Raw genomic sequence first — 267,773 nt, 5'->3', positions numbered from 1 at the left:
GCTGGGTGAATTCACTTGTGGAATTGGTGAGCAAAGTGTTCTGGTTCCCAGACAGCAAAGGAGTGCTATCAGCCTAGCCAGCATAAGCAGTGATGAGGGAGTGCCGGGAGTTCAAGCCAACAGCATCTGGAGGCCACATTTTGCCCAGCCAGTATGGTCTCTAGTTTACTTTTCTTCTATAGGACAGAAAGTCTCTTGGACCATTCTTAAACAGAGATTGACAAACTGAAGCATAACCAGAAGATAGCAGCACCAGCCTGAAACATTTTGCTACTAAAAGCAAAGGGCAAATGACATCTTTATTTATTTATTTTATTTCTATCCCGCCTATCTAATCAATTAAGATTACTCTAGGCGGCTTACAACAATCTTTCCCTATTCCATGTATAAGAGTCAACCAGGCTAGCACTTGAATCTCATTTCATCATTAGTTAAGGAGTATCACCCGGCCCTGTATCAGGAGGAGGGCCATATGGCACATGTACAGTGCACAGGGTAGGTCATGTGGTGCCTCCCGAGCCTTCCCTGATCCTCAGCATCCGTCATGTAAAGTGGCTGCCTCTTTCTACCTAATGGGAGAGCTGACCTTGCAGCATATTTAAGGATCCAGCAATCAAGTCCATTGAGGAATGTTGAAACTGCCTTGGTATGTTAAAGGAAAATATGATAGCTGTCTTCAGATGACTGAAAGGTTGTGAAAGAAAAATAGGGGCAGACCTGTGACAAAACTATACAAGACACAAATTCTGCGATTAGAAGCTTATAGCATGTTTTCTCTCTAGGGTCTTCCTTCAAAGCTTCATGTCTGAATAATCAAACTTGTCAATGAACCCCATGTTTACTTCCCCATGGCCAATCACAAAGGAAAAGCAAGCTAATTTGCAACATGCAACCATCAAGAAAGCTCATACCAGGGCAAATACCTGTCTTCTACTTATTAAGCCACCTAGAGTGGTCCTAACCTGACCAGATAGGCGGGATATAAATGAAATAAATGAATAAATAAAATAAGGGATCTGTACTCCTTAAGACATGTTAATTTAAGATGGGATATTGTCCTGGGAGAGACAAATACAACTATCAGCACCACAGGTATTCAGGCCCTTTGGACCCAGCCCACAGAGCCGATCAGTCCACTTACAGCTCACAGCATGGTGGATGTGGCCATAATTTGCACCACGCCAGTTGTGGAAGTAGCCTCGCTGGTACTTCCCCACCTCCCTGTGCTGCTGACCACTCTGGCAAGGAGGTGGGATGACGAGTCTCCCTGTTCAACTGCAGAGTTGAACTCAGCAGCGCAAGGAGGCAGGAAAGGAACATCTGGAATACTTATGCAATTGATTTGGAGTGAACAACGATGGCCACACATGCTGCAAGCGATAAGTGGACCAGCTGGTTCTGTGGGGTGGATCCAAAGGGCTTGGCCACCTGTGGTGACAATATTCATATTTGTCACCCCTAGGAGACAAATGTGAATATCCCATACCTAATGCTAATTGCATTCTCTAGTTTGTGCCTTCCTATCTGTTGCTAAAGAGGCTGGTCAAGAAATTATAAGTGGAAATGAGAAGGACACAGATTTCCCATTGATGTCATCTGCATCTCTTAAATTATTGATGTTTCTCTTACCAATTTTTCACTTTCATTTTAATTTAATCAAGTTTACCATATGATATATTCGGCATACAGATTGAACAGAAATACATTCCTTGACTCCTTTGCCTGCAGGAAACTATATTCTAGCCTAACAGTTGCTTTTTTTCCCACAATATAGGTTATATGTCAGGACAATAAGGTGTTGAAACACACCAACTTCATTTTGGATGGTCTCATCATACAGTTTTCAGCATACAAAATACTTGTATTCAGTAGTGTTTTGCCATTGCTGCTTACTGCATGGTATTAACAAAAGTTAACTTAAGTGTCAGTGCCATTGCCTGTGAAAGATTCTCTGTCAGTGTCACACAAACACACACACCATTACTGTTGCTATCCAGTAGCTACCCTCCAGTGTTTGTCTGCCTCATCATTATGGAACTATCCATTCTCTTCTACTAATATGACAGTTAATCCTGAATAGGGTGGATGCATCTCAAGTGTTTCAACTTTAACCATTCTGCCTTGGGTGACCCTGGTTGGAGTCTAGAGTAGTATTGGAGTCTAGCCTGCTGGTTACGTTGCTTTTGGCTTCTCTGACACACTCAAATCCCTTCACCACATTAAGGCATGTGTTCATGAGCGGGCACACATCTTTAATGCTAGGGATAAGGTTGCTACCTTTTTTTTAATAGCATGGTTGCCTGTGTGTAAGAGCTATATTAAATTCAAGAGATGTATCTTTTACTTGTGCTCATTGGTTTTCTATTCTTGGGAATGTCTTCATCAGTTGAATGAATAGCTGTTATTGCAACTAATAAAACACATGTCTTCTCCGTACTTAAAAATGGCACGGTCATAAGGAGAGGGCAGCTTAGTTTTTAAATTCTTGTTACAATTAAGGTCTTGTGTGTAATTCAATAATTCATTTATCTTTCTAGGATTACATAACATTTTAAAAGATATTTTTATTTAAAAAATACATAGTCTGGTACCCACTTAGCACCTTCCATTGATGGAACAACATCCTTAATCTGAATTATATTGTCCACATCTGTCTGACCTCTTAATGTGTTCCTTAGTATTGTGGTCTGGAGCAGAATATATGACCCAGGGAGACAAAGGGCTGCAGAGGAGTCATTGGTTATCAATGATAAAAGTCACTGGTAAAGAGACAGCTCTGTGTTTCACTGAAATTATTCTCCTTGTAAAATCCTTCATCCAGTGTTACTTTTATGTTAATCTTTAGCAGTTACTGCTGTTTTACAACAGAAGTCTTGGAATAATTTTACAATTCTGTATTGACAGTTTATAAATCTTGCTTTTAATCTCCTTACCCATTAAACAAATCCTTGCATCTTAAATTAAGCCTCTACACCAGGATTACGCATTTTGTTCCTGATCCTGGATCCAAACAGCATTGCTTTCACATAATCCTCAATTCTGCAACTCAGATTCACAGGATGATCTTGTGGTTTGGTGATTGCTTTGGGACCTTGTACTGACTCTAAAGGATTGACAAAATTAGAATTAGAATGTTTGATTGTTGGAAAGCAGCAGGAAAATGACTGGTTTCGTGGATACTTGGACCAGAGTTTTGAAAACTTACCTTTTTAAAGACTGCAATTCCTAATATCACCCAAACAATTCCAAATTATACTATATAAAATTACTTTTGTTCAAATTCCAAGATGCTAGTCAAAAATTACATACTGCTTATGGTAGGATCTTTGCTTTTCCACCACTATCAGCTGCACATTCTCTGTAATATGTGAAGAGCAGCTTTTAATATGCATTTCTCACCTACTGTATTCCTGCAACTCACTTGTTCTTCAATATCATGGAAGAAGAATGTGTTGATCTTGCTGAACTACAATTCCCAGCATACCTGACCACTCACTAGGCTGGCAAACATTGCTAGAAGCTGATGTCCTACAACTCCTAGAAGGCACAAGTTTGCCATTTCTGCTCAGTATGAAATGCTTTTTCAAATTAAAAGCATGTCCTATCTTCCAGGACCCAAAGTGGCTAAAAATGATAAAATACAGATTTGAAATTGAACCTTCATGAAAACATACCATTTAAAAAATAAATTTAAAAAAGGAATAAACATCACCTTCCTCCTTTCATACAATAAACCATCTTATATGCCAAATAAATAAATAAAATGAATAAAAGCATTTTTGCATCCTAGCAGAAAGCAAAGTAGAAACCAACTGCAAAATGGAAACCACACTGGTCTGTTCTGCCAGCCAGGTCTGGAACCTGGGAACAGCCAGTGAGAAGCACGCTGCCCCTTGTGTTCCAACCAAACATGCCTCCAATTTATTATTAGTTACATATATATCTCACCTTTCCTCCAGTGAGTATTTTACATAAATCACATTCTGCTCACAACAACCCTGTGTATTAGGTCAAGTAGAACCTGAAAAATAAGTCCAGCAGAAACTAATAACTGGTCCAAGGTACCTAATCATTTTCATGTCTCGGTGGAAATCTGAACTTGGGTCTCTCAGACTTCAGTCCAACTCTTCATCAGTTCTTAAGTGCTTGTGGAACCAAGAGAAAGAGCACCCACAAATATATTAAAACTCAGGCAGTTTCATGTAGGAGAATGCAGTATTTCAAATAGCATTGACTTTAGTGATACAGTGGTGCCTCGACTTACGACCATTTCAAGTTGTGACCAGCTCCGGCTGCATATTTTGCTTCAACTTGTGGCCGGAGCTTCGAGTTGCAAACAGAAAAGAGACATGGAAAAAAGGCGGGGAATTCAAATGTAGGTACAGTACTAACTGTTGGTCAGCAAACAGCTTATTTGTACCTCTTTCACCCCAATGGTTAGAGTGTGCAGCTTCGGACTGCCTGGTGCTGCTTTCTGCTCCTGAGTAAGTACATTTACTTTGTTTTGCAGGGTGGGTTTGGGTTGGGGGGGGTTATGTTTCTGTGCTGTGGTGTTTTTTGGTGTGGTTGTTTTTGAGCCCCATTGTGTTCCGATAGGGCTTGCTGTTTTTTAACATCATCATCATCATCATCAGCCCCATCATGTTCCGATGGGGCTAGCTGTGTGGAGGGGTGTTTTCTGTGATTATTTTTCAGCCCCATCGTGTTCTGATGGGGCTTGCTCTGGGTTTTTTGTGGGGGTTTTTTTTGTTTGGATTTTAATTATTTTTTTTCCGGCCGGAATGGATTAATGGGGTTTCAATGTATTCCTATGGGAAATGGTGCTTTGACTTAACAACCATTTCATGTTACGCCCATCTTCTGGAACAGATTATGGTCATAAGTTGAGGCACCACTGTATAGGACATAATTGGAGATCAGACCTTTTCGATGTTTCCATCAACCCTCAATAATTCGGCTAATAGGTCAAATGAATGGGAATAAAACTCGATTGACATCTGGAAGAACAGAAGTTCCCCAACCCTGGAACAGTCCTCAAAGCCAACACTTTGACTTGCACCCAGAAACAGATCAACTATAAAAGATGAGGCTGCAACTACATGGTCAAATACAGTGGGATTTTTTTGCTCCACAATGAATACTGATCCTAAATAAGGAATGTTTCCCCATCCATCCCACACAGATATGTCACTTGAAACATTAAAGAAGAGGCCAGAAAGCTGTAGCCCTTGAGCCACAGGCTGTCATAAGTCTAATTTCAAAAGCTCTCTGCCAGAAACTGGTGAAATCTCTGGGCAGGGAAGAGAGTTTGGGTTAGAGCAGGGAGAAGGGGACAGTGATTATTATTGCTTGTTTACTTATTTTATCCATGTGCCTTCTTTTCTCCCAAGGCAGTCCAGGGCCGTTGGCAACTTAATTAAAAAAATCAAAAGAGCTTAGAAATCTTATTTTTTTGGACTACAGCTCTCAGAATCCCTGGTCACGATGGGAGTTGAAGTATTAAAAATTAGTTTTTTCAAGATTTGAAAAAGGGAAAGGGACAAGGAAACAAAGCAGTAGACAATGTGATGAAAAACAACTGAGAATCTTTTGATATGGGAATTGTCTTGTTTCTGTCTGGCTCTATTCTTAGCCAGACCAGTGCTAGAGATGCTTAGTTATATCCTGGCTGGATTACTATAATGCAGTCTGTTTGGGGCTGCCTATGGAAAGTGTTAGCAAATTTCAGTGGGTCCAAAACACAGCAACCAGACTGCTGACTGGGTTACAGGGATCAAATAACTCCTTTTACAGCACCTCCACTGGTTGCCAATCTGTTTCTGGGCTGAATTCAAGGTGTTGGTTCTAACCTGTAAAGCCATAAATGGCTTGGGCTCAAGCAATCTCAAGGACTGACTGCATCTCCCGTTATGCGCCTTCTGGAGTATTAGGATAATCAGGAGAGGCCTTTTGGTCCTGTCACCTTCACAGATGCGTTTGGTGAGTACATGGAAGAGGGCCTTCTCTATTGCTTCCCCCAGACTTTGGTACTTCTCTGACAGGAGGCTAAGCTCTACCCATCTTTGTTGTTCTTCTGCAAGCAAGCAAAGGCTGTTCTTTTCAGGCAAGCTTTCTGTGAGTGACTCACTGCCTGAGCGGGTTTTTTTTAATACATTGTTGTACCTTACTGCAGTGTTCCCCAAACTTTTTGGGACCTCGGACTGGCTGATCCTCTGAGGAAGGTGGGGCACACACCTCCCACATTTGCGCAGGTGTGTGCAGGTGCGTGTGCTCTCAGGCACATGCACGAAGCGGTGGGAGAGTGTCCGCCTACCCACCAGCACTGGCGTGAGCACTCCCCCATCGCTTCACACATGTGCAGGAGCATCTGCACGCACACATGCCCACCCCTAAGTTTGGGCGCATGTGTGAAGGGGTGGGGGAGCGCACGCACTGGCACACGCACGGGGGCGCAAAGCAGCTGTGGGGAGGGGAGTGCATGCAGGGGGGTATGAGGTCTGTCTTTGCGGCCTGGTCCACCTCAGGCCACAGACCAGCACGGGGCCGTGGACCAGGAGTTGACAACCTCTGCCTTACTGCTTTGAACGTGTTATAGTGTTGCTTATATTTTTAAGTATGGTATTTATTTTATCCTTAATATTTGTATATTCATTGTTAGCTTTAAGATTGTCTTTTAATGATGCAAGCCACCTTGGGTTCTTTTAAGGAGAAAGGCAAGGTAAAACTATTTTGAATAAATAAATTATATATGCTTCAGCACAAGGCAAGGAGAACAACTGGCAACCTTGTAGGTACAGAGAATGGAAAGGATAATTCCTCCTACATTGCCTGAAGGGAAACCAGATACCTTAGGCTGATGCAGTAACCTTCCCGTGTGCATCTTGGAACATTACTTTAAACTTGGATCTTTAGATAGCAACATCCGTTCAGGATTTTTGAACTATTTCGCTTCTCCAAGCCTTTCAGCTCTGCAGTGCTCATCCTGATCAAGAGTCCTGCTGGAGTTGAAAGCTCACCTAGGTTTAATATTTCAGAGGCCCAATAAAGATGTTATCCACTGCTGGTTTTAAATCATATGTTTTCTGGTGCTTTTTTGTTTGTTTGTTTAAATCAGGATCATGTAGGAGATAAATAGTTGGGTTAGGGGAGCAATGACAGGAAAGCATATTTCAGAGAAAGGAAAAATATAATCCTTTCTTCTCCTTTCTGTCCTTGGTCTCTTGTACTTTTTACTTCAATTTCATGAATGGAAGGAAAAGGCAATCAATGTGGATGCATTACTGTTACAATCACTTCCTAGTAGGCTTTGTGCATCTTTAATTAAGAATTCTCCCCACATTTGATGGTGATGTGTAGCATCAGCGGATGGCATCCTCTTGGCTGTAATACTCCTGCAGCCAGCAGCTTCATAGAGGTGAGGCTGGACCTGCAGTACTTGGAAGTCCCTTTCCCTGGAAGCTTCCCAAAGTCCCAAGCTTGGCTGTTCCCCAGAAGCACTGCAAGATACATCTATTTTGGCAGCTCTTAATAGCTACAGTTAAGCAGGTCAGGGGCAGTTTTAATTAGGACTGAGCCAAAACCAATTGGCTAGATTCAGTGTCATTTGCAGTGAGATAACAACACACACAAACATACACACACCTCATTTTCTGGCATGAAATATCTTGGCAAGTGGCACTAATGAGCTGAGCCAGGAGGGGAAAGGAAGAAAAAAATAAAGCTAGGCTTGAGGGCCTTTCAGCCCTCAATACTGCTGAAATACTTCCCATCACACTGCATCACAGGCCAGGCTGACTAAGGCTGACGGGAACTAGAATTCAACGAGACCTGGAGTGCTGCAAGTTCTACAGCCCTGGATTTACTCACCTCTAGAGCTGTGCAGATTTCTGTTTTTGGACTACAGCTCCTAGAGCAGTGGCTCCCAACCTTATGTCCCCAGATGTTCTTGGACTAAAACTCCCAGAAGCCTTCACCACTAGCTGTGCTGGCCATGATTTCTGGGAGTTGTAGTCCTAAAACATCTGAGGACCTAAGACTGGGAACCGGTGTCCTATTGCTAAGCAGTACCAAAACTCAAAGATTTCTGTATTAAAGAACTGGGGGGAGGCTACTTCATTTGGCTGTTTTGACTGGATTTCTTGCTTCTTTTTTTTTAATTCCTAACACTCAAAATTCAGTTGCAGAATTATGATGGCAGAAGGCCAATGGTGTAATTTACAGGGGCATATTATTGCCAATTAATGAGTTACCTTCTTGAATTCTTCATCATTGAGGTGCCAGGTCCATAATTTGAACAGTGACACTTTAATTAGCTTACAGTTACATCATTACCATGCAACCAGTATAACTCTGCAACACAATTTTTGGCAATATTTTAAGACTGTTGTATTGCAAGCCAATCTGAACATTTTTTTTTTTTGGAAAGGCAGCATATAAATATTTTAAGAACTAAATGAATACACTGAGCTAATCAGATATACTGTAAACTCTGGCTGGTTCACAGTTGTGTACACAATTTGCCCTTTACGGTAGCTAGTAATTTTGATCTGTCACTTCTCTGGTTCCTGATCTATTTATTATTTGCTCCCTGACCTTTGAAGATGACTTTAATACACTGATTTCCTTACTGGAGCATGGATAAATATGGATTTCTTTACTGGAGTATAGATAGCGACCACTTTATCTGCAAAGGAGAGGAAAGTAGACTTGCAGTAAAGTAGCAGCACATACTGAATTTATGTTACGTATATTAGTGTTCCCAGCTATGCTAAATTTATAAGTGGAACTTACCCAGTTCAGCCCTATCAGCTAGGAGTGGGATCATTTAATTTCAAGGATTTCAACAGCTTGATTACTTCTCAGTCCAAGAATGAAAAGTATAAAATGCCAAACCTCAACAAACTGCCAGCAATGTCACTGGTTAATCCCCTTTAAGGATAACAACTTTCCAGCTGTGGAAACATGGTGTATGTATGCAGGAAGGACCACATCGTAAAACCCTGATTTTGTTTTATTAGTGTCATAAACATTGAATGTAGGCATGATACACTGTCTTTTTATAGATGTGCAAAAATAGACCGAATCAGGAGTGTTTATATAATTCTGGGGCAACTATGGGGAGGAGGAAGGAGCTGCTGAACACCGCAGTGAATCCTTTGCATCCCATTTAAAAGTGATAGGGTTAAACATACGGTCAGCAATTTTAAGTTAGGAAAGTAGAAATCAAACGTAATACAGTATAGTAGATTGAGCTCTTGGCACCAAAGATGAAGGTGGGTGGTAGCTGAATGTCGCAGTAAAGCCTAAGATCACCTCTGGACTCTCCACCCCCTCATGCACTAAAAAGAACTACTTGCATATTTAGCAGACAATATGTAACGCTCCCACTATGTGTCAACCATCCACACTTGTGTTTGTGGAATTATTACAAACAGTGATGGTGTCATTTTGAAGTGCAGGCAGTTGTTATGGTAGCATCCATAGTTACATTCCAAAGAACGTCCAAAGTAACCTGCTGATGTATGTTGACAAGCAGTTCCAGCACTTTTCACCTTTAGCAGGAGCAGGTCTTTTGTAAAAGCAATGGGTCTTAATTATCAGTTCATGACGAAGCCACCCCATGATACTATGCATTACAAGAAGACTAGCTCACAACAATATGTTATTGCTAGAAAAGGCATTTTCCCCGACTATTGTGAGAACTGCAGCTAATTTCAGTCGGAATGGGTTAGCTTGGGAGGAGTGTCTGATTACTTCATCATCCCTGTTAATAAAAACGGTTTGTTGGATGTGTGATCCTGCACCAGCCACTCATTTAGGGAGGGCAAATGAACAGGAAGCTCACTGAGGTGAAGCGTCAGGCTCATAAAATTGTGGCCCTCCATCTTGGATGTGGTTGTCATTGAAATACCCAGCCATGCCTTTCCTTCGTAAGATTACAGCCTTGTTTTATTAGTTTGTTTTCTGGTTGTTGTTCCCCCCCCCCCCAAAGTTTCTTAAAGACACTTGACTTGCAGTGGTTCACTGATAGCCCTCTGCCTTTATAACCATTCTAATATCTGCTAATGCCTTGAGAGTATCCTGAAATTACATTTACAACTACCACAAGTGGTACAGTGTGTTTAAATCACTGTTTTATTTGTTTGTTTGTTTAACTTATATGCTGCCCACGCTACCCAAAGGTCTCTGGGCGGCTTAAAACATTTAAAATACAATAAAAAGGCAAAATAAAAGAGCAAAATAATTAAAATGCAATTAAAAATGTATACTGTAAAAATTGCCATGAGACCCACAGCTGATATTATTTCAGTGGAACAGGAAGGTTTTGACCTGGTGCTGAAATGTCATCAGCGTCAGCACCAGATGAATCTCAGTCAGGAGGGCATTCCATAGTCTGGGGGCAGCTGCCAAAAAGGCCCTTTCTCTACAAGCCATCCCTCTTACCTCCTAATGGGACGGCTCTTTCAAAAGGGACCCCTGGTTAGATCTTAACTGCCGGATAGGTTCATATGGAAGGAGGCGGTCCTTCAGGTATCCAGGGCCCAAGCCATTTAGGGCTTTATATGTCAAAACAAGCACTTTGAATTGGGCCCGGGCAGCAACTGGTAGCCAATGTAACTTAAACAGAATCAGCTTCATATGTTCTTAGCAGCCCCACCACTCACCAGCTGTGCAGCTCGATTCTGGACCAGCTGCAGTCGCCGGACCGTCTTCAAAGGCAGCCCCACGTAGAGCGCATTGCAGTAATCTATGCAAGATGTTACCAGTGCGTGTGTAACTGTCATGAGACTCTGCTTGTCCAGGTAGGGCCAAAGAAGCCAAAGAGCCAAGGAAGAAGAGAGAAGAAAGAGGTAGGCTAAGCTGAGAGAGTGGGACTGACCCAAAATCACTCCATGAGTTTCACTGCATATGGGAACCCGAAACTGGATCTTCTAAATCCAGTTTGAAACTCAAAGCTAGGAGTGGGCAACTTCAGGTGCCTTGGGAGTCCACATTTCTGCCCCTGGCCCCTGAAGTGGGCAATACCAAGCCTGGAAATAGTGTGCTTGTCTTTTTAGTTATTTAAAATTTGAATATGAAGTGCCCAAATGGCACTTTTAAAATTTGGAGAGCAGCTGTTGATATGAGAAAAGCCACTCCTGGAGCAGAAACAAGATTTTATATAACAAAATAATAAACACTGTTTTTGAATTTGGAAGCGGCTCCAAGGTGACCCTTGGTGCCTAAAAATGCCTTTGAGACTAGGTAACCTATCATCCACGTATTGCCCAGCTCTGTTCCACCCAGTACACCTCGGTGGTTAATCGTTATTTTTAATTTCAAAAGGTATTTATTTTTCCTGAAACAAAGTGGTGCTTATTTTGAAGTAAATGTGCTTAGCATCAGGTCAGTAGAAGCCAACTCTGTTTTATTTTTGTGGTCTGGGTGATGTTGTGATTTATTTGATTTTAAAATGTATGTGTGCTCAGAGATTATGTTACAGAAGCACGCACACATTTAAATCAGCCAGGGCAAATTCTTTGTTGTTTGTGTTTTGGTTGAAAGAACCACAAACATAGAGGCAGTGGTAAAGCGCTGAATGACAAAAAAAAAATGAAGGCGGGGGCAAGGAATAGAATTAGCTGTATGCTTCACAGCTGAAATAACACACATGGCCATCTATACTGGAGCCTCCTGCAAGGCCATTTAGAGCAGGATCTAAAATTGTCCATCTGCACCACTGATAGATACATCAACAAACCAATGTTCCCATTACGTCTTATTTGGCACTAAGGCTTCAAGTTGCACTTCTCCTTTAAGCGAGGGCCAAAAAAGTTTACAGCTTCTGCTAACTTGAGTGCCTTGCTCCATCCTTCAAGGAAGGGTGTTAGAAGAGGGAAACCAGAGCTGTGAAGTCATCCTCAAGTCACATGACAGCTGCAGTGGCCTGCCAAGTGTGATACAGTTACTGTACTGAGATATAAGTGTGCTTCCATGACATTCAGATACGCTAAACAAAACCTCTCCTCCTCCTCCTTCAGTGTACTGTATAAGGCTTTACTGCAGTTGGGGATCATCATAAAAGTCTTGCGGCGTGTTAAAAAGACAAGGATGGGGGATACTTTTATTAGGCCACTAAAATCTCTCACCCAGAGGGCAGCTTTCAACTCTGGAGGAGTCTTTATCAGTGTGGGTATTACCGTGTTTTTTGGGGGGCGGGGATTACAGGGTGTAATGCCCAGACAGAGTAAAGCAAATGCTAGCCTCTGTGTGTAGGGTTGTAGTGGTCTGATAAAAATACCAGCCACTCATGTCATGTTGTTGTTTAGTCGTTTAGTCGTGTCCGACTCTTCGTGACCCCATGGACCAGAGCACGCCAGGCCCTCCTGTCTTCCACTGCCTCCCGGAGTTGGGTCAGATTCATGTTGGTAGCTTTGGTGATACTGTCCAACCATCTCATCCTCTGTCATCCCCTTCTCCCCCTGTGTAGTTGGTCCTAATAAAGTGGCACCAAAATATGGGTTTTGATTCCCCCCCCCCACATAGATGAGTGTGGCTATTTTTCTTGTTATTAAACTTCTAATCAGTTAGATCAGTGGTTCTTAACCTTTGTTACTCCGATGCTTTTGAACTGCAACTCCCAGAAGCCCCAGTCAGGACAGCTGATGGTGAAGGCTTCTGGGAGTTGCAGTCCAAAACTCCTGAGTAACCCAAGGTTAAGAACCAGTGAGTTAGATTAATTGGCCAGACTTGTCATTGACTGTAAAAGATCCCTGATTAATCAGATAGAGCATACAGTAGGAGCTCATATCCGCGGGATCAGTATCTGCGGTCTTGCTTATCCATGGTCTGAAAATATGAAAAATATTGCAAGAAAAAGAACCAGAAAAAACGATTTTCACATGTATTACCATGACAGGCCAACATATGGACCTGGAGACCATTCTACGAATACTTATTCACTAAGGTCCCTACTCCCCTCTAGTGGTCAGTTATGGTAATGCATGTGAATTTTTTTCTGTTTTTTTCCTTTTATCCTCTCTCTCCCTCTCTCTCTCTCTCTCTCTCACACACACACACACACACACACACACACACACACAGAGAGAGAGAGAGAGAGTTTGCTGTTATCTGTGGTTTTCAGTATCTGTGGGGGGCATGGAACCAATCCCAACCATATATGGGGGTCCTACTCCATTTTTAAAGGATAAAGTATGTTTAAATACATGTTTTTATAAAAATTGCAGATGGTTATGTAGCCTCTCATATCCACTGTGGTATGATCATTGTGGAGTAATCTCCATGTCATGTCCTCAACAGGCCTACTCAGCTCTTGCAAACTGAAGACTGGGGCTTCTTTATATACGGTGCAAAATACATAATATGCACAATGACATACAGTGGCTGAAATCCTGTTAGTTGCATGGTAAGTCACACTGGAGAGCCCCATTGATTCAGTGGGTATTTGCTAAGTCAATGCCTATAAATGTAATTGATTCAAATGGTCCTATTCTATTTACAACTTACTATGCTAAAGTAAGTTACAATTAGAATAGGCCCATTTGAATCAATGGAACTTACACGGGGTTGGCTTACCAAATCTCTAGTGATGTGACTTACTATGCAAATAACAGGATTTCAGCCAGTCTGTATGAGATTTGCACAAGATGTGTTTAAAAATAGGGTCTGCTGCCTCCTCCTCCTTAGACATATGCAAACATGGTGATTTAGCAGAACAAAATCAACTTACCTTGCTGACTTATTTTTAAGTTCTTGTTTAAAATCTGGTGACAGCTCAACTTTTCACGTGTCCCTCAAATGTGTACATATTAACCATGACTACTGCAATTCCATGTACAGTGTATAGCTATGACATTTTGTTTCAGCATTTAAGTGCAAATGCAAATACTTACAATTAACTGACAACTTGGATATTTACAGTCCCATTCTGTACATGTGGTTCGGTGTTTTCTTCAAATAGGGGAAAACATGGGACATGGCTATGTGCACTGTATTGTCTATGATCTCTGAACTGCTTTCATGATGGCATACTATATTTCTGCATGTATTTCTCAAGTTATTAATGTTTATGCAGACAGCTGGGGTAGGGGTGCTTTATCCTATACCCAAATATCAAAGAGGGTTTTTACACACCGCAAAATTCTGTGTGACATTTTTCCACATTTGTACGCATTTAGATGAATTTATTCTGCTTAGAAGCCAGCTAAACAATCTTTTACTCCCTGTCTCTCTCGGAACATATTCCACAACTTCAGCTTATTTGCTACTTTAAAACAGATTAAACTTTTCACATGATAACATGATGGAGGAGAGGAAAGCACTCTATTATTACAGATTCTGGAGAGAAACCTCTGAATTGTATATTCCTTGTGAGAAAACTAATTAACACAAATGTATGATATGAGTACAGTACTCTTGTCTTAAACCGATTTCGTGTAACACAGGCCCATTATTAGGTACAGTATTTTCAGTAAGCAGACGTGAAAGAAAGAGTAACAAATCTTCAATTCTGTAGCAGTTTTTATATTAATGGGAAGCAGATGCATCAGTGATGTAGTGGTAACAGTGCAATAGGGCTTGTCAAAAACATGTCACCCAAAACATGCGTTTTGTGAGCTGTCCAGAGTAGACCATGTTCAAATGGGCGGCGTAAAAGCTCAATAAATAAAAGAAATAAATAAACATATTGACAGCTGTATAATGCAACTAGTTGTGTGGACCTGACAGGGGTTCAGGTTAGTGGGAGTTTTAGACTACAACTCCCAGAATCCCACAGGCAGCATAGTTGCCAGGGAGACCCTAGGACTTACAGTTCTGTAACACAAAGCAACGTATCTCTACCTGAACTGTATATATAATTCCAGTAGCTTCCCCTTCCACCAGTAGCATGCCTTTTTAAAAGCACACTTAAATTTGAATTGTAACACTTTAATTCACGCTTTCCAAGAAAGAGAAAATTAATGTAGGACACAGCAAAAGTTTAGGAAAGGCTTAAAGCGTATTCTACCATACTAGAGTGTGAAAGGAAATGTCAACACAGAAAAGCATTGATAGCACAGCCTCACAAAGATCCATAGTCTGTTCCACTTGGGTAGGGATGACTGAGAAAACTAGTTCAGTTCTGATCAAATTGACCGGCATTCACACTTTTCATTAGAACTTGAGAGGGAAAGAACTTGAGGGCTTTCTCTCTCTTCATTTTTGAAACAAACCCAGGGAAAATAAAAACGTTCAGGTTCTTCCACCCAGGCCTAAAGGCTTTGTGTGCTTAACTCTTAAAAATTTAGGGTCGAATCTCTGTGTTCAACCACACATTCATTCCAAAATTAAAGTTACCACTCCCCCCCCCCTGAGAAACCTCTGTTTAATGCTGTGTGTCAGAGAGGAGCCATATGGCCCTTTCCGACTGGAGCAGAGTTCAATTCAGTTCAGCTTCTCCAAATGCAAAAGAATTTGATTTCAGTTTGTTTTTGGAGAATTTACAAACATTCACCAATTTCTTCATATTCAAGATGGAAACAGTTTTAAAAACTGATTTTGCTGTAGCTACTTACGGGGTTCAATCCACATGACTAGTCCTTGTCCTTTGTGTTTTTATATACCAAACAGTTACTTTAAAAAAAAAAAAATCTATAAAGAGACAAGATTATGTAGGAGGTGTTTTTTGGGGGGTAGGGGAGGAAGAATAATTATCAAGCTTACTAGAGTAATAATTAAACCATTTGGGAACCCCATTTTTAAAAAAATGAGATTGCTGTATCTGTTTCTGAAAAGCAGTGGGCATCTAGAGCATCAGGTTTAAGAATTTCAGACAAATATGTTCTATTTTGTTTTCGTAAAAGAAAACACTAAGTACTGGGTACAAATATTTATTATTATTATTATTCAAAAATACCAGGCGCAACCAATCAAAATTATAAAAACATTGACTGGTATTACACAACAGATACAAGTTTTAACATAAAAAACCTATCTGTCAATATGTATGCTGTTCCTAATAGTGACATGTTTTGTAGCTTTGATGGTGTCATTTTTGAGATCTGCAACTGCTTATAATACTGTGCGAAATGTCTTGATATTGTTCCCAAAGCCCTGATGACTATGGGCACCACTGAGGTATGTTTCATCCACAAGTGAAATGTTTCAATTGCCATATTTCTGTATTTTGTTAATTTTTCCAATTCTTTAGCTTTAGCTCTGGCATCTCCTGGAACTGCAATCTCAATGACCCAGACATTTCTTCATTCAGTTACTACTATGTCTGGTATGTTATGTTCAAGGTCTCTATCAGTTTGGATCTGGAAATCCCACAAGATCTTGACTTCATCATTTTCTGACACCTTCTGTACCTGATGTTCTCATGAGTTTTTGGAGGCTTGGAGGCTCGCAAGATACTTTTTTTTTTTTCAAATTGCACTCATTTTGGCACTCTAATCTAATTTTGCACTCTGTTTATACATTCTTTGGACATTCACAGATGAGATGTGACACAGTTCATCTTTTTCTTGGCAGAATCATCATTTCCTGTTAGCACTAATTCCTTGAATCTGAGCTTTCATCACATTAGTTTGGAGTGCTTGTTCTTGTGCAGCAAAAATCAAGACTTCTATTTCTTTTTTAAATGTCCCCAATTTTAGCCATGCCCCTGCTGAATTATTATTATTATCATACTTTCCATCAATATTTCTCAGGTATTGTCAATGTAGTGGTTTATTTTTCCAATTGTTAAATTTATTTTCAAATTGTTTCTTATACTGAGCCTTTGTTTCTGTTGTTTTCAAAATATTTTCTCTTTTTACCCCCATAAGTAATTTTTCTCTGTTTGTACTAATATAATCATTTATGCTTCTTTTTTCCTCTTCTGCTGCTTGCTGTACGTGCAGTAATTCATGGCCTCCAATTTTTCATGGTAAATATAAGCTATTCACATCACTTTTTGGATGTAGTGCATGATGGATGTTCATTAGTTTCCATGTTTTTTGATCCAATTCTTTTTTGGGTCCAATCTATTATTCCAGCTGGGTATCTAATTACTGGAACTGCCTGTCTATTTTTGACTTTGATTATATTACCACCATTTAATTTTAAGATTTTCCAGTCTTTTGGTGTATACCTTTTCAATCAGTTCTTTTATTTTGTATGCAGGATGTTATCTGCTTCTAGTATTCCAAGGTATTCATAATTTTCATCACTTTATAGGGATTTTATAATATTGCCATTTTAAAAACTCTATTCCATTTAGGTTTTTTATCTTGCCATTTGTATAGACAAAGCTGCACATTTGTCAATTCTAAATTTAATTTGAATATTTTTACTAAACACTCACGCTGTGTTTAGCAGTGATTCTGTCTCAGTGGAATTTTTTGCATATAGTTTATATGCAAAAAACTGTATTATTACCCTGTTTCCCTGAAAATAAGACCTAACCTGAAAATAAGCCCTAATATGATTTTTCAGGATGCTCGTAATATAAACCCTACCCCCCAAAATAAGCCCTAGTTAAGTGAAACCCCGCCCTCCACCATTGTGCAGCAACCAGAAGATGACATCACTGTATTTAAATAAATGTAGATTGTTGTACATGAAAAAAATAAAACATCCTCTGAAAATAAGCCCTACTGCATTTTTGGAGCAAAAATTAATATAAGACCCTGTCTTATTTTCAGGGAAATACAGTATTATTATTTATTGTTGTTTCAGTTTATAGACCACAATGTTAGAGCATTATCTGAGTGGTTTACAACATAATTTTGGAAGGAACCCTCCCTCCCCCACCAACAAAGCAAGTTCTGATTTTATCAGCATCAGAAAGAGGGAAGAGTAAATCAACTTTGAGCTAGCTACTTAGAGCCAGCTACATCAGGAGTGAACTCAGGTTATGAGCAGAGATTTCACTGCAATACTTTGTCGAAGCAGAGATGTCTGCATTGCCTTGTTAGTAAATGGTGCACTGTGCTTACAATTTATCTAATCTGGCTTTATAGTCAAAGTAACAGGTGCAGCCTATTATGCACACAGAATCTGGAAATTACTGAGGAGAAGAAAAGAATGAAGAAAAAAATGCTGGAAGTGCCCAAATTGTCCCTTTGGGTTTAGACTTGGCCACTCTTACCTAAAGTTGTATCTGAATTTCACCTCAATCAACCGATAATTCTACCTACCCTATTTTCATCTCCGTCAACACCTCTCCATACGCTTGATGTAAGACGCTGCCTCGTCTTTTACATTGACAGGACCAAATCAGAAAATCACAGAGACTCTTTCTATGTTTTCATGGTCCTCATAAAGGGGTTCCAGCTTCACCACAATTTATTTCTAGATGGATTCTCCAAACTATCTCATTGGCGTATGAGCTAACTGGCAAAAGACCTTCTGAACATTTAACCACCCATTCTACCAGAGCGGTGTCAACATCTACTGCCTTCCAATGTGGGACTGAACTGCCTCACATCTGCCGTGCAACGACATGGTCTACTCCATCAACCTTTGTCAGACATTACCGTCTCGATGTCAGGGCACAGAATTGTGCTGGTTTTGGAAGAGCTGTTTTGACATCCTTTCTACGGTGATGTCCCACCATCCGGTAAGTTAGCTTGCCAATCATCCAATTGTATGCATTCACAGAGGCCATGAAGAAGAAAGAGAGGTTACCTATCTGTGACCATAGTTCCTACTGATCCTCTGTGAATCCACACATCCTGCCCGTCCTCCCCTCTCTCCGTCATGTTGTACTTTTATATAGTTCTGTGACAGCGGGGGATTTTTTTCAGGAATTGAGGGATCAGTGGTGGGCGGAGCATGCGCTCCACAGGAGAACATCCCACTAATCATGTGTCTTCAAGCTCTAGAAACTTCTCAGAGGTTCAGCGCAGGCGTAGAACAACCCAATTGTGTGGATTCACAGAGGACTACTAGAAGAACTATGGTTATAGGTAGGTAACCTCTTTTTTGTGTTAAAAAGCTATGTTTAAATGATAACACTTCTTTGCAAGGTTGCTTTTGTTTCTAATGAAAAGGTTGCATTTTTGGCTGGCTGAACAACTTTTGGTGAAGTTTAATGTGTTTTATAAGTTGAATTAATGGAATACAATCGGGGAGGTGATTGGCTGCTACACTCAGTTTTATGATTTGTACATTTTAGAATTACTGATACGGATTGAGGGAATTTGCCTGTCCCAATGTAATGAACTTTTCCAATGTTGTACTAAGTACTGCTGCTCTGTAGTGTTCTTTATATGTCTTTGTGCTGCAGGATTATGGGAATTGTAGTTAAAAATTTTTTTCCCAAGCTCTGATTGATTATTGTGACTTCTGATCTTTCGGCTGCCCTAATGGGGTTATCGAACTCTATGTTTATATGGGAAATATTTAAGGAGGTAGATATGCTTGTCCATTGCAGCAAAAACAACAAAGTTGTGGTTAAGGCATCTGGCTGCAGAGCCAGAGGTTGGGAGTTCGATTCCCCGCTGTGCCTCCTTGAGAAGGGCTGGACTCATTGATCCCTAGGGTCTCTTCCAACTCTGCAGTTCTAAGGTTATTATTAACTTGAAGATGCAGTCTGAAGAAACACACTACAGTCCACAAAAGCTTATGCCAAATAAAACTGAACAGACTTTTAAGGTGTCACAAGTCTCCTTTGTTGTTTTTATTCAGAGAAAAGAGTTGAGAGAGACCAGGCTTTCTGGCAAGAGTGATGATCACAATACATGAGCTAGTGGATCTTGTATCTCTATCTTGGATTGTTTTAATGGGGTTTATCACATGGTTTCACAGGCAGTCCTGAGTTATGATATCAGAATACATTCTGAGGTCATAATTGGTGGGATAATCAACACCACAGAGCAAGCAATTCTGCTGTATCTGGAGACAAGCTGTAAAACTGAAAGGAAGAATTGGCAGCCTCATAATCTGCTGGAATAAATAGCTGGGGTCGGTTTAGTAGATAGTACGCTCACATATTTCAGTACCTGATACTTCATTCCTTTGATTGTGGTTATACACTATCACATAATTTCTATTCCTCTGAATTAATGACCTCCACAAAGGCCTACCATTAGCAGCCCTAGTAAACTCTTGCAGATTAAAAGCTGAGGTTTTTCTTGAATCAATCCGTCTTGTATTCAGTCTTCCTCTTTTCCTGCTGTCTATTTTTCTAGCATTATTATCTTTTCCAGTCAGTCCTTTCTTCCTGTGATATATTCAAATTATTTTAACTTCAACTGGAAGTTTAGGTTGAGCTGATTAAGAACCCCCTTATTTGTCTTTCTGGCTCTCAGTAATAGCTGTAAAGCTCTTCTCGGACATCACAATTTGAAATATCTGACTCTTCCCCTCTCAGTTTTCTTCCCTCTCCAGATTTCATATGTATCCATCGTAACTGAGAACATAGCATTATTATTTTTGCTGTGGTTTCCAGTTACACACCCTTTAACACACAAGGATCTCTTTAAGTTACTTCATAGCTACTTTTCCAAGAGTCAGTCTTCTGATTTTTTTGGTTGCATCATCCCCATTTTGACTGATAATTGAACCATAGTATAGAAAATCTTTAGCATTTCTTGTAGTCCAAAACCCTAACCCACTTCTCTAATGAAAAGCTGTTGCCTTAAAATGCTTTTAGGACCCAAATTCGGCTCTGTGTATATCCTTCAGGATTTAACTCTCATATTGTGAGTCTCTGTCACATGCAGAAAGTTTCATTTAAAAATAGCAGTGTAATCCCTGTATATAACAATTTCTTCTTATCTTTAGCTTATGCCTGGGTAATAAGAGGCTCTAGCCAGGGCAGATACTGTTATTAAAATGTGTTTTAAATTTAACTCATTTCTCTCCTTATATGGGCTCAGTAGATAAGATGCTGGTTCCGTATCCAGAAACAATGTACCCTTAAGAGGAAAAGTCAGTCAGTTTATTTTTAACATGAATTTGTCTCATTTGCATTTGGCACATTACCTTGTTTTTATTTGTAAATGGTCAGTTGGGATAAAACACAGCTTTGTTTACATGTGATTTCTGAGGCAATTTTTGTGACCCTGGACAAGTAGCATTGTGTGAGGGAGAAGGAGAGATTAACTTTAATCCAGTGGCATGGATCGTTAATGCCTCTGTAGTCCATGTTGAAGGGCACTTGCACAGTTCAATAATTTTCTCAAACTGCCCAGAATGCTGAATTTGAAACCATTACTTTTAAAGATTACAGCTTCCTGAATTCTACTTCAATCATAGAATAATTGAGTTGGAAGGGACCTGTAAGGCCATTGGGTCCAGCCCCCTGCTCAAAACAGGAATTAAAATCAAAGCATATCTGACAGATGATTATCCAATTTTCTCTTGAATGCCTCTGGTGCTGGAGCGCCCACCGCCTCCTGAGATAGTGGGTTCCAGTGTTGTACTGCTCTAATAGTTAAGAGGTTTTTCCTGATATTCAGACTGAACCTAGTTTCCTGTAGTTTGAGCCCTTCCAAACTCTGCTCCAAATGTATTAAAATTCCCATTATTCCCAAGATTGAAGAATCTTATAAACATCTCAGAGTTTAGAAAAATTACTTTTTGGGCTGCTGTTCCCAGATACCATCAATCAGCATAGCCACCATGCTAACTAGAGGATTCTGAGAGCTGTAGCTGAGAAAGTAACTTTTCCAGCTCTGGTCTCCCTCATGAGCTCATGAACAAAATGTAACTGGCTGAAGAACTTACAGAACGGCTATCCATTATTTTCTTGAACTCATGGGAAATGGGGGAGGTGCCAAAGGATTGGAGGAGAGCTAATGTCCCTATCTTCAAAATAGGCAAAAAAGAGGAACCTGGGAACTACAGGCCAGTCAGCTTGACATCAATCCTGGGCAAAATTCTGGAACAGATCTGAAAGGAGTCATTGTGCAAGCACCTAGAAAACGATGCAGTAATAACTAGAAGCCAACACGGATTTGTCAAGAACAAATCCTGCCAAACTAATTTGATCTGATTTTTTATCAAGTAACCTCCCTGATAGACAGAGGGAATGCTGTAGACGTAGTATATCTTGACTCAGCAAAGCTTTTGACGAAGTGCCCCATGATATCCTGATTAGCAAGCTAACTAGGTGTGGGCTGGATAAATCAAGTGTCAGGTGGACACACAGTTGGCTACAGAATCGTACTCAGAGGGTGATGATTAATGAGTCCTTCTCTAACTGGGAGGTGGTCACAAGTGGTGTACCCCAAGGTTCAATATTCAATATTTTTATTAATGACTTGGATGAGGGAGTGCAGGGAATGCTTGTCAAATTTGCAAATTATACCAAATTGGGCGGAATAGCTAATACCCTAGAACAGTGGTCCCCAACCTTGGGCCTCCAGATGTTCTTGGACTACAACTCCCAGAAGCCTTCACCACCACCTCTACTGGTCAGGATTTCTGGGAGCTGAAGTCCAAGGTTGGGGACCACTGTCCTAGAAGATAGAAACAAAATTCAAAATGACCTTGATAGGATGGAGCACTCGGCCAAAAGCAACAGAATGAAATTCAACAGGGATAAGTGCAAAATACTTCACCTTGGAAAAAGAAACCAATTGCACAGTTACAAGATGGGGCTCAGCAAAACTACGAGCAAGAATGATCTTGAAATTGTTGTAGATAACAAGCTAAATATGAGCCAACAGTGTGATGTGGCTACAAAAAAGGCAAATGCTATTTTAGGCTGTATTAATAGAGGTATAGTTTCCAAACCCCCGAGGTGCTAGTCCCCCTCTATTCAGCACTGGTTAGGCCTCACCTTAAGTATTGTGTCCAGTTCTGGACATCACACTTCAAGAAAGATGCTAACAAATTGAAACAAGTTCAGAGGAGGGTAACAAGGATGATCAGGGAGTTGAAAACCAAGCATCATGGGGTACGGCTGAAAGAACTGGGCATGTTTAGCCTTGAGAAAAGAAGGCTGAGGGGTGATATGATAGCACTTTTCAAATATTTGAAAGGCTATCATACAGAGGAGAGACAAGATCTGTTCTCCATCATCCCAGAGTTCAGGACACACAACAATGGGCTGAAGTTAAAGGAAGCCAGATTTCAGTTGAATATCAGGAAAAACATCCTAACTGTTAGAGCAGTATGACAGTGGAACCAGTTACCTCAAGAGTTGGTGAGTGCTCCAACACTGGAGGCATTCAAGAAAAACTTAGATAACCACCTGTCAGTTATGCTTTGATTGTATTTGTGCATTGAGCAAGGGGTTGGACTTGATGGCATTATAGGTCCCTTCCAATTTCACTTTTCTATGATTCTATGATTTTATGATTCTAGGTGCCTCTTGTACCCACTGAAGAAAATAGAAGGTAACTTGTTATGTGCTGTGGTGACCCTATGAAATAGTGATCTCCAGCATGTCCAATCTTTAACACCCCTGCTCAGGTCTTGTAGACTCAAAACTCTGGTTCCTTTATTGAGTCAGTCCATCTCATACTTGGTCTTCCTCTTTTCCTTATGTTTTCATCTTTTCTAGCATAAATGTCTTTTCTAGTGAGTCTTCTTATGATGTGCCAAAAGTACGATAGCCTCGATTTAGTCAATTTGCTTCTAGGAAGAGTTAACACTTGGTTTCATCCAGCACCCACTTATTAATCTTTCCTCTAGTATCCACAAAACTTTTATCTAACAGCAAATTTCAAATTAATCACCTTTTTTTCCCTTATCAGCTTTCTTCATGTCCAGTTTCTACAGTAATTAGGAATTCCATAGCTTATAGAAATCCCTATGATGAGACAGTCCAAAAATAAGACAACCTACAGTTGAATAAACTAAAAACTACTAAAAATGCCAAATGGTCTTGAGGCATGTCAAGGGCCAACACATTTTATTACAGCATAAGTTTTCATTTTGTTTCCTCACCACATGGCCTGGGGGTGGGGCCTAGGGGTGGGACTTTCTGCTTTAAAAGAGCGTGTCCCAGGACCGTGCGCTTAACGGCGCACGAAATTCTCAAATTCTATCTCTGGCCTTAATATGGCAAATAGGAAAGCCAATTAGATTTGCATAAGCCTGGGAGGCAGGGAAGTTTTAAGGGTGAGATCATACTTTCGCACTATTAAAGAGAGGGCCGGGTAGTTGGGGCTCGTCAGCCATGGAAGGCAGCCCACTCCAATTTCAAACCTCCACTGCCTTGTGGCTATATCCACTCATGGAAAAGGCTTCAGGAGTTAACCTCGAGGCAAAATCCGGAGCTGGAGTCCCGAAGGCAGCATGTGTTGTTCTGCCAACTCCTGTGACATTGCTGGAACCAGTTGTATTGGCTCTTGCCTTTCCATTGGACCATTTCAGCAATGTGGAGAGGGGGGATCTGCTGCTTGGGTAACAGCCTATCCTCCATATTACCTTCATGCTCTGGAGAGGACACTCCTTGATTCAGAGCATGTCACCATAGTCTCTCAAGACTGAAGGATGCCTATGATAAGAAGTTTTCATATTCTTCAGTCCACTTTGGTCCACTGGCTCCTTTATAGTAGTGAAAATATTTTAAACAAATAAAGAAAATTAATAATGCACACACAGAGTGGTGAGGATGGGGGGTTTCACATACTGTAAGAATTCCTGTAAATGGCAAAGAAAAATGACATGCAGAAAGTACAATGTATGTCAACAGTGGCCATTCAGAAAATAGTTTTGTTGGGTGAGAATGTGGAACGGTATTTCCTCTGTCCCCTAGAAAAAAGTAACTAATTATATAACTAATTGAGAAGCCCAGAATATTAACTCATTATTGTTACTGTTACAAATTAAGATTATGTTCTTGTGGTACTTACTATGTTAATTCCAATGTTCCTCGTAAAGGTTGTAACATGTAGCTAACTTTTCCCAAATATCGGTCTGCAAGGAGTGAAGTCTGAAAGGGGCAGGCTAATCCCAAACCATTTTGCTTCTTGAGATGGTGCCTTTCTCCACCCATGTATGAAAGCCAGTGAGATTGTCAGTTTAATCTTATTTCAAAGCTGGCTTCCTTAACCATGTCAAAGGGCAGGGGGATAACTTTGGGGGTGCAGTGCAAGCTGTGATATACAGAACTCTGTCCTCCAACATTTTACTGCTCCTCTTCCTCACAGGGACTGCCTCCTGAAGCAACTGCCTCACTCTATCTAATGGTAGGATGCTGGAACATTAAGAACATAAAGGCATATCTGCTCTGTACCAACAGTGGCCAGTTCTATGCCTATGCGATGCATTCATGCTGGTAGCGAGCAACGTCTAGCAGTTAAGAATTATATAACTCTCTGCCTGAAATTTTGTGGTGTATTCATCAAATATCTCATACTAAAGCTGAGGTTTAACTCTCAAACAACTAGGTTAAATAAAAGATGGTTGTTAATTCAGGTCCTCTCACAGGTGACAGATCTGGAACACTCTTAAGGTCAGCAAATTGTGTGTTTAAAGCATATATATAATAAATATTTAAAATTTGCCTACAGGGTAGTAGCCTCTAGGAGTGCAGAGAAGTGAGACTGCAAAATGATTTCAGCACGCATATTTCAAATGAAAATTCTCAGAGCAACTATTCAAGGGTGGTACTATCTTTTTTAAAGAAATGCTTACACTTCTTATCCTCAATAAACCAGGGACACAACTATTAAAACAGAGATCAGGATCCAAATGGGTTGTAGTTAGAACTGCTTGTATTAGAAAAAAAGAGATGGGGTGGAATCCCCTTCCCCATTAGCCCTGAGGCATCTTCAAAACCTGATTAGAAAGTCTGGGAAATCTTCCAGAGGCAGAGGTTGGAACAAGGCAGAAGGCTACAAGACTGATGAAAGGAGATGGCAGTCCTGTCGCTCTAGTATTTGAGAGATAGTGGGCAAAATCGTGCTGCATAACTTTGCTCCCAACATGACTTGGATCGGGCAGTAAAAACATTTAATTTATACCCATTACATTTAATTTAACCAATTAAAACCTTCCTATCCCCTTGCCCATCCGCCCGCCCCCATTTTAGGTCCTGGCATTCTTGGGGCTTCTTTTGCCTTGAGGAAGCCTTTGGGAGCTTTAGAATGGGGGGGAGTCTTCAACATTAAAAAACTAGTACAGTATCCGATTGCCACCACTGGGATTGCTGCTGCTGATCCAGTGGCAATTTATACATTCAAATGTATTTATTATTTTCACTTCCGTTAGTGTTATCACTCTCTGGGTAGTTCGCGCATACAATAAAAACACACAGTGAAAAACACTGTATAATAAATACAATAAAAGTACAGTAAAATGCAATAAATCCTGTCACTGGCTGAAACAATGAGCCTATCATTTTAATGGAAATACACAAATTAAAACCCATTTGACCATCTCAGGTCAACGTTCACCACTAGTGGAAGGCAGTTTTATATAATTCCGCCTTAGCTTCCTAAAAACTGAGGGAAGATATCTGGCAAACTTCTATAGGAATCTTATTTCTGAGGAGGGGGGCACAACCAAGTAAGCTTGGTTCCTAGTGTTGACTTTTTTTGGGGGGGTGGCCTCCTTGAGTATTAAAATTCTTAACATCAAGAACTGTGAGGAGTTGGTGGGATGAGTAGCTATTTTGTTGGAGTGACACTCCCTCAAATATTAAGTTCCTAAACCATTAAGAGGTTTATAGGTTATGACCAGTATCTTGAATGGAGCATGGAAACCAAGAAGGCGCCAATGAAGGTGTGTCAAGACTGGGGATATGTTTGTACTGTATCTGCTGGTGACTATTTTGGACCTGCTAACGTTTTCAATTTAAAGGGCAATCCTATGTAGAGAATGTTCAGCAGTCAGTTTTTGAGATTACCAATGCATTTGGAATGGGCATTATAATGGTTTCCTTTAGAAAGGGAGGTAAATTACCTTCCCATAGGGATGTATTAAACATGTAAGCAGTCCATTCCACAATCATTTCCTTCCTTGATTTCAAGAACCACGATGGGCAGCTATCTAAGGGAAAGACGTGGCTTTGCAGCAAGTGTCTTGTCCAAGAACTGTCATGCTTGTAGCAAAGCCTAGGACTGAGGGAAGGGGGGCCTAGAATGCTCCTCTCTTTGCATAAGCATTCTGCAAGGTTTTAAACAACTGACTAGGGCTATTGTTTCTTACATTTTGCACTGTTAATTGAAAAGGTTCCACAGGAAATGGATTAGTAACAAATCTGGATTTTCTGGCAACAAAATATACTTTTCCTTAATTTTTTTGGGCAAAGAAATGTTGCACATGGAAACAAAGCATGCAATAACTGCTCCAAAAAAGTGTAATAGGAATTTATTTCCTTTTGTTGCAACATGGTGGCATGACCATTTTAAATAGGTGATGCTGCCTTTGTTACCTGATTCTGATATTTTATATTGTTAACTGGCAGCAAGAGAACCTTATTCCCAGCATAGTGGGAATCATTTCAGTCAAAAGATGGAAGAATCACTTTTTTGAACCATAACTCTAGAATCTCTGGCTCAATTTCTATGAGTTGTACTTTTTTAAATTTTATTTATTTATTTTTATTTATTTTTGGACTTATATACCGCCCCATAGTGCTACAAGCACTCTCCGGGCGGTTTACAATTTCATTATACAGGCTACACATTGCCCCCCCAGCAAGCTGGGTACTCATTTTACCGACCTCGGAAGGATGGAAGGCTGAGTCAACCTTGAGCCGGCTACCTGGGATTTGAACCCCAGGTCGTGAGCACAGTTTTAGCTGCAGTACAGCATTTTAACCACTGCGCCACGAGGCTCTTAATGTAGTATTTTTTTTCCCAATTTCTAACTCTGCTGTTGCAAAGCTAACTGTGAGGGGCAACATATTCCTTCTGGATAGTATAATTTATATAGATTAGTTGTTAGGTGGCAAGGGACTTAGTTGTATCCAGATGAAGTTAACAGTTTTCTGGTACAGTTCTGTCTTTATTAAAAGAGGCAGTAGAAATTGCTGTCTAGCTCCCTCTTGACTTGTGTGTCCCACCAACCATATAAAACATAACTTTCACATAAAAACAAGATATTGCGTGCTGGACCAAACCAAAGGTCTGTCTACTCTAATATTCTTGTTGAAGCCCCTTTGTCTAGCAGCCTATTTTGCTGTACCCAAACTTCCTGAGTGGGGAAAATCAAGGCTTATCTACACGGGATTATTGGAGAAGGCTCGGGTAGGCTAAATAGATTTGCTAGAGATCAAGTCTGGCATAGAGGCCCTTCTCAAACAACCCTATTTAGTCTGGCTCCCTTCTTTTTGAATTTCAAGTGGGACTTTTCGTAAAGCTCAAGGCAAGAACCTGCCCACAGCCAAATCCACTGTGGAGCACCACTCAGCAGTGGATTCAGCTGTCTTGTTAAGTCACTTCACTATATGGGGAATTCAAAATTGACAGCTGCAAGCTCCATTTTGATTCATTTCCAGTGATTACACATGCTGGAAGTGAACCAAAACGGAGTGATCCTGCCCACAATAAAAAAGTGGAAGCCCCATTAGGAATCAGAAAGGTGTGTGTAGGAATACTCTGTGGACAGGCAGATTTGATCCAGCAATTATACTGTGTGATTGCTGAAAAAAGGAGCAAACCAGCCCATCCCTACAGTAGTCCAAACAGCAGGCTAAATGCCTCTCTGATTGCACCTTCAATGAACAGAGAAGCCAATTCTGCTGCTGACATCAAGAGGACACAATAATATCTGGGAGGCTCCAGCAGGAGGGAAATCTGGTCTCTTGTCCAAAAAAGGTTTGCTACTCCTATTACAGAGGGAACTGTTGGTGGAGTGGGAAATGACAGCTTTATCAATCTGCCTGCATTTTAAGATCAGCAACAGAGGCCCTTCTTACTTGCTTTCCTTTGAAAACAGTTTGGTTTATTGCATTTAACTATATGTATTAGCAAATATAAGAGGACTGTTCTGCAGTGGCCCCACATTGCTGGAATAGGCTTCCTATAACGTTTTTAAAAAGATCTGAAGACTGCTGCCTCCCTTCAGCTTTTCTAATGGCATTTTCTTGGTTTCCATCTACACTTGTGTGTTACATTTTAGCATAGTATGGCTTGGGTTTTATTGCTAATTTATTGTTTTTCCTAACTGTTGCTGTTTTATTTACCCAAGTGAAAGAGATATTTAATATGTATAGATTACAGAGCTAATTTTAATGAACTTTATGACTGAAATTTCTTCTGTCAGCAGATAAAATTTCATATATGTGTGTGAAGCTACATTTGAAACACCTCCTTAAATATAAATCAGCTTGAGGTTTCCTGCCCAAGGAGTGGGAGGGTTGGCAAGTTAAAAAACATTATCAATCTCTCTGCTAATTGTGAGTTTGACTAGTTCTTGGAACTTTTCTTCCTTACTCTGCAAGTTCTTTTCACTATGGATTGCCAAAAAAAATTGCCATGGGAACAATGTGCACCATATTGGTAATTTTAAAACAGAATTAGAAGACATTTGTGGCGAACCTCAAGTGGATGTAGCATTGCAGGAGACCTTTCAACATGTAGACTCTGACGCTCTTCCCAGTTCTGGGATGAAAAAAATGTGCATCAGATTCATGCTTAAATACTGAACAATTCTAATGTTTAGCCTTTCTGTACAAGGTGTCCCCTCCCTGTGTTGAACCACAGCAGCCTTCATCTCCAGGCAGCAAATGATTATGCTGGCTGGGTGTGTATGATAGGAGTTGTAGTCCAACACATGATGAGGGTTCAAGATTTAAAGCTGGTTTTGTGGCACCAGAACCTCTTTGGAAACTGGTGGACAAATGTGTCTAATGGTACCTTGCTGGGGCTCTGAGTTCAGTCTTGCATTTTGCATAATTTCACTCCTATGTAGGAAAAAAAAGTGAGAGTTTACGGTATTTTTTATTATGTACAGTGTGTGGCCCATATTTCCGAAAGTTTCTTTGTATGAGATCAGAATGGTTTGACAGCCTAATCCAGTATTATTTAAGTGGCTATCAGAACTTCCAGGAGATTAGACCTTTATTTATCAGATCCTCTTATTATGGCTTCAGTGTTTATTGCCTGGTATATGTCAAGCCAGACAGATAGACTCACATCCAACCAAACACAGACAGAAAAATCTTCAGTTTTGTTCATAAAGGGTGCAACCAGAAGCCTGCTTTAGTGCACTCTTATTTTTTCTACATCAGTTTGGATTTTGTTTGGAACTGTTGAATATTATTGCTTTTATTGCAAATAATTTTGAGCACTCATTTAATGGAAGGGCAAATAGGAACTATAATAAATAAATATGCTTTAATTATCTTCAGCTTTTCTTTATCTCCAGCTTTCATGTAGATCTTCATGTCAAAATAGCTGTTGTATAATATCAGACACCTTAGGACACTGTGATTTTTCAAATATATACAGTCACCACTCTCTCGCTCCCCCAACTCCTTTCTTTATAATGAATGTTCTGTATCTATTTGTACTCTACTGTATTACTCATGCTAAAGCATGCAATTGAACTGTCAACATTCAATGTGGCCTAAATATGAAATGGAAGAGATTTAGAGTGTGACGGCCAAATTATCTTGTCCTAGATCAGGTCAGATCATGCTAAAAAAGGATTGCTTTGAGGTGCAGTATGTGATCCTTGTATCCATATGCACGGATTGATCACACTGCATCTCAGGTGACCCTGCTCAGCATGTTCTAGGCCAATTTTCTTTCCCTTTAAAATGAAATAAGAAAAATGGGCTGCTGTCTCCTCCTCCATGCTTTGCCTAAACTATTTATGGATCTTGAGAAATGGAAAACTTCCTTCTCTCTACCCTGCAGAGGGGAAGGGAGACAAAGCTCTCTGTTTATTTTTAATTGTTGCTAACTAAGGGTGTGACTACATTGACAAATAATGTGGAAAATGCCCCAGCATGTTTTCTGTAGATTCCATGACAGAAAAGTCAATGTGAATCAGCCTGTAGACCTTCCCTTTTGTATTTTTTCCCCTCTGTCCTGGAGCTTCTGCTTTTTTGGAATCAAATGCCTTCACTTAAACTCTGGAAGTGTCATTGCTTGAGCTGATGTGGAGGGGTTTGTAGCTGTTGTATTTAAAGCCATTCCAGCTGGGTGACCAAAGGGAAAAAGGGGGTGGGGAGAAGTTTTAGAGAAGCTGCACTTTAAGTTTGCCTCCTGCAAATCTGTACAGCCAGAGCAGAGCTACTTTAAGAAGGCAGAAACAAGACTGAATTGGAAATTTCCTCTGATCTTTCTATCGATTCCTTGCTTTTTTGTTTACCTAGATGGCCTAGCACAAGGATTGCAAGTTTTGAAAATAAAAAAGGAGAGAAAGAAACAGAAGAGGAAGAAAAGAGGAAAAATAGCAGATGCAGGCACCAGGTATGGGAAGGAGAGGATTCAAATGGTTAACAAACTGCAACAAGGTTGATTTCTTCCTTTTTCTCTGCTGACTCTTGTGTGGTTGGCTGGAGTAAATTAACCCAGGAAATCTTCGTGGGTGTGACTTCACAGCAGTTCTATTTGCATTTTTCCTGCTGTGTAGTTGCATCCTAACACAATACATCAGCAATGCATTTAAAGGGCTTTTTAAAGTAAGCCTTTTCAAAGCATGCTGATACAGTAACAACTAAAAAGAAATGGAAAACTACCTCTCCCTTCCCCTCCACAGGCGAATAGGAAGAAAGCTTTCTATTTCTCAGAATTGTTAAATGGCTTTAGCAAAGGGTCAGCTTAAGCCATCCACTTTGGTTTGATCCCAGAGATCATACACATTGGAACCAAACCAAAATGGAGCAATCCTACATCCAAAAACAAACAAACAAACGGGAACCCACAAAAGATCTGGTAGGCACTGATCAGGATGGGCTGGTTTACAACAGCACATATGTCATGTGATCATTGGGAAAAGGAGTGAATCAGCCTGTCCCCAACCTGGACTAAACCTTTGGATAAACACCTATCTTGTTCACACCCTAAGTTGAATAGCCACTAATAAAGGAAGAAAATATTTAATCAAGAAATAAAAAGAACTGAAAGTTGAAAATTATATTCAAATAAATGAATAAGAGGAGGCAGTTAAAAGCCAAACAGAAAATTAGGTCCTCTGGATTGCAATCAGGATAGCTAAAGACATTCTGACCAAAATGAGAGGACCTGCCAGAGACAGCTAGTTAAACATGGCATAAAAAGTCAGGTCTGATAGTTTGCTCATAAATCTGCTAAAGCAGTGGCCTCCAACCCTGGGCCTCCAGATGTTCTTGGAGTATAACCCCCAGAAGCCTTCACCACCACCTCCACTGGCCAGGATTTCTGGGAGTTGGAAGTCCAAGAACATCTGCAGGACCAAAGTTGAGGACCGCTGTGTTAAAGGAAAGGAATTAAAGTCACAAACTCACAGCTATTGGGCCAGAACTTCTAGTACTTGATTATTTTAATTGGTAATGCCAGAGATTGGTCTGGGACCTTTGCTGTGTGTACTGGGTTGTAAATTTCCTACATAAAACATTCTTTTACATGTCCATTCATGCCATGAGAGCAACGTTCCTGTCTTCGGGGGAGTTGCTGGTAACATCTGCCGTCCCCAGGCACTGGGTGAGAGACAGTGCCTGGGAGTATTTCTGGCCTGCACTCCCCTACCCCTCAGGACCGGGACCCTGCTGCTGCTGCTGCTGCTGCTGCTTTGGGCAAACCCACCCCTTCCTCAACACCAGCCATCTGGCTGGGAGGGGAGAAGGGGCATTAGAAGGGGTGTGGGTTTGTTCTTGTTTGTTTTAACTGTTAGTATTATTAATTGCCATCAGGTTGTATAAAGACCCACAGTGGACCTGATGGAACAGGAAGGGGGGAGGGCGTTGGAGGGGGCAGCCATTGAGGTGGTGCTGGGTAGGGGAAGGAATGGCGGTGGGGGTAGAACACGCCCGCGTGGGAGAAGAGAGGTTAGATATCTTACATCTATCCCCTCTTCTAGTCCTACCTCCAACCAAATGGTATCAGGCGACCATATCAGCAAACCCTCGAGCCACACGGTGCTGTTGATGAACGCCAGGTCAGTACAAAATAAAACTGCCCTCATCCATGATGTAATTCTGGATGGGGGTGCTGACCTGGCGTGCATTACTGAGACCTGGGTGGGAGAGGAAGGTGGTGTCCCCCTCTCCCAGCTGTGTCCTCCTGGGTACTCAGTCCAGCACCAGTGTCGCTCGGAGGGTCGGGGAGGGGGAGTTGCTATAGTCTATAGGAGTTCTATCTCCTTGACCAGGCTTCCTGTCCCTTTGAGAGGAGGTCTTGAGGGCCTGTATTGTGTGTTGGGCTCACGAGACAGATTAGGGATTCTGTTGGTGTACCGCCCACCCTGCTGCGTACCAACGGTCTCCCTACCTGAGCTGACGGAGGTTGTCTCGGACCTGGTGTTGAGGACTCCCAGGCTGTTGGTGCTGGGAGACTTCAACATCCATGCCGAGGCTGCCTTGACTGGGGCGGCTCAGGACTTCATGGCCGCCATGACAACCATGGGGCTGTCTCAATGTGTCATCGGCCCGACACATGAGAAGGGCCATACCTTGGACCTGGTTTTCTCAACGGGACTGGAAGGTGGTGATTTGGATGTGGAGGGGCTGGTTGTGACCCCATTGTCATGGTCAGACCACTTCCTGGTCAAGTTCAGTCTATTAGCTTCTTCTTCCCTCTGCAAGGGTGGGGGATCGATTAAGATGATCCGCCCCCCGGAGACTAATGGATCCGGATGGTTTCCTGAATGCTCTGGGGGATTATCCGTCTGATATGGTCGGCGCTCCTGTCGAAGCTCAGGTCACCCTATGGAATAGGGAGATGACCCGGGCGGTTGACACGATTGCGCCTAAGCGCCCTCTCCCTGCTCGCCGAGCCCAGACAGCTCCTTGGTATACTTCTGAACTGCGGGCGATGAAGCGAGAGGGGAGACGGCTAGAGCGCAGGTGGAGGAAGTCCCGCTGGGAATCCGATCGAACACGACTTAGAGCCCATTATCGGGCCTATTTCGTGGCAATACGGCTGGCGAAACGGCAATATTTCTCCAGCCGTATTGCTTCCTCAGAATGTCGTCCAGCAGAGCTGTTTCGGGTGGTCCGGGATCTTCTTCAACCGGGAAACCCGGTGGAGGTCCCGGACTGCTCATCAGCTCGCTGTGATGAGTTTGCTATTCATTTTGAGGAAAAAATCGCTCAGATTCGCAGTGGGCTGGACTCCACTGTTACTGCAAAATCGGAAGATGTGTCCAGTGTGCCGTGCTTAGGTCAAACTTTAATGGATGAGTTTCAATTGTTGAGACCCGAGGATGTGGACAGGGTGCTTGGATCTGTCCGTTCTACCACCACGCCGCTCGACCCTTGCCCATCTTGGCTAATTGGAAGATCTGCCAGGGGGGTTCGCACTTGGGTCCAGGAGGCCGTGAACGCCTCTCTGAGAGAGGGAGTGGTCCCTACCGCCTTGAAAGAGGCGGTAATTCGACCACTCCTTAAAAAGCCTAACCTGGACCCAAGGCTGGTGGTCAACTACCGACCAGTGGCGAACCTCCCTTATTTGGGCAAGGTGTTGGAGCGGGTTGTGGCCGGGCAACTCCAGGCGCTGCTGGATGAAACGGATTTTCTGGATCCATTTCAATCGGGTTTCAGGCCGGGTTTTGGTACAGAGACAGCCTTGGTCGCCCTGTATGATGACCTTTGCCGGGAGAGAGACAGGGGGAGTGTGACCCTGTTGATACTCCTGGACCTCTCAGCGGCTTTCGACACCATCGACCATGGTGTCCTTCTGGATAGGCTGGCTGGGTTAGGAGTTGGGGGCACTGTTTTACGGTGGTTCCGCTCCTTCCTAGCTGACCGTGTCCAGAGGGTGGTGCTGGGGGACAGGTGCTCTGCCCCATGGCATTTATGTCATGGGGTTCCTCAGGGCTCGATACTGTCCCCCATGCTGTTTAACATCTACATGAAACCGCTGGGAGAGGTCATCAGGAGGTTTGGGCTGAGGAGTCAGCAATATGCTGACGACACTCAGCTCTACCTCTCGTTTTCCACCAATCCAGGTGAGGCGGTTTCTGTGCTGAACTCGTGTCTGGACCTGATAATGGACTGGATGAGGGTTAATAAATTGAAACTCAATCCAGACAAGACGGAAGTGCTGTTAGTGGGTGCTTCGCCGGACAGGTTGGAGGGCCATTTCCCTGCCCTGAATGGGGCTACACTCCCCCTAAGGGACAGGGTCCGCAGCCTGGGGGTGCTCCTGGACCCCAGTCTAACTTTGGAAGCCCAGGTGGACTCGGTGGCCAGAGGCGCCTTCCTTCAGCTGCGGAAATTATACCAGCTGCGGCCCTACCTGGACGAGCAGAGACTCATGACAGTTACACACGCACTGGTAACATCTCGTATAGATTATTGCAATGCGCTCTACGTGGGGCTGCCTTTGAAGACGGTCCGGCGACTGCAACTGGTCCAGAATCGAGCTGCGCGGCTGGTGAGTGGTGGAGCCGCTAGAGATCAAGCCAATTCTGTTCAATTTACATTGGTTACCAGTTGCTGCCCGAGCCCAATTCAAAGTGCTTGTTTTGACATATAAAGCCCTAAACGGCTTGGGCCCTGGATACTTGAAGGACCGCCTCCTTCCATATGAGCCTACCCGGCAGTTAAGATCTAGCCAGGGGGCCCTTTTGAAAGAGCCATCCCTCAAAGAGGTAAGAGGGATGGCTTGTAGACAAAGGGCCTTTTCGGCAGCTGCCCCCAGACTATGGAACGCCCTCCCAACTGAAATCCGTCTGGCGCCGACATTGATGACATTTCGGCGCCAGGTCAAAACCTTCCTGTTCCAGAAGGCTTTTAATTGAAATAACAACTGTGGGTCCTGATGATGGCAATTTTAATTGTATTTTAATTGTATTATAATTGTATTTTAATCATCTTATTGTATTGAATTTTAATTATTGTAAGCCGCCCAGAGACCTCTGGGTAGAGTGGGCGGCATATAAATAAAAAATAAATAAAAAAATAAATAAAAAAATGTCACCAGCAGAAAGAAATTGCACATCACACCCTCAACTTACAAACCTATTGTTTTAAGAGTAATTTATTTTATCAAGTGCAAGAATAGGTTATACCTTTATAGATTGCTAATGAAAATTAAAAAAATGTACACAATATGGGTTTTTATGGGGAAAATCCATGAAATATCACAGAGAAGTGGCTATAAAGATATTGTCTATTTTTGCATTTGCATTTTGTAATGGCCACACAGCCCCCCTTTATTTTATCAAGGTGATATGCTGATCTGCGTGGAGAAGGGGTTTGTGCTACTCAGAACATATGAATTTCTGGAGGTGGTGGCTATTACCTTCCATTCCTCCCTGCCAGGTTCAATGTAATTAAACAGATATATCTGTCTTGTTAAGTCACTTCACTATATGGGACTTGGCACATGGGAATATATATAATAAAACCTTTGGAGTGCCCAGGTCATGGTATACCCTGTACTATAGGAGGGAGAGAACTGGTAATCTCTGCAGTGCCACATTTCAAAGGACTACACCCAGGTGAACTCATGGGGATCCCTGTGTAATAATGTCTGCAGATTTATTATCTGCATCTGGCTCATACATCTGTACAATAAATCTTCTAAGCACCCATGGTTTTTCTGCCTTTTTTTGGGACTCAAAGAAGGGTCCCAAACCGTCCACTAGCATACTGTGCAAAATGAGGTCTCTGTCTGCTCAGGGCACATTCACAATCAATACTTTCCACTCAAATTGACATTAATGTGTGAACATTAATAAAGAATCGCTCTAGTTCAATGGGCAGAATGGAGCACAGACTAAAAGCTTGGAAAAAGTTACTTTTCTAGACTACAGTTCCCAAATCCTTCAGCTAGACTAAAGTTCCCAGGCTTTAAACCAGTATTTCCATCCTCCGTTTGGCTATGAAGCCTACTTGGACTACTAGCCCTCTAACATAGCAGTTGTAAGGATAAAATGGTGTAGATCTTCCTTTATATTACACTGATCTCCTTAGAATAAATATAGGTTCAAGTTCAAAACTCCGACCAGATACCTAACTCAGTGAGTTAGGTATCTGGCTGTGGGGGGGACAGGTTGGGAGTTCAATTCCCTACTGTGTCTCCAGAGAGAAGAGTCAGCTTGTCTAGCCTTGGGAAAGCTGCATGTTTCCAGGGTGCCTTGAGAAGGGAATGGAAAATTACTTCTGAATATTCTCTACCTGAAAAAGGGTTATCATAAGTCAAAATTAATGATAATTATTTTGATTATGATTATTATTCAAAAACACAGGCAATCAAAATTATAAAAACATTGACTGGTATCATATAACAGATACTTTAACCAACAACCTAAGTATATATTAAATACTGGCTCAATATACAGTATATGCTGTTTCTAATACAGTATTGCCTTTTTTGTAACTCTGAGAGTGTTATTTCTGAGATCTGCAACTGCTTATATTGTGTGAAATTTCTTGATATTGTTCCCAAAGTCCCAATGGCTATGGGGACAACATATATATATGTGTGTGTATTTCATTCACAAGTGAGGTGTTTTGATTGTCAGGTCTCTGTATTTTGTTAGTTTTTCCAATTATTTATTTTCAACTCTGGCATCCCCTGGAATTGCAGTGTCAACGATCCATTTCTTCGTTCTACCACTACTATGTCTGGTGTGTTATGTTCAATGTGTCCATCAGTTTGGATCCGGAAATCGCACAGGATCTTATTGTCTTTGTGGAATCCCATAGAAAAAAAGGACCCAGTGTGGTATAGTTGACAGAATGCTGTGAATGGACCACAGAGGTTTGATTTTAATCTCTGCCTACTGCACAATGTTTCTGATCCTGTATAAATACGACCGTTTATATACTCTAATGTCTGAGGGAGCGGACTTGATCCACAAAGCTCACATTAAAATATACCAGTTTATTTTGAAGATGCCAAGAAGTTTGTCTCTTGCTGTTCTTTTCAATTCCTCCCCCCCCCCCCCACCGAAAATGTCACTTCTCAGGGTGAGCAGAAGCAAAGCTACCCAGAAACTCCCTGATACATAGGAAGTCGAATAGCCAGCCAGCCATCTCCGGATTACATCATAGGTTCTCCTCAGGCGCGCCAAGTGAAGCGCTTGGGCGGCGCTGCGAACGTTTCTCAGCACTGTCGACAATTTGAAGAGGAGCCCTCAGCCGCCTCTTCGGCCGTCGCTCCTCCTTCCCCCTTCCCTCTCAAGCGAGTCTGAGAAGGCGAGGAGGGTTTCGCCCATTATTGGGTTAATGCTCGCTTGCTCTCCCCTCCCTTCCCTTCCCTCAGCGTCCTATTATTTCTGCGCGCGTGCCGAGGCTGTGTCTGAAGGAAAGGAGGGGAGGGGAGGGGAGTGGGGGCGAGAGGAGACTGAGGGAAAGTTAAGGGCCACCTCACACTTGTTCCCGCTTCCGTTGCCTGTGCCAAAGAGACGCCGGGGCCTTCGCGTCTTGGTTCTCCCTAAAAGGGACGGCGGGGGAGGGAGGTGGACACGGCACATGGGAAGCGGGTAGGAATCCGAGGCAGCAGCAGCAGGAGCCGCCGCGCCAACAGAAAAGGCAGACAGACGAAAGCGGCGGTGCCTCTGTCGGTGTGGATGGTGGTGCTCGAAGTTCCTCTTTCAGCCGAGCTGCTGCCGCTGCCCGCCCGAGCCCGCGTGTCATAGCAGCGCCCAGTAAGGGCGAGAGAGCAGGGGGAGGAAAATCCCAGCCAGCCGAATTTGGCACCGGAGAGAGGTTGGGGGGGGGAGGAGAGGGCGGCGAGGAGGAGAAGAAGACATGCCAGCTCCCGTGATTTGTGGCGCCTGCTGAGGGGAAGGGACTCCACCGAAATCCTGTCAGCCCCTGTGAGGGACGGTAGCCACCCACACACTCCCGGCTGCCCGAGCTGCGAAGGCGTCGCCAACGCCGTCGTCTGAACGACCAGCCCCTTGTCCCGGTTCCTTTCTCCTTTGGTTCGTCTTCCCCACACGGTCGGTCGGTCGGACTCTCTCTCCCCCCCCCGCTCTCTCTGTCTCTAACCCCCCCACCCCCGCGCTTTGCTCCCCCCCTCCCGTGTCTCTCTTCGTTTTAAAATGACGATCGGCTTGGAAGCCTCATCATGGCCAACGGGACGGGGGCGACGGCGGGGACGGTCATGCTGAAATGCGTGGTGGTGGGCGACGGAGCAGTGGGCAAAACTTGCCTCCTCATGAGTTACGCCAACGACGCCTTTCCGGAGGAATACGTGCCCACCGTCTTTGACCATTACGCAGGTAAGGGAGGGCAAAGGAAACGTGTCTGACTTGCAAGTGCTGACTAAGGTCTTCACCCCTCCCCGTGCGGGCCACTTCTGCCCCTCTTGCCCGGGCAGCATCACTGCCACCGCACCAATGACGGCAGGAACTTGAATAAAAACTTTGGTTTCTCCTAGTCTTTTTATCCTTCCCCCCACCCTCCATCCCATTTCCCTTTTCTCCTTCCTCCCTACTTGACTCCCTTAAACAGAAGCTTTGGTCCGTATTGTTATTATTGTTGATAATTGGTGTTGTTGTTGTTGACTGCTGTGCCAAAATTACCCATTTAAAACTCTTCCTCACCCCTCAATTGAGTCATCAGTCTGACCTGCTACCTTTGAAGTGGCTCTTAGAGGGATGATGGAGGAGAAGATAGGGTAGGGGGAGGGCATTTTATCTTGACCCCATCTGTCTGCCAAAATTATTGTGTGTGTGTCCCTCCCCTTTGCAAAAATTGTTATTATCATCACAAAGTGGCTGTAAATTGGCAGTGACTGTTATTAGGGGATCAAGGATATAGAAGCCTTAGATAAGACTTTTTTTTTCTATGAACTCTTTATCTCGTAACAGTGACCACAACCCCCACCTCATGGAGAACACAAATACCTGTGTTAACAGATTAGGCATATTTAACACACATTGGGACCTTCATAGGGAGTCACATATGGTGTCTTATTCTAGCACTGTTTGTTCCATAATTGAAGTGTTTTGGAAATGTGTCCTGCACAGCAGCAGGCATTTTTAGAAATAATGATTATTGTTGAGTCTGAGTGAGTAATTGAAACCATACTTGTTTTTAGTTCTTGGTTTTCCTAGGCTGAAAAAAGAGAGCGGTTGTGTGTGTGTGAAAGAGTGGGTCTTTCCTTCTGATGCCATACTTTATTCTGTTTTTTTCCCTCAGTTAGTGTAACAGTCGGTGGCATGCAGTATCTCCTTGGGCTGTATGACACTGCAGGACAGGTAAGCACTTCTCTGATCCAGCCATTCTGAATAGTAGGAGAAAAAATTGTTTGCTTTAAAAGGAAAAAAAGAGCAAATATAATCCACATATGGTGTTTTCAGAGGGTTGAGCTCTTTTCATCCTTACTTGCACATGCTGAATTATTCACAAGTCTATATGTTTATGTCGAGGTTTCTCACTACAGACAGACGATAATAATTGCCTCATTTACTGCCTTGTCACAGCTCTTTTCAGAAGGATCCTGCTCTTCCTTGCCCTCCCCAAAACAGCTTCCTCACTGTCCTGATCCATCATTCCTATTGCACAGAGAAAACAAACAAACCCCTGTGAGATACTTTATTTTTAGTTCCAAATGGCTGAGTCTTCTTTGGAGTTGTGTCTTGCTTTTCATTGGTGAATGGGCAATATGAATCTCTGGCTCTGATTGGTGAACAGTGGCATCATTTAATGTTATGGGAAGGCACTTTGTGTGATTCTGTTTATTACAGCTTAGGGACGCATTGCTTTTCCATCCTGAATTTATTCCTTTGAGTCAGAACCTTTGCAAGGAATAAGTGAATAGTTTCAGAGCACAACAGACAGGGTGCTACTGTACCTCTGTTTCCAGTGCATCTTCTTGGTGGCAGACAGGGACATGAACAAATAGGAAATCCCAAACTACAGCTTTTGCTGGTAGATCAGGCAGAGTAAATAGCAAGCAGCACACTGATTCTTGCCAGTTTGCATTATTTGCTTTTTTTAACATAATGGTATATGGCTTTTTAATGATATTCTAATGATAAATTAAACAGGAGTTTTGCCCAATGATGCTTTAAATGAAGGCTTTTTTTAAAAGCAAAGGTACTACTGGGCTCTTTTACAAAAAGCAGTAGTGTGGTAGAGCCAGGAATCACAGATCCAAAGCCTGATGGTTTCTGATTAGCACAGAAGATGATATCATTTGCCAGCATCATTATCCCCAGCCTTCCCTTCAGTTTACCTGTCGTAGTTAGATGACAATATGGGTGTTGTGTGAATTTTTCACAGCGGTAATATACTTTAATGAATTGTAGTAGAAAGTATTGGAGTGGGTTGGTCTTCAGTGGGTAATTACGATCTATTAATTCTGCAAAAGACCTGCCAGAGGTGAAAGTTGCTAGAATTTCTTTGTGGATATAGATCAGCAAACCTTCTTGTGTTTTTGGATTCTCATTAGGAGCATGGTTATGGAATTGTGTTGGCATTTCAGAAATTACTAACATACCATACAACTGATGGATAAGTCCACATCTCCCCTCCCCCCGCCTCCATCATAAGTACCTAAGAACATATGCTATATCAGAATACAAGTACTTTTTGAACCACAGCATTTGGGTTTTCCCAGTGAAGCCCTAGGGAGTCTACGCATTATGCCCCACAGTCATTGATCAGCAATCAGATGAGCTTTGGGGAAGAAATTACAAAGGAAAGGTTAAAACTTCCTTCTGCATTGATCCTAAAGACGTTTTCTGTTTTCCAGAGCCTTGAAAAGTGACTTATATGGACTACATATTGCAGCATTCCCAGCCCAGTGGCCATACTGGCTGGGGAGCTCTGGGAGTTGTAGTAAAAAAAAAGTCACTTTTTGCCAGTTCTGTTGTTTCTCAGAATTTGTTAGAATTACATAGCATAAACCAGAAATTGCACAAGCAGGATGAATGGTTTGCCAGTTTCCCATTGCATGCTTGAACATTCCCCAATTATGCAACTGATAGTGCAGTCAGTTACACATCTGGATACATGACAGATGGCCATCAGAATGAGAAAACTGTTTGCATGATTGCTGTCATGCACATGGAGTTTCACAGTTGGATTTTATAAGTTGTCTCCTATTGTGACAAAAAGGACAGAATCCTATTAGTGGACGAAACCAGAAAAGGCCCATTGAATTGATGTACCACATTTTTCCGTTTATAAGACACCCCCCTTTTCTAAGCCTCAAATTTAGAAAACTTAGTTTTGAATATTTAGCTTCTGGGCTCAGAACGCTCGGACATTAGGAGTCCCTGTTGAATCTGAACCTATAGGTTTGCCCCAGTTGGTTTGTTCAGCATCCATAAGGCTCATGATTGGAGGAAGCCAAGTTTACTGACTGTAGGAAGCTAAGCCTCCTGATTGGAGGCAGATAAGCCTTGTGATTGAAGGAAGCCTGTTTACAGATGCAAGGTACGGGCCGGTTTGTTCCCTCTGTGCTCTCAGCTTACTTCTGTGCATAAGATGCCCCTCAATTTTTAGTGTAATGATTTTAGGAAAAAGTAGCATCGGTATATGTTGTTCTACCACTAAACAGTGGATTCATTTGATCGCTTCTGGTTGGGGCTGACAGTAAGATTCAAGTTAAAGTATTTGGGGATGGATTGACTTTTGAACACATCAGATTCTTGAGTTTTACAAAAACACTGCTTCTGGGGCAAATGAAAACTGATAGAACGATGTTTAAATGTATCAATCCTAGAGATGGGGGTATTCATATACAAATACAAATATTCCCACATAGGTGGTGTTGACAAGGGTCCAGCCCCATGGGACTGGATGGTCAACTCACCAATCTGCCACGGACGATGCAATTTTATGAATGGCTCCGCAGCGTGTGATCCGTTTGCTACTCCTGGCAGGAGGCAGGAGGACAAGCCTCGCTGCAAGGTCAAAGAGTGGCGAGTGGATCGCATGCTGTGGAGCCATTTGTAGAATTGCGCTGTCCACGTCGGATTGGTGAGTGGATCGTCCGGCCGCATGGGGCTGGACCCTCGTTAACACCACCTGTGCGGGGGTATTCATATTTGTATACGAATACCCCCATCTCTAATCAATACTGCTGGGTATTTTTCATGATGACCTATAAAGCCCTTATTCGGGTTGGGTCTAGGCTCTTTGAAGGATTGTATGACCCTATATGAGCCTTCTCAGCTTTTAAGATATTCTGGGGAAGGCTCTTTCTCTCAGTTCCACCACGTTCCCAAGCTTGTTTGGTGAGGAGACAAGAACTGGCCTTCTCAGTTGTTTCTCCTGGACTTTGGAACGTACTGCTCCAAGAAGGTTGGCCCCGTCCCTCTTATCCTTCCATCTCAGGTAAAGAGACCTCCCTTTTCAGGCAGATTTGAAAGCAATACGTATGTCAGGAATGCTTTGTTTTATTAAACATAAAGATTTTAAAACATAGTATATTAAAATTGTTTTTTATCTTTGTTTAAATTTTGATGTCTAATTGCCACAAGGACCGGGGATCACTGCACACAAAAGACCAGCTAATGACACCCATCAACCACAGTGACAGATAATCTCCTTCTTATCACAACAATACACCCACAACAAGACACACTAATCACCCATCTACAGAAAAAGACAAAAGCCCATCTCACAGCCATAAATACTCGACTCCCAAGCCAACTACACCAGAGCACAGAGTGCTGTCCTCTAAAGATGCCGGCCACAGAGACTGGTGAAACGTTAGGAAGAACAGAACACGGCCAAAGAACCCGAAAAACCCACAACAACCAGACAGGAGGAGCATTTTTGTTTTTGTTTTCTTTCCCTTTAAAGATGGTCACACATTGAGATAGACCATAGAGTTTTAAAGAGAAAAAGCAGTCTAGATCATTCTGAACAGGATCACGTGAAGTGCAGTGCATTCGGTCCTTGCATATTCATGGATTGCCTCAAATGACATACTGCATCTGAAAGCAATCCTATTTAGCATTCTCTAGAGTCTAGACTGATCCAGGCTGGGATTATTGGGCTGTATTCGTTTAGTCATGTCCGACTCTTCGTGACCCCATGGACCAGAGCACGCCAGGCCCTCCTATCTTCCACTGCCTCCCGGAGTTGTGTCAAATTCATGTTGGTTGCTTCGCAGACACTGTCCAACCATCTCATCCTCGGTCGTCCCCTTCTCCTCTTGCCGTCGCACTTTCCTAACATCAAGGTTTTTTCCAAGGAGTCTTCTCTTCTCATGAGAGGCCAAAGTACTGGAGCCTCAGCTTCAGGATCTGTCCTTCCAGTGAGCACTCAGGGTTGATTTCCTTTAGAATTGATAGGTTTGTTCTCTTTGCAGTCCAGGGGATTCTCAAGAGCCTCCTCCAGCACCACAATTCAAAGGCATCAATTCTTCGGCAGTCTGCTTTCTTTATGGTCCAGCTCTCACTTCCATACATCACAACAGGAAAAACCATAGCTTTGACTATTCGGACTTTCGTTGGCAAGGTGATGTCTCTGCTTTTTAAGATGCTGTCAAGATTTGTCATCGCTTTCCTCCCAAGAAGCAGGCGTCTTTTAATTTCGTGGCTGCTGTCTCCATCTGCAGTGATCATGGAGCTCAGGAAGATAAAATCTGACACTGCCTCCATATCTTCCCCTTCTATTTGCCAGGAGGTGATGGGACCAGTGGCCATGATCTTAGTTTTTTTGATGTTGAGTTTCAGACCGTTTTTTGCACTCTCCTCTTTCACCCTCATTACAAGGTTCTTTAATTCCTCTTCACTTTCTGCCATCAGAGTGGTATCATCTGCATATCGGAGGTTGTTGATATTTCTTCCGGCAATCTTAATTCCGGTTTGGGATTCCTCTAGTCCAGCCTTCTGCATGATGTATTCTGCATATAAGTTAAATAAGCAGGGAGACAATATACAGCCTTGTCGTACTCCTTTCCCAATTTTGAACCAATCAGTTGTTCCATATCCAGTTCTAACTGTTGCTTCCTGTCCCACATTTAGGTTTCTCAGGAGATAGATAAGGTGGTCAGGCACTCCCATTTCTTCAAGAACTTGCCATAGTTTGCTGTGGTCGACACAGTCAAAGGCTTTTGCATAGTCAATGAGGCAGAAGTAGATATTTTTCTGGAACTCTCTGGCTTTCTCCATAATCCAGCGCAGGTTAGCAATTTGGTCTCTAGTTCCTCTGCCTCTTCGGAATCCAGCTTGTACTTCTGGGAGTTCTTGGTCCACATACTGCTGAAGCCTACCTTGGAGGATTTTGAGCATAACCTTGCTAGCGTGTGAAATGAGTGCAATTGTACGGTAGTTGGAGCATTCTTTGGCACTGCCTTTCTTTGGGATTGGGATGTAGACTGATCTTTTCCAATCCTCTGGCCACTGTTGGGTTTTCCAAACTTGCTGGCATATTGAATGTAGCACTTTAACAGCATCGTCTTTTAAGATTTTAAATAGTTCAACTGGAATGCCATCACCTCCACTGGCCTTGTTGTTAGACAGGCTTTCTAAGGCCCACTTGACTTCGCTCTCCAGGATGTCTGGCTCAAGGTCAGCAACTACATTGTCTGGGTTGTCCGGGATATCCAAATCTTTCTGATATAATTCCCCTGTGTATTCTTGCCACCTCTTCTTGACGTCTTCTGCTTCTGTTAGGTCCCTCCCATTTTTGTCCTTTATCATGTCCATCTTTGCGCAAAATGTTCCTCTAATATCTCCAATTTTCCTGAACAGATCTCTGGTTTTTCCTTTTCTGTTATTTTCCTCTATTTCTTTGCAATGTTCATTTAAGAAGGCCCTGTTGTCTCTCCTTGCTATTATTTGGAAGTCTGCATTCAATTTTCTGTAACTTCCCCTATCTCCCTTGCATTTTGCTTCCCTTCTCCTCTCTGCTGTTTGTAAGGCCTCGTTGGACAGCCACTTTGCTTTCTTGCATTTCCTTTTCTTTGGGATGTTTTTCGTTGCTGCCTCCTGGACAATGTTACGAGCCTCTATCCAAAGTTCTTCAGGCACTCTGTCCACCAAATCTAGTTCCTTAAATCTGTTCTTTACTTCCACTGTGTATTCATAAGGGATTTGGTTTAGATTATACCTGAGTGGCCCAGTGGTTTTTCCTAATCTCCCATGAAGGGGATTGGGCTGTATTGGCACACCCTAAATCTCTATCATTTCATCTTTAGGCCCTGCTGGATCTTGGCAATTCAGTTATATGCTTTAACCTTAGTAGTAGAGAACGAGTATATTCATTGTAAAGAATGGATATATACATTATAAATATATACATTTTTCATGGTATATATATTTCATGGTCTATATTTGAAAAATATATACCATTGTAAAGAATGGATATACAGTGGTGCCTCGCTTAACGAGCGCCCCGTTGAGCGATTAAATTGCTTAACGAGGCGCTCTGGGCCATCGCTGGAGCATTCGCTCAGCGATGGTACCGATGGCGTTTTTTCGCTTTGCGATATTCGCTAAGCGATTCGCTTAGCGAATATCACATAGCGAAGCGGGGGAGAACAGCTGATTGGCGGTTCCAAAATGGCCGGCGGAAGGTCCGCGCCGCATTTTCGCGCCCTGCCCTCGCTTACTGAGGGCGCGAAAATGGCGGCGCTATGGAGGAAGATCGCTTAACGGTGAGTTTTAAAGCCATAGGAACCATTTCGCTATAGCACAGGTTAATCCGGAACAGATTAACCTCGCTATGCGAGGCACCACTGTATACATCCATTGATCTTTGAAAGATCATGATGTGTCCCAAGGTGTTAGCAATCTGAACAGTTATTTTGATATGAAGAGCTACATGAAAGCTGAAGATAATTAAAGCATGTTTATTAATTGTTTTATCCTACTTGCCTTTCCATGGAATTAGTGTTTAAAATTATCTGCAATAAAATTATAATAATAATAATACTCTACAGTTCCAAACAGAATATAAATGGATGTAAAAAACATAGGATGCACGAAAGCAGGGGAATCTATTGTAAGTTAAAAACTATTAAATAGATTGTTCGTCAGTGGAAAGGAAATGCAGTCTGCTGAGGTCAAATGATCTGCTCTATAAGGTCACAAGACAAGTCAAAAGCCTGTCCTTTGATAACGAAGGCTAGCTTCCTCTAAATTTATAGACTGCAACTCTGTAGTTCTCGACCTCTGACTCATCACAAGTTTTTACTGGCTTGAAGCCAGGCTGGTTCAGGGGATTTTTCCCAATCTTTATTTTTAGCATGTTTCTAACATTGGTTTTCTTTCACTCTTTCACATCAGTATTAAGGATTTTTCAGGATTAACTCATCTTTATGGGACTGGAATAAAATCCATATTTAGACTTAGTCACATGATTTGAAGAAGTAGTATTTCCCATCAGAGTAGTTTTGCCAGATTTTCTTCCAGAATTGCCTTGTGACCCTTGGCTATGTGCAGGCAGGTGGTTAGCAACACTTCTTGTGAGTTAGGTAAGGTTTTGTTTGTTGTTATTATGTGCCGTCAAGCTGGAACCCACTTATAATGATTTTAATAGGACTTTCAAGGTAAGTGAGATATTTAAGGAAAAGTTTTATCAGTTTTACCCCCAGTGTTTCCATTGCTGAGTGGGGATTTGAATCGACGTCTCTGGAGTCCTAGTCTGTCGCTCTATCCATTATATCACTATCCATTATACCATAACATTACTTCATTGTTGTGATGTGCCATCAAGCTGTCTCTGACTCATGATGACCCTGTAAATGAGCAATCTCTAAAATGTGTTCTCCTCAACTGCCCCCTAGCTTCTTCTATAAAGTCAGTCCATCTTGTATGTGGTCTTCCTCTTTTTTGCTGCCTTCAACATTTCCTGGCATTATTGTCTTTTCCAGAGAATTGTGTTTTCTTGTCTTCTCATAATGTGCCCTAAGTTGGACAGCCTCAGCTTCAACATTTTTGCCTCCAGAGAGAGTTCATGATTGATTTGATCTTGATATGATCTAGGACCCACTTGTTTGTCTTTCTGGCAGTCCAGGTATCTGCAAAGCTCTGCTCCAGAACACATTTCAAACGGAACAATTTTTTCCCTGTCAGCTTTCTTTACTGTCTGGCTTTTGCACACAAACACGGAGGTTCTTTTTGCCAATCTTTCCCTAATCTACCGTTCTTCCTGTATCACTTCTGTCCTGACCCTATGCCCAGTTAGGGCTTCTTCTTCCAAAGAAACCCATCCAGTGAAGAACTAGGATATCAATTTGATATTGCAGTACTCGTTCTGTACTACTAAGGTTAAAGCATACAACTGAATTGCCAAGATCCAGCATGGCCTAAAGATGAAATGATGAGATATGGCTGCATAGTGAAGTGATCAAATGCGAACATCTCTGATTTAATTTTGGGTACTGTTTTCTGAACTCATTTGGGTGAACCTAACCAGTCAGAAAACTGAAATCTATTCAGGACAATTATTTCAGACTAGATGAACACTTTCAAGTTGTGTTTTCTACGAAAACATGAGAAGAAAGCCATCTTTTGATGTCAGTATCTCCAGCAGTTTGTTTGGGTTTTTTTTTTTTTTACACTTGGCAGTATGTCTTGCCTACTGAGCATACTCAGTATCTTTTTCTGTTGTCTTTCTTAGGACTTTTTTTCCTAAAAAATTCTTATTTGTACTTCCACAGATCTTGTTTTTTCCCTAGGTATGTTGATAACCTTTTTCTTCAGAGTGAATGGTGCAGTTTTGGCTACATAAGAATCCACACTTAAAAGAAGAACCTAGGGTAATTGGTGGAAAAGAGAATAGAGCTGGAACAACTTTTGAAGTTGTACAGAAGGAATTTTACCTGTTGAACCTTCCCCTTCTATACAGCTATTAAGATGCAGAATCCCTGTTCTCTTTTGCATCTGACCAGACTGCAGTATTTGCACAGTGGGGTAGGCAACTTGTGATCCTCTAAATGTTGCTGTACTGCAACCCCCATTGGGCCTAACAGTATAACATGTGGTGTGGGATGTGGCGCATTGCAGCCCAACATTTGAGGGGCTGTGTTTTACTCGACTCTGGTATATAGGACCATGATAATTATTTCTGTCAGTTCTACACTTTGCTATTTTAAAAGTATTAAATGTATTATGTATAGTTTAGCTGGAACAGAAAATCATACTATCAGCTGTACTTTTTAAAAGTACAAAGCTTTAGTTTTATTCAAACAATGATTATATACTTATCCAGTTCTAGAAATGGAATTGCAATCTATAGTATTAAACATATGGCCTTTGAGAATCAGGAAAAAAGATGAAAACTGTCCAAAGTTAAAACTGAAACCATCAGCTTTGTAGTAAGGAAAAAGGAAATTCTGCTTATTCAGAATTTTAAGTGATTGCCATAATTAGCATCTAACAGAAAAGAATACATCCCTCCTCCCCACCAGTAGTTTCCTTAAATTGACATGTGGATGAGACTGTAAGGTTTAAGTACTGTAATGATGCCTCTTTTGAACCATTTCCACCTTACTTTGTTAAGGTGTAATATCTACCTAGCCTAACAAAAATTGATTTTTAATTGTATGTGTCTACAATATGTGCAGTCAAGTCAGAACTGACTTCTAGGGACTGAATTACCTAAAACTAGGTATTCTGTATATTATGATAAGTCATTTGGGGGAGTAAGGTGCATCTAAAGCAATAACCATCCTTTTAAAATAAGTTTTACTTCTTATATGAAGAGAAAACATTGTTCACAATCTAGTTGGTTTTTCTTCAAATTTCCAGTTTTAAGACTGGAATTGGAAGGGAACAGGAGAACTTGGAGTGACAAATTGGTGACAAAATATTTGTCATATTTCCAAACTTCTCTAAATTTGCACTCTAACCTGAGACTTGAAATTTCTTTGGAACTTTTATTTTCTTTGGTCTTTCATAAACTTGAATGACTGGTTTAGGATTCTGCGGGTCTAGATTTAGGATTTTGTGGGTCTACATTAAATGTATAGCATCCAGCTGTAAGAGCCTCCTTTTCTACTTATAAGCATGTGTGTGGGTGCAATTTGGAACTAATCCACAGTGTACATTGAGGGGGAGGGTTAAACTACCTCTAGTGAATTTGGAGGGCCCGTGCTAAAAACGGAGAGCCCTACTTTGGCACCAATATGGGATTTCCCTCTTTTTTAGCCCCTGTGTTCATAGCAAACTTAAAACAAAGAGGTGGTGGGAAGGTTTAACACTCCCCTAATTGTCTTTGGTGGTTCCAATCCACATAGATCCCACAGAACCATTGTTAAGAGTATGGAAGATCTTGAAGTTAGATGCTATTAATTTGAAATAGAATTTATTGGAACTCTTTATGAAATGCATTGTTTTAAGAAATAGAGCGACAAATGGCACAGTTCTTTCTTTGCTGTTGTTACTGACTATTACACTCATTTCCAGTAGTAGTATTTTAGCTACACTGAGGCATTAGCCATGTAGAATGCACAAAGAAGCAAGCACCATAGCTTTGCCCCCTCAAGCCCTGGTTTTAGTGCCGTCCTATATTTGAAGGGTGTTAAGTCTGAAGAGAGAGAGCTCCACTATCTGTGGATATTTTACACATGTGGAGAAATTTTCAAGTGTTTTTACTGAAGTGGAGAGGCCCCACAAATAACAGAGGAGAGCAAAACACCTTATAAGTGCAGGAGGGTGATGGAAGTAATGATGGCGGCATCAGGGCCAGAGCTTCCTTTTCACATGATTATTGTATGCATTTCTTCATGCTTGAATAGGACTTTGAGGTTTAACAGTGCAGTGAATTGACTATTAAATTAAGTAAGATACCACATTTTTCAATAGTTTAAACTTTATGAATTAACTCATCTTAATGATGTAAAGTTTTTTGTGTTGGCACTACTGCTAATGTTCATCTAAATATATGGCTCTGTATTGCTCATTTAGAAAAACTAAGTAAAATTGTAGCATTCTGAAAATGTTATAAGATAGTCTAAAACTCAATAAAGCCTGGCTCCCAGCACTGAAAAATACAGTCTACAAAAGGTCAACGAGCTCTACCCAGCCACAAGGACCGATGATCACTGCGCAAAAAAGACCAGCTAATGACACGCATCAATGATAGTGACAGATCATCTCTCCCCCTTATCACAACAATACACTCACAACAAAAAACATGCTAATCACCATCATCACACCAATCTCCTGAAAAAGACAAAAGCTGATCTCACAACTATGAACACTCAAATACAGTGGACCCTCGATTTACGGAATTAATCTGTATTGGAATGGTGGCCGCAAGTCAAAAAGTCCGTAGGTCGAGGTTTCATTTCCCATAGGAATGCATTGAAAACCATTTAATCCGTTCCAGACAAAGAAAAAAAAATCCTGGGCTTCCAAAGTTGCACTCTCTGCCTTCTGTCCCTGCTGCCCTCTGCGTCCCATCCCTGCAGGGACGGGAGGCAGAGGGCACTGGGGACAGGAGACAGAGGGTAGCGCGTGCAGCTTTGGAAGCCCGGGAAGCCGAAAGCAACTCTGCGCCCCCTGCCGGCTTTCGGCTTCCTGGGCTTTCAAACCTCTTCCGCTGCCCTCTGTCTCCAGTCCCTATTGCCCTCTTCCTCCTGTCCCCACAGAAACAGGAGGCAGAAGGCAGCAGAGGGAGTTTGGAAGCCCGGAAAGCCAGCAGCGTGTCACGTTCCCAGGGGTTTTAACAGGCAAGAGTCCAATAAACCAGTCCAATGTCAGAAGTACTAGACGCAAAACAGATACCAAAATGCCAGAGGCAAAACACAAACTAGTCAGAAGTCAGGGACCAAAGCTGAGGATCCAGAAGACAAGGTCCAAGATGAGCAGGAGTGTGGATACGAGTCTGAGGAATTGACTTGTTGCTTCCATGAGCTTCCCAGCCATCTAGGAGCTGATTATATAGTGATACAGTCGTTGAACTGCTGGAACCCTTTTGATCCTGTCAATACTCAGGACTAGCTGACCGGATGTTTCTGCAGGCAGCATTCAGGTCATCCTCTGACCTTTGCGTCAGAAGTCTTTGATGAAGTCTAGCCCTTACCCTGGCTACTGGGGGAGGAGAATCTGGTGGTAATTCAGCTGTCTGGACTTCTAATCACTCAGCATTCTCCTCAGCTGTAGTTAACCCCTCAGGTTCTGGATCTTTGGCTGAACTCATGACACAGTGGGCGCGGAGTGGCTTCCGGCTTCCTAGGCTTCCAAAGCTGCACCCCCTGCCCCCTGCCGTGGGGACAGGAGGCAGAGCGCAACGGGGATGGGAGACATAGGGCAGTGGGGATGGGAGGCAGAGGGCAGTGGGGGCAGATTTGAATTTCCCACCCTTTCCCCCTGCCTTTCATAGGTCGAAGCTCCAGCTGCAAGTCAAACCAAAATTTTGTGGCCGGAGCTTTTCGTACCTCAAAATTTTCATAAATAGGGACCTTTGTAAGTCGAGGGTCTAATGCATCCAACAAACTGCACCAGAGCACAGAGTTTTGACTCCTGTCGTCTGAGGATGCCAGAGACTGGCAAAACGTTAGGAAGAAAAACCTTAAAAACACAGCCAAACAGCCCGGAAAACCCACAACAACCGTGTTATAAAATACACTAAAATACCCACCTCACATTTGTTCCACTTATGAAAATCATAACACATAATGAAAACAGTTGAGATAGAGTGTTGCAACCAATCACAATCTATTTCTGCAGAATGAAGTAACCTGCCATACTTCACCATATGTATAAATAAAGCAACTTTGGATTCATCCAAAGAAACCTGATTAAAGTTTTTCTTCACAAAATTAACAAATTTTATATACTTCTAACATGCCATGAGGAGAAGGAGGAGGCGCCGCCACCACCCATGCAGCGAGGGAGCAGCCTGGGTAGGTGGGACTTGTCAGCCTTGGAAGGCAGCCCATCTAGGAGAAGGAAAACTCTGATTTCAAACCTCCACTGCCTTGTGGCTATAGGGGTCAGGGAACTTTTTTACCTTTTACCCCACAAAAAAATTTATATACGTTGACATTACCTCCCCCCTTGGCTCTTGCCGTCTGCTGTCTGAGGCCAACCCCCGCCCCGCCTCTGTGCTCGCCCAGGACCTGTAGCCATTGTCTGGGTAGCCAATCTGGAGCCGCCACACCGCTGGAAAAGTGCGTCCTTGGCGAGGGGAGGCGGGCACTGCAGGGCCAGGAGGTCCACTGGCCATGAGCTCAGGTGAGGCGGGATGGGAAGGGGGCTTTCTCACCAGCGCTCCAGGCAGGTGGGCGTGGGCAGGAAGGAGAGCCCCAGCCAGGGTTCTGCCGGGCAAAGAGTCCAGCTGGCCTGGTACGCCGCCCTCCCCCCCCCCCACTTTGGAGGCGAGGAGGGCAGGTGGGTGCCCTGTGCAGTTCTTCGCCAGGGCTCGCTCTCCCTGCAATGGAACACCTGCCTACATACAGCATAGTCGGAAATAAAATGCCTGGGGGTAAAATGCCTGCTGTAACCATCCTCATTACCCCCAGGATTTTCATTTTTACCCCATTTGGGGTAATTTACCCCTGTTTCCTGACCACTGGGCTATATCCATTCCTGGAAAAGGCTTCAGGAGTAAACCTCGAGGCAAAATCCGGAGCTGGAGTCCCGGAGCCAGTTCATGTTGTTCTGGCAACTCCTGCGACACCGCTGGAACCAGTTGTATTGGCTCTTGCCTTTCCATTGGACTATTTCAGCGATGTGGAGAGGAGGGATTTGCTGCTTGGGTAACAGTCTATCCTCCATATTATTCTACCCAGGCTTCTTGCTCTGGAGAGGACACTCCAGCTTCACATACAGCATTGAAGTCCATACAGAGCACATTACCATAATCTCTCGAGACTGAAGGACTGCCTGTGATATACCCACCTCATCTCAGAGATTGACTTCTTGTTCAGAATCTTGGAAACAGTGGTTTATGGCTATAGAAAAAAATGTGAGTGGGTGAGAGTGTGCTTAGGGGCACACACATCAAAAGTTCATATTGAAGATAACTAGATCTTCTGGAAGTATTCAAAGCTCCATGGAGCAGAAAATAAGCAACGCATTTGCTGATCAAACTTTGAAAGCTTATTTCATTCAGCAGCTGTAGTGACAGGTTTTTATTTTGCAGAAGTAAATGGGAAATGTCATTCTTTGTGCATGTGTAATTCTACAGTTACACGTTTTTCCAAAGGTGGAATCTAGTTGCTTTTTTGGTTGCCAAAAAGATATTTAGGATGGTTTCTAAGACTTCATGATTGGGAAAACTGAAATTGGGGTTGGGGGGAGAACCATATTGGCAAATATTGTATTGTGCAGGTGTTGGCATGGTTAGAGGCAATGTTTTCCCTAACAACTTAAATGCTAATCGATATTCAGAAATTTCCCACTGACTTAAATACTAGTGTACACTTAAATGATAATCAGTTCAGCTGGTTTCCATGTTTATTTGTTGTTTGGTAGGCAGGGGCATTTCTCTCTCTTTTTTTTTCTTTTTTGGCAGATATTCAGTTTACACCAGTTTGTGTGCAATTAAACATGACAATTAAACATTTCTCTGTGTGGACGGTAACAGCAATTTAATCTGATTTGTTTTAATCTAAAACAGATCAAATTGAGTATGCATGCCAGTGTAGTCACACCCTGAGAGGTGAGGAAAGCAACAAAGAACCATTAGCAACCCCTCCCAAAATGCATAGTCTGGCAATATATTTATTAGAACCAACCAAAACATCACTTTCACATTGTCCAGAGCTTTTTGTCAGGTTAGATGGTACAGGGGGAAAAAGAGACGCTAGGCATATATTTTGTGATGAGAAGAGAAGACTCCCTGGAAAAGACGCTGATGTTAGGAAAGTGTGAAGGCAGGAGGAGAAGGGGACGACAGAGGACGAGATGGTTGGACAGTGTCATCGAAGCGACCAACATGAATTTGACCCAACTCCGGGACGCAGTGGAAGACAGGAGGGTCTGGCGTGCTCTGGTCCATGGGATCACAAAGACATGACTTAACGACCAAACAACAAATCAGTAACATTTGGTCACCTGTATTCTTTTGCTTCTGGACTGTGCACATCTAGAATAGAATTAACATTAAAATCAACTCATGAATAAAGCAAATACAGATATCTGAGTTGATGTTTGTTTATTTATTTATTTATTTATTTATTTAATTTATATCCCGCCTATCTGGACTATAAGTCCACTCTAGGCGGCTAGTCCACTCTAGGCGGCTAGTCTTCGCTATTTCCAGACTCAAGGAACCACTAGGTTTTCTTCTTCCCAGTTGGCTTTGCTAGAAATCAAATGGTATTAGCTTAATGTTCTAGACAAGCGAGCCTCTACTTTACATTTTGGGACAGAGTATACTAGGAGACCTTACACTAGAAGCTTTAGCCCAATTTTGGTAGTGGTGGTGGGGCATATAAAGATTTAGGTTAGATGTTGTGGCCATAAGGCCTACTTCTAAGACTCAGTGTCAAGAAGGGAAGTGGCAAACTGAATGAATTGTTAAGTGCTATACAGATAATTGAGTTGCATCTAGGATTCTGGGAGAAAGGTGCCAATATTGTCCCAATACTCTTGTTAATATCCTGGTGTTATTTGGTCTTTATATCAAGATGCAGGAAAAAGCACAATGGTGCTTTGAGGCTAGATGTGGTTTCTGTAACACGCACGCACGCGCGCGCGCGCACACACACACACACACACACACACCCTCAAGTTTAACGCCAAAAAATTAACATTATTCAAAACCAGAAGTGGATATATAGCGACTTCTGTTTTACTTATTTTTTTAAAATCACATTTGTCGCCATCTGTGCAGTTTCTGTAGGATTGTATGGAGAGAACTTTGTTCCCTGGACCCACCCAGTTCATGTACTTTTTTTCCCTCTTAATGGTTCAATGTAGTAAGTCACTATTATTCCCATTTTAATGGTGGGAAATTGAGGATAAGATAGTCATGGAAATGCATGGAGCAAGTCACTGTTGTTTCCATTTTAAAGATTAGGAATTGAGGCTAAGATAGTCTCTAAAATAGCCACTTACCTAGTAATCAGTGTTATGTGCTACCAAGTTGATTCTATCTTAGGGCAACCTTCCTAGGATTATCTAGTTATGAGCTATTCAGAAATGGTTAACCTATCATTCCTGCCACCTGTGGCTGCAGACGTAGTGTGATGCATACCCCTTTCAGCCACATGTGCTTTTTGTGATCTCAGCTGGTGTCTCTTCCACATTTGCTTACAGGAGGCACAGTGGGGAGTTGAACCTTCAGTCACTACAAAATTGGAAGCCTGTGTGTACAGCAGCACTGAATCTCCCTTTCTTCCCCTAAATATCTCCCATGCCCCCCCCCCCCAGAGAGGTCTCTCTGGAGCAGACTGAGGAGGTATACGAGGGGCTGAGAGGGCTGGAGAATTAGTTTTGCTACTAGTGCCTTTTTTTGCTGGTGGAAAGGCACAGTCCCCATGCCAGTTAGGGGGCTACGGTTGTAGACTTCTCTGTCTCATATGCTCATGTTCATTGTCTAGATGTCAGGGCACTAAATGACATCTGTCTGAAGAACAATGGAGTTCTTTCAATGAGCGGATCCTTTTCATGTGTATAATGCATCAGAGAGAGTGTTTTGGAAGCTCAAATCATGGTTCATTATTATTAGTGCAATCCATGTTTGATGGTCCATCCTGGACTTGGAAATATTACTTTTTTGGACTCCAGCTTCCAGAATTCACCAGATAACATGATCATGGGCCATATTCTCGAAACTGTAGCCCCCCAAAAATAACTTTTCCAAATCCTGGGCAGTTCTGACTCATATCTTTATTGAGTGATCAGAGGAGGGTGCCTTAGCACTTTTTTTCTTTCATGCCACCTCAAAGCTGATTGTACAAAAAATTTTGTTTTAAAGCTAATATAGTTTTCCAAATTTATATAACTTGTAACAGTTGCAGGATTAAGCTTTCTTTGTTGCAGACTTGACTTAATGTTCATACCAACTTTTACCAAGTAGTTATTCTTAAGATCACAGAACTCCTCCCTTACTCTGTTCTTTCCCATCTCTACTTTCCTGAGACTTTTCATAGTCTTTGACTATACTTCTGTTTATGTAGCACCTTTAGAACGTTTATGCTAATAGTATTTCCAATATAAATTAAACTGTTCTCCAAAAGAAAAGAAAATGATCCATGACACAGCCTTTTGATTTGTATCTTTAAAAGATAACCCTAAAACATCAAAGATGATAAAAAAAGAACTGGCATTTTTGGAGGTTCTCATTAGGCAGCCATTCCAAGGAAAGAGATTATAACATGTTTCTGTAACTATGACTCTCCTGTTCTCCTTGACTATAGAGAAGGACTGCCTAGATACTCTTTTTTAGCGCCACTAATGGCTATCCTTCAGTATAGGAAGGTTGGCTTTCTTTGTCAGCTCTGACCAATGTCTATTTTTGGTTCCCTTTTTAAAAACAGATGGTTCCGATTGAGAGTCTTTTCTCTTACAATTCTTTGCCACAAGCTGCAAGAGCAACAGATGGTTAGCAATGCAGTTATTACAAAATGTAAGATCTTTCTTCAGAACTGTGCAATCTTTTGTGATCCTTAACCAGATTTCCCCACCCCAGCTGGTAGGTCCTTTGTCTTTTAAAAGTCATCCTTATGTTGTAAAAGATGCAGTCAGAACAGGCCTTTTCACGGAAACTGAAGGGATGGGGAGAGTAATTTCCTTTGTCAGATATTGATTGACAATAGTTCCAAAATGTGCCTATGGCAGGCTTTCAATTTTACCACCCGAAGATGGGCCTAAACTGAAGATGGGCCTAAACTGTTGGGATTATTTCCTGGACTGATTTTTTGGGGCATGATTGGTAAAACTCATTGCTTGAAAGTAATTATTTACAAGTAGCATAGTTAGCATTCAGTACCAAAATGTAACTGTAATTGCAAACGTGCATTTTAGATGTACTGAGTAATAGTTGAGTTACAGACAGGTAGGTGTCAAAGGTAACAGCTAGTTATTTCCAAAACTTACTTTTAACTTCATTTTCATGCATTTTTAGAGACTTTTTGACTGAAATGTCTCAGTATTTTTGCCATTTTCTTACATGGCCAGGGAAATAATCATTTTTTTCTTTTGTATTTTTATAAATATTTCCGAAATACTCTGATTTTTTTCTAGCCTTTTTTAAATGACAGAGCAATGTATCAACAAATTACTTATCTGACCAGAATAATAATAATGGCACTCTGGCTGCTGAGAAGTAATGGAAACAACAAGTTCCTTTTAAAATGTAGTGCTCAAAGTCCCGGCTCTGGTAAAATCTGGGAGTAAAGGTTTGTTTTGAGGTAAATGAATTTACCCTGTCATGTTCCTTAATTGATACATCTAGAATTGTGTGGATTTGTATTTTTGGACAACATGGAATTTTGGGAGCTGTAGTTCAAACAACAGATTTACAGGTTGAAAATCTATTCCATCACAGGTTGAAGTTGTTGGTTTTCTACCAGAGTATATGCAGACTGGAGCCATTGAGGGGCTTTAGTGCCAATCTGTGGATTATTCTGGCACTGTTTTTATGCTCACTGCCTATCCATAAGAGCCACAGCTGGGCTAGGACATGTTGATATCTGAGGCAATGCAGCAAATATTGTCTCTCCCCAACTATGTACTATCCAAAGGCAAACAGATTGTTTTGGCACCTGTGAAGCAGTAAAAACATAAAAATAAGGAAGTAAATAGCTAATGACGTGCTGACTTTTTATTGAGCCCACAGTCTACTGTCAGAGTGGCTGACTCATTCTTAAGCAGCCATTCTCAACCTTTTCTTGGCCATGGCCATAAACATAATATGAAAGAAATATACACTAATCAGCCACAACATTAAAACTGTGGATAAGTTGTGAATAGCGTTGATTATATTGTTACAATGGCACCTGTCAAGGGATGGGATATATTAGGCAGCAAGTGAACAGTTCTTGAATTTTCTGTGTTGGAAGCAAGCGAACAAGATCTGAGTGACTTTGACAAAGGCCAAATAGTGAAAGGTAGATGACTGGGTCAGAGCATCTCCAAAATGGCAAGTGTTATGGGGTGTTCCCAGTATGCAGTGGTTAGTACCTACCAAAAGTGGTGCAAGGAGTTGCACCAGTGAACTTGCATCAGGGTCACGGATGCCCAAGGCTCATTGATGCACGTGGGGAGTGAAGGCTAGCCTGTCTGGTTCCATCACACAGAAGGGCTACGGTAGCTTGCATTGCTGAAAAACAATGATGGCCATGTTAAAAAGCTGTCAGAACACATAGCATCGCAGTTTACTTCATGTGGAGGTGCATAGCCATATTACAGTCAGAGTGCCCATTCTGACTCCTGTCTACTGTCGAAAGCACCTATGATTACATGAATGTCAGAACTAGACCATGGAACAATGAAAGAAGCTTGCCTAGCTTTCTTTTAGATCAGGTGGATGGCTGGGTGCATGTGTATCATTTAACTGGGGAAGAGATGAGGGTAGGATGCACTATGGAAAGAAGTCCGGTTGGCAGAGGCAGTGTTATGCTCTGGCAATGTTCTGCTGGGAAACCTTGTTCTTTGGCATTCATGTGGATGTTACTTTAAGACGTACCACATTCCTAGAGATTATTGCAGACCATGTACATCCCTTCATGACAGTGGTATTTCCTAATGGTAGTGGCCTATTATAGCAGGATAAAGCACCTTGCCACACTGCAGAAATAGTTCAGGAATTGTTTGAGGAACATGACAAAGTGTTCAAAAGTGTTGCTTTGGCCTCCAAATTCCCTAGATCTCAATCTGATTGAGCATCTATGGGATATGCTGGAATACCAAATCCGATCCATGGAGGCTTCACCTTGCAACTTGCAGGATCTACTGCTAATGTCAGATAAAACAGGACACATTCAGAGGTCTTGTGGAGTTCATGTCTTGATGCATCAGAGCTGTTTTGGAAACATGAGGGGGACCTACATGGTATTAGGCAGGTGGTTCTAATGTTGTGGCTGATCAGTGTCAGCTGAATCAAGTTTGTATGCGTCACATAATGAACCTTATAAGGTGATGTGTGAAGATTTGTTTCCAGTTTGTGGCCTGCTTCAAATGTGCCCCCTTCAACTATGGTCGCCATTGAAAATGAATGGTTGAAAGAAGGCCTTACTGTGGGAAGAAATGGTTCATGGTGATGCATGAAGGGGGACAGCTCAGTTCCTGTTGCCAGGTCCAGGGCCATAACTAGCAATTCTATCACCTGGGAAGAAGTACAAAATGTGACTTCAAATAAATTTCATAATGTGAAAATAATACAGAAGTAATTTCAGCACTGATCACCTTCCAGCACCTCCCTTCCTCCATGGGGATCAGTGGTAGTGACTGAGCTACAAAAACAAATAAAAATGTGTTCTTTCTTTCTCTGGACATCATATAATACTCTGTTTCCCCGAAAATAAGACCTAACCTGAAAACAAGCCCTAGTATGATTTTTCAGGATGCTCGTAATATAAGCCCTACCCCAAAAATAACCCCCAGTGAAGTGAAACCCTGCCCTCCACCATTGTGCACAACCAGAAAATGACATGACTGTAAAATAAAACATCCCCTGAAAATAAGCCCTAATGTGTTTTTTGTAGCAAAATTTAATATAAGACCCTGTATTATTTCCGGGGAAACAGGGTATATATTAATAAGCTTCCCTTTTTTCATCTAGCTAAGAGGTGTGGTCTACCAAGATCCAGGTGGACATGCCCTTTGACAGGAAATGTCTGGTATGGCCACATGATACAGGTAGACCAGCCCTTCATTTGAGCAGGAGGCCTGATTATTGAACCTGGGATAAACCTGTCCTCTGCTGCTTCAGTTAGGCTTGGTACGTTGCCCACTTTTCCTTTGTTCTGCCCTGGCAGCTTGGTCTACTTGCTACGAAGCTTGTCAAAAAAGAACTAGAAGCCTCATATACTTCCAATTTCCTGTGTTATTAGACCAGGCTGCCAAGTGGGTCTTGAATGTTTGGGAGAAGGGTTGTACTCTCTAAATTTCACACCCTGGGCATTGTTCCGCCTAGTTATGGCCCTGATCAAGCTCCATTCCTCCTGAAACCTTGGCCAGCTACTGTCTATGGATTTGTTTGTCCTTATGTATTTATCCTGAATTCCAGTTTAATGAGTATAGTTCAGATTTTTTAGCTCTCTATGGAAGAAGATTCAAGAACAATGTGTAATGGTGTCCATAAAACTATTCATGTAAATAGGGATACAATATTATAAAAGCAACACATTGCCATAACAGAATGCAACATAATTGAGCAGCTAATAAAAAACCTTCAAAGAATAAAACCGATTAAAATTAATACTAAAATTGGCACATACACAGTGTGCTGCAGTTTTCAGTTTCTTCAGGCTGGTTACTTCTTTTTACTGTGCTAACCAGTGTGCATGCTTGAGCTTGGGCAGCAGGATGCATGTTTACTATGTTATCAATGCCAAATATCTTGATGTCTTTTTCTTCTACTGATATATGTGTGAGCTCTTGTGCATTGATTAAACATTGCAAGGAAAAACTCTCTATACAATCACATGTGCAATCTCTTCCCCCCATTATCTTTCTGTTGTTTTCCTTTATCAGTGTACACAGTGTACAATGGCTTTTTATCAGTGTGTGCATCAAAAGACATAGAGGAACTGAAAAAATGACCAGAGTTTTGTGACATCTTAAAGCCTTAATATTTTTTTTTATCCTGTGAGCTTTTATGGGCTGGAATTGTTTTAAAGGGATGAAGTATAATCCCCAGTTGTCAGATACATATTTTTATTTTTATTTTTATTTATTTTATTTTTTATTTTTTCATTCTAAATGAAATCCATCCAATCTCACAGTGGCTCTCTCTCCCCGCAGGGAGCAAGGATCTGTTTTAATGGTCCACCCTCAAAGGTTATTGGATCCTATAGGATTCCAGGATACTATGAGAGGGATTCTGGCTGATTTGACTGGCGCTCCTGTCGAGGCTCTGGTTGATAGCTGGCTGGCCGCCGCCACCAGGGCTGTTGACACAATCGCACCTAAATGCCCTCTCCAGCGCAGAGATCGCCCTTCGCCCTGGTTTAATCCAGAGTTGCTATCAATGAAGTGAAATAGGAGAAGGCTAGAGCGCATATGGGGGCGGAACCCGACTGAAAATAATCAAATAACTGTCAGGATTGTGAGTAACCTGTACCAATCTAAGGTGAAGGCTGCTAGTCGATCTTACTTCGCTGTCCGGATAAGCGAAGCCTCCAACCAGCAGGCGGAACTTTTCCGTATAGTCCGCAATCTATCCGGAGTTATAGTGACTGGTTTCCCACTAGCACCTCACCTGACCAATTTGTAGCCTTTTTAAAATCAAAAGTGGAGGCCATCTGCCGAGATCTTAGCCCCTATATGAAAACAGTGGATCAAGCAGAGACGTCCAGCCTGATGAGACTTAGCCACTTTCAGCCTATGACGTCAGATATGGTGGACAGAGTGCTTGATCGCTGTTGCACCATGTCCTCCTCCCTTGATCCTTGCCCGGCCTGGCTAATCAAAGCAACCAGGCCTATAGCATCTGAATGGGCTACGGCAATAGTTAATGGGTCTCTCCAGGAGGACAAGATTCCCCTTGCCCTCAAGGAGACAGTTATTAAGTCCATTAAGAAGAAACCGAGCTTGGCGGTGGACAATATTGGTAATTATAGGCCTGTTGGCAATGTTTCTTTCCTCAGCAAGGTAGGTGAGAGGGTGGTGGCCGATCAGCTGCAGGCTCTTCTGGATGAAACCAATGCCCTGGATCCATTCCAGTTGGGCTTCAGGATGTGCCACAGCACGGAAATGGCATTGGTTGCCCTGTTTGATGACCTACTGAGGGAGGCCAACAGGGGCAAAATGTCTCTGCTGGTCCTCCTCGATATCTCAGCCGCCTTTGATGCTGTCGACCACGACATTCTCCTGGGGAGGCTCTCCGAGTTGGGGTGGCCTGGTTCTTGCCTGGCTCTGTTCCTTCTTGGAGGACCATCCCCAAAGAGTGCAGATTGGAGAGACTTTCAATTGTGGGGTTCTGCAGGGCTCGATTATCTCTCCAACGCTATTTAACATCTATATGAGGCCACTGGGAGGGAGTCATCAGGGGATGTGGGGCTTCGTGTCATCAGTACACTGATGATAGCTGTACATCTTTTTCCAACAACAGCGGATGTTGTTTTGTCCCTTGAGTGCTGCCTGGGGGCTGTTCAGCAATGGATGTAGTTGAATGGACTGAGGCTGAATCCGGGCAAGATGGAGGTCCTTCGGGTGGGTGTCCAAGCCATCAGTGGTCTGGGAAACTCCCTCTCATTTGGGGGGGAATGACTCTTACCACTAAGAGTGAGGTTCGCAGTTTGGGTGTACATCTGGACCCGGTGCTCCCCATGGAGACCACGGTGTCGTCACTGGTCCATTCCGCACTTTTCCACATTCAGTGGATTGCCCAGCTGCGTCCCTATCTTTCACCCTCGTATGTTGCCTTTAAGAAGTTTTTGGGGTACATGCACTCGTAGTCTCAAGATAAGACTACTGTAATGTGCTCTATGTCGGGCTGCCTTTGAGACTGACGCCGAAACTTCAGATGGTACAGAATGCGGCAGCTAGACTTCTGACCAGGGTGAAAAGGTACCATCATATTTCCCCCACTCTGGCCGCCTTGCATTAGCTCCTCAATTGCTTCCAAGTTGATTTCAAAGTTCTTACAATTACATATAAAGCCCTAAATGGTTTAGGACCTCAATATCTGGCAAAGTGCCTTCTCCCACCCAATTCTGCCAGAGTTGCTCGTTCTATCCAGGCAAGGTGGCTGAGGGGCCTAACGCCAAGGGAGGTCCGGAATGAAAGAACGAGGAACCGGGCCTTCTCGGCAGTGGCCCCTTGCCAAGTTTTTTTCCAGAGCTCTAAAAGTATAGTGACTATGTCAGAGGAAGAGAATTTTGGAAGAATCCCTATGTTTGTCTCTAGTTTTCTCCTCTCACATGGCAATATTTTTTTTTGACTTATATTTAATAGCTAAATGGGACTTTACTGGGTTTTTCATGATGCAGAAGCAGCACTAATGAGCAGCTTCAAGGATGCCATTCTGTCTGGTGTTCTGTTCACACTAGGCATCTGAACAAGGTGATATTTAGTGTTTCACTCATCATGTTGAGACCATTTGTGATTGTCATCACTTCCAATCCATTACATGGCTTTTGATTCCCATTTGGCACACTTGTTCAGTGGGTTAGAGCACCTGTCTGTGGAGCCAGGGGCTAGGAGTTGGATTTTCCACTGTGTCTTTTGGGAGAAAAAATCAGCCTACATGGCCTTGAGCAATCTGAGTTGAGCTGCTCTTTTGTCACATTCTAGAGATGGGCATGAACCTCAGTTCGAAAGTTTGTATTGGTTCATATGAACAGTTCCACAGGTGCCACATGTTCCGTTTCCCCGATCCCTAGCTGGATTCCCCACTTACCAGCTGTTGTGCAGTCCTCTCCTCCTCCTCTTTGGCTGTGTGACCAGTCTCCAGAAGAGCAAAGGCTTACCTGCCCCAACTCCTTGGCTGATGTCCCACTCAGACAAGGAGGCAGGACAGGCAAATCTGTAGTACTGCTGGGGACTGGTCGAACAGCTGAACAGGGGGAAGAGAGGAGCATGCTCTACCTGGTGAATGGGTAATTGAGAGGTAGGGATTGAAATGTGTGGCACCTATGGTGCCATGCATACAAACCAGCGTAAACCTCCAAACCAAGGTACAGTACTTGCCTATCCTTATCCCATTGTAATTATACTGCTAAACACAGTCATCCTCAAAAGACCCAACAAGTAAGCAGACCAGAAACTTTCAGATTCACAGTGTAGTTGGAGAATGCTCCTTTTCTGGACTGCAGCTCCCAGAAGTCCTCAGTCAGCATGTCTAGTGGACATATTGGCTGGCATTCTGGGGTGAATCCAAAAAGGAACATGTCCAAGCTTTGATCCTGAGTTCGGAGGATAATAGTAGTGGATAACCTCACCTGGATCTGTGAAGATTCTCAGTCATCTAGGTGAGGTTATCTGATAGTTGAGGCATGGCAACTGGACTTCTTTCTTATTAGGTTGAAACATTTCGCTACTCATCCAAGTAGTTTCTGCTTTGCTAAGTCATAGTAGATATCATCCACCGGTGCCCCAAATGAGAATTGAAGAGTCTGGAGTATGAAACACCTTAAGGGAATCATGTGATGACATCAGGCGTTAAACTCAAGATTTTAATCCTTATGTAGCAAGACTCTGAAGTTGAGCTAGGTAGGCATTTTGCTATGAAATTCCCCTTTTCAACAGCTGCTGAAACATGGAGATTAGATGTATCTTTCTTGGGAAAACAGAATGAGTCACCAAATTACTGGGCAAACATTATTTCCCAATTCTCAGTGGGAGGGGTTGCCCTTTTCTGATAAGTACAATCAGAGAAAATATTGATTTCTTTTCCCCTCCCCCTAATAGTCTGTTCACAGTGTGCCCAGTGGGCATAAGGTCACCTGAACTCCCATGGTGTTGTGTGTGTTTTTATCCAAACTGACATTTGAAGCTGCAAAGCAGCCTTTAAAAGTACACACATTAAACACGTTCTGATGCCTCTACTTTAATGACAAGCCAAAGGCAAATGTAGACTTAAGAAGCCAATATTAAAAACTATCCAGAGATGCTAAGCAAGAATTAAACACTGGACATCCTGCATGATACATGGGATTTACTATTTTATGGTGGGTATATACATTTCAACTCCTCCACGTAATTTATACATATATTAGAGCAGTCTTCCTCAATCTGTAGCCCTCTATCTCTTTTGGACTATCCATTGGCTAGGGTTCTTGAAGCAGTCGCAGCAAAGTCTGCTGTAAACCAGGTTATAAAGACAATGATTTAGCAATAGCTTCCAGGCTGCTCATGTTGTAACAGCTGTTTTGCCCATTTGTCAGAAAGAGGTTCTATTTCTTTTAGATCTTTGCACTAACTTGCTGATTGTTGATTATCATATCATATCTTACCTTATCTTGTTTGTGTTGCTTGAATACCTTAAGCACAGGCCTCTTGTGGAATTACAGCTTAGTGAGAAAAGAAGAGAAGGGAAATACTTAGTTTTTTGAATTACAGATCCTGGAATCCTTTAATGGCCATGTTGGCTGAAGTATTCTGGGAGAGGTTCAGCTGCAGTGATGGAAGTGGCTGCTGATTCACTACCTTGGGATGGCCAGCTTACTTTAGGTATTCTTTTGGCTCCATATTGTCTGTGTCCAAGTTGTGCCACACCATAACAGTTCCTGGAGTTGGGCCATAATAATATTTCATCAAGGGGGCAGATTTACACACAGTGAAATTTATATATGCTGTAACTATACTTTGTTACTCCCTAGTCTGGAGATTCTGGAATTTATCACCTCCCAGAAAGTAACTTTTTTTGGCATCTTCTTCCAAATACTAAAAGGACAGACAGTTTTCAAAGCTGTTTCTCAATCTCTTATTGAAGATAATTTACCACCCACTCTCCATCTTTCTGTTTTTATTATTCCCCCCTCCCCGTGACCCACTGTGCCAGCAGACTGGCAATTTCCTAGCCAAAGGCATGTGTTTGTGTATGTATACTTTTAACATCACTTCATGTTTGAAGCTGTTTCTGTTGGAATTATTTCACCCTCGTATGCTGCCTTTAAGAAATTTTTGGCAGGAAGGGCTTTTCTGAACTGGGATGAATCCAGCAGCAACCAGTTATTCCATCTCCGGCTCAGAATTTGGAAGAGAGCCATGCTTCTCTAATCAAGAGTTCTTTCCCTGCTGTTTTTTAGTCAGATAGTCTGAAGACAGAGTGATGTAGTCTGTGGATAGAATAAGTCTGTGTTCTGTCAGCCATATTCAGTTAGCCAGTATGCACTTAAGCTCTGTTCATATTAGTCACCATTTTTCTACATAATGCTATTTGTTTTGATTTATGAAGAACTGTGAGTAAATTATAAACCATTTATTCTTTCTCTTAACAATATCTCGATTTGAGCTATTGAGACAGTAAGTGCCAGTTGAGGAGAACTAGCAATAAGAGGTGGTTTATTGAGTAGAGATTTGAAACTACTTTTTCTCTGTAGGTCCCTGAATCTTTTCTCACTGCGTAGTCAGAGGTTTTTAAGCCATAAATTTCACACTCTGCCAACAGTTTCATTACACAGTGCTAGCCTCTTCTGTATTTCCACACATGTGTATTCAGTATATTCCATTAAAGTTCTTCAAATATTTTTCATGCCTTAAAAATATACCCTCCTTTTTCTGAGCTAGGAAGTTTTAAGCTTCATCTTTTCTTTTCTTTTCTTTTCTTTTCTTTTCTTCTTTTTGGTGCATAGATGCATGCTTTTGTCAAAGGCACTAGGTTTTTAGGATAGCCTGCTTTGTGGATCAGGACCCAGCTTGAGCTCTTAAAAACCTATATTGATGAGAGGTGAACTTGTATACAAATGCTAATTTATCTGAAACTGTAGGCTGATATGTTCCTCCAGGCTATGCACAGGGTGCAGTTCAGAAGGAATGAAGACAAAGCACAAAATTAATTGACTGCTAAAATTCAGCATCTTGAATACCTGAACTTCTTGTTGTTGTTGTTGTTGTTGTTGTTGTTGTTGTTGTTGTTGTTGTTGTTGTTGTTGTTGTTGTTGTTGTTGTTGTTGTTGTTGTTGTTGTTGTTGTTGTTGTTTAAATATCAGGTTTTCTACCCCATGGACGTGAAATATTAAAAGGGGGAAGAATTGCTATGCAAGTTTTATAGGGGGGATATTTAAATTAACCCCATACTCACAAGAACACAAGAAGAATTCTGCAGGATTAGATCAATCTGTCCTGTTTCCCACAGTAGCCAATCAACCGGTAAGCAAAACATGGGCACAATAGCCACATTACTGATCTTAGCAATTGGAATACAGAGACATATTGATTCAAATCCTGAAAGCAGTATGTAGGCAGCGTGACTAATAGCCATTCACCAGTAGCCATTCCTACAGTTTATACCTTTTAAAGATAGAACCTGATTTTTTCCGCTCAGAGGAAAACTACCAATAGTTTAACAGCTTAAAAACAGAATAATGGCCGTTGTGCACTGTTATTTCTGTTTTCTTTTTTCCTATACCAAGCATAATTTCATGTTTATGTGTGCATGCATATATGCACACATGCTATTATACCTATTACTTTTCTCATAATCACTTTGTTCTCACTCACAGCTGTGTACATTTTTCTCCAAATTGCATAGCCATAAATATGGCTGCAACTTTTCTCCGTGGGGTGTGTGTGTTGACTGAGCTTCTTGATCATATTGATTGTCTTTTTCTGCACCTTTCCCAGCACTACAAGATCCTTTTTCTGTCATAATGGTTGGAATTGTACACAATATTCCATATGCAGCTATAGTATGGATTTCTGTAAAAGGTATTACATGATTGGCAGTTCACCTCCTCTGAGCAGAAAAATCAGGATAGATTATATGAAATAGAGGCAGAGAAAATGAATTATGTAAAAGAAAAAATAATGCATTTGCTTCTGATTTCTTGATTTAGATGGGTTGCACAAGAGTTTTGTCATAGCAGTGAACTTCTAGGAGAAGTGGTGGGTAGGGAAAATAGCCTTATTCAGCCATTACCTAACCCAGTGTCACCAGAATGAGAGGAGCATTGCTTTCCCCCCTACAAATAGATGTTAAGTCTGAAGAAGAGAAGGTTGCTGCTCACATGTGGACTCTACATACAAGTGAAATCTGGGTTCTTGCATATGTATAGCACACTGCTTACTGTATGCACAAGCAGGAACCTCTCCTCTTCAGACTCTTTCCTGCTTGGGTCAACAAAAAAGATGAGGGGGACAGTGAGGTGAAGTATTATTTTCTAATTGTGCTGATGATTCTGGCTCAGTTTAAGGACTAAATAGAGTTGGTGTCAACTAGCCTCTTGACTGGAAATGGCACTTCTGTTTGGGCAAATGTAGGAAACTGCTTTATATTGACTCAGATCCTTTGTGCATCCAGCCCAATATTTTCCTCACTGATAGGCAGTACCTTTGTTGAGTTTCAGGCAGGAGTCTTTTTAAGCCCCGTCTGGATATGCAGTGAACTGAATTTAGGACCTTTTGTGTGCAATCTAGATGTTCTACAAGGCTGACCTATAGCCTCTCTTGCAAGGAGGCATGGTTCTTTTCACCACTTGAGAGCTGGAATAGGTTTGGCTGTCCTAAGCAGTGGAGCCAGCATCTTCTTCCTTCTCCTTCCACTTCCTCTTGCAGCTGTTTTGGACAATCAGAGCCAACAGCTTGTTTCCCTGGAGATGGCCAGGGTTTCTGTTGCTTGTTTCTGACCTAACTTACCTCTGGAATCCTAATGCCTTGGCTGGTGTAGAATTCCCAGCTGCCCAGTATTAACACCCATTCAGTAGCTAATGATAGCTTATACAGTATCTTCATTTTTTAAAAAAGCACTAAACACACAAGCAACTGTTTATGGGTAATTTCGTTCTAAAATTTATCTATGGAGATTCCAAAGCTTTATTGTTTGAACAGAAAGCAAAACACAGACCTGAACAGGAGTTGCTGAATATACTTAATCCTATTTTTGATTGGTTAGAGATAACCTTCCAAAAGGGGGAGAATAGACCAATCTATAGGTAAAGTTTTAGTAGTTGTTCTATTTACTTGTATTGTTTATTTATTATATTTTAAACTCATCTTTCAACAATAACAAAAGCAGTCAAGGCAATTAATTATCATCATTAAAAATAAAAAAAACAAATTAAGCAATAAAATCATTAAAACACATATTTTAATGGTTTTATAGTTGTTCCTTCCCACTGGAAAGGGAAATTGCTTCTAGGAAATGATTGGTGAGTAAGGTGTTCAAAGGCTTGGACCATCCACTATTATATTAAGTGTGGACGTTTTAAACACCATACTTGTCCTCTAGGTGCATCTGCACTACATTGTTAAAACAGTTTGGGATGACTTTTATGGTTATAGTTTCCTGTGGGAATAATGGGGATTGGTATTTGCTGGAGTATTTAGAACTCCAGACCAGGATATTTGGGGGTGTAATTCAGGGCAGTGATGGGAAATGTTTTGTTTTGGGGCCACTATAACTCCCAGAATCCCAAAGCAATTGTGAGATTCTGGGGTTAAAATCCAAAGACAAACATTTTGCATTTCATGTGCAGGGGAGTGTACTAGTGCTCTTTAGCAGAGAATTCCAAGCACCTAACCAAACTCTGTGCCCATGGTGTCATAGAATAAGCTTTTAAATGTACTAAAGTATAAGTATAGATTCACGTTCTATCTTGTATTAAGGATTATGTTCCTGGCAATATGCGGCTTGTGCATCACATTTAGGGGTCTTCCTCCAGTATTTGGGGATGAAGCAGTCCCCCCTTCCCAGTCTATTGGTCAATATTGTTACTGGCTGCCACTGGAAATCCTTTTGTCCCTTCTCATTCCTTGGCCTAGTTTGTGCGTGTTGCAGAATCAATAATAAATCTTTCTGAGTGATGCTACTAGAGGCTGTAGATGAAAATTGCATGTTCAAATATTCCCCAGCCTGCTGCACAAAGCTTCTTGAATATAAAAAAGCTAAGATGTCAGGTGATAGAGGAAACCTGGTTTTCCCCTACCATGCTTCCTCTCCCCCCCCCCCCCAGAATAGCTCTTTTTCAGGAGCTTTGAAACACACAAGCTCCTGTCTGCTGCCTAAAGTGGCACAATTAAGGTAAAATATTTCCATTTAAGCTGCTGCAAGAATAAATTGTGCCACTCTCAAGAACCATCTAGTGTATGAAGAGGATGATGGGCTGCTTGCTACAGCAGTTTCTCAGCCATGTGATAATGTCTTATTCTCTGGTATTGTTATGAGGTGAATTTTTCTCATTATATGTTTTGGCCATTAGCTTTTCTTCTCTAATGACTTGTTTTCCAGACTGTTCCAATGATCAGTGAGAGTAATAAGCTTCATCTTCCTGTCTGTGATAGAAGTACTTCAATAATTTCATACAGTATTACTATTAGGCTCATATCTTGGGTATATTGTTCCTTTGGGGGCATTGTCATTATCTGATTAATCTTCACTATAGTTCAGAGCCTACAAAAATTACTTTTTTGAACAATAGCTTGTAGAACCTCCCCCCCACCCCCAGGAAACAGCCATGCTGGTTGAGGAAATCTGAAAGTTATACTCCCAAAAAATAAACTGTCCAAGCTGTGATCCATAGAGCAAAGAATTGCTTCCATTCAGTGGATGGGTGAAGAAGCCCATTTTCCTCCCTGCCTTTTGTGTTCAGCCATGTCACATTGAATGTAAGCAAAATGGGTGCTTGAGGTAGACAGGATGTAAACAAGGCCGGTCCTATCAGGAGACAGAATGAGGCAGTAACCTCAGGCAACAGAAGAGCCTCTTCCCCTCAGCTGCTCTTCCAGAGACCCTGGTGATTCCCCTGTGTTTCAGGGCAGAGGAACATGGGCCACCTATTCTCTGAAAAGAGAGAGAGAGAAGAGATACAACAAAAACCACTAACTTGGAGAAGATAAGACACCTGGACTCTGGATCATGAGAACTTTGGGCGGTGATTGGAGTGTTCTGAATTACCCTTACTTGGACTTAATTGGTTGATAGCTTGAAAGAGTAATTAGGAAAGAGGTCCTAAAGATATGTAAAATGGGAGGGTTTGTGCATGTGAAAAGAAGGTTCTGTGAGTGCTGTGGACTGTGAGACACAGAGGCTTGCTCTTCTTTTCAAGAAGAAGGGGGGGGGAATAGCCTAGCTTCTAGGTGCCAACATGTAGGGACTTATAGAAAAGATGATTACCTAGCTGTTTTATTTTAATTAGAAATTGTAAGTTTATTTAAACATTGTAACAGATGGATATTCTCAATGCTTATGCAAAGCTACAACTGTATTCTAATGAATCTACTTTATTTTCTTAAAAAATATAATTCTTCAATAGAGGACTAGTCTCTTGAATACAGCAGGACTATAACTAAATCCAGTGTGGATGAAAGAAGTTTAATAGTGGCTACTGTAAATAGAGGTCCTACTGTCCTACTTCTAAGGAAACTCATAGCCTATGTTTTATTGCTTTGGAAGCAATCAAGGTTACTTTTAAGATTCAGTCTTGTCTATGGAGCTTACTACGCACTTCTGAGGCCTAAAGAACCTACCTCAGGAAATAAAGGTACAGTAGTAGTTTTGCGCCCAGAAGGACAGGATTGTTACAAGAATGTTATGAAAGTTTTAGTAGTTTTTGAATGGCTGATGTAAATATCAGTCTTTTTCGTATAAGCACATGTATATATATTATGCACATGATGGGGAGAGCAGCTATACCAAATGTGTTGGTCTTTTATTGATACATGCACATTTAGTATAGTGTATGTAGTTTTGCTACAAAAGGTGCACAAGATGGTGTCCACTCATTCCAAATACAAAAACTGACATGCACAAATATCACTAAATATTAGGAAGAAATTCTCAACAGTAAGAGTTGTTCATCCATGGGTGGATTACCTTGGAAGGTGGTGTATGCTCCTTTGTTGTAGGTTTTTGGACAGAAGTTGGAAAGCCATCTGTCAGGTTTGTGTTAGCTGTGGATTTTCTGGTTTGCTGCAAGGTTGGACTGGTTGACCCTTGGCCCTTTCCAACTCTGATTCCATTATTAGGTAGCTAAAGATTATTTTTCCTCAGGTAGATAGTAGCCGCCACTGCAGTGAAGAGCAGGCTAGCTTAGGAGTATAGAGCATACCATGCGACAGAGACAGTGCTATCTTTCAGTATTTGCCACAACTTCATATTGTTAAGCATCTGTCACATGAGTCAGCTATCTCCATCTGTCAAATGACAGGGCCAGCTTTGTAGTGACATTGAAAATGTTCTTGCTGTTGTTTTGGATACTGGTTCCACATGCTGATGGAGAATAAATGAAGGCAGCTGCTATAGAAGACAGTAGATTGTTTTTCAGGGCATTGAAGGCGTTTATAAAGAGAAATTATCTTTCATAGTATACACTGTCATCTCACTTTCCCCTCTAAGAATTAGAATTCTTACTGTTTGGTTGTGGTTTTTTGTGGGGGGTTTTGGCACCATTTCAAAAACCTGCATGCATTGTTAGACTAAGAGAGAAAGAGAGGAATAAAAGCAGTATGTGAAATGGTGCCTTTTTTCAGATTAACTCCAGCTCTCTTAAAAACTATTTGCAGCATTATAATAGTCAGAAGATTGTATTCTCTGGAAGCAAACTTTATTTGTAATAGTGAGGTTACACTTATATTTTCCTGCACTCCCCAGTTATCAAAGATAACGTTTTCCTGGATAGAAATAAGTAGGCCAAAAAGAACTAGGCATGTGAATATATGATTTTTTTGTGTGTGTCTTGTTTGTCACAAGACAGAGGTTAACAATCTCTGGTGCATGGGAATTGTATTTTTGGCTGTTAATGGCTAGCAGTCTCCATTAATTGATCTAATTAATTTTTAAAGAAGTTGTGTGTGTGTGTTTAGTCGTGTCCGACTCTGTTAGTGACCAATATAACATTGAGCAGCAATAAAGTTCAAAGGTTAATTGCATTCTGTGATTTTTGTTTGTTTGTCCAAAGCCTACCTCAGTTCTTATCTAGTTCACTAAATAATCTCTATGGTGTTGTATTTTGAGAGAAAATCAATGTTACTTTTAAAAAAGAGAGAAATTAAAGTCCCATTCATTTAATTCTTTTTTTTCTATGTTAATTTAGACCTCACTGTCTTTAGCTGGACAATTTTGTTTACTTTTGCTAGTGTTAATTAATTCTTTCCCTGAAATCCTGTTGCTTAACGTAATAAGTTGCAAGTCAACTATGTAGGTCCATTGAATCAGTGGAGATTTGGTGAGTGAACTCTTCTGTAAGTTCCAGTGATTCAGGGAGCCTAGTCGACTTGCAGCTTACAATGCTAAGCAATGTAATAATGCATCAGGAAGTCTTGGTTTTAGATGTACTGTAGCACATCTAGACTGCAAGTGCAACATTTCTATAGCCAGAGCATGACTGATATATACATCCGAAAGCAGGAACTTTATATATCCTTCTTTTGCTCTTCAATAGAGCAAAGCAATTGTATGATTTAAGTGCCTTGTACATTTCCATGCGTTGGCTTTAGTTTGGTGGCTGCTATTTGCCATGAGAGGAAATTCTCAAGAGAGAAGGAATCAGTTCTTCCAATAGAGCCCTGAAAACAATGGATACCCCCAAAATCTATACTAGGAGGTGCCAGTTCTTTTTAATATGTTCATAAGTAATCTGGAGTTTGGGATGTGATTAAAACAAAAAGGGACAGTGAAATGCACCAAAACAGTCTCTCTAAACTTCGAAAATGAACATTAAAATGGCAAAACTGGTTCATAGTAAAGCTATGTAAGAACCATATTGAATTGCTTATAAGAAGCCTGCCAGTTGGACTGGAGTGCAGTTGCAGTATAAAATAATGGAAAATAATGGGCAAAAGGACAAAATAATCTTTGCTTCTCATATGTCAGTAGAGTACGTGCTAGTAAAGACTGACCAGATCTTGGAGTAATCAGACTACAGTTTTAAACTTAAGACAAAAGAGAGTCCACTGAAACCTTGAAGACTAAAACATTTTATTTGGCATATCTTTTTATGGACTCAAGCCCACTTTTTCATTTACACAAACACAGGGAAGGAGGGGAATGTCAAATGTAATAGATATGCAGAATGTCAAGTTCAGCGTGGTGCTGGCCTTAAAAGTGGTTGTTAAAGGTCACTTAACAGTCCATGGGAGGTGACAGGTACATATCGTGAAGGTCTCATTAAGAGTCATTCACAGATCATTGGGTGAGGACAAGTATGTCCAAATATAGATAAACAGGCAAGGAGAAGGTCTTAGCTCACTGCAACAGAAGAGTACAGCTTGTGCTACTCAGTTGGCTCTGCTTGGTAGATCTATAAACTACAGTAGTACCTCGGTTTACGAATTTAATGTGTTCTCCAGGATAATACGAAAAATTCATAAACCGAAAAGCGGATTGCCATAGGAACGGGGGTGGCATTATAAACCTCCAGGCACAATGCATCCTGGGGAAACTTTCTTCGTAATGCAGGGAAAAAATCGTAAATGGAGCAATTATTTTCAATGGATTTCCATTCATAAACTGAAAATTATGTTAACCCAGGCGTTCGTAAACCGAGGTACTACTGTATAAAGTAGCTCCCAGTCACCTGACTTCTGCCAACCCTAAGAGAAGACAGTAGTAAGATGGACTCATAGTTTGACTCAGTATGTCAAACTATATGTCCTGGGGCTTCCATTGTGTATATTGTATATATAGCAGCAGCAATATGTTTTTTCAACATAAGATATGGGTCTGAAACCTTGGTGACACCCTGGACAAAACATTATCATGACTCTGACCTGAATATTCAGTGCATAGGAACAAGGTCAATTGCTTGTTCTAGATGGATTTGCACTCTGAGGCAGTAGGTACACAATCTGAGGTTACTCTCTGATCTGGCACTGGCACTAGAGATACAAATATGCCTTTTGGCAGCTTTGGGTAGTCAGATATCTGCATATATTTCTCAGAAGGGATTGTTTGAACTGTAATATTCATGGAATTCCTTGTTGATGATTTTTAAGGATGGGCAACCTGTGGCCTGTAGACTACAGGATGCCCCAAGGGCCCAGTGCACCACCACAGACTTCTGACACTTCCCCCGGTTTAACAAACAACAAACACCCAGAAAGTATCCATATGCCCTCTGGGGAGTGTGTGAAAGGTGTAATTCTGCCGTGTTTTAAGGGCTCCCTGGGGTCTCCTACATTCTCCTCCTCTTTTTTTTTCAATTGAAAAAGGCCACTGAAGTGTACAAAGGGACTTTTTCAATTTTGTTGTTTAATCGTTAAATCATGTCCAACCCTTCGTGACCCCATGGGCCAGAGCACGCCAGGCCCTCCTGTCTTCCACGGCTTCCCAGAGTTGGGTCAAATTCATGTTAGTAGCTTGAATGACACTGTCCAATCATCTCATCCTCTGACGTCCCCTTCTCCTCTTGCCTTCACACTTTCCCAACATCAGGGAATCTTCTCTTCTCATGAGATGGCCAAAGTATTGGAGCCGCAGCTCCAGGATCTGCCCTTCCAGTGAGCACTCAGGGCTGATTTCCTTCAAAATGGATAGGTTTATTCTCTTTGCAGTCGAGGGGACTCTCAAGAATCTCCTCCAGCACCACAATTCAAAAGCATCAATTCTTTGGCGGTCAGCCTTCTTTATGGTCCAGCTCTCCCTTCCTTACATCACTACTGGAAAAACCATAGTTTTGACTATGCGGACCTTTGTCGGCAAGGTGATGTCTCTGCTTTTTAAGATGCTGTCTAGGTTTGTGATCGCTTTCCTTCCAAGAAGCAGGTGTCCTTTAATTTCGTGGTTGATGTCCCTATCTGCAGTGATCATGGAGCCCAAGAAAGTAAAATCTGTCACTGCCTCCATATCTCCCCCTTCTATTTGCCAGGAGGTGATGGGACCAGTGGCCATGATCTTAGGTTTTTTTGATGTTGATGTTCTTTGATGTTGACTTTTTCACTACCTACCCATTTTTGTAGGAAAGACTTTAGGAGGGAGGACCATGGCAGTGTATATTGATATCCAAAAGTCCAGATATAGAGATATACAGACCTCTTGAGGATGGTCACAATTGATTTAGGCTGTGATGAGATACCTCAGTGAGAAAAATTTAAGCCCCACAAGATTCCCGATTCCTTGCTTCCAGTGTGAGACTGAGACAAGAAGCTTTTTTTCCTTGTCAGGATGACTGTAATATGCACAAAATGTCTCTGTCCAAACTAGTGTTCTTTTCCTTTGAGAAGCAAAAAATATACACTTTGCAAGGACAGAAGGCCTGGATAATTTTTCAAAAGATTTATATTTATTTATACAGCTGAGATTTTACCTGTCTATGGTGACCTCCCCCCCCCCCCCGGGGCAGGGAGAATGGACCCATGAAAATGGTCTCCCTTGCAGGCTTCTCAACCCAGAACGGTTTTGAGAGGGCTTCCGGCTAACCTGATAGATGACCCTGTTGAAGCATAAGTCTATAGATGGTATCTGAAGGCGACCCGGGCAGCTGACACGATCACTCCCAAAGCCCTCTCTGCTCCAAAGCTCACGCTGCCCTTTGGTATACCAACAGGTTGTGAGCTATGAAGTTATTAAGGAGACAATTAGAGAGTAGGTGGAGAAAAGATAAGATGGCACAAAATAAAGCTGCAGTTAAAACTATAGCCAATAAATATGCTAATGCCCTTAAATGGCCAAGAAAGACCTTTAACATCTCGAGGACTGGTGAGGCTGCAAACTCACACGTGGAAGTGTTCTGGGTGGTCCATGACTTTACCAGTTCTGGCCATTCAAGGCCTTGTTTTGAGTTCACTAGTGATCAGTTTGCAGTCTTAGAGCAAAAATTGAGGCCATTTGGGCCGACCTTGACTCCAACTGCAGCCTAGCTGATACTGTTGCTGTTGAATTTCCAATTGCCCAGTTGGTTCAGTTTGACCCTGTAATAAAGGAGGAAGCCTCTAGGGCAGTGACAGCGAACCTTTTTGGGCCCAAGTGCCCAAACTGAAAAAACAAACAAAAACCTGGTGGGCAGCAGCAGAACCGGAAGTGGTGGTGGAGAAAGTGGAAGTGGCAGTGGAAGGGGGAATCCCAGGCACGGAGATGCCTTGAGACCTGACTCTGGAACCAGCACCAGCTGCTCCGGATCCTGGCCCACCGCCTGTCAAAATGCCAGCAACGTGGCTGCAGCCGCTTCCTCAGGTTTGCCTGCCGGGGGGAGGAGAATCCAGCGGCTTATGGGTCGCGTGCCTGCGAGAAGGCTCTGTGTGCCAGTCATGGCACGTGTGCCATAGGTTCACCATCGCTGCTTGTAGCAGGCCACTCTCAAGCCCTTACTCATCCAGGCCTATAAGAGTGCTCACTACCCCTCACCAAAAACTTGCTGCCACCAACCTATCCTTTAAATCAAAAGGACAAGGGTTTCTTTTCAAAACAAATAAAGTATTTATTGATTACAAGAAATAAAAGGAGTAAATCACAGGTATAAATCAATTATTCAATCACTGTTTCTCAGACACTAGCTCACACAGACTTTTCCCTCACTGACAGGCTCTTTCTCACTCTCAGTCAATCTCTTTTAATTACTCCTCTCTCAAACTCTGATCCCTCCAAACTCCTCACACACACCTTATATAACCCAGCTCCTCCCACTTCTGCACCACCCTCCGTCCTCTCATTGGCTGAGGTTCCCCTGCCCAGCTGTGACGGACAGGTGAGAGCAGAGCTGAACGCCACACTGTTCTTCTTTGGGTGACAGCTGTAGGCCCATGGCCTCTTCCCTGGATCCTTGCCCAACATGACTGATCAGATCCACGAAGGGGGCTGTGATTGATTGGGTCGTGAGCATTATTAATTCATCACTGAAAGAGGAAATGCTTCCCTCCCATTTAAAAGAAACCATTGTCCGACCTACCAGCAAACACCCCCAGTTAGTGTCAGACAACCTTAACAATTTCCATCTGATTCCTGGGCATGGTGATTGAGAGGGTGGTGGCAAATCATTTGCAGTCATACCTGGAGGAGCAGGATTGCCTTGACCCATTCCAGTCTGGATTCAGGCTGTGACAGGGTACTGAGAAGACAATGGTCATGCTTCAGGATGACCTTCTGAGGGAAGCTGATGGGCAGATGCACCCTATTGGTACTCCTAGATCTCTCAGTGGCTTTGGATACTGTTGACTATGGTATCCTCCTGGACAGGCTCTCTGAGGTTGAGATTGGGGGCTTAGCACTGAGGTGGCTCCAATCCTTCCTTGAGAACTGTGTCCAGAGAGTTCAGCTAGGGATGGAGGTGTTGGCACCTTGTATGGGGTTCCTCAGGGATTGGCAGTATCCCCGATGCTCCGTGTTAAGCTGTTGTGGGATGTCATCAGGAGACTTGAAGAAAGGTGTCATCAGTATGCTGATGACACACAATTCTATCTCTCCATTACCACCTCTGCGGTGGGTGCTGTTCAGATGTTTGAACATTGCCTGGTTGCAGTGCTGGAATGGACCAGGGCTAACAGGCTCAAACTGAACCCGGACAAAACAGAGATTTTGCTCCTCAGATTCCCCTCCAATAGGTTAGGTGGATGGTCCCTAGGCTGGATGGCTGACTTAGGGACCAAGTGTGTAATTTGGGCATCTGAGGAAAGTTGGTAGGAGACCCCTGATATAACCTCTTCAGGCTGAAGAAGCTACTTGGATGAGTAGCAAAACGTTTCAGCCTCTTTTAAGAAAGAAGTCCAGTTGCCATGACTCAACTTCCAGATAACCTCACCTGGATGACTGAGAATTTTCACAGATAAACCATCCAATACTTCTAATTCTTAGAGGTCCACGAAACAAATAATTTTGCATTATTTTTATAAAATCAGTCCTATATACTGTATATGAAAAAAAATTCAGATGTTGCACTCATCAAAAGAAACTCTCTTGATGGCATTGCTCTGGTGAGAGCCCTGATCCATGATGGCTTGAAATAAGGTCTTTACTTCTGGAACATCTGAGCCTTGTGGTATAGTGGCTAGACTGTTGGATTAGGACTCAGAAGACTTGGGCTTCAATCCCCATTCAGCTATACAACTCACTGGTGACCACTGTGAACTTGACCTACCACACAGGGTTGTTGTGAAGATAAAATAGAGAACAGAATCATGCTACTGTAAACTCGCTGGAAAAAAGGCAGAGTATAAATGTAACTATGGAATGGTGTCAATAATTATCAATTAACAAACTGATAATTCCTTCCCAGTTCTAATTAAAAAAGGCAATGCCTTTTCCGGGTTTCTATCACCTACTGCTTCAGCAGATTCTCTCAGAAGATTTTTCTTTTTTCCCACTTAGGTCTTTTGATCTTTGTATTTCATTTCATTCTGATGTACTTCTATGTTGCTCCAAAATTTTATAACCTAAGGTAGAGATAAAGGTTCCCCTTGACATTTAGTCCAGTTGTGTCCGACTCTAGGGGGTGGTGCTCATCCCCATCTTCAAGCCGTAGAGCCAGTGTTTGTCCGTAGACAGTTTCTGTGGTTACGTGGCCAACACGACTAGACTAGCAATGCCATTACCTTCCCACCAAGATGGTACCTATTTATCTACAGTGGACCCTCGACTTACAGACGGCTCAACTTACAGACTTTTCGAGTTACAGACTTCTCTGGCTGCAAAATTTAGATTCGACTTGCAGCCAGAGAATCGACTTACAGACCAGAAAAAAACCAAAATGGAATAAAAATAGAATAAAAACCACTGGTTATGGGATTAATTGGTTTTCAGTGCATTGTAGGTCAATGGAGATTCGACTTACAGACTTTTCGACTTGCAGCCACCATTCCAATACGGATTAATTCCTTAAGTAGAGGGTCCACTGTACTCGCATTTACATGCTTTTGAAATGCTAGGTTGGCAGGAGCTGGGACAAGCGACGGGAGCTCACTCCGTTGCATGGATTCGATCTTACGACAACTGGTCTTCTGACCTTGCAGCACAGAGGCTTCTACGGTTTAACCTGCAGCGCCACCACATCCCTGCAATCTAAAGGGATTCATAAAAATCAATCTATCAAAATTGTAAAAAAATATTTCTGGTTTTCTCTTAGCTAGGAGTGAGGAATAAAGGAGCTATGCAGAGCATACAATTTAACCCTTTGATCAATAGGAAACATTGAAGTCCTCTCTGCTCTACATCCTCATCCAATTAATTTTCACTGGCTGCTGTCCATATGTCTCTAAATATTATGTTATCAAATGTAAAAACTGAGACTGTCCTTTTATGAAAGCTGTCATGTCTGAAGTGGAACTTTGAATGCTTCCTATGTTCCTTAGTATTCAATAACTAATTGTTGTTACTCACTGCAGTGTTGAAAAAGGAACTTGTTCTGCTCTTAGTTACTTTCCCATTATTTGTGTTACTTAATAATAACAATATTTCAGAACTGTTATTTCAGAATTACATTATATTTACAATATTACAATTGCAATATTTCAGAATTACATTAACTTGAGCAGTTCCTGTTTAGGTGCCTCAATGCCTTAAAGTGCCCTTTCAAAGTAACTAGAAAACAGCACTTGTTATACTTGTTATTGAACTAATTTTGTTCCTACCCGTTAAGTTATTTTTAAGTGTAACTGTGACACTCTTGTACCCAGAAGTAACTAGTTTTTGGTAACTATAGTTCTATATACAGTAGAGGTTAAGATAACCACTGTTCTGGAGCATCCATCATTCTTGCTTTAAGTGGAATATCTACCCCTGCACCTTTTATCATTGCTTCCTTCATACTTAGTGTTAAGTCTGAAAAAAGAGGTTCCTGCTAACATATAGGCCCAAGCAAAACTAGATTTTAAAAAGATTTTTCCACTCATGCGGGAAGCTTATGCATGAGCAGGAACTTTTCCTCTTCAGACATGGTGCTGAAAGTATGCAGAAAATTATGACAGTGCGGGTGGAGCGGGACCATTCCCTTTAAGTATGTTCAGAACAGTTGATTCTATAATGCCCAAGTGGAGCTTAATATTTCTTGCAATTTATTAATTCCAAGCTGAAGTCTGAAGATACAGTCAGCTGTCGTGCTGAACTGCAAGATAAAGTCAGAGAAACCTGAGTGATTTGTGCTGAGCGTGCCAAGTTCAAATCTCCACTTAGTCATGAAGCAAACTTGGTGAGATGGGTAGAAGCAAAGAATGGAAGTTATTTTGGGGATTACTGTTGTCACCATCCAAGCCCTGGATATATGTCATTTTCATCTTAACCCACACCAGGCATTTCTGTGGGGGTAAAATGAGAAGAACCCTTTGTACCACCTCAGGCTCTTTGGAGGGAAGGGGCAGACATAAATGTAATAGTGATGCAATGGTTGCTCCAAATGTGAACACAATGAACAGATTTTCCGTGGCTGAAACACTGGCAACTACAGTAGTGCAGAATGATACATAGGTATATTTTTGTTTTCAGGAAGACTATGATCGCTTGAGACCACTATCATACCCCATGACTGACGTATTCCTCATCTGCTTCTCTGTGGTAAATCCAGCTTCTTTTCAGAATGTGAAGGAAGAATGGGTGCCAGAACTAAAGGAATATGCACCAAATGTACCATACTTGTTAGTTGGAACCCAGGTAGGTCTGAGTGTTACATTTATTTATTTATTTATTTATGTATTTATTTATTTATTTATTTATTTATTTATTTATTTATTTAAATTTAATTTAATTTAATTTAATTTAATTTAATTTAATTTATACCCCGCCCATCTGGTCTTCCGACCACTACATGTTTTGTGTAAAGCCTTGAGGAGAAACAGCCTTTCTTACCACCAGCCCCAACTCCGTCTTTTTACCTCCCTGCCTTCCCTCTCTTCTGCTATTCCATTTTAAGCCTTGTTCTTCCAATTACCTGTATTACCCAAGCATTGCTGCCAAAAAGTCGCTTACCTTTTCAGTTGACTTTGTTCTCTCTCTCTTGCTGTTCTTTTGAATCCTTTCTCCTCCCCACCACAAAAGATTTGCCTAGAGGTATATTTGTTTTCCTTGATGCACCTTTTCTCATGAACTTGCCAACTTAACCTCTTAGCTACTATTCACCACTGCAATGAAGCTGAATATGTGTAACATCTTTTGTTCACCTTCATCCTGTATTTTTCCCTTCATTCTCATCTACTTCCTCAGTTCACCCTCTCATGTATCGGAATGTGCACTGTGAGCTTCTTGGGGCACGAATCTGTCCCGTTTGTTTATGATAGGTAAAGGTAAAGGTTCCCCTTGACAATTTTTGTCCAGTCATGTTCGACTCTAGGGGGTGGTGCTCATCCCCATTTCCAAGCCATAGAGCCAGCGTTTTTGTTCGAAGACAATCTTCCGTGGTCACATGGCCAGTGCGACTTAGACACGGAATGCTGTTACCTTCCCACCGAGGTGGTCCCTATTTATCTACTTGCACTTGCATGCTTTCGAACCGCTAGGTTGGCGGGATACTCTGGCTAATATGCTTGTGGGTTACATGATAGGCACACAAGTGGCACCAGCCACAACTGCTTCTGCAAATTGAGCTCTGTTTATGGTAAAACTCAAGAGGGTTTTGACCTCTATAAATTACTATTTCTGTAAGTGCAAGAAAAAAACCCTATTATTAAAGTTACTGCCCTGCAGCATTTCTATTCAGGGTGCTAGTGAGCCAGCCATGTTATTTTCCAGGGCATTGAATTCCATTTCATTCCAGTCTTCATGCCCATTTTCCATTCACACTTATCCCATGCAATAACCACTCACCTTTCTGTAGCTATTGGATGTGTTCAGTCCTCAGTAAGTTCTTTTTTGGGGGCACTTCCTCCTTAGGTTTTCTTTTCGTTTCTCCCCTGCATCTTCAAAATGTGGATTTCCCCTAAAACTGTCAATATTTCACTCTTATGCCTGGAAGGTACTATTTTTGGCTTTGTAAGGATCCATACTTAAAAGACCAAGTTTGTTGTTGACATGTTGTAGCAATACCCTTGTTAGACCAGGTAAAAAGGCACAAATTTCCTGTCTGAAGCTTATAACATAAAAAAACCTTGTTGGACAAGACATAATAAAAAGGCAAATATAGAAAAGCTTGATGTTAGGGGGGATGTAGTCTGCATTCTGTTTTAAGGTATAATGGGGAAGATGTTGCAGATGTTACAGAAGGGCTTTTCAGGCATTTGATTACATGGTAAATGATCCTAGTTTTGCTAGGAACAAAAAGAGCATGAAAAGCAAACAACATCTCCATTTTGAAAATACAACCCCCTCATAACCCAAAACTGTCTCTGTCCAGTGCAAAGCTAGCAGCTTTGCAGAAGAAATCTTTCTTACTCTACTGTCAGATCTGGAGATGATTTATTAATATGGAAGATGAAGAGGAGAATGACAACAACCATGATGATGCCTTCATCTTTAACACCACCAGCCGCATATACAGTTAAAGCCATGAAATTTAGAAGCCCTTGGGTGAACAGGCAACTTTACCTTGCTCTATAAGCAATATTCATGGACCTCTGTCCTTAATCATCATCATCATCATCATAATTCTAGCACCTCCATGGGCCCAGGCCTTGTTGAGGCAAAATGTTGTCATCAACAATCCCAACCAACACGCTAAAGGAAACAAACCAGCTCATGTATAGCACAGCTACCATAGTAACCATGGAACTTTGTTACAAGCTGCAAAACCCCCAGAAAACTCATGGCACCTCAAAATGAAAGATTTGTCTGAAAAGAAACATAAACAAATTGAGTGCAGACATTACCAACTTCAAACACTTGAAAGACTCAAAACTTAAAAATGAAAAGTAAAAGCCAGACTATGCAAAATATATGATCTAGAAAGGAAAATGATTGTTGGAACTATGGAAGAATTAAAAGAGTGGGTAACAGCTCCAGCAAAGAAAATGGAAATATATGATGGATGCTTGAAACAATATAGAGAAAACAAGCAATTACAAAATAACCAATTATTATTCTATACGTCACTAGGAGAAAATGCAGAGCAAAAGAAATTAGGACCATGTAAATATGATGCGCGAAAATTTTGGAAAGAAATATGGGAAAGCCCAACCGGGCCTAACAAAAACACCTCGTGGATTAAAGACACTTGTAAAGAAATTCAAGGAAAACAAATGGATGATATTGTAGTAACAACTGAAATGATTAAGAGGCAAGTAAAGGATGTGAAAAATTGGAGTGTACCTGGTCCAGATGAGCTGCACAGATTTTGGTTAAAGCATCTAACATGTCTCCATCAACGTACAGCAATGCAATTTAACCACTTCAACATTCTACAACTGAAGACTGGATGAAAACAAGCAACACTTTTCTGATAATAAAAGATCATCAAAAGGGCAATGAACCCAGTAATTATTAACAAATTACATGCCTTCCAACAATGTTCACGCTCCTCACAGGAGCACTTACAAGATCTATATATAAATACTTAACTGAAAACTCCCTATACCCAACTGAACAGAAAGGGAACTTTAAAAAGTCAAGAGGCACAAAAGATGAGCTGCTTATTGATAAAATGATCCTGAAGAATGCAAAAAGACAAAAAACAAATCTTAACATGGCCTGGATAGAATATAAAAAGGCATTTGACTCATTGCCACACAGCTGGATTAGCACCTGCCTAAAACTATTTGGGATTTGTAAAAACATTCAGAAGTTCCTCAAGAAAAACATGGAAAATTGGAAAACAGTCTTAATGGCCCATAGTGAAGAAACTGGGGAAGTTAACATCAAAAGAGGAATATTTCAGGGAGATTCTTTTTCACCACTACTATTTAACATATCGCTAACCCCCATGTCAATAATTTAAAATAAAACTGTAATGAACTACCATATTCCACAACAAGCTAGAAAAATTAATCATCTCTTATACATGAATGACCTAAAACTATATGCAAAAATTTCTACAGAGGTAGAATCAATGCTGAAAACAGTGCAAATATTTAGGGAAGATAACGAAATCAAATTTAGAATTGACAAATGTGCAGCTCTGCCTATACTCTGTGGCATGATCCAAAAACTAGATAGAGTTAAAAAACGGCAATATTATAAAATCACTCTCAAGTGCTGAAAATTATAAATAACTTGGAATACTAGAAGCAGACAACATTGTGCACACAAAAGTTAAAGAACTGACAGAAAGAGAATATATTAAAAGACTGCGGCAGCATTACAAGGTTTCAAGTCCAAAATTATTCCAAAGTCCTCTATTGTTTCCCAATTTGGGCAAGTGCTATGCATCGATCAATTGAACAGCTACAATCCTTCTTACGCAAAGCATTAGGGTTACCTAGATGTGTGCCCTACTCGGTGCTCTGTCTGGAGTCTGGTGTATCTTTAATATAGACTGTAGTTTGGTTGAGATTATTCAAATTTTGGTTAAGTATCTATTACAGTAGGTGGAAATTCCACCTACTGTGGGGAGTGAAAGAATCCTGTCTCTGCAGTTCCACTCAGCAGCAGGACCGGTCACCCTCATTAGTGCATATGCACCAACACTGTCATCCACAACAGAAGTCAAAGACAAATTTTACGACGATCTGGCAGCTACTATCAAAAAAATCCCTGAGAGAACCACTGTTCATTCCGGACACTTTAATGCTAGAGTTGGTGCTGATCACAATTCTTGGCCCATTTGTCTAGGCCGTTTTGGCATTGGGAAGATGAACGAAAATGGCCAACGCTTGCTGGAGTTTTGCTGTTATTATGGTCTTTGTGTCAGCAATACATTCTTTAATACAAAGCTTCAACACAGAGTTTCCTGGAGATATCCAAGATTGAAGCATTGGCATCAGCTCGATTTGATCCTCACTAGACATTCTAGCCTTCCTAGTATTACGATCACACACAGTTACCAGAGCGCTGATACTGATCACTCCCTGGTGTGTAGTAGAGTAAAATTGCGAGCAAAGAGGTTGTATCACACGAAAAAGGAAGGAATACCACGTATTGACATCACCAAGACTTGCGATCAAAGAAAAGTGGAGAAATACGCCCAAGCGCTTGAGGAAAACCTTCCAGGCTCAGCTGATGCAAATGCACCTGAACGATGGGAACATTTAAAGAATACTGTTTATAACACTGCCTTGTCCACATTTGGCAAGAAGACCAAAAAGATGGCTGACTGGTTCGAAGCCCATGCAGAGGAGTTGATGTCAGCCATCAAGGATAAGAGGAGACAGCTCTAGCAGCATACAAAGCCTGTCCTAGTGAGTACAACTTGCAGGCTCTTCGACTTGCTTGTAGCAAAGTCCAACAGGCTGTTAGGAGATGTTCCAACGATTATTCAGCTCTGCTCTCAGATACAGATAGCAGCGCACACAGGTAACATCAAGGGAATGTATGACGGTATCAAGCAGGTTTTAGGTCCAATACAGAAGAAATCATCTCCCTTGAAGTCTTCTACAGGCGTGGTCATCCAGGATCGAGCACAGCAGATGGACCGCTGGGTGCAGCACTACTCTGAGCTATATGCCATAGATAATGTAGTAACCGAAGAGGCACTAAATAACATTGAGTGCCTGCCTCTCTTGGAGGAGTTGGGCAGTGAACCAATTTTAGCAGAAATAAAAGCGGCCTTGGATTCCCTCCTTTCTGGCAAGGCACCTGGGAAGGATAACATGCCTGCTGAAGTGCTGTAAAGACATCATCACCACCAAGTTGTATGAAATCTTTTGTCTTTGCTGGAGGGAAGATGAAATACCACAGGACATGAAGGATGCAAATATTGTCACAATGTGTAAGTACAAAGGAGACAGGGGCGACTGCAATAACTACTGTGGCATCTCTCATTTCAGTGCTGTAGGGAAGCTACTTGCCCATGTTGTGCTGAAGAGACTCCAGGTGCTTGCAGACGGAGTCTATCCAGAATCACAGTGTGGATTTCGAGCTAATAGATTCACCACTGACATGGTATTCTCCCTCTGACAGTTGCAGGAGAAATGTAGGGAACAACAACAACCACTCTTTGTGTCCTTCATAGATCTCACAAAGCCCTTTGATTTGGTTAGCAGGGACAGCCTTTTTAAAATACTTCCCTCTATTACCATCTCCACACAAGAATTGGAGGTTGTTCATGACTTTGTGTACCTTGGCTCAATGATCTCTGACACTCTCTCCCTAGATGTCGAATTGGATAAACACATTGGCGTACTGCACTGTACTGCAGTGACTCCTGGACTCTTCGTGCACGGCAGGAGAGGGAACTGAACACCTTCCATATGCATTGTCTCCGACACATTTTTGATATCACCTGGCAAGACAAAGTTCCAAATCCTAGAACAAACTGGAGTTTTTAGCATGTATACATTACTAAAACACTGACATGTACGTTAGCTTGGGCATGTCATGAGAATAGCGGATGGTCAGATCCCCAAATATTTCCTGTATGGAGAATTAGTGCACGGAAATCGCCCCAGAGGGAGACCACAGCTGCGATACAAGGATATCTGCAACTGGGATCTGAAGGCCTTGGGAATGGACCTCAACAGATGGGAAACCCTGACATCTGAACATTCAGCCTGGAGGCAGGCAGTGCAGCATGGCCTCTCCAATTTTGAAGAGACACTTGTCCAGCAAACCGAGGCAAAGAGGCAGTCCTGAAACCAGCAAAATCAGGGAGCTGGACAGGGGACAGATTGTATTTGTCTTCAGTGTGGAAGGGATTGTCACTCTCGAATTGGCCTTCTCAGCCACACTAGATGCCATTCAAAGTCCTCCATACAGAGCATGTTACCATAGTCTCTCGAGACTGAAAGATGCCTGATCTCAAAGTCTATTACATTTCAAACATGGACAGTTTATTATACCAACTTCTGTGGGACTCTGTACCGCCTTTTGTGTCAACAGTCCTCTTGAAAAATTTGAAATCAATTGGTATAGATAGTGACTACCTTAGAGCTCTAAGTCAAGAGCTAGCTTTACAAATTATTAAAAGAAGAATTTTGGATATTGAATTCCAAGACTTTTGTAGTGCTGCCAAGAAATTCTGTTCACCATTCTTTTTCCATATTCCTCCTAAAATGGGTAAACCTGATGACTACCTTTCCTTGCTCAAATGCGCCCCAAAACATAGGACTTTTTCTTTGGCCAGATATAATGTCATGCCTACTGCTATATTATATGGAAGATTTAATGTAGTTCCCTATTCTGAAAGGCATTGCCCATGTGAACAGGGGCCTTCTGATCAAGGTTGATAGCCCCAATTTTATTAAAGCTGGAAGGGAGATTAGATCTGGATAAAGTTCACTGTATGCTGATGGCCAAGATGACTGCTATTGTAGAGTTACAGACTTCCTTGGTACTGTTGTTAGGAGATGAACTGTTGTTCCTTTAAGCATGTCTAACACTTTTCTGCCCTATTGATGCCTATATATGTAGTTACCTAACAAACCACTGTGCCTACGTCCAATTTCTGCTTATGCCAATAAAGGTTTTATCTATCTATAATACCAGTCATTGTTTTTATTTTTGATTGACTGGTGTTTTTGAATAATGTGCTGTCAAGATGATTGTTTCTTATGGCTACCTTTTCCAGGTACAGAATACATACTCAGAAGTGATTTACCATTCCCTTCTGGGGATATCCTGGGACTGTTCAGTTTGCCTGTTGCTACACAGGCTGTCTGTCGTAGTAGGGAATCGAACTTCCACCTCTGATTCTCCAGCCAGATACCTAAACCACTGAACTATCCCTGTCAGTATGCGTACACACACATACATATATACATAAATGTACATGTGTGTGTATATATCTGTATATATACACAAATATCCACACATATATACATATGTGTGTGTATATATGTATATGTATGTACGTATATGCATGTACAGTGATGCCTTGCAAGACGAAAATAATTCGTTCCGTGAGTCATTTTGTATTGCGAAAATTTTGTTTTGTGAAGTGCGTTGGAATGCATTGAAATTTAATCATTGTGTTCCTATTTGTCTTGTGAAGCACGGCCATAGAAAAATTTGTCTTGCGAGTCACCAAAAAAATCACAAAACGCTTTTGTCTTGTGAGTTTTTTGTTGCACGAGGCATTCGTCTTGCGAGGCATCGCTCTCTCTCTCTCTCTCGCTCTCTCTCTCTCTGTGTGTGTGTGTGTGTGTGTGTGTGTGTGTGTGTGTGTGTGTGTGTGTGTGTAGGGACTCTACACACACACACACACACACACACACAGAGGGAGAGAGAGAGACTGCAACTCCTAGAGTTTCCAAACCATTGTGACCACCATGGAGCTTGGAGTAAATTTCAAAAGCCACTAACTTTCCAAAGCTCAAATCCTTATTACTTTTCTATCACCTTGAGGATATCTTCATCTGTTAAAATGTAATATGTATATAGTTCCAAGCCAGTTAGTTTGTTACATTGTAATTATACTTATAATTAATTACATTGTAATTATAAGTAATCTCAGTTTTCTGTTTCTTAGAAATAAAATATTTGCAGCTTTGAACAAAAATTTCTGAATACAGTAGTACAGGCCATGGCAACGTGCATTCTATGGACACACATTCTTCATGCATTCTAGTTCCATTAGCAGAAGAGAATATTTTTTGCTCCATTCAGAACATAGCTGTTCCAAGTTAATGAAGAGCCTTACTGATGACCAGATTTTCGCAATAAAACAAACTGATTATGTTTGGGTCAAAACAGAGTTTATTGCACATCAGTTGTGTTGAATTCACTGTGAAACATTTGTAACGAGTAACAAGTTATGTCTATTTCAGTGAGACATAGTGCGCAACTGCCTTGGTTTAGATCCAACCTTGTCTATGTTTTTAAGAAGTCTGTAACATGGATTTTTAGTATAAATGGGCATAAGAACACATGCAGCATCTTATTATTGTGATTTCCCTAACAGATTGATCTTCGGGATGACCCTAAGACTTTAGCAAGGCTGAATGACATGAAAGAGAAATCAGTATCTATGGAGCAGGGACAGAAGTTAGCAAAAGAGGTAAGCTGGGTTTTCAGAGACCCTCTGGTAGCTTGCTTTGAACCAACTGTGATATTGTATACTATAGCCTCCCTTTACTTCCTCATTTGTGTCTTGAAAAAAATACATGTAGTAGTGTATTTTTGCTTATATTTATTTAAACAGTTACCACTTATATTTTGCTAAAGGTAAAGGTTCCCCTTGACATTTAGTCCAGTTGTGTCCGACTCTAGGGGGCAGTGCTCATCCCCATTTCCAAGCCATAGAGACAGCGTTTGTCTGTAGACAACTTCCGTGGTCCCACAGCCAGCGCGACTTAGACACGAAACGCTGTTACCTTCCCACCGTAGTGGTACCTATTCATCTACTTGCATTTCCATACTTTCAAACTGCTAGGTTGGCAGGAGCTGGGACAAGTGACGGGAGCTCACTCCGTCGCATGGATTCGATCTTACGACTGCTGGTCTTCTGACCTTGCAGCACAGAAGCTACTGCAGTTAAACCCACAGCACCACTACGTCCCTTTTATATTTTGCTTAACATCAGTATAAAAACAAAACATATGAAAAACATTAATAAGAGCATATTCACAACACCATTAGAAAAGAAACTGATCTGAAAAAAGTTAGGGATAGTTGCCTGCTACACAAAAGAGTAGCCTTAATCCTATCATCAGGTGTCACTGGGAGGAAGTGTTACCATTTGGGTGCTACCACTAAGAAGAATCTGTAATCTCACAAAGACAGAGTTTACACAATGCACTCAAAAACACTGCATGAGTGATGGGCAGCTTTAGCCCTCCAGATATTGTTGCATTGTGACTCACTCCCACCACTGGTTACACATGCTAGTGTTGCTGTGAGTTGCTTTATGTTCAGTGACCTCTGGATGGCTTCGGTTGCCCATATTTGCACTACGTAAAATATTGGCTCATATTAATGTGCGAGGAATTTGCATTGCATTTTGATATTTCAAAGTCATGTACTGGAAGTAACCATTTGTAAAATAGCATAGTAGATTTTATGCATTATTTCAGGGGTGGGCAGCTGTCAGACTTGTAGGAAGTGCTTACTTTTTAAAACTAAACTCCCTGGAGCTGCCATCTAGAGTTCAGTGCAAAAGATGCTTGGAACTAAAAATTGGCCAACAATCCAGATACCAGAACTGATCAGAGAACTAATTCATCTTGGACTACAGCAGAGCAGTGGAGCCCCAGAGCCTTTTTTTTTTCAACAGCATAACTTGGCAGTAAGTAGCTGCTTTATAGCTAGCCAGTGGAGAGTCATCAGTACCCTGTTTCCCCAAAAATAAAACCTAACCTGAAAATAAGCCCTAGTATGATTTTTCATGATGTTCGTAATATACAAGCCCTACCCCAAACATAAGCCCCAGTTAAGTAAAACCCCGCTCTCCACCATTGTGCAGCAACCAGATGACATGACGTATTTGAATAAATGTAGATTGTTGTACATGAAAAAAACAAAACATCCCCTGAAAATAAGCCCTAATGCGTTTTGTTCCCCTTGACATTTATATAATTAATATAAGACCCTGTCTTATTTTTGTGGTAACACGGTATATGCCTATTGGCTCAAAGCCACTGAGATCTAGTGGCAGAGATCTCACTCTATCATCTACTGATACCAAGTTTTTACAGATGTCCTTTACCATGTGAGTGACAGCTGCCCTGTGACCTAATTCATTTCATTGTGAGGCAGAACTGAATGAAAATTTTGAAAAGTGTTTTGGCTCTTTAAGAAACAAGGCACCAACTCTATTTTGTGGCTATGTCCTGTGGTGTTACATTTGGGTGCCTCCTGCAATTCCCTCCCCCCCCCCCTTTACCACTGGTTGTACTGTGTAAAGCTGATGGAAAGAGCAGCAACCCAGCAATACATAGAGAGCTTTAGGTCACCTTGTCACTGACATTAATTATACATATTTTCATCATTTCAGTTCCACCTTTCTTTTCCTTAAGTTACTTTACGTCTTGTACATCTCACAAAACATGGCACTTCTCTTCCATTTTCCCTTAAAATGTGGCTCTCATTGTTTTTATTCACATGCTGTTTTTCTATGCTATTGTGCTCAAAGCAGCTCCCAGCACAACAGATTAACAGCAAAAGCATGACAATACAAAAACAGAAATAAGAACAATTATAAGTAACCACTATATCAGTAGGTTCATAATTTACTGATACTGATATAAAAATATAGGTCTGTACAGTATTGATAAAAAAAATTGTGTCCGATCAAGTTCATTCTCATGGAGGCTGTCCTAGGATTTTCTAAGTATAAAAAGGACTCAGGAATGCTTTAACATTCCTTTCTTCTGGGACTGTGCAGTTTGCTCAAGCCCAGAAAGGTCATAGGACATGGAAACTCATTAGCCACACATGTTCCAAGTGGTCTCAGCTGGCCTCTTTTGCAGGACACACAGTGGGAATGTGAACTCCAAGTGCCTGACTCAGCAGCCGGGTATTCCAACTCACTGCACTAAAGAATATGAGATAGAAATAGTCAACCTAATCCTGAACACTAAAAACTAAATAGGAGAGACAGTAAAGCCCAGGGAAAGCCTTATGGCAAGTGCTATGCTACACTGTAAACTCACTCTTTCATGGAGAGCCTTTTGGCTTTCCACATGTGGATGCTTTCCAGATAAGAAGAATATGTCCTCTTAAGGTCATTGCTCTCTGCATGTTGAAACCCACAGTGGAAGGGGAAAGACTAGTGTGCTCCCCTCCTCACATTAAGTTGTTAATATACTGCAGGAGTTTGCCAGGTCTGGGGTGGGGGAGTAGGGTCAACATTTTGCCTCCAGCGTCTGCTGCAGACTGTGCAAACCTAGATGACAAAAGATGTCCATTCCACAAAGGCAACACAGAGTTCCCCAGAATAAACTGGCAAATACTGCTTGGTTGCCCTATCTCCTGCTAGTTCTCACCTGTATTGATTCCCCCCCCCCCCCGGTCATTTTCCTGGTAATGACTGCTGATCTATGTTAAGCTTCACCTGCATTCACAGTTGATAATATTTAATCTCTTACTACAAGTACTCCAGTTGTCAGGCAGTAGGATGCATCTGGCTTCAAAGCAGTGGACTGAGGAAAGCCAGATGAAGAAGCCAGACCCTTGACATTAATCTCCCTTCATTAAACATCCTTCATCTACCAGGACCTACAGGTGCCATTTTGTGCATACTCATTTTTGCTCTACTGATTTCCTAGGACAGTTTGTGAAGAAATGGATGTCATTATTCCATGGATGTTGCTTTTCCTCTTTCGAAGAAGAGAAGCATATAAGTGTGACACAGACCTGTTCATTAACTTGGTATTTGTTTGTATCCCTGTCATTCCATTGATACAGCACATGATAAAATCAAAATAAAATAAAGCAAGCACTAAACTACTACCACATATAACATGCAAGTAAACTGGCAGCAAAGTAGATGTGTGTTATCATCTAAAATCACTGAAAATACTTTTAAAAAATGTCTGGGAGAATAACAATCTTCACCTGGAACCCATGTAAGCAACCAGGTGAGCATCTCTAGGAAGGGTGTTCCACAGATGGGGTGCAACCACTGGACAGGCCCTCCTTTTTGCAATTACACAGTTCAGCCCAATCACTGCTCTTCTTTGTTGCACAGCCTTAAAAAAATCTTTAGAATTTACAGAGTGCAATGGAATAAATTTAATTGTTGAGTAGTACTAGTGCTGTGAGCACCAGAGAAACACAGAATTAGAAAATGGGGAAATACAGGTGCGAATAGGCAAGGGAGAAGAAACTATGAACAAAGCATAAAGGAAGCAAAATAATGTTTGGTACATACATTAGAACAGGAACTGCATTTGATTTTTTTCCCTTCAGGACAAGTATGGCCTTCACAGTATAGATGACATATACATAAATCTTGATTCTGCCACCAGTATTTCTTCCCCAGTGTATTGTTTGAAGATGCTACATGTTTGTTTCATTTAAACAATCCTATTTGTATCTTATTTTAAATTAAAGTCAGTTAACATTAACAGCAATATCTGCAGATGAGTAGTAGGTTCATAATATCATCGGCATGAACCTGGCAGCTGATTTCAGCTGATTGCTGCCATGAGGTTTCAGAACCAGTTTTTGCAGAACTTGATATGCAGAGTAACTTTGTTACATCAGAGTACCATCATTCTGCTGCTCAAATAATGTTACATTTGCACTTTGTTCCAATGGACTGTGCATTCTTAAATTGAAAAAAATGTCTCTTTTAGGTTTCATTAGTGGAGGCCTTTTTGAAAAAAGCCGGAGTATCATATGGAGATGGGTGTTTTTGAGGGCAGCATTAAGCACAATGTAATCTTAGTGATTAATGATGCCCTTTTGGCTCATGAATGAAACATAATGTTAAACACTGCTAATTTCATTTAATACTTTTAAAAATAATTAACAAATAACTCATTGGAATTAAGATTATTAAATGCAGTAACAAAGTAGTTACAGATAATTAAAATGAATGACTATACCTTTACAGCATTTCCAATTTAATAGTGTTTCAAAATATCAAGCAAGGGATTCTGAGCTAACACAGCTACTTGTGTTGACAGATATTTCAGCCTGAGAATTTTAGCTTTCCCCAGCAGGGTGCTCTCCAACTCCCCTCATCACAACCTGCTGCTGGCTGAGATGATGGAAACTGTAGTCCAGCATGTTTGCAATGTACTATTGTAGACAAAGGCTGGATTAATCCTAAAAAAACCCCTGCATATAATTTCTTTCACCCACATTGCTTTCCTAAAATGTCCTATGAACACAAATTAAAATACACTAAAACTCCCTAGCATTTAATATGTTTCCTTCAGAAACAGAACCTAAAAAGCATTCTAAATTTGTTACTGGAAAAACAAAGTAAAGGAGTAACTTGTTTTCTTGGAGGATCAAGCACTTTAATGTTTTTTTCTACAGGGCAAAGATGACAGAAACAAACACAACTTTATGTTTCTATAAAAACAAAAGTCTTCTGGGCTTACAAATAGTGTTTGGGGAGAACTGTCCATAGTCTATGTAGCTATTAAACACATTTGTTTTCTTGACAGATAGGAGCCTACTGTTATGTGGAGTGCTCGGCTTTAACTCAGAAAGGACTGAAGACTGTTTTTGATGAAGCTATTATAGCCATTTTAACTCCAAAGAAACACACAGTGAAAAAAAGAATAGGCTCAAGATGCATTAATTGCTGCCTGATCACGTGAGGCCCCCTGGGACAGTGGCCATTCATACTGTGAATCTCCTGGTATCATGCAAATATACACTTTTTTAAAATGACAACAACGCCCTGCTAACAAATCATAGATCAATTGGGAAGCTGTTTTTTCAAGAATTGGCATTTGGTGAAACCCAGAGAGAGAAGGGGGAAAATGTATGAAAGAGCAGGCACCATCTGTTACAAATACTTTATTCAGACTGGAAGGAAAGCATAATCTCTCAGGGGTAACATAATTTAGGGCAAGTGACAGATGTATCATCATGTGGCTGTAGCATGCACACTGGGCTTCCAGAAGAGGAATGCTGGCCCAACAATGCTTTGAAGCTGTTTGGATAGCCTTCTGCTTTGACCACTGTCTCTGCACAGTCTTTAAAGAATCAGCACAACTACACACTTTCTCTCTTAGTGCCAGTTATCTGCTTTTGTATGTAAGCTGCTTCCTGTTCCAGTATATCCACAAAGGTGCAATGAGAAGGCCAGACACGTAACCAAAGGTGGCTCCAAGTGAACAGGATATGGGCCACACCTGGAAAAAGAGAATGTTACATTAGGAAGAAAAGTTGTTAGGAAGAGAAAGAAATACTTCACTTCCATCTGTCTCCTTGACTATGTGATCAAAATAAGAATCCCAAAATGTGGTACTGGATATACTGCAGAGCCTGATTTGCTTTCTTGGAGAATACCAGAAGTTTTAACTGGTCACCATGCATTTCTTACAAACGCTAATGTATGGTTTTTAAACTCATGTACATTAAAAATATAAGTAGGCTTCTGGCTGTTGCAGATGCCACTTGAAAATTGTGAGAACCAGATGGGAAGATTGTGGAGCGTTTTATGTGCCAGTTTTTGTTTATGGCCAGAGCAATTTGTGTTCTAACTTTGCAATTAGCCTGCTATTTTTTAAGTACTGGATATTAAAACACACTCTATTGCTTCCCCCTGCCTTAACCCCCCAATGACATTCTTTAATTGCTGAATTGCTATGGCAGAAACTTTAACAGCAAAGCACAATTGACTGAAACATACAAAGGGAACGTATGAACCACAAAGAAGAACAAGGTACAGTTGATGGTACAACAATAGGAGCTGCATCATGAACGCTACGACAGAGCTTGGAAAAGGCAGTTATTTTGGACTACAGCTTCTAGACTCTCCCAGCTTTCAGTAGAGAAGATGCCTGTCTCCCAGAGAGGGAGAGTTCTAGCCACCTCCCATGCTTTTTTCCAGTGAAAGATCTGGGAATGCCTCAGGAATGACCCTGTGGAGATGCAAAGTCTAGGACGAGTCATTTTTTGGACAGCACTTTGCTGAATCGTCCAGTCAGCCATGCACAAATTGCACACATCATTGATTGCTTTTAAAAACCTGAATCTAAGAACTATGATGAATCAGATGAAGGGTTCCATTCTAATTCCAGTATTATGTCTCCAACAGTGACCATCCAGATGTGGTTAGGGAGTTTCTAAGTAGAGCAGGGTACGATAGTTACATAATGAGCCTAAACAAGGGTCGTCATCTAGTTTAAGCAGTCTGACCTGATCAGTTATGTCTGCCTACATCTGCAACTGAAAAAAATGATGTTTGTGTAAAGGCAAACTCCTCCTTGTGTTCAGCCGATACATGCATGTCACAGCAGACACCATCTTAGTGGAGGTACCTACTTCAGAATGTGTATTGGGGGTTGGGCTGTTCTATGGGGAGATCTGCTGTCTAGTTTCTATATATTTTTAAAATTAACATGGTAGAAACCAACGTGATACCACTTCAGCAAACTTTTAGTCTCCAAAGTTTGACTTTTTTAATGGATTAATCCACTAAAAGTTGCAACACTGGTAAAAATGATGGTGTTGCATTAGGAGAATGTTGCTTTAGGTTCCAACGACTAGGCAAATCATAGATTTTTTTTAATTGACCAGAGAGATATTCTGAGTACAGCTCTTCCTTCTTGGAATTGTGAGACAACACAAGCTATATTGTGATATCATTTAGACGGGCAACAAAGGATAGGTGAGCTGCTTGAAATGGAAGGAGTTAAAGGAGTAATGTAAACTCTGAATGACCCAATTGTGTGGTTGGACTTCTCTGTCCCTGCTGCCAATACTGTTAGCCCACTGAATCTCTGGAGGCTGTGTGGGTGACTGCATAAGGAAAATGAAATGTCAAAATTTCAATGGAAATAATTCCATTCATCTGTTGCAGTGGTTCATAGTTTACCAGACACAGTAATTTTACATAGCTCCACTGTAGAACCTTCGCTTTGCTGCTCAGCACAGTGATATCATACCAGTGCAATGAGGTGGGCAGGCTTGTTGGCATAGTGCAGTTCCCCACAACTAAGGAAGAAATTGGGCATGATGCTGGGGGGGGAGGCAATCTCTTGACAAATGTTAGCACTTTCTGCCATTTTGACATTCATGAAAATGATGTAGTTTAAGTGTTTTCTTCAAAGAAGATTCAGATTTGACACAGTATTAAGAACCAAGTAAATACTAAATCTGAAATATTTGAATGAATATTTTTAAGAACACTAAATTGGTGGAATAAACTAATCATACTTAACTTTTGATCTCCTTGAAGATCAAATTTAATCAAAGCTTTAAATAGTTGCACAAATGCAGAGCAGGAAAATTAAAAACATTTAACATCACCAACTTATTCTAACACCCTCATTTTATTTCTGTTTAGCTTGTTTTTGTAAAAAAATGTGGATCTTATAAATGCAAAATGTGGTGGAACACTGCTTGGCTGTCAGTTCTCCATAACTACAATAATTAAGAATTATAATTTTAGAAAGAACGGTTCTTATTCAAAATGTTAATTATGTGACAAATAACCAATTCTGTACTAGTATACTGCTTTATACAGTTACATACAAATTATCCTGGATCTAAGATTAGAAGCATGCACCACCCAAGGCTGGGATGAAGGAACAATTCTGTATGGCATACTGTGGCCTTCTCATTTTGCCATCATTCTATTCTGGATTTCACCAGTGTGTTACCTTATATTGTATGCATTTTAAGATGAGGTGTTATCAGATATTTGATACAGTTTAACAGTGAGTTGTATCTATTCTGAACAGAGATAGGAAATGTTAATTTTTTTCGATTACAATTCCCAGAACGTCCCAAGCAGCATGGTATTAGAATGTAGCATATAATGCAGTGTCCTCTTAGAATTTTAAGAATGCAGACAATGCTCAGACATCCCAATCCGTTTATGGGGCTAGAATTATTTTGAGAACTCAGGCAAGATGGAAAACTTTATTGCTAGTCAATTAATGAATATTCTGGCAAAAAGTAACACTGATTCTTGTGGAAAAGGAAAAGAGTCGGCTCCAGGCTTGAAACATGCTGGCTCAGAGCTAAAGCCTGGAAATGTTACTTTTTGGATTATAATTTTCAGAATCTCCCAGATTTGTGATTCAGAAAGAGCGTTTCCAAGCTCAATCCCAAAACATCACTGCACAAAATGTGAATTTAAAGCTGCAGATTGAATAAGGAAGCAGAATGATGGTAGCTCTAGAGCCAGTAGAGTCTAGCGCTGCTATTTTGTACACTGTGAGAATGCACCATCCTTGCGATGCTTCTGCTATTCTGAGACAAATATTCCCTTAATGTTTATAACAGGCACAATTCAAATTCTTCTGTCCTCGCTGCCCTTTTTGTTCAAGCTAGACAGATGGGAAAATAAAGAGCTGAATTGTCTTTCATTCCCTGGCTTTTAGCACCTGTTGCTTGCTTGCAATACACAAACTACAAAATGAAGTATTTGAGAAGGGGGGGGCAGCAGGAAAAAATATTAGTTTCTTGTTCTAGTTTCTCCTTGCAACCATGAATCTATTTCATGTTGCCCATGTCACATTAAGCCAGCTTTTCTTTTGCTATTTGAAATGTTAAGATTTAGTCTTTCCATACTTAAGTTTCACATTCCTAAATGTGCACATTTAGTACTACATTGTGTTATCTGGGGGTCTTTAGGAGTGTAGCAAAGATGACCATCATCTTTTCATAAGGTGCCTTAGGTACTCTTTATTGACCTTGCTTCAATCTTCTATCCGTGGTCTTGGAAAGACCACAGCTTCACTCCATTACTGTTGCTTTTGAAACCAAAGATTTGCTTATTTCCCATCTGTTAACACAGCACCACGTATCTTCTGCAAAATGTCGAAGGACTTCAGATAGTGTACATCTCACGCTAGTCTGTTGTATTTTGTGGCCTGATCAAGGCTTCTGTTCCACCAGAAAACTCCATTCAAGATAAACTCAATTTCTCCAGGAACTGACCAATCATTAGACAAAAATAAAGAATAACCTGAGCAATGATATTGTGGTGTTTGAATGGAAAACTCTGTAATATCTTTAAGTCTCATTTCTGCTGAGAAGACAAGGGAAGAGGATGTATGATTGAACGTAACCATGTATTCTCTTTATAAGTGAAATAGCTTGCTAAATGTCTAATGATTATCACTGTTGAGATAAAACCACTCTTAGTTGTTCAACACAAAGGGTTGATGTAAGCAGAAGCGTTTAGTTCTGACAACCACAACTTAGGAAAGCAACCAAGGGCTCACATGCTCCTGTTCCTCTCAACTTAAGGCAGGACTGAGCAAGTTCCAGGGGCAGCACGCAAAATGGGATGTGACTAAAGGCCACTTCTAGTTTGAAAAAAAGTAAATGTTCTGATAGAACAAACTATCAGGAAACATCTTTCTCTAAAGAACTGCTGTTCTTGGAGGTTTCCAGGAGTGCTAATTCATTTAACCCACTGGTTCTTAACCTTGGGTTACTCAGGAGTTTTGGACTGTAACTCCCAGAAGCCTTCACCACCAGCTGTCCTGACTGGGGTTTCTGGGAGCTGCAGTTCAAAAGCATCCGAGTAACAAAGGTTAAGAACCACTGAACCTACCCATATATTTGGAGGGTGATATCTAATGGATTACAAAACAGTTCTGTGAGCCCCCATGAATCTTGCTGTTCTTAAAAAGGATATATGTTGGCAACAGTGAATAACATTTTGATGAAGATTGACTTTAATTCCCTGTGTAACCAGGATTAATTCATTGGAAAGCCTGCTTAAATAGGCAACATGATTAGCTATAGGTACAATGAGCAATGAGTGTCCAATCAATGAAGAAAGGGAATTTGTTCAGACAAGAAATGAATCCTGTGGCCTACACTCCTTTTTCTTAACTGTGGTTAAAAAAACTGGGTTTTTTTCAGTGTGAGCTGGTCTGAAGAATTTCAGGACACAGTAGAAGACTTAACAGTGCTCAGAAAAGCCTTCTGGATCTATAACCTTTACCACTTCTACTTTATAAATCAGTATCTCATATTTTTGCCATTTCATCTCTATTGATGGTTGGGATTTTTTAAAATGGAACTTGCCAAATGTTACTGTGCTGATTAATACAGCCTTTCTTTTTCTTTGCTGGAAAAAAAATGCTTTCTGAATCAGAAAAATAAAAATAACTCCTCCCTCTGTCAGCATTATTCAACTTTTCATAACATGTAGTCATCACTTTTCTATTTCCCTGCACCTCTTTCTATTATAAACACCCATAGCATTGTAAAAAATACGAAGAGCTGTTTTTGGTCTTTTACATGGTATCTTCAGAATGTTTTTAGATGTAAACAGTTCAGACAGAGATGATGATTCTAGACCAGGACTCATCAACACTTGCTGATGGGAGTGTCGCGCAAGTGTGACACACCCACCTCTTGGGTGAGCCCGGCCTTGAACGAAGAGGAGGTGGCTTTGCCATGGCGGCCTGCTCGAGCCTGGAGGACCTCAAGTTGACGGGCAGAGTGCCAGGCCTTCTGGGACAAGGGCTTCCGTGCCCCCTTCGCTGAGTACGCTACCGAGGTGGCGGCCCTGGAGCGCCACCGGGGCATTGAGGCCCGCTTCCTCCTCCCGGCTCCTATCTGGGCAGGAGGCCAGCCCATCGCAAGAGTGGCTGCAAGGGATTTGCTGGCGTTCTGGCTCGGTTGCTTATCCTCCCCTGACCTGGGGAGAGCTCCACCACCTGCCACCGCCGCCTCCAGCTGAAGTCTCCTACCTGGCGGGCCTCCCTATCTCCTCCCCTCCTCACAGGCAGAGGCCAGGTCGATCCCAGTCCCTCTGCCTGCTTGGGGTTGCGCTGCAGTAGCTTGAGGGCTCCGATGGGGCAGCCCAGGAAGAAAGAGGGGGAGGGAGGCAAAGCTGCAGCTTTGTCCGGACCATTGATGAGGGTGAGAGGTCTGGGCAAAGCCAGAGCCACCCAGCCAGCTCAGGGGAGAAAGGTGGAGCATCAGATGCATGCATGGAGGCAGCGACGGTTCACTCCCAGCCAGCGTTGGGGGTCATTTCCCGCTCATGCTAATGGGGGGAGGGCGCGCCTGAGCCACTGCTACCTCAACTCTGTGCAGGAACCGATGTCTTCCACCTAACAGGCGCATCCTGGGCCCAGCCCTCCTGCCTCTCTTCCCCAAGGCCTGGATGGACCCTCTGTGGCAGTCACAAGCCTGCACCCCCTTGCCTTTCCTGCAACCGGCAGCGGCTCAGCTCCTCGTGGCCGGGGGCCAGGCAGTGTGGCAGGGACCAGCAGCTGCTGCCGGAGGCTGAGCTGCCCCCGGTTGCAGGGAAGGCAAGGAGTCCAGGCTCATGACCGCCACTGACTCCGCTGGATCTCTTTGAAGAGCGCACACCCAGAAGAGCCAGGCTACTCACCCCCATGTGGAGGACTGGAGGCACCGACTTAGTTGGTCAGGCTTCGTCCCCCCACCGGCAGGGCAGTGGCGTCCTCCTGCAGTTCTCAGGTGGAAGCGAGGTCATTGCCCCAAGAATCCCAACTGCTTCTCACCACCACCACCACTGCCCCATCCCATTGCTCTCTCCAGGTGTCGTTTGCTCCTAGGAAACCCGATTGATCAATAAGGGCACACGCTCCTGGGTGGCTGGCCAAGAACTTTGCCTTCCTCGTCCTCCCCCGCTCCGCGCAACCTGAAGGGAAAGCAGCAAAGCGGAGGAGAACTTGCTGTGGGCTTTATACAGGTGAATCCAGGAGTTAGAATTCCCCACAGCCAAGGTGCCTGGGATCCGTGTGGCTGGTGCAAAGCAAACATGGGGTGTATTCACGTGTAAAAGAGTGGGAGGGAGAACGTTTGGTTACATTGACAATCGGGGGGGGGGGGGCAGAAATCCCACTGGATTTTCCTTTCCACTGATCCTCCTGTTCCTCCCACCCCCGTGAGCACCAAGTTTTTCTTGAGCTCCCTCCCTCATTCATTTTCCTTTCCCCTCCCTCCGTCCTGCTGTTCCTCCGCTCCTGCCATCGAGGCAGTGGCGCACGCTGCCTTTGAATTGAACATTTTTCCGCCGCGGTCAAGACGGGGGTGGGGTTGGGGGCGGCTTTTTGGGCTTCGGTCGCTCAGGTCTTAGGCTGGCCGCCTGTGAGGGTTGGGGGGTTGCAACAACAGGATCACCTCTGGATTGGAGCAGACACAGGAGAGAGGCATGTGTGCCTGGGTGTGTATGCAGGCACGTCAGTTGGCTGGCCAGCTGCTGCGAAGTCCCGAAGAGGTGTGTTTACCGGAGGTCTCCTCCAGCGCTTGAGAATGACCCCTTTCTTTCCACCTGGGCATGAAACGGCTTGTCGGTCCCTCCAACACACCCCTCCACAAGCGCGACATGCCCACCCATGAGCACGGAGGCGTCCCCCCCACCGGTCCGCACACAGAGCCCGCACCCCCCGAACCAGTCCGCAGTCCGAAAAACATTGGGGACCACTGGTCTAGTCAGTAAATAAACCTTGACACATGCTATGGCTTTGTTTTGGGAAGATTTAGGGCTAAGAACCACAGAACCGCACGTGCAAAACAGGAGCTGCAAAGTAAACTCAGGAGATATTCAGAAGCAGTCTCCAGTAAGAGTGATTTTTAAAACAAAAAATCTCAGTGGGCAAACAAAACCCCTGGGCCTATACAAAGTACTTCTTTGGATCCTGGCCACCAGCTGAGTGATATTTCTAGGAGGTTTTATAATACTTCTTGTCATATTGGCTAATAATTTATGCAAAATCCTTTTGCTTAAAGTAATAAATTAAGCGAGACTGCTCACCTACAAAAACCCAATCTTTGGTCTCATTCTCTCCCTCACAGTCATATACACAATGACATGAGATCTATAAGCTATAGAAATAGTTCACCCATTGATGAGACTCACCAAATGGCATGCTGTTATCCAAAAAAAAAAAAAAAAAAAAATGGGGGGGGGGAAGCTGACTGGGAGGCAGAAGTCCCAGCCATCTTGTTTCAATAGTTATACACACTTCCTGCTAATACGGCAGTGGGAATGGCCTGAAAAGAGTACTGCACTTGAACAGATAATGTAAGTCTATGAATTCAGCTCTCTTGCAATCCAAATCTGATCTTCCTAATTTCCTATGCAATGAATATTGCTTGATCTCCCAGCAGTGTACAATTCCACCCACCCAGACTAAAAAATAAAAATATCTTTCCTAATGTTTAGTTACAGTTAATATGAGCTTTATCTAAAATACAGTGGTATTTGTGGTCACATTTGGCTTTTTGTTCTGTGCACCGCTGAAGTACAGCCCCCATGAACTCCGAAACTGAATTCAGTTCTTGGGCTGAAAGGGATACTCCACCTTCTTCTACAGCTTTTCACATTTCCTCATCCCTACACTTAGCATATGGCTTAAATGTTCAAAGCAGAAATATGGTCTAAGACAGTGGTTCTTAACCTTGGGTTACTCAGGTGTTTTGGAACTGCAACTCCCAGAAATCCCAGCCAGCACAGCTGGTGGTGAAGGCTTCTGGGAGTTGCAGTCCCAAAACACCTGAGTAACCCAAGGTTAAGAACCACTGGTCTAAGATATTTTGGTATCTAAAGGAAAGGACAAGGCAGTGTCCATCTCCCTGCCACCAGTTTCACCTACAGAAGCCAAAAAGACTTGCTGCTGAATTTTCAACACTGGTGATGAGACAGGATCTTCTCTCTCCCTTTAGGAAAGGAGGCTAGGCTTAAGGCATGCAGGGCAGGCTGCATGGAATATGCAACCTTGTCCTCCAATTATATGAGTTAAACTAGAACAGCTCATTCTGTTTCTCTCCTAAGATACCATGTAAGAAAAAGATCAAAATACAGTTAAGACTATATTTTTTACCCCTTCCAAGGCTGATGTGAACAGGAATCACTATTGGTTTGAGAACTAGCAGCAATGCCTAGAGGCTACTCTTCCAGCTGCTGTTGGACTGCAGTTCCCATCAGCTACAACCAGCATACCCCATGGTGAGGGATAATGAAAATTGCTGTCCAAAAAAAAAAATCTGTATGGTCATGCTTTACTACCCATGTCTTTGAATGACAGCTTTTAAGTCTTCAGTCCCACCAGATAAGAGGCTAAGCATCTCACCGATTAGACCATGATATTTCAAGAGTTAATCTGTTCTACTTCTAAATGCTGTTGAACAAAATTCTACAAAGCATCTCAAGGATCACACAACTGTCAGTCTCAAAGGAATCCATCCAAAAGAAAGGCAATGATTTAAAGGAAAAATATGGGGGGAAAATATGTCACTGGTTATGTAGATTTGGGATTTCAGATCTAGTAATTTGCCTTGCAGAAATACCATAAAACACATGAAAGGAGAAAAATGAAGCTAGAAGTTACAGCATTATGTCTGAGCTACCAACCTATTTCTAGAAAGTAGTGACATTTAGCTTAATAATTATTAATGGAGAAAACTTTCTATTTTCATAAAATTAAATTGTATTTACACGTTAATTTCATATCTCATACTGCACTCTAAAGAGAGATCTTTACATAAACTATACTTTTTTTCCTGAAGCCTGCAGTTTTTTGTGCCAAATGCTGAATTTGAAAACTCCTGACCTTACCAAAACACTGTTCAGAAACAAAACACTATGGAGTTCCAGAACCTAGGAAAGCCACAGAAAAAGACCTTTCTCATGTCCTTGCTAGATAGACCTCAGAAAGTAGCAGAACCAAGGAAACTGTTTCCCCTGAATCTGTCAAAATCCCAGAAGGCTCAAAGAGAACAGGCTTTATCAGATAGCATTAACTTTGGGCAGGTGCCTTAATTACCTTTAGAAGTCTCTTTACTTAGCACAACAGGACTGTTTTTCTTCTTACTGCTGGTACAACAAAACTCCCATGCCTCTTGTCCAAGGACAGTTTTAACTGTGCTTACTTGCTTGCTTATACTTGTCGTATCATTGAAGGTATGCACAACAAACTGCAGAGTCTAACTTGCAAGTTGTTTGTTTTCAAATCTATTTCTGTTTCCTTGTTTGGCATCAAGCACAAGTATAATAAAAATTACGAGCACAAGCAGTTCCTAGTTTTTGCTGTAACAGACATACAGTTATCTCCATGGACCTAAAGAGCTCACTCACAACCCCCTGCTTTCCATTGAAACTGCAAAGAATTTGCAGAATTAGATCCCACTTAGGATGCTGTCTCTTTAAAAATAACAATTACTCTTCTTAGGGCATCCATACACTTCCTCCCTTTTCTCCCCCACTGCCCTTTCTTCCATTCAGACAGGATGCTGCTTTCAAACTCAGCTATTGTCCAGTCTATGTCCTGACTTCCTGTCCTTTCTAATTCTACTACTGATGGTATGCATGTGAATTTGCAGAAAAGTGAAATACAGAAATACAGACTTAAGTGTAACAAAAGTAAGACCCAGTACAGACATCTGGACTACAGAATGGTTAAAGAATGTAATTAATGCAACATTTTAATCTGTTTCCCATTATTAACAGATCCAGTTTATTCCCTATTGTCTCTGTACATCACTGCAATTCAAAGCAGGTTTTAAAATTTGAAAGGCTTTTTAGAAACTCTAAAATGACATTCATAGAATCACAGAACCATGAAGTAGGAAGAGACCTATAAGGCCATAGAGTCCAACCCTTCCTGAGTAATGTAGGAAAACAAATCAAAGGATATCTGTCCGGCAGTTGTCTAAATTTCTCTTGAATGCCTCCAGTGTTGGAGCACTCACCACCTCTCAAGATAGTTGATTCCACAGCCATACTGTTCTAACAGTTAGAAGGTTTTTCCTGATAGTCCACTGAAATCTGGCTTTCTGTAACTTCTGCCCATTATTTCATGTCCTGCAGTCTGGGACGACCGAGATCCTGCCTTTCCTCTGCATTTGAAAAGTGTAATCATATCTGCCCCCTCAATCTTCTTTTTTTCAAGGCTAAACATACCCAATTCTTTCAGTCTTTCATCATAAGGCTTGGTTTCCAGACCCTTAATTATCCTTGCTGCCCTCCACTGAATTTGTTCCAATTTCTTGGCATCCTTCTTGAAGCGCAATGTCCAGAACTGGACACAGTACTCAGATGAGGCCTAACCAGTGCCAAATAGAGGAAAACTAGTACCTCACAGGATTTGGAGACTATACTTCTGTTAATACAGCCTAAAACAGCATTTACTTTTTTTGTAGCCACATCACACTGTAATAGCTCATATTCAGTTTGTGATCCACAACTCCAACAACTTCTTGCTCACAGTGTTGCTGAGCCAGGTATCCCCCATCTTGTAACTGTGTTTCATTTCTTTTTCCTAGATGCAGTACTTTGCACCTATCCCTGTTGAATTTAATTCTGTGATTTTTCAGCCCAGTGCTTAAGCCTATCTAGATCATTTTGAATTTTGTTTGTCTTCCAGGGTGTTAGCTATTCCACCCAATTTTGTGTCATCCACAAATCTGATTAGCATTCCCTGTATCCCTTGATCCATGTCATTAATAAAAATATTGAATAGCACTGGGGCCAGGACCGAGCCCTGGGATACCCCACTTGTTACCTCCTCCCAGCTGGGAGAAGGAGCCATTAATCATCACCCTTTGAGCAGCTTTCTGTAGCCAAATGTGTATCTGCCTGATAGTTGTTCTATCCAGCCCACACCTAGTTAACTTGCTAAGCAGGATATCATGGGGGATTTTGTCAGAAGCTTTACTGAATTTAAGATATACTATGTCTACAGCATTCACTCTGTCTATCAGGGCGGTTACCCAATCAAAAAATTAGAACATATTAATCTGGCAGGATTTGTTCTCGACAAATCTGTGTTGGCTTCTAGTTACTGCTTTGTTTTCCAGGTGTTTGCATAGTGACCACTTTATAATCTGTTCCAGAATTTTCCCTGGGATTGATATCAGGCTGACTGGTCTGTAGTTCCCAGGTTCCTCTTTTTTGCCCTTTTTGTAGACAGGGACAACATTAGCCCTCCTTCAGTCATCTGCACCTCACCCATTTCCTATGATTTCAAGAAAATGATGGAGAGTGGTTCTGAGAACTCTTCAGCCAGCTCCTTGAATACTCTTGAATGTAGTTCATTCGGTCCTGGAAATCTGAACTTCATTTCCTTGACTATTGTTGGCATCCTTCTTGAAGTGCAGTGTGTCAAGTATTCCTTGACTATTTGTTTATCAATCTCCAGCTGCAATCTTGTCCCATCCAACTGCACTTGACATTTGTGCAGAGGGTCATAGTCTGTCCTTTGGGAAAAGACTGAGCTAAAATAGGAATTGAGAACTTCTGCCTTTTCTTTCTCTTGTGTCCTCATTTTTCTGTCTCCACTGAGTAGCTGAGCCACTGTTTTTCTTTGTCTTTTGTTACACACATACCTGAAGAATGCTTTTTTATTGCTTTTAGTGTTTAGCTAGCTTCACCTTTATTGCTTTTTAGTGTTTAGCTTTTAGTGTTTTTTTATTGCGTTTAGTGTTTAGCTTAGCCCTCCATCCCAAAAAGCTTTTGCCCTCCTAATGCCATCCCTGCAATTCTTTGCTACTTGTCTGTACTCTTCTTTTGTGGCCTGGCTTTCTTTCCACTTCCTATATGTGTCCTTTTTTGTTTTCGGGTCCTCTCTGAACTTTTTGTGAAGCCACGCTGATCTTATTTGCTGCTTCCCATCTTTTTTCCTTATTGAAATTGTTGGTAGTTGAGCCTATAGAATTTCCTTCTTTAGAAGTTCCCATCCTTCTTGGACTCCTTTTCTTGTCAGTATCTCCTGCCATGGGACCTTACTAATCCTTGTTCTGAATTCACTGAAATTGGCTTTTTAAAAATCCAGCATATATGTGTGGCTACACTCCACTCTGGTTTCCTTTGAAATCAAATAATTCTAGTAGAATATGGTCACTCTTGCCCAGAGTTTCCCTTACTACCACTTCCTCCACCAAGTTGTCTTTTGGTTAGAATCAAATCAAGAATAACTAGTCCTCCAGTTTCTTTCTCTACTTTTTGTAGGAGAAAATTATCAGCCACACAAGCGAGGAATTTCTTGGAAGGGTCATACGTGGTAGAATTTGCCTCCTAACAGGTATCAGGATAATTGAAATCTCCCATCACTATTAAATCGTGTCTCTTTGAAATCCTTGCCATTTGTTTTTCAAAAGTTTCATCAGCATCCTCTCCTTGACTGGGTGGTCAGTAGTAAATGCCAACTCCCATGTTCCTTTTGTTTTTTTATCCCAACTACATTGATCCAAATGCTCTCAATGGGCCAGCCAATCTCCTCCTCCTGTATTTCTATGAAGGAATGTGTATTTTTCACAAATACTGCAACTTTGTGTCACTTTCTATTCCTTCTATTCTTTTTGAACAATTTATATCCTTCAATTGCTGTATTCCAGCCATGGGAGCCATCACACCAAGTTTCAGTTATTCCTATCAAGTCATATTTACCCTCCTGAGCTAAGATTTCCAGTTCTTCTTCTTTGTTTCCCATGCCACTGGCATTTTTATATAGACACCGGAGACTGTGTGATTTGTGGCCTGCTTTTCTTTGTACATTTTATATATATTATTATTAATGTTATTACTGAACACTATTAGAACTATTTGGTCCATTCTTCTTATTGTGCGTAAGACTTCATCTATCTTTACCTCTGTGCTTGTGTCTCCCTCCCCCCTTCAAAGTCAGTTTAAATTCCTCCTGATGAACTTCATGCTGCGGCCAAATTCATTCTTCCCAGTCTTTATGAGGTGCAAGCCATCTCTTGCTAAGCAGTCCATCTTCCAGGAAGTTTAGCCCTCTGTCCCAAAAAGCAAATCTCTCACTGACAGCATTAACTGACAGCAACACTTCAGGCTGCTGAATTTACATCATTCCAACAGTCTTGCAAGCTTCACATTTTCTCCATAAGCAGCAAAAGACTGAATTGTGCCCAGACTCTGGCTGAACACTGCAAAGCAGGTTTTCAGTGCAACGTTTGTGGCCACTTCATTTCTGCAAATCAATGGTGACCCAACAGCCATTTCAAATGCATTTTGTTAAGTGCTTTTAATGGAAATAAACTGCAACACCCCAGGTCACTTTCTCAAATGTTGTAAGAGCACATTGTCCCTATGACATCAGTGGCCATAGGCTGATTGTGGACTGAAATTTAAACATCATTAACAAAAAACAAAGCCATATTTGTGCCACGTGAACCAGAAAATATTCTGGCACACCTGCAACCCACACTGTTCTCTCTCTCTTGCACTGAAAATAGCTTCATCACCTTTCAACTGATAGTAGAAAACATTCAGCCAAACTGTCCTCCAGGGCCTTTTTAGTGGCTGCACCCAGATAATATAATCCCCTCCTCGAGGAGGCCCTACCCCTGCTACCATTTTGTGTTTTGTATAATTTGTGTTTTTATCTATATTTAAGGCCATTTTACTTTGCTTTGTTTTCAGTTACCTTGATTTAGTCAATGATACTACACTGTTACACTGCTGAACTGGTTGTGGCTGCTGATATATTTTTCCATAATGGATATTTATTACTGAATGTCACCTTTATAGTCCTTCTGAGTTGAACAATAAAGTACACATATTATTTTATTTTATCCAGCTCTCCTTTAGACAAACACCAATTGATATTTCACAAGATGTTAAATAAAATGTATTTGAAAATGGAACGGAGTGAAGAGGAAATCCAAAAAAGCCATATGACATTTGTGAAATAAAGAGATAGCTAAACATCTCAAACACTGCTTAACTTCAAACTTCCAAATGCATAATTTCAGTAGCTGAAATCATTGCTCAAAAGTGTCACAACAGCCACTAGATTAGCTGGCTTGCAAGAGAGATAGGACAGTTTTTGGAGGGCATTTATCAGTGGCCATTTTGAAGAATCATTAAAACTTCATCGATAAATATGGCATAACTCTGGAGACCAAAATATGTAGAACAGATGACAGAAAAGGCTGCTACCTCTGTGTCCCTCACATAAGTGTCTCAAAGGGATTTGGCCAGCACTTCTTAGAAGTGATCTGATCCTGCAATGTTAGTAATATCAAGGTACTGCATATATTCGAGTATAAGCTGACCCAATATAAGTCAAGGCACCCAATTGTACCACAAAAAACTGGCAAAACTTATTGACTTGAGTATAAGTCGAGGGTGGAAAATGCAGCAGCTACTGGTAAATTTCAAAAATAAAAATAGATACCAATAAAATTACATTATTTGAGGCATCGGTAGGTCAAATGTTTTTGAAGATACTGCCCTTCTGAGCTGCGAGACACACTTCACTGCCTGCGGAGGGAGGACTCATACCAGATGCTGCGCTTATCTACTGGTCTGCTGCTGCGTAAAGGATGGAGGGGGGCAGAGGATGGAGGAGGAAGGTTGGAGGAGGAAGGTGGGTACATAGAAAATGAAGGAGGAGGATGGGAGTGTCCTGAAACGGAAATGCAGTGTACTTAACCCAGGTCATCGGAACACCCACAGAGGCTGCAGGCACCCATAGATGAGCGGGGGAGTCTGGAGAATACCCGCACTGCAGGGGAGAACCTGTAATTTTAACACTGAATCGAGTATAAGCCGAGGGGGTGCTTTTTCAGCAAAAAAAGTGCTGAAAAACTAGGCTTATACTTGAGTATATACAATATATAATATAGAAAAACCAACCTGCCATGGTCGATCCCAGTCCAGAGGAATAGGAAATGCTCCAAACCATGCACCCACCACACTGCACATAGTTGTAATCTGCAAGCTGTTATCCCAGATGGACATAGCCCTGAAGAAATGGAACAAGTCCTCAGTGATGTTTAAAAATGTACATGCATTTTTTGGAGTGCAGAAATTTACCTTTTAAAAGTTTTTTTTCAACAGTTATCACCATACAGCTCAAGAAAGTACACCAGAGCTTGGAAAGTTTCTTTGGACTACAGCTCTCATAACTGGAATGGCCACGCTTGCTGGGAGATTCTGAGGCTGTCATCCAAATAAGTACTATTTCCAAGTTCTGGTTATCAGTGTAGTTTCAATTTTTAAAATAAATCTTTGCTTTCTCATGATTTAAACATAATTAACTTGAAATGCTATAAACCATTGGCCTGTAATATAAAACACATGAGGTCACATGCCTCCTATCATCATAAAAGTAACAAAAAACAGTTATTACACCATAAAAGTTGTCATCCCTCGTTAAGTTACAAGCATAATGTAACTTAGTTATTGTACTTTTTACAAAATGAATTAAAGATGTCGTTACTTCCAAATTCTGATTTTTCATTTATTTATCGCATTTGACCCGTCTATCCAAGGCTGTAAATCTAAGAAGTTTATTAGGAAATATCTCCCATAGAACTACAAGACTTACTTCTAAATGAGCCTCGTGGCGCAGTGGTTAAAACGCTGTACTGCAGCTAAAACTGTGCTCACGACCTGGGGTTCAAATCCCAGGTAGCCGGCTCAAGGTTGACTCAGCCTTCCATCCTTCCGAGGTCGGTAAAATGAGTACCCAGCTTGCTGCGGGGCCAATGTGTAGCCTGTATAATTAAAAATTGTAAACCGCCCGGAGAGTGCTTGTAGCGCTATGGGGCGGTATATAAGTCCAATAAATAAATAAATAAATAAATAAATAAATAAATAAATAAATAAATAAATAAATAAATAAATAAATAAATAAATAAATAAATAAATAAATAAATAAATAAATAAATAAATAAATAAATAAATAAATAGAGCACATCTAAGGCCAGCCTGCAAGACTGTAAAAACTACAAAACATGAGCCACATTTACAAACATCCATCTAGTCCTCAGTACATATAGAACAGTACTGAGATTAAAAACATTCAATTATGTTCAATTAATTTTTTAAGGTTAATTATTTCTACTTAACCCAGCATTCACTCAGGGCATCTTCTCCTACCTAAACTTGATTGTAAAGACAGCTGGATGGTTTGCCAACAGGAACCCATTTAGGGATAGTTTGAAATTCTATCTTTTCCAGCAGTAGTGCCAAGATATTCTCTCTCTCTCTCTCTCTCTCCTAAACAGCTGCCTCTCTGTATTATTTGAAGGTGTTTATGAAAATACTGCCATTTTGACAGGGTTTCAGAACATACATTTCTGGCTACTGTTTTATACTGGTACTTTTGGGTTATACTGCTACTTAGAATAATTACATGTCATCAACTTGATTTCAACTTATGGCGACCATTTCCAAGTTTTTCTAGGTATATGGCACTCTAAAGCAGATCACCATTCCTTTTTTCTGTGATGCTCTAGCCAAGGCTACAGAGGCTGGCTCTTCTCCTGGTAGACACACTAAGCAATGGAATTCTCAGTCTCTGGCTCATCAGGCAGATACATATCCAACTCTCTGAGCTATCCAGTCAACACTGCTGTTTATATTGCTACAGCTGGAACATGCTTGTAGAGCTTTGGGGTCTTCATCTTACTGTCATAATATTCTTCTAGCTGTTTTCATAATATTTTGGTCTCAGAAAATATTTCGTGTTCATGGTTTTATGGACTGTGCATCTTTAGGGAAAAAAGACTGGTAAACCAGCCTGCCATCATCTTGTAGACTCTGGCTGAAATCCTGTTAGTATAGTATGTTGCACCACAGTAGACCCATTGAATCAGCAGGAATTTGGTAAGTCATCTCCTCTTTAGACATAAATGCGTCTATTCTACGTGGAATTTATTATGCTAAAGTAAGTCGCAACTAAGGTAGGCCTATTTGAATCAATGGAACTTACAGAAGAGTTGATTCACAAACCCCTACTGATGCAATGGGCCTATTCTAGTGCAACTTACATTGAGCAACAACTCATACATTCTCCATCCTTTTACATGCAATACTCAAGCAAGATGGTGGCCTATAACATGTGTTGTGTGTTCTTTTGGACAAAACAGCTGAGGCGGACCTTGCCAAGTGGGACAAGGCCCACCCATTTCCTTAAAGGAAAATAAAATGACACTAGCACTTCTACCATTCATAGATTTCAGGTGGCACAATGGGCCATCCTACATACTCTCAGGGTTCCATTATGATTCACTGCTACCAGACTGCAGTTTCTTCTACGAGGTTATCTTTTTAATTTAAGATCAAGCAGCGCCCCAACAGCTCCAGGCTGATAAATTTTAGTCTCAGTGAGAAAATCTGGGTTCAAATAATTAATATTTAAGCAGGTGTAAAATGCAGACACTGTGAATTAACATCACCTATACCCAAACCAGTGCTTTCTCAGTAACAATTCCCATCAACTCACCCAGCAAAGCCATACTTGCTGTGACTGGAAATACAGCCCAACATTTTGGAGTGAAGCTACATGAAGAACCTTGCATGATGGTTTGCACATTATGAGAAACATGTATATGAAGAACCAGCAGTGGCTGCTGCTTCCTGGAGCTGAAGCCATATGTCTCTCCACATGAGCCTGATAGGATTTATGCTTATTTACATCAAGAGCTGGAATTTATTTAACAATCATTTAGTTTCTCTCCAGGCCTGCTAAAAACCAGTTACTGATGAATATATGAATGGGACAGAATGAAGGTTGGCAAATTCTAGATATCCATACTACACCGGGGGGGGGGGGGGGACAAGATGCACAATGCCCTATTATTAAGTAGAGTGAGGCAACAATTCTCAGGCTGGTGTCATGAAAAGACAGTAAACCATTAGATATTTAAGAGATCAGGAGGGGAGAGAAATCATAAATAAATACTTTGATAAATCAATAGTATACTTTGTTATTCCATTTTTTTCTGGAAGAGGTGCTTATTGGGATTTTTTGGTCCTGGCGAGATTCGGGTACTATGCACCAGACTTGGGTAGGAGTGCCAGCTGCTATTTTGCATCGTATCCCAACATGTCTGGAGTTGTCCTCAATCAGGCAGACTATTTGGGACTGATCCTTGTTTCACAAAATGCACCTGCGCAAAAATGTCATGTGACTTTCCCTGTTCAGCTTATCAGCAGATAAGATCAATGCCAGGATGAAGCACAGTCAACAACTGAATTGGGAAAGTGGAGTACAGCAGAACTGTGGTATCTACAAGGGATCAGTTCCAAGCCCCACTGCAGACACCAAAAAATATGGAGGTATCAAACATGATACACTGTATGATATCTGGCTCTCTCCAGTGACCAGGTCTGGTATATACACCATGGAAATACATATAAATAGGTATTTCTGGGGTTGTTTTTTTCAGCCAGCAGATGAATCATCAAGATACTGATCCCGCAGATAGAGGGGTCTTACTGTATGCAAAAGAATCCTTATTGTTGCAGCATTTAAGTCACAGAACAACCTGCCCAGGAAACCTGCCTGGGCCCATATCTATAACAATTCAACCTACACCATTACAGCAGGCTATTTTTTCCCTCCATTTCTTCACCAGGGTGTTTAGAAAATATACTTTTATGGAATACAGGTCCCAGAATCTCCCAGACAAGCAGCAGGATTCTGGGACCTATACTCCATAAAAGTAACTTTCTCAAGCTCTTATTTGACTATCATTTTTCCTAGCTCTTTCAATTCAGTTTTTCCCTGCTGCTTTGCTTATTTATGGATGAGATTTTATTTCATGTTGTTCGTACTTAACTGCACTTAACTGCACTTGTTTTTACATTTTGCTCTTGCTTGCGGCCTCAAGCATTCTACAAGAATGAAAAACAACATATATTTTTTTAAAAAAACAGCCCAGAAGATTTGAAGCATACCGTTGCAGACAAATGTATATGTGCATGTACAGAAAACTGGCCAAAACATCACACTGAACTAACTTCTGCCATCTCTTGTTGGAATTCTGCCATCTAGAAATAGGGGAAATATCTTTAGCAAGTCTATTGGTACAGTTTGTATCAATTAAAAACACTGGCAAATGAAGGAGTCATGATGATTCTTGGCTGTCCCAGAGAAAGCAGCTTTAGAGCTCCTAGTGCTCCATGTTTACAAATACTTTGCCATCTGGTGCAACATTATTACAGTGATTGCATGTGCAGAAAGAGAGCAGCCACTCTTCTACATCAGAAGTGTTCATGACAGACACAAGATACGCCAAATCACAAGGTTGGAGCAGCACTTTAAATTCCAACCCTATACTGGCGCCTACAAAATCAACTCCATCATAAACAAGCTATTGTGAAGACTGTGAAGACTGCAAAGGAACATCTCTTGCATTCACCTTATTCTTCGCTTTTCCCAGCTATAATATTTGCACTAACAACCAAGTATGGCCAAGAGGAAAACAAGGAGACTAAAGCAACTAAAAATAAAAGGTTAATTTTGTACATTAAGACATGCATTGCAAAACCATAGCATATAGCAAAAATCTTAAAATGTTATTGGTTCATTAAGCTTCTGTACCTCAGTGTGAAAAAATGACATCTCCTTCAGGACCTTCCCTAGTTCTTTTGTGGCTGCCCTCATAATTCTCTATCTCCTTTTGATTTCTGGGTTGCAGTTCCCATTTCAGTTAACTGTTCAACAATGGCATAGATTTAGGGGGAAAAAAAGATTTACTTCTCCCCAGCGTTAAATTTATGTAATTTTTCTGTAGACATTATTTTTGGTTTCTTAATGTTCAATTGCAAATCTGATTTCTCCTAATGATGTTGTATCTGCAGTGACAGCTTATTTTACTTTAGAAAGCAGTGGGAATTGGCAGAATCCTATATCATTCTCCCATCCTCTCCAAGCCACTCATTCTCATTCAGACCATGCATTTGGTCCACCCTTCCTAACTCAGAGAGGGAAAATAACATTATAGGTAACTCACCATGGGTATGTCCCACTATTAACCTCCCATGGGTCAAAGGTTTTGAGAATTTTGGAAGAAAAATTTAAAATATTTTATTAGTTGGAATGCCCATAATGGTAATGGTATGTGCTCTCTCCTCATCTCCTCCATTTTTGTTTTTGCTACAGAACACTTTCCTAGTGTACAGATGATGCACAATGGGATGAAGACTTCTTTTCTGGGTAGCTAATTTAGAGTATAATCTGATATAGCACTGGTGGATGAACATTTTGCCTACACAGACATCATTGTTGTACAGTATCAGATTGTACTCTAAATGGACATAGACAAAATGTTTACCCACCACTGCGGTATCAGATTGTACTCTAAATCAGCGACCCAGAAAAGAAGGCCTCACATCATTTTGTATCATCTATACACTAGGAAAGTGTTCTACAACAAAAGGGAGTAATGGAGGAGTAATGAGAGAGCACACCTGCAAATACAGCATGTGCTGTTCCTGTACATGCAAACCCTGATAGCCACCACTGACCATTAGGGGCATTCCAACTAAAACAATATTTTAATTACATTTGTTTCTTCTTTCCTCCCAAAGTTCTCGAAGTAGTTGGAGACCTGAGAAATACCAGATCCATTTAGGCATCCTTAATCATGTTTTTTGAACACATGAGGAGCAGAAAGTGCTTACTCTGCCTCCTCTGTCATCACTTTGCATGCACAGTTCTGAAGAAGAGAGTTTTTTTTTTTAATCCATGGAGACTCTCCCTGCAACTCAGCATATGGCGAAATCAGGATTCTGGCTTGGGTGCAAAGCCTTCGTTGATAACACAAGCTCTCTTTTCGAACAAACACTTTCAGTGTGACCAAGGTGACATGGAGAATGTGGGGTTGGCACTCTTCCCTTCTTACATGCCAAATAAACATAATTAAGAATGTCTGAATAGAGTTGACAAGAAAATAGAGAAGGAAAGCAAGGCTCAAAAGAGTCAGTTAATAAGACCTCTAGAAGAAAAACCAAAATAATTTCAAGGTACAGTACTTTAAAAGAGGACTAGGCAAAAGGCAGACCTGAATGTACTGACAAGCTCTGGCTGAATCAAAGTATATGGGAAAGTAAGCAGCTGGGAAATTTGTCCTCTTCCCACTGGTTTAAGGCAGGCACATACAAGGGCATAGAGGACATGGGCAGACCACTTCCACCATAGGTTCCAGGGGTTCAGCATGGTAGAAGGCAGGCCTGGGGTTTCACTGGCTGTGGCTTCCATCAGACAGGGTGGATACAACACCTCCAACTCTGTTTGAAAACTTCAGCACACCAAACTAAGGTCTGTTCCAAATTTTGCAAAGCTGAATGTTTTTGGGGACATCAACAGAAAAAAGAGCAAAGCATAAACCTTCCAACCCCACAAGAAGGAATTATGCACCAATTTATATTACAGAGTTAGCATCGGGTCCAATTTTCACAAGCATATGCACTGTCAACTATAAACTCAGTGTCTCCAAGGCTAGGAAATGCAACATAAACACTTAGTATGAAGGTAGGAAGAAGGAAAGCCTCAACAGAATTGCCAGTTGCTTGCTGACAAAAGGCAAGGTTTTCATTAAGATATGGTTATATCCAACAATGACTGAACAGCCTTGCAAAGAGCATTTTTCTACTGCCATTAGGACTGACAATCTTATGGCAGCATTTCTTTCCCCACTGTGAGCTTCTGACAGCTAATCATTAGCACAGTGGCACCAGTTACAATCCCAAGATGTTGGAACACTTATAAAGGCCAGGAGTGTCAAACACAGAGAGAAGAAAGGAACCCTGCTGAGGAACCATTTAACGCAGCATGTGACTTACTTACGTAATTCTCTGTGTAGTGCAGCATTTCTGGGCAAACACTGAAAGCTGTTTCCATTCTTTAAAACAAAGGTAGGAGACCATTCAGGACTCCCCTTCCCTACCAAAAAATTGAGATCTCAGAATAGCTGATATGTCTAAGAAGTGAATAAAAACCCAAAGCAGACCCGGTTGCTAAATAAAAAACTATGTACAGTGGTGCCTCACTAGCGATTGCCTCGTTTAATGATGTATTCGCTTAGCGATGAGGTTTTTGGAGCGATTTTGCGCTCCGTTTAGCGATGTTCCCTATGGGGAAAATTCACATAGCGATGTTCAGGACCTTGCCTCGCTTAGCGATGACAGTTTTAGGTCCCCTGTTTTGCTATTTTTAAAGTGTCTTAAAAGGTTCAAACACGGTTTTAAATGCTTGGGATCATTAGTGCACCTTCTAAAACCTTTGCAAACTTAATTTGGCTTTGTTCTGAGTCTTCGTTAATCTTTGGTGAATTCCCCCCCCCCCATTGGAAAGCACTGAACTCCAGGTTTGACAGCTGTCAAACCTGCAGTTCAATGCTTTCCAATGGGGGAGAAAGAAATTCACCAAAAATTAATGAAGACTCAGAACAAAGCCAAATTAAGTTTGCAAAGGTTTTACAAGGTGCACTAACGATCCCAAGCATTTAAAACAGTTTTTGATCATTGTAAGGCACTTTTAAAATTGCAAAAACGGACATCGTAAAACCATTGAAATGCATTGAATAGGCTTCAATGCATTCCAATGGGGCAAACATTGTATCGCTTAGCGATGTTTCCTATGGCGATTTTCGCTTAAGGACGGCAATCCGTTCCTATTAGAATGGATTATCTGGTTTTCAATGCATCTCTATGGGAAAACGTGTTTCGCTTAGCGATGTTTTCCCATAGCGATGTTTTTTTAACCAATTAAAATCGTTAAGCGAGGCACCACTGTATTTGGAAGTGAGGGAGGAAATAAATATTGTATATCATCCGCTGCCTCTACTGAATTTGCAGTAGTATATTCAAAATATAAGCCAATTTCTGGCTACCACCATTGGCTTCATTGGGATGTAACACTACCAGTTTATTGTGACACAGAGAAGTCACAGCAAACCTTACCTTTGTATGCTTTTTGGCTTCCATTTCTGCAGCTTTTTGTGATATCCAACTCCAGAAAGATGTATTTAATCTTAATTATGGTTAATTGTTAATGGCAAGAAGCCAATTTCATACTCCACTTTGTGAAAATGACTCACTTTCACTAGGGTTCAAGGTAACCATAGTTTAGGGTTTAGACATACATTAAAGTGGCTAATTTAAAACAAAGTTTTATGATCTTCTCCTCATTTCCAAATCAGAGGTTTCATATTTGTTGATGACTATAATGTCTTTTTCACTTTTCTTTGACTCAGTTTTCTTACTGTAAGTGCTGCTTTGCTCAAAGTTGATTATGAAAAAAATTAAACTTTTTCTAATGTTTTGGTACATTGCTCAAAGAACAACTCCTATGAGGCAATGAAGAAATAAATTAAAGAAAAAATATAAAGCTCAAACATTTGTATTACATTGATGTTACAGCTCAGGAGAAGCAGACTTGATTAATTTGTGTATTTATTTGTTTAATTAGAACCTCAAGAGTCACTTGGATTAATTTGTGTAATTATTTCTTTAATTAGAACCCCAAGAGTCACTAACCAAGACCCGGAAAGAATGGGTGCAATAGATACAAGGGGTATATAATGGGAAGTTGCTTAGAGACAGCACTTCTACACTCAGAGTTATTGGACGGTCACGTCAAGTACAGGTCCCCAAGCCACTTTCAACTCTGATTTATGACTCCAAGAAGCTATTAAGTATGACAGCCGCCACACTCTGGTAAGTACCGTATTTTTCCATGTATAAAACAACACTTTTTCCTTAAATATTTTTTTTTTAATTGAGGGTCATTTTATACATAGAAGGCAGCTCTTTGCCACTGTCTTTTGCGAAGGCATGGGGCTTAGCAAAAAGGAAGGGGAGGCATTTCTCTCTTCCTTTTTGCTAAGCTCCATACCTTCTCAAAAGGCAAGGAAAAGCGGCAGTCACTTTGAAAACTGCTTTCCTTGCCTTTTGCCAAGGCACAGGGCTTAGCAGAAAGGGAGCCCTTTGACCCCTCCTTTTTCTAATTTGGGGTTAGAAAAGGGAGGGTCATCTTATACATTGGGTTGCCTTATAAACAGAAAAATACGTTATGGTTAAACTACATGAGAGGCTATCAGAGGCAACTTTCAAATAATGAACTTATTGGCCACCATGATCATCCTGGAGGCAGCAGCATTTTCAGTATTATACCAAGGTGGAGATAACAATGATTAATACTGTTTCATCATATCAGGCAAAATTAAAAGAAACAGAACATGGACAAAAACATGTGGCACTTTAAAGACAAACTACATTTTAATGTGAGCTTTCATGGATCACGTCTATGTTCTTGTTTTGTTTTGTTTCTTTGGATTTTGCCTGATATGCTTGTACAGACCAACCCGGCTACCTCTTATAAAGCTTCATCATAGTTACCTACAAGCCACAGACTATCTGTTAGAACAGTAATAGCATTGCAATCCATAAGGCAAAGGGGAAACTGACACATTAGAGCTCCCAAGAAAAGCCAAAATGGCGGAAATAAATAATCAAATGGCCCGCAGTCGCCAGCAGACCTTCAGGGATTAGTCACTACAAAGAATCACTGGGTTTAACTTTTTAAAAGCAATAATTAAGAGCGGAACTTGGAAGGTAAGAATATGAGGCAAGAAAATTAGCATATGTAATAAAACAAATGGAAACACTAGATCTAAAGGTACAGTACTTGGAATCAGCAACACAAGGTGATGTGTCAATGGAAAACTAAAAAATACTGATGATTTCAGTCTGTTATTCAGGATAAATTTAGCATAGGAATAATAGTTGAAAATGACATTGAAAGGTTTGTGAAAAGTTCTGTAGCAGTATGAGATAAAACTGTTATAATTATATGGAATACTGATAGAAGTAGCTATAATGCAAATATATGCACATACTACAGATATAGCAGATGAAAAAGTAGATGAAATGCATCACCAATTTAATATTGTTCCAAATTCCATGAAGAAACATAACTTTATTATTTTTAGGGGATCTCAACATGAAAGTAAGTAAAGAGAGAATCAATAGTGCAGTAGCTGATCATGGATTAGAAACAAACAAGGAAAAAAACCCTCAATTTTGTCAAGAAACAAAAATGGTCCTATTAAATATATGGCCCACTTTACGATCACCATGATTTGGACATTTCTTCACCATACTGATGAACAAACTGTGCAAAATCCTATTGCACAACTTCGTACAATGTAAACTGGATTACTTCTGCCACCTTGACCTAGTGTGTACAGGTGGAACTAAGCCAACAAGATGTTGCCTATTGTATGTAATCAAATCAACTACGCTCTTATAAGTCATACATTCCAAAAGAGCGTATTAAGTGAGAAAACATAAATTGGAGAGGACATAAATTCAGACCATAGCTCAGTTGTTGTAAAATTGAGGGTAAAACTAAAAAAGTTAAAATAAAAAAAGGTGAATACCACAACTAATGAGAGGATTAAAAGACTATTTTGAGGAAACTAGAAGTATAAATACGAAGAATGTGGAACACCTGTGAGAAACCATAAAAACAACGATATTGCATTCAGCAGGACATACATTGTCCAAGAATATAAGAGAGAACAAACAATGGGTAGCGGATGAAATATTTGATTGATCTGTCTGTCTGTCTATCCATCTATCTAACTTATATCACGCCCATTTAGACCGAAGTCTACTCTGGGAGGCTAACAACAATATTAAAATAAAATAAAACAACAATATTAATACACTAGAGGATGGCGAAATAAGTTAGGTATTGACAGGAGGGAAGACCTGTCTGAGGGGCCAGGTCTTAAGTAGGCTCTTAAAAATGCCCAGCAAGGGAGCCAGACAAATTTCTGGGGGGAGATTGTTCCAGAGCTGAGGAGCTACTGCCGAGAAGGCCCGCTTTCTTGTTCTTTCTCTTCAGGCCTCCCTCTGCAATAGGCCCCTCAACCACCCCTCCTGGCTAGAGCGAGTGATACGGGTAGATCTAGGTGGGAGAAGGTGTTGCACCAGATATTGAGATCCTAAACCATTAGGGCTTTATATGTCATCATTAATACTTTGAAATCAATGCGGAAGTGAACAGGTAGCCAATGCAAGGCCGCCACAGTGGGGGAGATATGTTGATGTTTATTCACCCCAGCAAGAAGTCTGGCCATAGGTTTGCCATTACTGTTCTAGACTGACAACTTCTTTCAGTGGCTACTTGTTGTGCCACTTGCAAACAGTGGTTACCAGCTCCCTTCTCCCTGGGTGGTGAACTAAATTGAACTGTGGCCTTAAAACCCATTCCTTTCTGGGGACCCTAACCCTTCATGACCACCATTCTTTGCTTATCCTGTATACAGTTTCTTGTCTGGGTTCAGTCTCAGACCATTCGCCTGCATCCATCCCAGTACGTCATCCAGGCAGCGCTGAAGGGACGGAACAGCACCCACTGTTGTAGGAAAAAAGGAGATGTAGAGCTGGGTGTCATCAGCGTACCGATGACACGAAGCCCTACACTCCCTGATGACCTGACACAGCGACCTCATGTAGATATTAAACAGCATTGGGGATATACTCAAGCCCTGCGGAACCCCACAATTGACATTCCATGGAGCCAATACACTATCCCCAAGCTGTACTCTCTGGGGACAGTCCTCCAAGAAGCCTTGGATCCAGGCAAACGCCAGACCACAGATTCCTATCTTGGACAGCCTCCCCAGGAGGATACCATGGTCAACGGTATCGAAGGCAGCTGAGATATCGAGGACCAAGAGACATTTTGTCCCATTGGCTTCCCTCAGAAGGCCATCAAACAGGGCGACCAGTGCCGTTTCCGTACCATGGCACAGCCTGAAGCTAGACTGAAATAGATCCAGGGTGTTGGTTTCATCCAGAAGGGCCTGAAGCTGGTAAGCCACCACTGTCTCTACCACTTTACTAAGGGAAAAAACATTGGTGATGGGACAATAATTGCCAATATCATCCACTGCCAAATTCGGTTTCTTCCTAATGGGCCTAATGAGTGTCTAATTAATGGGAGAGACCCATTAATTAATGGGACTAATTAATGGGAGAGACCCATTAATTATTGCAGTGGCCCATTCGATTGTTATAGGCCTGGCTGCTTTGATTAGCCAGGCCAGGCAAGGTCAAGGGAGGAGGTGGTGGCACGACAGCGGTCAAGCACTTTGTCCACCATATCTGGCATCACAGGCTGAAAGAGATCAAGTCTCATTGGGCAAGGCAGAGCGCTGGACATCTCTGCTCGATCTACTGCGTTCAAAAAAGGAGAGTGCTCAGCAGATGGCCTACATTTTAGAGTTTAAAAATGTCACAAATTGGTCTGGTGAGATACTAATAGGAGGCCTATCACTTAGAACAATTCTTAATAGATTGCAGACTGTATGGAAAAGTTTCGCCTGCTGATTTGAAGCTTCGCTTATCCGGACAGCGAAGTGAGCTCGACTAGCAGCCCTCACCTTACCAAGGTAATGGTTAGTTGCGAGCCTGACAGCTTTCCGATTATATTCTGTCGGGTTCCGTCTCCAATGATGTTTGATACTTTTTTCTGCAAAAGGTTATCTTCTTACTAGAACAACTAGACAGTTCTACAGTCAGCTTTTGTGCTAGATAAAGATTCTATTACACTCATTTAATTTAATTTCTATATTAATTTGGATTGTGCTAATAAATAAAATGTGACTCCTTTCAACTGGCTCCATGGCACAGAAGAGGAAAGAAAAATACATGTACAACTTACCCATTTTTGCTAAACACTCTGAGCCACACTTGAATATTTGGTCCCAGCAAACACAAGCAGTGCAAGGTAGTGAACGTGGACAGAAGAAGTGCAAATGAGAATGTCTCCAGGACTGACCTGAAAGGAATCAATGAGGGGGGGATAAGGGACATGAGTGTCAGTGAAGCATTTTAAACTTCTATTTTGGCAGCCTTAAGAAAAAAGGAGCTTCACTTATTTTAAGTTCCATATTACATGGCACAAAATGGGAAAGCTGTGACCCTCCAGATGCTGTTAGGCTACAACTTCCATAATTCTTTTCAATTGGCTGTACAAGAAAGCAAGCTGGTTTTCAACAACATAAGGAGGACTGTGGATTATCAACCCCTGGTGTATGGAAAGAATAGTAGGCAACATTAAGGGGACAGGAGCAGTAAAATTTAAAGCAGTAGCTGTTTAGGCATCATATTAAAACAGAGGTAGGCTAAATATAGTGCTCTATATTTCCCCATTTAAAAAAAAAGGATCACAAAGATCTGCCTCATGTTCCAGAAAGCCTCCAGGATGGGCAGTTTTGTTGTCGTGTGACTGAATTATTGGGAATGCACATATTTCTGGTTCTTGATATGTGCTGCTACTATATCATAGTGTTGTGGATTACGGTAGAGTGAAAGTGGTGGCCTGGTATCATCTATGACAGTGGTTCTTAACCTTTGTTACTCGGATGCTTTTGAACTGCAACTCCCAGAAACCCGTCAGGACAGCTGGTGGTGAAGGCTTCTGGGAGTTGCAGTCCAAAACTCCTGAGTAACCCAAGGTTAAGAACCAGTGACTATGAGATGCTGCTTTCTACTTTAGTTAGAATTCCACTCTATTTCGGACATGTAAGCCCATGTCTACATTCAGAAATAGTACTAAGAGAGTGTTAATAGGGATTTATTTTTCAATAAGCATGAACTGGACTGTAGGCTTAAAGGCCCCAACAGGGGGCATGCTAACCTAGTAAGAACACAACTTCAAAAAACTACACGTAGAACACTTGGCTTTTGCCACAAGGCGTTCTAGACAGGTATGGCCCATAACTCCTCTATCAGTCCTAATGAATCTAGTCAACAATGAAAGATTATAAGAATTGAAATCCTATAATATCTGAAGGTCACAGTGGCCTATTCCAGCTTTATGATTTTCAATGAACGTTTTTTAGACTTACTCTATTAATGGTGCTCCATAAAGGACGATGATTCCATGGAACAGGATACAAGACATCAAGAAGTATACGCAGCATTTTAGAAACTTTGCCACCTTATAAATAATAAAAAAGGGACTTTAGTGTTTTGTGTATGTGTGTGTATACTCATACACACTCACCATCACCTATATACATGGTGCTTTATGGAAAACAAGACAGGTTCATGTCAAACATGCACCCAGTAAAGTTAACATAAGGAAAAATAACACTAGAGAAGACAAGACAGGATTAAAGAAGGTTACAATATCTCATTACATCATGTTTGTGTGATTAAGCTTGACTGGATTGCTGTGAGCTAAAAGTCTTGATATCACATGATTGCTATACAGTGGTGCCTCGCATAGCGATCGCTCTGTTTAGCGATGCAATCGCTTTGTGACGCATTTTTTGTGATCGCAAAAGCTTTGCGATGTTCCCTATGGGGGAATTTCCCTTTGCGATGCTCGGTCCCCTGCTTCGGGAACCGAGCATTGCAAAGCGACGATTTTAAAACAGGTTGCTGTCCTCTGAAGATGCCGGCCACAGAGACTGGCGAAACGTCAGGAAAAACAACCTTCAGAACACAGCCAAAGAGCCCGAAAAACCCAGAACAACCATTAGATCCCGGCCATGAAAGCCTTCGCGAATAGATTTTAAAACAGCTGATCGGCGGTTTCAAAATGGCCGCCGGGTAAACAAAATGGCCACCCGCTGTGTTTAGGGATGGATTCCTCGCTTAAGAGGCAGCGAAAATGGGCACGCTGTGGAGGATCTTCTCTGAACGGTGAATTTTAAGCCCATAGGAATGCATTGAAGGGGTTTCAATGCGTTTCCATGGGCTTTTTAATATCGCATAGCGACGTTTTCGTTCTGCAGCGATTTTTGCAGAATGAATTAACGTCGCAATGAGAGGCACCACTGTACATTTTCTAACCTTTTAAGGAATACTCAAGTTATGTCTGTCCAAACATTTGTATGGCAGTAATGGAGGGATGTGGTGGTGCTGTGGGTTAAACCGCAGAAGCCTCTGTGCTGCAAGGTCAGAAGACCAGCAGTCGTAAGATCGAATCCACGCGACGGAGTGAGCTCCTGTCGCTTGTCCCAGTTCCTGCCAACCTAGCAGTTCGAAAACATGCAAATGCAAGTAGATAAATAGGTACCACCACGGTGAGAAGGTAACGGCATTCCGTGTCTAAGTCGCGCTGGCCACGTGACGGCTTGGAAACAGGAATGAGCACCACGCCCTAGAGTGGGACACGACTGGACTAAATGTCAAGGGGACTCTTTACCTTAATGAAGGTATAGGAACAATGGAGCCAATGATAGCACAGGAGAAGATTGTCATAAAGAATATCCAAACTAGTCCAGGATTATTATCATGAACCTTATCTTAACAAAGGGTTCAATAACCAAAATAATGTATTCCTGTATGTCTACTCAGAACTGGGCTTATTCCTAGGTTAAATGGATATGGCAAACCTTTTTTTCCACAATTTGCTGGGGTAGCACATGTTGGTGGTAGGGAAGGCCATCCTCACAATTTGTCATTTTCCCCTGCACACCTTCTCCCTTTTCCTACCTGCCCAGCAGGCTACCAGAGAAGGACAGAGTCTGAACTAATTGCCTGCAGAAAAATTTTTAAATCAAGCTGAGGGCTACATGTGAGTCTAGGACCACAAACTACTCACAAGCTGAGTATATAATTGGAGCATTTGAAGTCTCTGTGGTTCTACCTAGAGTGCTAAATAAAAATTTAATCTTTCCCATAGAAACTAACAATCCAGATCATAACATTTTGATGTCTCAAAGGTTTTTAACACACAGGTGGGCAACTGTGGTCCTTTGAATAGTTTTGGTGCACAACCTCACCTCTAGCCAGCACAGCTACGAATGAATAATCAGGACAAACCATATTTTGAGAAAGAATCATCTTTTAAAAAACATACAAAGACCATAATATGCATTCAACTGTTACTGTGCACTAGAGTTGACCAAATAAATCAACAGGACTTCTGTAAGTCAACAAAAATAAATCTGAAAAAGATTCAGCAGGTATACTCTAATTTGGACTAACAAATGAATTCATCTACAAAAGATATTACTGTATAAGTGTATCTTTTGTTTATAAAGTATGATGGTTAAATATATTCTACTTTTGTGACAAATACCTGGCACTGAAACACTGAGCAGTACGCCCAAATGTGCTCAGTTCAGATCTGTTCTCAGGGATGAACTTATTATATAACTGAAGGCAAACCACCTTTCTAACTTACCTAACATGACTCTTGAAAGGTTTACAGCTGTAACAGATGTACAGTGGACCCTTGACTTACAGACGGCTTGACTTACAGACTTTTTGAGTTACAGACTTCTCTGGCCGCAAAATTTAGGTTTGACTTGCAGACTGAGATTTGACTTACAGACCAGAAAAAAAACAAAATGAAACAAAAACGGCCTGTTACGGGATTAATCGGTTTTCAATGCACTGTAGGTCAATGGAGACTTGACTTACAGACTTTTTGACTTGAGAACTGCCTTCCAATACGGATTAAGTTCTCAAGTCAAGACCCCACTGTAATACATTTTAAAGACCAGAAAGGTGCCAAATATTACTAGAATCCAAAATACAGAAAGAACTCTGGTTTAGCAAGATTGAAACTTACCTTGTGGGCGAAAGAACTTCTCCTAGTGGATGGATTTGGTTTAAGAATAATAAACAAAATTATATTTACAGTCCCAACAGTTGCTGAACAGATGCTCAACCATGTCAAGTGTGTTCCCAGGATTGAGAAATTCTCCAAAAACAGAGAAGGAGCGACAGTGGCAACAATAATGGAAAATATACAGATAATATTCACGGACAGTAGTCTCTTTATTTCGGTATCTCTCATGTTGTCCTCTCTTCAGTCTTCAATAGCTGTAAATCAAATGAAAACATTTTATGTTCCTGTACGTGATTAAGACAATAATTCTCTGGAAATATATTGATAACTGAGGTACATACATACATACATACATACATACATACATACATACATACATACATACATACATACATACATACATACATACATACATACATACATACGTACGTAAATGGGGCGTGGTTTGCTGCTGGTGAAATGGCAGCATAGATTAGCTCTGCTCTAAGCCCAGGAATAATAGTAAAAATATGTGTGAAAGTTTGTAAACTGAAAACATTTCGAACTGAATAGATATGGGAAAGCCAAAGAAGACGCCAGAAGAAAATAAGCCCAAAGTCATCTCTGATAAGGAGGATCAAATAGATCTGACTGAGACATCGGAGGAGTCTGAGAGTGAAATGGAGGCGTCTGGTAAGAAAAAAGGGAAGGGGCGGAAAAAAGCTAATGGAGCAAATGATGAGATGAAGCTGCTTATAAAACAATTAAGAAAGGACTTAAAGAATGATATGAAAAGTCTTATTTCACCCCTAAAACAAACCCTTTTGGAGGTTAAAGCAAGCATCAGTAAGGTAGAACAAACTGCTGATGCTGCTTTCGAGTTGACACAAAATCTACAATCTAGATATGACGAGACAGAAGAAGAGATGGGGCAATTAAAGGACAGATTGGTTGATCAGGAGAATAAACAAAAATGTCAGAACATTTGTCTGAGGTTTTTTAAGGAAAATGAGAGTGAGAAGGACAGTGAGTTGAAACAATTAGTTTTGAACTGGATTCGAGAACTTTGCGCCAATATAGAGTTAACGGATAGGGATGTGGACCATATCCACCGAATTGGACCAAAACAGCAATCAAGAAAGAGAGATGTAATTGTGAGAGTTGCTTCGTATGCAGTGAAAGCTGATATGTTTTGTGCTTTAAATAACATCAAAGAATTGGCATTTGAAGGGCATAAAGTGGAACTGCATCAGGATCTTGCACCAGAGACAGTAGAGAGACATAAGCAATGGCGACAGTGTACGAAGATTCTGCTGGAGAGGAAAATTAAACATATGTGGGATTTTCCTTTTAAACTGACTATCTGGTATGGAAACACATCAAAATCTATTACTACAATTACACAGCTGCATGGTTTTTTTGAGCAAAGGAAGAGTCCCCTCTCTGACATACATATAGTACATCTGGCAGAGACGAGTATAGAGAGGACAGAACAGCGAGAGGAAATGCAGCTTCGCTGGAGAAAAGTAGAACAGGGGAAAAAATCTTAAAAGGCAGCCGTGGAGTACTGAAACTTGGAAGGAGAAAGTGAATTTCTCAAGGATACAGTAACAGTTGTTATCTGGAACTGAAGATAACTGCCAACATGAGACAGCTGCTACTTACTAAACATGTAGTTTCAGAAACTACATAAGATTCCTTATTAAAAAGAGAAGAAAATATAATGTAATGTAATATAACGTAATATTAGCTAATAGTACATGCTTATACATGTTTAAGATATAAATAAGTAGTGTCTAAGTGCATAAGCAGTTAAATAAAATGTGTAATAGTGAATATAGTAGGATGTAGACACAGTATAATATATCCATATTATATGCCAAATTTAATATAAAATGGTAGGGCAAGAGTGGGCTGTGAGATGGGGTGATCTTCCCACAGGGGCGTGTACAGTTCCTGGCTTCACATCTGTTACATACAGCACTGATGGTACCTGTCTGTCATGGGTTTGGAGGGAAAGTTCCATCCTATGGGGAGTGGAAGGCGGGACATCAGGAGGAGGGGCTGTACTGTATATATATGTGATGCGTGTGTGGAGGAGACGCTGAAGCAGACGAAGCAGCAGCTGGGAAGAAGAAGCTGGTGTGGGAGTCTGTGTGTCAGACAGGGTACTACTGTGTGTCAGTACCAACCTGATAGGGTCAGGTGTCTGTTGGTTAGCCAGAACTGATAGGTTCAGGGTCTGTGCTTCAAGTTAAGTGTTCTGTGTGAACCAAACTGTGTGTATGTATGAGTGAAACTAAGCCACGTTACTAAATCTTATTCACCTGATCATTTTATTTTCCCTGTGTGTTGTATTTAAATAAACCTTATTCTTTTATTTGTTGAAAATCCATCCCTGGTCTGTGTGACTTCTTATAGGGAATGGTTGGTGGCAGCTTAGTTAACGTGTGGCAGATCCCAGTAGGTCTGGGTTTGTCACATTGATTGGTGTCCAGCGTGTGGGATACGACTGGTCCAGTTGTCCAGTGGTCCAGCAAAGCCTTGGCACGTGTGCCCAGAGCAAGGGGGGTCTAGTCAGGGACAATCTGAGGCGCGTAGGTAATCTTCTAGGTGTACCTCACGGGGAGGTGCGCTAGTGGAAGAACGTGCCAACTGGGGAGACTAGATTAGGGTGCTCTGAGGCAGCCTGTTTTGGCGGGAAAAAGCTGAGGCAAAACTGTGAAATAGCAGTGAGCTAGCTTGTCTGCTGAGAGGCCCAGCAGAGGGGGGTAGACTCTAACTCGCTACTGTTGCAAGTTAGTGCTGAAAGGACAGCAGCAATCTATAGGGAAAGCTGGTTCTGAGGCAAAAGAAAAAAAAAAGTGGTCGTTTTATTTTGAGGCTTGACTTTTTAAAGCAGCTTGTTCTGAGGGGGGATTATGCCCTTGACTCGAAGCCAAATGGCAGAAATGGGTGAAGTGAAAGACCCCCAGGTTGACCAAGGTTCTGAGGATGAATTTGGCTCAGTGCAGGGTGACAGCACGGGAGAACAGAACCCAGAACTTAGAAAATTGCTCATAGCCCAACAGCATGAACTGAGGATGAGGCAATTTGAAATAGAGGCCAGAGAAACAGCTGAAATCTGTCAGGCAGAGGCAGATGCCAAGAAAAGGGGAATGGCCATGAGGATAAAAGAGATGGAACTGAAACACCAAATTAGAATGGTACAATTGGAATTGGATTTCCTAAATAAGTTTATTAACAATTTATCAGTTGAAGAAATGTCAAAGAAGGAAAAGTATGAGGCTCAGGTCAGACAAAGTGAGCAAGATCTTGAAAAATATACTCAGCAAAAAGACATTAAATTAAAAGAAATCAGAGATAAGACTGAAGAAAAAGTAAAAGAGATAAAAGCTAGGGCTGAGGAAGAAATTTTACAGATCAGGGCTGAGTTTGAGGCCAAGCAAAAGGAGCTGGAGTTGAGAATAAAAGGGAAAAGCCAGCAAGGGGGAGGGGCCCATGGTGAAGGGAAGCCCTCAGACATGAAACTAAGACCTCAGGTTTTGGAGGGAAAACCAAAACAAGATGAGAAAGACTTCAAGTATAGCAGAAAATGTTATTTCTGTCAGGGAAAGGGCCATCTAATCTCAGGGTGTGAGAAATGGAAGCAGATAAAGGGAAATGTGCCTCATGATTCGAGTGGAACCAAGCCAAAAGCTGTGTTCTGTGTCCAGAAAGAGCAAAGCTCCTTGTCACTGAGGGAGCCTGTTGCCATGGCTACTCAAGCTGGAACAAATACATCTGCTGATCAGGCTGAGGAAAATGGTCCTCTTGTGGAGGTCAAGCGATGCTTGCTCGTGAGAACAGATTCTCAGTTGTTTGAAACAGCAGGGGTGGACGTAGGAATACTTGACCGTCAGTATCGGGGGCTGCGGGACACTTGTTCTCAGGTGACCCTGTGCCATCCAGATATTATTCCTAGGGAGTATGTAATCCCAAATGAGAGCATGAAGGTGGCAGGGATTGAGGGGCAGATGATCTCTCTGCCAGTCGCGGAGGTACCTGTCAACTTTCAAGGCTGGAGGGGAGTTTGGCGGCTAGCGATTTCATCGACTCTGCCAGCAGCCGTGCTCGTGGGAAATGACCTGGCTGAACATGTGAAACGGGTGCTAGTGATTACACGCTCACAAGCCACCACGGGGACAGTTCAGGGGGGTAATGATGAGCCAGAGACGGAAGCAGAGGGGAGTTCAGAAGCTGTGGTGGAAACCTTAACCACAGACAGCCGATTTGGACAAGAGCAAAAGGCAGACGCCACTCTCCAAAAGTGTTTTGAACAGGTGACTGACGCCCAGCTAACACCTGAAACCCCAGTGAGATTTCTAGAGAAAAAGGGGATTTTGTATAGAGAGACCCTGAGGAATATCTCAAAAGGGGGAGATGGGATCAGAAGTCAGCTAGTGGTACCTGAAAAGTATCGCCCCATGATCTTACAAAGGGGGCACTCTGACATGTTTGCTGCACACTTAGGGGTGAACAAAACACAGCAGAGAATCACACAGAATTTTTACTGGCCTGACATAGGGAAGCAGATCAGGGAGTTCTGTAAACAATGTGATGTGTGTCAAAGGCAGGGGAATAGCCGCGACAGGACCAAAGCAAAGTTGTGCCCTTTGCCTGTGATTGACACTCCGTTCAAATGCATAGGGGTGGATATTGTGGGACCTTTGCCCAAGGCCACAAAGAGGGGGAACAGGTTCATTCTCACCATTGTGGACCATGCCACGAGGTACCCTGAAGCCATACCCTTGACTAACATTGAAACTAACACAGTGGCAGATGCCTTGGTGGGGTATATGTCCAGGATGGGATTTGCCTCAGAAATAATCACAGATTTGGGCGCATCGTTCACATCAAAGCTCATGAAACGCTTATGGCAAATCTGTGGAATTAAGCACAAGGAAACCACTGCCTATCATCCTGAAAGTAATGGGTTAACTGAGAAGTTCAATGGGACTCTAATGCGCATGATTAGGGCTTACTTGGCAGAGAATCCAAACAATTGGGACCAGAAGCTGCAATCCCTTTTGTTTGCTTATCGATCAGTGCCACAAGCCAGTACCGGGTTCAGTCCGTTTGAACTTTTATTTGGGAGAAGGGTGAAAGGGCCCCTTGATTTGATCAAACAAAATTGGGAGCAGATCACCCAGGATGACCCACAAGACGCTGTGACATATATAGACTCTTTAAGGAAGGACCTAAAGAGAAACCTAGAGCTAGCAGCAGAGACCCTGCAAGCTCCAAAGGTCAGAAAGAAAGTTTGGGATGACCAGGAAGGCAGGGAGAGGCGCTTTAACCCAGGGGAGGAAGTGCTTTGGCCTAGGCCCTGCAAAGAAAACAAACTGCAGCTGGGTAGCCCAGAAGTACAGTGCTTGGGTCACATGGTAGGGGGAGGAGTGATAAAACCCCTGGAGGCCAAAATAGAAGCTGTTCGTGATTGGCCCAGACCCAACACCAAGAAAAAAGTCAAATCATTTCTTGGGTTGGTGGGCTACTACAGAAAGTTCATCCCGAGGTTTAGCGAGATTGCGGCTCCGCTGACCGATCTGACGAGGAAGAAGGCTGATGACCGCATCCCGTGGACCAGCGACTGTGAGGAGGCGTTCCAGAGGTTGAAGGAGGCGCTCGTCCAGTATCCAGTGCTGCGTGCTCCAGACTTCGACCGGGAGTTCATCATCTACACCGATGCGTCTAACAGCGGGGTAGGAGCAGTTCTATGCCAGGAGGATGAGAATGGTGACCAGCATCCAGTGTCCTACCTGAGTAGGAAACTTCAAAAAGGTGAGAGACATTTGGCAACCGTGGAGAAGGAGTGTTTGGCCATAGTCTACGCGATCCAGAAGGCCAAGCCTTACATCTGGGGAAGACATTTTATTCTGTGCACTGACCATTCACCATTGCAATGGTTAAAGACAATGAAAACCCACAATAGCAAACTTATGAGGTGGGCTTTAAACCTACAGGACTATGACTTTGAAGTGAAGGTGGTCAGAGGGTCAGTGAACTGTGTTGCTGACGCCTTGTCAAGAAGACCTGAAGAATGAAGACGGCGAAAGAAACATGGACTATGTGTATATTTTGGTGAACAAAAAGTTAAATGTACCTGTTTTTTTGAACTTGGTTTGTATGAATAAAGGTAAATTGATGTAATGTATATGGTAAATGTTTAGATGCCTAATTTCTATGGTTAACTTAGAATGTAAGTATAAGTAAGTATGATATTGTAGGTATAACTGGTTTTGTGTGTTTTATCCAGGTTGTTTTTTGGTGAAAAGCACTTTTAGCTTTCCCCCTACAAAACAACTTATAAAGAGGGGAGGTGTTACATACAGCACTGATGGTACCTGTCTGTCATGGGTTTGGAGGGAAAGTTCCATCCTATGGGGAGTGGAAGGCGGGACATCAGGAGGAGGGGCTGTACTGTATATATATGTGATGCGTGTGTGGAGGAGACGCTGAAGCAGACGAAGCAGCAGCTGGGAAGAAGAAGCTGGTGTGGGAGTCTGTGTGTCAGACAGGGTACTACTGTGTGTCAGTACCAACCTGATAGGGTCAGGTGTCTGTTGGTTAGCCAGAACTGATAGGTTCAGGGTCTGTGCTTCAAGTTAAGTGTTCTGTGTGAACCAAACTGTGTGTATGTATGAGTGAAACTAAGCCACGTTACTAAATCTTATTCACCTGATCATTTTATTTTCCCTGTGTGTTGTATTTAAATAAACCTTATTCTTTTATTTGTTGAAAATCCATCCCTGGTCTGTGTGACTTCTTATAGGGAATGGTTGGTGGCAGCTTAGTTAACGTGTGGCAGATCCCAGTAGGTCTGGGTTTGTCACAACATCAACCTACAAGGCTCAGCTCAAATTATTATGAGCTGGAGTTTCATTTCATAGCCTATAGTGGGGTTAGGGAGAGGGGGAGGGAGGGTAGAAAGGGAGGGGGGAATAGAAGGAAAGAGTTGGAGGGAGGGAACAAGGAAGATTATAGACAATGCAATTTAGAAAAAGATATACTGTATATAGAAGTACAGTTTATGTAATAAAAGTATGCAATGTTAGATAATCTTAGTATAACACAAATGGTCTTGGCTCGCCAGTTAAAATTTAGAGTTACGAAAACTATTCAAAACAGAAGGAACAATTTTTTAAAAACACATAAGGAGATGATTATAAAATTAAGTTAGTAAAAGGAAGTTCAGCAAAATGTTATCTACAGGTACTAAAAGATATTTTCCTATGAAAGTTTTCTGAAAAATTGCAGTGAACCTTTCAGAAATGTTTTTGGTGCAAACCATCCTATTTCAGTCCAGTAGCTAGATTAGATTAGCAGTAGCGAGATTAGATCAGCTTTAAAAATTTCCCTCTAGGTATAACTACAACTGGCCATGCCAGCTGGAGATGAGGAAGTTGATCTCTTAACACATAGAGAGACCACCAGAATGAGAAAAGGTAGGGGAAGAAAGCCATTAGACTACAAAAGCTTACTGGGATGTGCAGCTGGTGACTTGCTGAGAAGAGAAACTGTATACAGGATAAGCAAAGAATGGTAGTCATGGAGGGTTAGGGTCCCCAGAAAGGAATGGGTTTTAAGGCCAGTTAAATTTAGTTCACCACCCAGGGAGAAGGGTGTTGGTAACCACTGTATGCAAGTGGCACAACAAGTAGCCACTGAAAGAAGTCGTCAGTCTAGAACAGTGGATGGCGAACCTATGGCACGCATGCCGCAGCTGGCACACGAGCCATAAGTCGCCATAGAAAAATACTTACCCATCCTCCAGTCCTGGATGTTGGGACTCCCTTCTGCTGGTGCAGTGGTCCAGCAGAGGGGTGCAATGGCGACCATTACCAGTCTAGCCCAATGGGGGATTGGAGGACTGGTAAGTATTTCTTTCTTAATATCGCCCACAGGGAAAGCAGAAAAGAGCATTTAACTCTTGCAGTGCAGGAGCAGTTGTTTTTTCTAAACTAAAACCTCAGCATCCGGGTTTTAATTGAAGTATTGGCACTTTGAAATAAATAAGTTGATTTTGATGTTGCAGTTTGGGCACTCGCGCTCAAAAAGGTGCATGATCACTGGTCTAGAATAATGATCCAGGCTCTACCCTGCTATCTTATGGGATCAAAGTGGGTTAATTCCAGAGACGTTGGCAAGTCTTTCAGTCCGGGTCCCAAATCCAAGTTTTTGGAACCAAATTCTGAATCCAAAGCCTAAGTCCCTATTAAAAACCAGCTGCACATCTTTCAAGATGAAAGAGAAAATCTGCTATGCAGTGATGGACAACACAGGTAAAAACAAGGAGAGGTGGGTGGGTTCTGTGTGGGGAGGTCTGAGGCTTGTGAACCATGCACCATTGGTCTCATCTGCCTTTCCCTTGAGCATCTGATTGTCACCAAAAAATTTGGCTTGAAAAGCATACTAGTATCAAAATCCAAATCATTTATTGACACAAAGCTGTCCTCTTACTCAACTATAACAAAACTGCATCTCAATAAACAATAATTTTCTAAGTATGAGATGGTAATATTGGCCCCCAGCTGGTGCTGTGACACTAACACTCAAGACATTCCACAAAAATAATTTTGCTGTAATTATTCAAACTTATCAAGATTGCATTTAAGGAACATATTTTTCTCTACAAGATTGGCCTCCAGTCTGGCACAGTGAGGTCTCATCACAATTCCACCCTCACTGAAGACCCGCTCCACTGGTGCTGAGCTTGCTGAAATCAGAAACACACTTAGAGTAGCCGCACTGAGAAATCTCAGCTCTTTGTGATTCCTCTCTCAAAATCTGAATGCATTCACTGGGCTACACTCAATGCTTTGAGTCACTAGGGAACTATAAGAACACATCTCAGTGCCAAAATCCAGTTGTGAAGAATCAGAGGCTGAGTTCATTCCAGTACTGGGCTTAAAGTACACAAACAGAGAAGTTGAAACACAGGCTTTCTTCTTCTGTGGAGTGCCTTCAGACACCGCTTCAGTGCTGGAAGACTGAGCAGGTGACAACAGCAGCCCTGGTTGATTTTTCTTCAGGTTGCTGCAGAACTGATGAAGTTAATACCTTTTCTTTCAGTGCAATGGTTTCCTCTTCATTGTCACTGATTTTCTGGATCAGTAGTTTGGGTCCAACACAGCAGCAATGACGTAGATACAGTTGTGGAAACCCAAAGGTTTCTCACACTGGCTCTGTGGCACAGGTGGCAGCAAACTAGCTATCACCAAAATGCCAGCAAATCTGGTCTCCAGGCTCTTCCTTAAAACTGCAACCATACTGCCCAGATATACAGGCTGCAGATGTTCCAAGTGATGTTCCAACAACCGATGGCACAACTGCTGAAATAGTCACCTCCTTGTCACCTTGCACTATCGTTGTGGCTTCTAAGAAGAGCTGCAGAACTTGGCTCAATTCCTTGAGCTGGGAATACTGCCTTATGGAAGGTATCTTGTCATCCAGCACCCTCCTGACCTGTTCCTCACTGAGCTCAAGGAATGCATTGACCTGGTGCATGGAACTGTCCCATCTAGTGCTGGCGACTTGTGGAATTGTGACATTGGGCCCCAAATGTCTTTCAAACACATCTTTCAATACAGTGCTTGTGTGCAGCAAGCTACAAGTTTTGGAGACCTTGGCTAGGACTGTGTTCATTTTGGTTTCTTTTAAGCCATCATTCACACATAACTGCAGGGTGTGGCAAAGCACGCCAGCCACTTCAAAAGCTGTTGGGTTCGGTCTGCACAACTGGCCTGCTGCACAAGGGGCATGACTACATCTTCATCCACATCCTCCCAGTTTTCCAAGTTCTCCACTGTGGTGCTGCCGCTTTCCTCTAACTCACAACTACTGTCTTCTGCCAACTCTTGGTACTGGCTTGCAAGCAATTCATCCAGAGAGAAGTTCAGTGGTTAATGCCTTGATCATGCTACCTGTGTTGTCTATCACTATGTAGCAGATTTTATCTTTCACCTTGAAAGATATGCAGATGTTTTCAGACACAGCAAATATATTCCTACTAGTATGTCACCCTAGAAATCTGTGACATGCTAGCAATAGTGTTTTCAGTTCAAAATCGAGGAATCTATGCGCAGCAACACCAAGGAAGCCTCACATTCTCCTATCTAACCAGATGTCTAGTATAATTGCCACATCATCTGCCTTGGCTGCAAGTTCTTTCACTTTGGCATACTGTCTATTGATTTCCATGGTCACAACAGCCCTTGTCATGACTCAGGAACTCGGGTCTAACACTGTGCAGAACTGGTGAAACTGTGGTGTCTCAAACAAAGATAGTGGAAGAGAGCATTCAACAATTAAATAATTTACAATTCACTTCATGATCCTCTTTTGTTTTGGGTGGTACTGTCCATAACATTTTGAGGTATTTTCCATGGGTGATGCATCAGCAGCGTACACCTGAGGTCCGAAAGCCTGGTCTGTTTGGAGAAGGCAGCATCATCATTATTGTCTCCCTGTTTATTATTATTATTATTATTATTATTATTATTATTTATTTATTTATTTATTTAATTTATATCCCGCCTATCTGGACTATAAGTCCACTCTAGGCGGCTAGATTCTTCATGCTTCCCTGAATGGGTCTTAATGTGTCGCAAAAAGCTAGAGGTTGTGGACATGCTGTCAGTTATTAGGATGCCACAAAACCAGCACTTTGTGGTGCACAATTTTTTTGTTTTCTTTTTAACATCTGTAAAGCCAAAGATTACAATAGATTTCTTTTGAGCATTCATTGAGATGACATGATTGTGTGTTCTCAACATGTCTGGCTTCCAATCACAGTGAATGTGTCGTCAGTCTCAGTCTGATAATATATAAATAACGAATAGATAATAATTAACCCCACACTGGAAAGAAGAATGCAGCAACCTGCCTTAGACTAGAAAATAACTTGAACTTGGTGGGGACTGACTGACTGTGTGGACGGAGTAGTGTGTACCCTGAAAAAACTGTCTGATATATAATAGTAATAAGAAAACATATTAGACTAGTAGGTAGCCCAACACTGGAAAGCAGCAATCTGCCTTAGTCTGGCTAAAGAGACAGAGAAAGGTAGCTTGCTTCTGGATGTGCTCTGAGATAATGCTATGTGCCTCTAATGATGCTGCTATTGATGAAAAGCATCCTTAATCATATTAACAAGTTGTTGCCCCCCCAAAGAGGAAACTTAATATATTAAAAACTCTAAGCATGAACAAGCACCTGCTTGGCCAAAGACAAAGAGAGGTAGTTTGTTTTTCATTTGACCTGAGGTAATACTATATGCCTCTAATACTGTTGCTATTTTAAAAAGCATTATCTTAATAAAAACAGCAGCAACAGCAAACAACCTACCTTACCTACTAGACAGATAGCTTGCTGTGTGTACAGCAGCAGTGCTGAATGAGACTGAATCACACTGCATGCCTGAGCCTGATTGTCTTGAGAAACAAAAAGAGCCTACAAAGGTTGAGCTGATCCCCAGCCTAACCATCCCAGCAGATGACTATACACAAGTGTGGAAAAAACGCAGAGCAGTCATATATATTTCTAGTCGCTGCCCCCTCTACTTGCCCAGCCCACCTTCATGCTCAGAGTTATGGCCAATAAAAAAAACAACACTGAGCCTGCCTCTCCTTCCCTCACCCCTCCCACTTCTGGAAAACTCTTCCTCCCTGTCACTACCTCCTCTGCTGTCTGACTGCCTCTCCTGTGTCTTCTGGTGAGCATCACAAAGTTTCTTCCAGGTTTATGATCTCCATTAAAATAGGGACTCGAAAGTGTCCTTCATTAAAAGAATAGGGACTCAAAAATGTGACTTAGAAAAATGGTAGTGTAATTGTGAGTTGAGTTTGAGTCACTGGGGAAAAAACGAGTTGAGTTGCCAATGCAACGTTAAGTTCAACTTGACAGTGAACTGCACAACTCAAGTCCCCATCCCTGGTTAATTCGGAAGTGCTTCTATCCAGGGGGAAGCTAACTTCTTTGTGTACAGAGTTACACCTGAATCACTTCTCCACATGGCAGTGGATATGTTTCTTTGAAAATCAGTTTAGACCTGACTTTCTTCCAAGCAATCTTTACTCACTGTGTGTGTTGAATATATTGTAATGCTACTGTGTCTTTGCATTGCACATTAAAGCTAGAAAGCTCCTTTTTCTGGGAAAAGTTGAAAGGAGAAGGAAAGCAAGAAGATAAAAAAAAAAATAAGATAGATCAACTCAAAAACGAAAGACACCACTCTGAGTTTGCAAGACCTGAGCAGCATGGTTAAGGGAAGGGTTTTCTAAGAGGTCCCTAATTCATAACTCAGAAATGCCTCAAGGGCACATGAGAACATATTTCATTCAAAAATATATTAAGAAGGCAAAATGAAATCAACCATATAAGAACACACCAGGATGAGAAACTGGACTGGCGCTCTCATTAAAGAGAAGGCGATATCCACCCAAGGCAGGAGAGACTTCAGTGTTTTCAACCTGGGCCGTGTGGTCCTCGCCTCAGGCAACAGTTCACAGTCGCGCAGCTGGACTTCCTTGCTGGAGAACCAGGTTGCGTATATACACACCGCACATTCTGCGGCGGGCCCCTGTAGCGAGTCTGCTGCCTGAGGCACGGTGTGCAGGGCACTGCCCCCCCCCTCGACTGAACGCCTCAGAATCACTTTGCGCCGCCAGTCGGGCCACCTCTGTGGGGTGGATGGGACGGGGAAAGCGAGCGCCCTCTCGTCCGTCCTCAGGCAGCAAACTCTTGGAGGGCAGCCCTAGTGAGACCCCAAGGTCCTTCCTACCCTTCGTCACTGCGTGCGGTCGAAGCAAAGGGACGGCGGAGGGTGTTAGGGGATACCGCGGAGAGGCTGGGTGAGGAAACAGAGGCAGGGAGCATCCCCTCCAGAAGCCCCATGAAGGGAGACAGGCCACAGGGCGCCGAAGGGCTAGTCCGCCTTACCTGTGCGTCGGCCCGGCACCTGGGGTGGGGGGGGCGGAGCTCCGCAGCAAAGTTCAAAAGTCAACAACAGCCACCTTCCTTCCTCCCCTTGACCCTCGCCACCGCCTACGACACACAGCGGCCCGAGAACGTCTACGTCGGGTCTTTCCGATACGTCGCCAACGCGGGCCGGCCTCCTGCGCGCTCTCAACCAATAGGGGTGCGGCTCGAGGAAGAACCCGGAAGAGGAGACTTAGGAACGTGAAGCAGCCGCCGGAAGTGGGAAAGGAACTGTGTTTTGTTGTTGTTGTTGCTGCGGCGGCGAGGCTCTCGGTTCGTGGCTGGCTCGCCATGGTCTGCGAGAAGTGTGAGTGGAATGGGGGGAGGGCGAGCGGGACGGAGGGTGGTTGACGAGTGTGACGTAACGTGAGGAAGGGGCTTTATAAAGGATGCCTTGGTTGGGGCTGGGCCTCCTTTAACCCCGAGAGAATGGCCCAGGAATCAATAGGGAGTAGGAGATCGAGGCTTCTTATTTTGGTAGTTAATCCCTAGAAAGGCGAGAAAGAACCAGGCTAAGGCCGTCTGGATACTCCAAGATCATCCAAATGCGAGGGAGTGTGATACTTTTTATTGGGAACCCCCCCCCCCCCATATGGGCTCATGTAAATTGCAAGCTTTAGTGGAGAAACTAACCGCTTTTCTCAGGCTTAGCGCAACTTCCTCATGGCGAGGGTCTGTTCCGTTACTGTGGGAGCCCCTGTTCTGGACTTGGCTTCTTCAGAGTTTATCCGGCCTTCTCAGAGGCTTCCGGTTGTTTGCTTTTCAGTGAGCTTCCAAGGAGCAGTTGCTGTGGGGCGACCCCTGCTTTTCGGGGGCGTGAGGTGCCCCATGTCTTTTAGACTTTGAGAAGCGTTGCCTCAGTTAACAATCCTATACACCAGGAGGTTTCAGCCTGTGGTCTGGAGTCCAGAGAGTCATCTGTGTACAGTACTCTGTGTGTGTGTCCCATTTTTTCTTGGAATGAGTTCCATAGCTTTTATCCAAGTCTCAGAAAGGTTGTGAAAATGGTTAAGACTATTGCTTCACATTCTTAAGTCCCACTAGGCATAGAGACGGGTACTACTGAGTAACTGCACATAGGATTGTGCTGTTTGAGCAATTTAAAAGAAGGACTTACTCTCAGGGTATATTGGATTGAAATCACTACCCAGAAAAGTGCCCACCCTATTTGTCATAACCACAGTGTTATTGCCCTGATTGACTCTCCTACCAATAAATAACATTTTTCAAGGGCTGTGCACTGGTGAAGAAGATAGTGAAAAATGAGGTTATAGCAAGAAAAAGTGCACTTTTTGGAGTGTGTGTGTTGGCCGACAATCACATGATTAAATGCTTTTTCCTGTACTTTCAAAGAAAAAGTACAGATTTCACTTGTCTACACAAAGTTACAGAAGGACAATAGTTAGGGTTGTTAGTTGCCACTCAGAAGAAATAAGCATAATTCAAGGAACTATGGAAAGCAGTCACTGTGATTTTAAAAAAGCTTCCAAGAATTTAGAATATTATTGTCAAGAGAAAACTCCAAAAATAGCTTTAGTGAATGTTGGAAAATAGGACTGTTCATATGTGCTGTTCCTCATATCAATATATTATTGTAAGAAGATATGAATCTGAGTTTTGGAACTATATATTTTTCTGATAACTGCTACCATGCATGGTAGGGGGCAAAGATTACCCTAAATCTCTACAGAAGTGGAATCCCATAAAATTAAGACCTCAATCCAAGATCTGACTTATATTTTTTACAAAATGTTTAAAGTATGTTGTCTCATAAAAGAAACATAGAATTGATAATCCTGTTCTGTAACACGATCTTCTGGCTATAACACATTTTAAAGTAAAATTATAATCATGAATGGCTTTTCTTTAAGTAAAAGCATTTTAACAATAAAAGTTAAGGGTTTTTACTTCAGATTTTTAAAATCTCATGTTTTAAAAATCATTTTTACCCACTCTACTTACTGTAGAAGTGGCGAGGAGATGCTTACATGGCTTAACATTCTCAGAAGATAATCTTGTATTATTTATTAGTAGTGTTGGATGCTTTGAGATTTAATATACAGGATAAGCTATTAATTATGGCCATATACTTTTGCAGTCATGGGCTAGTTTTTTTACATCTGCAGAATGCAGGGGAATCTGAAGGAGGCAAGAAATAAGAGGAATTGGAGATAAGTGTCATGCAAGGGTCTTGACGGCATATTGTGGAAGCGACATGATTGGCAAGGCCACTTGCTGCATTTCTTTACCAAATACCTAAAGATGTTTTGTATTTTTCACCTCTGAAATTTGCTAAGAAATCATGAGCTGAGGGATATACTGTATGAATACATCAGCCTAATTTAGCCGTTAGTCCCTGCTAGAGTTGCAAGCTTACATAAATTCTAGTAATTTAGGGGATATATTTTAGTGGAAGTTGACTCTCAATTTACTTTAGACCATTATTACAAATATTTTAGTCATTATCCCAGAATAATATATATCATAATTATTTTTTCTAGTGGGAAAAAATAGCATTTCCATTTTAATCCAAGGTTCCATATTTTTTGCTATGTTGAGTGAGGCAGGCTTAACAATAATAGCTGTGTGTTGTCAAGTAATTTCTGACCTATGGTGACTATTTTCAAGCTTTTCTAGATAGGACGTTTACCATACCCTTCTTCTGGGGGCATCCTGGGACTTTGTAGCTTGCCCATGGCCACACTGTCTGGCTCTTTTCCTGGAAGGCACAGTGGAGAATTGAATTCCCAACTTCTGGCTCCCTAGCCAGATACCTAATTCACTGAGCTACCCAGCTAGTTAAGGGAGGCCTACTCCTAGGTAAATGTATATGGAATTTTAACTTTATACATGTTTACTTGGCAGTAATAATTCAGCTAGATGCCCTTCTGAGATAGCAACACATTCTATCAGATTCCATGCATTCCCCATGAATATCCACTTTTCATACAGTGATTTATAGACACTGAATTGATCAAATAGTTGCACAATTTGTTGTATGACGGGAAGCCTGTTGGAATGAAGGATACTCTTGTGTGATTGTCCTTGCATACTGTGCTTAGGCAACAGAATAGTCCCGTTAGCACTAGTTACAAGATTGCAGCTTTTATTCTGAATGTCTATGCTTCTCCATAGGTGAGAGAAAGCTTGGTACTGTAATTACACCTGATACATGGAAAGATGGTGCAAGAAACACTACGGGTACGTCTAATGATTTATGTCACTACAATAGATGTCAGTTGTTCATGCTTTTTAAGAGTAACTTTGAAGAAACTAAGTAAGGCAAAAAAAAGACAGGCAATAAAATTTGCAATTTTTTCTGGCAGGCTATATTTTCTCTACATTCTTAAATAATTTGGTGACTGCATGTGAGTGATTACCTGTTTCATTGTATATGCCCCAAACTTTGTTTAGGACACTAGAAAGTGTTTCTTACTGTATAATAGTTCCTTGAAAGTACCGGTACATTCTGGTACTATACTGACCACTAGACCATTAGGCTGTGTACCGTATTTTTCCGTGTATAAGGCTATACTTTTCCCTAAAAGATTTAGACTAAAAATTGAGGATGGTCTTATACACAGAAGTAAGCTGAGGAGAAAAAAACAAGTGGGTAGGGGAAAGCAGGGATCAAAGTGATCCTGCAGGGCCTTGATCCCTGCTTTCCCCTCCACTTGCTAAGCCTTGGCAAAAGAAAAGCAGAGATCAAAGTGCTGCAGGATCACTTTGATCCCTACTTTCCCCTCTGCTTGCTAAGTCCGATGAGGCTTAACAAAAGAAGGGGGAAGGATCAAAGCAATCCCATGGCTATATAAGGGGGAAAGGGATCAAAACGATTGTGCAGTTGTGGAATTGCTTTGATCCCTTTCCCCCTCCTTTTGCTAAGCCATGTGGGGCTTAGCACAAAGAGCAAAAGCAGGGATCAAAGCTATCCTGCAGCACTTTGATCCTTTTTACCCTACATTTGCTGAGCCCCACTTAGATTTCTTAATTTTGGCTTAGAAAAGTGGGGGCGTATTATACATGGGGCATCTTATACACGGAAAAATACGGTAATTCATTTCTAGTATGTATAGGATACATCTATTGATTGCTTGTTTTGATGGATCCACATTAACAATGATTACTATTTACAGCATTAGAGTTGATTTTATTTAAATCAAATGTATATAAATGCAATGTGTTTTCTTCAATATAGTATCTCAGATAGGAGGGCCCAGTCTATGTAGCTGAACATCAGACGTATTTTATACTCCTTCTCCCCCAATTCTCTGATATGTTCAGGAAAGGTGTGATGTCTTGAAAATGGATTTACCTTATAGCAGTTTTCAAATTACTTGTTTTAAACAATACTGTTTTTTTTTCTTTGCAGAAAGTGGCGGGAGAAAACTAAATGAAAACAAAGCATTGACATCAAAGAAGGCAAGGTAAGTGGTGTCAAGTGTTGGGAAATTTGTTAGTCTTTTACTTTCTGTTTCCTATACTCTCTTCTATGCTCCCCCATCTTGAAATAGTCCTTGCTTTGCCTCTTGGTCTGCTTACATCATAATTGTACTGTTCCTTCTCTGCGGAGAAATGAAGAGCAATGCAGAAGATACAGGCTGGCTACAGCAGTTGCTGAAGCAGAGAGAAAACAGTTGGCTAAATCCGGTTGCTATTGGTCTATTTGAATCAGTTGGACTTATATAAATGTTGACAACAAGTCCTGTTCATTTAATGGTCTTCATTTTTTTTGTCATTTCTTTGTCCTCCTTACAGGGGCAAGAGAGAAGTAAAACAGCATTCCCACTCCTAGCCTTTATATCCCACATAGCTATTTGCTTTCAAACCATCTTACTATCATATAGAAATCCTCTTGGCTGGTCTGCCCATTTGTGTAGGGGATGTGAGAAAAATGGTTTTATTAAAAAATAGTACCTACATACTTCTGTAGAAGCTGATGGTGGAAGCTAATCTATGTTGATACATCAAAAGTGATGAGCTATCTTTGTGCTACTGGAAAGTGTCTTTTCAGAATCTCTTCATTAACAACTTTCATCTTTCCAGACCACTTTATTCTGCCCACATATGCTCCACTTGTGTTAAAGTAAACAGAAACACATTTCTTTAAATCAGTAATTGTCTTGGAGTTGTATAGTTTCTGCCATGGGGGAAAGAGGGAAGACCCAGGGTCGCTGAAAAGGTGCATCCCATTTTCTACAGAATAATATCAAGCCAAAGAGAGCAACCAACCTGCCCCATTGGTTGGCCTGAGAAGAAGCATTTTCAGGGAGTTTGCTTTTCCTTTCCCACCAGAAAGAATTAAAGACATGGATGTTTCGGCAGGTCTTCCCATCAAATAATTCCTGACGCCTTTTCTTTCCTCTTTTATTGTTTCTCTCACTCTGTGTATCGCTTTTATTATTTAAATTGTTTATATATTGTTATTGTATTTTTATGATTGTTAGCCACCTAGAGTGGTCCTGACCCAACCAGATAGGCCGGATATAAATTAAATAAATAAATAAATAAAGGACTCACCACTCTGCAACTGCTTATGGCTCGAGCCTGCAAGCACAAAGGACAAGAAACATGTTGTTATTCAAGCAAGAATATTAGCAAGAGATCATGAGATAGGAGTGCTTGCTTATGATTCACACTGTTGTTCTTGTCTTGAAAATATGATGTTCCTCCTCTTCCCTACTCTCTTTCTGTGTTTTCTCTTTTTAGTTTGTAACCAGATGATAGAGCCTATTTATTTTTTGTAATTGATGTGATTTGCTACAGTGGTACAGTGGTGCCTTGACTTACGTCCAGAATCTGTTCCAGAAGATGGACGTAACTCGAAATGGTCGTAAGTCGGGAGGGTCGTAAGTCGAGGCACTACTGTAGCATAATCATAGTCATCAAGTCAATTCTGACTTATGGTGACAATGTTGTCAACTTGTTTTCTAGGTAGAGAATAAACAGAAGTGGCTTACCATTCCTTCTTCTGGGAGTGCCCTAGGATTGTGCAGTTTGCATAAGGCCGCATAGGTTGGCTGTTCTCCTGGGAAGCACAGTGGGGAATGAAACTCCCAACTTCTGCCATCGCAGCCAGATAGATAACCTAAACCAGTGAGCTATTCAGCCAGCATCAAAGTAGCAGCATAAAATAGAGTAAATAAAGAAATAGATAACCAGTTATCTTTCTTTCCTAGGTTTGATCCCTATGGCAAAAATAAATTTGCAATATGCCGAATCTGTAAAAGTTCAGTTCATCAGCCAGGTTCTCACTACTGTCAGGGATGTGCATACAAAAAGGGTGAGACATTTGCCTTAAATCTCTTCTTTGTGTGTCCTTGTTCTCACAATGAGATCGTAAGGAAATGAAACTAATTGCACAAGGAAAAGAAACTTCACTTTACTTTTGCTTCTTCTTCATAGGCATCTGCGCAATGTGTGGGAAGAAAGTATTGGATACAAAAAACTACAAGCAAACATCTGTTTAATTCTGCACTCTGAGCCTTTATTGGTTGAATGTGGAAACGGTGAAATTTGATCACTGCTGGAAATATTACAGAAAATGAAAGGTCCTTCAGAATTAGCATGTACTTTTAGTTCCATTGTTTTAGTTCTGAATTTAAACCTGGGTAAATGTTTTTTTAACTCAAGCTTGTATTGATTTACATTAAGAGAGCTCTATTGTATTTTGATAATTTAATGTGGTCACAATCTTTATTTGTATTTTTGATTGTGTAATACAGAGAGGGATCTGCCAGTGGCACTTAATTACATGATAGAAAAATATTTGATTGCATCACATCTTGAACTTTCACTATCTAAAGGTGGATATATTTCATATTTTCTTCCTTCAATAACTCTGTTATATATGGATTTAGAGGCTGTGTGTTCCAGAGTCTTCCAGAAGAAGAGTTGCAGAGGAACTAAAAGTGGCACCAAAGCATTCATGACAGGATACATCTTAAGTGCATAAAATGTACAATCTGCATCCCAGCAAGGCAGCCATTGTTCATTGGAACCTCCATAAAGTTTCTAGTTGTGACACTTTCCAAAATTAAGAAAAACAACAGGCTGTTGAGCATGTAGCAGATTACCGTACAGAGCTGTTGGGCTTCATTCTATCTGATGGGACATATATTCTGAAGTCTTGATAAGTACTAAGTTCAGTGTCTCTTAACACTGTTGTTATTATTTTAGTCTAGTTTTGTTGATGTGAAATTTAAATTTGAGTTAACTGGCATGGTATAGTCTCATCGTGTAAAATTAGTGTTGAGGCATTCTTGTACATAAAGGAGGAACTGTATATAATTTCCCAGTTTGTTGCATTAAAAGATTAAGGCAACTGCCCATATTATCAGTGGGTGTTTTCTTATGGACAGGTCTTCCTTTTCGGTGTTACAATCTCTGACCTTTTTCAGGGGTCTCCACACTTTCGATTATGAGGGCCACATTGTATATTTTTTACATTTTTAAGGGCCAGAGGAACATGCGCATGGCCACACGCACCCACATATGCATGCATGCCTACACACACACATATACACCTGCCTGCCCCCACACATGCGTGAATGGACTGGATAAAACAGCAAGGAAAGCTGGATGTGGCCCATGGGCCGTAGTTTGGAGATTCTTGATCTTATTATTGTTGGTTTGTTTTTGGCACAATCAGGCTATTTTTATTTATTTATTTTATTGGATTTCTACCCTGCCCAACTAGACCAAAGGTCTACTCTGAAGATGAGGCTGGGCCTACATCTGTCTGTGTTCTTTGTCTGGTTGATGGTGCCATGTCAGTACAGGGAGAGAGAGTAGATGCAGTGATGGAATGCTCTTCCAGCAGTGGAGACACAGTTCAGTAGCACAGCTCAGAGGTTTTTGCAATAGTGGCAGAAATAAAGATGGTGGTTGTCAGCAATTGTGGAAGGATGTGGCCCCTAGTGATTCCAGGAGTTGTAATTTGCCCAAACCCAGGATGTTACCCTCTCTTGTTTTAAAATCAGGTATGGAACCAGCAGCAGTTGCTTGACCTACATCTCAAGCATCTCTAGGTTACACACTGCAGACACCAGTGGTGAGTGACAGGGCCTTTCTCCCTTCTGAGTGATCACAGGACAAGTCCAGACCCCTCCCTATCTGAAAACTGTAAGAATCCAGTGTCAATTTGTCAAGTCTCCACTCTGGTGTTATGCTTATATGTACCACTTTTCCTTTACTTCTTACCTAAGGAACCTTGTGGCTGAGTGGTTAAACTGCAGTACTGTAGTGAAGACTCTGCTCATGACCTGACATTGATCTCAGACTTAGATGGCCAGCTCAAGGTTGACTCAGCCTTCCATCCTTCTGAGGTTGCTAAATTGAGGACCCAGCTTGGGGGGGGGGGGCAATGTGTATCGCGCATAAATAAGTTGTAAACTGCCCCAAGAGAGCTTAGAGCTTTAAGCACCATGAGGCAGTCTAAAAGCAGCTTTGCTTTGCTTTACCTCTTGTTTTTATTTGCAAAATGTAGTGTGTGGGAGAAATGTTCTGTCTGGTTCTTCCCACTTCATCTAAAGTGGCTTATATGAATCAACTGGAGCGTAAGTTTTAGTTTCTGGGGAATTCATACCTGTGTCCAATCACATGGCTGCTTCTGCTGACTCTCTTATTCATTTCCTGTGTCACGTGCTCTCTAATCCTCAACTGAGCATGTACTTGGGTAGAATTGGAAATCCAGAACAGACTACAAGGAAGCATTTATTTGGGTATTTGGCATCACAAACGTCACTCTGAAATGCCTTCTTATACATCCCTGTCCTCCTGTACACCATTCAGGCCAACCATGGAGAGATGCATGCAGTATGCATAATAAGACTTTTCTGTAACTACTCTGAAATAAGCACTGCTGACTTTAGTGGCCCTTACTCCCATGCACGGGATTGCAGCCATAGAAAGGAGTGGGGCAGATGGAGGTAGAAACTGGTTCTGTGCATGCTTGTATGCACAAAATGCATGTGATGGAACAGAAGGATGTAGGCTCAAAGGAGAGTATTTTGTGCTTGTCCATAGATTAGACTTCTTGTAATTTGCTGTCTTTGATTCAAAATCTTTGTCAAACTGCCTGTGTTTTTATTTCAGTTTGCCTTTTGTCTGAAATGGGCTGTTGGAGTAGAAAATGCTGGGTTAAAAGAATGACTTTGTGTCCTTGTGTATAAGTGAGGATGTTTGTAATGTAGATGCATATTCTCCCTGGGGCTCTGTGTACTAATATTTGGTTACATTTGGAGTCAATACTCGGTTTGGCCACATAGTGCTGTCACGTCTCATCCACCTGGGATGCATAAAAGGCTTTGTAAGGCTTTATTCACTTGGGCTGTTACATTTTTGGTATCCAGCTACATGGGGAATCTTGTGAATAAATCATTCCTATAGGTAAATTTGCAGAATGAATAATAACCATATCATGGGTGTTTTTGTTAGCTTGTTAGGAATGTCTGAATGGTGGCACTTAAATTTTGGTTCACACAGGGGCTAGTGGTTGGAAGTGCCCTTGCATATTCAAGGAACATGCCCACCTTGTCCCTTTCACAGTACAAATGTAAGTGTTCTAGGCATTCAGATAGCTCCACAGTTCATACAAATCTTTCTCCACGCAAAACTGGCCTTTGCACACTAAGACATTTGTATGTCTTATGTAGCAATATTCATTCTCAAGTGCAGAGGTCCCTTATTAGCAATGCCAGCTGTTTGTATTGTTTATATATGGCCTCAAGAAGGTACCATATTTTTCCGTTTATAAGATGCCGCTGTTTATAAGACACCCACCCACCCCTTTTCTAACCCCCAAATTAAGAAAACTTAGCTTTGAGAGTTCGGCCTCTGGGCTCTGAATGCTCGGACATTAGGAGTCCCTGTTGAATCTGAGCCTACGGCCTCCACTTCCAACGAAGTGTGTTCCAGTTCGTTTGTACAGCATCAGCTGACATCAGTTTCATAAGGCTCATGATTGGAGGACGCTAAGTCTCCTGACCAGGAAGCTAAGCCTCATGATTGAAGGAAGCCTGTTTACAGAGGCAAGGTACATGCAGTTTTGTTCTCTCTGTGCTCTCAGCTTACTTCTGTGTAAAAGACACCCCTCAATTTTTTGTGTAATGATTTTAGGAAAAAGTTGTGTCTTATACATGAAAAAATATGGTATACATGCTTCTTGTCCACTGTATCCACACAAGGTAAGTCAGACAGAGAATGTTTGATCTCCAAGGTTGTTCAGTGGGTTTTTGAGCCTGGATCTTCCAAGCCCCAGTCGAGCACTTGATCTGCTGCCCCACATTGAAAATTGATTCCATGTTGTAAGCAGCACAGGATGAACATTGATAACATGCCAGTCTTTTTTCTTTTTCAAACAAGCTTCTTTGTTTCTATAATTAACATTTGGTTCTTTGAAAAACCTTTGGCAAGTGGAGGGTCCGCTGTGATGGCAGACCTTTATTCTGGACAAGAGACTTAGCTCTGGTAATTAATAATGTCTGGTAATACTAAAGAATTTAATCTCAAAAGAAGGGAAATTCTAGTGCAGGGAGAAGAGAGGGATCTGCAAGAAATGAAGGGCTTATCTTTTACATTCTTCAAGGCTTATTAAGAATCTCTTTAATGTGCATGTTCATGAATTATTCAAGACATTATGTAACATAAAATGCAAACTGTACTACCCCCTCAGATGTGATTCCCAAAAAAATTGGTAAGCTTGGCATATGGTTACATAATGGCTATTTGCTGCCAAACATAAAAAAAATTTGTGCTTTCCCAGCCTGGTGTTTCCCTTGCTTAGGTACTGCTTGTTCCTTGGAAATTGTGAGCCCTGTTGTGCTTGGCATATTTAGTGAAAAAGATTAATCTCTCTGCAAAAGTGCCATTTGCTTCTTGTTAGTCAAATCTAATTCAAAGAGAGGGTTTACATGTAGGACAGAGCAGATTATGCCCCAGTAGTTCTCAATTTCCCCTTTTTGTTACAGAGGCAGTTTAGCCTACTGTGTTTCTTGAGCAGTCAGTGTCTCCTGAACTAGATTAACTCAACCGAGGGCAGAGTGCTGCCTTCCAAGGTTGTGTTGGACTACTATTCATTTTGGCCCTAACCAACATACCCAATGGTGAGGATTGTTGCAGTTCAACATCTGGAGAACTGTATTTAGCCCACCCCTTGACTAAACACAGAAGTTAGCCCTAACCATAGTGGACCCAAGGAATCAATGAGACATACATACCTGTTAACTTCATTCAGTGTGCCATTGTGTTTCATTAATTTTATTTTCTGTTTTGTTAAACTGTATTTTAATTATGCTATTTATATACGTTGTAAACCGCCCAGAGTGGACTTTGGCCAGATGGGTGGTATAAAAGTGAAAATAAATAAATATATCTATAGTTGTATTTAGTCCATGGATGGGTAATATGCATGGCCTCCAAATTGTGGACTGCAACTCCCATCCGTCTTAGCTCGCATAGCCAATGATGGGGAACGTTTGGACTTACGGTATCCTTTCTACTCCTGGCCTAATTTCAGTCATCAGTCCCACACTGAATAGAGCTACTGAAATACATGATTTGAATAATTTAAGGGTGCTATCAAATGGACATACAGCTTGCATTTTGGACTGCTTGTGGTGCAGTCCAGTGTGAACTATTTACTGGCAATCGTACGACACACAGTGGATGGCACTCCAGCCTGACCTTGATCTGTCCAGCAGTAGGGCTACTACTTTTGGGGGCCAGAATGAAGTGGTTCTCTTAACAGGCAGAGAAGTCATTTCTGTGAGATTGCTCCCAACAAAGCAACCCTTTCCAGTGCAATCAAATGTACAATACAGCTTTCCCACTGTCTAATTGCAGCCTAGGCTTCATTGATTTAAATTACTCTGCTTGAGTTTGATATTTGGATTTAGCCCACTATCTCTAAACAATTCTAGCAATCTGGATTTGATGGTGCCTCACTCAAGTCACGGCTCATGTTATTTTCCTTTTTCTGACTCCATGCCCGTCCCCCCCCCCGCATTTTCACCCTTTGGCCTCAGGAGGTCCAGTTTGCCTTTTTAAACACTATCTGGAGCTTGTATCTCACCCAAAATGCCTCCCTTTTCTTAGAAAGTGGAAGTGACACCCAATCAGCTCTTGCTTTTGGAAAAAGGTTATTCCAGGTCTGAATTTGATGTTTAAATAATCTTTGGGAGTGTGACATGCCATTTTCCTGGTATGGATGTGTGTATCAAGATTCTAGGGACAGTGAAATACCCCTTGATTGTTCACCCTTTTCTTATAATTAACCATGTAACTGAAACAATCGCTCTATGCTGCTGCTTACCCAAGGCTCTTCTTCTGCCTCTGCTTTTTCCCTGTGTCAGTTTTAAGCTACAAGGTCCTTGAGGTAGGACAGTCTCATAAGAAGTGCAACACATACTGTGCCTGTGATATATGGATTTTGTCTGTTTTATGTTGCCTTGTTATAAAGGAGGGCAGTGGCAGTACGTAGCACTTCATATAGCGATTTTAATCTTTTGAATATAATGCATCTGTATAGTACTCAGTTGCCAGATAAACCACAACAAAGGAGATTGGAACCCAAAATTATAGTTTTGTATTACAAGCATTTTATAAATCCAGTAGTACAATTCTATATATTTTTGTTACATATAAGTATTAGCACCATTTTGAAGGAATTATTTTCTCCTGATAAACATTTTAAAAACTTTTTAACGCACACAAAGGAGTGAGAGTGCCTCCTGCTGGCGTACACAAGCACACTTCCCAACATGCGAACATAATATGAAGAGCCAATGTCTGAACATCAATTATAGGTCAGTGCACCTTTGGCCAGAATTCTATTGGTTATTTATGTTATTTTTTGCATGACAAAAAATACAAGCAGCGACTTGTTAAGGAGCCTCGTGATACAGTGGTTAAACTGCAGTACTGCAGCCAGAACTCCTTATGACCCAGGTTCAATACCAGGTAGGCAGCTCAAGATTTACTTGGCATTCCATCCTTCTGAAGTCAGTAAATTGAGTACCAGCTTGCTGAAGGGGCAGTGTGTAGCCTGCATAATTAAACTGTAATTATGGGGTAGTATATAAACAGCACACTGCTTTTTCCAAGAAAAAGGTTACTTGTTCTTTAAATACAATCCAAAGACAAGTTCAGGTTATATTTTTATTTCCCCCCACCTCCAAAATCATAAACATCAGCTATCAGCTATCCTTGCCTTTGGATTGTTTAGTAGCAAGTCACAACTGTGATCTACATCACTGCACTTATGTCATTATAAATAACCTCTACAATCCTGGCCATTGGGTCGTTTCTAAGGAGGAAGTAATTAGGCAGCTTTGTCACTGGAGATGGTAATATGTTGTCCTCTTCAGAGACACTATCTTCACACTCAACATGCAAACAGATTATTCTAATTTGCAATTTCTGAAATTGTGGAAGTTCTTAAGAGAATAATCATGAATACTTTAGTACTTAAACCAAACCTGCTTCTCCTTATGAAGCTGCCTATACTTCTGCTTTGATCTTCAGCCTTCTCCAACCTAAAGATGCACTCTGAAGGTGATGCGGTGCAAGTCCTATCATTACCCAACAGCACTATCCCAATGCAGCTGGAGGTACTAAGCTTGAGATGGCTGCACTGTGTGAAATGTAAAAGATTACTTGATGTAACAGAAAAAAGAAAGTTAAAATACTATACAGCAGTGCCCCGCATGATGAAGATAATCCATCCCGTGAAAATCGCTGTTTAGCGAAATCGTCATGCGAAAACCCTTTCCCCATTGGAATGCATTGAAACCCGGTTTAATGCGTTCCAATGGGGAAAATACCTTGTCATCCAGCAAAGATCGCCTATAGGGAAGCCATTTTGCGAGCGCCGGTCAGCAGTAAAAATGGCTGCCCTGCAAAGCATGGGTCCGGAAAACACAGGGCAGCCATTTTGCGAAGCAAAAAAAATCATCTTGCAAACAAACGGTTCGTGAAGCACCAACCTAATCGACGTCCAGCAAAAATCCCCATTGGAATGACTGTTTTGCGAATCGCTATAGCAATCGCAAAAGTCATGGTTATGCGGATTCGTCGTTTAGCGGGGTAATCGTTTAGCGAGGTACCACTGTAGCAAAAAGTTTTGGTTTCCATCTTCACAACCTGCTTTGAATCCAAATATTCTAGCTATAGTCAGTTTTATATATTTAATATTTAAGTTATTTAGTAATTGTAATAAATACATTGTACGTAATTAACAGTGTCCTTCTGGGATCCAGAACAAACCTATCTGAAGTGCTATTTGATGTTCTGAAATTGCTGAGAGACAAACAAGCATCTTCTAGGAAATTAAATTATTTTCTATGTATGTCAAGTCACTGCGGTTCTAGAAGGCACATTTCAAGTTGTGTTGTGTGGTTCTTTGAAGATAATGCAAATGTTTGCAGTATTTTTATAGCATCAAAACCCATCACACAAAGATGTGTTAGACAAAGGAAAGGGGGGAAAACAGTAAACTGAAACTTTTCATAAGGATTCTAACCAATTAGAGCCAATGGGGAGAATCTCCCATTAAAAGCAAGCTTTCAGACAGAATAGAGACATGAAATATAATCCTGCCTCTCCATATGGTTTACTCAGAAGGAAGTAATACTGTCTTCACTGGGACCTAATTGCAAACTTAGTGTAATATTTTGTTTTCCTTACATCAAAACTGTAGTCCAACCTCCATCTATATACAAGGGGCAGAGTTTTCCATATACGATACATATTATCAGCTCGATAGAGAACTGTGTACACAAACAAATGCTAGAGGAACTTTTCCTCCCCTCAATCCAGTGGCCAGAATTGCAGACACAAGTCCCAATTAGAAAATCAGCTGGAATAAAAACTACCTGATCAGAAGGGAAGAGGTGGGCTGTGGGATGCCAGCTTTGCAATTAGGTGACAAAGCAAGCATCTCCTATGATGGCTCTGCTACCAGTGACGATAACTGTATTGTACAGTCTTTCCCCAAGTTCCCAGCTCAACAGATCATTAGTGCAATCCCAGCTTTTCTACCTGGGCTTTTTACACAGAGTCTGACAGTTGCAAACAAGGATGGAATTGTCCAAAGACTGTAATGTGACAAGGTTCCTAAACTTTAGTTCTCAGATACTGTTTGACTGCAAGTCTTGAGTGTCCTTGACCACATAGTTAGGGATGATGAGAGTTGTAAACAAACACGAGCTAGGGCCTTCTTAAATGAACAGTGCAAAGATATAGAGGAAAATAATAGAAAGGGAAAAACCAGAGATCTGTTCAAGAAAACGAGATATTAAAGGAATATTTTGTGCAAAGAAGGACATGATAAAGGACAAAAATGGTAGGGACTTAACAGAAGCAGAAGACATCAAGAAGAGGTGGCAAGAATACACAGAGGAGTTATACCAGAAAGATCTGGATGTCCCAGACAACCCAGATAATGTGGCTGCTGACCTTGAGCCAGACATCCTGGAGAGCGAAGTCAAGTGGGCTTTAGAAAGCATGGCTAATAACAAGGCCAGTGGAGGCGATGGCATTCCAGCTGAACTATTTAAAATCATAAAAGATGATGCTGTTAAGGTGTTACACTCAATATGCCAGCAAGCTTGGAAAGCAGTGGCCAGAGGATTGGAAAAGATGAGTTTACATTCTAGTCCCAAAGAAGAGCAGTGCAAAAGAATGCTCCAACTACCTACCATACAACTGCACTCATTTCACACACTAGCAAGGTTATGCTCAAAATCCTACAAAGTAGGCTCTAGCAGTATGTGGACTGAGAACTCCCAGAAGTACAAGCTGGATTTCGAAGGGGCACACGAATGAGAGACCAAATTGCTAACATGCACTGGATTATGGAGAAAGCCAGAGAGCTCCAGAAAAACATCTACTTCTGCTTCATTGACTATGAAAAGCCTTTGACTGCGTGGACCACAGCAAACTATGGCAAGTCCTTAAAGAAATGGGAGAGCCTGACCACCTTATCTATCTCCTGGGAAATCTATATGTGGGACAGGAAGCAACAGTTAGAACTGCATATGGAACAACTGATCGGTTCAAAATTGGGAAAGGAGTACGACAAGGCTGTATATTGTCTCCCTGCTTATTTAACTTGTATGCAGAATACATCATGTGAAAGGCTGGACTGGAGGAATCCCAAACCGGAATTGAGATTGCTGGAAGAAATATCAACAGCCTCGGGTATGCAGATGATACAACTCTGATGGCAGAAAGTGAGGAGGAATTAAAGAACCTCTTAATGAGGGTGAAAGAGGAGAGCACCAAAAATGGTCTGAAGCTCAACATCAAAAAAAACTAAGATCATGGACACTGGTCCCATCACCTCCTGGCAAATAAAAGGGGAAGATATGGAGGCAGTGACAGGTTTTACTTTCTTGGGCTCCATGATCACTGCAAATGGTGACAGCAGCCACAAAATTAAAAGAAACCTACTTCTTGGGAGGAAAGTGATGACAAACCTAGACAGGATCTTAAAAAGCAGAGACATCACCTTGCCGACAAAGGTCCGCATAGTCAAAGCTATGGTTTTTCCAGTAGCGATGTATGGAAGTGAGGGCTGGACCATAAAGAAGGCTGACTGCAAAAGAATTGATGCTTTTGAATTGTGGTGCTGGAGGAGACTCTGGATTGCAAGGAGAACAAACCTATCAATTCTGAAGGAAATCAACCCTGAGTGCTCACTGGAAGGACAGATCCTGAAGCCAAGGCTCCAGTACTTTGGCCATTTCATGAGAAGAGAAGACTCCCTGGAAAAGACCCTGATGTTGGGAAAGTGTGAAGGCAAGAGGAGAAGGGGACGACAAGAGGACAAGATGGTTGGACAGTGTCATGGAAGACAGGAGAGCCTGGCGTGCTCTGATCCGTGGAGTCACGAAGAGTCGGACACGACTTAACAACAAACAACAAAATAATTGGCTGGATAGGTGTGCCTACATTAGTATATGGGTTTTCCACCTGAATGTCCCACTAAGCTGAAGGGAATTTACTGCCAAGTAAATTAGATGGCATGTTCAAACTAGTTCCCATTCATCTCCCCCAGACAACTCTAGAAAGTGTAGTCCTACAGGATGGGGGTTGCCATGCATCTCTCCAGAGAATCCTCAATGCCCTGATCATCCTACAGTTTTATGATTCTTTAGGGTTCACCAATGGAATGCAGCTTGGGGTAAAAACTAAATGTTACATATACCACTTCAGTAGGAACTGAAATCACTTGAGATAGGATTTTGGGAATTCAAAGACTCTCAGTCCCATAATTATCAGTCTAGGGAGTTCCTGCTAAATTATGGGACTGGGAGTTCTTAAATTCCAAAAATCGCATTCCTAAAAATCACATCAATGTTCTAAAGATGTGATTCTAGCAGAGCTTTATGTGTGAAAAATCATGCTTGCAAATGAAGCCAATGTTTACCTCTTAATGACAAATAACCAAAAAGCAAACTAATTTGCAAACTCGGGGAAGTATGAAAAACATTTAGTGTTAGCCTTTAGTACTTAAAGATTTTTCTTCTAGTGGTGTTCTTATTTTCAATACAGTATATAGTTTAATCAACCTCAGACCTTTGAAAAGTTCATTGAATTCTACAACCTGCCAGCTTGTGGAACAAAATGCACTTAAGGTTTGAGGCCACACAGACCCTTGTAACTATAAAGGTAACTCAAAATAGTTACAGACCAAGGTACACCACAAAGGAGGTGGCATTTTCCTTGTGATAATATAATAGTAATGTAAGTTATGCTTTAGTTATTTAAGAAAGGAGTTAATTTTAGGTAACCCATTATTTGTAATGACTTACTTCCAACCTCTGGGAATGCCTAAGTACTTTTCTATGAAATGAAGCTAGTTACTTGCATTCCATACAAATATTTAGTACCATTTTAAGGTGTTGCTCAGAAGTAAGACAATTCTTTTTTTTAACTTACTTTTTTGCCATTACACATTCTGGGAGAAACAAAACCTGGCTCACATAAGGCAACTATGTTTTGGCAATCAGTTTTAGTTTGGGATCAAGAGTCACAAAGCTTTGCAAGATGTTGCCATTTAATTCTTGATCAAAGCAAGGAATTCCTCTCTGGTTTTTGGGTCTTCTCGCAAGACTCCAAGCATGGCGCTGGTGACAGTTTTGCTGTTCATCTTCTGCACACCCCTCATGATCATGCACATGTGCCTGGGAAGAACATTGAAAATGGCATTTTCAGTATCAAATTGTGAGCAGAATAGGTTAATAACAGGAATGCTAAAGCTACAGACAACTTACAAGTAGCAATGCAATGTTTAGTACGATTTCTTTTTTAACTGGGTGAAATGATCAGGAAAATCGAATGGCAGATTCTAGAAATGTATTACTCGACATTACAGGAGTACATGCGCCTTTTTAATGCTTCATCTCTCCACAAATATGACCTTAAGGGATAAGACCGGAGTATCAGTTGGTGAATGGAACACTGTTGAACAGGTTTTTTTGGAATGCAGGCAAATTTTTTTAGTGGAATTCAGATGGAATTTAAGAATGCAGTCCTGTTCTCTGTAGTATCTCAGGAACCAGAGAATGTAATGGAACTTTCTTTCCAAGAAAGGGAGGTCTGTCCAAGGACATCCTTCCTGAGCAGTAGCACAGCTTTCTGCTTACTGTGGTTGCCTTGGTAATAGTGCTCTGTCAGCAGAGGAACAGAAAGCTGGGTGGCCTGGGAGGCTATTGGGGCAGCCAAAAATCACCTAGATCTTGTGCACCTTGATCCCTCAGTATGCACAGAAGCGGAGCTGGAGAGAAACTAGACCAGCCAAAATCTGTCTCAATGAAGGCAATAGGTGTTTTAACTCTCTCTTTAAAAAAAAAAAAAGACAGCTCCCCACTTCTGGCTTGAGGTCTGGAAGAGCATGTTCCACCACAGACCTCCCTACCTACCATAGCCCCCTGATAACAGTCATATCCAGATCGTTCTGCTCAAGGCTTGTTCACAACCACCGATGTGGTTGGCAGCAGTGTTTTCAATTGCCTGAAAATGGTCCGTCATAACTTGTGTGGATGTGGGTTTTTTCCTTCCATAGAGTGGAGCTGTTAAGATGTCAGTGTTGAAGCAAACAATATGACCAAGAAGGTAGGAGGGGTTTGTTGTTGCTGTTGTTATCTGCTACAAAGTCATCCACAATTTATGGTGACCCTATGAATGAGCAATCTCCAAAATGTCCTGTCCTCAACAGCCCTGTTCAGCTCTAACAAACAGAAGCCCGTGGCTTCCTTTAGGGTGTCAATCCATCTTGTATTTGGTCTTCCTCTTTTCCTGCTGCCTTTCACCTTTCCCAGCACTATTGTCTTTTCCAGATAATCTTTCCTTCTCATGGTATGTTCAAGAGTATGACAGCCTCTGTTTTGTCATTTTTGCTTCCAGAGATAGTTCAGGCTAGATTTGATCTAGGATCCACTTGTTCATCTTTCTGGCAGTCCAGACTATCTGCAAAACTCTTCTCTGGCATCTCATTTCAAATTAATCAATTTTTCTCCATCAGCTTTTTTTTTTTAACTGTCCAGCTTTCACACCCATACATGGTGACTGGAAATACAATAGAAATATTGTATTTGGTTTCGAACAACACATCTTCACACTTTATTATCTTTTCTATTTCCTTCATTGCTGCCCTTCCAAGTCTTAGTCTTCTTCTTCCTCTTAAGAGGTATACCATCCCTATTATCATCTTCCTAAATTTCCCCATTGTACCCACTGAATTAAATATGACTTTTCAATGGATATGTCTACGATTGTACTACAATTTGGCTCCAATCCTATTGGTTTCAATTTTTTTGTTTAGGTTTTTCAATAACAGTTCTACATCATCATATCTCTAGTAGCAATTCTACATAATGCTTACAAAACAAATCGGGGATGAGTACCTGTATAGGGAAAGGGGCAGTAAGTGAGAGGAAAAGCAACCAAATAGACTATTTGGGGGGGAAAGAATGAGTCACTTACGATGCCTCTATGACCACAGCCACTCCAGCTGGTTTCAGAGCTTCAGTAACAGCCAGGGCAATCTGTTTGGTAAGCCGCTCCTGGACTAGAAAATATTGTTTTTTATGAATATAGATATTGTTCTGAATCCACTGGCAAAAGCAACTACATGCTCATTTTGCTTTAAGGAGAAATATGATGTTTATGTTTATAATTTTTTTGTAGGCCAAAAATGCTCAAAACCAATATTTCATTGAATTGCTAAAGCTTTTTTTTGGCTCAAGGAAGGACAAAACTGCCTCCCATCTGTGCATTTTGGGGATGCAGTAAAACTGACAAAATGTCAACACTTTGAAGCTAGTAGTTACTACCTTGATTTCATCAGTGTGCTTTGGAAAACAAGTATGTTGTGGGGAACCATCATTCCAAAAGGTACTGCTGGCAGCTCCTTACCCTTACACTCCAGTATTAAACTAGGGTCAATATAATGAAACTGAATGATTCTGGGGTATCATAAGAGAACTAAAATGGCAGCTGCAAGTGAGGAGCATCAATGATTTTTATCCCCAAATGTATTTCTAAACAATGTCTCCTCCAAGGAGACCACACTCTGTGTCTCTGGATACCTACACAGCCTCCTTGGTATGTGACAATGAGGACTGGCAGCTCAGCAAGAGCCCATTTACGGTGATTTTTGGATTTAAATGTGAGACGTAGGGACAATTGAACTGAAAAATGGTATGTGTGAAGCAGGCTATGCAGAGGCCATATGAGGAATGTAAAGGCCACCTTATGAATTCCAAAAGCACTCTTTCTAGAGCATGAAAGATACTGAAAAAGACAAGTGTGCTTTTGACATGTCCTGAAGCCCTGAGGAATGAATCCCCCAAATGTAAGGCTGCCAGCCTGGCAACATGCCATTCCCTGAAATTTCATGTCCAAAGTCTGAGACCTGGAAAATGGACTCCAAAGCCCAGATGTCAGAATTAAACCCAGAGATATGTCAATCCTACCAGCATGGTTAACCACCATTCCAAGCGACAATGAGAAGAGCGGTATCTAAAGGGCACTAGGGAAAGATGGTTCAGAGTCACCCCCAGTATTAGAGTGTAAGACATACGATAGCAAGTAGAGTGGTCACCTGACTGTGAAAAAAATACAAACCTTGAAGTCTTCGGCTAAATATTTCAACAATTCTGCATGAAGAAAAGATTGATATGGTAAGAAAACAAATAAATAATGTGGTTTTTTTTAAAGCACAAAGGCATCTGACAAGACTGAATGACAAATGTTAACAGAGATGCAGAACAAGTAGAGCATGCTAATTTAGGAATAATAACAGGTTGCAGTTATGAAGTTTTTACTTCACTGATATCCCCCCCTTTTTAATTAAGTGATGTAAATCACATGTTTAGGGCAGTGTCAAAACTCACCTGCAGCATTCATTCCCCCTTTGCTTCCTCTGGTGTGTGTCCTAAAATTAGTTTTCCTAAAATTTCCTGAAGCAGCACTACATCATCATAAACCACATAGAGGTACATGGACCAGAACAAGTACCTGAGTTCACAATTCAAATGCTCATCACTAGGTTGCTGCAAAAACCAGAGTGCATAACTCTGTATCAGTGCTTTGAATAGTTACTTTTAAAAAAAATATACAATTCTTAAAATCCTCCAACTAGTTTGGCTGGTTGGGGGATTTGGGAAGTCACAGACCAAAAAAGGTGACTCTTCCCAGCTCTGCTCCTTGTACATTACCCTGAATTCCCCAGAACATGTCCAGGAGGCAAATGAGCACAATATGGAAATAACATTGCTATGTGCGGTAATGTCTCAGAGGAAATACAATGGTTTGCCCTGATGGGAGATGTCATCTCTGTGTCCAATGATGCGCTCAAGAGTTTTTTACACCATGATAGAAATCCTGTGGATCAGACCAAATGCCGCTGCAGTCCAGCAGTCTGAGTTTCACAGAGGCCAAATGGATATCAGCGGGGAGCTCCCAAGCAGAAGATGAGGGCAATAGTCATTTCTTAGCATCTATCCCATGCTACTGCTGTCCATGGGCATCCTACTTTTGCAGGCTCCATATGGCCATCATGGCTTAGTAGCAATTGTCCCACCTGCTTCACTGTAAATTTGTCCAATCTACTCTTAATGCCATCGAACCTTGTAGCCATTGCTATCTACCATACTACTTATCACCATAAATGAATTATAAAAACTTAAGAACCTTGCAAGTTTGCTTAAGCCAACCACTTTCTTCTTGGGCAAGTATCCAATGTGGACCTGCAAATCGGAAAATCAGATGAAAAACTATTAACATCAGAGTTTGGAAAATTTCTTTCTTGGTAGTTCAGTTCCCAGAATCCCCGCTAAATCCGAGATCCCTACCTTGCCAAAGAAAGGGACCATGTGATGTTCACAAAGGGAAAACATCTCAATGTCCTTCACAATCACCATCTCATCGTGGTCCTCGTCGAAGACCGCATCATTGAGTATCTCTGGAAAGGATAAAGAGATGTTCTTCATGAAAGAAGGGACAAAAATGATTTCTTAATCCAGTCTTGTCCCTGCATGTAAAACAAAAGAAGGTCTACTCATCCTCACATTATTAGAAGGGGGGAGTAATAATGAGACTGTTAACCAAGACCTGAAGGACCAAATTCAGTTTCAGAAAAAATCTCAGACACCAAACTCCAGTGGGGGAGCTATGTCCAAAAAAACAAAGCATCAGATGAAATCTATCAATGCATTTTGAGTTTAAATGCCCTTATTAAGGTAAAGGTAAAGGTTCATCCCCGTTTCCAAGCTGTAGAGCCAGCGTTTGTCCGTAGACAGTTTCCGTGGTCACATGGCCAGCACGACTTAAACACGGAATGCCTTTACCTTCCCACCGAGGTGGTACCTATTTATCTACTTGCATTTTTACATGCTTTCGAACTGCTAGGTTGGCAGGAGCTGGGGCAAGCGACGGGAGCTCACTCCGTCACGTGGATTCGATATTACGACTTCTGATCTTGCAGCACAGAGGCTTCTGCGGTTTAACCCGCAGTGCCACCATGTCCCTTCTATAAATAAATAAATGCCGTTGTTGTTTAGTCATTTAGTCATGTCCGACTCTTCGTGACCCCATGGACCAGAGCACAGCAGGCCCTCCTGTCTTCCACTGCCTCCCGGAGCTGGGTCAAATTCATGTTGGTAGCTTCGATGACAGTGTCCAACCATCTCATCCTGTCCAACCCTTATTAGCAAGACATAAATCTCAGGAAGGCATTTCAGAATGTGAAACCATCCACACAAAAGCTGGATGATCACAAAATGATGGTGTCAAGGAGGTATAGCCATCTAAGCCAAATTCAGTACCAGGGCCCAAGATTTTTATACAGTTCAGGCTCCAACAAAGCCAGAAGGATGTATCAACAGGATGAGGCCAATGAATTTGTCCCCATTCTCTACCTCACATGATTCTAATAAAAAAGAGGCAGAAGTGAACTTGTGAATGAGGCTGGGCTAACAACGGAATCCTACAGACATCTTTTTAAAACTAAGACCAACTGATTTCAATGGGGCTTGCTTTCAGGCAGAGCTTAGAAAAGTTGCTTTTTTTGGATACAACTACCCAAATTCCTCAGCCAGCACATCCATTACTCAGGAGTCAGGGAGTGAATACAGTAGTCCAAAAAAAGTAACCTTTTTCAAGGTCTTCTCTCAGTTTGAGGATGTTGAGATAAAATGATGTAGACAAGGGTTGGGTAAGCCTGGAACAGTCTATCCCACTCCCAGGGGGCAGATCTTGTTGATAAAGAGTTCTGAAAACAACCATTAATTCCAATTTATTTTTCCTGCTTTGTGATGAAAACTTCATCCAAATATGGAAACACTGACATCAGTATATTAAAACAATAAACATGGAATCATAGAAGTGTAGAACTGTAGGGCATAAAATCCTATGCCCTATCAAAGGGGGATATTTACAGCTAAAGTTCCCAAACAGATGACCATTTAATTTCTGTTTAAAAATTTCCAATGAGAGAGTGAGTCCACTAACCCTCTAAGGCCAGTCCAATCCACTACACCATTGAACAGCTCAAAGTCAGACCGTTCTTCCTAATGTTTAGGTGCAATCTCCTTTTACAAAATTTGAAGCCATTTCTTTGCATCCTATCCTCTGGAGCTATAGAAAACAAGCTTGCTCCATCTTTCATGATGAAACCCTTCAGATATGTCTATATATTGATATAAAAATGCAATGAAAAGCCTGGAGGAACACAGAACAGCCTAAAAATATTGGGAAAAGAAGCAAATGTCTGAGAAAACATCTTCAAAACCTCTTTAAAAGCAGGAAGAAAAGTCTTGTTAGCTCTCCTTTGGGAAGGAACTCCAGTACCCTAGCACCACATCTTGTTCCATGCACCTGCCCACCAATTACTAGCAAGTATGGGTTAGAAAGCCAGCTTGAAGGCTCAAGTATGTTTGGATAAAAAAGGTACATGGATGAAGGCAAAAAAGAATTAACAAAGAGGTGGGAAATGCATGGCCCTCCAGGTTGTTGACCTGCAATTCCCATCATACAGACGGCTGGTTATGCTGACTGGGACTGGTAGGAAATGCAGTAAAACAAGCCTTATTCTACTGGATCATCAGGAGGGGGGGGTTCCATATTGGATTATAATTCATATGTCTAAACCATGTTTCACTCCAATTCCCCACACTCTTGCTCTACCACTTGGAACAAGAATTTTGTCATGCCACGTGCTAGTACACATCTCCCTTGAACTGCACAGGTCTGAACAGCATAGTTTTGGTTATAGATGGATTTTTCATCAATAAATATCCAATAAATATTCAATACTGTACCTCTGGCCTCCCAGAATCCTACGACTCTGAAGGCATCAAAGTAGTTTTGCCCCCAAACACAGTACTGTATCTCTAATTCTGCTGGTAGAACAAGGAGTCATAAGGATCTTTAAGGCTCATTATATATGATACTGTATGGAAAGGACTGTCAACACTACACAAGAGAACCCAAGAGAGAGAAGTGTTTTCTCTCTCTCTTTATCATTGTAGTTACATTTTTGGGTGGGCATAAGAGTTGTACACGGACTTTGAACTATGTGGCGGCATGGCATGCTGAACCCCAGTGTAGTTGAAGGGAGAAGTATAAATATTCTACTCCCATTGAGCTGCAAACTCTTCATTCATACAAAAAACCAAGAAAAATCCTCAAGTGCCCAGTTAAAGCTGAATGAATGCATTATAGAAATAATCTGGTAACCTTGGAACAAGATGATGGCTTAATACAAGGATTTCTGGTCAACTTGCTTCTGGGTAGCAATTAGAGAACGGAACTAAGAAGCTGATTACTGTAATCAGGGATTAATGCAGTATTGAAAATGAAAAGAGAAGAGCTTATATTTGCTGTGTCACTACAGGGTCAATCATAACGAATAAGGAGATACAAATAGTTACTGTGATATTAGCTTGTTGGATATATTGGAGACCATATATTTTTTAGTTTTCTTATCAAGAAACATCCCATTGAATTGAACTGCAGACCTGTCTGTTTTCTGCATTATCAGATTGTTGTTCTGTGCTGTTAAGATGAAACCAATTTACAGCGACTCTAACAGGGCTTTCAAGGTAAATGGGGTATCTGAGAAGTAATTAATCCCCCATCCAATGGGTTTCCATCACTGAGTGAATAATTAAACCCAGGTCTTCTGAGTCCTAGTCCATCACTCTCTCCACTGCACCACACTGCACATTATAATCAGGATACAGAAACGGGAGAGAGAAAAAACTGGAATCTGTCCCTGGTATTTGCCCATGTTTCTACAAAAAGAAATGCAATTTCCCGGTGGGTAGCTGTGTTAGGGCTTGTCCATGTATCTATTTTTGAGCCAGCTAAATAAGGTCACTAGGAGTTCCAGTCAGGCATTTGGTGCAATCTTCACATCCAAATAGCATAAGGATAATAAGCTGCCCTATTTGGTCCTCACCATCTCACTGTTAGCAATGGGAGAGAGGAGTGGACAAGGAGTGGGATTTTTGTTTGCCCTTGCTGCCACTGCTGCTCTGCTTGCCCCTTGTAAAAAGCTAAGACAATCCATACAGACAAAGACAGACATAGGCATGCACACGCAGTGTGACTCCTTGTGCTGCCTTTGGAAATTAAACACTTCCACAGAGCCCAGGAAGCGTTAAACTTGCCTGTATCATGAAGCTGCTCTCTTATTAAGCCATTTCATGATACTGGCAAATTGAAGGAGAAAGGCTTCCTTTGCTCTGTCTGGAGTGACAAGTAGACTGATCCTACCTTTCCAAGAAATTAGAAGCCCCTTGACGGGGGGGGGCACTCCAGCAAAGCCATTGTTTGATCACGACTTCAAGAGCGCACCATCCCATCCCTGCAACGGTCCAATGTGATAGGCTACCATGCAAAAGTTGAATCCTCCTGTGCACACATGAACCCCTGCATGCCTGTGTGTGGATGTATACTTTGGCTAGGCTTTTTAAAAAAGGGGCAAGTGAGGTCAGGAGGAGGAGACAAGGAAGGGGATTTTCATTTGCTTTTCTCAATTGCATCTTTAAGACAAATGCAAACACCCCCCCCCCCCTGTTGCCCTCACCTCTCACTTCTGACAGCCGGCTGGCTGGGATCAAACAGGGTTGTTTCAGTTTTCTATGCCAGTGATCCCCAACCTTGGGCATCCAGATGTTCTTGGACTACAACTCCAGAAGCCTTCACCACCACCTCTGCTGGCCAGGATTTCTAGGAGTTGAAGTCCAAGAACATCTGGAAGCCCAAGGTTGGGGATCACTGTTCTATGCCATTTGGATGCAAAGATAACACCAAATAGCATATCAGACCTTCTAGAGACCTCACTTAACCTTCTCCAAAATGCATGTGTAGACAAGCTCAGATCTGCAACAGGAAAAAAAAAGATAAGTCATGACACAAGCTTTCATGCACAGCTTATGTAGTTCCACTTTTCAATTCCCTAAACATAAGAGAAACACTCTGTGTACCTAGGACTAAGCCCATTAAGCACAAGACTTCCTTTCCCACACTACAGTTTGACTGTACCAGACTAACAAAGATTATGTAACTGAAGCCCCCAAAGTGTTCTACAAATCTGCTGTTTGTGGATGATGACAATGTCAAAGCCTCTTTTTCATTTTAACTCTTCCGCTCCTATGTGCTACGTAACGAATGGAGGGGATAGTAGGATTACTCTGTAATATTTACTTGGAGTGGATGTATCAGTGTGTCTGTGTTTGAGTAGGGGGTGACAGCTGGTCTAAATTTGCTTACTTTGGGGGAGGGTCATTTTCCTGTCCTATCAGAGTATCTCTCCCAAAGAATAGCTGCCTGTGTCACCTGTTCCTCTCAGTCCTAGCTGCCATGGGTGCCTACACCAAAGGAGGACCAGAAGGTGTTAACTAGGAACTTGGCCTTGTCGGTGGTGGCTCTATTTTTGTGGAACTCACTCCCATCAATTGTTTGCCAAGCTCCCTCCCTCCAGGCCTTTCGCAGGCTAGTTAAGGCAGAATTCTTTAAAGAAGCCTTAAGTAATATTCTTACCCTACAGTTGTCCTTCTCTTGATCTTCATTTGTATTATCTAGCTCAGTGGTTGCCATATGTTTCACTCCTGTCACTGTCTTTGTTATTTTTGTTGTTTGTATTTAAGTTTAATTTTATTGTTTGCTTGTTGGGATGGTGATTGGAATATTTTAATATTTGTTGTAACCTGCCCAGGACAGTGCTTTTTCACTGAATTGGCATTATAAAAGTTGCACAAACAAATAAACTTTCAACCATAACTTTTCCCCTCTAAACAAAACCTTATGTCTCTCTTTTGGAATACTTACTTATCTCACAAATACACCACTCACCAACAAAATAATCAAGCAGCAAACACAGTACAACTTCAATACTAAATATAAACATAAAATGTAATGGTAGTTTCCATTTCTAATCATCAACATTAACACTTCCTTTTATCTGCCCTAAATTTCTTATCATCACCCATCTTCACCAGATGTCCTCGGATTTTAATATTATGAGATGGGAGAAAAACTTCGTTCTGCTCCACGCCATTTCGCTTTGTTCAATTTCTCCACACCATATATCACTTTATACATCTTTACAATGCTTGTTCCACCCTGCTGGTGTTCCACCTTTACAATGCTCTTGTTACTGTACTCCCTTTTTTCAAATTGGACAGTAGAGATGCTATGACTTTTCCTCATAGTGGTATTGTTTTAGCTCCCTATTCATTTTGCTTTTCCATCTTCAGGTGTACAATATCTCATTCTCAAGCTGTAGCAAGTGGAACAGTATACAGTTTCCTAAGTTTGGCTGCAGCTCGTATAAGGCATTGAGACATTATGATCCTGGCAGTTTTATTTTCCACCCCTTTTCCTAATACTGTAATCCCTAATTGGAGTACAGGACCAACGCAAACCAAAGACAATGTTTTTGCACTGACACAGTCCTTTGCAAGTGCAGAGAAGAACAGGTACTGTAACTTCACACATATGTCAGTGCAGTCTATGCCCACTCAACATGTACTATGGAAGACATGATGTTAGCTGCCCGAAATGCTGTTGAAGTTTTCTGTTATTTGATGAAAATTATCTGATATATTTATTAATAGGACTGTGGTGCTTCTGACATGAACAAAGCATGAAATCCAGCTTTGTCACCAGTTTGACATTTTCATTCAGCTCCCCAAAACAACCCCAAGATCCCTTTCCCAAAAAATCACAACTATTTCAGAATAGGTTAAAAAAGGGTAAGATGTTGCTTTCCTGTGGAATCTAACTTCTTAACAAATTGGTTGATAACTGAAGTTGAGTAGCGTACTAGGAGATGGCCTTTGTGTGCTTTTTTTAATCTTTAAGAACTATTTTAAGAGGTAAGATGAAAACATATAGTTTCTTGCCCACACTATGATTATATAAGGCAGGGGTGAAGAAAACAGCTTTTCCAAATTTTGTTGATTCCCACTTCAACAAGCCCCTCTCAACATGAAAAGAATGGTAAGCCAACAATGGGTGGAACACCAAAGATTTTGCCTGATGCAGAGTGTCTTTTTAAACTTTGCGTCATGCAGACATTTGTGACTTTGTTTATTCCATAGTTAAAGATTTTGTGTACTTTGGTTCTATAATCAATCCAAAGGGAGACTTCAGCCAAGAAATCAGAACACTGAGAAGGGCAGCAGTGAAGGAATTAGAAATGATCATCAGGTGCAAGGATATGTCACTGGAAATCGAGACAAAGATCATACACACACTTGCATTTCCGATCATTATGTATGGGTGTGAAAATAGGACAGTAAAGAAAGCTGACAGGAAAAAAACTGTTTGCAATATGGTGGAGGAGAGATTTGCAGACAGCCTGGACTGCCAAAAGGATGAAAAAGTGGGTCCTATATCAAATCCAACCTGAGCTGTCTCTGGAGGCAAAAATGACAAAACAGAGGTTGTCCTCCTTTGGGCACATTATGAGAAGGCAGGGATAAACAATAATGCTGGGAAAGGTGGAAGGCAGCAGGAAGAGAGGAAGACAAAATATGAGATGGATTGACTCCCTAAAGGAAGCCACAGGCTTGAGCTTGCTAGAGCTGAACAAGGCTGTTCAGGCAATTCAGTATGTAACAGGTATATAACATAACTTATTCAGTTATAGTGTGGCTTGGCAATTTGTGACTCATCAATGGATGCTGAAGTACTGTAAAAGCAGTAGGGACTGATGTCCACTGGGTTCGGGATCATGGATTGCAGACAGTGCATTTGGCTCTCTAACATGCAACTGCATGCAGTCAAGTCAATTCTGGCCTTCGTTAACCCTTTCCAAGTTTTTCCATGTAGAGAATACTCAAAGTGGTTTATTCCCTCAGAAGAAGAGAACAATAAACCACTTCTGTGTATTCTCTACCAAAAAAAAGTGGAAAGGGTTGCCATAAGCTGGAATTGTTATTATTATCTCTTACATAGATTTATTTTAGTATGAGTTTTTATCAATTATAATCCACTTCTTCAGACACAAAGAATTGGATTTGAAGAAGTAGACAGTAACCAAAAAAGGCTCACACTAAAATTAATCTGCTAAAGATGCCACAATACTTCTGTTTGTGTTTTTAAGAGAAATGTATTGATGGTGTATCAGATTAATCTGGGTGTTTTTGGTTGGTTGTAATTTCTTGCTGTATTTAATATAACTTTGCAGACAGGCTAATCCCGGTGTGGTTTATTTTTTCCTCCTTGTGAAAAAAAGTCATACGGTATTTGAAAAAAAATAAAACCTGAAGTATGATATATACATCTTAAAGAACAATAAGAGTAATGAAGGACTGAATTCCACTACTAAAACCAGGGCCGGACTGGGACCAAAAATCGGCCCTGGCATTTAGAGCACACAGGCCCACCGGCTGTGGGGACACAGGACCACCTGGCTTTGGGCCAGGATTGGCCCTATGGACCCCTGAAATGCACCGGGGGGATTTTGAGCGAAGTGCTCTCGCCATCAGCCTGGCCTACCTCACAGGGCTGTAGGGAGGAGGATAAAACTTGGGAGGGAGCCGAGGATATGAACGAAACAAATAAACAGAACCTCCCTGTGCAAGAGGAGTGTATCGTTTCTGCCGCAGCGCATCCTAAGGAGCAGGATAAGAAGGCAACTCGTATCTAAAGCGGGGTTGTGACATTCTCAGGGGACGGTGAAACAAAGACAGCGTAGCCCAGCTCTGATGAGGAAATTTTCACTTAAAAAAAACCAAAACTGGCCAAGAAAGTTGATCTTCCAGGGACCGGGTCAGGATCCCTCCGGTCGAGGCTGGGCTTGCCGATGAAATTTCAGCCCAGCCTCGTCAGAGGGGCTTTCCTGGGAGGCAGCATGGCCACCCCTGCCCAGGAGGAGAGGCTTTCTCGGCTTCCAGTTTCCGATCAGCCCTCCTCACCTCTTCCAGTCCCCCCCTCCGCTCTTTTCCCCGTCCTCGCCCCCTTCCTCCTCCTCCTCCCCTCTCCGGGGCCCCCCCGGCTTTCCCTCCTCGCCCGCCCGCCCGGGGAAGGCCGGCCGAGGCGCCCGCTCACTCTCCCGTCCCCCAGCGGCGCGCTTCCCTTTGGAGAGGCCAAGGGCGCCCAGCGAAGGCGACGCGCCCGGCCACCGTGCGCTCTCGGCCGGGGCGGGCGGTGGGGGAGGATCCGAGGCGAGGCTGCCTCCTCCTCCTCCTCCTCCTGCCGCCACTCCCGCTCCGCCCTCCCGCCCTTCCCAGCCCCGGCGCGCCAGGGCGAGGAAGCGAGCGAGCGAGCGGGGCGGGGGATGCGCCGGCCAGACCCTCCGGATGGCCAACAGCACCAGCCGCGGCCCGAGAGCAGCCGGCGGGCAGGCAGGGCCGGGAAGCCACGGCGTCTCGGCTGCCCGCGCTAGCCTCGAACAAAGCGCGCCGCCGCCGCCGTTTCCGCGGGCGCAGGAGGGAGGCGGAGCAGCCGCGTCCCCATGGCCGCCGTCTCCGCCGCCCGGAGCCCGCCTTTGCCGCCGCGCTAGGAGCCGGGCCTCGGCGTTGCCCCCCCCCTCGGGCGCGGGTGCGCTCTTGGGCCGGGCGGGGAGGTTGGGGGGGAACGCCCCAGCTGGAGGGGGTGGGAGGAGGAGGAAGGAGGAGGAAGAGGAGGAGGCAAGGCAAGGCAAGGCAAGGGGGCGGGGAGGGAAGGCTCCCTTTCGCTCTCTCGCTCACTCGTTCTCTTTTGGGGAGGGGGGCTCAGCCTGGCCCTGCGCTGAGGCAGCTAGCGGCCCTTCTGACCATCGGCTGTTCTGGCATTTGCCAGAATTGCCAGATGGCCAGTCCTAAAACAAAATGCAAGATTTCAGTCTCTCCTGATATAAATGAAAGGTAGATACTGAGCTGAGGAAACAACTGTCTATAATGAAGTTTATTCATGAATTAACAACACAATTTTTGTTAACTTGTCACTCTGTAAATCTCTCCAATCCTACACTAATTATTTATGAACTAAACTGAATTAATTCTGACTTATTCTATATTCAGAATGGTCAAAGGCATTTGCTAGGACACTCAAAGTGGTATGACAGTCCCCACTATTCAAGTCAGGAAACACTGGGCATAAGCCTAGCATAGTTATTTGGGCACCTGAAGTGTGTCACACTCTTTCCTTCCCTCCCTCCCTGGCAATAAAGACATGCCAGTAATAACAACATTAATTGTCACTGTTTCCCTCTGCCAACAGCAGGGCCAGCCCTGAGGAAAAACCCCAGTAACCCAAACACTGAACAATATGGCTTAAACAGGTGATCTGCCACGACAATTGGTAGTGAAAACCCCGGGGTGCCCTTGAAGCGAGTCACGTTTTCCCACTCTCTCCTACCTTACAGGGTTGCTGAGGAGAAAATAGTCAGGCGAGTCATGCATTCCACCTTCAGTTCAGTGCAAGAAAAGCAGGATATAAATCTAACCGCAAAATAAATAAATATCCTGATGGGGAACACTGGAAATGATGATTATTCAGCATTCTAAGCTTCTTCCCGCCCTTCTAACGTCCTGGAAAACTCAATAGGCATATACTGTAGTTAGGCAGGATGTCTTCCAGGAGGAGCGCCATCGTTTTGTGACGGTGGATCAAACAGGGGAGAGGGAGGCTGACATAAAAATAATAGAAAGCCCACGAACTAGCGGCAGGGGACTCACCTGCGACGGTTTCGCGGTAGCCCTTGGTGAGAAACTGTATGGCTTTGGCCGCCCGTCGGGGGGTGAGCTGGAGCCCTTCCCTGGCAGGGTCTTCGCCCAGGCTCTGTAAGATGGTGCCGTAGGCGGCTTCGAGCGCCGGCAAGGAGTCCCGCTCCTCCTCCTCCTCCTCCTCCTCCTCCTCGGCCTCCAGCGCCCGGCTCCACCTGTCGCCCAGCGGCGCCCGGGGATGCTTCACGGCTTGCTTCCGCGCCTCAGGGCCGCCGCTTTGCAGCTCGCCCAGGCTCTTGAAGAGGGCCAAGGGACCCGCGTCCCCGTTCTGGTAGCACGGCGGCTCCGGCTGAGGGGGCTCCATGGCCGTGCGAGGCAGGGGCCAAGGCCAAGGCCGGGACGGAAAACTTGGCCGGGGCCGGGGAGTTATCTCCTCAGCCACTGCTTGGCAAAAAAAAAAAAAAAAAAAGAGTCGCTGTGAGGCCACGCGCGCCTTTCCTCCCCCCTCCCGTCGCTTTTTTTCCCTTCCTTTTTTTCCTTTTCTTTTTTTGCAAAGGGTGCCTAAGTGTGGTGCATGCCCAAGGCGGGAACAAGCGGAGGCCTTAGAGCTCGTCGGGAGGGAGCCTTGGCGCGGGAAGCCGGGCTGTCTCCAGGGAACCCTGGATTACTTCTTCTTGCCTCGCCACACCCGGCCCGGAGCTGTCCAAGCCCGAGCCGTCGGGTATTTATGGCGCCCTTTGGCCACGGCAATCTGCCTTTCGTCCGTCAGAAGGCTACGTCTTGCGACTGTCAGCTGGGCGAGCTTCCTTAAGGCGCCCTTTGTCACCTGTCGCTTGCGCCGGCTGGCTATAATCGGAGGAAATAAGGTTAGGATACGAGTGTTAGACATGCCTCGGCGCACGTGGGTAACGCGCGCAAGCCCGGGCTGAAGAGGCGAGGCAAACAGGGCCCCGCAGTCATCGCTGCACTTCTCTTCGTGCATCTCCACCCCGGCTTGATTTCCCAGTTTTCCTCGCCCGAGAGCATCGCTTGCACAGTCAGGGCATAGAAGTTGTACCAAGGGGCTCCTCACACATTGTTTTCAAGGTGTGGGCACGTCTGTGTGAGTTGTTTGAAGCTTTCTAGATAGGAAATGGCTCTATAATAATGTTGTGGGCTGAAGGGTCGCCTCCGATTGGTGGCTAAAAATAATGCAGGATATACAGTATTAACCTTATGAATGCGTTCTCTAAAAATGCCCTCTCATAAACTGCCCAGCTCAGCTCCTGCGCATTCAAGGCCGTGATTTCCTTTATGGAGTCAACCCACTTCATATTTAATCTTCCTCTTTTCCTGCTGCTTTCAACTGTTCCTAGCATTGTATCGTCATTTCCAACGAGTCTTGGGTTCTAATGAGCCTAAACCTCCGTTTCATCACTTGCTTGTAGAGAGACTTCTATGCATATAGGTAAAGGTTCCCTGTGACATTTAGTCCAGTCGTGTCGGACTCTAGGGGGCAGTGTTCATCCCCATCTCCAAGCCATAGAGCCAGCCTTTCTCTGAAGACAGTTTCTGTGGTCACGTGACCACCGTGACTAGACAACATGGTTACCTTCCCACTGAGGTGGTACCTATTTATCTACTCACATTTTTACATGCTTTCAAACTGCTAGGTTGGCAGGAGCTGGGACAAGTCACGTGGATTTGATCTTTCGACTCCTAGTCGAAAGATCTTGCAGCAGAGGCTTCTGCGGTTTAACCTGTAGCGCCACCACATCCCTTTCATGCGTATAGTAATATAATTTAAAACTACATTGCACCTCTTCTATAGTGTTTGAGAATTTGGTGAACACATCTCTGCAGTAAACTTATTTATTTGTACTGTACTCTCCTGCTGTTGATTTCTCACCTTCTTTGGACTGTGTTTGCATATCAGTAATTCATTGGTATCTCATCAGTATTATATGTCCCTGTGCAGGGGTCACTCTTGACTTCCTGATTTCATTCACCAGCCTGCTTACCACATAACAGTTTGGCTCCTAAATTCATTTGCTTGTATAATCACCAAATCCAGATCCTTAAAATATTGCCCAAAATTCAGTCGCAGTTCCCAACTATGTCTGTCAGTAGCATGACCCTTGCCCATTTACCTTTAAAATGAATTCAAACTTTATATGTTATCTGAACCCTATTTGAAGGGTGCAGTTGAAATGTAATGCAGTGCCTAGCTGTTGTTTGTGTTCTCCACTGGGTATATACCTCAATCGATTATGTACTCTGACCCAACTGGAGTTTATCAGAACAGTCCCAACATCTGCACACCAAAAGAGATCCTTTCACAGCTGTATTAAGCCATATCAATAACTATTCCTATCAGTTTTCATTTTCACCAGGAGCTAATCTTTTCAAAAGCTAATAAAACTTTATTGCCCATTCAAGACCAAGCTGGCCCCAAATACTTTGGGATAGTAGGTTAAAATAGAAGTCTTTGCTCCATGCTTCACTATCCCACCTGCTGTGAGAACTGCAGCTAAGATCAGAAGGGAAAGGAGGCCTGGTTCCATTATACCATTGACCTTATTCATATGTACCATATTTTTTGCTCCATAAGACACACTCCCCCCCCCAAAAAAAGTGTGCTTCATCAGGAGGTCAGATTGCATAATACCTGGAGATGATTCCAGCTGTGCAGTTCTGTTTCTAATCAACTATTCTTATATATGTAGGATATCTTGCTATCCCTTATCAGCCTGTGGCACTGCAGTATATTAAGCAGTGAAACTTGCTGAACCATTCCTGGTGAAACACAACTTCCATAAAAATGTGTAACCATTTTAATGCAGATGCTGGCCATAAGAATGTCAGCTGTTAAGACAGTCATTGTGCGAGGGTGTTACCTGCATTTCAGAGTAGTTTTGATGAAGAATACAGACAGTATATAGAAGAGCTGTGATCAAATTTCTAGTCTTAATATATTTTAAGTTCCTAGTATAAAGTAAATTTATTGGTGGGGACTGTGCTCCCCACAATCCAGCACTCTCCCTTCTGGAACTAGGGTGGCACTGAGTTCCCCCAGACTATTGGTTCTGGGGGACTTCAATGTCCATGCTGAGGTCGGGGCCACAGGCTCAGCTCTTGAGTTATTGGAAACCATGGCTTCCTTGGATGTGTCCCAATTAGTTAACGCCCCCAACCACATGGCAGATCACACACTAGACCTGGTATTCTCAACAGATCAGAGAGAGGGTGGACCAATGGTGACTGACTTGGTTGGACCACTACCTAATAAAATGCAACCTCCTAGTGGGACTTCTTCCCCCCCGCCCCCGCCCATGGGGAGCAGGCCTCATTAAGATGGTCCACCCCCACAGACTATTGGATCTGGTTGGTTTCCAAAATGCAATGCAGGGTGATCTAGGTGATGCTCCTGTTGAAGCTCTGGTGGATGAATGGTACACGGCTGACTCAGTCGCTCCTAAAGGCCCCCTCCATTCCTGACCTCGGCCAGCTGCTTGGTATAACCAGCAGCTGCAGGGGTTGAAGCATAATAGGAGGAGGCTAGAAGGCATTTAGAGATGGGTCCCAATGGCAGCTAATTTAAAACCACAAAAATCGTGTCAAATATTTATTTAGCCAAGGTGAAGGCTATAAGAAAATCTTACTTCAGGCTCTGGTTCAAAGAGAACTGTTCTGCATTGTACGTGATTTATCCAGGATTTATCACAGTAACGGGTCTCCCAGTAGTATTTCCTATGACCAATTTGCAGCCTTTTAAAAACATTATGTGGAGGCCATCCACCAAGACCTAAATATCTACTCTTGATTGACCCGAGACATCCAGTGCATCGCCTGGCCTGTCAATTCTAACAGAATTTCAGCTCATGATGTCAACGGAGGTTGACAGGGTCCTGGATCACTGTAGGGCCACCACCTCCTCATTAGATCCTTGCCCGGCCTGATTCTTGAAAGCGGCCAGGCCTTTAACAACTGAAAGAGTGGAGGCTATTACTAATGGATCTCATCTTGAGGGCAGGATTCCCCTTGCCCTCAAGGAGACACTCATTAGGCTGATCTGGAAAGAAACTAATTTGGTGGCTGATGATTGTCCAGTCGCCAGTAAGTGGACCCTCGACTTACAGACGGCTCGACTTACAGACTTTTCGAGTTACAGACTTCTCTAGCTGCAAAATTTAGGTTCGACTTGCAGCCAGAGAATCGACCTACAGACCGGAAAAAAACCCAAAATGGAACAAAAACGGAACAAAAACGGCTGGTTACGGATTAATCGGTTTTCAATGCATTGTAGGTCAATGGAGACTTGACCTACAGACTTTTCGACCTGCAGCCACCGTTCCAATACGGATTAATTCCGTAAGTAGAGGGTCCACTGTATTCTGTTCATTGGCAAACTGGTGGAGAGAGTGGTGACCGATCAGCTTCAGGCTCTCTTGGAGGAAAGCAACACCCTTGATCTGTACCAGTCCAGGTTCAGGCCGCATCATGGCATGGAGACAGCATTGGTCACCCTGCGAGGTGACCTCGTGAGGGGGGCCGAAATGGGCAACATGTGTCACATTCCTGGGGATTACAACAGCAGAGTCCAATAAGCCAGTCCTATGTCAGAAATTCAGAGAATGCAGAGCCGATATCCAAATACCAAAGCCAACTCACACAATGTAGTCCAGGGTCAGAGTCCAAAGCCAAGGGTCCAGAGAACAAAGTTCAAGGTATTCAGGAGCGTGGATGCAAGCCAGAGGTTTGACTTGTTGCTTCCATGGGCTTCCAGCCATCTGGGAGCTGCTTATAAGGTAAAAACAGTCCTTGAACTGCTGGAAGCCTTTTCATCCTGTCAGAACTCAAGGCTAGTTGATCGGATGTTTCTGCAGGCAGCCTTTAAGCGATCCTCTGACCTTTTCGTCATAAGTCTTCCCCAAAGCCTGGCCCGAAGCCTATCTACTGGGGGAGGAGAATCTGGAGGTGATTCAGCTGTTTGTGTTTCTAATCGCTCATCATTCTCCTCAGCTACAGTTAACCCCTCAGGTTCCGGATCTTCGGCTGCACTCATGACAATATGTCCTTGTTGGTCCTCCTCAATCTTTCAGTGACCTTTGATATCGTCAACCACAGTATCCTCCTGGGGAGACTGTCAGGATTAGGGACTGGGGGTCAGGCCTTGGCCTGGCTTCAGTCCTACCTTGGGGAGATGCTGTCCGCTCCATGGACTCTCAACTGTGGAGTCCCTTAGGGGTCGATCATCTCCCCAGTGCTATTTAACATCTACCCCTGGGGGAGGTCATCAGGCACTTTGGACCTTCGTATCACCAATATGTGGATGACATTCAGCTCTGTCTTTCCTTCCATTATTCTTCAGTGGATGCCGTCCTGTCCCTTGAGTGCTGCCTGGATGTGGTGCTGGGGTGGATGAAGGAAAACAGATGGAGGCTGAATCCAGACAAGATGCAAATCCTGAGGGTGGGGGACCCTAATGTGCCTCCCTGTCTTTTTGGGGGGATCACTTCACGAAGAATGAGGTGCGTAGCTTGGGTGTACTGGGCCCAGCACTATCAATGGCATCACAGGTAGTGTATGTGGTCCAATATGCTTATTTCCACCTAAAGCGGATCACCCAGCTGTGCCCCTACCTTGACACCAGGTCCCTCACCAGGCTGGTTCATGCACTGGTAGTGTTGAGATTAGACTACTGTAGTGCCCTTGGGACTGGTATGGAGATTGCAACATGTTCAGAATGTGGCGGCAAGATTGCTGAGTGGGGTTATAAAATACCAACACATTTCCCCCACTCTGGCTGCCTTATACTGGTTACCTGTTCACTTCCGTCCCAGTTTCAAGGTGATGGTATTAACCTACAAGGCCTTAAATGGTTTGGGACCTCGATATCTCGATACCTCGAGTGCCTCCTTCCAGTTGGGTCTGCCCATCCAATAAGATTGTCACAGCCTTTTTGACCCTGAGAGAGGCCCAGAAAACAACCACCAGAAATTGGGCTTTCTCAGTAGTTGCCCCACAATTGTAGAATACCCTCCCACCTGAAGTTCGCCTGGCTCCCTCACTAAGCACCTTTAAAAGGTTATTAAAGACCTGGATGTTCAGACAGGCTTTCCCAGAGTAAACAACTACTAATACAAAGGTATCTCTGATAATGCACTAATGGTGGTATAATATACCAGATGGGCAGGATAAATAAATAAATAAATAAATAAATAAATAAATAAATAAATAAATAAATAAATAAATAAATAAATAAATAAATAAATAAATAAATAAATAAATAAATAATATGCCACCATGTTTTATGCTATTATTTTATTTATTTATTTAACTTATATGCCACCCACTCTACTCAAAGGTCTCTGGGCAGCTTACAACAATTAAAATTCAATTAAAATACAATAAAAGATAAAATGATTAAAATACAATTAAAATTGCCATCAGGACCCACAGTTGATGTTATTTCAATTAAAAGCCTTCTGGAACCGGAAGGTTTTGACCTGGCGCCGAACTGTTATCAATGTTGGCACCAGACGAAACTCAGTCGGGAGAGCATTCCATAGTCTGGGGGCAGGTGCCAAAAAGGCCCTTTGTCTACAAGCCCTCCCTCTTATCTCCTTAAAGGACGGCTCTTTCAAAAGGGCCCCCTGGCTAGATCTTAACTGCTGGGTAGGCTCATATGGAAGGAGGCGGTCCTTCAGGTATCCAGGGCCCAAGCCGTTTAGGGCTTTATATGTCAAAACAAGCACTTTGAATTGGGCCCGGGCAGCAACTGGCAATCAATGTAACTTAAAAAGAATCGGCTTGATGTGTTCTCTAGCAGCCCCACCACTCACCACCCGCGCAGCTCGATTTTGGACCAGTTGCAGTCGCCAGACCATCTTCAAAGGCAGCCCCACATAGAGCACATTGCAATAATCTATACGAGATGTTACCAGTGCGTGTGTAACTGTCATGAGACTCCACTCATCCAGATAGGGCCATAGCTGGTACAATTTCCGCAGCTGAAGGAAGGCGCCCCTGGCCACCGAGTCCACCTGGGCTTCCAGTATTAGACTGGGGTCCAGGAGCACCCCCAAGCTGTGGACCCTGTCTCTCAGGGGGAGTGTAACCCCATTCAGGGTAGAAAAATGGCCCTCCAACCTATCCGGCAAAGCACCCACTAACAGCACTTCCGCCTTGTCTGGATTGAGTTTCAATTTATTAACCCTCATCCAGTCCATTATCAGGTCCAGACACGAGTTCAGCACAGAAACTGCCTCACCTGGATTGGTGGAAAACGAGAAGTAGGGCTGAGTGTCATCAGCATATTGCTGACTCCTCAGCCCAAACCTCCTGATGACCTCTCCCAGTGGTTTCATGTAGATGTTAAACAACATGGGGGACAGTATTGAGCCCTGAGGAACCCCATGACATAAATGCCATGGGGCAGAGCAACTATCCCCCAGCACCACCCTCTGATCAGCCAGGAAGGAGTGGAACCACCATAAAACAGTACCCCCAACTCCCAACCCAGCAGCCTATCCAGAAGGACACCATGGTCAATGGTGTCGAAAGCCAGGAGTGTCAACAGGGTCACACTCCCCCTGTCTCTCTCCCGGCAAAGGTCATTGTACAGGGCGACCAAGGCAGTCTCCGTACCAAAACCCGGCCTGAAACCTGATTGAAATGGATCCCGAAAATTATATTAGTTGTATATATTGTATTTTTTCACTTTGTCCTTCACTTTACTTATAATATTTTAGATGGGTGATATATAAATCAAATTAATAATAAGTAAATAAATTTAACAAATAAATTTAATGGAGGTGTTCTTTAATTTTAGCTTGCTGTGTTGTTTTCTAAGTCTAATCACATTCTTTCAAATTGAATTTGATTCATTATTTGACTGAAATTTGTGTAAATAATTTGTTCAGATTGTATTAATTGAGTGACAGACTTGGATTTCCACTTACCTTCTGAGTTTGTGTTAATATTATGTATTAGCAGAAAATGGCAGCTGACGTAATTGAACATTAGTTATCTTGCATGCTCACTGACAAGCCTTGAAAAAAGGGAGCATACTCCTCCAGTTTTTAACTGGGAGTCCTTGCAAATGTGATAATCTTACAATATTGGTTTTAAAACTGAAAGCTCCAAATGGCTTAGACATCACTACTTAAGAAGCTGTTCTCGGAGCATACCATTGCCTGTTGTTTAGTCGTTTAGTTGTGTCTGACTCTTCTTGACCCCATGGACCAGAACACACCAGGCCCTCCTATCTTCCACTGCCTCCCGGAGTTGGGTCAAATTACCTGTAGAGGCACCCTAAATGGGCACTTGGGACCAAATTTAGTGAACGTGCTTCCCTTGGAATTGAGATCAGTCTCCAGTCTTATTAGCTTTGGGAAGCATGTGAAGATTTTATTCCCCTTTATTAGGATATCTTTATTAAAAGGTAAAGGTTCCCCTTGACATTTAGTCCAGTCATGTCTGACTCTAGAGAGTGGTGCTCGTCCCTCTCCAAGCCATGGAGCCAGCGTTTGTCCGTAGACAGTTTCCGTGGTCACGTGGCCAACGCAACTAGACACAGAACGACATTACCTTCCCACTGAGGCAGTACCTACTGTATTTATCTACTCACATTTATATGCTTTCAAACTGCTAGGTTGGTAGGAGCTGGGACAAGCAATGGGGACTCACTCCATTGCGTGGATTCAATCTTATGACTCCTGGTCTTCTGACCTTGCAGCACACAGGCTTCTGTAGTTTAACTCACAGTGCCACCACATCCCTTGTATCTTTATTAGGTTTAGTCAAAAGTCAAAATGTGCATTTTTGCCCATATTTTAGCATAAAATCTACATTGCAACACATTGTACTCCAAAATATGGATTTCTATTTGCAGTTAACTAAAATATAAGTTTTCACACTAGTTTTGGCACATTTATTGAACTTAGATGTGTATTGCAATTTTTTAAAATTGAAAAACCAAAATATATCTGTTTTGATCAGAGTTTGGCAAAAAGAAAACAACAAAAACTTGTGGGGACTACAATTCTGGAGGACTTTTAAATGACCCATCATCATCATAATCTAGTTCACACAGGTGAACAGATACATACAGAAAGAGCAAAGGAATATAATGTTGCGACAAGCTTGACACATTTCTTACTAAGGTAGTGAGGTTTGGCCTGTGTAACCTTTGACTGAACCTGCAAACGTGAGCTGGAGCTGAGCTTGCAGAGATGACGTCTGGAAGACTTCTAGAAAATTACATGATGGATGCAGCAATCTGATCAATAGAGGAAGCTTACGTCTCCACAATGTAATATGGCCTGAAACTGTTTTATAATTGAATCTGCTTTTACAGCACCCAGTGTGTGTTGGGTTTAAATAATAATGTGTACTGGTTGGAGGAAAAACATGCATCAAACTCACATTTCAACTGTAAATAAGATTATGTGTCTGTCTCGCCCTGTGCTGTTTGGATGCTGGTCTGGCAAGTGATTATGGGCATAGTTAGCCAAACCTTCGGTTGGCTTCAGTGGGAAAAGCCAAAACATACTTTCCTTATCTACAGAGATTCAAATTACAAAAAAGGAGATTCTGATTTAAATTTAGGAAAAAAACACATATTGATGGTTAATTACAGTTCAGCGGTAGAGAGATTGCCTTGGAAAGTGATGGGCTGTATTTAATCACAAGCTGGATGGCCATCTATCTGTGATGCTCTAGTACAGTGATCCCCAACCTTGGGGCCTCCAGATGTTCTTGGACTTCAACTCCCAGAAATCCTGGCCAGCAGAGGTGGTGGTGAAGGCTTCTGGGAATTTTAGTCCAAGAACATCTGGAGGCCCAAGGTTGGGGACCACTGCTCCAGTAGAGTTATGTGTTGGCAGAAATTTGTACTAAATGACCATCTAGGGTTGTTCCAGATCTACAGTTCTGTGATTTTGTGATTCCGTTTCATCTATAATCTTTCAGATATTTTGCACAGACTATTCCAGTGAATTTCAGCAGCAGAGTCAGTATGATCTCCAGTGGGCTTGCACTGAAATGGGAGCCATTTGCTGTTTTGGACTACCCTTTTCAGAATCCCACAGCAAATGAGCATGGCCACTGGGTAATAAATAATAATTAACTTTTTCCTTGAAAGAAATCAGCAATAGGAGAAAAGTGACCTTGAAGGATTTTTTCCTAAAGTCATCCTACACCACCTACTCAGTGGTGCTGTGAGTCTGTTATGATTTAGGCCAGAATTGATCAGAAGGTTGGAACAGGGAACAGTGATAAGGGATGAGATCTGGCAAACCAGAGACAGAAAACAAGCCAAGAATCCAAACCAGTGAAAATGATCAGTATCAGCTGGGCCTGAAAAGGAAACTTAACAGCCCTTCCTGCTCAGGACACCAATGGCCAGACTCTTACCACCTAACTGATCAGCCACTTTGAAGGAACCAAAGTTTGGCAAGGTTCCATTTTGTGGTCCACAACTCCCAGAACTTCACAGCCTTGCTTGCTGAGATATTCTGGGGGCTGTTGTCCAAAAACAGAGCTTTGCCATACTGTGGTTACAACCGTGATTAGGGAAATATGTTCAGTAGGGAGGTGTCACCATTCAAGGCAGGTTTGTGGAGTCAGACACGACTTAGCACCTAAACAATAATGCTGAACAACAGGATTTTAGCCATCATGTGAATCAGTTTTACTAGGTTGCTCTGTGGGTAGGGAAACGTATTAGGAAAAAACTCAATATCAGCAAGCCTAGAAGGTCACAGATGGATGATTGACGGCATGTAGGCTTGGCAGGAAATGAGATATCCAACTTGCAGCTGGAGGTGAGGGTGGAGCAAAGGGGATTCTTTGTAAATGTTACAAAAACCCTGTGTCCCAGCTTGACTATTTCTGTGTCGCACCAATGAAGCCACTGTTGGGACTAACAAATTTATAATGGCATATACTTTTATAGATGCAATCAGCAAATTTTAGAGGCATGAAATATTACCTAATCATGTGGAGAGCAGACCAGGAGCAAGATTTGTCTAGAAAAAACCCAAGACTTCATGTTTGGTTTGCAGAATGAATAGTGAATATACTGCAATGCTGAATACCAGTAAAGCATCTCAAAAAGCAACTGAGGGGAGGAAGCCTTATTCTGAAACCTTGGGACTTGTTACCAGTTGCATTAGACAGTACAGCGGTGCCTCGACTTATGAACTTAATTGGTTCCGGAACTCTGATCGTAACTCGAAGCACCATTTCCCATAGGAATGCATTGAAATGCAATTAATCCGTTCCGGCCGAAGGAAAAAAATCACCAAAAGCACACACACACACACACAGATGCACAAAAAAACCACCTCTCAAAGATCCATCGGAAATGCAATTAATCCATTCCAGCCAAAGGGAAAAAAGAAAAGAAAAGCAAATAAACCATGATGGACTCTTTGGAAATGCAAAAAAAGCAAAGCAGAAAGCAAACAAACAGTGCAAGATCCATCGGAAATGGGGAGGAAAAAACCCAAAACAAACTACCCCTGCAAGACCTAGTTTGCAGAAGTTTGCAAAAGTAATATTTAGTTTCTCCTTTTTCAAACAGCTACCTGTTACTACTTTTAGAAAATATCTGAATAGTATGCACTTCTCTATGATACAAATTACACAAATTACACAATCCTTCCATCCCTTTCAGTATCATCTCAACACCCACAATGCTACATGAGCTACCACTTCAACCTTGAGGCCTATAGTCTACCATATAATATGGCTACACCTCGCTAACGATGATGTAACTAGATACTGTTACACCACAAATTGGCTGAAATTATGTTTCATTAAATGACAATCAGTGTAATATACTAATACATTCTTTATTGGTAAAAAAATATTTTGCAACCATTGATTGTAACTAGATATTTTCAACAGTTTCATGACTGACTTTATGAGTGATGTTTAAGAAATCAGTTGATTTACTTCATGGAAAAGTCATAATGTTTCATGCTCCATTTACCCTCATTTGGAATCCAGGAAAGTGGCTTACTTGAGAAGCTATTTAAAAGCTGCTTTATTATGTGACATTCTCTGATGAAAAGTTAACTTCTGCTAAAAATTGTTTAGGAAAAATCACAATTTCATGGTCTTTATGTTCAATCAATGGACATATTTATGGATAAGAACACTTGAGGGCTTGTAGTAAATGTTCTTGGGATCCTCCGGAAATGTATGGACATGACTGTCCTTAGAAGTGCGCAGAGCATAAAACATGCCATCAGCAGAAGTCTGTGCTAATAAAAATGGATCTGTGCATCTAAATTTGTTCTGGATGACCCAGTGAATTTTACAAGATGTTCTAATTTGCTTTATTTCCTTGACAGTGCATCTGAAGGACAGGACTCTAGTAGCAAAGATAGCAACTATGCATTCAAATGCAGAGTTGCACAACATGTGACCCACCAAACCAAACCAAACCTAGCTGTTGCCCCACCCTGTCAAGCACTTGGGAGATGCTGAAAAGCACCATAATAAAGGATCTTAAATTAATAAATAATGGCTGATGCTCCACAGTCTCTAATGTTCCATTCTTACTCAAGGTGCTAGAGTGGGTTGTGGCTTCTCAACTTCAGGGGTTCCTGGATGAGACAAATTACAGTGGGGTCTTGACTTAAGAACGGCTTGAGTTAAGAATTTTGACTTAAGAACCGCTCTCACAGGAAAATATTGACTTGACTTAAGTACTTAGATTTGAGTTAAGAACTGGAAAAAAACCACGTGGGGAGGCAGGGAAAGTGCAAATTTTGAACTTTCAGTTAACTGTTGGCCAGTGAAAAGGGTGCCTGTCTGCTTCCTCACTCCTCCCAGCGTTTAGAGAGTGGATTGGGAGACAGTCTTCAGACTGCCTGCTCCTGTACTGCCTGGACTGTATTTTCCCTGCCTTCCCTTAACCTTTCTTGACCTAAGAAAAAAAGAAACAAAATATCCCCCTCTAGTGGTCGAAGGCGGAATAGCAGCTTCCCATTAGTTTCTATGGACGGAAAAGAGCAGATACGGATCAAATGGTTTTCAATGCATTCCTATGGGAAATGCAGATTTGACTTGAGAACTTTTTGACTTGAGAACCGCCTTCCAATACGGATTAAGTTCTCAAGTCAAGACCCCACTGTACCTAGAATTAGAACTATTTCAGTCTGGCTTCGGGGCTGGTTATGGGATGGAAACTGCTAAGGTTGCCTTGATAGTTGAGCTACGCTGGGACCTGGACAGGGACAGAGTGTTCCAGTTGGTTCTGCTGGACCTTTTAGCAGGTTTTGATAGCATTGCCCATGTTTTGCACTTGCTCCAGTCCTTCCTGGAGGGAAGAACTCAGAGGGAGGTGCTGGAGGGACACCTGTTCAACACCCCGACCGCTGCCCCATGGCATCCCTCAGGGTTCTGTTTTTGTCCCCTATGCTGTCTAAAATCTACATGAAACTGCTGGGAGAAGCTGTCTGGAGTTTGGGGGTTCAGTTCCACCAACTCTATCTCTTGTTTCCATCTGAATCTGAGGAAGCTGTTTCAGTTCTAGAACAGTGTCTGGTGTCAGTAATGGACTGGATGAGAGTGAATAAACTGAAACTTAATCCAGACAAGACAAAGGTGCTCCTGGTCAGCCAAAAGGCTGATCAAGGAATAGGAACTCAGCCTGTTGTGGATGGAGTTACAGTGGGGTCTCTACTTAAGAACGTCTCTACTTAAGAACAATCCAACTTAAGAACAGCTTCATTTGCTAAATTTTGCTTCTACTTGAGAACAGAAATCCAAGATAAGAACAGGAAAAAAAAAACCTTTCCTGCTCTTTTTTTAACCTTAGGTCATTTTAGGTTAAAAAAAATTCTCCCCCTAGTGGTAGAGTACGTATTAACCAGCTTTGCATTAGTTCCTATGGGAACTAATGCTTCAATGTACGAACGCACCTCTACATAACAAAAAAAACCAGCCAGAACGGATTAATTGGTTTTCAGTGCATTCCTATGGGAAATTTTGCTTCAACTTAAGAACATTTCAACTTAAGAACACCATTCCAAAACGGATTAAGTTCTTAAGTAGAGGTTCCACTGTACACTCCCTCTAAAAACATAGGTGCACAGCTTGAAGGTGCTGCAGGATAGATCTCTGAGACTGGATGCCCAGGGTTCACTGGTGGCTACGAGTGCCTTTATACAGTTAAAACTAGTGTGCCAGCTGCACCAACTCACTGAGATATGACATGTGCCTTAGTTACATCTTGGCTGGGTTACTGTAATGCACCCTACATGAGGCTGTCTTTGGAGTGTTCACAAACACAGAGGGTCCAAAATGCTGCAACCAGATGTTAACTGGGGTTGGTTACAGCAAACATAACCACCACTCTGTTACTGCAGTTCCAGTGGCTGTTGATCCATTTCCAGGCACAACTCAAAGTGCTCGTTTTAATCTATAAAGCCCTAAATGCTTTGTATTGATATACTGAAGCTTTCTAAAAGACTGTTTAGGAGCCTTGTTGATTGTTAAGTTGTGTCCGACTCTTTGTGACCCCATGGACCAGAGCACATCTGGCCTTCCTATCTTCCACTGCCTTCCGGAGCTGGGTCAAATTCATGTTGGTCGCTTTGATGACACTGTCCAACCATCTCATCCTCTGTTGTCCTCTCTCCTCTTGCCTTCACACTTCCCCAACATCAGGGTCTTTTCCAGGGAGTCTTCTCTTCTCATGAGATCGCCAAAGTATTGGAGTCTCAGCTTCAGGAGTTGTCTTTCCAGTGAGCACTCAGGGCTGATTTCCTTTAAAATGGATAGGTTTGTTCTCCTTGCAGTCCAGGGGACTCTCAAGAGCCTCCTCCAGCACCATAATTCAAAAGCATCAATTCTTCAGCGGTCAGCTTGCTTTATGCTCCAGCTCTCACTTCCATACATCACTACTGGAAAAGCCATAGCTTTGACTATGCAGATCTTTGTCAGCAATGTGATGTCTCTGCTTTTTAAGATGCTGTCTGGGTTTGTCATTGCTTTCCTCCCAAGAAGCAGGCGTCTTTTAATTTTGTGGCTGCTGTCACTATCTGCAGTGATCATGGAGCCCAAGAAAGTAAAATCTGTCACTGCCTCCTTATCTTCCCCTTCTGTTTGCCAGGAGGTGATGGGACCAGTGGCCATGATCTTAGTTTTCTTGATGTTGAGCTTCAGACCGTTTTTGGTGCTCTCCTCTTTCACCCTCATTAAGAGGTACTTTAATCACTCCTCACTTTCTGCCATCAGAGTCATATCATCTGCATATCAGAGGTTCTTGATATTTCTTCTGACAATCTTAATTCTGATTTGGAATTCCTCCAGTCCAGCCTTTCACATGATGCATTCTGCATACCAGTTAAATAAGCAGGGAGACAATATACAGCCTTGTTGTACTCCTTTCCCAATTTTGAACTGATCAGTTGTTCCATATCCAGTTCTAACTGTTGCTTCTTGTCCCACATATAGAATTATCAGGGGGTAGATAAGATGGTCAGGCACTCCCATTTCTTTAAGAAAGTATAGTATGAAAAATCATGGTTGTTATTGTTGTTTAGTCATTAAGTCATGTCCGACTCTTCGTGACCTCATAGACCAGAGTACGTCAGGCCCTCCTGTCTTCCACTGCCTTCTGGAGTTTGGTAAAATACATGCTGGTAGCTTCGACGACACTGTCCAACCATCTTGTCCTCTGAAAAATCATACTAGGTCTTATTTTCAGGTTAGGTCTTATTTCTGGTGAAACAGATTAGGAAAAAAAACATAGTAGGGAATTGGTTGTTGTGGGTTTTTCAGGCTCTTTGGCCCTGTTCTGAAGGTTGCTCTTCCTGACGTTTCGCCAGTCTCTGTGGCCAGCATCTTCAGAGGACTGGAGTAGGAACTGCTCTGTTGGTGTTTGTTGGATAGTGAGTATTTATAGCTATGGGAAACAGCTTTTGTCTCTTTTTCAGGAGATAGGGTGATCAGCATGTTTTTGTTGTGATAAGGCAGGGGGAGGGAGAGATTATCTGTCACTGTGATTGATGGGTGTCATTAGCTGGTCTTTTTTGTGCAATGATTTTTGTGCACCGTATCCGGTATACTCCTGCAGTGGTGAGGGGGTCCCTTTTTTTCTTTGCTGACTGTAACATTTGTTGTATTTTTGTGGTGGGTCTGAATACTGTTTGTAGGTTGTGTTTTTTCAATAGTTTCCCCATGTAGTCTGTGACCCCTTTGATGTATGGCAGAAATACTATTTGTGGGTGGCTGTTTTAGCTAAGACTCTAATTGTGGAATGCTAGCTTTTGCCTGCAAGGAGAGTTTTGTGTTACAGTATGTGTTTCTCCTTTGGGGGATATCTAGCATTCACATGCAGCCCAAAGTGATACATCATCCTGTTTTCTCACTTTGCTGCAGACCTAGACCTAGCCTGAGGTATCCAGCCTCTACTCCCATGCTCCAGTCTGTACTTTACCCTTCAGTAGTTGTAGAGTGTCATCTGCTGACAGAGAAGTTAACTGCTTCCTTTACAGACACACTCCCTTTGCAGATGCATATTTTTTCCTCTAGTCCAGCATTGGCTACTTTGACTAGCAGGAGATCTCCAGGGCTGAATACATCTTCCCTTTCCTTTGGTGGATTTCCTGCTTCACACTAACAGTTTACAAGACTTTGTGCATTTCTAATTACCATATAACAAGTTGCATTTCAGCAGGCTTCAAGTCATTTCCAATTTATGGCAATCCTAATTTGGTTTTTGAGGTATGTGAGATGTTCAAGGGGTAGTTTACTATTGCCATTTCTCAAGAGTTTCCATGGCTGAGCAAGAATTTGAATTCAGGCCTCCTGTGGTTTAGTCCCACATTCTATCCACTATCACATTGGCTGTAAGTGATGTCAGTTGTCTGGCTGCAGCAATTCTGCTCAGCAGTAGGGATCTACAATCGGTGACTCGCAGTATCTATTAGCAAACAGCTCTTCTTGCTTATGTTAAGCTTGTGTTGAACACTCTCATCCTGACACCCTCTATCCAGAATTCCTGTTCTCAGGTTTCCCTCAGCAGTTATGATCTACCACCATGCTGTACACCTGTTCTGGCTATCTCTGAAAGAATCAAGCTTCTCATTTTCTGGGGATTACAAAGATTAGCTCCATTTACAGATACCATACCTCAACAACTTTTATGTATTGTGAAACAGAATGTAACAATATAATATCTATGGTCTGTATGTTTAGTGTTCTAAACATAGCTAAGACTCTAATTGGGAATGCTAGCTTTTGCCTGCAAGGAGAGATATACAAATCATATATTTTTTGTATATTTATATCCCACCATTCCACAAAAATAACAAATAAAAAGCACTCAAGCAAAATAAAACAGAGTAAATATAAATTTAAGAAACTAATAATGTTTGTAATAATACATATGAACAGTTCAACTTGTTGCACCATCTATGTTCCCTACTGCCTCTGTTTTCTACCAAAGCAATATTTAATTCCTTTGTATCAGGTGGGTAAACGATGTTCAAAGAAATCCATATTTCCTGGTCTTACACTTTTAACTCCAGTGTTAGGAAGCTTCAGGTCAGTATTGGCTACTCAACATAACCAAAAATTCAAGCAGAAAACATGTTAATGTTGCGCAGGGGTGATGGAAGCAAGTTTAATGTTTGGGAATCAGACTTCAAAGGAATCCCATACTTACACCTGGAAGATGAGTCACACACCCCAAGTTAATCTGCATATTTTTATTTTAACAACAGTGTCATTACAGACAGGATTGGGTAGTATTTTGTCCTTTACATGTTTTGGTCAACAATCCTCCCGGTGCCACCCAAGCAACATAACCAGTAGCAAATGACCAAAATATCTGGAGGATCAAGTCTTTGCTAGCCCCACTGAAAGGCCTTTTATAGTCCACTTCCTGTGAGAGTATGTACAGCAGGAATCCACTTAAACCTTGGGTCCACCCTTGTCCCTGCTTGTGCTTGGGCTGACATTCTGATTAATCAAACTGGGTTTAGGAGAGAAATGGCAGGGAGAGGAGGCTACTTTCTTATTCATTGCCTCTCATGTTATTCAGCCACCTATCCAGACGTGACATTCTGCAGATGTATTTGACTACAGTTCTTGTAGTCCCCCACCAGTGACTATGTTATTTGGGACTGATAGGAATTGTAAGTCCAAGCATCTAGAAAGGCACCAGATCTCTTTCTTTGCTCTTGCCCACGAAATCCCTACTTCTGGGTTGAATTGTCTGGGCTGCTGCAGCCAGACAGCTGAAATCACTTTCAAACAGACTGCACTGGGTGAACAAAATGTTTTCTATTAGTGTACTGGGCTCTGACCTTATACGTGGCAAGTCATAAATCATCATATTTCACAATTCAAGCTAATCCAGCATGAAATAGAGATGTGCAAAAATTTATTGTTCAATTTGTGAGCTGCTGATTGAAGAGTAGCAGTATTCATTCCAGGAGCCAGCTCTAATTTTAGATGAAGGCTAAACACACTTAGTAGATCAGCAGTGTTAGAGAGCTGAACCACTCTACTTCATTTGGGGGCGTATTTCTATATTACAGACATTTTAATAGTTGTGTCACAAGAGGGAATTTTTGCAGGAGTGCCTTGTCAAACAAGCTACAAAATTCTCTCTTCCACCAAGCTAGAACCCTCTCATCCTTTTCATGTGGCCATCCTTGTTAGTATATGCACTTTTATGCAAATCCATAACCTCAGTGGCCTTTTCTGCATCCTTTTTTTTAAATTTAAAAGTTACTAAGTTATTAAAAACAGGGACGTGGTGGCGCTGTGAGTTAAACCACAGAAGCCTCTGTGCTGCAAGGTCAGAAGACTAGCAGTCATAAAATTGAATCCACATGACGGAGTGAGCTCCCGTCGCTTGTCCCAGCTCCTGCCAACCTAGCAGTTTGAAAGCATGTAAATGCGAGTAGATAAATAGGTACCACCACGGTGGGAAGGTAACGGCGTTCCATGTCTGGTCACGCTGGCCATGTGATCACAAAAAATGTCTGGGGACAAATGTTGGCTCTTTGGCTTGGAGACGGGGATGAGCACCTCACACTAGAATTGGACAAAACGGGACTAAATGTCAAGGGAAACCTTTACCTTTACCTAAGTTATTAAAACAGCTAAATAAAAATGTGCCATCAGCCTCTGTGTATTCATAAGAGTATCATGTGGCCAAAAGCCATATAACTGACAAAAACCAAGTCAAGACATCACTGCTTTATCTTGATTAACTAAACCAGGAGTCTCCAAACTTTTGACTGTGAGGGACACAGTGGATATTTCCAACATTTTTGAGGGCTAAATGAACAGGAAATTGTGTGCGCGTGGCTACACATACGCACAGACACATACATCCTGCGCATACGGGCTGAAGGGAATAGGATAGATGAAACAGCAAGGCAAGCCGGGTGTGGCCTGCGGGCCATAGTTTGGAGACCCCTGAACTAAATCTATGATCTTACCAATCAATATATTGGTAAGAACATACTGACTCAGAAGAAATACAATAAACTACAGTAGGGTGGTAACAAAATTGGAAGTGGAAGTACTCACTGTGATAACACATACAGCCAGCCCCTCACAATGGTAGTGCAAAATGGAAGCAAGTGGATAAAACTGTATCAACAAACAAATTCCAGCAGTTTTTATTTTCATTGGGAAAGGTGTTTTATAAAGTTAATGACTCTTAACTACCTATTCAATATCAAACCATTCTCAAATTCAATTCAGCACACATCTGCACGAGCGTGGGGGTGCCCCGCCTTCCCCAGCCTGTCTGCAGGGTGAAAAAGGTTGAGAACCCCTGCTGTATATGGTACACATCAGTACATGTCAAACAAATGGATGTACTGTAGCTCATAATGAATCATGGAGGTTTATTACTGGCTGCTGAAACATTCGCCCCCACCAGCATTGAAAAAGCATCACACCTTGCTGAATGGATGAATGGCACAGAGTGTTTCCTTCCACCACAAGACTCTAGCAGGAGCATCTGGTAGTTACTTACAGACCTCAAAGCAAAGTAGAAAGATCAAAGAATAATCAAGTCAAATAGGGCTACTTGGATACAGGACAAATTTTCTGTAACTGTTTTGAAATTCAGTTAATGCACCATTAGGGGATACTGGCCATATGAATTATTGCTCCATACAGTTTGCGGGACAGTTTTGCTTTTTGTTAACTTGGTTTTTTGTTAACCTGCGGAGTGCACCATGGCTTATATGAAAAGCTTTCTCCCTCCATCCGAACCACCTTCCGCTTCGACGTTGGTTGCCCACCTGAGGGAGTTTTAGAAGAGGCACCTGTGTCAGTCTATGCAGTTGTATCAGGCAAAGTCCAAAGAAACAAAACAAGACAGAAACATGTGGCACCTTAAAAGACTAACGATTATACAGTACTGTATTTTAATGTGAGCTTTCGTGGACAAAGCCACTTCGTCAGATATACGGAGAAAATTCCTGAAGGAATTTCTCTTCATGAACGGATTGCCGAACTGCAGTTACGTGGAAGAAGCGTGCACGAAAGAACCATACTTCTGAGTAACAAGCACTGATTTTTAAAAATCGTTTGTACGAATTATGTCCTTTAGATATGCGTTCTGTCGGGTTCCACGCATGCGTGTTCCATGCTGTTAAAGAAAATGTGTCAGATTCTTCTCTTATTACAAGCACTCGAGAATAAACCCCGGTGGATATAATGGGATGTTTATTAACGAGTCTGGTCGTACCTACGTGACATTTCCCTCAGGCTATTCCAACTTTCGATCCTTAACTGTCGCCGCCTTCCCTTAATTCGCCCCGCCCGTCAGCCATCTTTCTTTTTCTTATGCCATAATGGGCGGTCAATCGAGCGCCTTCTGCTATATTTGCCCGTAGCTAAGATGGCGGGGAATGTGGAGATGAAGGGGGGGTGTGGCTACTCCATCCAGGATCCCGGCTCGACTCTTCGGTTTCTAACGGAGGAAAGCGCCGGAATGGGCGTTGCTTTAGGTAGCTTCTCGGCCTGTTCTCTTCCCCCCCCCCGCCCGCGTCTTTGCTGTAGGAAAACGGCTGGGTGACGGAGAGACGTCCTCCTTCCTATTGGCTGTGGCGCTGTCACTCATTTTTCTTCCGGCCCCCCGCTCCCTTTCCTCCAATGCCTGTTCCTCGTTCTCCCTCGGCCTGAGGCAAGAGCCGTTCCCAGGCCGCGTGAGGAGGGGAGGGGCTTCGCGCCGTTTCTGTCGCGACCGAGGGGAGGGGAAGGGAAGAAGCGAGGCAGAGAGAGAGGAAGAGAATGAAGAGGATGCGCCGGTACGAGGGCCAACTTGGGCAGCCGCTTCCGCTGTTGCCGAACCGGGGCTTAGGTAGGTGAAGGCAGCTGCCTGGGATCTAGCAGCGGAGAGAGCTAAGTGGCCCCAGCTGAGGCGTAAAATCCCGCTCTTTTCTGTTTTCTGAACTAAGAGGTATCCTCATGCGAGATTGGGTGCCAAACTTCGCCAAAATAATAATAATATTTTTTTGGAGTAAAGATCTGGAAACCCCGTGTCACGGCCAGCAGCTGTGTTGACTACAAGTATGAGGTTTTTGAGAGCTCCAGTCCCATCCTTTGATCGTTTTCCTGGCGCACAATAAATGAGGTTTCAATCCAGTTGGCTGGGAGTTAAATCCCATTGAAACGCCCCAAGACTCCTGAAAAGAAATGCAGTGGATTGTATTTTAAGGTTGCAACCCAGTGAAGTGCAATATGGCTGGCTTCTGAGTAAGCACTTTTAAGATTGTGTGGCATCACACAAAAGAAATGGCCTTATATGAAGCAAAATCATGACTTGATCTTTTCTTGCGTGGATGAGTTACTTTTCTGAATTCTAGGTTTAACAAGACATTCTCCTCTAACCTCAATTTCATCATCATCTTTTTCTTTGAACTGCAGAGCTGGAAGGGACCCTATGGAATTTCAAGTCTACCTAAGCCAAGGAGGCACAGTTGGGAATCAAATTCCCAACCTCTGGCTCCACAGCCAGATGGCTAAACCACTGAGCTATCCAGCAGTTCCCCTTCCTTCCATCTTCAATTTGGAAATAAGAATACTGAATGAGAATGGAGAATAAATAAGAATAGGCACAGGAAACGATAGCAGTTCTTTGCATGCGGTTACCGGTGGAGTACCTGTGTTCAATGTGATTATTCTTATGACTAGACCAGAAAGGCACAAAACTGTACCATAACTGGTTTATTTAAATGGCTATAAAATTATTGAGCAGGTGATTATCTAGTCTACTTCACTGTGTTGTGACTCGGAATGAGCCTTTCATTCAGGTTTACATGAAATATGCTCTCTTTTTTTCATGTTCTTTCACTGATTACTGAAAGAAAGCTTCTAAAACACTAATGATTTGTATTAACAAAAGGAATACATTAAATTTACATAACTTTTTGTTTAACTTTTCTTTCACTCTTTGTCAAATTTCCCAGGAAATTTTTCATCCAATAGCTGCTTCTGCCAGCAGCCATACAGAACATCTAGGGAGAAGAGGAATAATAATTCTGAATCTGTAAACGGATTTGAATTAATTGGAACCCAGTGAACAGTGCTGTTTCTTTTCTTGAGTCTTTGCTTGGTCAGCAATTATCAATCAGTGTTAAGGAGGAAAATTGGAAAGAGTTCTGGAGAACTGAAAATTAGCAAACATAATTATCAATCAGTAAAGGCCAGAGTTGAGAAGTCCTTGTGGAATTTTCTGCCTCATGTGCCAAAATAATTTGGCTGATTTTGTATTATTGTGTCTCTTGATGGGAGGGTGTGTGCTTTTCTCTCTCGGGCAACGAAATACCTTGAGCTGGCCATGTTTTCACTTCATTCTGCTGTTCAGTTGAGGCCACATTTCTCTCATGTGAGTTTGTGTAAAGTATCGGCCTCTTACAACTAACAATATACGTTGCCGAGCATTAAATCCTAGCTTCTGAAAGTGGAATACCGTATTTTTTGCACCATAAGACGCACTTTTCCCCCACAAAACGGGGGTGGAAAGTCTGTGCATCTTATGGAGCAAAGAAAACAGATGATATTTTCCTGTTTTCTTCTCCTAAAAATTGGTGCGTCTTATGGAAAGGTGCGTCTTATGGAGCGAAAAATACGGTATGTCTTCTGGGAAATATTTTGAAATTCTCTTGTTTGTTTTATGCAGAACCTGAACTGTGACCAATATTCAAACAGGACTGATCTGTTACAGATGTCTGTATGAAAAGCTAAGAGTAAAAAGTGGAAGTGACAAGTCTCTAGAACAATAGGTTTTAACTTAGGATTCCTAGATACAGTGGTGCCTCGCTTAACGGGTGCTCCGTTTGACGACGGAATCGCTAGACGTCGATGTTTTTGCGATCGCAAAAGCAATCGCAAAACGATGTTCCCTATGGGCGAATTTCACTTTGCGATCGCTTTTGCAAAGTGATGATTTTCAGCTAGCTGAGCGGCGGTTTCAAAATGGCCACCGGGTAAACAAAATGGCAGCCCGCTCTTTTCTGGCATGGATTCCTCGCGGCACAGGCAGCGAAAATGGCCGCGCTATGGAGGATCTTCACTGGACGGTGAGTTTCAAGCCCCTAGGAATGCATTAATCGGGTTTTTATGCGTTTCTATGGGCTTTTTAAAATCGCATTACGACATTTTTGTTTTACAGCGATTTCGCTGGAACGAATTAACGTCGTACTGTGAGGCACCACTGTAGTTAAATGATTCTTCATTTTAGTAGCATCAGCATAGACACATCTTTAAAAAGGATAGCCATGTTAGTCCTTGAAAAGAAATCCAAAATATTACATGTCGGTTTTCTGCATTGAATGAATAAGATACCGGTTGAACTTAAATTTCTTTAACTGGCACCATAGTAGATGCCTTTGAGATGCTTATCTATTTTAAGACATTGAGAAGAATAGGATTACAAATCTAGCAATAAAATAATGATTGATGTGTCGAGCAATATTCACCAGCCATATTATGTTGAGGCTGGTGAGCTTCCCTGATGATATTCAGAGGTTGACCACCTCATTCTCCCCTAGGGCTGGAGCTTCCATTAGGTAAATGAGGCAGCTGTCTCAGCCAGAAGATATTTGATGTCATGAAAGAGCAGCAAGCACACTGGTATTTACTCTGTAATTATTGTATTTTTACTACTAGGGTTGAGGAGAGGTGCCTGTGGGATTTTTTGGCTCACATGCCAAAATAACTTGGCTGGTTTTGTATTACTATGTGTCTTGATGAGAGGAGGTGGCCTTGTTCACACCTCATTCTGCTGTGTAGTCCAGGTCATATTTGGGTGGTGTGAGTTTGTGTAACGTATCCTGCAACTAGCTGAATAAATGTCATCTGGAATCTTTTTTTCTTGTTCTTTTCTTTGGGAGGCATTGGGGGTATGGAATAATCTTGAGAAAAGAAGAAACAGGACACTGGCATAAACGTTTTCTTAGATTTTACACAGATCCATCTACAGTATGGCATCTCAAAGGCATCTTGTATTACTGGAGGCAGACGATGAAAATGGCTTCCCTGTGTTCAAAAACATTAAACACTGGTGGCCAGCAGAGCTTGCTAAGACAATTCATTACCTGACATTAAGGACAAGATGGCACTCGTTCTCCCATTCCACCTGGACTGGCTGCCATGTAGCACATAAAAGTTTCTCCTTCCGCATATGAGAACGTTAGGGATGTAAAGAATCAAGAGGAGCAACTAGAGAATTGCTGCCTCTCGTCATCTGTTGCATGAAAACATTGGCCCCTCTGCCTAATAGTAGGCAGGTCTTAGTTGTCAACCTTCTTGGTTAATTTGCACAATTAAAATGTAAAGTATAAAAAGTTTTCATCCTGCTGCACACTGCAATAAACCCAGCCTGGTTTTAGAGGGAGGTTTTGGGGGTAGTTTAGATAGGTAAAGGTAAAGGTTCCCCTTGATATTTTTAGTCCAGTCGTGTCCGACTCTAGGGGGCGGTGCTCATCCAGTTTTTCAAGCCATAGAGCCAGCGCTTGTCCAAAGACAGTTTCTGTTGTCACGTGGCCAGCATGACTAGTGAGTGCCGTTTTACCTTCCCAGCAAGGTGGTACCTATTTATCTACTCGCATTTACATGCTTTCGAACTGTTAGGTTGGCAAGGAGCTGGGACAAAGCGACGAGAGCTCACTCCATCGCGTGGATTCGATCTTACGACTGCTGGTCTTCTGACCCTGCAGCACAGGCTTCTGCATTTTAGCCATCATCATATATTCAGCAAATATAAGGCTACCAGTGACTACTTGTCACAATACAGTGGTGCCTCGCACAACGGGCGCCTCGTAGAGCGATGAATCCGCTCTACAAGGCCGGTTTTGCGATCGCAAATGCGATCGCAAAACGTTGCCCGCATAGGGCAAAAATCGCAGAGCGAAGGGCGGTAAGCAGTTTGCCAGATCAGCTGGTCGGCGGGTCCAAAATGGCCGCGCACAGCATTTTCGCGCCCTTGGTAAACAAGGGGAGGGCGTGAAAACGCTGTGTGCGGCCATTTCGGCTGTTCCGGCGGCCATTTTGGACCAGCGGGAATCAAATCATTCTGTTAATGTTCATATGGAGAGAGGCAGTTCTGTCAGCAGCACCAAATATATAGGAGACCATAACAATTTTTAGTGAAGTTTTGTTGCTGTACACTCTGGTCTCCTGATGGCAAGATAAAGGAAATGATTCTAGAACTCTGGTTCCATTTTCTGACAAGTTACCTGAAGCTGATATTCTAACACTAATTATGATGTCATACTATGCTTTGCTTGTAAATTTGGTTTTCCAGATAGTGCATACTATTACAGCACATTTATGTGCACAATTTGCAATCACTATTGTATACACACCTCAGAAAAAAATCTCTTGTCAATGTCCATGTCAGAAACACCTTGCTTCTTCCTTCTAAGTACATGCTCTTTGCACCTGATTCGGATGAAGGAATTGTGTTTTGGTTGTTATGGGTTTTTCGGGCTCTTTGGCCATGTTCTGAAGGTTGTTCTTCCTAACGGTTTGCCAGTCTCTGTGGCCAGCATCTTCGGAGGACAGGAGTAGCAGAGCACAGAATGCTACTCCTGTCCTCTGACAGAGCATCCAGAGCACAGAGTTCTGACTCTTGTCCTCGGAAGATGCTGGCCACAGAGACTGGCGAAACGTTAGGAAGAACAACCTTCAGAACACGGCCAAAGAGCCTGAAAAACCCACAACAACCATTAGATCCCGGCCATGAAAGCATTCGCGAATGAATTGTGTTTTTGTTTTGTAAACAACACACTACAGAAATAGCTTCACAAATCTGGTGTCTTCCAATATACAGAATCTGCATAAATTGTTATGTCCTTTGTTGGTACCTTTTTTCCTGATAAAGACCTTTTGCTTTTAATAATACAGCCACATGAAATGGAGAATAGGGCTCTTGCCCCTTTCATAGTTGTGTCAGAAAAAATTCAGCAGGAGCCACTTGTCATGGACATTTCTTCTTCGACACAACTGTTACTAGCACAAGAGAAACCCTAGCCCTTAAGCAGGTGCATAACAAACTCAACTAATACAGTGTCCTCCATCCTAGTATCTATAAACCTTCAAATGCTTTGCTCATGAATGCTGGCTGCCATGATGCTCTTAGTGGCAAATAACATTGTGGGGGGGGGGAGACTGGCAAACATGGCCAGTGCTGCTCACTCATAATTCCAAAATGAGCTTGACCTAAATTTTTCACTTCATTTTGGATTGTGGGGTTTACTTTGATCCCTTATTTATTTAAAATATTTTTACGCTGCCTTTTTCCTCAAAAGGTAGCTTGACCTTTAGGCTTTGGCAGTCATTGAACTCAGGCCCTTTCCTTTTCCATCTGACACTCATGCTGGAATACCTTGTGCCTGTTGGACTATACTGCTCAATATATTTTTCCTCATTTCAGTTGATTTCAGTATCAAAATGTCTTACCCATCAAATAAAATTATGGTTAATTGTTAATTTGTGAGGTATTTTAAAAGCAACAATAACCCATATATAATTACTGTACAATGTTTATAATTTTTTTTTAAATAATTTTTTCCTGCTTTACTCAGAAAGTAAAGATTCTAAACTAAATATCAACAGAAAAAGTCGTGTGGCACTTTAAAATTTATCAAATTTATTGAAATGAACTAGCAAATTTAGTCCGTTTTTATTTTGCTTGTTCATTTTGGAAAAAGACAATTCAAAAATAAGCATGAATAAGATTATAGCCTTGTATCTTAATTGTGTGCATTTAAAAAAAATCCATATGTCATTATAAGAAAGTATCTTGTGGCAGATTAAGGATTAATTCGTTTCAGAGTAAGCTAAATTTTTAGGCTTTAATGTGTCATGTGACCTTTTGTTCCTTTTCTTTTGCAAACTAAGACAGCCTCCTGTTTCTCTAATGCAGTTGGTTTTTCAAGAGTTTGTTAGGTGCCATCAAGTCTTTTCCAACTGATGGTGATTAGTTAGGCATCCTTCAGTCTTGAGAGACTATGGTAATTTGCTCTCTATGGAGGACTTGGAACAGCATCTGGTGTGGCTGAGAAGGCCAATTTGAGAGTGACCATCCCTTCCACACTGAAGACCAATACAATCTGTCCCCTGTCCAGCTCCCTGATTTTGCTGCTTCCGGGACTGCCTCTTTGACTTGGCCTGCTGGACAAGAGTTTCTTCAAATTGGGAGAGGTCGTGATGCACCACCTGCCTCCAGGCTGAACGTTCAGATGTCAAGGTTTCCCATCTGTTGAGGTTGTTTCCTAAGGTCTTCAGATCCCGCTTGCAGATATCCTTGTATTGCAGTTGTGGTCTCCCTCTGGGGCGATTTCCCTGCACTAATTCTCCATATAGGAGATCTTTTGGAATCTGACCATCAGCCATTCTCACAACATGTCCAAGCCAACGTAGATGTTGCTGTTTCAGTAATGTATATATGCTAAAAATTCCAGCTCGTTCTAGGACTACTCTATTTGGAACTTTGTCATACCAGGTGATGCCAAAAATGCATTGGAGGCAACGCATATGGAACATGTTCAGCTTCCTCTCCTGCCGTGCACAAAGGGTCCAGGACTCACTGCAGTATAGGAGTGTGCTCTATGTGATTAGAAATGGGCATGAACCTCAGTTCGAAGGTTCGTGCTGGATCATCGATGCAGCACAACAGGTACTGCATGTTCCCTCCCTCCTCCTCTTCAGGCATTTGACCAGTCCCATCAGGAGCACGTGCTTCCCTCCTCCGCCTCTTCTGGCAGTCACCCACTCGACGTTGCAGGAATCCCTACCCCACCTCCTTATCTGAGTGAGCAGCTGCCGGAGGAGGGAAGTACGTATTTCTGCCAGGAGTGATCAAATGCCTGAAGAGGAGGAGACGAAGAGCTTGCACTGGCTGGTCAGTGCGGAAGTCAGCTAGGCTGGGGCTAGGGGAAGGGAATGTATGGCACCTGTGGTGCCGTGCTGACAAACCAGCACAAACCTCCAAACCGAAGTCTGTGCTCATCTCTTAATAGCGATCCTATTAATTTATGGCCTCTAGAGATCTTCCTCAAAAATAAAGAGTGATACTCCCTGTATTGAGTCAAAACATCTCATATTAGATCTTTTTTCCCTTCTGCCTTCCACTTTTCTTAGCATTATTGCCCTTTCCATTGTGTCTTGTATTCTGATGTATTCTATTCCTGTGTCCAAAGAAGGTGAGTCATTTTAGCATCTAGAGTTTAGGCTTGATTTCTTACAACACATATATTTGTTTTTCTGGTGGTCCATGGAATCCATAAAATACTTGTCTAACATGATATTTCAGTTTTTCCACTTACCATTCCTTCACAATGCTCTTCCAAGTCTTAGTTTTCTTTCTGAACCAAAGTGTAGAAAACCATTTAGAAGTGTTGTAATGTAATTCAGAAAGAAATGTAATTCCTACTAGGAATTCAGATTTATTCAGTTACAATCAACCATATGCATGCATATGAACCGATTTTCTTATGTTTTACACATGGAAAGTTCAACTTTATTCAACAGGGACGCTGTTGAACACATTGGCAGAGGGAAAGGGGTGTGGCAAAATATTGTAGCATGTTGAAGACCACAATATCCTGGATGATTATGTATCTGGCAGAGCCGGAGATTGGGAGACTGATTGCCCAGTGCGCCTCGAGAGAGAAAAGCCAGCCTGTGTGGACAAAAGGCAAGTTGCACAATACCAGGATTTCCCCAGAAGAAGGGAATAGTGAACCACTTCTGAGTATTCTCTACCTGGAAAACCCTGAAAAGAATCACCATGAGTCAGAATTGACTTGATGGCAACATTTATTTATTTAATGACTAAACAGTTTTTATGATAGTCTGAAGTTTTGTGGCTCAAAATCTACTAACTCAATAACAGGAGTAGGGGATACTATTTGCACTCCTGTTTTTAAGAAGGTGAATTTTAATTCACTGGAATAAAGCTGTTCATCTTTAAATTGCTACTGCATTATTTGTTTGGAGATTTTTTTTTTTTTTGCCAACATGCCAAAGCAACAGGGCTACATACTTGGAAACCCTGGACCATGTAGCCTACTTTTTTTGGCGTAACCTAGAAAAACCTTGCTGTTATTTTCAGATGATAACCACACGACTTCGTAAAAGCTGAAATACAAGGCGACTTAGGCAAGATGCTTTATTAGAACCACTGTAGGTAAAAACAAACTAAAAAACAAAGACAAAAATGTGGTAGTAACTTAAAGCAGAGGTCCCCAACCCCCAGTCCATGGCCCAGCGCCAGTCCATGCCCTGAGATGAACCGGGCCACGGAGACGGACCTCCCACGCCCCCCCCACACGCACACTCACCCCTGCACACCTGATTTGCCCATGCGTTCCAGTGTGCCTGTGCAAGGGCCGCTGTTTGTGCATGAGCATGTGGGGGGGGGTGCCCTGCCTTCCTACGGGGTGAAAAAGGCTGGGGATCCCTGCAAAGACTTACGTTTAAATGTGAGCTTTTGTGGGCAAGCTCACTTCATCAGCCATAGAACCAGATCAACTGCTTTAAATATACAATGGCATGGGCTAATTATCAAATTCTGTAAAACTGCATTTTTTAAGAAGGAGCTTCTTTCCAAATGTGAGTGTTCTCAAGGTGGCTCTTCTTGCTCTCGAAATAAATTAGCAGACTTTTGAGGTTTGGAAATTGGAGTAATGTTTATTGCATTATTTAATAGAAAACCAGTGTCAGCAAAAGCATTCCAAGTTGTGTCACCTCCTAATAACAGGTCAGAGAGGGGTTTCCAAATTTCTTCTTTAAAAGGGTTTCCCCCAACAGTGACCCAAGGACCCGGCCAGTCACGCAGGGGATCAGAGTTCAGTAGTAGTCCGGGTTCTCCCTTCAATAGGGGTACTGTGTCCTCGTCCTGTACGTCCACCCAGGCGATGTCCCTGGAGGGTGTAACCAGGGTGTAAAGGTCAGCCACGGTCAGACGGGTACCCCCTCATCTGGGTCTCCATCACCATCCATTCAATTTTTTCCCTCTTTTCTCTCTCTACATGCTCCTTTTCCTCCCTCACATTTCCTCCTCCACTCTTTAGCCTCCGTCTCACCCCAATAAGACCGTCTCTGGGTCAGTTCTCTTCGCCTTCTATAGTCTGCCTCCTCTTCTGGTATTCGGAGCCTTTCCCACTTTCCAGTCCATGGGTCTTGCATCCAAACCCATTCCCAACCTGGAGGCAGTTCCCCCCCCCCTTTTATATCAGCAAACCCCACCTCCACCTCTGTCCGGGATTTTCATTTCTTTCCTGCCAAGGTATTCCCACTTTCCTCAACCATCAACGTTTGCATTTCTTCCACCACTGGTATGGGGTCTCTCTCTGTAGCTGCTGTCTTTTGAAGACAGGCCATCGGTGAAGTTTGTTCCCCTTGTCTCTACAGAGACAGCACTCTGACAAGAATAGGTAACCTAACCACAAATAACCTAAGTCTATTTTTCACACAAGCATATAAGTGACCCACTGACGGACCTAAAAAAATTCAAAAATTACCATCGCAGAAGAAAGAGAAAGGTGGAGGTCGCCTTTGTCATGATAGAGAAAGCTGGCAGTTACAATTTTTTTCCCTATCATGACAATTGTGTTGCTGTGACATCTAAGCTAAGCCGCAACTACATCAAAAGATACTGGCCACATAAACTCTCAGCGCTTACAATTTGTGGGAGATGGTTTAACTTGTTCAGATGCAATGCACCATGGGCTATATGCAAAGCAGATTTCCCCCATCTGAACCAGTGTCCTCTTTGAAGGAGTTCGTTATCCCACCCCCACATCTGGAGCAGCCAGAGAAATGCAAATTTGCTCGTTATCAAGTCGTATTAGTGGGTTCTAGTTTCTCAGTTCTGTGCGAGTTAACTGGCCACACAGGGAGGCGAAGGGCCTAGGCAGCTGGCCAAGGGAGCTTTTCTGTAGCCCAGCAGGAGGCGCAGGTACAAAAGAACTCCTTTAAATTAGGTGTCAAACCAGGAAAGTGCCGATTTCCTCGCCTGGTTTCCTCCCCACTTCGCTTTGTGTCTAGGTGGTTGGGGAGAGAGGTAAATATTGGGAGAAGCTGGCTGTCCACCTCTGGAGAAGACCTATTTGATAGGGCAGTTAAACCCATTGCAGTCAAGGGCTCTTACTGGGAGTAAGAGAGACTGTAACGAGTTTAACTTTTTAGTAGTTCTCTCCGTTCTGGATCAATTCTGAAACGGAGCCATCGGGTGAAGAAGCAATCACGGTGCCTGATCCGGTGCGAATGGGTGTGATGTTAAAAAGTGGCAGCCTGAGGAAGCAGAGGCAACAGCGACAGATTGGGGGCAAAGAACTCCCAGCTGACTCGCCTTTTCTTTTATGTCAATTAAAAATAAAGCGAGTCAGACTTTTCCAGTCCAGGAGCATTTTTCTCATTTTTTACTAATGTGGTCGCAGCTGGCACCAAAGGGCCATACTTCGGCATTAATTCGGGTGTGAAAGCCAGATAACCCCCGATTTTTCTACTCGTTCGCGTGAATCGTGTTCTCTGGTTTTGACACGTTGGGACGCTCCGATTCCAACTCGTGCGCGTTCCAGTGCTGCGTTTCAAGAAAGTGTGGCTCACAATCTGCTTCTCTTGGATGCACTCGGGAATAAAGCACCGCTGGATACAGGAGTAGAGTTTGTCGTTAGGACTCCGTTCCGGAGTCTGCGTGACATTAACCCCACGTCCTCAAACTGTCAAGAGCCTTTGCAACTCGCCCGGCCCCATCCGCTAGCCATATTTCTTTCCCTCTTCCAAAATGGTAGCTTCGGCAACTCCTGCTATTTGCCCGCACCCAAGATGGCGTCATAATAGGCGGGGAATGTGGAGGGGAAGGGGGCGTGTCTACTCTTTCCAGGACCCCGGCTCGGCTCTTCGGTTTCTAACGGAGGAAAGCCCAGGAGTGGGCGTTGCTCTAGGCAGCTTCTCGTCCTGTGCTCACCTCCCGTTCGCGTCTTTTGCCTAGGCGAATGGCTGGGTGACGGAGAGATACGTCCTCCTTCCTATTGGCTGTGGCGCTGTCACTCCTTTTCTCTCCCTCCGCCCCCCCCCCGCTCTCCCTCCTCCAGTGCCTGTTCCTCGTCCTCTCTCGGCCTGAGGGAAGAGCCGTTCCCAGGCCGCGTGAGGAGGGGGCTTCGCGCCGCCTCTGTCGCGACCGAGGGGAAGGGAAGCGGTGGGAGTTCCTGGCCGGGCTCGGAGGCGGAGTGAGGCGATGCTGGGGGGACTCGGGAGGCAGCGGCCAGCGCGGCGCTGAGAGAGAGAGAGAGAGAGAGAAGAGGGAAAGCGGAGCGATGCACCGGCCCTGCAGCACAACGGCCAGGTTGAACGGCCGTCTCCGACGTTGCCCAACCGGGGCTTAGGTAGGTAAGGGCGGCCGCCTGGGACCCAGCTGCGGAGAGAAGGGAGGGCGGGCAGGCAGGCAGGCTGGCTGCGCGCTCGCTTCCCTTCCCGGCCGTTCCGTTCTCTCTCTTGCTCGAAAAAGGCCTGATTTCTGAGGGGCCAGCGGGCGACATTCCTTGGCAGCAGCTTTCCACCCCCGCAGTGAGGTTTAAGGGAAGTGGGGCGGGAGTCTCTCTCTCTCTCTCTCTCTCTCTCTCTCTCTCACTCACACACACACACACACACACACACACACACACACACACACACACACACACACACACACACACACACACACACGGCGCTTTCTGTTACACTCTCTCTCTCTCTCACTCACACACACACACACACACACACACACACACACACACACAGAGAGACAGAGACAGAGGCGCTTTCTCTTCCTTCCTTCTCCCACCAAGCCGGATGGGGTCCTTGCAGGGCCGTCAGTACTGTACTGTGGACTTTGCCGAGAAAGATTTCCCTCAATATCCAGCCTTGTGGCGTCCTTCCTTCCCCCCCCCCTCTCCACTTAGATGACGTTGCCCGCCCTTGCAATAGAAAAGGCTGGGTCCCTTCTCAAAAGTATTGTTTCGACTTAGTGACTGTGGGATTCTCAAAAGCCATGCAGAGGCTTTGCAGCTCAAGAGGTGGCAAATGCGAACTCGGGCTCTAGTCAACGCTGTAACCTTGATTTTGGGGGGGGGGGGGTGACGGGGGGGGGGAGGACGTTAGCCTTTCGAGGATCCTCTGCTCCTTAACTCACGTTGGAAGGTAAAACCATGAGCAGGTGTTGGAGCTCCAGATTTGGCTGACTGCAAGGTCCTGAGCTGGACTGGGTGGATGTCGAGTTCATCCTGATGGCATATTGTCAGTGGTGGTGGGAAACGTCAGGCAGCCCATATTAAAATGTCCTTTCAGCAGTTTTGCTGTCTTCAGAGGCACTTTTCTGTCATAATGAGTCAGGATGGCATTGTATATGGCCCTGAAGATTTGGTTCTTCTTTCTTCGAGTGAATGCCACAGAGAGGAGAAGAATGAAACAAGATTCATCTATAAGACTGAGGCTTGAAATTGATTCTTTTCTTAGGGATATTTATAGCCTTCTGTAGTTACCTGGCTTTCAAATTCAGTACTGACAAATGAGCTGTAATGGCGTGTTTCAGAATTGGTCACATGCATTTTACCTTGAGGTTTATGGTTGTTCCAGGTTTGTGGCCCACTTTGTCATCAGCCACTAATTCATTCAAAGCAGTCTCCCTTTTTTGTTTAAAATGACAGCAAGCTTTACTGACTTGTCCATATCTCAAGTTAGAGTGTTGTCACATTGAGTCAAATATATGGCTAAAATATATATGTAAGAAATGATTGTAGTAAGTCGATACTGTGAAAGATTGATGTAACTGGCTTCCCTGAGTGACGGCATCTCCCTACACTCTCATGCCTTTCTGTCATAGTCCTGCTACCTGAGATAATTTAATTAGTGAAATACAGCCTTTGACATATTCTTGCTGTTGTGGCTCAGTGTTTATCTAGACTGATGTTGTGTTCAGATTTTCATACCACCGAACCATAAACAGAGGGGAATTTGGGATGCGGTGAATATTGTGCCTGGAAACCTAATGTGTAAATCACATGGATTAACCATCCATTAAAGTGGATAGCTGTAGTCATTTGTGGTGGCATGGGTCATTGTTTCACATAACTACTTGTGCTTTGTATGTTTCATCATCCTACATTACTGTTTGTACTCAGTTTGTCATGTTGGAAGTAGCACTTATTGAATAGGTCACTTCCCTTTAGTCACATTTCCTAATCTGTAAATTGGGCAAATAGACTTTGCTTCATAGGATAGTTTGTGGAAATGATAAAAGAATACAACATCTTTCTCTATACAAAATGCTATAGAAACACTTAATGCAAGTTTTATACCTTTTTAAAGCTAGAAATATTATATGTTTTTATAATGAATTAATATGCAGTATGGTTCTTCTTCGTGATCTCTGTGAATGTTCACTAATGGATTAATCTGTTCTTTCGCATAGATCTCTGGAATATTCTAGAGCGCAAACACGCATTCACCAGAACCAAACACATGTGGTCCACCAGTCCTGGCGATTGGCTCAGTTCCTTTTTGACACCGCTGAGGTCTCATCTCTTGATGAGCTCTCTGTTCGTGCTTCTTGGTTCTTTTCTGTAGAGAAATAAACAACAAAATAAATTGATTCTATAGAAGAATAGACTTTAATATGTCAGATTTGTAAGAGACTTGATCCCATTTTTATTTGTAGAGACTTGATCCCATTTTTTCCTACCTCCCCCACCTCTTTCCCGCCCTTTATGGCCCCCGCAGGACCGTTTAAGAGGTGCATTTCTTGCCCTAACAAACTGCCTCTCATGAATTAATATTCAGTATGGTTACTGTAACTGGCTGGATAGCCTAATCAAGCAGAAGTGTTTTTCTTGTTCCATTTTATTCTGGTAACACATGTAATACTGACTTTGTATTTAGATCCCTTATATACAAAATGGCTTCCTTTTGATAACCAGGAAATATGACATTTCTAGGGTAAAAATATCTAGGAAGTCTTTTAAGCCTTAGGATAACATGCGCGGCAGATGAAGAACATGGTATTTGCTTGCCTTGCAAATTGGCACGCAAAAAAAATGTTTGCTTAGGGTCACCTGCAGAATAGTGAAGTAGAGTGATGTGGAAGTGCCCATTTGTGTAAACACGTCCATCCCTTTAATCACTAAAACCTGAGCCAAGAAACTTGCTGTAAAATTTCAGAGATTAGAAGCTTAGGCTATTTGCAGGCAACTCATATAAGTAAATGTTCTTTAGGCTATAGAAGGCTAATATCTGCAAAATTTGATATGCACTGTGTGCCTCAGTAAATTCAGGTCATTGCCTATTCTCGATTTAACAGCCTCTGCAGAAAATAATTTTTGCACTGTGGATTGCTAATGTGTTGTCATAGTGAAATCTGGTTTATCTTTATGAATATCTTTCAGTCTGTGGCACTTTAACATTGGCATAGTTTTTCAGTAAATCTGCCAAAGGAAAACAGAACAGTGCATTTTTTGACTTAACTAGGTTGCTGTGAGCCTTATCAATACTTACAAGTGTAAAAATTGCATTCTTTCTCTTTATTCTCACTGTGGATAGTGCTGGTGAAGTTCTAGAATCATTATGGAAAGGTTGATGGGACCATGAACTAAAAATTGTTGTTTTAGAATACTGGAACAAATGGTGTGTAGAGGATTTTTGGCTCTAGACACAATTAGAAAGGCATTTCCTAGAAAATTAGCCAGAAATTCTGAGGAAGAAATACATTGAGTGGTTTACCTGTGTTACACTTAATCTGAATATACTGAGGTCAGACAGTCTTATTATTGCCTATTGTGATCATAGGAAAAGTCATCAGGTCAAGTGCTAACATGGGTATTTTAATAGTTTTTGGTAGGAACCAAGCTGTGCTACTATTAATTCATTTTTACCAATTTCAGTTGTGTGATCAGAATGCTTGATCCAGCATGGCTCTTCTTATGCTTAGGCTTATGCTTTCTAAAATTGCTTCCCATGACCCCTATACTTTGAACTGAACAGTAGTAGTTCTTAATTTTTTTGTTACTAACTTGTAACCTAACACTGTGCAGAAGAGAAGTCACATAAGCTCTCCCTTCTACTCCAGCAAGATCCCCATTGCATGACTAGTTATGGGACTGATCTCACAATCCTTGTGAGAAGAGGCATTTGGTCGGGTTTGTTGTGAGGGTTGAGCACCAAAAAGTTATGTGGTTTTCCTTCTTGTTTCATGTGTGTGTTTGTGTGTGCATGCGTGTATGTAATTGCCATTAAGTGAGAACCATCTTAAAGTAACCCTAACAGTGCTTTAAAAAAAAAAGAGAGATACTTAAAAAATGTCCATGGCCAAGCAGGGATTTGAACCCAGGTCTCCTGAATCCTAGTCATCATTCTGTCTATTACTTTACAGTGGATATGTGTGCCATGTTTAGGCAGCAGTATACTAGCCTTTGTCTGTAATTTATTTATTTATTTTATTTATATCCCGCCTATCTGGTCGGTTCAGGACCACTCTGTATATTCAAAACTCCATCTTGCCATAACTTTGAACTGTTCATATTTTAAATATTTGATTGATTGGGAAGCAGTTTTGAGTGCGTTGCTTCATGGCTAAGAAGGAATTTGAACCTCAACTGGACTTTATTATATTAGCCATTGATCTTCAAGTGATACAACAAGAAAGCAATCTTGTGGATTTGTAATTTTTTTGTATCAAGCAAATTATCCCAAAATCAGATCATAAGAATTGTTAGACTGGGAGATGGGGGTGGGAATAGGTTTTAAAGATACAGTAATATGTTACACTAACAAAGTTATTATTTTGGTGGTTTCTGCATCCTTCACAAATGGGATGAATTGCCACATTTTGTAATCTTCAGTTTGTAGAAAGTGTGTATAACAATTAACAGAATAAATGCTGATTTTCTAAACAATTTATTCTTCATGAAGGCTTTCTCGGCCAGGATCTAATGGTTGTTCTGGGTTTTTCGGGCTTTTTGGCCGTGTTCTGAAGATTGTTCTTCCTGACAATGCCGGCCACAGAGACTGGTGAAACGTCAGGAAGAACAACCTTCAGAACACGGCCAAAGAGCCCGAAAAACCCAGAACAACCAATTTATTCTTTGTTGTGTGTGCGTTTTTGTGCTGTCAAGTCAATTCTCACTTATGGCAAACCTTTTCAGGGTTTTCTAGTTGCAGAATATGCAGAAGTGGTTTACCATTCTGATTTTCTGGGGCATCCTGAGACTGTGTAGCTTGCTCACGACGACATGGGCTGGTTCTTCTCTCTGGAGCCACAATGGGAAGTTGAACTCCCAATGTTTGGTTTTGCAGCAGAATACTTAAATCACTGAGATATCCAGCCAGCTGTTTATAATAATTATTTGCTGCCAAGTCAATTCTGTTTTATGGTGACCCTTTTTGGGGTTTTCCAGGTAGAGAATACTCAGAAGTGGTTTACCATTGGTCTAAATCTAAGTCCCATATGAATGTTAAGCTTTAACAACTGCCTGAAGTCATCAGCGCTAAAGCTGCAGTTTTAAGCATAACTACTTTTCAGTAACTTCTTTTGGATAAAAATGGATTGACTTTTAAGCTGGGCCATAGAACATTTGTTGATCAGGATAGCATGCGTACAGGACACAACTCTTGGTGGTTAATATTTCCAAGGCGCAGCACTAAGTCCCCATGTGATTTACAATTATGGTGCCTTTACTTTTCAATCAAGCTATAAGCCCTGTGAAAAAATAATTTGTTGACAAACTAAAACCATAGTCCTGTGAAAATTTGGAAGTAAATCTTATTGAGCTTGGGATTTGTTTTACATTCATGAGGTAGTATGACATGACCTGCTCCTAAATTCGAAACTCAGGCTGTTCCCCTTCCCTTCTGTTCATTCTGTCTGGCTCCATCTTTTTTCTTTTTTTTAACTTTTGTTGCTTCTTCTTTTCTCACTTCTTAATGAACTTAGTATCTCTACTTAGGTTACAGATCTTTGCTGGCATAAGAACCTATTACTCTGATGGTAATAAAAGCATTGAATCATACTTGTATGTTCCTTGGTTTAGTGGGCAAAATTCTGTTGTGTAAAGTTAGGCCAGTGTAAACTGGCTGCAAATAATTAATTTAAACAAATTGAATTTCAACAGATTTCCTGTGTGCCCCTTTCAGGTTCTAAGGCTCCCTATAGGGCTCTCTTTTGCCCTAAGGAAGCCTTGGAACTGGGAGACACTTTAATAGTAAAACCTATCAGATGGCTAGAGTTAATTCCACAATTAAATCAGGCAAATTTCCATTCATATCAGTATTCATTCCAGTATCAAGATATAAGCTTTTCATTGTTGCAATAATTCCAAGCAACATCACCTTGTCTAATTCTACAAGGTTTATTTATCTACATTGTTTTTGTGTGGCTTAAACATAAAATAAAATTCCAAATATTCAGTGGCCTTACAGCTATGGAAAACTGTAAAACATTGCTTAAACTAAACTAAACTTAAGTTGCAGGCACATACTTAAATCAGAATTCAATCCAAAATACAGTAGAAATATATTTTAAAATTTAAAAAGAAAAAACAATGAGAATGTTTCATTTACATTATAACAATGCAAGAGTTTCTAATCCAAAAAGGCAGAATGAGAAAGCAGAGAATACATCTCTAAAAAATATAAGTTCTAAAAAGTAAGTAAGCTTAATTTCTTAGCCTTTAAGCATATAAAAATTCACACAGAAAAATTCTAATTGCTCAATCTATGGAGGAAAATCCATGTTCTCATCTGCTGCCACTGTTTCTGCCGCATGGTGGTTGTTGATATCCGATGTATGTGGCATATCATGAAGTCGTATTGCTATTTTTGTGTTGAATTAGTTGAATGGTGATGTATTTGTTTCTTATCTCCCTATATTTATAGTTCTTTCATTTGTTTTCCTTTCCCTTCTGACTATCAGTAATCCTTTCTGCTGTCCACGGGCCTGGTGCACCAATATAAATGTTACAATAAGAGTTTCTGTTGTCCCTGCATGTTCTGTAACTACAAGGACTCAGAATCTGGCAGGCTCCTGCTATAATGGTGAACATCATTGTTTTGACTAAAATGTTCTAAAGCCTGGAAGAATAAAGGCCTATAACATAAAATACTTCATCCATCAAGGTACTGAAACACCAGACTACTACAGTTACAGTGGGTGCAAGTTATAGGACTTGCAAACATCATCTCCAGTCATATTAACACACTGCAACATGAATACATTCTACTTATTTCAATACACTTCCAGTTCTCTTTTGTTTATTCTTTGTTATTGATTGCAAAACACGTTCGACTGTTAGGAATATCATACAGTGACTTTGCTTAGCTGGAGAGCTGACTATTTCCCACTAACTTATTAAACTGTGGTTCAAGCCTGTACCTGTACAATGTACAGGCTCAGGACTGTGTTTTCTACACCAGCCCTTAATTATTTTAACACAGGGTACACATACAATTTCACATCTTGACAAGGGTTTCCACTCGACAGAGTAGATTGTAGTATCATAAGCAGAGGGGAGGAACACTATAGAAAAGAGGTGCTAATTCACATAGCCCAACATGAGCTTGAGCAGGCACTCATTTGTGCTTGGTTAATTCTGTTATATACACTGGTGCCTGAGTGTCTATAATCCCACCTCCTCATATTCTTAAATCTAGTGAACATGCTGGATAGCTCAGTGGTTTAGGTATCTGGCTGTGGAGGCAGAGGTTGGGTGTTCAGTTCCCATTGTGCCTCCCTAGTAGGAGTTGGAATCAATCTATAAAGTCTCTTTCAGCTCTGCAGTTTCAAGATTTGTGGAGCCCTAGTACTATGCCTTTAATAGAATAAGATAAACAGGAGCTTGAACTTAAGTGATTCTTGAACAATCGAGGTAACTTCACTGAGATTTGTTATAGTCTGTTTGCTCAATAAAAAAGAAGAAAAATTGTCCATCAAGTATATGTAGGTTAAATGCTTGTATTTACAGAACAATAATAAGTTTGATGCTCTGGATGGTCGCTGTTGCATTATCTGAGGGGGGAAAGAAGTAACTGGAATGGGGAAGTGTCCGTATATGGACACAGCAGATCCAGAAAGTTGTGTTATGACTGTTGGATATGTCAATATCTGAATGCCACTTTAGATCAAGCAGAGGACTGGTTTACAATTCCTGTGTCTTTTAATACCTGATTCATTGAGGGCGCTATTTGAATTAGTCCAGTCAAAAAGATGGTTGTGGACCCTATATTTGAATTTCCTAAGCAACCTCTGTGCTCCATTCCAGACTGGGTATGGCTTGTACAAATATATCTAAATGCAAGTTTTCCCAATATGTATACATTTTAAATGGGGGTTAATTGAAGTGGGTCATGTTCTAATATCACACTGTCAGTTTGTGCTTGGGTTTAATCTAACTGATGCCTTATTTATGCTTGAAATTATAAAAGTATTGGTATTGTCACTGGAGTGTTACACAAATGCAATGATGTAAATATAACATTGTGGAGACATAAGGTTGCTCTTGGGAATATCCGTTTAAAGTTTAAAGCAAATGGGGATACATTTAATTCCCATCATGGCAGATCTTTATTGTGCGACAAAAGTGAATACATTACTCAAAAATCAATTTTAAGTGCTTACCATCTTTCATGCCAGTTTTCACATTACAAAGAATTCAGTTTAAAAACAAGAAAGAATGAGACAGTAGTAGATTGTAATAAGTTTACTGCTAACTTCTCTCATCCAAATCAATGGGAAAAATTGCTCCATCAAGGTAATCCATGAGATATTAATTGGCACTGATTATACTTGGAGAAAAAATATGTAGAGACAATTCTTAAAATAGGAGTTTCTGAATCAGAAAAAGCTTTTAAAAACATTTCTGCATCTCTTGAAATTCCTAATACTGCAACTGCATAGGCCCTACTGGCATTGCAGACTAAGATTGATTCTGCAGCTCAGATGGCCATGCAGAACCATCATGTCGATATACAGTAATTTTAGCTTAGCAGGGTGGAGTCTGTATTTTAATAAATTCTTCTAAATAAATCTAGAACAATTGCAACTGGTGTCAGAATAATACAGCATGAAATTCACCATTTGCATCAAGTAGCAGCATCACCTAATGGAATTTATTTCTGGTCATGGTACCAAATGTAAAAGGATGGTTGTGAGAATTCCTAAAACCATTCTTAAAAGTACGTGTTATTGGATTAGTTATTTTAATAATAGTCTTTGTCTATATTTCCTGTTGTTGTCAATGTGTTTCTTTATTGTATTGCGTTTGCCAAGGAAATTATTTTCCTAAACCTCCCCCAGAAATATAGACCTGTATAAAACGGTTCATGAACTCATGGCAACAGATGGATGGATTTTCACTGAAGACAGAATTTGAAATGTTTTTTTGAAAAATGAGGGAAAGAGGGGAGAGAAACAAGCGGAATGTGGAAGTGGCCGTATATGGGCACAGTTCAAATCTGCAAAGTTATGTTATGTTTGATGGCTCAGGTCAACTGAGGTGCTGTGAAAAAGACATTTCCTGGACAGAGAAACTGTCCTTGTAGTTACTGTTGTTTATATAGTATACATTCCTGTTGATATACAGCTTGTACTCTGGAAAATTTCATTTAGAAGTATAAGAAAAACTACTGCTTAATTTCCAGGGAGAAACTCTACACATTTTCTTTGTGTATTTTGATGTCTCTCCTGCTTTCAAAAGTAATAAAATTTTAATGTTCTTTTACTGAGATTCACTCTGTGTCCTCTTTTGCAACTCCCAGCCGGCAACCTGATACGAGCTAGGCTGAAGGGCTGTCACATCCCCCACACATCCAATTAACATTTAATGCTTGCGGGTATCATTTTGATAGCAATAAATGTTTATGAATTTAGTTGAACAGTAGGCCACATTATGGCCTTTGTAACATTCAGATTACCGGTATTTTTAAAAAAATATTTGTTTTCATTTTTTATTGAAGTACTTTGCAAAGAGGTTACTGATGATGCAGCTCAGTTGTATACTTTGTTATGATGCTGCTGTGGACCTGGGAGTAAAGAGGAGGTGACAGTGAGGCAAAAACAAAGCTGTATTTCTTTTCTTTAAAAAAACAAAAAACAAAGCAAATCTCCTCATTGCAAGACCAGTGGATAAATTTACCCTGAAAGCTTTTATATCATCTGGTAAATTGCTTTTAAGAGATCTGTTTGCGTGGCTGGTTTCTGTATAATCCCCTGTTTGGCCAAACTAAAGTGATAGTGCAAAAAATATATTTCTGTCTAGTATTGTTCAGGACCCACTGCGTTCAGTTCTTTGTAACTGTGAACATTGTACAAAAATGTTGATCTTTGGAAATTTAAGGAGTGTGGCATTGTACTGCTAAAAAAGTAATGTTTAGTTATTTCTACAAGGAGAATTCTCAAAGCATTTTGTACATAACAGAGTGGTTCAGTGTTTCTGGAATAATTGTCAGACCACATTTGATTATATTAAATGCTGAAGCACGTACACATGTGTCCAGAGCTATCTAAGGGTTTAGCTTCCTATTCACTAGACTCTGGCCCATTCCATACTATGTGTTCTTTCATGCTACTCTTTAAGCTACTCATATGTTTTAAGCAGTTTGTTCTATCACTCAGTTTCTGATCTTCCACAATTTAATGCAAATGGATGGAAATATTTTGAGCTAATGTGCAGAGTAGCAACTTGTTTGAATCTGTGGACAAAATCCTCTTGCCCTCAGTAGGACTTTTCTAGAGCTAATTCAGAAAAATACCTAGAGCCTCTTTGTAAGACTGTATGTCCCATTGGAATCAGCAGGGGCTTTCCTTGGTATGTATAAAAGCAAGCAGGGTCACAGGTGCTCCTTCGGTGGAGCTCAACTGTGGACGCAGAATACTAGGCTGTCGGGTCAGAGATTCTGATGCCTGAACATCTACAGTAATATATAGACCCCTAGGAAAAAAAAATCAGAAGCCTGTGTTCATCACAGCTGGCGCTTATCCCAATTAATAGTTAATTCTATAGTGAAACCAGACAATCATTTCCATTCATATCATTCATCTCAGTATCAAAGTATAAGTATGTTTTCATTGTTGTTATAATACCAAGCAACATCAGCTTAATTCTACAAGGTTTATTTATCTGCATTGCGTCTATGTTCCATAAGCAGAAAAATAAAATCCAAAACGTTGAAAACATTCAAAAGTTTACAGATATGAAAAAAACTAGAGGCACAAAAGCTTGAACAGAAATTCACACTTGCAACTTATGAAAAGTTGGAAGTGTAATTGCCATTCAAAATTCTTATAACTATGAGAAGTTGTGAAGAAAAATACATGCCCCCTCAAAAAAAGCCTGAAGTTGTAGTCAGAACTAAAATTGTATTCTAATTATGTTTCAAAATAGCAGTAGCTTACATTCTAAAAATGTAAAGGCTTATAACCTAAAAAGGCACATTGAAAAGCAAAAGACAGAAAAAATGACTTTATTAGGCTTTAAGCATATTATGAAAACACACAAAATAATTCTAAGTGATTACCCATATTATAAAGGGCTTGGATCATAAACAATAAAGTTGTTTTTGAAAAAGTGCTCACCCAGCCAAACCAATGTGAACCTATGGAGGAAAATCCATCTTGATTGTGCTGCTGACTTTTGCCTACTGTTGCAATGCTGCATGATTGTTGTTAGTATCTGGTACGTGTGGTGTAGCATGAAGTTACTTTGCAATGATGAGTTGAATTTGTGTATGTGTCTTATCTCCCTATTTTTTTAATTCTTACAATTGTTTATCTTTCCCGCTATAAACAGTTCTTTCTCTAGGGACCTGGAGCACCAAGAATTGTTTTTAATAGGACATTCTGTTGTTTCTGCGGTCTTTGTAACTCCACAGATTTGTAAATTGGAATCTGGCAAGCTGCTATGATGATTGTGAACCAGGACCTCTGCTCCCCCCTCACTGGATGCATCCTTGTAAGGAGAAGAGGCATTCTTTTCTTCTTTTAGTTCAACAGGCTTTATTGGTCATATAATGGCCTTGGGGTCTGGGTATACTTCACTCTTTTGTTCCAACTTAACAACAGAACTCAGCATAACTTGTGGCTCATTAACCAATGGTAATATTATGTCCCAGGTTCCCACTATTCCTTTCACAGGGGTTGGGTTCAAATTGTACTTCCAGTCTTCAGCCAGCTCCATTATGGATGAGTTCATCTCTCTCCAGCTCTTCATATCTTCCTTCCCTGGGGTAGATACGTCAACGGGGGGAATTCTGCTGAAACCAGGGTTTTCCAGGGTCCCCACTCTATCTTGGTCTAGTACTCACACTTCTCAGCCCTGAATCTCATTCTTTCTCAGCAAGAAATTTCTCCTTCTTCTGCCCTTGCATCTTTCCCCTCTTAATTGTTGCAGTGTTCTCTCCATCCACTCTCTCTTCCCAGTCGGAGGGCTTTCTCAGGTGCCGTCTTTGTCACTCTTTTTCTGCCTGTTGTTTAGGTATCTTGTCAAACTACGTATCTATGTCTACTCTCCTTTGGCAGTGTTCTGTTTCCTCTAACTTGGCCATACAACCACTCTATTCTTCTACCCCCCTTCTCCTTCTCCTTTTATATTCTCCTCCCCTTTGTTTGGGCCACCTCTTTTATCTGACCTGAATTTCTTAGGCTTTTCCTTTCTTCCACACTTTTTAATTTTGCCAGTTCTTCTAATTCTTTGGTGACTGTTGATATAGTTGTTTATATTTGCTTGAGAGTTATGTGTTCTCCTTCCTTCTTGGGGGGGAAGGGGGTGGCACACTGAAAGGGAGGGCTGCTTCACTGTCCCTCTCCTCAAAACGATAACATTATTTTGATTTTAAAAAACTTAAACCTTAAAAGAATAAAAGCCTGATGTACCAAGGTCCTGGAATATCGGTGTGACAAACCCAGACCTACTGGGATATGTCACACAGTTACACTAAGCTGCCACCAACCATTCCCTTTAAGAAGTCACACAGACCAGGGATGGATTTTTCAAACAATAAAAAGAATAAGGTTTATTTTAAATACAAACAGGGTAAATAAAACAATCAGGTGAATAGATAAAGTAACGTGGCTTATTTCACTCATACATACACACAGTTTGGTTCACCCAGAACCTTAACTTAAAGCACAGACCCTGAACCTATCAGTTCTGGCTAACCAACAGACACCTGAACCTATCAGGTTGGTACTCTGACACACAGTAGTACCCTGTCTGACACACAGACTCCCACAACAGCTTCTTCTTCCCAGCTGCTGCTTCGTCACAACCCAGTGTCTCTCAGCATCATCTAGTGTGTCCTCTCACCACACAGGCATCACATATTTATACAGTACAGCCCCTCCTCCTGATGTCCCGCCTTCCACTCCCCATAGGATGGAACTTTCCCTCCAAACCCATGACAGACAGGTAACATCAGTGCTGTATGTAACACCTCCCCTCTTTAAAAGTTGTTTTGTAGGGGGAAAGCTAAAAGTGCTTTTCACCAAAAAACAACCTGAATAAAACATACAACAACAGTTATACATACCACATTATACTTACTCATACTTACATTCTAAGTTAAACATTTACCATTTAGGCATTTAAACATTTACCATATACAATACATCCATTTACCTTTATTCATACAAACCCAAATTCAAAACACAGGTACATTTAACTTTTGTCATCATTATATACACATAGTCCATGTTCTTTCGCCGTCTTCATTCTTCAGGTCTTCTTGATAAGGCGTCAGCAACACAGTTCACTGACCCTCTGACCACCTTCACTTCAAAGTCATAGTCCTGTAGGTTTAAAGCCCACCTCATAAGTTTGCTATTGTGGGTTTTCATTGTCTTTAACCATTGCAATGGTGAATGGTCAGTACACAGAATAAAATGTCTTCCCCAGATGTAAGGCTTGGCCTTCTGGATCGCGTAGACTATGGCCAAACACTCCTTCTCCACGGTTGCCAAATGTCTCTCACCTTTTTGAAGTTTCCTACTCAGGTAGGACACTGGATGCTGGTCACCATTCTCATCCTCCTGGCACAGAACTGCTCCTACCCCGCTGTTAGACGCATCGGTGCAGACGATAAACTCCCGGTCGAAGTCTGGAGCACGCAGGACAGGATAGTTGATTAACGCCTCCTTCAACCTCTGGAACGCCGCCTCACAGTCGCTGGTCCACGGGATGCGGTCATCAGCCTTCTTCCTCGTCAGATCGGTCAGCGGAGCCGCAATCTCGCTAAACCTCGGGATGAACTTTCTGTAGTAGCCCACCAACCCAAGAAATGATTTGACCTTTTTCTTGGTGTTGGGTCTAGGCCAATCACGAACAGCTTCTATTTTGGCCTCTAGGGGTTTTATCACTCCTCCCCCTACCATGTGACCCAAGTATTTTATTTCTGGGCTACCCAGCTGACACTTGCTGGCCTTTACCGTTAGCCCTGCTGCACTTAACCTCTGCAGCACTAACTCCAGGTGTATTAGGTGATCTTCCCAGGTATTACTGAAGATCCCTATGTCGTCAATGTAGGCCACTGTAAAGTCACTGAGCCCTACCAAGGTCTGGTCCATCAGCCTTTGGAATGTGGCTGGTGCATTTCTGAGACCAAAGCTCAGGACTCGAAACTCATAGAGACCAAAAGGGCTGCAAAAGGCAGTTTTTTCTTGATCCCTGGGATCAATTCTTAATTGCCAATATCCCTTTACCAGGTCCAATGATGAGATGAACCGACAACCCCCTATGGTTTCAATCAGGTTGTCTAGCCTGGGCATTGGGTAGGCATCAGGAGTGGTTACACGGTTTAATTTCCTGTAATCAACACAAAACCTAATGCTCCCATCAGGCTTGTCCACAAGGACTATCGGAGAGGACCAAGGACTAGAAGAGGGGACGATTATGTTCTCCCTCAGCATTTCGTCCAGCTCCTTCCGCACCTTGTCCCTATAGGGTCCCGTTACTCGGTATGGGGATACTGCCTGCGGGGGTGCATCCCCTGTGTGGATCCGATGCATCACTCCCTTCACTATCCCCGGCTTGTTGGAAAACACCTGTTGATATTTTCTAAGCAGCATTTTTAGCTCTTGCTGCTGGTCTTGGGTGAGTGCAGGACTGATCTTTACCTCCTCTGGGTTGTATTTTACTTCCCCTCTACCCTCCCAGAAGGGTAATTCCGCTTCCTCACTCTCAGCTGCTTTTATCGCGAATAAAACCCTCTGTTCCCCTCTGTAGTAGGGTTTTAGGGCATTCACATGAACCACCCTCCTTGCTTGGTTCTCCTCCTGCTCTATTAGGTAATTCAGGTCTGACATCTTGGAAATGACCCTATATGGTCCTGCCCATTTGAGCTGCAGTTTATTCTCTCTGCAGGGCCTAAGCCAAAGCACTTCCTCCCCTGGGTCAAAGTGCCTCTCTCTAGCTTTGTGGTCATACCATGTTTTCTGTCTGACCTTCTGAGCTTGCAGGTTTTCTGCTGCCAGCTCTAGATTTCTCCTTAGGTCATTCATCAAGGTGTCTATGTAAGTCACAATGTCTTGTGGGTCATCCTGGGTGATCTGCTCCCAATTTTGTTTGATCAAATCAAGGGGCCCTTTCACCCCTAAGTGTGCAGCAAACATGTCAGAGTGACCCCTTTGTAAGATCATGGGGCGATACTTTTCAGGTACCACCAGCTGACTTCTGATCCCATCTCCCCCTTTTGAGATATTCCTCAGGGTTTCTCTATATAAAATCCCCTTTTCCTCCAGAAATCTCACTGGGGTTTCAGGTGTTAGCTGGGCGTCAGTCACCTGTTCAAAACACTTTTGGAGAGTGGCGTCTGCCTTTTGCTCCTGTCCAAATCTGCTGTCTGTGGTTAAGGTTTCCACCACAGCTTCTGAACTCCCCTCTGCTTCCGTCTCTGGCTCATCAGTACCCCCCTGAACTGTCCCTGTGGTGGCTTGTGAGCGTGTAATCACTAGCACCCGTTTCACATGTTCAGCCAGGTCATTTCCCACGAGCACGGCTGCTGGCAGAGTCGATGAAATCGCTATCCGCCAATCTCCCCTCCAGCCTTGAAAGTTGACAGGTACCTCTGCTACTGGCAGAGAGATTACCTGCCCCTCAATCCCTGCCACCTTCATGCTCTCATTTGGGATTATAAACTCCCGAGGAATAATATCTGGATGGCACAGGGTTACCTGGGAACAAGTGTCCCGCAGCCCCCTGTACTGACGGTCAAGTATTCCTACGTCCACTCCTGCTGTCTCAAACAACTGAGAATCTGTTTTTATCAGCAAGCAGCGCTTTACCTCCACAAGAGGACCATTTTCCTCAGCCTGATCAGCAGAGGTAGCTGTTCCAGACTGAGTAGCCATGGCAACAGGCTCCCTCAGTGACACTGAGCTTTGCTCTTTCTGGACACAGAACACAGCTTTTGGCTTGGTTCCACTAGACTCCTGAGGCACCATTCCTTTTAGCTGCTTTAATTTCTGACACTCTGAGATTAGATGACCCTTTCCCTGACAGAAATAGCATTTTCTGGTGTATTTTGATTCTCTCTCATCTTGTTTTGGTTTTCCCTCCAAAATCTGAGGTCTTAGTTTCATGTCTGAGGGCTTCCCCTCACCATGGGCCCCTCCCCCTTGCTGGTTTTTCCCTGGTCCCTGAGAGTACTTGCTGTAGGTTTCCTTGGGTTTACCTACAGATTTCCCCTCACCCAAGGGCTTTCTTATTTGGGAGATAAAATCTGCGACCTCTGCGGCTTCTGCCACAGATTTCGGTTTCCTTTCCCTCACCTGGAATTTCAATTCCCCATGCAGGACTGAATAGAACTGTTCCAGGGCTATCAAATCTTTAAGCTGCTCATAGGTCTCTGTTCCCTCCTGCGATAGCCATTTCTCAAGCAGCCTCACCAATTGGGCCCCCACTTGGGTAAAAGTCTGCTCTGGCTTTTTGGTTAGGGACCTGAATCTTTGTCTCAGCTGCTCTGCATTTATCCCATGTCTGGCAAACACCAGTTTTTTAAACTCTGCAAAATCTTTCATCAGTTCCTCAGGCATCGCGGCATAGACCTCAGCCAGGCTACCACTGATTAAAGATCGCATGATGGTCATCTTCTCAGTTTCCCTCACTGAGAAGTCCACAAACGCTCTTTCCACTAAGGAAAAGAACACCTCAGGACAATCTCCCTTGTGGTACACAGGGAATTTCTTCAGGTCAGCCTTAGACAATTGGCCTCCCTCAGAATCCCTATTATTATTATTGTTCTGGTTCATCATTTCCAATCTCCTTAATTCAAACGCCATCCGTTCTTTTTCCAGAGCAATTTTCTCTCTCTCTCTCTCTAGTTCAAATGCCATTTTCTCTCTCTCTAACCTTTCCTCCATTTCCCTCACCCTCAGTTCATGCTGTTGGGCTAGGAGTATTTTTCTAAGTTCTGGGTTCTGCTCTCCTGTGCTGTCACCCTGCACTGAGCCAAATTCATCCTCAGAACCTTGGTCAATCTGGGGGTCTTTCACTTCACTCATGTCTGCTATCTGGCTTCGAGTCAAGGGCATAATCCCCCCTCAGAACAGGCTGCTTTAAAAGTCAAGCCTCAAAATAAAACGACCACTTTTTTCCTTCTTGCCTCAGAACCAGCTCTCCCTAGAGATTGCTGCTGTTCTTCAGCACTAACTTGTAACAGTATCGAGTCAGAGCCTACCCCCCTCTGCTGGGCCTCTCAGCTGGCAAGCTAGATCACTGTTACTACGCAGTTTTGCCTCAGCTTTTTCCCGCCAAAACTAGGCTGCCTCAGAGCACCTTAATCTAAGTCTCCCCAGTTGGCACGTTCTTCTACTAGCGCACCTCCCCGTGAGGTACACCTAGAAGATTACCTACGCGCCTCAGACTGTCCCTGACTAGACCCCCCTTGCTCTGGGCACACCTGCCAAGGCTTTGCTGGACCACTGGACAACTAGACCAGTCGTATCCCACACGCTGGACACCAATCAATGTGACAAACCCAGACCTACTGGGATATGTCACACAGTTACACTAAGCTGCCACCAACCATTCCCTTTAAGAAGTCACACAGACCAGGGATGGATTTTTCAAACAATAAAAAGAATAAGGTTTATTTTAAATACAAACAGGGTAAATAAAACAATCAGGTGAATAGATAAAGTAACGTGGCTTATTTCACTCATACATACACACAGTTTGGTTCACCCAGAACCTTAACTTAAAGCACAGACCCTGAACCTATCAGTTCTGGCTAACCAACAGACACCTGAACCTATCAGGTTGGTACTCTGACACACAGTAGTACCCTGTCTGACACACAGACTCCCACAACAGCTTCTTCTTCCCAGCTGCTGCTTCGTCACAACCCAGTGTCTCTCAGCATCATCTAGTGTGTCCTCTCACCACACAGGCATCACATATTTATACAGTACAGCCCCTCCTCCTGATGTCCCGCCTTCCACTCCCCATAGGATGGAACTTTCCCTCCAAACCCATGACAGACAGGTAACATCAGTGCTGTATGTAACAATCGGAATACTGGAAAACCAGAATACTGTAACACCAAGGTATTGGAATGACAAAGAATAAAGATTATATGTGCGACCTCCAGATTTATACATTTCAACTTAAACATGTTTAGCTGTTAGTACTGTTATGGTACAGTGATCTTGCTTGGCTGGAGAGCCGACTAATTGTTTTGCAATGACTATAGTAAACTACAAACCTCTATTATAAAAACATTTTCACATTTCCAGGAGTACTTTTTCTGTATCCCTCATACTTTTGTTCTCAAGACACAAAATTTCACATTTTGACAAGCACATGGATTCTAGAGTTTGTTGATAGAAGAGGGCCTTATTAGTGCCTTCCTGAGTGGTGCAGGTCTTCTTTTTTTTCATTTTTAAAAATCTTGCATATGTTTGAAGGGCAAAAATCTTAATGCTTTTCCATTTCCTCTCTGACCAGGTTTCTAGAATATCATAGCATCAGAATCTTTGTGAGGGTATAAGATCATTGATTAAAAAAAAGAAGCAGAGAGCATGGAGGGGAGAATGAAATGAACTGAGGATGAAAATATATGGGAATACTGAGGTAGTGGAAAATATGAAACTTAATCTGCCTCTCAAAATAGCAAGTTTTTATTTGAATTGTTGAGCACTTTGAAAAAGGTACAGTATCTTGAAATTAAATAATGATATATGTGCAGTTACTGTCCCCAGCCTGTCAGTAGAGTTAACCTTGTCTTGCTGTATAAGATAACTATGTTGCTTAAGTATTTGAATGGGACATATAGGACTCAGTGTAGAATTCTTCCTAGAATTAGAAGACTTCAGAATGACAAAGAAGTAGGCTATATCTATACATTTAACAGATTAAGCCCCATATACTTTTACAGGCCTACACAGAAGTGGAATTTGCAAGTTTCTGGAGCAAATGGCTATGGTTTGTATCATACATGGCTGCTTAGCAGAATTTTTAGATCTGTTTTATAAGTTGTAATGGACATTTGAAAAGGTGGAATTTAAAGTATGCCACCTTAATTGGGTTCTATCAAATGGGGAATTATTTTATAGAGTCCATAAAAACCTTATCTAATGTAATCCCATCTGACTAATTGATCAAGATCAACAGTTCAGAATATTTTTTCAGAGAGCTACAGTATGTCTCCATTCAGGTTTTATTGATTTCATTTCATTGGCAGAATAGTATTTTTAGTGAAAATAAGCTATTTTGTCAAAGCTTCTCTTTTTTCAAAACTGCAAGTATGACATGGGTTATTCTCTTTTTTTAAAGTATTGTACATTGAAAAGTTAGACTGCACCTTTTTGTGGGAATTGGTCATCATTAAACAATCAAGTTTGTAAGTAGGCTATGCGAATAAGAATTAAACATTACAAAAAGTTGTGGTTTTTGTTCTAGACCACAAATGACTAATGCAGGTATATTGTAGCTGGGCAGGATAGTAAAAATAGTTGTGGGTTAATTATATTTTATAAGTCTGTTGCTGATTGCAAATTGTATATATTAATAGAATAATTGCAAACAGTATGATCCAATCTTATGAATTAAACTATATGTTATTTGATAGTAGCTGGCTGAATAGCTCAGTGGTTTAGGTATCTGCAGAATCAGAGGTTGGGAACTCAATTCCCTACTATGCCTCCTACAGGTGGAGCCAGCCTGTGTGGCTTTGGGCAAGCTGCAAAAATAAGGAAATACACTTTTGAGTATTTTCTACCTAGTACACCCTGAAAAAAGGTTGCCATAAGTCAGAATTGACTTGAAAGCACCTGATGATGATGATTGTCATTGTTATTTGACATTACGTACTACCCTGTTTGCCTCTATACACCTCTGATTTCACTACAGCCAGTGGTGTGAAAAAAAGCCCACACTGTTGTTTTGTTTTGATTGGTTTTACAAAGTGTTTTGTTTCTTGTTGACTAAAGGCAGTTTCTACTTACCAAACATTATCAGACAGACAAGTAGCTCTTGATACCAAGTGCTGCATAGAACAAATGCTGGTTTATGATACTAATCTTTACATGTGTATTGTATGCCCGAATGAATTTGTGCTAATGTAGTTTTGGGCAACTGTATTAGGAAAGAGCGTGAATAGGTTTAGAATTGACAAGCAGCTAGAAATGGAAAATAGGACTGCTTTCATTCGGTATAACCTTGACAGAACTGACATATACCAGTAAGTAGATGCTTGTTGGGCTTTAAGAATTCTCCTTTATTTTATCCTGTTACTATTTGTGCAATCCTTCTGAAAACTATGCCAGTTCAGTGCTCTATTTGAAAAACAGAGAAACTCTTCGGTATCCGTTAGAAATACCATTTCAGTTGATAGTGTTGTGCTGCTGTCTGTCTCAAAATGTACTTAGAACTTAAGTCCAGGAAATACTAAAGTAAAACTGTGGAAAAATTTGACAGCTACCCAACTGTACAAAAAATGTCCTTGGAAAAGCAGATGTTGGTTGCTTGGATCTGCTGGCAGGACAGTGATAGGTACCAGGGCTTTATGAAGTGAAAGTTGCCAATTCCTTTGTTGGCTCAATATAGGGTGTATATTTTAACCTTTATGAAACCCTAAACAGTGCAGGGCCTGCTATCTGCCTTATATTGCTGTGAACCTGCCTAATTGCTAAGTCTTCAGCGGAGGCTGTCTTGAATATATCTGCAGAGGTCCCCTTGTGGGAAAGGGCTTTCATCTGTGTTGCTTCAGATTTGGGATGCTGTCCTCTTGCAGTTGCAATCAGTTCTCTGGGTGTGTGGTTTTATTTTTTCATTTTCTTTATTTAAAATATTTTTACCCTGCTTGGGTCCTTCAAAAGGACCCAAGTTGGCTTATATTATTAAAAGCTAAAAACAGTGAGTATACAAGGGCGGCTTACATCATTAAAAGACAATATTTAAAGCTAAAAACAGTAAGTACGCCAATACCAACTCTGGGAGGCAGTGGAAGACAGGAGGGCGTGGCGTGCTCTGGTCCATAGGGTCACAAAGAATCGGACATGACTAAATGAGTAAACAACAGAAACAACAACAAATATGTGCAAAACCTAAGGAGAACTGGTTTCTGAGATAAAAACAACAAGAAGGAAAAGGTCTGTGTAATCCACCTCACTAGTCCTCTGCTCCTGTGACTGTTGGTTTTTTTTGTTGGAGGAGGAAAACGTTATGAGCAAGAGTTGGACTATCCATTTTATATCATTTGGTTATTGTCAGCTTAGACTGGGTTTTTCTCCGTGCTGTCTTTTCAGCTGCTCATTGTAATGAAAGCCCTGTGCTTTGAAGTACTTGACAAAGTGCCCCATGATATCCTGATTAGCAAGCCAACTAGGTGTGGGTTGGATAGATGAAGTGTCAGGTGGCTACATAATTGGCTACAGAATCATACTCAGAGGCTGATGATTAATGGGTCCTTCTCTAACTGGGAGGAAGTCACAAGTGGGGTACCCCAAGGTTCAGTCTTGGGCCTGGTGCTCTTCAATATTTTTGTTAATGACTTGGATGAGGGAGTGCTTGTCAGATTTGTAGATACAAAATTGGGCGAAATAGCTAATACCCTAGAAGGCAGAAACAAAATTCAAAATGACCTTGATAGGATGGAACACTGGGCTGAAAGCAACAGAATGAAATTCAACAGGGATAAGTACAAAATACTGCACCTCAGAAAAAGAAACCAATTGCACAGTTACAAGATGGGGGATACCTGGCTCAGCAAAACTACGAGCAAGAAGGATCTTGAAATTGTTGTAGATAACAAGCTAAATATGAGCCAACAGTGTGATGTGGCTACAAAAAAAGGCAAATGCTATTTTAGGCTGCATTAATAGAAGTACAGTTTCCAAATCCCGTGAGGTGCTAGTCGCCTTCTATTCAGCACTGGTTAGGCTCCACCTTGAGTATTGTGGCCACTTCTGGACACCACAATTCAAGAACAATGTTTACAAAATGGAACAAGTTCAGAGGAGGGTGAAAGGATGATCAGGAGGCTGGAAACCAAGCCTTATGAGGAAAGGCTGAAAGAATTGGGCATGTTTAGCCTTGAGAAAAGAAGACTAAGGGACGACATGATAGCACTTTTCAAATATTTTAAAGGCTGTCATACAGAGGAGCTGATTGATAACTGCTGGATTTGCATCCTTTCCCTTTATTTTAGAGGGCAACATGAATCTGGTGCCCAAGACAAATAGAGTAACTTTCAATTTATTTTTATTTGTGACCTGATTAGAAGCTGTTTTAGTTTCTACTGTAGGGGAATTGGAAAACCTAAATAAATAAATAAATAAATAAATAAATAAATAAATAAATAAATAAATAAATAAATAAATAAATAAATAAATAAATAAATAAATAAATAAATAAATAAATAAATAAATAAATAAATAAATAAATCTCAGTGTGTTGTATGTTATGAAGTTCATATTCTTCAAAGTGCATATAATACAAAGTTCATATTCAGTGTGGTGCAGGGTGGGTAGAGTGATGGATTAGGATTCAGAAAACCTGGATTTGAATCCCACTCAGCTATGGAAACTCACTAGGGATTGGAACTAGATAAAACTACTCCTTAAATATCTCACCTTGAAAGTCCTATTAGGGTCCTTATACAGTACATCAGTTCCGACATAGCACACACAGTGTACAAAGTAGCTTACCATTTTCTTTTGTTCTAGGAATCTATCCTTTGAATGCAGTATGTTTTCTATTGCAATTCTGTACTGTTTCCCACCATGCTCAATAGGACTTAAATTGGAGTCTTAATTCTAGTTTATAGGCAAGCAGTGGAGTAGATCAGAACATAGTTGCCCTCAAATTATTGCTTTCATTAAGAAGGTCATCAAGAGGACTGCCATGCTTTGCTTGCAGTCTGAATGGCACTGTTGATTCTGCCCACCTGTTTTTATTTTAACTGTGGTAGATTTCAGGGTAGGAAACTTAAATATAGCTGTACAAAAAACATTATTTCAGTGACTCACCACAGCTTTCACCTCCAGAATAAGAACACAACTTCACGTAGATGCACTTTCAAGGACTTTAATAAAGAAGTTTGTTGAACTACATAGTTCTAGAAATGGAAGCCCACAAGTAACAAGTTTGGGGACAGGTTGGAGAAGCAGGAAATGTGTTTTAAGGTTTATAGCAATTCTTGGGATTTGGTGGCGGAGTATAAGTAATGTCATAAAATCTTATTGTCTGTTCTTCCTTTATCCAGAATGGCTTTTCCAAATATCTCAATTACATTTGCAATCCTTCTTATTTTTCATTTGAGTAAACTGAAATCAGAACTTAAACCCATTGTATGTCTGTGATATCATTGTAGTTCAATTGATAGACTTGGCACACAATGTGATGTGATAGTAAAGTTCAAGGAATGTTTTTCTTTAGAAATAAAGTCGATTGTTGATGACAATCATGATTTTGATATTTTCTGGAGTTATATTATAGTGTCAGTGCAAGTATCCAGTTTAATCATGGTAATGAAAGTCTTCAGACACAACAAGTATATGAACACTTGGAAGTACCGTCCCCCCCCCCCGAAAATAAGACAGGGTCTTATATTAATTTGCTCCAAAAAAACGCATTAGGGCTTATTTTCAGGGGATGTTTTGTTTTGCAGTCATGTCATCTTCTGGTTGCTGCACAATGATGGAGGGCAGGGTTTCACTTAACTAGGGTTTATTTTTGGGGTAGGGATTATATTACGAGCATCCTGAAAAATCATACTAGGGCTTATTTTCAGGTTAGGCTTATTTTCGGGAAAACAGGGTAGAATGGACAATAGATTTTACATTTTGATTCAACAGTGTTCAGGTGCTTATAACGTACTGAGAACTTTAAATGAAAATGACCCTGTCTTTCCCGGAAGGTTTTTCAGTTCTTGAAGGAGACATATTCTTGGGCATGAGCTGATCCCCCCCCCCCCACTGCTTGCTCTTTGGCATGTAATGATTAGAGAATTGTTTCTGCTATGATTTCTGCTATGGTTTCAACACTTGGACACCAATAATAGGTCAACTTTGGAACAACCCAGCTAGAGTTTTAAAAGTGGTGGAGCTTTCTGTGTTCCAAAATTTGGTGTCAATTTCATCTGGATAAACTGCCTTTTACAAGCCTTGTAAACACATAGAGATTCTGCACTTTTCCTTTAACTTAAGAGAGGGAAGCAAAAAGTAAATACAATAGGACTAGAAACAATAATTATCTTTGAAAAGAAAGAAGAGAAGGAGGGGGAACAAGTGTCTTTGCATAAGCTTCTATAAAAGGCTTTCAGATATCTAAAAATATATCTATAGACAGTGATTCTGAGCCACAAAAACAGGGACAGCAGTCACCGGCTCTCCCCATGGACTGCAGACAAGGTGATTCTGGAGGATTCTGTGGGTAGAAGGTTTCCTGCCATTTCCCAGAGAAAAAAAGAGACATATAGTCATGGAAAGCGACTGCCTGCTGAGAAGGGCAGATGCTACAGTTTTCAGGCCTAACAGGGCATCTCGGAAGATGTGCTGTCTCTTCGATACAAGGATCCAGAACGTGACAGAAAGTTTTCCAAGATTCATCAAGCCAACTGATTGTTATCCAATTCATTCTAGGAACAAATGAAACTGCCAGACACAGCTTCTTCATACTGTGAGTGACTATGCGACTCTGGAAAGGCTAAGAACCTTGAAGCACAGATGTTTTTTAATCATTCCTTTAAAAGTTTTGACCTAAGAAGAGAGACAAGCACTGTGGAAGAGAACAACTGGCTGTAGAAATAGTGTTATTGGAAAAGTTATGCTTCTTGGACTGTGATCTGCACTTGCTTGAAAAACTTCTGGCAAGAGATGTGTTGCATCTCACAAGGCTTTGCTGGAGTCTTGCAAACCACAGATTTGCAAGAAAGAGGAAGATGATTATATTCCAGAGGATAGATGAACACAAAATGCCAAGGACAGGGCAAGTCACATGCATCTTGAAATCTCCAAAGGACACCTTTAGTTAGTTGTGATTTGCCGCTCCTGGTGACATCAGTGCCATTGTACACATGGAGGTTGTGCAGCAGGATTTTAGCCAGAGCATTTTATAGTCTTTCAACAGGATTTCATCCATAGTGTCTCATGAGCACGTAACATGGGAAACAAAAAGACAATCTTGAATTCTTAAGTCTTATTTACTTATATTTGTAAATATGATTTAATAGCCATTAAAGAGATTATGGTAGGATGAACCTCATGACAGAAATGTATAAATTATTCAAAATAAATTACTGTATATAAAGGGAAGAGGATGAGTATTATATGTGAAGTTGTGTACACCTACAAGAAGATCAGTGATTTGTGATATGGAAGGCTAGTGGAGAGCAGTGGGGTGAAAATCAATAGAGAAGGAAACAACAGTGGCATCACCATCAAGGTCTGCTACAAAATTTCAAAATGAATATTTAGATGATTTTTTTTTCAGATCAGATTACCAAACGTTCAAAGAGGAGACCAACAGTAGTAATGGGAGCAGCAGCACAATCAAAGACAGTTATTTGGAGAAATAAGAGTTAGAGGCACCTGAAACTTACACATGAGATGATATTTAAAAGGTAGCCAGTGTTTGTGGAAGACTATCAGGTGGCATAAGCTAGGAATGAGTTGAAACTTGCAATTCATCCATGCAACATGGATTAAAGGTAACAAGAAGGATTTTTTTATATATATAAGTGGAATATGAGCAAAGGGGTATGTGAGCTTAAGAGAAAATTTGAAGGCAAATTGCAGGTGGAAAAAGCCTTCCTGTATGCCCCTCTTGTGCTCTGAGTTATCCTGCAGGATCCTATTAGATGTATTGTAGCTATTTTAGTATGAAATTATATTATTGTACAGCAGAGCAAATTAGCATTCTACAAGGCAATTTTAAAAAGTAGACATCCTAAACAAAAAGTATAACTTTGAAACTGGACTTTGGATCAGCACCATATTTGAACAGGTGTAGCAGACAATCTGCTCTTGCTCAGTGCCAAATTTGGTAAAGTTTGTGTGAAGTTTTCACGTTATGGGTGCTTTTTTTTTAAACACCCTGCTGGTACAGAAATGAGCGGCCCTAAATATTCCCAGTTTTAAAATAACTCATATAAATTGAAAAGACTTATCTTGCGTATCTTGAAAGAGAATGGTTGAACTCACTCTTTAAAGAGTTAAAACAAAAACAAACAAAAAAGCCAGGCTTGCTTTAAAGAAAATTATGGAGTGACAATCCTCCAGAAAAGGACATTTTGCCATGTATTTCCAGGGAATTAGCATACAGTTTTGTAAGGCATATTGAAAGTTGTTTTGCATTACAAGATGTCTGAGACCAGACTCCTGTCACAAGTCTTCAGAGGGGAAATAAGCTGCAGGTCTGGGGCAATCTGAACTTCGAACCCTGTCAGTCAGGACCCAATTAGCTGACTGTCAGGAGGAGAACTTTATAATTCCTTCTTGGCTAAACAGGCATTAGTGCTGGCATAGACATTCTGTGTCTCATTATAAAAATATTTTAAAATACAATTTTAAAAGAATAGAGAACAAATATTCAGAAGCACATCTAAGCAGTGAAATTACTTTTTTTTCTTTGTGGCTGGGAATGGTCTTATTTGATGTTAGCAGAGCTTTGGTCCTTACGTCCTAGTTTCAGCCATTCCACCCATCTCATCACTATACAATTGTTTGGTAATTAAGAAAAAATCCTCCAAATATGTTATGTGCCATCGTCACTTCTGATATGTGGTGATTATATGAGTTCATGACCTACAAAATGTACAATCATTAACAGCATTTGTTCAGATCTTGCAAACCAACGGTATCTCATAGTAGGTTGTTCTCTCTTCCTACTCTCTCCTTCCTTGCTATATTATCTTTTCCAGTAAGTTGTGCTCAGGTCTTGCAAACTAATAGCTGTGGCTTTATTGATACAATCTTTCTCATGTTAGGTTTTCCTACTGCCCCCCCTCCACTTTTTACAGCAACATTGTATTTTTTTAAAAAAATCTTTATTTTATTAAATGAAAACATATTGTAAGAAACAAAGAACAACAAACAGAACACTAAACAAATAAAATACAATAATTATACACAAACAAAATTGGAACAAAGTGCTCTTCCAACTAGGACCAATGGAGAACTATACCTTTTTCTTTCAAAGATTCCTATTCCCCTTCCAAAATTGTAACATTTCTTGCGATGGTGCTCTTCCCTCCCCCTTTATTAATGCATAATGAATAAAATCTCCCCAAACTTCTCCAAAAGTGTGCCTTTTAAGCACTCCTTTTTTACTTTAATATTGCATGTTAATTTGTCATTAATAGCCACATTCTATACCTCTGTATACCATTCACTTAATTGAAAATTACGCTTTATTTTATTATCTATTTCTGAATTAGAAATTAATTCTATGGTTGCCTAATTATATTCCACCTTATCAAATATTGATAGAAGTGTTATTTTAGGACATACCTCTACATTTTGTTTGGTTATTTCTCTTATTTCTCCAAATACCATTTGCCAAAATTTCATCACACTGTCGCATTCCCACCACATATGAAAATAATGTGCTGATTTTCTGGCATCCCCTCCAGCACAACATAGAGTATTTTTTATTTATTTGATTTAATTTCACTGGAGTTAGATACCATTGCCAAACAATCTTGTAAAAATTCTCTTTCATTCTTACAGATGTAGATTTCACTGTTCTTACATCCCCTATTTTCTTCCATCTCTGTGTTTATCACTTCCCTCATATCATCTTCCCATAAAACTCTCAAAGGATCCTGTTGATCCTCTGCTTCAATTAATATTTTGTAAATTCTACTTACTGTACCTTTCAATGCTTTATTTTCTGCTAGATTTCCCTTTTGTAATAACATTTCCTCAAACTTTGTAACTTCCCTATATTTACCATTTTTCCTCAACCAGTCTTTTGTCCAACTTTCTAATTGCAACACACTGAACTACAATTTCTCCTGTTCTAATAAGTTTTTTATTTGCTCTTTACTCCCCATCCTTTCTTCTCAGTCCTTTAATCTGATTACTTGCTGTCTTCCTAGCACACTTTCCAAATTTTTCAGATTCCTAGAAAAGATTTCCAATTCAGTCACTGGACATAATGGTGATATCAGTGGACTGAGCATATTCTTGTACTTATTTCAAATTAAAAATGTCTTTTTCAGGAAAGGATTACTAGTTATTTGACCTCTATTTTTATTATATGGTTCAAAAATAATATTCTCAAAATTTAGATTTAGCTCAGTTGACTCGAAACCCCACCATATTACTTTATTAGGATGTGCAATGATATCTCTGATATGTCTTAACTGCTTGGCTACATTCGTTAAATCAGGAAGTCCCATCCCTCCTATCTTCTGAGCCTTATACCATCTCTTCTTGTTAAGTCTTGCCTTTTTATCTCCATTACAAAACCTATTAATCATAAATTACAAATCTTTTATCTCTTCTTCAAGTAATTCTATTGGTAGCATCCTAAATAAAAAATTAATCTTGGATAAAATCTTCATTTTAACTATGGCTATTCTGCTAAACCATGATAATTTGATTTTCGTATAATAAATTTTCACATTTCAATCTCTTGAAATTTTCTTCTCTTAATCTAGATAAATTCTTTGGTATATGTACTCCTGAATACTTAATTAAATTCCCAACATTAATATTAAATTTTCCCTGAATAGATCTTTTTCTTATTATAATTAAACTTCATTGTATTTTCTGATAAAGTCTAAATTTTTATTATATGTGCATGGTGTAATAGCCTTGGTTCACTGATTTTTACTCTAGTGAGAGTTCAGGCTTGACTTGATTGAGCACCCACTTTTCTGCCTTTCTGGTTGTCTGTGGTACCTGCAAGGCTCACCTCCAACATCATATTTCAAATGATATTTTGTCACTTTCTTCACTGTGTTTCTTCCACATAGTATGGATGATTTTGACATTGGTTTCCAGTGACCATCTTTGCTAACTCCCAGCTCTACTTTTTCTCCTTAAATTTCAAAATACAAGTGGACATATTTTGCAAAACATAGGCACAACATGTTTGTAGAGCTTTTGATCTGATATAGTTTTTCTTCTGCAGGTTGCCTCCCCCAAGGAAAGGGTTTAGAACTACATGATGCCTTCTTTTGCTTAGTACTATTCAAACTTTTCAAATACCAGCCCTAGGAATTGCTTATGTTTGGTGAGAAGTGGATAACTGATGGAAAAAAAGAGTCAGCTTCTGGGATTTTTCTTTGCATTGTATCATTTTGTGAATGGTAATGAGCACAGGAGGGCATCCTGTAGACCATCTTGACTGCTGCTTTTGATGTTGTCAACATTCAGATAGCCGTTTGCCATGAGTGTTGCGAGAGTGAGGACAGACAAAAGAAAATATTTATTTACCCAGCATGTTGTTAGTCTGTGGAACTGCTTGCCACAGGATATGGTGATGGCGTCTGGTCTAGATACCTTTAAAAGGGGATTGGACAGATTCCTGGAGGAAAAGTCCATTGCAGGTTATAAGCCATGATGGGGATGTACAATATCCTGGCTTAAAAGGAAGGTACAGTACCTCCAAATGCCAGATGCAGGGGAGGGGTATCAGGAGACAGGTATGTACTTGTCTCATGTGCTCCCAGAGGCATGTGGTGGGGCCACTATGAGATACAGGGAGCTGGACTAGATGGGTCCTTGGCCTGATCCAGCATAGCTCTTCTTATGCAAAATTTGGCATCCTTTTTCCTGCTATCAACATGGGCATGATACTGTGCAGTAATATTGGGACATTTCCTGACATTTTGTATTATGGATATAGAAACAAAATATCCCATATTCATAAACCTGTGTGCGTATATGTGTGTTTAAAAATTGACTATTAAATAATGAGGGGATGGAACAGGGTATTTTTATATATATATTTAAAACATTTATAGCTTGTATTCGCGAAGGCTTTCACCGCTGGGATCTAATGGTTGTTGTGGGTTTTTCGGGCTCTTTGGCTGTGTTCTGAAGGTTGTTCTTCCTAACGTTTCGCCAGTCTCTGTGGCCGGCATCTTCAGAGGACAGCACTCTCTGTTCTCTGAAGATGCCGGCCACAGAGACTGGCGAAACGTTAGGAAGAACAACCTTCAGAACACGGCCAAAGAGCCTGAAAAACCCACAACAACCATTTATAGCTTGCCTTATGTCACAGGATCTCTGTATAGGGTATAGATAGCTAAAATCTTGAATAAGATCATTGCGATGTTATAATGGTGAAAAGTCACACAGATATAGTAAAGTGTGTAGGACAAATGTAAGAATGACAATTACCGGCTTCATTTCACTTATCACACATTTAATTTAAATTGTTTAAATGGTGTTAAAATCTATGGGTGGTATTTTGATAGATGTCCTTTGTGCCTTTTTGGAAGAATGATGCTGAAACCTTTATCTGAATCTTGGAGGTAGGAAAATAGAGATCATCCTCACAGTTTTGTGCTAGATTTCAGAGTGTGCCAGTTGCCTCCAAAAAGTAGTTCACTTGTAAGATTGATTCTCTGTTCCCCAGCTTTCAGGGATTTTATTAGCAACTAAATTTTTTTCTTGGTACATTCTCCTATTACACTAACTCTGACCTGTGGAAACTTGCATTAAATTTACTGCCATCCAAATATTGTCACTACAGTTACAAGGTGACACTGATAGATGTAAGAGAGGAAGATGTTAAGGTTCGTATTATAGTGTTCAATAGAGAAATGGCCTCAATGCTTTGGTTGGGTGACCACTGCCCATTTGATATATTAATGGAAGTTGAATGACAGTTTGTAGTCATAGAAAGCAGAACTGTTCGGGTTTAATTTTATTTTATAGCCAATGTGGAGGGAACAGGAAAAGTGTTTAAAAATCATTTTGCAGGTTTGAGTCATCCTACATGACTGTCCAGTTAAAATATTTTTCAATGCCCTGTGGGGGTCAGATGCTGAAAACTACCACACGTGCTAAATTGACAATACGTACAGTAGTCATGAGCAGAAAACAAACTGCTGTCTGTCTGAAAAATGGTTTAACTTCAGGGCGACCTGAGGATATAAGGGATTGAGGAGAAAAATTTGTTCTTGGCAGCTGTAAACATTGCTTACCTGGAAAACTAATATTAGAAAAGGGATATATATTTAGTAGTCTTTTGATGTTGAGCAGCAGCTGGAGAGAAAAAAGCAGGCAGCCAGCTCAGATGATCAGCCAGCTCCTTAGATCACCAACTGCTTTTGAGTCGCCATTCAGAATTGTTTCTTTAATATACTTACAGTTTGATAGTAATTTATTTCACATAGTCTTGCTTGCATTTATGTTTCTGGAATAAAGTTGATCGTTCAAGAATATAATGGACTTTTTCCCAATGATAGTTTTATCATTGGGAAAGAATAACGAACAGGAGAGCTTGATCTTGCACAAAGATAATCTGTGTTAAATCGTTTTTGGATGCTGAAGTTTGTAGTACCTTAATGTCAGGATTGATTTTTTTGTTAGTAAACATATACAAAATTAATAGACTAGTAGAGATTGATCAACATGATTTTCATTCTTACACTCCCTATATTTAAATTGAATAGTATTTTCTGATATCATTTGGTGCTGTCACTACGGTACATATATATGTATTAACACTACATTTTTAGCATCTCAATCTGTTGAAAGTAGTATGAAATGACCTTTTTTTAACTGAATGGCATGACTGCTATTCTCTCACTTTAAAGATATATGTGTATATGTTCAAAGCCTCTCCATTCTCATTGTGAAAATATAAGCAGGAGACTTGTGCTGTGTTTCATACCATATTGCAAAATAAGGTTCCGTCTTGAAAGCCTGAAATGTTGCAAATGGAGAACACGCATCTCAGAATGCCAGGTCACGTATGAACATTCAGCTCTGCATTTCCATTTTATAAACACTGGTTTTGATATTTCATTGAAGCCACCTTGAGAATCCTATTGAGCCTGGAATGCAGGAGGGAGAGAAGTCAAGATCTATCCCAATTCTTTGTCTTGTCTGTGTTTATTTCTTACATATTTTCATTCTTCATATTTCAAGTGACTTGACCAAAATATTGTCTTTTTGTCTTTCAAATTTAGGTAACCTAATCCATGGGTAAAGTTGGGAAGATGTGGAATAGCTTCAAATACAGATGCCAGAATCTTTTCAGCACTGAAGGTGGGAACAGAAGTGAAAATGTAGATGGAAACTGTAATACATCAATTCAAGATAAAAGTGTTTTTGTGCCTGACTCAACTGAGCAACAACCAAACAGTCCTTTAAGAGATGTTCCTTTACAGCTGGGTCTAAATATTTCAAAAAATTCTTCAAGAAAAAATCAAAACTGTGCCACAGAAATCCCACAGATTGTGGAAATAAGCATTGAAAAAGAGAGTGACCTGGGTGTTACTACAGGAGCTAGGATTGCACGAAGGGATTCCTACTCACGACATGCACCATGGGGTGGTAAAAAGAAGCATTCTTGCTCTACAAAAACCCAGAGCTCTTTGGAGAATGAGAAAAGGTTTGGCCGTTCTCGGTTGCAGAGGCGAGAGAGAAGATACGGTGTGAGCTCTGTTCACGACACAGATAGTGTCTCAAGCAGGACTGTGGGGAATCGTTCTCTGCGGCAAAGACTGCAAGACACTGTGGGATTATGTTTCCCTATGAGAACTTACTGCAAACAGTCCAAACCTCTGTTTTCTAACAAAAGGAAAATACATCTTTCTGAACTTATGTTAGAAAAATGCCCTTTCCCTGCTGGGTCAGACCTGGCCCAAAAATGGCATCTAATTAAGCAGCATACAGCTCCAGTGAGCCCCCACTCGAATCTTTTTGATGCATTTGATCCATCTCTGGCTTCTACAGAAGACGAAGAGGATAGACTCAGAGAAAGACGGAGGCTCAGTATTGAAGAAGGAGTTGATCCTCCTCCTAATGCTCAGATCCATACCTTTGAAGCTACTGCACAGGTGAATCCATTATACAAACTGGGGCCAAAGCTGGCTCCTGGTATGTCTGAGTTGACAGGAGAATGTAGTTCATCACCACAGGGAAGTTCTGACCTGGAGGAAGACACAACTACTCTTTGCTTGCAGTCACGCAAGCAAAAACAGCGCCAGATGTCTGGAGAGAGCCATAGCCACATCAGCAGGCAAGGAGCTTGGAAAGTACATACTCAGATTGATTACATACATTGTCTTGTGCCAGACTTACTTCAGATTACTGGTAATCCATGCTACTGGGGAGTAATGGACCGTTATGAAGCTGAAGCACTTCTGGAAGGAAAACCTGAAGGGACTTTTTTGCTCAGGGATTCTGCTCAAGAAGATTATCTCTTCTCTGTGAGCTTCCGCCGCTACAACCGATCTCTACATGCACGCATTGAGCAGTGGAACCACAACTTCAGTTTCGATGCTCACGATCCATGTGTGTTTCACTCCTCCACTGTTACAGGGCTTCTAGAACACTACAAAGATCCTAGTTCTTGCATGTTTTTTGAACCATTGCTTACAGTTTCCCTAAATAGGACTTTTCCCTTCAGCTTGCAGTACATCTGTCGGGCTGTAATCTGCAAGTACACTTCGTATGACGGGATTGATTGTCTCCCTTTGCCATCAATGTTGCAGGACTTCCTGAAGGAGTATCATTATAAGCAAAAAGTTCGAGTGCGATGGTTGGAGCGGGAACCAATTAAGACAAAATGAACAGAGATGATCCTCAGTAAGCTCACTAGAATCTGTGCTTTTTGTGTGTATAACTGCAATAAGCACATCAATGTTTAGCCTTTTTGTTGTTGTTGTTGTTTTTTGCAATATTGTACTTCAGGCTTATTGTATCAGATTATGTCTGCAGTTGATCAAGGCTAGTTGTGAATACCTCTTGAAACAACATGCAGAATACAAAAATCACATGTCTGGGTGTTTTTTTAAATGGAGGCTTTAAGGTTATAATCAGCCAATTCTGAACTGTACTTTTTCTACTGCAGTTCCTATAGTAATTATGTAAGGCAGCTACTGAGTATTGCCCTTAGTTCCATTCAATTTCAGATTTCTGAACAAAGTGGGCTGCTGGCATTTTTGTTTGCTTATTTGAGTATAAGCACTTAAATGTCAACACATATGTTCTAATATAGTTGTTTCCTCAGCAACAAAACAGAATGCTACACTTTTCAAAGTTCAGTTTCTCCCTTGTCAATTTTTGCATTAAAGCTGTTTGTGGAGAAAAATCCTGAGCAACAGGGAAACTGTGCCATCACCTGGCACTTCTGAAAATCAATCATGTGCATTAATGAGCATTTGTATGCATCTTGCTCTTTAGCAAACTTCTTTTTTCTAAATACAGTTGTCTCCCATTTAAAGGCATTCAATGAATTAATCATGTGAAAATAGATTAATCAGCCACATAAATCTACATTTGCACAAGAGTAGAATAATAATTCTAAAAGGAAAAAAACACATCCCAGTCATTGACATCATCCGCACAGAATGCCTAATATGGTGATTCAGAAGAGGCTTTAACCCTACTGCAGCTTCCCCAATTTGTTACCTTCCAAGTGTGTTAGACTAGAATTCCCATCACACTCCTGCCACCACTTCTAATGTTGGATGATTGGGGTTGCATTCTGACATATCTGAGAGGTACCGCATTGGGGAAGGGTGGCATGCTGTTCAGAAGGGGCAGTGCCTTGTGTAAAATGTAATTTGCTATTTAGAGAAGCATTTAACATGTTATTTCTTTAATTTTAAAAAGTGCTCTGTTATTTAGAGACACCTTCAGTCAATCAAAAGAAGGTTTAATTACTCAACCATTGCAAATCTATAAATATGAATAATCTTAGAACTGCAGAGCTGAAAGGGGACCGTATAGATCAGGCTTGTCCAACCTGCGGTCCGAGGGCCGGCTTGCGGCCGGAATGTGGCTGGGGCATGTCACAACAGTAGAGGGGGAGAGAGGGAAGGAAGGAAGGAGTGGGAGGGGAGGGGACAGGGGGCTGCGTGACTGCATTGCGCTGTCCCCGTCAATAGGTGGACCCCCTCCCGGCCCCATAAAGCTGCCGGAGTTGAAGCTGGCAGCCTCTGCTGTCTGAGATCGCAGCTGCCGGTAAGCGCGCTTGGAGCGGGGCTGCGGAGGATGGCTAGGGCTGCCCACCCCAAACCAAATTTTCATCTTCTAATGTGGCCCAGGGAAGGTGAAAGGTTGGACACCCCTGGTATAGATCATCAAGCCCTCCTCCTGTCAAGGAGGCATAGTGGGGAAACAGACTCTCAACCGTACCTGAGCCACTGAGCTATCTAGCAGTTCTGGCTCAAAAACCAAAAATTTTAGCATACTTAGAAACTTTCAGTAACTGATAACTAAGCCAGATACTTCTTACTATTAGAATGAACTAAGTCCACCCATTAAAACACAAACACACATACACTTGTAAAATCGAACTGATTAGCAGAGCACTGGTGGTCCATATACTGTACTTAATTAATTCGTTTAATCTGTAGAAAGATTGTATGTCATTGATATCTGTAATTGATCCTGCACTTGATTTATTTTTCTCACAATGGAAATTGAGACAATTTTGACTAGGAGTGGATTATTGAGTATTCCCCGGGATAGGATATTTTATTCTCATGGTATTGGCACAATTTGCTAAAAATGTTTTTTGTAAACATGTACAAATTAAAGGAGTTCTTCTTTGGCTCAGGGCTCCCGGTTTCCATGAAATGCCACTGATTGATTATATCAATGCTGTTGCGGAAGAAAATAAGTCATTAAAATGATACATGCTTTGATTTGTAGGAAGTTGCAGTGGGTCTCAGATGACCACTTGACAAACTTACTTTCAATCAACTAGCCTGCAAAAAAGTTTACTGCTGCATTAACCTATTTTTGAATGGTTCAAAACAGTATTTTAACCCATCTGCAAAAAAACTGTAAAGACCATCTAGCTCAATATCAAGCAGATTCAGAATAGTCATTATTACACTCTTACCTTTCATTCTCTACTCAGTGCATCAGAACTAAAGTTTCAGGCTTTGTAGGTACTATTGTATTTGTAAGCAGTGTAGCACTTTTTTTGAGTAACTTGTAGATTGTGTTCCTCCTTGAGCAAAAATAATTCAGAAACCTTGCTCTCTTGTCCCCCACCCCTTTGTGGACAGAACTTAACCAGTTTTGTCCTAGTTGTGTTTGCACTAAAATTTGTGTTTGAGTACAGAGTCTTTTGTTTTTTTGCTTATGTATCTTGTACTAATGAGTAATGCTCCTTGTTTTCTAACCAGTTGCTACAGTATGTTCTTTTCCATGGCAGTCATGGAGGTAAGAAAACTTCAAAGCAACATATACAAGAAAACTTACACTTGTATGCCAGCACTAACCAGTTTATTAATACAGTATGTGTGTTTTTCCTCTGCTTGCTGTGCCTTGTTACAGCGTTTTTGTGCTAATAAAGTACAGTATTTTCAGTGTTGTATATTTTGTTCTTTTATATTTGTATAATTTTTCTTGTAGTAAACATTTTTAATAAGCTTTATCTTTTATTTAGTATATTTTGCATAAATAATTGGCAGTTGTTCATTTTATGTCTGGTTACAGACCTCATCATAAATACATTTTGCAGAACAACAAGAGACAGACATCTCCAAGCATTTGAGGTCATTTCACACATAACATGTAGGCAGATGTGGATTTTCCATAACGTACCCTCAGCGATGGACAGAACTGTATGGGTATTGTTCATTTCATCTAAACATTACATTTAGAAGTGTTTTTGATGTTTGATGTGTGCCTAAAAAGAGACTAAATTTTTGAAGATGGTATTTCATACTATAGCCATTGATAAACCAAAGATCGGAGTAGGTTTGCCTATGGTATCTCTACTATTGACCACTTCAAAAATGGTACCTAGTAAGCCCTTCCAGTTAGAAACATAAAACCCATATATATATGCTTTGAAGTGTGTGTGTGTACACACACACACACACACTGCCCGTATATATACAAAGGTTGTTATTGTTGTACCTGTTCTTGTTTAAACACATCTTATTGTATGTTGTATTTTGAAAGTCTGATTCAAAGATTTAAAGTGTTCCAGGTGGCCTAAAGACCAGATGAAGTTTCTCATCAGATGGATTAATCATTTGTGACACTGGAAAAGTTATTACGTATACAAGCCTTTCCCACTATGATATCATCTATATATATTGGAAAGCACTGCTGACCATGCCCAGTCAAGATGGCCAGCATCTGGATAGCACCCGATTGGCAAAACTGGTTTATTTGTTTCATCTTCCACCAGGCTAAATATCTTTCACGTTTGCACTAGTCATTCTATAGAGGAAAGTGTTGAATTAATGTTAGATTCAGGCTCAAAAAACAAGAAACAAAAACCCCAAAACAAAAGAAAAAACAGATATATGGTTTCAGCCATCCATCAGAGGAAATAGCTAGGGCTGTAATCCTGTGCCTAAGTGTAAAATACATTTAACTCAGTGGGTCTTAGTTTTGAGTAGATGAATATGGGGTTTTACTATAAATCGAATTTATATTTCATTATTGTCTATTACATACATGTTGATAAGTTGTGGCAAAAGGTAATTTATTAATTCAGATATTAACTGATATCTAACATGTAAAATGCACATAAATATGAGTCCTGGTTCAGACGCTTTCCTCTTAATATGGCAGAAGATGAAGAACCTGCTCTCCCCCACATACATAATCCAGCTTTTGTTATATACATGGTGTCCTGATTTGAATGATGTTCCCTATTCAAAGAGGATGAGAAAAGGAGAAAATGTGTATCACTTCCGGTACCGAACACTTTCTGTAGCTTGCAGGGGTCTGCTTGTAATTTTTTGATGCCAACAACATTTTTTAACCAAAGAAAATTTAAATACCAGGGTGGCGTTATAATATGATTTAGATCTTTTTTTTAAAAAATCACTAATTTTTATTTACCCTGTGAAGGACCTTATTTTAAAATTCCAATTAAATCAATGAAACCAAAATATTTTAATTTTAAGATGCTTGCATGTAATGGTTAGTGTTCCATATTTATACTCATGAGGAGCTGCCACAGCAGCAGTCTGATGAGGTATGAACCGTGTGTGACCAGGTAGCTGGCATCTTGTCAAATCACTGCATCAGCTTCCTCAACTGGAATTCTCTGTATGTAAAATATCGAACAGGATATTGGCCCCAGTTACATGCTATCAAGTGAATTCTGACTAAAGCAATGCTCCCAAGGTTTTCTAGGTACAATGTATTCAGAAGTGGTCTTCTGTGACCATGCGGCTTGGCCAGGACAGCGCAGCAAGCAAGGCACATATTCTTTCATCCCACACATGCTTTGAGTAATCTCAACTGGCCTCTCCCATTAACACAGAATTTGAGTTCTCAGTCCCTGGATCTGCAGTCAGGCTCTCCAATCTACTTACCTCTGATAGCTCTTGAGTACAATATATTGCTCCACAAATAAGAACAAGATATATTATTTTGATTTAGTTCGTAATTTTGTAAACGCAATGCACAGTCAACAAAATGCTCAGTCTTTCTACTTCAAGACATGGAAACTTCCATATTGAAAAGAAATTAGACTTCTAGAGATTGTTTTAAAGATACTAGTTTGAAAAGCAATCTCATTTCATTAGGATTTCAGGTATGAGAACTCATTTTCTAGAAATGGGCTTCTTAACTGTTGAGATGACCAGATGCTTATTTTTTTTTCTAGCTTAGCACTAAGTGTGCCAAATGAGATTTCAAATGTTATTACATTTTAAATGTTGCCACGTGATATTTTGACATTTATTCCAAACGTCCATATTTCTCACTGTTGTTATATGTGAGCATGTAAAAACCAATGACTTTGCATTTAGGTATGTCTGTGGACTTTTAGTTTAAGACCTGCTCTGAAACTAGTTGCTTACATTAAAAAAATAACCAACATGACGAAGTGTACCTTCCCTCTTTCTTCATAATTGGTTTCTGTTGGATTCTATAGTGGTTAGGTTTTTGCTGTCTTGAATGCTTGTTTGGTGTGAATTCCTTTAAAATGATTCAGATCAGGCATTTGATTTTTGTATTGCAACAAATATAAGTTAAATAAGCAAGAAAGAGTCAGACACGACTTAACAACTGAACAACAACTGCAACAAATATTCTTAAAGCAACATTTCGTAGAAATAGTTACCGTACACTAATTTTTGTGGAACCTACTTGCTGTTTCACCTACTAAAATGTTCTTGTGCATTACTTTATATGTTCTAAGGTTCTAGGGTAGGAGAAGGGATTATACATACAGCAGGCAAAGTATGAAAGACTTTCCTCCAAACAGCAAGCGTTTTAGTAGTGCAGCTGCCAAAACTGTGCTGCAGACTGTGGAAGTGGTAGTGTGGCAGTGAACACATGAAAGCTTTTTGTTACACAACTGGTTTTTCTTCCTTTCCAGTCTAGCTTTAAAGGGTGAATCTGTGATGCAATCCGTTTTTCTTCTAGTCGGCTGGTGACTGATCAGAAAGACTGTTTTGCTTTGTCTTCAAAAAAATCTTACACTCTATATTTCTAACATTCTAGGGCCCCCTGCATTCTAGGCAATAAAATATGACGGCAAACCAGGAATGTAAATATAAAACACAAAATTACGTCATAGGCCATGAAAATTAATAAACATACCAACAGAAATGTTAAAAATGGTAAAAGTTCTGGGTGAGCAGAAAGATGTTTCATAGCTGCCCAGACATACACATTGTAGATACCTGTCAGATGCGCATGGAGATACCAACCTGAGGCTGACAGCAAGATGTTGCTACATGTGCATTGGTGTACTTTGATTATGTATGTTTTTGGTATGGGATGTATGAGTTATGGAAGGGCCCGAGTTCAGAAAATTTGGTACATGTTAGCTTAGACATAACCATACTGTTTAACTACAGTAGTTTTTTGAATTGCCGACTGTCTCTGCTTGTACTCTATAAATTGACAAAGACATTCCAGTAATGCAATGCCTAGAAAATTTTGTGTCTTGCAAAGGGGAGTCTAAAGGTGAGGTTATTTCTGCCCACACCAGTCTTCATGCTTCCTCTTGGTCTGCTGTGTATATTGCTGTGCTTCCAACGCCAACCACTTAAATGTTTTTATCTGTAGTTTTGAAGAATGCACCTCACTGTGCTAATCAGACAAAGCTGGGCATTTTTACAAACTTAGAAATTTTTCTAATTACAAATAGAAAGGTAAAGCCGAAGTTAATAATTTCCTTTTGGTGAAGTTTTTTGAGAGGTTTGCCTGTTTTTGCTATGTTACAAAGAGGAGGAAACACATATGACCCTGTCCCATAAAGAGATCTTACCACAGAATCATGAAGTTGGAAGGGGCCTGTAAGACCATCAAGTCCAACCCCCTGCTCAATGCAGGAATACAAACCGAAGTATCTTCCAGACGACTGTCTAAATTTCTCTTGAGGTGAGGAGTGTTGGAGCACTCCTCACCTCTTGAGGTAATTAATTCCATTGCTGTACTGCTCTAACAGGAAGTTTTTCCTGGTAGTCAAATGAAATCTTGCTTCCTGTAACTTGAGCCCATTGAACCCATTTGTCAGTGCAATTAGTTTAAAAAAGACACGTGTTTTAAATGATTGAAAGCTAACATGATTTTTCTTGATCTCTGTTGATTTCTCTTGAGAAATGTGTACTGTATGCTAAGAAATCCACTTTGGCTGTGGTCACACCAGGAAAATGTTTCTGAGTTGCTCCTTGTGAATTTCGACCCTTTTTTGGGTTCAGACGATGTACAGCCATTATTGATTATTTTCGCCCCCTCCATGCTATCTCTGTATCAAATCCCATGTGTCAGGAGGCTTCTACTTTTTTTGTTATGGGATTCATTGAGCAACCATTACAGTGGTGCCCTGTGTGAACGGCTGGACCAATACTTTTTCTGGCAAACTGCCTAGTGTTGCTTCTGCCAGTGATGTTATTTGCCTTCATGTCCTTTTTATTTTTTAAATTGTTTTAGTGAGTGGAGTGTCAGTGTGCTGGAAAACTTATGTCATCTGCCTCTGCGCTTCACTTATTTGCCCATCCTTGCACCAGGTGGTGCTCCTTCCTCTGAGCCCTTTCATGTTTTCCACTGGGACCTCATGGTAGAGCTCCAGTGAAAACAAAGCCTGACCACAAGTTTCTCTGCTGCAAGAGGCACAAATTCAGCAGAGAAACCTGTACTCATCGAGGAAATGTTGCCAAAACATCGAGGCCTATTTGAATCAAAAGAACTTTTGGAGGAGCTGATTCACTAAAACTCAATTGACTCAATGGGCCTGCTCTACTGTGCTGGGCATGATTTGGGCCATTGGTGCAGAAGTGTTAGGTTTCATTTCTATGTGCTGCAGATAAGTTTTTAAACCTAAAAAGCAGTAGTGTCTTGATTGGGAAAAAAACTGTCTAATACCATCATGTTTGGCATTCATATTACAGTGGTGCCTCGCTTAACAATTTTAATTGGTTCCAAAAAATTCATCGCTATGGGAAAACATCGCTAAGCGAAACACGTTTTCCCATAGAGATGCATTGAAAACTGGATAATCCGTTCCAATGGGAACGGATTGCCGTCCTTAAGTGAAAATCGCCATAGGAAACATCGCTAAGCGAAACGCGGTTCCCCCATTGGAATGCATTGAAACCTTTTCAATGCATTTCATTGGGGGAGAAAAAAAATCACCAAAAATTCAAAAAGAGTCAGAACGAAGCCAAATTTGGTTAACAAAGGGTTTATTAAGTGCACTAACGATTTCAAGCACTCTAAACCCTTTTAAACAATTTAGCACCTTTTAAAAATAGGGAAAACAGAGCTGTCAAAAACATCGCCAAGCGAAACAGGGGGGCCTAAACTGTCATCACTAAGTGAAGCAAGGTCCCGAACATCGCTATGCGAAATTCCCCCATTGGAAACATCGCTAAACGGAGCGCAAGATCGCTCCTAAAACCTCATCACTAAGCGAATACACCATTAAACGAGGTAATCGCTAAGCGAGGCACCACTGTATTTGAGGTAAAACTGGGTACACTTTTGGTATGCAAGGAACCGGAAACCCCAACTGCTTCAATGGCATGCAAGAAGTACAGTATCTCTTTGTAGAAGACTGATCTTTCCTTTACATAATGACACACAGGGAGCACTTCAGTTGTCTTACATGCCAATGTTAGCCTTGTAAAAGCACAGTCTACAAGCAAGACATGTATTTATTCTCATTTGTGACAGAAAAGCCCTTGACCTGACCCAACCTGACCCTGTTCGCAGAATATGCTGAGAAAGTCTGTTGTGAAGTTCTGGCAATAAAGTCATTATGGAAACCTTCAGTGGCTCAGATAAGCTGCTTATGCATTGAAGCTCCTTTGCTAATAAATAAATGAAAATTATTAAAGTTGCTTGATTGTCTGTTATGGGAACAGTTGTACAGTACTATAAACCTTGCTGCTCTGAAGGCAGGCGGTACTGATGGTTTTTATATTGTTCACCTGGTTTTAATCTTTTGTCTTCAAATTACAAGAACTGAGAATGATGTCCTGACAGTAACAGCAGTTTGACAGTGGAACAGATTACCTTGGAAGATAATGGACTCTCATTTGCTGCATGTTTTAAATAGGATCAGTGGATCCTTGTCAGGGAGGCGGTAGCTGTGGATTTCCTGCATTGAACTGACTCTTGGAGTTCCCTCTAACTGTACAATTGTTTGATTGTATCATTCTGGGCTCCTGGTGAAAAAAATAGATGGATGATAATGCTTTTTTCTTTTAATTTAACGCCTGGGTCTTTCATGGAATTCAAACCTTTCCTAGAAAGTCCATCAGTTGGTCTCCAATAAACATCATGTGTGGCATTTTAAAATTCCAGATATTCCACGCAGCATATTTTCAACCCATACATATATTATTTGAGTAATCCTCATGGTAGCCTTGTAAAAAAGGCTGGAATTAGTGTTTCCATAAAGAAGATTGGAGAAAGGAAAGAACAGAACTAGAGGAATTTGCCAAAAATCACATACAGATTTCATGGCAGAAGTAAAAATTTGGCTTCCTAGTTCAGAGTCAGCTTGCAAGAAGAATCTTCATTACATCATTAGTAATTGTCCAAGGTATATTAACTGTTGAGTTTTTGCAATAACAGCTTAAAAATCCACAATAGTAGCTTAGACTCTTAATTAAGATCTACTGTTAGTTATGTATTTCTTTCTGGTATCACAACAAAGATATTCCATCATAATGCAATAAATAGGGCCCTGAATTGCATGTTATTGTTTGACAATTACAAAACATCCTTACTCCAGCATCATCCTGTTTCTTTTTTCTTTTTTATGCTGCTTTCAATACATTTGTTACCTAGGCATGCAACAGTTTTCAAAGTGAAAACTGATTTTTGGTCTAAGTTTGGGAAGCAACCTTGAAATACTTAATGTTTCCTACATGTATTGACAAAGTTAGAAATTCTATTCTGTCCCCAAGTATTAGATTCTGAATGATGGATTTACTGCCCATTTGTTAAACTTAGAAGCTGAGCTCCTGATCCTGAAGAGCACTTAAGCCCCACAGCAGTTGAACTTTGAAAACATTACACTATGAAAAGGAAATATATTGGGTGTGCTTCTGTTCTAATGCATTTGTTACACTACAATTTTGTTTACTTTCAACAACAGAAGTAGGTGGTCCCATGAAAGACAATGTCCTGCTTTGTCATCAGTTACTAGCTTATCATATGAAGTAAGAAAAAGGGACGTGGTGGCACTGCAGGCTAAATCGCAGAAGCCTTTGTGTGCTGCAGGGTCAGAAGACCAGCAATTGTAAGGTCGAATCCACGCAATGGAGTGAGCTCCCGTCGCTTTGTCCCAGTTCCTCGCCGACCTAGCAGTTCTAAAGCATGTAAATGCGCGTAGATAAATAGGTACCATCTTGATGGGAAGGTAAACTGTGTTCCGAATCTAAGTCACGCTGGCCACATGACAACGGAAACTGTCTTTGGACAAACTCTGGCTCCATGGCTTGGAAACGGGGATGAGCACTGCCCCCTAGAGTCGAACACGACTGACTAAAATGTCAAGGGGAACCTTTATGTACCTTTAACGGTTGGGAAGTACGACCATCCAGATTTTACTGGACTCTTACTCCCATCAGCTGTGGTCATAATTGTCAATAGGGATGGATTGTGAGAACAGGCAGTCCAGCAGCATTTTGTTGGCCATGTATTTCCTTGTGTAACTCAAAGGCTCTGAATATTATTATAGCATGATTTAGCCTATGACTAGCCTTCCAATGTATATCTGAAATATATTTTATAGGGATAGGAGAATTACTGACCGCATTGCTCCGTGAGAGACAGGTGCCTCAGTAAACCATTTGAACACCGCTATTGCAGAAGCAGTGGTTGTAAGTGGATGACAAAAACAGTAGACAAAAGCTAGGAGGGAGATCCAGCAGCATTGCAGAAATAGAAACTAGTCCTCAAAGGTATCAACAAGATTTATTGCAACCTAGTGTGTTTCCCTTATGGTGCAAGAAGGACAGCCAGATTTTTGTGACCTATTTTCAGAAAAAGAATAGTACTCCCTGAAGGTAGTTTTTTCTGATCCAAAATAGTGGGCTGTAATAAATGCTCATTGTTACAGTGGTGTCTCGCTAGATGATGATAATCTGTTCCACTGAAATCGCTGTTTAGTGAAATCATTGTCTAGCAAAAAGCATTTCTCCATTGGAATGCACTGAAACCTGTTTAATGCATTCCAATGGGGAGGAATCGTCGTTGTCTAGCGAAGATCGGCCATAGGAAAGCCGGTTTGCGAATCGCCAATCAGCTGTTTAAATCGCTGTCTTGCGACGCTTAGGTCCCGAAAACACCTGTTTTGCAAGCGCGGAAGAAGCTGTCAAAATTGTCGTCTAGTGAAAATCGGTTTGCGAAGCAGGGACCAAACATTGTCCAGTGAAATTCCCCCATAGGAACCATTGTTTTGCGAATCGCTATAGCGATCGCAAAAAGTCAATGTCTAGCAAAAAAACTGTCATGCAGGGTAACTGTCTAGCGAGGCATCACTGTACTACTTTTGGAGAACTTGGTCTTCTTTGCCCATTCTTTCAGGATTGATAGAAGCCAAGGATGTAATGACATCCATAATGACAGCTTTTGAACTAAAGGTGTTCACCATAACAGTCCGTACACAAGCATCCACATAGGGAATACAAAATGCAGGCAGATGCACCAAAAAAGAGCAACAAATCCCAAATTATTAAGTTTCTCACTTGCATTCTCTTCTGAATAGCCAAGTTTCTATTGCTTAGTATAGCAAATCACACTAGAGTAGGACAATTGAATCAATGGAGTTATATAATAAGTCAGCTGCTCCAGAAATTCAATTAATTCAAATAGGCCTACTCTAACAACAACATAGTGTGCTAAAATCACAGTGTAGACACATTCAAATCAATGGAGTTGACTCATGCACAAAGCAGCAAAATGGATGCAATAATAATTTCATTCTAGCTGCTCATTCTTGGTATTGTCATTCACAGAGAGGAGTCATGGTGTGATCTTTATAAATGTGGGATGTTTGCTATGAAACACTGATTTCTTAGTGGTATATGTTTCCCTGTTTTAACGTCCTAGTCAGCAGCTCCTGCTTTAGTACTAAAATTGCTTTCCTGATTATTCACGCCATATTTAGAAAAGAAATTTCCTTTTTTCATTTCAAGATCAAGGTTATCTTGTAATTAGTTGGCAGCTGGACCATAATAACGTGATATGTCCCTGAATAAAATGCTTTGCAGCCCTTTCACATCTATGTAATTTATTGATGGTTCTCCTGTGAAGGACTGCCCTTTGTTTTGCACTCTGTCCATTAAAACTGAGTTCGAAGCAGTATGTGTCTCTGCATGCATATAGGCAGAAGAAGTATCTTCGTCCCCCAACCCTCGCCTTCTCCTTTGATCTATGGGTAATTAAAGCCTCACCATCTCAAAGTTGGTTTTGGTTAAATGCACAATAACTGAGCAAGAAAACTAGCACATAAATGTTTCATTTGGCAAATGGATTAGCAAATAATATCCAAAAGCCAGAAGTAATCTTAATTACAGACCACTATGCCCGGAAGCAACAAACTAATTTAGGAAGGGTCAGAGTGTGATGGTTTTGGGCTACAACTGTCATCTGTCTTTATCTAGCAAAGTCGGTTGTGAGGATTGATGGAATGCACTCTGTCAACATCTGGCAGGCCACAAGAACTGCTAGAATAGCTCAGTGGTTTAGGCATCTGGCTGCAGAGCCAGGGAGTTTGATTTCCTCCTTTGTCTCTCTTGATAGGGGCTGGTCTTGATGATCCATAGAGTCCCTTCCAGTTCTGCAGTTCTAAAGGTCTTTGTCTTGGTTCTAAAGTTAAGGTCTTGGATGTTCATGGCTTAAAATCTAGAAGTGCAACAGGATTTATATGTTCTGTATATTCTGTATACAGATTCTTCAGCCAAAGCTGCATGCTTTTGTATGTTCTTTATGGAATTTCATTCTCCCCTCCCCCCAGTATGCTCGGTTTCAAAAAAGGGATGCTTTCATCTCTCATCCCCTTGCCTCTCCCTGTGCACTATAGCCTTCGAATTGCAAGACAAAGATTGTACTGTTCCTTTAAAGTTTGAGCAGTGAACCCACATCTGGAAACATTTAACTGCTGTTTAAAAAAAAAACACCCATCTTCTAGGGAGTGAACACTGAAAATACAGTTGGTGCTTAAAAGGCAAACTCATAAACTGAGATTTCCAGTTAGCCCCCAAGTCTCTGTGAGCAGTGCTAGAAGCCAAGAGCTTTCTATGGAAGTGGGTACAAATGCTGTCTCGAAAGCCAAGCCACTCTAAGCACCTTTCCCAAGAGACTAATAACTAATCCTTGATTAAAACTGAATGTCTGGGAATAATTTTCTTCCCGTCTTTATGAAAGGCAAGGAATGTGTTATTCAAAGCCATACAGAGAGAGATGTATGTATCATCTTAAAAAAATCACCTTAAGTGGTTGTATATGTGATTTTCCTGCTTCAGAAAGTGGAGTATGTCAAAGTGACACTCAGTTGTACAAACCAGATGTGGGTTTCTGTACCAGTTTAGACCAAATCAGGTGTTAACTGTAACATGTCCGTTTCATCTAGGAGATCAAACATTAGGGCTGCAGCTTCAAAGCCTAGATTAAATTATTACTATCCTTTCTCTAGTCCATGAGCAGCATGAATTGAGCATGCTATGAGGATGGGGAATGTCTTGCCCTCCAAATGTTTTGGGCTATGATTCCCACGGCCAGTTCCTGTTGTCTAGTCTGGTTGGGGCTGATGGAATTCATAAGCCAGGCCGCCTTGAGGACCAAATGTTTTGACCCATTTGGTTTGAATTTTATCCTGCCTTTTCCACATAACTAGGCTAGAGATTAGATTCCCTGTAGCTATTCAATCTTGATCCTTAATTTGGGGAGTGGTGAACCAAAGAGATGGGCAAGTGGTACATTCCCAAAGCACCCTCAGAGGTAGGGAATGGCAAACCACTTTTGAGTAACTCTATACCTACAACAATCTGGAAATTACTGCCATAAATCAGAATCAACTTGATGGCACATAATTATCAAAAATTGCTACAAAACCGCCCCATGATGGAAGGCTCTGAGACTGCTCAGCAGGTTTGCACCTGCTTAAATACTTTGCTTTTTGTGCTTTCTTCGTAGAAATGTACTCATAGGCCTTCAAAAGACAGATTCAGAAAGTTTCTCCTAAATAGAGATTGTCTCTGCCAGGCCACACCGTGCAGACCATGATACTTGAAGCAAGCCAGCCAACGGGATGACAATGGGAGGGCTGGCCGCCTTGCAAGAACAACAAAGACCCTACGGTGAAAATCTGAGGGTTTGAACTTGCTGGTCAAATTTTACTCTAAAGTCTTGGCAAAGGTAAGGCACAGAAGTTTCTTGGAGACCATTTACATTTTCAAGTAACATTCTTTACTACTTTAATATGCTTTATATGGATCTACTGTAGAGAAATGTTCAGAAGCTGCAACGGATGGAAAAAATACAGTGGCACACTTTTTATGTACTGTATTTGACAAACAGAGTGTGTGAGGCACCTTGAGGCACCAACCTTTGTCCTGCCCTCCAATGCCTTTAACAGAAGCTTGCTGATCTGCAGGCATCTGCAAGGGATAATCCTTATCTTCATGCTGTAGAAAAACGTTCCTTGTACAGGCCTCTCTGTTCAAGCTGTTCGAAGCACAGGAACAGATCACACTGTCCTTCTCCACCCATCCTAGTTCAGTTGGCAATGCAAACAAGAAGTGCCAGAAGATAATTTCCAGAAGGGTAGCTATGTTAGCACAAGGAATACCATAGCCAGAAAGACAAATAAGTGATAACTCGATACTAGATCAAGTCTAAATTCTTTTGAAAGGCTTGGAAGAATAAAGTGATGCACTGAACGTATCAAAAGAAAAAAGGTTGTAAATTTAGGAAGAGTGGAAGGCAGTAGAAAAAGAGTAAGATCTAACATGAGGTGGATTGGTAAAGGTAAAGGTAAAGGTTCCCCTTGACAATTTTTGTCCAGTTGTGTTCGACTCTAGGGGGCGGTGCTCATCCCCGTTTCCAAGCCATAGAGCCAGCGTTTGTCCAAAGACAATCTTCCGTGGTCACATGGCCACTGCGACTTAGACACGGAACGCTGTTACCTTCCCACCGAGGTGGTCCCTATTTATATACTTGCATTTGCATGCTTTCGAACTGCTAGGTTGGCGGGAGCTGGGACAAGCGACAGGCGCTCACTCCGTCACGTGGATTCGATCTTACAACTGCTGGTCTTCTGATCCTGCAGCACAGGCTTCTGCGGTTTAGCCCGCAGCGCCACCACGTCCCTGGTGGATTGACTCATTATCAATAACAATGACAACAAAGGAAGTTTGCAAGACCAGAGGAATACTGTTAGTGACAGTTTTTTTTGGAGGTTCTGAACTCATATGGTTTCCATAAATTGGAAGTGGCTTGACAGCACCCAACCACCCATATCTTTCTGTTGTGGTAAAGGCAATGAAGATCTTGCTGTGGAACCTCAAGGAGTTTTCATGGACTACAGTTCATCACATGTATGAAATGTTCTCAGTGAGCAATAAATACAGACAAATGCACACACCAGGCACAGGCAACCTGGTGTCCTCTGGCAATTTCTAGAAGCCCAAACCATGCATGACCAATGATAGAGGAACTAGAAGGATTAGAGTTACAAATTTTGAGGGGACGGCAATGATCTATCTTTGGTGTGAAGCAACAAATATAAACAAAGCGAATGGAGATGTAATGTCTTTAAGAAATGTCCCCCTCCCTATGTTCTTGCACTGGAGGCTACTTGTTAGGCAGGTTGAATTCAAAATAGCGGCACTGGTCTTTGAAGTAATGAAAAGCCTGGGATTCATGGCACTTTGAAGGAATATATTCTTTCCTAAGAACTCTATAACCCCATTGAGATCAGTAATGGTGGGCCTCCATCCCTATTCAAGTAGCGATAGCTTCCCCAACATGAGAAGTGTTAGATACTTGGACTATAAATCTCATCATCTCCAGTCAGCAAAGTGTTAGTCATACTAATTGGGGGTTGATGGGCATTATAGTCTAACATACCTAAAGTTAGGGAAGGCTAGTCCACCTAAAGCAAGGTTGTAAGGAATAGTCCTTGCAGCCATGAAATGTCTCTTCTTGGAAGAAACTCTGCTCACTGGCCTTACATTTGCTTCTGCGAGTCTTCCTTTCTTTGACATTTACTATGCATGTTTACTGTAACCAAAGCATTTGTCATAGGGCCTGTTCAACATTTTTTGCATCCTCTTGACTTCTATAATTAATTTCCTTTTGAAATCAACAGAAGTTTAAATGCTGAGTTGTGGCTTGACTGGTTGATTTGGCGTTTTACAATGGTGTTCTGTTGTACTATAAATTATATATTAAAACTGGATGTATTTTAGCATTGCCTTGAGGATCTTGGCTGAAAGGAGAATTATCAATTTTAAAAGTAAACTAAGTCCCTAATCTAAATTGTGACATGGAAGAGGTTGTGCTTAGCAGAAAGAGGTAAAGAACACAGCTTGGTCTTTGGAACCGTTCGTAGCCGATCAAGTGACTGAGAATAATCCCGTTTAAAAAAATATCTCACTTCTACCCTGTTTACTAGCCTGTGGTAGATTTCAACTATTCAAAGCTATGAACATTTGCTGTAATATTTTTGTTAGCTTTGGATGGGTGCCACAGATTTATGATTATATACTGTTAATGATTTCTATGAACCTACAGAAATAGGCTTTTCTTATGGGCAGCGAATGAAAATTTGAGTACATGACTGCCTAAAGTTGGACAGAATTCACTGCATCTATGTACATTTTGCATTGTACTTTGCCATTTTGTGGCATTACCAGCAAAGACTAATTGGTTTGTCAACAATTTCTTTATTTGGCATTTGTGGACTCATTCCTCAATAGTGTTTTCAATCAATGGCATTTAATGAGCTTGGCCTCTTGAAGAGCAATACCTTATTTCAGAACATTTGAACAATCAACTCTGATCGAAGAATTGAAGTACATATTAAATGTGGGGAAGAAGAAAAGGGTGCTGTCTTTTTACTGCAAAGGAGATTGGTATCAGTTATTGTTATATGCGTTTATGTTGGCGACACCCATCAGAAGCAAGAGTGCAAGTAGCATAAGGGAGGTGTGCCTCCTAAAACAGAAGCATGTAATATTCCTGTTTGACAGATAGACTCCACTCAGAGCTTGCAAAGATTACTTTAGTAATACTACAACTCCCAGAACTCCCTAGCTAGGCCATGCTAGCTGAGGGGGTCTGGGAGTTATAGTCCAGAAAAAAACCCCAACAACCAACTTTTCCAAACTCTGCTCTAGTCCACGTGTGAAACTCCTGTGTAAGAGGTTTTTACAGCTTTTTCCCATTGCTTTAGGGCAGGCTTGTCCAACCTGTGGCCCAAGGGCTGCATGCGGCCCAGGTCAGCTCGTAATGCGGCCCAGTGCAATTTTTTTATTTTTAAAGAAATTCCAAAGTTTCAAGTTACACTGCCGGCGCTTGCGGCCGGAATGTGGCCGGGGCATGTCACAACAGTAGAGGCGGAAAGAGGAAAGGAAGGAGCGGGAGGGGAGGGGAGAGGGGGGCTGCCTGACTGCATTGCGCCATCCCCGTCAATAGGTGGACCCCCTCCCGGCCCCATAAAGCTGCCGGAGTCAAGCTGGCAGCCTCTGCTTTCTGAGATTGCAGCTGCCGGCAAGCGCGCTTGGAGCGGGGCTGCGGAGGATGGCTAGGGCTGCCCCCCCCAATGCGGCCCAAACCAAATTTTCATCTTCTAATGTGGCCCAGGGAAGGTGAAAGTTTGGACACCCCTGCTTTAGGGGGAGGATTTCACCATGAAATCCTTCACTGGAATGCATAAGTATCCTTACTCTTGAAACAAATGCAGAAGCTTTTCCACATGGCAATATCCTATAACAGGAAATCCATGACCCTCCCAATATTGGCAGACTCCAATTTCACCAATTCAAGCCAGCTTGGCTAATATTGAGGGATGATACAAATTGTCCATTTACAACAGGGAGTGACTACAGATTCACCCTTGCAAACAATCTTTGGTTTAGGGATAGATAGCATCCTCAGATCAAAGGGCATGACTGACTGTTGTGGCAGAGCACTTGGCTTTCTTTTCATTATGCAAACATGCTTCTATTTTGGTATAAATATTTTTGCAGGCTGACATCACTAAATACGCTCTTAAGGCTATGTATGTTTGAACAAGATAGACTTTGAGAGCCAGGTTGTTTATACCAAATGAGCAGGTCTGGTTCCCTGTCCAGTAAAGTGGCTACTTCCTCTTCTCGCAAATTGGATGGCTCTTCTGCCTGTCTCTCCCACTGTTGCAGATCCTGTACCAAACACCAAAAGAATCTGAAAAACAAGCCATCCACAAGTGTGTGCAGACGAGGTGTGCTCTGTTCTCAGCCACAATGTGAGTGTGCCGGTAGACGTGTACGATGAATCAAACTAATTCATGCAATTGCATGAAAAAGAATGATTGCTTTTTCATGCCTTACAGAAACAGTAAGTTAAAACCTAAGAGTGGACTTGAAATCTAAATGTAAAAAAATAAAACGGGCAAACTGGTGAAAGTTATATATGGGATATAAATGTAATATTTTATATTTTCCATGCATTATTCTCTGCAACAAAAATACAGTTTTCTTTTTCTTCAGTAATCTATGTGATGCTTTTTATACCCTAGTACAGTCCAGGTGATTGCTTCTTGCACTCTAAGGTATGGTGTTTAGGAGATCCACTGGAAACACAGGATGCATACAACAGATGTTGTCTCTTTTGTGGGATTTTTAGGAATGCTTTTCCTCTTCCACTGAATTCGCAAGAAGGGAACTACTGTGCAATGGCCAAAATCCTCTTGCTTAGCATAGTAAATTGCAGTAGAGTAGGCCCGCTGGGTCAATGAGGATTTAATGAGTCAACTCCTTTGTAAGTTCCATTGATTCAAATGAGCCTACTATCCTAAAGTGAGTCACAACAAGAATAGGATTGTTTGAGCCAAGGGATCTTTTGACTCTCCAAATCTCCATTGATTCAGTGGGCCTTCTCTTGTGCCATTTACTGTGCTAACCAACATGATTTGAGTCAATAGGTTGTAATTCAATTAGCATAATTAAGGTGGATAAACTACTTAGAGCAGCACATGCAAATTGCAGTAAGTGCCAGAGCAAATAGAAGCTCAATGATCAGCCTAAAATTCTGTGGTTCCCAACCTTGGATCCTCAGATAAGCTCCCAGAAGCCACAGGTATCCCCAGACACTCTCCCAGATCCCCAGGCAACTCCCAGAAGCCCTTTCCAGTAAAGGCTTCTGGGAGTTGCAGTCCAAGAATGTCTGAGGGTCCAAGGTTGATCTGGACCAGTGGTTCTTAACCTTGGGTTACTCAGGTGTTTTTGAACTGCAACTCCCAGAAATCCCAGCCAGCACAGCTGGTGGTGAAGGCTTCTGGGAGCTGCAGTCCAAAAACACCTGAGTAACCCAAGGTTAAGAACCACTGATCTAGACTGGATCAATGCCTAAGCCATAACATAACCTAATTCAAGAGCTGTTTCCCCCACTCCTATTTTTCTCACCATGTCACAGCATACATTGCACAGATTGTGACAATACAGTATATTTGTAGAGAGAGATTCATACCATTTTGTTACTGACACCCTCTTCATCATTAGCATCCTCCCAATGATCCAAGCCCCTCATTTGCATCTTCTTCCAGCGTAGTTTTAAGACCCTGCAGAAAATTCTTCTCTCATTTGTTCAGAAGAGTTCTGATAGATAAGACACACACACCTCAAGCTGTTGTTTGAATGTCTGTTACCAGAATTTCTCCCCCTGAGCCACCATGATGGATCCTGGCAGCTGTATTCCATAAATAAAATAAAATGAAATAAAAGTTTCTGGGTGCTCTTAGACTGATCTTCCCCTGCAGCCATTTGACTGATCCTCCACATCAGGTCCTCCTTTTGGGCTATCTGTCCATCTTTTTCTTTACCAAAAAAGCTCCAGATTTCAGAGTTGTTGTTTAGTTGTTAAGTCTTGTCTGACTCTTTGTGACCCCCATGGACCAGAGCACGCCAGGCCCTTCTGTCTTCCACTGCCTCCTGGAGTTGTGTCAAATTCATGTTGGTAGCTTCAATGACACTGTCCAACCATCGTGTCCTCTGCCGCCCCCTTCTCCTCTTGCCTTCACACTTTCCCAACATCAGGGTCTTTCCCAGGGAGTCTTCTCTTCTCATGAGATGGCCAAAGTATTTATTGGAGCCTCAGCTTCAGGATCTGTACTTCCAGTGAGCACTCAGAGTTGATTTCCTGCAAAATGGATATGTTTGTTCTCTTTGCTGTCTGAGGGACTCTCAAGAGTCTCCTCCAGCACCACAATTCAAAAGCATCAATTCTTCAGCAGTTAGCCTTCTTTATGGTCCAGCTCTCACTTCCATACATCACTACTGGAGAAACCATAGCTTTGACTATGTGGATCTTTGTCGGCAAGGTGATGTCTCTGCTTTTTAAGATGCTGTCTAGGTTTGTTATCTCTTTCCTCCCAAGAAGCAGGCGTCTTTTAATTTCATGGCAGCTGTCACCATCTGCAGTGATCATGGAGCTCAAGAAAGTAAAATCTGTCACTGCCTCCATATCTTCCCCTTCTGTTTGCCAGGAGGTGACGGGATCATTGGCTGTGATCTTAGTTTTTTGATGTTGAGCTTCAGACCATTTTTTGTTCTCTCCTCTTTCACCCTCATTAAGAGGTACTTTAATCACTCCTCACTTTCTGCCATCAGAGTGGTATCATCTGCATATCTGAGGTTGCTGATATTTCTTCCAGCAATCTTAATTCTGGTGTGGGATTCCTCCAGTCCATCCTTTCGCATGATGTATTCTGCGTAGAAGTTAAATAAGCAGGGAGATAATATACAGCCTTGTCGTACTCCTTTCCCAATTTTGAACCAATCAGTTGTTCCATATCCAGTTCTAACTGTTGTTTCTTGTCCCACATATAGAGTTCTCAGGAGATAGATAAGGTGGCTAGGCACTCCCATTTCTTTAAGGACTTGCCATAGTTTGTTGTGGTCCACACAGTCAAAGGCTTTTGCATAGTCAGTGAAGGAGAAGTAGATGTTTTTCTGGAACTCACTGGCTTTCTCCATAATCCAGCACATGTTAGCAATTTGGTCTCTAGGTCCTCTGCCCCTTCAAAATCCATCTTGTACTTCTAGGAGTTCTCGATCCACATACTGCTGAAGCCTACCTTGTAGGATTTTGAGCATAACCTTGCTAGCATGTGAAATGAGTGCAATTGTACAGTAGTTGGAGCATTATTGGTGCTGCCCTTCTTTGGGACTGGGATGTAGACTGATCTTTTCCAATCCTCTGGCCACTGCTGAGTTTTCCAAACTTGCTGGCATATTGAGTGTAGCACCGTAACAACATAATCTTTTAAGATTTTAATTAGTTCAACTGGAATGCCATCACCTCCACTGGCTTTGTTGTTAGCCATGCTTTCTAAGGCCCACTTCACTTCACTCTCCAGGATGTCTGGCTCAAGGTCAGCAGCCACATTATTTGGGTTGTCCGGGATATCCAGATCGTTCTTGTAAAATTCCTCTGTGTATTCTTGCCACCTCTTCTTGATGTCTTCTGCTTCTGTGAAATCCCTACCATTTTTGTCCTTTATCATGTCCATTTTTGCACAAAATGTTCCTTTAATAGCTCCAATTTTTGTTTGAACAGATCTCTGATTTTTCCCTTTCTATTATTTTCCTCATTTAAGAAAGCCCTCTTGTCTCTCCTTGCTAGTCTTTAGAAGTTAGCATTCAGTTTTCTGTAACTTTCCCTATTTCCCTTGCATTTTGTTTCCCTTTTCTTCTCTGCTATTTGTAAGGCCTCACTGGATAGCCACTTTGCTTTCTTGCATTTGCTTTTCTTTGGGATAGTTTTTGTTGCTGCCTCCTGTACAATGTTACGAGCCTTCATCCATAGTTCTTCAGGGACTCTGTCCACCAAATCTAGTTCCTTAAATCTGTTCTTCACTTCCACTGTGTACTCACAAGGGATTTGGTTTAGATTATACTGTAGCTGACTAGCCCAGTGGTTTTTCCTACTTTCTTCAGTTTAAGCTTGAATTTTGCTATAAGAAGCTGATGATCAGAGCCACAATCAGCTCCAGGTCTTGTTTTTGCTGACTCTATAGAGCTTCTCTATCTTTGGCTGCAGAGAACATAATCAATCTGATTTTGTTATTGCCCATCTGGTGATGTCCATGTGTAGAGTCACCTCTTGTGTTGTTGAAAAGAGTGTGATGACCAGCTTGTTCTCTTGACAAAACTCTATTAGCCTTTGTCCTGCTTCGTTCTGAACTCCAAGGCCAAACTTACCTGTTGTTCCTTTTATCTCTTGACTCCCTACTTTAGCATTCCAGTCCCCTATAATGAGAAGAACATCTTTCTTTGGTATCAGTTCTAGAAGGTGTTGTAAATCTTCATAAAATTGTTCAATTTCAGCCTCTTCCGCATCAGTGGTTGTTGCATAAACTTGGATTGCTGTGATGTTGAAAGGTCTGCCTTGGATTCGTGTTGAAATCATTCTATCATTTTTGAGATTGTATCGTGGTAAAGCTTTTCCCACTCTTTTGTTGACTATGAGGGCTACTCCATTTCTTCTATGGGATTCTTGCCCACAATAGTAAATGTGACAATCGTCTGAATTGAATTCTCCCATTCCCGTCCATTTTAGTTCACTGACACCCAGGATGTCAATATTTATTCTTGCCATCTCCTGTTTGACCACCTCCAGCTTCCTGAGGTTCATAGATCTTACATTCCAGGTTCCTATGCAGTATTTTTCTTTGCAGCATCGGACTTTCCTTTCACTTCCACGCACGTCCGCAGCTGAGCGTCCCTTCGGCTTTGGCTTAACCACTTCATTAGCTCTGGAGCTACTTGTAGTTGTCCTCCGTTCTTCCTCAGTAGCATGTTGGATGCCTTCCAACCTGAGGGGCTCATTTTCCAGCGTCATATCTTTTAGCCTTTTGTTTCTGTTCATGGAGTTTTCTTGGCAAAGATACTGGAGTGGCTTGCCAGTTCCTGCTCCAGGTGGATCGTGTTTAGTCAGAACTCTCCACTATGACCTGTTCATCTTGGGTATCCCTGCACGGCATAGCCCATAGCTTCTCTAAATTATTCAAGCCCCTTCACCACAACAAGGCAGCAATCCATTAAGGGGAGATTTCAGAGTAGGGAAAATATACAGTGGTGCGTTGCATAGCGAGGTTAATCCGTTCTGGATTAACCTTCGCTATAGCGAAACATCGCTAAACGGAATTTAAAAAGCCATAGAAACGCATTGAACTTCGTTCAATGCATTCCTATGGCTTTAAAACTCACCGTTAAGCGATGTTCCTCCATAGCGCCGCCATTTTCGCGCCCTCGGTAAGCGAGGGCAGGGTGCGAAAATGCGGCGCGGACCTTCCGGCGGCCATTTTGGAACCGCCGATCAGCTGTTCTCCCCCGCTTCGTTATGCGATATTCGCTAAGCGAATCGCTTAGCGAATATCGCAAAGCGAAAAAACGCCATGGGGCCATCGCTGAGCGAATGCTCCAGCGCTGGCCCAGAGCCCCTCGTTAAGCGATTTCATCGCTCAGCGAGGCGCTCGTTAAGCGAGGCACCACTGTATAGCATTCTACAGAAAATGAAGGGAAGGAACATGGAAATAAATGCAGCAGACATGACCAGAATGTTGTGATGGTGCCTCCATGTGGGCCTCCGTGTGGATCATCTACAGACTGGCATCCAGAGATGTGTTAACTAGCAGCTTCTGTACTCATTGCTAGGCTTTATCCAGAAAGGCTTCCTTGGAGCAATAAATATAATTTTACATAAGCATGAGCATCCCGAATGATTACTCCCTACTCACACCCCACTTTTCTTGCTTGCTGCACTCTGCTAAAATAATGACTTGTACTTTCTTCAGGAAATGTATCACTGCAGAAAAGGGAAAAGAAATTTCAGATTTGGCTACGATTTGACTGTGTGTTCTGTATGCAGATATGTACGTACATTTATGTATGTACGTACATATCTGCATACAGAAATCCATGACCATAATTTAATTATGACAATAATTTAAACAGAATTAAAACTCATGTCAGCAAAATTCAGAGAAGATTGCGTCTAGGAGGATATTTGTGTGGCTGCAGAGAGAAATTGGGAGAGGGAGAGTGATCGCTGACTTCTAAATTTACAGCTCTGTAAAACCCATTGATTAAAATAGTTCCCCAGTACAAGATCTATCTGTATAACCTCAGCATTTGGCTGCCCTTCTGATAAACTTGGAGAAGAACACTTTTCAGTTTTCTAAAGTGAAGGGCATTAGAAAATTGTAATCTAATAAGAATGCACATAATTCAAATGGTATCTAAACAAGATGTGTTGAGGTGATTGACAACAGAAGCCTGGATAGAGACCTCTCTCTTTTTTTGGTTAAATACTGTATATCATAGAGGAATTTTTTTAAAAAAGGAACCAAATGGAAAGGACTGAAATTGTAGAAGGCCTTGGCAGAAAAGCAACGTTCCTTATTTATGAGAAACAGTGAGTTATCTTCCCAAAGGCTAATTGTTCTCGGAATTAAAACCCACAAACTTTGGAAGAAGCAGGTTTAATGGCATACACACATGGCTGGTTTGTGTTCTGTTGTGTGTGTGTTCCACCCCCCCTCCCCTTAAAGATTAATGGCTAGATCTTTGTCCTCCATGTTACCATCCAAAATATAGCCATTTGGAAACTTTACACTGCATATAGCAACAAGGAATATAACCTTCTATCAATACAACAACTTTCCTTCCCATTTCCTTGCAATACAAATTAAACGTGGAAGATGTCTGAGGAAAGGCCTTCAAACGAGGTATATCTAAAGAACTTGTGAAGAGGAGTGAGGGAAGGTGGGTTAGAAAGTAAGTGTTCCCTTTTTCTCCATCTTCCATTATTTTCTCACCTTAGGACAAGAAGCATAGCATGGGCACATTACCCTTTTTGGGCTACAACTCCCAGAATCCCCTGGTCAGTGGCCATGTTGGATGGACCATTCTAGAAGTCCAGTCTTCTGAGGTCAACTTTCAAAGGCCTATATAACCTACTGTTACGGTCAGCCATAGCATAACCTGTCCGTCACAGCTGGGAGGGAAAATCTCAGCCAATGAGAGGGCGGAGGGTGGTGCAGAGCTGGGAGGAGCTGTGATATATAAGGTGTGTGTGAGGTGAGTGGGTCAGATAAGAGATAGGAGATAGCAGATAGATGAGTGTATGAGCTGCGAGTTAAAGTAATCTTAGTGTCAGTGTGAAAGAGTCTGTGAGAGCTAGTGCCTGAGAAACAGTAATTGATTATTTCTTTAACAGTGATTTACCATTCCTTTCTTTTTGTATTCAGTAAACCAAGTTTTTATTTTTAAAAGTTATACTGGCCTGCTGTATGATTTATTTATTAAGGAATGGTTGGTGGCAGTAAAGAAGAGTGAAGGGTTTTAAAGTGACGTGATGACCTCCCTTTGTGAGTAGAGAGGAAGGCCGTCACACCTACCATCTTCTTTCCCACACTAGCCAGTCAGCAGCTTACCTCAGGAATAGAGACAATCACCATCCAATCATACGGTACTTCCAAAAAGTTATTCTCAAAACTGGAAGTGACCAGAAGGTTCAGTTGTTGAGAAAACCCAGACCCACCTGCCCGCCTGGTAAATATAATACTTTCACTGTTTCATCTGGAGAATGTTTGTCCCAGCAGAGGAGGTCTCAGAGGGTACAGGTGTTCCCCTCTGTATTACAGAAAAGTCACAAGGAAATGAAGGCAACCACTTCCTGTTATACACCTTGGACTGCACATAGCGCCCATTAGCCTAGAGGCAGCAAGTAGTAGTTATCACAGCGGGTGGCCATTGATGATTATTTCAAAACTTTTTTCAAAGCTGCCCAAGCTGGTGGACATCACTGTATCCTGAAATAGCAAATTCCTTCCCTTAAGCACTGTGAAAAATTCAATTTTTTTTCCTGGTTGTCCCAGCGTTCAACATCAGTAGATGACCTTTGTGAATGAGAGGGAGGAATAAAAAATTCCCCACTTCCACTTTCTTCACACCATCTTCAATTTTAGCAACTCCTTATCATGGCTTTCTTCTTACTTGTCTTTTTCATAAGCTAAAAAGTCCCAGACGGTGTAACCTTTCTTCACAGAGAGATGCTCTAGATCCAGATTGACTGATTAATTGACAGATTTCTGTCTCATCTTCCTTCCTAAAAGGAAGCCAAGATAATATTAGTTGCCCCCTTCTGCCCCTTTTCCCATGATACAGTATCCTTGTTAAGGTTGCTGTGACCAAAATAGTAGCCACCATGGCCATTTTGGGCACAACACAGATTTTAGGCAGGGGGTGTTGTGACACTGAGTTCCTGCATATGAGCCTTTTGAAGTGCTAATAAATACTCTGTACTGGTCAGAAGAGACAGGATGGTTTTTACATGACCTGCTATTGAATAATCATAATAATCATGCACCATCAAATAACGTTGGACTCATGGCAACCCCTCTTCAGGGTTTTACAAGCAGAAGTGGTTTGCCATTCTCTTTTTCTGAAGGTGCCCTCGGATTGTGCAGCTTGCCCAAGGCTACACTGGCTCTACTCCCAGGAGACACCGTGAGGAATCAAACTCCCAACCTCTGGTTTCGCAGCCAGATACCCAAACCCACTGAGCTATCCAGCCAGTTGCTGTTGTTGAAGGAGATAGACTCTCTCTCTCACCCCCCTCTCTCTGTATGTAAGTTGACAATAACTTGTGGTTTTCGTGGTACTTGCAAATGCATTCTATTTTTAAGAATCCAATGGTTTAGGATTCCAGAGAGTCCCCTCCTGCAAGGGAGGATATATACATATATGTGTATACATATATTTATACGTGTATGTATGTGTGTGTATACACACACACACACACACACATATATACATATATATATACACACATACATGTGTATAGATATATACACACATGTGTGTATATATATACACACACATATATAATGTATACACGTGTGTGTGTGTGTGTATGTGTACACACACACACACACACACACACAC

At 41.6% G+C, this 267,773-nt stretch overlaps 5 protein-coding genes and 2 long non-coding RNA genes across 13 annotated transcripts; 3 read left to right on the top strand and 4 right to left on the bottom strand.

Annotated features, from left to right (window-relative positions):
* The first annotated feature begins 38,112 nt into the window (after positions 1-38,112).
* Positions 38,113-101,198, top strand: RHOQ (ras homolog family member Q). 2 transcript variants are annotated; one of them, XM_072989283.2, is made up of 5 exons: positions 38,113-39,198; positions 40,121-40,179; positions 81,956-82,120; positions 90,390-90,485; positions 93,528-101,198. In XM_072989283.2, exons 1-5 carry the CDS (start codon positions 39,045-39,047, stop codon positions 93,600-93,602), a joined length of 549 nt encoding a protein of 182 aa, XP_072845384.2. In that variant the 5' UTR covers positions 38,113-39,044; the 3' UTR covers positions 93,603-101,198. The 2 variants fall into 2 exon arrangements, with proteins under 2 accessions (XP_072845384.2, XP_020652524.2); XM_020796865.3 differs by having other exon boundaries at positions 38,120-39,198; positions 95,548-101,198.
* Positions 53,977-81,959, bottom strand: LOC140704322 (uncharacterized). 3 transcript variants are annotated; one of them, XR_013540287.1, is made up of 4 exons: positions 65,907-81,959; positions 64,893-65,082; positions 60,023-60,112; positions 53,977-59,107 (listed from the first exon to the last, which is right to left on the bottom strand). It is a non-coding gene; the product is annotated as an uncharacterized LOC140704322 (long non-coding RNA). The 3 variants fall into 3 exon arrangements; XR_013540288.1 differs by lacking the exon at positions 64,893-65,082; XR_013540286.1 differs by lacking the exons at positions 64,893-65,082; positions 65,907-81,959 and having other exon boundaries at positions 60,023-64,856.
* Positions 95,891-141,465, bottom strand: PIGF (phosphatidylinositol glycan anchor biosynthesis class F). 2 transcript variants are annotated; one of them, XM_020796863.3, is made up of 6 exons: positions 141,325-141,465; positions 128,365-128,618; positions 125,684-125,775; positions 124,495-124,611; positions 111,660-111,768; positions 95,891-96,243 (listed from the first exon to the last, which is right to left on the bottom strand). In XM_020796863.3, exons 2-6 carry the CDS (start codon positions 128,590-128,592, stop codon positions 96,130-96,132), a joined length of 660 nt encoding a protein of 219 aa, XP_020652522.3. In that variant the 5' UTR covers positions 128,593-128,618; positions 141,325-141,465; the 3' UTR covers positions 95,891-96,129. The 2 variants fall into 2 exon arrangements, with proteins under 2 accessions (XP_020652522.3, XP_020652523.3); XM_020796864.3 differs by lacking the exon at positions 141,325-141,465 and adding an exon at positions 140,774-140,978.
* A 75-nt stretch (positions 141,466-141,540) lies between these two features.
* Positions 141,541-148,692, top strand: CRIPT (CXXC repeat containing interactor of PDZ3 domain). The gene is made up of 5 exons (XM_020796867.3): positions 141,541-141,670; positions 144,499-144,564; positions 145,736-145,790; positions 147,543-147,646; positions 147,769-148,692. The coding sequence occupies exons 1-5, from the start codon at positions 141,655-141,657 to the stop codon at positions 147,831-147,833; spliced, it is 306 nt and encodes a 101-aa protein (XP_020652526.1). The 5' UTR covers positions 141,541-141,654; the 3' UTR covers positions 147,834-148,692.
* Positions 147,782-176,605, bottom strand: LOC110080758 (GTP cyclohydrolase 1). The gene is made up of 6 exons (XM_020796920.3): positions 174,045-176,605; positions 163,725-163,834; positions 163,564-163,619; positions 162,496-162,527; positions 161,353-161,437; positions 147,782-159,551 (listed from the first exon to the last, which is right to left on the bottom strand). The coding sequence occupies exons 1-6, from the start codon at positions 174,394-174,396 to the stop codon at positions 159,425-159,427; spliced, it is 762 nt and encodes a 253-aa protein (XP_020652579.3). The 5' UTR covers positions 174,397-176,605; the 3' UTR covers positions 147,782-159,424.
* Positions 176,606-193,704: 17,099 nt separating this feature from the next.
* Positions 193,705-195,045, bottom strand: LOC144585753 (uncharacterized). The gene is made up of 2 exons (XR_013540289.1): positions 194,758-195,045; positions 193,705-194,308 (listed from the first exon to the last, which is right to left on the bottom strand). It is a non-coding gene; the product is annotated as an uncharacterized LOC144585753 (long non-coding RNA).
* A 99-nt stretch (positions 195,046-195,144) lies between these two features.
* Positions 195,145-245,976, top strand: SOCS5 (suppressor of cytokine signaling 5). 3 transcript variants are annotated; one of them, XR_013540285.1, is made up of 3 exons: positions 195,145-195,372; positions 203,049-206,908; positions 239,130-245,976. XR_013540285.1 is itself a non-coding variant. In XM_020796902.3 (2 exons), exon 2 carries the CDS (start codon positions 239,142-239,144, stop codon positions 240,735-240,737), a length of 1,596 nt encoding a protein of 531 aa, XP_020652561.2. In that variant the 5' UTR covers positions 195,160-195,372; positions 239,130-239,141; the 3' UTR covers positions 240,738-243,499. The 3 variants fall into 3 exon arrangements, 2 of the variants coding, with proteins under 2 accessions (XP_020652561.2, XP_020652560.2); XM_020796902.3 differs by lacking the exon at positions 203,049-206,908 and having other exon boundaries at positions 195,160-195,372; positions 239,130-243,499; XM_020796901.3 differs by lacking the exon at positions 195,145-195,372 and having other exon boundaries at positions 206,588-206,908; positions 239,130-243,499.
* The last annotated feature ends 21,797 nt before the right edge of the window (positions 245,977-267,773 follow it).

The sequence above is a fragment of the Pogona vitticeps genome, chromosome 1 (assembly GCF_051106095.1).
Source record: "Pogona vitticeps strain Pit_001003342236 chromosome 1, PviZW2.1, whole genome shotgun sequence".
Taxonomy (NCBI): Eukaryota; Metazoa; Chordata; class Lepidosauria; order Squamata; family Agamidae; genus Pogona; species Pogona vitticeps.
This window is presented reverse-complemented; position numbering and strand designations above follow the sequence as displayed.

What these genes read in the sequence shown, in the direction of transcription:
- LOC110080758 (XM_020796920.3), bottom strand. Translation starts at nt 174,396, where the DNA reads ATGGAGCCCCCTCAGCCGGAGCCGCCGTGCTACCAGAACGGGGACGCG. An exon ending in TGGTCCCTTTCTTTGGCAAG is followed by an intron (nt 163,620 to 163,724) that starts GTAGGGATCTCG and finishes TCCGATTTGCAG; the next exon opens with GTCCACATTGGATACTTGCC. An exon ending in ATTTAGCCGAAGACTTCAAG is followed by an intron (nt 161,438 to 162,495) that starts GTTTGTATTTTT and finishes AATATTTTCTAG; the next exon opens with TCCAGGAGCGGCTTACCAAA.
- PIGF (XM_020796863.3), bottom strand. Translation starts at nt 128,592, where the DNA reads ATGAGAGATACCGAAATAAAGAGACTACTGTCCGTGAATATTATCTGT. An exon ending in TATGGAGCACCATTAATAGA is followed by an intron (nt 124,612 to 125,683) that starts GTAAGTCTAAAA and finishes GATTCCTTTCAG; the next exon opens with GTCAGTCCTGGAGACATTCT. An exon ending in AGAGTGTTTAGCAAAAATGG is followed by an intron (nt 111,769 to 124,494) that starts GTAAGTTGTACA and finishes CCATTTCTTCAG; the next exon opens with GGCTATGTCCATCTGGGATA.
- CRIPT (XM_020796867.3), top strand. An exon ending in TGGTGCAAGAAACACTACGG is followed by an intron (nt 144,565 to 145,735) that starts GTACGTCTAATG and finishes TTTTCTTTGCAG; the next exon opens with AAAGTGGCGGGAGAAAACTA. An exon ending in GGGATGTGCATACAAAAAGG is followed by an intron (nt 147,647 to 147,768) that starts GTGAGACATTTG and finishes TCTTCTTCATAG; the next exon opens with GCATCTGCGCAATGTGTGGG.
- RHOQ (XM_020796865.3), top strand. Translation starts at nt 39,045, where the DNA reads ATGGCCAACGGGACGGGGGCGACGGCGGGGACGGTCATGCTGAAATGC. An exon ending in CGTCTTTGACCATTACGCAG is followed by an intron (nt 39,199 to 40,120) that starts GTAAGGGAGGGC and finishes TTTTTCCCTCAG; the next exon opens with TTAGTGTAACAGTCGGTGGC. An exon ending in TGTATGACACTGCAGGACAG is followed by an intron (nt 40,180 to 81,955) that starts GTAAGCACTTCT and finishes TTTTGTTTTCAG; the next exon opens with GAAGACTATGATCGCTTGAG.
- SOCS5 (XM_020796902.3), top strand. Translation starts at nt 239,142, where the DNA reads ATGGGTAAAGTTGGGAAGATGTGGAATAGCTTCAAATACAGATGCCAG.